The sequence below is a fragment of the Aspergillus karnatakaensis genome (assembly GCF_047715665.1).
Source record: "Aspergillus karnatakaensis strain CBS 102800 unplaced genomic scaffold BJY04scaffold_26, whole genome shotgun sequence".
Taxonomy (NCBI): domain Eukaryota; kingdom Fungi; phylum Ascomycota; class Eurotiomycetes; order Eurotiales; family Aspergillaceae; genus Aspergillus; species Aspergillus karnatakaensis.
The window spans coordinates 1-247471 of NW_027395738.1; the positions used below are offsets into that span (position 1 = coordinate 1).

Here is a 247471-nt window from a genome sequence, read left to right on the forward strand (position 1 = left end):
TCCAAGCCCCTCGGAAACCCCTCCCCCTCATTCCCCACAAACTCCGTTCCACAAACCTCCCCAACCTCATTATACCTCCTCACAAACCTCCTCTTCACAGCCCCCGACCTCCGCCTATGAGACCCCTTATACATCCCCAACGTCGCATTCCCCGCCCCCGCATCCTGCAACGCAATCCAAAACCCCACCGCGCTCGGCGGCGCCGTATACAAGAACTCCGAATCACGATGCGGCGGCACCGCACCCCCAATACCCGGTTGCTTGCAAATAACCATACTCTGCAGGACCTGGGGGTCCTTGAAGCCTAGATCGCGCGCGATGTCTGCATTGCGGGCGGACAGGGTGACGGATTCAAAGGGCGGCGAGAGCGAGTGCAGTGCGTGGCCGATTTTGTTGATGGCTGTTTCTTTCGGGCGGGTGAGGGTTGCTTTGCCCTCGGCGGAGGGGTCGGGGGTGAATGCGTCGGGTTCGAAGAAGAAGCGGATTTTGTCGCCGCTTGTTAGGAAGTAGGTGTCGCCGACGTGGGGCTTGTTGGTGCTTGGGGAGCCGGAGTCGTCGTCGCCAGTTGTGAATTGGGTAAGGGGGTGGGTGGAGAGGTCGAAGTTTGTGAGGAGGGTGTTTGTTTCGGTGATTAGGGAGGTGGTTTCAGTCGGGGTGAGGTAGTTGGGGAGGACGAGGTAGCCGTTTTCGTGGAAGGAGTTTAGTTGTTCGGGGGTGAGGCCGGGCATTTTCAATTGTTTTCTTGGTATGGAGAGTTTGTGGAGGTAAGTAGTAAAGGGAGGTGAGGTGAAGTGTGGTGTCGCGTGGGATTGAAGTTGATGGAAGGGAGGGCGGGGAGATTTCTGGTGCGCTTATCTGCGGGGCTCGGAGGTGGCCGACTGGGGATAGCTTCATCTTCCAGACTTTGGGTTAGCTAAAAGAAATTAATGTATATAGAGAAGCGTAAAGTGAAATTAGAGATAAGCTTCTAGCTCATTACTCATTATCGTTAGTGTCGCCCCATACATTGAAGGCAACTGCTCATAGCGAGGGTAAGCTAGAAGGTTCTCACAATCAGGTTTGAGACCATCTTAACGCACCGACGCGAAGGAGCCCGAAGACTTCCACCTGCGATATACTTCTTGCTGAGGTCAAGCCACCTTCACGATAGCCGTCAAGTTGAACCCCCAACAAACCCGTACCTATGATAAAATCCCCCCAGCCAAACAATGACATCAGCCCTCGCCACACGGAGTATATATCCATCACAACACCTCTTCCTTCCCCCATTCCTCCTTCTACCTAGTACAATCTATCCCATCAAGCTATACTTCCAATCAAACAATCACAAACCAATCAAGCCTAAATCAATTTCATAAACCCTATACCTCAGCTTTCATATCAAAGCCATATCACCATGCCCTTCAACATCACAACCTCAACCTCCAGCTCCGTCTACGCCTCTGCAAACCTTAGCAGTTCCAAGAACGGGCAGAAGACCCATGAGTCGTCGCACCGGTACGCGAGGACTTCACATACAGAACGTGACGGGACGACCACTGTCCGCACGATTCGCCAGGACCAGGACGAGCCTGTTATTGTGGAGGAGCATCGCTATGATGAGAATGGGAGGGAGCTAGCGGCTTTGCCTGATGCGAGGAGTGAGGGGATGAGCAGGAGGATTGAGGATGTGAAAGAGGATGAGGTTGATGTTAAGGAGTGAATGTTTCTCTTATGATCGGAGAACGAATCGGTAATGACTGGATGTATGGGAGAACGAAGGTTCCGAGAGATTGGTCACGAATTGGGACATGAGATGTAATAGTTTTTGAGTCATGATTTTAATGAATGCTATGATCTGATATTACTGTGCAAGGGTGCTGTATCTGTATTATAGCAGGTCAAGGTAGCCGTACTCTTCCCTCCGACCAGCGGTGCCGCGTGCGTTGTACGAGTCCCGGTAGCTCGTATGCCCAGTGACACAGCATTCCGGCTACAAAGCCAACAGCGTCATTCTTGAATCCCACCAGTAGGCCCACAGTAACCATCATTACCATCCACCGTCGAGTTCGTTCCTCCTCACTTAGGTGAGATTGAGATTCACCTGCGGCTTCTGTCGCGAGATCCCGGGCGCCAGAGGTATTCAGACTCTCACCTACACGTACCAGCTCCAGACCAGCTGCGATGACCATGACTGCTAGTAGTGCCTTTGGGAAGCGGTGCAGAAGGTCGACTAAGCTCTCGCCGAAGAGAAGGCCAAGGATTAGCTTGATCACCCCTAGAAAGATAATGCTCGCTCCTGATCGTGCGCCGAATCGATACTGTGCGGCCAGTCCACCGGAGCCGTGGCAAACGGGCATAGCACCGAACCAACAGCCGATCAAGTTCATAAAAGAGACACTGAGCCCAATGGCGGTCACGGAGGGGGTCGGAACAGACGGAAGCAAATCAGCGGCGAGGTGAACGACCGCTACGACGGAGTTCAATGTGGTGAGGGGAAGCTGACCCAGGCCGGCATCAATTGCGCCTCTGGTCCATTGGTGACCGACAGGGACGACGACGTGAGGATGCCATATAGAAAATGACGGAAGGTTGGAGGCGAGAGCGCTGCGGACGACCGCCAGGACCAAGCCTACGATAAAGACGACAAGGGCGTAGGGTAGACGCTTAGAAGTGGAGTTGGTCAGCAGCAGAGCGGCAAAAACTCCAATCGCCCAAAGACGATTGTCGGCCCACGATGGATGAATCCAACCAAGGTCATGCAGGGTGGTGCATGCTGCCATGACCAGAGACAACCCGGCTCCCACTTGAATGCCCTTGACTACTGGGATGGGGATGACACGGGTGAACCACTGTAGCAGACCAGTGACGCTTCCAACGAAGAGAACAGCGGCCACAAATATTCCAGCGGCTGCGATGGATCCCGGAGAGAACGAGCGGGCGATGGCTACTGCGGCAATGGCCTTCATCGGCTGCACCGGGAGCGGGATGCCGAAAAAGAGGCCGGTTAGAATATTGAAAAGACCGGAGAAGATGAGAGTGCTGGCGAGAGAGATGGTGTTGTTGGCTGCGAGAGCCAGGGCAATTGGAAGAAATGTCCCAAGGTCTCCGAGGGAGCCTGCGATTTCAGAGACATAGCTGCGCCGAAACGTCGAGACGTTATACTCGGTGATCGAGCGGAGTGATTGAAGAGTCATCTAAAAATGTTAGTGGCGTTTTGATTGAGAAAAACAGAGGAATGACAGACAGTCAAGCAAGCTACAAGTATTTCAGGCGAGAGATGAAGTCACCCAAAGCTGGTGTTTGCTGCGGGGAAGACATAAGCTGGAGGTTGGAGTGGGATGATATAACTACTTATACTGAGGCACTAAGGCACCTAGGAACTGAGCTAGTCCGAAATGGGTATATCAGATCCCAGCTGGAGTCCATTGGACATGACGCAGTGTCCCAACAACACTCCGCGGAAAAAGAGCACGTAAATATTTCATGTCGTCTTTTGCGCAATTGACTTGCTAGGGCCATCTCGGCTTTCTATTTTCTATCTGGTCGTCTTCTACCTAAACTGGATTTGCTTGCCAGGGATTCGAAAGCTCTTCACAATGGATGGAACTTCATTTGCCCACACCAGTCACTCCTTCTCCGAAATTGCTACCCTCACCAATTCAGGTGAGTTCCTCCTTACGAGCTTCACAATTAAGCCTTTAGCATCCTGTTTTGGTGCTGGGTCAAAGAAATCATGCGCCATGTCAATATCGTCTCGAGTCACACCCATCAGCTGGATTTCATATCGCTGAAAGACAGTAGCCAGCACTAGGTACAGCTCGGCGTACGCTAGATGCATCCCAAGGCACATCCGTGAACCTTTGCTAAAGGGCACAAAGTGTCTTCCCATGATCTTGCCTCGAGCTTCCGGATCCAGCTCCAACCATCGTTCAGGATGGAACTTCCGCGGTTCTGGGAAGACCACTGGATTGTCATGCATAAAGATTGAGGTCATCCCAACAGGTGTTCCAGTGGGAATGTCCATTCCAGCACATTTGAGCGGTTCCTCGGCGATTAGCTGTAGTCTATGCGTCACGCCGTATGCCAACCGGAGACCTTCCCAGATACACGCCGTAAGGTACGGGAGACGCTCTAGGTGTGTTGGGTCGGCCATATCAAAAGCGCTCACACCGGATAGCGACGCGTCAAGCTCCGCTTGAAGTTTTCGCAGGATTACCGGGTTACTCTGAACATGAAAGACAATTGTTTTGAGCGCATTACCAGTCGTCAGTGTCCCGGCACCTATGAGCGTCTGGCCCTCGCCTTTCAGTCGTTGAACGGTCTTCTCAGCTGGAGGCAAGTCGCCCGCTAAAAGGGTGTCAAAAACCGTCAGAGGGCGTGTCGCCTTGTCAATCAGCCTTCTTTCGGCCAGGGGCTGGATTTGTTTGCTCATTGTCTATGCAGGTTAGCAACTTCGGAGAGTAGGTCGGTGTCAATACATACCTCCTGTACCTGGTATAGCAACGCAACCCCAGGTGCCAATACCCGCACTATCGGACGCGGTACGTATCGCAGAAGCGGTACAATCCATGGGCATTGTTTGATCAAATGACCGAGTTCCGAGGGGGCAGCCACCATCTCTACCCAGTCCGCAGCAAAGTCGGGGCTGTGTACTAGGTCTAGTGAGCGTCCGAAGCAGTATTCGCTTATCACGTCTGCGGCAAACACGGTAAAAGCTAAGCCCAAGTCTACGATCTGCCCGGAAATGCAGATCGCGTCAAGCCTGTCGCAGAGCTGCCTGAGCCGGTCTTGAATCCTCGGTGTCATGCGTTGAATAGCCGTCCGCGAGAACAGCGGGTTAAGGGCCGCTCGCCGTATTCGATGGTGATCATGCGCAACAGTCGAGAAAGCCGAGGTATTGTTGCCAAACATTCTGGCGGCCCAAGGCCATTTGTGACGTCTGCGGGTCGGGCCTGTATACAGCACAAGGTAGAAGTCCGGGTCTTGAACATGAAGCTCGAAAGGGTTTATGCGAACAATGGGCCCTACGATGCTCGGTTAGCACGGGTTGAACCACTAGGATGTGAACATACCGTATCGCTTATGCATCTTTTCAATCACTCGAAAATATTGTCCCCGCCGAACTACATCGTGGTAGAACTCGTACCAAAGCGTTACGGCGGCTATTTTAGGCCCGGGGAAGTGCGCTATAGGACTGAAGAACAACCGCTTGATGGATAGTCCTATCAAGAAGACGATAACTAGCCCAAATAGCACGAACCATATCGGAATGTGGATGGTGCTTAGCATTTCGGATATACCACTCTTGATGGCAGCTTTGTCAACGTCAATATATTGACCTAAGATCAAGTCTCCAGATTTGGTGGGAACGATAAATAAGCCGGGCATGGCTGCCACTACATACTCAACTCAAAGACGCGGTGAAGAAACGCCCAGTCTAGCCTGAACAACGTTTTTTCCTACATGAAGCTACTGAAGTTTTGCTGCGGTTTCATGCAAGGGGAGCTTACGATTAGTTGAACAAACGCCTTGCATACGCAAATTACTGCAACAAACTCCAACGTTCAACGCAACTTGATGACCTTTACATCATCTCTTGCATCATTGTCTTCACTGTCTTGAGCAGGCAGTCGGCGAATCCAACTGCTACCCGTGCTGGTACTACAGCCTCTGCATACTCAATAGAGCATCCTAAGATATCCGACCCCCGCACATTCACCGCAAACACCAGGTCGTAATCCCATGGATCATCAAAACCTTTGAGGATCCACTGTGTCTCTTCCGATGTCATGTCCAAGCTGTCGGTTCCGCTATTGCGGACGTTCACGAGCGTGGCGTATCCCTGCATCGCAGTGAACGTGCTGGGAAGTTCGAGTCCGGAGCCCTGAAAGCACGTGTTTTGCGCATGGATGCGCTGTGTTAGTTCTGTCACAGGCACAGCGGGTGTTACTACCGCTTGACACGTTGGCAGCCGGATGTATGGCCCTACCGCTTTCTCGATGCCGGTGATATCAGCAAGCCTGTCTGAGAGGACATAGTCAAATGCTATGGATTGGTTTTCCAGCCGTTGAGACAACACAATAGCCCATGCTGTCATGAAAAAGCTCGATATTGTGATCCCGTGGGCCTTGCAGGCTTCGCGGAGTGACATACCTGGACATGGTAGCCCAATCTGCAGCAACGCTACATGTCCAGATAAAGTCATCTCATTCTTTGGTGCTCGTAGAGCACTTGCTTCCTTCTCTGAAGATTCGGTCAAGCTCAGGTATTCCCAGAATGGCAGTGCTTCCGTCGTGGGATGTTGGGACTTCCCTTCATAAGTGTCCACCAATTCCTGTAGGATGATTGAACGAGACGCGGCATCGATTATAACATGGCTGAACTCAAGCTGACATTCAACAACCTCGTCGTTCATTTCTTGCAGTATCATGCGGTGCGGCGGTGACAGCTGGGAGTCCCGACAGAGTGAGTGGTTATTCTCGCCTGAAGAGCATACATACGTGATAGGCGGCTGAATATCGCGGAGAACAACAGCATTATACTGATCACTATCGCCACTATACTGATAGACTGTTCTCAGCATTGTATGGCGGCGTACAACGTCGCACCACGCTCGGGATAACCGGTCAAGATCGATCGGTGAAGAGAGATCTGTCGCCCTCTTCACAGTCCATGTTCCTCGAACGCGGTAATACCATGGTTCCAAACTTTGCCGGCGTAACATCCGTTGCTGAATAGGGGAAGCCACGTAAACAGCCTCGACATCTCGTTCGGGGCAGATGCCGTATTTCTCTAATAGAGATGCAACCTCTGTACTGCACGGGTTCAAGGGCGATGATGGATGGCAGTTGTGAAGGCTCGTGTGATCATCCACCGCGCACATCATGATCTCCTGGTGCGTCTGCAGGAGCTCGTATATACGGTCCTTGTGCGCGATGTTTCCTGGAAAGCTGTATGTAATACGGAGCTCCTGGTCTGGCTGCTCTATACTCGCCGATATGTCGAAAAGGGAGAATCGTGGGCAATTCGGATGTCCAACCTCGGTAGTGCGCACGCTTTTCCCAAACAAACTTTGATCATCAGTATGTTGAACGACAGACCCCGCATAATTGAATACGACTTCCATTTGCTGATGTCGCTCATCTCCAAAGGCCTTTCTTCCATCTTCCGAGAGATACCGGCAAACCCAGTAGGAGTGACCATTGGCTGGGGTTCCTCGACGGCGCTCGCTACTTGCCTTTAGAGCATCACTGAGCTCTTCGAGGGTAACCTTCGGCAAATGTATTGGGTAAGCTGCTGTGAACCAGCCCACTGTCCTTGATACATCTAACAAAGTCTGCCCTGGCTCACGACCATGATTTTCAATGAATATATTGGGAGAATCCCGCTCCGGAAATATACGACGAAAAGCCATAGCGAACGCCGCGATGATGACATCGGTGGGATGGACAAATGGATTGGTGAACTTCTCAAGGAGTTGCGCTGTTTGTGTAGACGACAGACGGAATTCATACTGGGACACGTCTGCATATGTGTTCTTGAGGGGATGTTCATTAGTTGGCTGCCAGAAAGTCAAATCCACTGGCCCAAGACCAAATGGCAAGACAGTATTTGGATCAAGGGAAGACGCGTATTTGATCTGTTCTCGACACCACTGTTGGAAAGAGAGCGAGGATTGAGCGTCAGGCTGTAAGCTGCGTCCGTCTTGCGCCGCATGTATAGCGTCATGGAAATCGTGCAGTATTACCCTCCACGACACGAAGTCCACTACCAGATGGTGTGCGCAAAAAACTAGCACCTGCTTGCCTTCATCCGGCAAGTGTCGATGGGCATGGAACAACTGCCCTTCCCCGATACTCATCGGCTTGGTGCAATAATCGTCAAGCGATGTTGGGCAGTCCGTATAAAACTCGTATGCAGGGTCAGCATCGATATTGCTACCGATTGGGACGAACTGCATCCATCTCCCGTTTTGGCAATTGAACTTAGCCGCGAGCATTCGATGCTTTTCGACTACATAGTTCAGCGCAGCACGTATGGCCTCGGGTTGTACCATGCGGGTAATCTCAACGCTTACACGCTGTTGCAAACCCATGTGCTGATCTCGCATGTGGTCAAAGTACATTTGCTGAACTGGTGACAGCGCGAACGGCGCATCCGTATCTTCACCAATGACTGGGGTTGATGCAGCGGTGATTGGGGTCGCTATCCGGCTTATGTCTTGAAGACTGGCATTCCCGAGGAGATCTGGAATATGAATGGCGAACCCTGCTTCTTGAGCCCAGCGACGTGCTTCCATGGCCATGATCGAGTCACCTCCGTTGCGAATAAACGACTGATTGAGTCGAAGGTTATGAGGTGCTATCTTTAGCACTTTACCCCAAATTGCAATCAGACCGTCTGCTGGTTCATCACTCGTCGCGCTAACATTGCCGTGAAAGAAATGGGCGTATGTCTCTTCGTCCATTTCCTCCAACCAGCCCCGCACTTGTTTCCGGTCTACTTTTCCAGACGCCGTCTGTGGTAAGTGTGATATGGACAGCCATTTCGATGGCAGCATGGCCGTCGGTAGGACACCAGAGACCTGAGTTTGGAAGGATATGAGAGTGTCTTCGTCGAGCCTTTGCGCTCTTGAAAACCAGTCCACAGTAAGTTGTGACTCTGCATCTGGACCTTGGCCGGTGCATACAATCGCCGTCAACCTCTTAGCGCACGGTCCAGAGACAGGATACTCGACAACCACATTATCAACGACCTCGCATTGCAAAATAGCCTGTTCTACCTCCGCGATGTTGATACGCTGACCGCGGATTTTGATTTCCAGGTCTTTTCTGCCATGGTACGAAATGACACCAGCCTCATCCATACTGGCCAAGTCTCCCGTTCTATAGACTCTCTCTCCGGTACTCCGCAATCGTACAAAAGATGTCTCTGTCTTCTCCACATCACGGAAGTATCCCCGAGCAAGAATTGGACCTGCTATCACCAGTTCACCAATTTCATCTGGTGCCACACGCTGTGACACGTCCTCTGGATTGACTACCCAACAGGTTCCTCCGACAGCTCGTCCAAGAATATGGCCAGTGCCACGAACACCCGTCCGGTTACTGATGACGCATGCAACGCTAGCTTCCGTCGGCCCGTATACGTTGAACAGAGTTACTCTGTCACACCACTTGTCGTTGACGTCTTCAGTTAGGACCTCCCCACCCGTCTGAAGAGTCTTCAGTGTGGGGACGTCGTCAGGGTTTATCGTCCGAGCGGAAGTTGGCGTCAAGAGAGCCGCCGAGACCCGCGCCGACTCCATAAACTCTGTAATCTTGAACCTGTCACATTCCGACGGGATACAGACGCACCCTCCGTGGATTAAGGTCGTCAATATCTCGTCCACGCTCACGTCAAACGTGTGCGGTGCGTACTGCAATACGCGGGATTCCGGCCCGAGCCCTAGAACAGCGCCCCGCGTTACAGCGCTAGTCGCTAGAGCTGAATGTTCTATGACCACACCTTTCGGCTTTCCTGTCGATCCGGATGTGAAAATAATATATGCAGCATTGTCAGGTTTCACAGGGGTTGCGGTAGGCGCGGGTGGAATTTCGTCGAAATCGACTTGGTCAATTGGAAGCACATTAGGACATCCCAAAACCTTTGCTTTATTGGCAAGCTGTGAAGTTGTGATGAGCACACACGGTTCGATGTCATTGGCAAGTTGTTTTAATCTATTCTCGGGATGAGTTGGATCGAGAGGGACAAATGCCGCGCCGGCTTTCAACACTGCAAGTACCGCCATCGGATACCAGCTGGACTTGTTCATAAGAATAGCCACTCGCTGCTCGGGTGATGCTCCAAATTGACCAAGCATTCGGGCTAGACCCGAGGAAGTGCTTGAGAGCTCCGAATATGTGAAGGTGCCATCATGGGCACAGACTGCCTCTGTCTGCGGTTGTGTGACCGCACGTTCTTCGATCAAATCATGAATGCATTGGTCCACCCTGGGCCAGTTCTGCAAATCATTCTTCTCTGCGGAAATCGTTGACAGTTCACCCGGGGGAGATGGCGGTAACTGCGAACCAAGCCCTTGCAGCACTGTCTCTAGATCCTGTTGGAAGAGCTCAGCCAATTCTTCTGCTTGTGCCAGCTTGATCGAGCCGCACTTGTACCACAAGTTCACGTGCCATTGGCAGCTCCAGTGAGCCACCTCCAGTCGAATCTTGCTCTGCAAACCGTGTAAGCACTGCAACAACCGTGGAATTGGAAATTATTCTCTTACCTGATTGATCTGATGTACGACCTGCTCTGGGAATTGAGGCGTTATCGAAGCCCGGTCTTCGGCCACCGCAACAACATGTGTGAATATAGTTTCGTCCACCAGTTTTCTACTGAGAGTTGTGCATGGTGTGGTTGGAGGCGTCAACGGTGAATTGCCGGGGTCTAGAGACGCCTTCAGCACGGTGATGAATTCGGTGGCATAGATATTCCTGAATGAGGGAGGTCGGGTAGTATCCGAAATTCGGGATAAGGTCTTTGACCATGCTTCCTTTACGGCTTCCAGCCCTTTGTACGAGGGAAGGCTAGCACATGAGCCCAGGTGCTCATTCAGAGAGACCGGGAGTGGCTTGAACTCTTCGAGGCTAGAACCCAGAGGCTCGTGGATCTCAGCCTCACGGTCAAGGGCTATGGAGAAGGCCATGATGCTCTGTTGACAGAGCGCAAAGCAGGTACAGATTGAACTGTGCAACTCTGGTGCGGATGCGCCGATACTACGAAGCGCCTTCACGTTAAATACGCATACAGTGCCACCACCTTTACCTCGTTCTAGAATGCCGCCTCATGGAGCGGTCTGCACCCGCCGCTGTTCAAGCCGCCATGGCAACGCAAAACCCTTTCTATGGAGTGGGAATAGATTTCCTTGCAAGCACGCCGAGAAGTCCTATGCTACACCAGTAGTGCATGGCCAGTGGCCACACCGGTCTCATGTGGAGTCGATGTTTATGGAGATCGGCCAGGTGCATTGCAGGGCGACTGGAGCGCAGTAGTTGCGCAAAAGCATATGTCTCCTCCCTACACATGGCTCACCTTGTGTCATGTACAATGTACCGCTCACTGCCTGCATGTGGTATAAGTGACTCGTCAGAAGTAGATCTGAATCGACAACATGCCCCACTCGATCTCCTTGCGTCGTCGCACGGGCAGCCAGCCACCCCGTTTCTACCAAACATCAAGCCGACTTAAGATCCAGCGTAGGAAGCCTCCAGAGGTATGAACAGGCGAGATGGTTATTTCCGATGTCGATGTCCTTGGTGCAGTGATGACCTTTTCGCATACGTCGCAGCCGTTAGGCGGGCTAAATCTCGTTTGGAGGGTGGACGACTGATGCCTCCCTAGTTCTAATCACGACTTTTTGTTGTGATCCCTTCTTACACGCCATGAAGTCAAATTTTGCCCCTGGATCTTGGCTACAAATAGGGAGTACTTGACCTTACCACGAACGCTGGTGCTAACTCTAGATAAAGACCGGTTCTTGCTTGTTTTCTCCCTGATTGAACTCGCCTAAGTCTACGATCTGCAGTGGCGTCATACTCCGGACCCTGCAGAGCTTATCCGATATGAAACTGCAGCAAGGGCCTTGATGATATCCAGATCGGGCAAACAATGCAATATCCCCATACTCACCGTCACGTTCTCCGTGGAGAAAACGCCCGCTTGCCTGAAACTAGTGTCTATTCTCACATCAAGGGATAGATCTCCGCCCTCCAAGAAATTTGCAGCATAGGTATCTTTTCGTACCGTGCATAGAGTTTGGCGCGCCTACTCGCATCTGAAGTACTTAGTTCTGCGAGCAGTCTGCTGAAGACCCGACGTCATCAAGGGCAACTACAAGTCAATAGTCTCCTGTGAGATGTGAGGGCATGCAACAGCTGGTGATTTGTAAGAACCTTGGAAAATGATTGCACTTTCTTCTTGGATGCTACAGCAGGTTGTTAGGTAATGTGAATCCTAACTATGGGTTCTAGAGCGTGGACATACAGCTAACGTACTGGTTGGAATTGACGAGTCTAGGCAAAATCTAACTTGCCATTGTTACCTACGGATTATCTTCGGCAGCAAAAGCGAAGAGGCCTGAAGTTTACGTCCTGTGATAACGACCATTCATAATACTCCCCTGGTTGATGCTTTAACTAAGAGCCTTTCTCACATTCAGACAGATAGAGTAGAACAGGCATTCGAACAAGATTCCTTCGCAAGTAAACCCTAACATAAAGTCCAACAGGTGCATATCATCATCTCCAATCTCTCGTCATCACCATCCATAAGATACCGATCCATCCTCTCACAAGATAACCAACCACATTCTCAAGCCAAAAAACAATGACACAAAAGGACAACCCAACTCAACTCAAGCACAAACCAGCCTCACCGAACAAATCCAACACCCAATATAACACTCCTGAGTCCGATTGCACTGCGTAGGCCGACAGCCACCCTGCCGCCTCACCAGCCCCCCGTCGCTCCACTCGCTGACTCCCACCTCCATATCCCGCTCTTCCATCCCCTCGTTTGCCATCCAAGCCTCAGCATCTGCCATCCGCTGCTCAATCATCGGAACCAGAGAGTCCGCTACGACAGCGAGCGGGCGGCCCGTGTCTACGTTCTTGACGTAGTAGACGCCGCTCTCGTTGTAGAGGCGGGTGTTGCCGTTGTCGAGGGCCGCGGCGGCAGATAGGTCTTCGTATGTGGCGCAGACAGTGAGATCCTGGTTTTGTTGGGGTGGGGTAGAGGAGGCGATGGCTGTTGCGGCTAAGGGTAGGAGCCCGAGGGAGGTGAGGAGGAAGGATTTGATATTCATGGTAGGTTTTTAAATGGTCTTTCTTGAGTCTGTAGAGGTGGTGCTATGCGGGTTTGAAGAAGGGACCTTAGGTCGGGTTGTAGTCAGCTTATTTATTCCAGCCGAAGACGTCGGTTTATTTATTTCTTCTTGCTCTACTGGTAAATCCCTGCCCGGACTGCGTTGCGCGGAGGGAATGAAATGGCCCGGCGATATATAAATATGCCTGGTCAATGAAACACCACTTCCAATCCGATAGTCTCTAGTAGATGATAAGGGCTTCTTAGAGCCGCACCCCACACTATATCCCCGGCGAAAATCAGGTCTAGACCAGGAGGTATGTAGCATCGTAGCACATACCAAGTCTTCGAGGTTCCCCCGGGGTAACAGGAACGTCAGCTGAAGGACGAACGGGGCTCTGAACCTCGACATTGTCCTTGTGGTGTAACTAGCATGTGAGTTGTCCGTCCCTGAGCGGTGTACTCAATGGGGCCGTGTGTACCCGTTTACAGGATTGCTCGAGATAAGGCCGGGTTGAGCCTCCAATTTCCCGAATTCTATCGTGGTCAACATTTCATTGAGAGCACGTAGACCTATTTCGGAGGTTCGGTCTGGGGGGTGGAAACGGCCCCTTCAATGGGCAGCTACTTCATCGCTCTTTCTCAGTGAATAGATCGATACTTCGTCGCACCTTCTTGAAGTAGCACCTTCCGTATTGGTAGTTGAGGAGGGTCGTTCCTGCCTATCTTGGCTGATCGTTCCTTCCTCGTGGGAGAGTTTCTGGTTACTTCCGATAGGAAGTTACGACCCGGTACTGATTAGAACGGATACCTAGGTAAGTATGAATCCTGGCACAAACATCGAGTTATACTCTATTGCAGCAGTCTACCCAATAGTCATTGTTGTCAGGTGTCAGGTCTAGTCTAGACATAACCGACGAATACGCGCTCCTTGACCCCTGTGCGCTTCAACGCCGTCGAACCTTCACGTCAACCGAAACCGGCTTATGCAACCACCATGATGTCGTTTGCATCTCCTCGTCACTCGTTAGCTCAAAGTCGTATGAGAGCAGAAGCTGTGGGATCGCTTTGGTGATTTCACACATCGAGATCTGTCCCAAATACCATTAGCACACATCCCCAATCTTCAAACTCAGGACACTCACATTCTTCCCCAGGCAAGTCCTCGACCCCATCCCAAACTGCATAATGTACCTCTCCATCTCCTTCGCGTCCCTCCCACCCACTTCTACCCCCTGCAACCACCTCTCCGGCCTGAATACATCCGCATCATCTCCGAAAACACTCTTGTCGAAATGCATAGTGCACGGGTTAGCTCCGATTCTTGTGCCGCCTGGAATCCAGTGGCCCGCGACTTCACATCCTGATGCTGGAGCGTGCCGGGGAAACGAGACGCCTGTGATTGGGTGCATGCGGATTCCTTCTTTGATGCACGCGAAGAGGTAGGGGAGTTTGGTCGCTTCGTTGTAGGATATGTGTGGAGTGGAGAGGAGGCCTTGGGAGTGCGCAGTGAGGATTTCGGATATGAGTTTTTGGTACGCGTTAGGAGAGCGGAGGGTGTGATAGAGGATTCCTGTTAGTGTTAGGGCTGTGGTTTCGCTGCCTGCGAAGCTGTTGGATAATACTATGTTAGTATATCTCCATCTCGAGCTTTGGGTGAGTTGGAGGCAGGGCTAAGACAGAAAACGAAACGTACAAGCCACCAAACGACTCCATCTTCACATCCGCCAACTCAAAATCGACCTCCTTCCCGTTCTTGTGCATGATATCTAGCAGCTTTCCTAGAATATCCGCACGTTGAGGCTTCTGCGAGTACTCCGGGTCCTGCAGGGCCGCAGTCCGTTCTTTCAGCATTGAGTCGGTGGCAGCCGTTAAATTCCCCAGAGCCTTCAGCGCGCTTCGGACCTGCGGAAAGAGAATCCCCGTGAACATGAACAGCCCGCGGATATATGTCGGCATATTGCCCGCCAATGTCTGCACAGGGATGAGGTCTTCAGCGGCTTCAATGTAGCCTCGATGGTCGCCGCCGGATTTCAAGAAGCCGAACATCTTGCTGAAGTAGAGTTCGCCAATCACGTCGTAGGCGTACCTAGCCCACCTCTGTCAGTAACCTATCCACCGTAACTAGTTGTAGAAGAAGAGAGAGAGAGAGAGAGAGAGCTAGGGCAAAGTACATTCGTGTCCACGTCCACATCTCAAACGTGCCCTTGCGGTCTGCGATCTCGCCGAGTTTCTCAAGCCACACGTCAATGCATTTCTCGATGTATTTCTCGGATTGCAGGATGCTTGTCATTGTGTAGACGTTGCTGACGATGCGGCGGCGGTCCGCATGTTCTTTGCCGCCGTATGAGGAGAAGTGATCTGGGAACCGAGCTGAGTTCGTTAGGTGCTGCTGCTGCTGCTAGAGTCATCGGACAATATACATACCCCACGGTGGTCGGAAAGCCAAGTAGAAATCGGTCTGTGTCTATGTGAGAATCCAGAATTTCTCTATATAATGCAAGCTCATGAAGTACCTTCGTAAAGCCGGACTTGATTCCATAAATCGTCTTCATTGCCCTCGGGTCACTAATGACTAGTTCATTTGGCGCAATGCGAACAATCGGCCCTAAAGGCGTAGGCATCAGCGGCGCTCAGAATTTCTACTCCAAATTGAAGGTACCATATTTCTCATGCAGCTTCTTCTGTGTCTTCTCCGCGTCTCCAGGAAGAACATGGAGGACCGTCCAGACCCGCGACACAGAGGCCCAGAATGGTCCCGGAAATCTGGCGAGCGGGTGAAGCCATCGTGCATAGAAGATCCATGCTACCCAGTATGTTACTAGCCCGATGACTGCCCACTGGGCCAGCAGGGCCAGAGTAAAACTCTCGTGGACCGTCGCAAAGGCCATCTTTATTTGGACACGGAACACAATTCAAAGATGTGGGCCGTTGAGGTAAGGTCCGTACGCCCTCGGGGGGGGGGAGGCCTCTTGACTGTTGAGTAACGGAGGGAGTCCGAGAGGGGACGGCATTGTTCCTGTTCTACTCTACGGAGTAGCCTTCTAGGCGCTGCAAGCTAGAGAGACCAAAGAGCAATTGTCGAACCAAGACGGAGTATTTGAAATGGAGAACAAGAGGGGGATTCAATCCGAAACAACGGCGTCTTGTGGGATGCTTCCCGGCCGGGAGGATCCTACGCTAGCTGGTGATCCCTGTCAAGCTGTGGGCCCTATACCAACGAGAGTCCACGATGACAGGAACGGCGTATACGAGGATGCGTAGTGGAGTGCTAAGAAGCGGGTCCAGCGGAAGGACCTTGGACAGATTGCAGTTGCAAGTTGAAGTCGTGTTCGTTTTACTCATGATACTCATCCCAATGCTTTGCCAAAGGTGGTGGTATAGACTAGACGCATTGCTTGGGCTTCAGGAAGCCAAACTCTCATAAAACCCCTTCAATCCCTCAAACTCGCGTTGTATAATCGCTGCGTGAGCTTCGCTCCTCGGCGTAATCTTGATAGGGAATTTCTTTGGGCAAACCAAGAAGCCTCCCTCATATCCAGTCTCCACAGAGATATCGGGTTTCGCCGCTTCGTCCCTCTCCAGGTTAAACGCCCAAACCAGCTTTGCAATGTTGATTTTGAGCGATGCCTCGGCCATTTTCTGCCCTGAGCAGATTCGGCGTCCTGCGCCCCAACCGTAGGAGGTTTTGCGCTGCTCGGTCGCATCAAGTGTGGTGGTGTTCATTGTGCCGTATTTATTTCCGCCTAGCCAGCGGTCTGGGTTGAAGGCGCTGGGATTGTCGTACTCATTCTCATCGTGGTGGATTGCCCAGGTATTTGCGAAGAAGATGGTGCCGGCGGGGAAGACGTAGTCTTTGTATGTGTCTGTTTGGGTGAGCATGTGCGGGATCCCGCCAGCTGCGACGGGTCTCCAGCGGAGGATCTAGTACGCTTAGCGAAATGTATAAGATAGCGGAGCTAGTCTCCTACCTCGTGCATGCAAGCTTCGATGTATGGTAGGTTGTCCAAGTCATCCATTGTAGGCGATCGCGCAGTGCCAGCGACACGGTCAACGTCTTCCTGTGCGCGTTTCAGCGCAGCTGGGTTTTCAAGTAGGGCAAGAAGGAATGACAGAAGCGTTGACGATGTCGTGTCGGAGCCAGCCTCCATAAGAATACCACCAAGGTACGTTGTGTGCTCATCATCTAGGCCATTCTTCACCTGATCGTCGATGAGTTTCTCCATGAAGCAGCCTGTTCTAATGCCCCGACTCATTCGCTCCTTTGTTGCGTTGTAGAGTCTGAAGTATAGCGCTCGTTGATCGCGACGAATCTGCTTCGCCCGCTGCTTCCACGGTGCCAGAAGCTCGGGGATATGCTGTAGGAAAGTTATACCATCAACTGGCGGCGCAGCGCCGGGTTCGAGAAGCGCAGTGAACCGATTCTGAACATCGTATAGAGCCTGAACGTTCGGTGAATTGAAGTCCTCGCCACGTTGACCGAAAACCGACGCGAGGATGACTGCCGTCGTGTACCGCTGGATATGCTCGTAGTATCGCTCCGGCTCACGGATCAAGTCGTATGCCGTCTGTGTAGCCTCGGCCTCTTGAATAGGGAGAACGGCGGCAAGCTCGCGAGGGGTGAAGAGGCCCTGGGCTGCTTTGCGGAGCGCCTTCCATCCGTCTCCATAGGGGGCAAATAGGATGTGCGTGTGGTTCTTGCAGATTAGGTCGTTGGCGATGTAATTTGGAGGTCGGGAGGAGTAGATATGGCCTCGTTTTTCGAGGAGTCTGCGAAGAGTGAGGGAATGTTCTGTCACATCACACGGGGCCGTCAACTTACTCCTGCACATCCCGCCAGTTATTCAACACCACGACGTTTGCCGGCCCAAATTTGAGCCCAATCATGGACCCGTACTGTTTTGTCCATTGGTGGAATCTATACCCAATCAGTCGCCGGGCTTCATCCCATCACAAAAGCAAAACAACTGACAGTGTAAAAGCTTTTGAGGGCGGAATCAAATTCAGGTTGCCAATGAGAGGAAGTGGTTTGGGTCCTGGAGGGAAATTCTTCGGTCGCAGGCTAGCCCAGGTATACGGCGCAAGAGCTACAATCAACGCTGCGACAACAGCCGCAAGGAACGAGACAAGCAAGATCCAAAGGTTCGTTGTCCATGGTAGCTGATCATTGCCCAGTGTAAACCCCATATTTACAAATTGAGGGTCTATGATGGGTGGAAAAGAGACATGTCGGCTCCTACGCACCAAGGAAGAAAGGAACAGCTTATATTAATTTTCCATAAGAATGACCTTGTCTAACAATAATTAGCCCAAGCCCACTAACAAAGTTTTTGTTTAATTAATGTTGTATTGAGAACGAGACTAGTCTTCGACACGTCAGCATCGCAGCCACTGTTCTTTGCGGCACAGCACTAGAGGGACTGGAACACATTAGAAAGCACAGTGAACACAGGCCTGGATTGTCGCGAACAAAGACCCAGCCGGACAGTCCCAGTTAGACTACGGCATACGGGCCGTCCGATCGCATCGTTAAAGGCGCTTGCATTGACCCGAACTACTATCCTCCATTTATATTAGCCCTACTACATCAGACCCATTAATTTGAGGGGCGGACTCTTACTCCGGCCTTGATAGGTCCCTTTCGATCTCGTCCATGCAGGCATTCAGGTCCTTCATTATGACAAAATTTCTCTCCCTGGTCAGACTTGGATATATTTCGCCGTCGACACCGCAAGGTGGTTGTCACTGTGCATCGCAACAAGCACCGGGGAGTTCTCCACGTTCATCATGGCCTTGAACGCAGCACAGAAGACGAACCTCAGCGTGACGTGGATACTGGGGGGAATCGCGACGACAACCGTCTTTACGAGAATGTATGTGCGGTTTGTGCAGCAGCGGAGCCCGGGGTGGGATGACTATGTTATGATGCTTTGCTGGGTATGTTCGTCTCCATCATTATTCCCACGCCCGCATATCTACAATCAAGGGAAAAGGGTACGGAGATTGACAATCCCCAGTGCCTAGCAATAACGTCCGCCTCCCTCGCCAGCACGGCAATCCACTACGGCCTCGGCATAAACCTCAACGACATCGCCAGCCCCAGCGACAGAGTAAACGCACTCAAGTACGTCACCCTCGCGCCACCACCCAGCATCCTCAGCGTCGCCGTCGGCAAGATCTCCATCGTGCTCTTCTTCCACCGGCTGCTCGGCGCAGCCATGACAAAGACCCTCTCCGCCATCCTCTGGGTGCTGATATTCATCACCGTGGGTCTATCTCTTTCGGCCGTTGTCGCCGTTCTGGCATTCTGTACACCAACGGAATCAATCTGGGATCGCACGGTAGTACCAACGAGGTGCATGGCACCCGAGACGCAGTTGGGGATTGGGCTTGCGCAGGCTTGTACGCGTTATCTTTAACCGACCCTGGGTTGAGCTGCTGACTGGGTTCCTGGTGCTAACGTTGGTAGCTTTTAATGCGTTCACGGATATCATTCTCGGTCTTCTTCCGGCGTACAGCTTCTGGAATCTGCAGATGCCGCTGAGGCGGAAGATTGGGCTTATGTTGTTGTTTGGGGTTGGTGTGTTTGGGTGTGTGATTACGAGTATCAAGGCATGGCAGCTGAGGAATTTGACGGGGCATGATAATCTGACGAGTATGTTTCATGCAGCAATTTGATGTAGGTGTGGGACTTGCTAACCGGAAGGATATAGAATCGTGGTCTCCCATTACGATTTGGAATACGTATGTATATCCCTTCTCCTCTTATCTCTTCTCATACCTTATACGGCTTCCGGAGTCTTGATACAAGTTGAAAGCTAACGTCTGTTACCTTCTGCATATCATACAGTGCAGAAGTAAGCTCAGGCAACATATAACCCCTCACTCCATCCGATCTAACAGAGAAAAACCACAGATGTTCGTCCTAATAACCTGCGCCAACATCCCCATGCTACGCACTCTCTTCCGCCGTCTCCTCAACATCCACACTTCAGCCCGAACCTCCTACCCTCTTCAAACAACCTCAAAGAACAAGTCCCGCACGAAAGACCGATACTTTTCGCTGGGCAACAGCCACAATAATACGCAGACGAGCGTTTCGGCGACAGCGTCGGCAGAGAGAGGGAGGGGGCGGAGAAGGAATAGTGTTGATCGGATGTATCCGTTGACGAGGCAGGATAGTCCGGATGCGAGTAGAGGAGGGAGTGGAGGTGCGGGGGCGGGAGAGACGGGGAGTCAGAGGGGGATTATCAAGGGGACGGAGTTTAGTGTAAGTTATAGTTGAGTAAATAGTTATATACAATAAAATTACTGCGCTATGCAAGTTCAAAAACATAAGCTAGGTGCTGTCGTCGATAACCGCTTCAAACAGGAAAAGGGAAAGAGGCGTCTTGGTATCGGGTTTCCAGACCTTTTTAACCCGGAGTCCAGCCTGAACTAGTAACTCCACCCACTCCTTCTGGGTCCTTATGAGAGCAGAGAAACACTCCATCATCATCCAGTCGAGTGTTGCGGGAATGGTATTTCCTGGTATATACTTGTCCGGATATGCGAGGTCGTAAAGCAGCAGCACCGAGTCCAGAGCCATTTCTTCACGGACGTTCTTTAGGGCTTGTAGGGACTGTTTGTTAGGAAAGTCGGCTAAGACTGTTCGCATGTAATACACCTGCGCGCCGCGGACAGGCTGTGGATCAAAGCATGTCGTTTCTTACTCTCTCAATGCTCTCGTCCAGAATGGAGATGCTGTTGATGACAGAAGGCAGGTCTTCGGGGACGAGCCGGCCCTGGAGATCGGGAAAATGAGCCCTGAAAGCGGCGAGTTCGTGCCCTTGATTGCCGCCTATGTCGACAGTCAAAGCTCGCGCAGGCGGATCGGAAGATGAATAGGGAGTGGAATCAAGTCTTTCAGTCACTGGATATATTTCAAACCAGTTTTGCGGTATGCCACGGGCTGATTTCATCGCGGTATGCAAGGCTGTCTCGGCCTCGGGACTTTTACCCAGCCATTCAGAGTAGTGATCCTTTGTGTCAAGGGCAACCTGCCAGGTTCCGTGGTCAGCTTCATCGGAGTTTCTATACTCTGCCTGCTCGAAATAGGCGTGCAGTTTTGCAGATACTGGGAGAAAGTTATGCCTTCAATCATCAGAGTAAGTGATGTCTAACGTGAAAGAAGGCATACAAATGCTTGAGAGTGTCACGAGCCGGGGTGCCATTAGCCAATGCAAAGGCTAGCGGCGTTGCTTTATATGTTGGTGTCTTTTGCCCGGTGTCCTTGGAAAAGTTGTATGCGCAGAGGAAGCGCACCACTCGGACTATTGCTGCGTCAGATGTGCGAATGTCTTTGACTGAAGACTAGAACAGAGCACGTGGTGCATACAGAGAAGTTTCTCATCTCCCTTTGTTCTCTTTGATAAATCATCCAAATTTAGCTCAGTCTGGGCTTGCGCAAATGCGTCAAATACACCCATTCCTTAAGCCACCCAAACTACCGGAAGAGGAAATTACTGTTCTCAGTCAGGCTCTCTAAGCTAAGCAGAAAGAAAGTTCCGAGCGCAAAGCCAAGCTTCATTGATTTCTCATGGGGTGTTTCCGACGCGGCTCGAAGCTGGTCAATCGCTGAGACGAGTTGCAAGCGTTCGACATCTTCGAGGGTCGCGATAAACACAGTAGACAAAGCAGAGATCACTGTAGAGATTACCTTCGAGATATTAGCCATGATAGCTTGTCAGTATTCGACAGGGTTCAAGAGATTGGAGATTTGCGTATCTGGAGGGTCGGGATGTAGGGCGGATGTTAGGATACCAGATAGGTTCGGCTAGAACCACTTGCATCTTATAGACACGCGTATACTCAAGAACCCTTTGGGGCCTGGCTGAGGTCTATAGTCACGCGGAGTGGAGGATTTCAAACAAGCATTTTTGTATGCCTTCGAGAGCTAGAATCTGGTGGACGACCTGCAAATCAGTTTCCCGGACCATCAACCAATGTTTCCAAGTCGTCTGATGCTCAACACTGAGTCCACACACTACCTCGATGAGCGAGACTCAGCAGTAAGCCACAGGAGCCAACCAAGGCATGATATCCGACGGATGTAGCCAAAGGACAGCTCTAAACTCTCGGGCAGCGATGGCATCTCCTTGCAACCAATGCTGTCAGAGTCGCAGCAAAGCTGCCAATAAAATTGGAGTATACACAGCCTTTCACATGCAGAATTCAGAGATCAAGGTTGATTAGGAATGGTCAAAGTTAAGCCCGGATTCATTGAACAAGGAAGTGAGAGTGAAGACACCATTGTGATACCTCGGCCGGAAGAACCATTTCTCCCGAGGGCGGTGCCAAGCCTCATGGCAGCTCACCTCTCCTCCGACTAAACCGTCATTATTCAGTCCTCGACCAACGCCGAAGCTGCTGTTGGGTGCGGAGAGCTGTTGCTTAGCTTCGACAGGTCCTCAAATCACCCCCACTTTACTCCTCGCTTTTCCAGTCGCGAGGTCATCCTTTTATTTGCCTTCTCTCCCAGCTTACACCGCATGTCACTCGGTTTGCATCGGGGCATGCGCTGAGTCTCCGATAAGGTGAGGCCCCACTGTCGAAATTCGAGCCTCAAGGGTTGTTTAGGACATCTCTCTAATAGTTGTTGCAAGCCCCAAGTGACGGTTACTTCTCACGGCAATCAAACACGATGATAATATCCCTATAATGAGGGACCCGACCAGAAACATGGAGCAACGAGACCCAGCGCCACAGCAGGCTTCCAGTCTCCAAGCTGACCCGCCACGAAGGAGCAACCAGAAGTCAGTTCGAGTCGCCTTCGGACCGGACCTAGAAACCTTTATTCCGACCCGAGAGAGGTCCCCAACACCTCTGTCGAATCACCACCGATCGTTTACCTCCGTCGAACAGCGACAGCATCCGCCGGGCAGACCTACTAGCTCTTCCGGCGAAAACACTTCCACCGAAAACAGTTCGCGCTATACCTCTGATCAAGGTTCTGATAGCTCCCGCCCAACTGCGGCTTTGAAAAGGGCTAGAAGTGATTATGGGCCGCGAGGAAGCGAGTACGGCGTCCGCCCGGGCTATGATAATAACACTGTTATCATAGATAACGAGGAAGAGGAAGATTTTGCGATGAGACATGGATGGCAGGAAGAGTACACATCAAGCGAGTACTTGAAGGTTCTCCACTCGGTAAGCGGACATTCAAGGCAGGCTTATGGCCGTGGTCTAACTTGGTTCCAGAATTTCTACATGTACTTCACAGAGAAACGCCACGAAACGAATGGTTTTCCCAGAGATCCCGTCGGAAGTTGGCCGACCCAAGACTGGCGCATGAAAGACCGCCTCAAAACCGTCTCTGCAGCCCTGGCCATCTGCCTAAACATCGGCGTTGATCCCCCAGACGTCGTCAAGACCAACCCAACCGCCAAGCTGGAATGTTGGGTCGATCCAACATCTACTACCGGCGGTGGCCACAACAAACTCATGGAACAAATCGGAAAGAAACTACAAGAGCAATATGAAACGCTCAGTCTAAGAACTCGCTACAAGCAATATCTTGACCCATCTGTCGACGAGACCAAGAAGTTCTGCGTCTCGCTTCGCCGCAATGCCAAAGATGAGCGAGTCCTCTTCCACTACAACGGCCATGGTGTTCCGCTTCCCACGCAGTCAGGCGAAATCTGGGTGTTCAATAAGAACTACACGCAATATATCCCAGTGTCGTTATACGACCTACAGCAGTGGCTTGCCGGGCCTAGCCTCTTTGTTTTTGATGTGTCTCACGCAGGGAATATTGTCCAGAACTTCCACACCTTCGTTGAGAAGCATGAGAAGGAAAACATCGAGCAGAAAAAGCTTGATCCTAACGCGATTGTCCAAAGCTATGGAGACTGTATTATCCTCGCAGCCTGCCAGAAGAATGAGTCGCTTCCTACAAACCCCGATCTCCCCGCCGATTTGTTCACCTGCTGCCTGACTACGCCGATTGAGATCGCGTTGCGATTCTTTGTACTCCAGAATCCGCTTCAGTCGAGCGTTCGCATCGATGAATTCCGCGTTCCTGGTCGCCTACAGGACCGCAGAAGCCCTCTCGGAGAACTGAATTGGATCTTCACCGCTATCACTGACACTATTGCATGGAAAACACTGCCACGCGCACTCTTCAAAAAGCTCTTCCGTCAAGATCTTATGGTTGCGGCACTGTTCAGAAACTTCCTACTCAGCGAGCGGATTATGCGCACTTATAAGTGCCAACCGATCTCCTCTCCTGAACTTCCTGAAACTCATAACCACCCACTCTGGAAGAGCTGGGATCTTGCGGTCGAGATGGTTCTTGCTCAATTACCTGCCCTTATTGATCACGAAGACGGCCGCCGGCAATATGAGTATCAACATTCTACCTTCTTCGCGGAACAACTCACTGCCTTTGAGGTCTACCTATCATCGGGGCCAACTGAGAAGAATCCTCCAGACCAGCTTCCCATCGTTTTGCAGGTTCTTCTCAGTCAGGCTCATAGGTTAAGAGCTTTGATACTTCTCAGTAAGTTCCTTGACTTGGGACCATGGGCTGTCCATCTGGCTTTGAGCATCGGAATATTCCCATATGTTGTCAAGCTTCTACAGTCAGCTGCACAGGAATTGAAGCCGGTTATGGTGTTCATCTGGGCACGGATAATGGCTGTCGACCACACGGTTCAGGCCGACCTTCTCAAAGACAACGGAATCCACTACTTCATCTCTATTCTCAACCCTTCTTCGCCTATCCCTGTCGGCAATGCGAGCGAACACCGAGCGATGTGTGCCTTCATCGTATCCATATTCTGCAAGAATTACACCCAAGGCCAGAATGTCTGTCTATCCTCTGAGCTGTTCGAGTCCTGCTTAGTGCATCTGATGGATGTTGAGAATCCTTTATTGCGGCAATGGTCCTGCATCTGCATTAGCATGCTGTGGTCCGACTTTCCCGAAGCTAAATGGATGGGGATTCGATGTGCTGCTACGCAGAGGCTCTGCGAACTTATCTACGACCCCGTTCCAGAAGTACGAGGTGCAATGCTGCATGCTCTCACGACATTCCTTGGCATTCCGGATCTGACCGACCAGGTTGCCCAGATCGAAGAGTCTTTGGCCCTCGCTGTGCTACCAATGGCGTCAGACGGGAGTGTCGTCGTCAGAAAAGAGCTTCTTGTCTTTTTCTCGGCCTTTATCAAACGTTATCAGAACAAGTTCCTGGTTGCCGCCTACGATGAACTCCAGGAAGAGAAGCAGAATCTACTCTCTAAGCTAGGTCTAGAAGCTTCCCGAGAGGCGAAGGCAGACAGTTCAAACGGTATCGCCATGAACAAGCCACAGCCACTATCCCGGAATACGACTTTTGGTACAATGTGGAAGCAGTTGCTAATTCTCTCTGTTGACCCCCACCCTGATATCGCACAAGACGCAGGGATAGTTGTTGATTACATGCATTACACATTGCTTGAGTCCCCTATGGCTACGCTAACTGAGCGACTCCGCAAGGAAATCCTCGATCTCTCAGGCAGAGTAGAACTGTTATCCCAGGCTAGAGAAAAGCCTAACCCGAAAAAGGCTGCGGCGCCGCCTCCACCCGTCGCACCCCCGAAACAGGAAGGATATCTCTCGCTAAGTCTTAGGCGCACTGCCAGTGTTGCAGCGTCGCTGAAGAACCTTGCCTTCGGGAATCCTTCTCAAGCCGACTTGGATGCCCAGTCACCAACGTCACCAAAGAGTCGTGCCCCAGCAACTCCACGTGGAAGGGCACCTCCTGAATGGACTCGCCCTCCCGAGGTCAACGATCAATTCGCACCGGTGACAACATATCAACAAGCCCCGGTCCCTACATCCCGCGGATTTGAACGCAGAGACCCTGCTCTGGTCCCAAGCATCCCATTGCTGAGCAGATTCCTAGATTGGTCCACAGAGGTAATCCCAGAACTACTTGATTTGATTTGCAAAAATTTCCGCGAGCATCATGAACATCTTCTTACGCATGCCCAGTATTTCCGGGAGCCCCAAATGAAACCCAACGAACCCGACGAGCCCGGTAGCGCGGATTACAACGAGCGTCTTTGGAGGCGCAGCCGCAACGAGAAGATCATTTCAGAAACCCAACCTCTAAAAGGAAAAGCCGGCAGCAGCCGCTGGGATAACTCGATCGCACTGCTGTCTAACGGTTCACAGCCTTTGAAAATGTGCTTTCACCAGTTTGAAGATCACATAGCTGTTGCCGATGACAGGGATACAATTGCGTATGCTCTACAGCACAACCTGCAATGTATATGCTGACTCTACAATAGGATCTGGGACTGGCAGAACCACAAGCGCCTAAACCGCTTCTCCAATAGGAATCCCTTGGGATCCAAGATCAACGAGATTCGTTACATTAACGAGGATGACCAAGCTCTCTTGATGACAGGATCCTCGGATGGCGTTTTGAAAGTTTTTCGCAACTACGAATCGGCCAAGGAGGTGGAAATTGTCACTGCTTTCCGAGCACTCCCCGAGCTTATTCCTAGTAACCGCAACGCCGGTCTTGTTTTCGATTGGCAGCAAGGTCAAGGTAAGGCTTTGGTTGCAGGCGATGTCAAGGTTATCCGAGTGTGGAACGCAGCTACTGAAGTCTGCACTAACGTACGCTCACCTCCCCACGTAGAATTGGGTCTTATGTTAACAATGCTCTAGGATATTCCCGCTCGCTCTGGCTCCTGCATCACATCCTTGACCTCCGATCAGGTAGCGGGCAATGTCTTCGTGGCTGGATTCGGCGACGGTGCCGTCCGAGTGTTCGATCAGCGCCTCAAGCCTACCAACTCAATGGTCAAAGCGTGGCGAGAACACAAGCAGTGGATCACCAACGTTCACATGCAACGCGGTGGCCTGAGGGAGCTTATCTCTGGTAGCCGCAATGGCGAAATAAGGCTTTGGGATTTGCGAATGGACGACCCGATTTCCACAATCTTGGGCACAAGAGATACCTTGCGCACTCTCAGTGTCCATGAACATGCGCCTGTCTTCATGGTGTATGTGACTTATATCCCCCCCATGCTAAGACCCTCATGCACGTTGTCTAATCAAGAATCACAGAGGCACCAACCGCCACGAAGTCAAGACATACAACGTCAGCGGAACCCACCTCTCCACCTTCGAGCCCTACTCCAGTTTCCTCCACCACAACCGCTCCTCCCCAATCTCCAGCACCGCCTTCCACCCCCACCGCACCCTCTTCGCCTGCGCCGCGCTCAACGATAACCACATCAACCTGGTGAGCTGCTAACCAATGAAAACAACCATATACCCCCAAGTCACAACATTCAACCCCGCCTTGCTTCTCATGCAAGCACGATACTCTAAACTCCGCCATACATTCATCCTATATCCTCTTCCTCCTTTCAAGTTACACTTACAGTTTACGTCTTCTTCATGTTACATGTTCAGACTAGCATGGCTACTAATGACGCATTGAAATCTTTTTCCGTTCCGGCGTTCGGTGAGCTCGCAGTGGAATGCAGGAATTCTATCTTATTCGGCACTTAGCGGTTGGTGTGTCATCTTACTCTTACTTCTTACTTTGTTTTACTTTTTTCTTGCTCTTTTGCTTACCTGCGGTTTTCTTATCTCTGTCTTGTATTGTGTCTCTATTTCCCCTTTTCTCTTCGATGGCTGTCGCTTAGTTGTATAGTGACGCTTACGGTACTATGGCAGATAGACGGCAGGAATCAATACTATGGTTTGTAGATTGTGGTCTTTGAACTCAATTTGTAGACTGAAAAACTCGAAAGCTGGCATGCCATTCAATGTTAATCCGACAAGTAACGCTTATTCGTCAATCATAGTGTCGTTGATCAGATACCTAAATGGACGAAAAGGGGAGAAAAACTATTAGGGTACAATTGAGATGTGCTCGCAATCTGATGAATGAACGAAAAATCCGCGAAGGACACTGGGCAATATCCCAAAGCGCTACATTGTGGCCAATGGACGAGCTTTGAAAGCAGCCCCAATCCTTCGAAATGCCTTGCCTGCGATCAAGTCTGATCCAATGGAAGAATATCCCAATCACCTGCAAGATGCGCGTATGCACTGGCTTGAGCCTCTGCTAGCCGTAAACCCAAATCCACACTCAATAAAACTTAATCAATGTCACACCACAGAGCTGTTTCCTCTATGTGCTGTCTCCAGGGATCGACTGGTGGTTGATCGAAGTAGCTGCGCTGTCCCCCACGAGGCGACTGATAGTAATGCGATGATAGGTCCTTGAAGTTCGCAAAATAATCATTATGCTTTTGGTACTCCTTGCTCTTGTATGAGTGAAGGTTAATGATGGCGGTACCTACAGCCAATATCGTTTGCTTCGCGCAGTCACGATCGCGCCCCAGATAGGGTTGGCCTCCTAGACGCTCGTTTCTTTCAACATGATTATCAGCGATGTTTTCAGCCAGTCGACGCAAAGACTTCTCCCCACGGCCGTCCGTGTGGAACCAAGCATCTGCTTCGCGGAGCCGGGTCTGGAGAGAGTTTGTCTGCTTAGTAAAGTCTGACGTTTCTGGCGCACTGTGGAAGTCGGGGCCTGATAGACCTGGGGGTGGTTTGAAGTCAGGCCCACCGAAACCTGGGGGAGGCTTTGTGGTCCTAGCGGCTATGGCCTTTGCATCGCCCTCAAGCTTCCTATCGCTCTGCTCAGTTTGCTTTCCGTCCTCGAAATAAGATGCATTGGGCGCCTCATATGCTGCATCTGATAGGTCAGCTTCGGGTTGGCAGACGGGCAGCTCTTCGTTCAGGATCGAGCACTGAGACTCAGGTTTATCTCCCCCTATCTCGAGATCGTCTTGGTCTAGCTCATTTTCCAGGAGCGTAGCGATGTTAAGTCGAGTTTCCATCAGCTCCGCATCATCCGAAGCATCAAAGTCAATCTCAGGCTCCGTCGTCTCACTACTATGAGGCGTCAACGCGGGCTTAGAATCTACCTCGGGACCAAGATGCATGTTGTCCAAGATGGCGAATATCTCTTCTTTCAGAACCCGCTGCTTTTGCTGAGAGAGACCCGATTCACTTGTCAGTCTTGAATTTCGTGCCAACACATCTTGCGGATCATGGTATGATCTATTCTCTCCACGAAGCAATTCAGGATAAGTTGTTGTGAAGGTGGGCTCAGAACGTATCGTGGTATAGCCCTCGGGGTGCCCATAATCATTATCAGTGGGAGCCCCATACTGCAAGCCTGAGGTGATCTCAGGCAAGTCAGTTCGGTTGTTGCGATGCTTCAAGCGGAAGGTTTCATAGGGCGATTTGTCGTGGGGTCGATCAAAGCTATCTCGATAGAGCTGTAAGGAGGCGGCCGGCACACACTCTCGCTGATGGAGCATCTGGGCGTAAAGATTCGAATGTGGTGTATCGACAGGAGCCGTTTCAGTAGCCGACACCAGGTCTCCTGCATGAGTATTTCTGTTCGAGTACAACAGATCCGACTTTCTCAGGAATGGGCTTTCGGAAATGTAACTACTCTCCCTTGTTTGAGGGGTCTCATGGCGGCTAGCGTAGCTCAGAGGGTTCATCTGTGTATGATGGTCGTTCAAAGTTGCTTGCCATGCCTGATCTTGAATACTGTCTGGGCCGCTTTCATCACGCTGCCAGGAGTATCCATGCGAGACAAACCTTGAAGGCGGGGTTATGTGACTGGCGTCGTCGCTCACTTCATATCCATCTTGAACCGGAAAGCTGGGGCCGGGGCGAAGAGAAAGCGGTTGAAGAGTATCCACTCCTTGAATCGTTGTGCTAAGTCCGATTTCAGTCCTGTCAACTGCGTTGTCCGGATGATACACTCTCAGGTTCTTTGCCTTGTTTCTAGAATAGCTCGGCCTGGTGCATAGATCGATCAAGGAGATTGGCTGAGACGATGCGAGATCTTGATCGCTAGCCAGCTCATAATCGAGTACTCGACGATTGAGGGTCGGTGCCGTCTGAATGTGGGCTTCCGGACGGAAGGCGAGTCTTCTAGAGGCCATCGAGACGCTTCGACGAGACGCGGCTGGAAACAGTGGAGAGAGTTTGACAGCAGTAGTAAGCTTGGGATGGAAAGAAGGCTGGGTTGGTAGTTTGAGTGGCGTTGGAACACGACGTGGAGGGACAGGAGACGGTGGAAGCTGAAGAAGTGAGGAGGGAGTGTTAGGGAATGAGAAGTGTCTGGGGTGGAGGGTAAATTCGCTCACTTGCTCAATAGCGACTTTCTTAGGCGAGCCTCCCTGAAGCACCTCCAAAGGCTGCCTCTTGCGCGATTTCTGACCTGGACTACAGATGAAAAGAGCAAAGCAATGACGATGAGAGTTGACTCACGCTGGCTGACCTTTTTCGACATGGTTTCGCTGGCCATGGTGATGAGAGGAAGAAGTGGAAGTCGATTCCTGCCTATGAGAGGGTCGAAAGGAAAGTAAAAGACTTTATGTCTTGTGGGAATGGATCGGAATGAATGGAAGTGGAAGTGGAAGTGGAAGTGAAAAGTGAAAGGTAATATGCTTGCTTGCGTTCCTTCTGAACCTGGATAGCTACAGTGCTGCTGATTGCTCTTTCCCTCACATCCAAACAATTCTTGAACAATGAAAATTACCACCGGCTTCGCTGAACATGGTTGGTCGGCCCCATATGAGATTCCATCCTGTCCTTGTATTCATAACTGTGCCCTGATCCTCTGTAGTTACTGCTGCCAACTGTGCCGCCTTCAAAGCCCTGTCTCGCCCGAACACCCGCATCCGAACGAGAGTCATAGCTATTCGCCACAGAGTTGATACCATACATAGGACCGGGACTATAGCTCCGTCCATCACTGCGAGGTCCGTAGTCACTCGCATAGGAGTTCGTCTTGAAGCCCGTTGGGTCCAGACGGGTGTTAGAACTATAGTCGCCTGAGCCATATGTACCAGGTCGTGGTTTAGTTCCGTAGCTCCCGAATCTCGATCCGTAGTCGTCTGTGCGATAAGACTCATAGCCTAGCCTATTGCCGGGCATGCCGCTCATTGATCCATAGCGAGAGCTTTTAGGGCCATCATGCCCATCATATACTCCCAAGTGCGACCCACGATCTGCCTCTGGTCACTAAACGCTTATAAACAGGCGAGTGATGTACATACTGTGATGCTTTGCTTTCGAATCGTGGCCCGAGAAAACATCCCTGATTTTGTGCAGGAGTTTTGACATCCTGGAGAAGTTTAGACTGGCCAATGACGAGACCGCCTGTACGCCTTTTTATTTTGGTTTGTACACAAGCAACGTGGAATCGTGCAGGGCCACGCTAGGGTTGCAGGGACTGAGCTGGGCACTGCCTTCAAAAACAATCCCGGGGCAGTAGAGATAGATATAGATCAAGGACCGTTGAGTGACGACAAGGCTAGACGCTGCTGTCATGGCTTCCGTTGCGGTCCGTGGTGGAAGTGTCATTCGACGTCACCACGATCTTTGGTTCTGCGAAGGCAACGGTACTGCATTCTAGCTTATTTCCTGAACTGACCTGCTGAACCATGGCTTTGATTCTTGAGCTGTCGAGCCAACAAGGAGAACTATCCACGAGTCGTGGGTTCCACCTCGGTATGGTAGTCCATCACGTCCATATGTGCATATTTGTACTTTGGAGGCTATTCCATGCCACCTTCTCCAGATTCAAAGGCTCGGAGATATCAGCCAGGTACGGCGATGCTGATCTCGCCTTAGTCGTCTCAGATCATTGGGTGCGGGCTGTTAGTGGGGGTGCTTGCGCTCTGATCAGCGCCGTCTCCCACTTATGAGTCGTGAACCGCGTTGACTCCAGGCGGGGATTCCCAGGCTCCAATTTTCCAGGGATGAAAAAAGAGCTCAGGGGAATTTGGGAGCAGAGATAAGAGAACATCGTTCGCACTTCGCAGCAGTCTCAGAGTATTTACAAACGAGACAACAATCGAAGAAGCCAGCCTGGAAGCTCCAGACAGTTCGTTGCCTGACCGTGGTGTGACATACATGCCTGAGGCATGAGCCCCGTGACTCCTCGGCACTCTTGACTGCAGCAACAGAAGGCATCCAACATTCGCTCTCTCCATGCTTCATACCATCCCGTTTCATGTCTCTCCTGGCTTGTTGCGTGCTTCATCCTGCTCTGGATGCTCCTCCGCCATCCTTGACCTGATCGTTTAGCCTCTTCTCCTTTCTCAGCCTCTTGTGTTGCTGTCGGCTCCTCCCCTCAATGAGCCCGCTCTCTATGACGAATCGGCGACCTTAGGATCGTTTTGACTGACAGTGTCGCACCGTACAAACACGATTGATTTCATTATACCCTCCATCCTGTCGAGCCTCGCTTTATTTCAATACTCAAAACTCATCCGACATCATGCGACCTCCGCGTCTAGTTCTCTTTACTTTTTGCCTGATCTTCTGCCCGATCTTCATCACCTTCTTCTCCGTTCTTACGTCGTCCCCGCGCGTCTCCACGCCTAGTTCGCTTGCTGGACATGCGACAGGCCTCCATGCTCTCTTTTCCTTCAACCTACCGTCCTCGCTTTTCCCTCCGTCCGCTATCATCAGCCTCACAGATGAAAACTCGACCTTCTTCCTAGCCAGACCTGCAGCGTTTGGCCCCCTCCTTCCCGAGAAGGGGCTCAGTGGTAAATTATGGGTTGGCACTGGGTTCGGAGAAAGCTCTCCGGGTGCTGGGAGTGAGCTCGGGTGCTCAGACATTCCCGGCTGGGAAGAAGGTGACGGGCCAACGGAGAGTCGTGCGAGGAAGCCCGGCTCCAATGATAAAGGTGCTGGAACTACCCAAGACCAACGTCACGGGGACCTCCTGCCGGGCCCTAGCGTTCAGGATAACGAACGCACCGGAACACAAGCATCTACCAATGATGGCACAGATGACCATCTCCACCACCCCCTTCCTGATTCGATTGTCGTCGACACCAGTGCCGGGGAAAAGAGCCTGGACTCTCAAACGCGGAAGGGCGCACATGCAGACATACAATATTTACAAGAGAGCGCTGAGATCAGCGGTCAAGTCGTCCTGTTGAGCAGAGGCGGCTGCGGGTTTTTAGAAAAGGTAAAGTGGGCTCAGCGGCGCGGAGCACTTGCTTTAATTGTGGGCGACGATACTCGAGGAGGCAATCTTGTCACGATGTTTGCACGCGGCGATACCTCAAACGTGACCATACCCTCATTGTTCACGTCCTACACTACAGCCCACCTCCTATCCTCACTAATCCCCCCGCAAGAACGGGAGGAAGCTGTAACCGATGGATCTAAGACAGCTGCTGACTCTGAAACCGAAGTCAAGGTGGCCGCCCCGGCTACAGCCTCGCCCTCATCTACTCAAGAGGCAATCAGTGAAAGTGCAACCGAGACGAAGTCGGGATTTTTTGGTAAGTTGGCGTCAAGCCTTGGACTCGGACAAGGCGAAGACAAGGCAAAATCTCTGGAAGACAACCGAAGACCACCCAGTAGTGGAAACATCAATTGGATTCCAATGGGTCTTTGGGATGAACCTCACAGTGACGCCGAAGGTGCCTCTGCCAGCGGTCGCGATAGCTCCAAGAGCCAGAAAACCACAAAAGCCAGCGCAGGCGCCGCCGACGGGGATGAGTTTGTCATTGGTGTGCAAGACTGGCGAGATCCAGATCTCATGGCTCCGAAAAGCAGCTCTGCGGCTGTTGCTCCGGGCGCCTCTACCTCGGACACTAAGCAGCGTGCTGACCAGAGCACACAGTCGACCTCCACACTCAAAGGCGGTAGCATCACCCCTGGTAGCGGCGAGTACCACGCTGTTGAGAAATCGAGTATCTCCGATAAACCCTCTAGCAAGTTGGACTCACGTCAAATTAAATCTACTGATCGAACGCCTCAACCAAGGGCTGGGTGGTTTTCCCGACACCTCTTCAGTTCCAAATCCAAACGACATGAGCCAGCCAGTGGGAGCAAACCTCGAGTGATCCGTGATCCTGTCCAGAAACAGGACGTCAAAACCAAAGAGCACGAAGGTTTGTGGGTTACCCTGACACCAACGAGCATGTCTACGAGTCCGTTTTTCGACACACTCCTAGTTCTTGTCGTTAGCCCACTACTCACTCTGTCTGTGGTCTACATCCTTCTGTTGATTCGGTCCCGCGTGCGCCGCCGGCGCTGGCGTGCACCAAAGAACCTAGTTGAACGCCTCCCGGTGAGGACGTACCACACAATCTCTACATCATCCTCGTCCTCTAGCTCATTAAGATCATCGAGTCCTGGCCCAGTCTCCCAAACCTCCCCGCTTTTAGGCGTGAAGGCTACAAAAAGGGCACTCTCTCAGTCAGGAAAGTCGGGGGCCGTCGACTCTCGCAAGGAAAAGTCGAGCACATCCACGACTTGGCGTCGAAAGTATACTGGCCGGCAGGTTGAATGTGTGGTCTGCCTTGAGGAGTATGTCGATGGGCAGAGTCGTGTGATGAGTCTACCATGTGGTCACGAGTTCCACGCGGAGTGCATGTAAGCTGATCAACTAATTGATATGAAGATATGAACCGTGCTAACTGATGCAGCACACCATGGTTGACGACTCGCCGAAGGACGTGCCCTATTTGCAAAGGGGATGTCGTTCGGTCCATGAACCAGAATCACCCGTCCGCAAATCGAGCAGAAAACGACATCGAAACGCGCGGCACCTCTGCGCCGGTTCCTATAACAGGAGCGAGCGATGGGGAAATGTCAGACTTGGAGCGACATATTTCCGCAGACACCGGACTCGAGCGGCACACTTCCTCCACTCCACCAAGCTGGCGAAACTTTGCAGCTCTGAGCTTGTCGGCCCTCAGCGGCGACACGATCTGGCACCAAAGCAGGGCTGACAACGAAAGTTAAATCCCAACTCTCCCACATCATATCTATTTCGGTTCTGGATGGTGTCTTAGCGTTTTCTTATCACTGGAGCGATTATATTAGCGATTTGCGCATTAAATCTCGTTGGCGTTGAACCGGCCGACTCAAAAGGCTGGCAGTCAGGCAGCTAATACCAATACTCTGTTCCTGTACTACTGTACTCGACATGTACCCTCGTTTCTTGAATCTATTTCATCATTATCACGCCAATGGCAGTGCTGGGGCAGCTGGGTCATGTACATTACCTGGAATTGGAAGCTTATCGCGGGTCTAATCATGACGTCAGTCTTTAAACTTAAGCCCTTGGAACACGACCGACCTCGTTCACCTTACAAACACCATCCACGTCGCCTAATTCCTCCCAACATCACATTCCGTTCCTCTGAAAATATCAGTAAACGATGTCTGACCGAGCGAAAGAAGCTCTCCGCGCCGAATCCGCAAACCTACGCGCAATCGCCCAGGATGTCGCCTTCTCCGGCGCATACTTCTACCCATTCAGAGTATCTCCCCTCTCCCCCTCAACCCCTCGAAATCAATCCCTCCTAACGTTTCTGTTATGAAATAGGGGATCCTCCACCTAACAACCCACCCTTCCCTCCTCCGCCCGCTCACGACCAAACTCCTCCAAACCCTCCTCCTCGGCCTCGGCATAACAACCACCCTCTTCACATTCACCTACGTCCCGCAAGCAGCCCTCATGACATTCACCTCGGGCCCATTCTTCGCGCCCATCGCCGCCGCCCTCCTCGTCCTCTCCGAAGCCTCGGCTTTAACACACTTCATTGCCCGCGGCTGGATCCTACGGGACGTGCTCGTTGATATCTTCGACCAGATCCTGCTTGACAAGGGGCATGAGACTCTGGTTAGTCAGGGGCGGGTGCTGAATAAGGCTGGAAAGCGCTGGGGGCTGGGACACATGAGCAAGAAGCCGTTTGGGGACGGGGGTGGGATTTTGAAGGGGATTTTGCGCTGGGCTGCGATGTTGCCGCTGAATTTCATCCCGGTTGTTGGGACCGTGGCGTATGTTTATGTTGCGGGGAAGAGGGCCGGGCCGGGGTTGCATGAGAGGTATTTTCAGCTTCGGGGGTTTAGTCGTCGGGAGAAGGGGGAGTGGGTTGAGGGGAAGCGTGGGGCGTATACTGGGTAAGTCAAATTTCTGCGTTTCTTTGGAAAAGGGGGAGGAGAGGGCTAACGAGCGGCTGCAGTCTTGGGATGGCGAGTGTGGTGCTGGAGATGGTACCGTTTGCGTCAATGGCATTTGAGTTCAGTAATGCGGTTGGTGCGGCCTTGTGGGCTTCTGACTTGGAGAGGGCGAGGCAGTAAGTTGGATGTCTATGATGGTTTCGAAGGGTTAGGTTTTTGAAGAACGAATGATGACGGAAGGAAATATGATGGTAAGCATATATGCAATGAATTAGTCCACTCGCATGTGTCGCGATGCAATGCAATGTACACGAATCTCAAAATATACACAAGCAAATCTATACCCTGTACAAAATGCCTTTCCTCCCTTATATAGTCCTACCACCTAAGACTCAGCAACACACGCGAGGCTACATCCCAGCCGCCGGAATGGCAGGGGCCTTAGTTTCTCCCCTGAGACCCTCGCCCCCTTCAACCCGTTTTCATACGTGCTCACATCCCACCACTCGATCCACTCCGTCCTAGCAAGAACAAAGCCCCGCTGACAGACAGAGCAGGACCGACCACCAGTAGCCCGAATGTCTCTCGCTTCACGCAGGAGACGGAGAGGGAGGCTCGGAAAGTCAGACATCTCTTCGTCTGTTATTGTGTCGAAGTAGGTGGATCTACTGAATGAGAGAAGGGAGACTTCGCGGAGAGAGGGAACACGGGAGTAGTGCTCGGAAGAGAGGATTTGGGTATCTGGAATTGGAATGTCTTCCATATTGTATCGGCGGACTGGGCCTGTTGCGACGTGAATAGGCGCCCAGGCTTCTTCCGGGGGTGGGCCTCCGTAGGTGCATGAGTAGAGGTCTGTGCTTTCTGGGGTTTCTGGGGTAAGGTGCCATGTGCTGATTTCGGCTTCGTCGATTGAGGAAAGAGGGTTGGGTCGGACGTTGAGATGCTTGAGGTCTCCCTTCTTGATCAGCCAGAGAAGTTCCCACGGTAAAACGTTGAGACGGTTTACGGCGAGATTGAGTTCCTGGAGCTTGGTTAGTCTGCGGATGGCGGGTGGAATTTCGGTGAGCTTGTTGTTGCGCAGGCTGAGGACGCGCAAAGCGTCAAGCTCGAACAGCTCGCCGGAGAGTGTGTTGAGGCCGTTGCCGGCCAGGAAGAGGCGGAGGAATGGTTGTAGTGAGCTGTAAACTTCTTCGGAGATAGGGGGTTCTTTGATTGAGGGGAGCTTAGTGAGGTGTTGGAGAGGTCGTAGCAAGCCGGATGGGAGGACGCGCAAGTTTCCAGCGCTATATGTATCATCAGCACGATCACGATACATAGTTTGAGGGGCCTAGTATACCTCAGATCAATACTGTCCAACCCCCTCTCCAAGCAATCATTCACAATCGCCCGCGCAACCTGATGCTCTCTACTCTCCTCCTCCACCTTCTTCGCAAACCCCGCGCGCACAGCAGTCGGCATCTTCTCCCCATCCACGCCATCCTGCTCGATCTCAACCCCAATTTCATCCTTCAATAAGTCCTCCACCCAATTCCCTGTATCCTCCGAGGCCAGAAGCACCGACTCATCACTACCCATCCACACACCACTATCAACCAACCTCTTATCCTTAAACTCTACCCTCTTCCTCTTCGTCTCCTTCTCCTGCCCCCTCTCCTTCACCATCTCCCCCCACCAAGTCCCGCGATACCGCCGCTTGCGCGACCCCGAAACAGGCGCATGGTAGTTCTCAAGCCCCGAGGCCGGGATGTCATCAGACGAGAAAAGCGCCGGGTCGCTCGAGGGCTGACTAGAACGGTCGTCGAAGCGGGAGAGGCGATATGTCTTGTGCACCTGGGTTGAGGAGGCGCTCGGTAGGTGCGGTCGTGTTGGGGAACGGTGCCTGATGCGTGGGGGTGGGGGCAGCGGAGGCTCGGTGTCCATTGCTCCTGTCGTCATTTGGGGATATCAAGTATTAATTGGGGCGAAAAGCCTCGTCAAGTATGTAGTAGTAACAAAACAAAAACAAAGAAGACTGAATTGTTGCGTGAGGAGAAATCCCAAGACGCGTAGTGGGGAGGACGGACTCGAGTCGAAGCCGAGATAGGAGGATAAGCACGAGACCGGTCGCATCAGCGCATCGCGGGAAGGTGACGCCCGAAAGAATGTGGGCGATCAGATAAGCCTGTCTGACTCTGTCGCGTGAAACAACAGAAAATCTCACGAATCAAGGCAGGCTGATGTTGTCAACCGCGACGACCTCCGTTTGGATTTTACCCAAAACAGACGCGTCCACTTGAGTTCGCGCCGCCAATCAAAGGATCCGCCACCAGATCCACGACCTCGAGTGTTCAATAGCATTAACATCAGTCGCTCCATATCTCCACGAGCAGTTCGCAGGGTTTGATCGACATGCGAACGGAGTCAACTGTTAACTATCAAATTGTCAATGTGGTCGAGATCCCAAAGTGGATCGGTTATCAATATTGTGTCATACAGTTTACCTAGTACTACCTACACTACATGGTTAACTTTATTTCATGCAAAACCAGCGCTGATTGCAATGGATTCGGATTTAGAGTCGATCTATATACAAGCGCAATGCGATAGAATCATGGCCGAATCACACCCCAGCGGCCACTAACCAGAACGACAAGAAGTGAATAGATACGGCAAAGAACATGAATCGTAATCGTCAAGAGGGGGTATAGAATCCGTAACAAATGTCCATCCCATAGTCTCGCGCACGAAACTCAAGGGGCGTAAGAAGGTATAAATCTCAAAGTAGTAGTCAAGGTGTAAAGTAGTAACAAGAAGGGAAGTTCAATAGAATCGCTTTGATCAGCAGCCGCCCACTGCGTATATTGACGTTCGCGCGATGCGATTGGGGTCATTGCCGGCAATGTTTCCAAGCGGCGCTTATAGAGCACCGAGGAGCAGAGCAACGGCACCACCGGCAACAGCGATGCGCATGTTACCCTCGAAGCCAGCAGCCGCGTTGGTGTGTTCAGGGTCTTCGGGGCTGTCAGGGGTGGTGGTTGTGGTGACGGTAGCGTACTCAGTAGAAGCGCTGGGGATCAGGGTGCTGCTGGAGCCCGGGGTGGTCGTCGGGATCAAAGGAGTAGAGTGCGTCGGCGTGGGAGTGGAAGTCACGGCGTTAACACGGACCAGGGTTCTGGTGATGGTGGTGGTCAGGGTAGAGGTGAGAGCCTCAGCGCCGACGAGCTGGGTCACGCCCAGGAAAAGGGCGGTGGAGAAGATGGTGGTGAGCTTCATTTTGGCTATGCGAAGACTGGTCTTCAGATTGAGGATAGAAAATGGTTCTTAAGGATTGAGGAGTCTGTTTGTGGGTGTTCAGGAACTGAGCGGTTTGCGATGCGCTGGTAGTAAGCGATGTCGGTTGGTTCGGAATGAGGGACTGGATTTCAAATCGGACTGGAAACGCGAAAGAGTGAGCGAGTCGCAGTCGAGATGAGAATGGTAGAAGAAGTAAAGAGTGGAAAGAGCGCTGCTCAGATCAAAGGACTTCGATTGTGGGTGGGTAAGCAAAGCGAAAGAAAAGGAGCGAAAGAGAATGATGGGGGAGGCGCCCAACTAAATAGACGGACAATAACGACCGCACCCAATGACAAGCGCCAGCGCAAGGGGTTCATTTTTGTCCAGACCTCGCAAATTGCACGATCGGCAGAGGAATGTCACGGAGAATGCGTTGGCCCCCAGGGAATGATTCGCCGGACCCTTCTCGAGGCTCCTCTAGGTTTTGCTAGGGCTCTGCTAGTGTCTCCAGCAACCTTCGGGTTCCTGAGTGCCATCCAGTCATTCTCTCGTATTCATCAGGCACGAAATTTCTACACGAGCTGGCAGTCAGCACACAATCTGACTCAGAACCTTGGAACCGGACGGCATTATTGTCATTGTTATTTTATTTGATTTTTTCTAAAATTACCGGCGCTTGCTGAGGCTGTCACGACCATTGTGTGAAGAGTTTCAAGTGGAATCGCATTGAAAGCTGTTCCTGGCAACGGTTACCCCTGGTGGGAGAGTTAGCGTGCCACGGTTGAGGGAACCAATTTCTGCAGGTGCTTTGTTGATTTTCGTCGATCTCATTAAACTGTCTTACTTTCTTGTACCGGCAATACCACGTAAAGATCATCTGGATGGCGCAATCTTAGGTATTTATGATTTATTACGGTACGCTCCGGCACTCCGGATTCGAGGGCTCATTTTGTCCCTCCAAGGCTGCACACAAAGAACAAACATCCCCGTCGCAACGAGGGAAACCCTTGAACGGTGTGACTCTTTGGTGTCATTGTGCTTATTTTTCCATGAAGCGGTCAATGGAACGGAGCCACCCACGTTGTTCCGCAGGCAACTGCAACTCCGGTAGATGAGCCTGGGGGCCAGCGAGGCGCTGCATCTCGCCAAGGCAATGACGGCTCCAGCTTCCACTGCCAACTCATTCGTCCTGGACAGCCAACCCGTCAAATTGTAAGCGCTACGCACAGCTAATCTTCACCAATCGCTTGCTCAACGCCGCACAATTGATCCCTGTACCTAATGGCCAGGGCTGCTCCATTGCACGTGACCAATATATTGTCCCGAGTTTCTCCCGCTGAAAAAAGCGCCGACTTGCACACCACTGGCGACCGCAAGATGAATCCGCGGGATTGCCTCCAGGGCTTGTCGGACTCCTAGGCGGTCACCAATCATCTGCAGTGTCCGGATTGACCAGTCGCGCAGTTGCTGTGACACCCCTGTTGCACTAGCCGCTATCGTTAGAGGATAGATCATCATGAACACTCCTTTCAGTGGCGGACGACCTATGCCACCGTTAGGCAGGACCACAGGCTGATCGAACAGACATTGAGTGGCTATTCCGACGCATGTGTCAGTCGCCATCTGGTTGACCACAGCAAGCGAGCGCTCTCTCTGTGTGATCCACTCCTGAGCAGGGTCTTCCAACTGCGACACAGTTGCCAGAATGACTTCGTGGACTAGCAGTCGTCCGTGATAGTAGTGAATCAATACCCGAGAAGCCCATGCGTCGTTGTAGACGTGGTACTGGCCGTAGAATGTCCCTTGAATATCCTCGGTTTCTTCCACAGCGAACGACCATAGCGTTGGAAGGCCACTTTGCCAGTCTTGAAACTGTGCCTCCAAGCCTACTGCCCTGTGCAGAATCTCTTCCTGTGCGGCCACTCTTTCAAGATGTGGAATGTCGATACACAGACGGACGAACTCGATCAATATTTCGACCAGCTCAAACGCCGGCCGGGTATCGTGAGTCAACAAATCCATCCGTCTAAGCGCCCAGCTGTCTAGTTCTATAGGAAATGGCCCTCCAACTTGGAAATACTTCATGGTTGCAGCAATGTAGAACCAGAGTTCTCTATAAGGGTTGAAATCCAACCCCAAAGGAAATGCGTACCGCTTCAACAGCGATGAGACACCGGTTATATGAACCGCCCAAGAGCTTAGTGCGTCCGGTTTTGCATCCACCATCTATATCCATTAGCATCCGCTTTATTCGACGGAAACGGAGATGCCGACCTCGAAAATTGCTAGCATAAGAATCATCTTCACCAAGCTGTCGATGTTGGCGCAAGCTGGATCCTCCACGAAGCCTCGAACCGCCCGTAACGATGCGCCGTACCGCTGACGTGCGAGGCTCAGCAGGCCCCGGTCTCTTCTCACGTTGGATAAGGCTGCGAGTCCGACAGAAACGATAGAGTCCCGAAAGGAGGTATCCATATCAAGGTTATGGAACAGTGAATTATGGCCTTCTCCCTGTGGAAGGCCCCAAGGTGCAGTGGAAAAATGGTGAAAGAAAAATTGCAATCCTTGAGCATCGATATCCAGCGCAACCATAGGCTTTGGTCCATCCGATACAACGATGGTCTCTCTGATCCGCCAAGAGAGTTTTTTGTCATTCGATCGAGCATCTGAAGCTTGTCCCGGGGACCGACAAACTGCCTGATCCTTTGCTAGAGATCTTTCTTGCGCCGCTTTCGATCGGCGAATAATCCGATCATTTTCATTCCGAAACAATACTGAGACCTCATCGCGGTAACCAGAGCATTCTTTGTTCGCTCGTTTGCATTGTGAGCAAGCGGGTTTTGCACGGTCGCACTATTGCTCTGGTTAGCTTTTATGACGCCAAGTTCGGCACTTAGATGATGCCGCGCCTAGGCACTTTACCTTGATGCGTCTTTGCCGACAGCGCAGACAGTTTGGGCTTGGACGGCAGCAGAAAGTCATTCTCAACCTTTAGAGGGTCCGAAGCCGATGGATTCCATCAAATGTGATAAAGATTTCATCATTCAATTCATGTATGAGAAGATAGCAGAAAGATGCTCAGCCACACTCTCTCAGCCCTTTGAGGGCCGTTGCAAGTTGAGCTGTTGACTGACTCTCATCACTGAGCTACACTAGTCCTAATGAGGCCACCATCTCGTCCGGCCCCTACTAAGGACCCCGTCGGCCAATCATCAGACACCGTGATATACTCTGTAGTGCAGCAGTGAAATCAGCTCCATCAATGCAGCCTCATATTGCTCAGATTAAGCAATCCTGAAGAAACTTCCAAGCCTCAATGAATGGATCTTCCACGCACTTATCTTTCGCCATCCGAAGGGGGCGGTGTCCAAAGCCCCCGATCCGTTTTCCTATGTAGGCAAGCAAGTAGTGAACCAGTGCTGGGATGAACTTGAAACACCAGGTATAAAACAACCATACCGCGCTGTGCTAACAGTCATTTCTTTCCCCATCTCAAAATCATCACAAATCCGACAAAATGTCTTCAAACTCAAATGACACAGGGAGTTACTATCACTATGATCCCTCTCTGGGAGCTGCTGTGGTGTTTGCACTGCTTTATGGTGCTGCATTCATCGGCACTGTCGTCCAGTGGGCTCGTTTTAGGCCTGTGGTATGGCTGGTCATGGTGCTAGCTGCAGCAAGTATGTCTCTTCTTTGCTTTGCTTCCTCGATGCCTCTAAACTGACAACCAACAGTGGAAGCAATCGGCTACATAGCCCGTGTGATATCAACGCGAGACACAACGGAACGAATTCCCTACGTTATCCAGTTCGCCCTCCTCATCCTGGCTCCCGTTCTGATGGCAGGCGCTCTGTACGTCCTCTTCGGCCGCATCATCTTCCTCGTCGTACCCAAAGAACAACGAACCCTCAAGATCTGCTGGGTACCTCCTCGCTGGATCACGCCAATCTTTGTCGGTTTTGACATTATCGCCCTTCTTATGCAGCTCGTCGGAGCCGTTATGATCACCTCAGGAAATGGTAACAGCCAGGAAGACATCGACACCTTCAACCGCGGCCGTGACCTTGCCCTCGGCGGAGTCATCGTGCAGATTATCGCCTTCGGAATCTTCACAGTTGCCGCTGTGCGCTTCAACTTCACCTCGAAGAAATTTATCAAGGCCGAGTTTTCGCCCTTAGTTGAGGGTGATGACTCTGCCATGTCTGTTCAAGATAAGCCACGGAAGCCTGAATGGCCGCATCTGCTGCACTGTGTGAACTTTTCGACTGGTATGATTCTGGTCAGTCTTGCCCTTTCCCTCGATCAAGAAATTCTATCAACAGAAATAGACGACGACTAACAAGTCTTGAATTATAGATCCGTTCAATTTTCCGAATGGTCGAGTTCACAGAAGGTCGCGGCGGATACATCAGCACCCACGAATGGCCATTCTACGTCTTCGACTCCGTCCCGATCTTACCCTGCGTTGCGCTCTTCGTCTGGTGGCATCCGAGCCTGTATCTTCCTTACCTTGGCTTCAGGCTCCCGAAGCAAGCTTCTTGATGCTATCTCAGTCTAGACTTGAGCTTGCTGGACTTGTTGTATTTTCAAATTTGGTATCGACTATTTATTACCGATATCAAGTGGTAAGACTAGGTTGGCGCTTGATGTATAGATTTGTTGCTGTTTCAGCTTTCCCTCCCTGCGTGTTTTACTCGGTTGGGATTTTTCCTGTTTGAAGTCGTTATACCAGCAATATTTTGTTATTCCTAGGCATGCTTTATTACTCTAAACGAATTTTCTTATAGACAATCTACATTTTCACGTTACATGCACTGTACACACAGGATCCAGAAACATACCGTGCCCACTTGGAAATAAAGTTTGCTGATTCCCGCGAAACCAGAGTAACATGAGTGCCGAATTGTTTTGCATTGAAACAGTAGATATATAAACTGTTTGCTTTTTTCTCAAGGGTCGTGAATCGTTACATCTTGTCAAACATGGCGCTGTTTCATGATGTTGTTCAGGGTGTGGACTGTGGACTGTGGACCTCGGCCTTTGTAGGGCTGGTTTTAACCTTGGTGCTAGCGCGGAGATGCGGGGTGCTGTCAGCTATGAGCATGCGACTGCATTTCGGGACCAGTTGGAAAAGAATAGCCGTAGTTCTACTATAGAGGATCCAGAGATTGATGAGACATTGAATAATTGGAGCAGCATTAGCTCTCTCAAGCACTCAAGCGTGTTCGAGTGAAATAATGCTGTTGAATACGTTTTGCGCTGAAGCTCAAATATATATATTGGTTTCCTCCAAAGACAGACGCTCTTGGAATTCCAATGACAAGAATCGAGAAAACTGCGGAGATTCTGCTTGTGGAAGGTTTACGGGACAGATAGTTCGTTACTTCTTCATTATGATTAAACTCGTACAACAGACATGCTTGGCTGATTGGAGCTACCTGGAGCCGAACTCAATGTTCCTCCAGGTACTATACAACTTATACTCCTCAGATCCAGCCCGCTTGACTCGACATGGTATACTTTCAAGAAATTTGCCGTACTTCACCTTAGATAGGAGAATATGGTTGATATATTGTACAATCGCCCCGCCGCCGGGAGTATCCCGCTTGGTTTGTCCCTGCGTCGTGACATGGATAATGCCGAAATATCTCGGTCCTTACTGCGCCCGTCGCAAAGGTGACTGGCGAGGTAGCATCATGGGAGGTCCCCGAGCGCGGAGCCAGGCGTCGTTGTGAGGGCCTTCGGTACGGATCACGCTACCAATCGACATGAAGAGACTGCAAGTTTGATACCACGATTAGCAGAGTCCCAATAACAAAGCGACTCGTGTTTGAAGCCAGGAGAGCCGAATCTAGATCAAGCAAAGACGCACCCGAATGTTGCACCAGACCCAAGCATGTATTTTCCCAGAGTCCGCATCACTCCGTTAGGCCCCGCGCCATATTGGAAGATGGTGACGGTTCCTGAAACCGATAAGTATCGCCCTGAGTTCATTATCCGAAAAGACTAACCAACGATGAACCCCATGATACCGCCAACAGCTAGAAGTGAAGAGTGGTTAGCGATCTAGTTGAGCAAGTTGGAGAAACATGTTTATACTTACTTGAACCCATCATAGCACCCATTTTCACTGTTAAATAAGTCAGTCAATCCACATATAGTGAGTAGAAACTCGTTGACAGTTTGCACGCTGTGTAATGGGCGAGGAGCTCACTTTTGTCGAATGTAGAGGGCCCATGGGCCTGAGGAGGACCTGCAACGACGGGCATTTTGGGTATAGAACGAACAGTGTAAGCAAAACAGTAGGATCAGACAACAACAGTTTGCGCGCAAGAATACAGCGCCTCGAACGAATCTCTTGATATGAGAAGCTTCTCTTGGAGAGCTCCAATCTCCAAATGTCGGACGATCAAAAGCCGGCGACCGGAGATCACGTGATACAGCCTTCTTTTTCGAGCCGTCGTTGCATTATTGTTTCCACGTGCGGCTGCTCACGTGATTTTGGCCTGGGGCAGGAACTTGCAAGGGAAAGCGAGCTGACTTTCCACTCCCGCTCAATGTCTCATGGGGTTGATCTCGACGAAATATCGCCCTTGCCTGTCAAATATTCGTTGTTTTGGTGATTTATCGCCCTCTCGAAGGCGGCTGCTCCGTCTCAAACCTCCTACCTTTTCCGCTTCACTCCTAGGAAGTCGTTCGTACCGCCTACTCTTCACTTTCAGTCCAGACACAGCGCCTCCTTGATTTGAGATACTCGTTTACTCTTGTCCTACATCTGCATCAGGTTTCATCTTGCCGAGGTAAGCATATACAGTCTCGCCTGTTTTCCAAGACTGCCTCTTCTGAATGCATCTCTTGTGCTCGAGGAAGCCAACACGTTCGTCTTGTGGGCCTCGCATGATGCTAACGTGACCTCGGATTAGTTGGTCGAGACCGAAAAGGAGCCTCACCCCGTTCGGCGCGCCAACTCCGCTACATCACCTTTTTTTTCTCGATCTATCGCATAAAAGCAAGTGAAGCAATTATAAACCCATTTTTGCCGTGCATCGGGACGACTGTGGCTCGTGCATTCCGACAGCGCCTATGAGATAGGAGGCATAGGAGGGCTTTTATTATCCACAACGCAACCGCCCCGAGTCCACCTTCTTCTCCATGACTGCTGTGGCATCACCACCTAGTGTACAGACGGGGCCTCGCTTGGGATGGTATGATACTGGTAACGGTGGACAAGGCGCCCTGTCTTCAATGAACGCGGACGAGGTCTCTCGAATGTTTATGCCACGAAAGACCCTCCACAGATCGAACTCTTCTTCCTCTATAGGGTCCAATTCGTCCACCTCGACTGTCATTGCAAGCCCGTCGAGTACTGATGCAGCACAACCAAACGGCGAATCAGCAAACTGGTCCACTAAAAAGAAGTCATCTAGAACTGTTTGGCCAAGCTCTAAAGCGGAACCAGTATCTGGAGTAAGCACCGCGCGCTCGCAAGCGAAGCCCGCATTCTTCTCCGGCGCAGGCGCCTCATCTGCTATGTCTGCAATTCAGCAACCCTCTTCTATCCTTCCATCACAGCATCTGTTACAATCTTCCCAGCAGAATGGCGTTCGCGCTGGAAGCACGCCCGCTGGAGAGCCACCTGCAATTCTGACCCTCATCCCGATCAACGGCACGTTTGAGAAGAAACAAATTACTGTACCTTTCTACCCCGAAACACTGCGCATCGGTCGGCAAACGAACGCGAAAACCGTGCCAACCTCGAAGAATGGCTTCTTCGACTCAAAGGTACTGTCTCGGCAGCATGCTGAAATATGGGCGGACAGAACCGGGAAGATCTGGATACGAGACGTCAAGTCATCCAACGGCACTTTTATCAACGGCCAACGTTTATCCCCAGAGAACCGCGAGTCCGACCCTCTTGAGATCAGGGAAAACGACACACTAGAGCTCGGCATTGATATTGTCAGTGAAGACCAGAAAACGATCGTTCATCACAAGGTTTCTGCCAAAGTTGAGCATGCAGGTATATATGGGAGTGTGCCCAACATCTTTGATCTCACACTTGGTGATCTAGACCCAGCGTCCGGAAATGGTCTTCTCCCATCTCCTCTCAGCCAGCCCTTGTCCCACCTCCGAGGGCGGGCCGGCAGTGCGTCTAGTACGCGCAGTACGCAAAGTAACGCCAGCTCTCAGTTTAGTGCGCTACAGCAACAGCGACAGATGAACTACTGGAGCTCCCCACTATCAATTGAACAAATCGTCAAGAGACTGACTGTACGGTGATCTGCCAAACCTCTAAAATAAGCTAATGCTAACGCTTTGCAGATCGAAATGAAGCAGGCCAAACAGCAGCAGCAGGATCTTCGCCAGACCGACGAGTTTCTGTCCGGGCTGATGAAACCAGGAGCTGTCGAAAAAGAAAAGCACAAGTCACCCGGAGACAGTGGTTCCTCTCGTCAAATCAATGGCAGACCAAAGATGCCTCGCATGGATTCCTTCTCTCGATTCTCGGACCCCCCAGCACCGCCGCCTTCACAACCTTTACCCGAGAAGCCCGACGCCCCTCCCCGAAACGGCGCAGACGCCATCTCCCCCCTCAAGAGGTCCGACACAGAGAAACCGAAGATGAGCGCTGGTAGCTCCCCGGTTTCTCGCGAGTCTAGCCAAATCCTCTCTCTTATTGAGGCGTTGTCATCAGCCAAGAGGGAACTCGACTCTCAGGGTGCTCGTGTCAAGGAGCTGGAGAATATGCTCCTGCAGGAACGGCATGCTCGCGAGTCTGCGGAGGAGAAAGCTCGATCATTCGAACTTCTCTCTGCCGAGAAAGAACAACCCGTCGATTCTGCGCATGACTCGCAGCTTGATGGCCCGCACGAACCCCACACCGATGAAGCGGCCGTTGAGGAGTCTGTTGCTAGCGCTGCTGACGAACTCAAAACAACTGTACCCGAACAAGACCATGCTTCAGTTGAGACCGACAAGCTACAGCATCGCTTGGACACGCTCATGGAAGAAATGGAAGAGATGAGAAAGCAGGTCTCGTTGTTCAAAAATCGTGCCGAAAAGGCCGAGTCAGAAACAGGCGAAGCTCGCAAGTCCCTCGCCGAGATGATTGAAACGCTACGAAGGGAGCGTTTCGAGGCTCGCAACCCGGATACCGAGTCTGTTGCCTTGTCTCAGGCCGAGACGGCTGTTGATGAACCGTCGACCAAAAATGGCGAGTCAGCCGCCACCAAGCTTGAGGCGGATTCACAGAACGCAGCATCGCGTCAAGGGGATATTGACTCGCACATGGCAATCACAACCCAAGCGCACAAACGACTTGATGTCATTGAGCAATCCAGCCCATACGCGTCAATGCTTGGTGTTGTGCTCCTTGGTGTTGGATTGATGGCCTATCTTAATGGTTGGCAGAAAATGGAGAAGTAGCTGTTGGCCAGCACGGTTTCTTCTCTTCTCTTTCGGCTGCCATCTCTCGGTCATCGATCTATTGGATACCCATTACTGTTACACTGTTATAAAACATCCTGTTTAGCCTGTTCCCTACTGTCTGTGCATTCTGACCAGATTTTCTGGCATTGATCATGAGCTCCTGGCGCTGTTATCTGCTTTCCTTTTTACGCCCTGCAGTTATGAACTTACATAACTGGCATGCCTCTCTCTCACACAATTTCCTGTTTATTTTTCTACTTCATTTCTTCAAATGCTCTGCTGTTCCAGTTACGGTTCCCTGGCAGCAGTGGCCTTTTTATCATGTTAATGTCTCTTTACATCTTGGCAGATACAGGGCCTACCACCCCGTACTTGTGTATTAGTCTCTCCTAGCGGCATCGCTCCTTTTCCTTTATCAAGTGACAAATGACTATATCAACGTGGGTTTTTGTTTGCCCTTCTTTTCCACCACCCGCACCCAATTTTGCTACTACTGCACTACGATTGAAGACCGTCGCCCTAATGCATTTAAGCGCCTGGTACAGGTTACGGAGAATGTGATACCCTTTGCTAGAGCACAGAACACTTGCGGTTGAATTGACGGAGGCCGAGCATTACCCTGGATTTTCTTTATTTCCGTCTCTGAGTATCCTTTCTATGTCTCATACTTGTTTTCTTTCCTTTTCATTTTCTGTTCCTGTTATTGTTATGATATGTATATATTGAAGCAGAGTTATTGAGCATCATGATGTATGCATGAGCTGGGGGGATTGTCTCTTGTTTTTTCCCTTGTCACTTGGCATCTGGTGTGAGCCGTGTAGAAAACTTGATTCCCGAGTCTCTCTCGCGTTAGCTTTCTAAAGCATAGAGGAAGAGCATTAGTGCTCAAGTAAGTGCCTTAAGTCGGGGGTGGCGTGTCGTCCGTTGTATCAAACCCTGATCCATCATCGCGAAGAGGTCGAATAATGCGTGGCGGAACCGCGGCCCTCCAATGTTAGCCCAGGAAAAGAGCTCTCGAAATCGCTGTATGTAATGAGCGGTGGCGTGACATCAACACTGTGCACTAGCGAACAGGCAAGCGTGCTCCAGAAAATTGCGCCTGGTTGATAGTAATACTCGTACGGTGATGCAGTCGCCGACTATAATGGTCAGAGAGGCCTGTTATGGATTGAAGAAACAAATGGAAAAATCGTTTCCATCGATCTCACTTCAATGAGATAGCAACCTCAACCGAGTTGACCCATCTAGTCCGCGTCTCCGGTATCTCATTCTCAGCCAACGAAGCCGCGATCTTCGCAGCGCGGTTCCGTTTTCTCACAGCGGATCTCGATAGTGGCTTTGAAACTGTCTCTGCCATTGATTTTGACGTCGTCGCCGTATTTCCGGACTTGCCCGCTAAGAACGTCGTATCCTCCGCTGTTGTAGTTGTAGTAGTCGCCGTCGTCACAATAGTCTCATCGCCACCCTTCCCAGTCTCACCCACAGTTGTCTTTCCACCTTCACCCTGAACACCTTCACCACTCATCTGTTTCGCATCACGAAGAGCCCTCTCCATCCCCTGCTCATCAACCTCCACATCATCAACAACAAGCACACTCCCCGTGCTCACCCTAACCCTGTATTCCCCCTTCCTCTCTTCCCTCTCAAACCACCTTCCCACCCTCAACGCAACCGCCATCGCCCGCCCCGTAGCCTTAACAAACACCTCTTCCCTCTGCAGCATTTCACTCTCCTCGCCCCTCGCCAACGCCGCAAGCAATTTCTCCTGCCGCTGGATATTCCCCGCGCCACTACCCGACTTTTTGGTATTGTTGACGGAAGCATCGAGGGATGCGGTCGCGCGCTTCTCCGCGTGTCGCAGGAGCTTCTGCACGCGTTTCACGGCGCTCATGTAAGGTGTTGATGTTGAAACGTAGATTGTTTTGGGGACTGAGGGGCCGGCGTAGGGAGATGAGACGGGGGCGTGTGGGATTGGGCGTTTGGTGACTTGGGCATCTGAGACTGAATGTTAGCTGCTTCTTGCTGTGGCAGAAAAGTGAAATTCGGAGAGTAGATCTGGGCCAGCCATATTGTATGATTCGCGCACGGGTGTCAGTTTAGGGGATTTCCGGCTTACACTTGGGGAGTTTGACCATGTTCTGGTTCCTGCGCACGAATTGAAGGTCTACCGCTGAGGCTTTTGGTATGGATGATTGTGCCATTTTGTTAGAAAGCTTGTCAACGGGGTTGAATGAATTGTTGAGCTGAATGGTGAAGCTTCGCCGGCGAGGTACTTTTTGCTCAGGAAAGTTATGTTTGGTTCGTTTGCAGGTCTTATCGGGAGGTCTTATCGCGCACGATCTTGGTGTCGGGCGGGATTGTAGCTTAATGGACAGGGCGGACAGGGCTGGGTAACCCTGTCAGATTAGAAAGTTACAGTGCCCCCAGAATTTGCTGTCTTGACAGAGTACTCTTCCCTAGAAAAGAGCTTGAATTTATCAGGTGAAATGCTTAATTTCTCTATAAAAGTTGAGCGACAGGTTCTTTGAGATCTTGCACTACCAGAGTGCTGGATGAAGTACAAAGTAAGTGAAACAGGAGAAGTCACAAGCATGGTTGAACATTGAGCGCCACTGCCCTCATCCCAGGACCAGCCAGGGCAGAGGTGGTATATCGCGAAAATAGGAAGCAATCGATCGGAGAGAGATCTCAGGGAGCTACAAGGAATTTCTGGCAATCATCCTGGGCGCCTCGTTCGACAACCTAGAGATCGGATTCAACGGTTAGACTTGGCATTCGATAGCCCTAATTTGGGCACAAGACACTCACCGGCATCACAACTGGCTGATGGTTGCTCGCCGCAACCATTGTACAGACACGATAATAGCCATGAGGCAATCCTCTAGGTACATTGACTGAGAATCCGCCGCTTCCATCTCCGCGACCGAATACGGTCCGGAAGAAGACGGGTTCGTTTGGATTTGGAGGCGTCAGGGAGTCTGGGTGGGCATCCACATCACCCAGAGATTGTATAGTGACGTGAACGTGACCCACAACTTTCCCACCATCGAGAGACTGGGGTGCCGAGTATAGTGTAGCATTGGGGTTTGTGACTGAGCCTGAGACGAGGTTTGAGGTTTTGAATTTGATGAAGAAGGGGGCGTTTGCGAGGAGAATTTGGCCGGGGAACGGGTAGGTTATTATGGTTGAAATCATGCTTTCCTCAGAGGGGATGTCGCCCATTACTGTTCAAAAGGTGTTAGTGGAGGTTCTGGACGAGTATGAGTGGCTGATATACCGATTCCATTGCAAGATCCTTCACTGAAAGACTGACCATTGGTCAAAATTCTCTGGCTGCAGTGGTTGATGAAGTTTGCGGCGTCTCTGAGGATAAGATTAGTGTTAATTTTCCTTGAGATCTGCATCCAAATACGTACATAGCAGAAGGAGTGTATCCAATCCAGTTATCGACGGGGAGACCATCATGCTGACTGGCAGTTTGGATGTTTTCGGTCTCGAGGACAGACCAGCTGCGCTTCGGGACAGCCTTAGCGAAAGTGAGAGTAAGGAGGATGGTGAGAAGTAGGGCGAAGTACTTGCACTTCATAGTCACAGACGAATTAATAAAACAGAGTGAGAAGCGGTTCGAAGACTGAAAGGAGCGACTGAAGGGATAAAGGAGTGGAAGTGGTTGAGGGATGAGGAGTTGTGCAAACGAAGTGAAAGAAGCCAAGCTACTTGACTTTGAGATACTTGCTCACTCACAACATCCGCATCCACTACGAATCCAAATACGAAGCCCTTGAAGAAAGAAAAGGTTTGACATGTTTTGGTTCATCATTAAAGAATTAATTTAATAATGGACTGTCTATAGGTATAAACAGAATAAACATCTTGCTAAACCAAACCAACGGCGGGATGTGGTTTGCGAACGCATGCCGCCAGTCAATTGAGTGAGGAGGCAGACGTAGGTCTGAAAAGCCTACTTTCTATGATATTGGACGTATCTCAGCAGAATTGATGGCGAAATTGACCGAATCGATACCTGAGGGTGGTAGGAGGCTGCTTCACTATGTGAATCTTGCGGGGAGAAAATTGAAATTTCCGACAAGAGAGCTGCAGGATCAACCAACAGACTTGCCGGATGACCTCTGCTTGAGCCGTGCGAACGGAATAAGGCCGATGAATGTTCGTACGGAAGTTCGTGGAGATGGCTTGCTGAATACGGTGTTATCCTGCGCTTGCACCCGGGACAGGGCATGCGATAGATTGTTCGTCTCCGAAACTGCTGCGGGAGTTGACCGCCGGTGGATGATGCTTTTCATGGCACTCGTTATCTGCCCTCGAATGGATTCTTTCTTTGACGAGCGTCGCGGCTTCGTTTGTGTCTCCCTCTTGGGGGAAGCAGACGTTGTATGGCTTTCGCGGGGGGTTTCTTCCGTTGCTGTCACGCACTTTCTAAAGACACCATGATGACCGACGAAACGACGAAGGCTCGGCTCATGAGAAGCTGCTTCTTGTTCTAGCTTCACGGCAGCAAACCGGCCTAGGATGTTGGGATTTCCGAAGACCGAAGAGACGAGTGGTTCAAATCGCTGGGCTCCTCTAGCCAGAACCATGAGGGTCTAGAGATGTTGAAAAGTATTGTATAGATGAAGGTATGGAGTTGATGGTTTGACTTCCAAAAACTCCGGAGGAAAAGAGGAGTTTTATACTGGTGAAGTCAATTGCATCTCGATGTCAATTTTGACGTCACGTCTAGGTTGGAAATCGAGGATCGCCGGAAGCTGGACCCATGGGTTGCCAAGGTTCGAATTGGGAGCTCATTCCGCCATTTAAAACCGCTCGATATGCTGACTACTGCGATAGATCTCCATCACAGCGATTCATGTATCGAGGCACTGGTTATCTCGACCTGATCGATGCCCATCTGGAGAAGATTTCCTACCCCAGGGTCCAGATCGCTCAGGCTTTGCTCGATACATGGAGATCGAAGTGCCTCAGGGTAATTAGGACATTTTGACCGATCCGTTTTATCTCGATGCCTCCCCTTCAAATCCCTGATCATCCTAATGATCGCGTATAGGATCGTTGGGAGTCAATTTACCCCTTTGCGTCTCGCGACAGCTGCCAGTTCCACCTATCTACCGGTACCTAACGAGACTGTGATAATCAGTACTGTTATAATGCGGAATTGCCACATAGTTGGCATTGGTTTCCACCGAGTGCATTTGAATCCTAGCTTTGAAGCTCCTTCGGCTTTGATATCTCGCATCTCAGGACATTAGCAGAATAATCGACTGAATAAGGTTGCCCCGGACACGATCTCAAGCCCTCAGGGTGGGTAATCATGATCTCTAGGCTGTGAGTGGCCGGGACGATTTACCATTGCTTCCTAGGTCTCCACGGACCCTGACAGATTGTGGACTTGGGCAAACTTCGGGGTGATGTCAAGAGCACGTTCCCCTGGGACTGCCTCCCGCCATCAACAACCAATGATCGATCTTGAATCTGTCGATGGTTCGTGGCGAAGGGCAAAAATGTGGAACATTCTAGACCATTTTAGCTTGAAAACGGAAATACCTCTGTGCTACCAAGTCTATAGTTGCACGTCTTTATACGAAACGGTGGTATATTGTTCCTACAATTATATGAAGCCAGCTAAATTCCCTTCTTGTGCTCTTAGGATGTAAACTGATGTTCAAAGTTGGTACGAAAATCCTCGCTATGACCCCGCTAGAAATGCTGTCCACCGGTCCTTTCTGACTTCTGTGATCGTTTGTACTGTGAAGTAAGCTTCTAGAGCTGGGTTCTCTAACGAAGACGAGGAAGGCAATGCTATGAATCTGTTTTTGCGATGTTACACATTTGTCCTCCGTGTATTGCATTCAGCTGCCTGCTGAAGTTTCTATAGGGCTTTGAATTGTGCTTCTCAAGAATCTTGTAGGATCATATATGTATAACTTTCTCGATGTCGAACCCATTCTTTGAAACCGTCGAGTCAGTCCAGGGAAGCACGTATCCCCGTTGATTTGCCGCGACTCGAATTCCTTGGGTTTTAAACTCTGTGGTGTGGTGTGTGTGCCCAAAGACCCAAGCTTTGATGGCATTCGACTTTGGGATCTGCGAGAGGACATCAGTTGCAAAGGCGGAGCTCCAAGGGTTGTTTGCGTGCTGCGGGCTGGACGTGCCCTGGAGGGACGGAGCATGGTGTGTCACGACAAGTATAGTCTGCTTTTTGTTTTTGTTCTGTGTCTTGTTCTTGGTTTGTATTGACTTGATTTCGCCCAGCAGCCAGGCAAGGTCCGCCTTATGAGATGCATTATGATTATTGAGGGACCAATCTTGAGCTTGCGCTAAACTAACTACAAAAAGCGGTCACGGGTGACAGAATACTCCGGATCCAGGTACCTAGTTTGAAGTTCACCTCACCTACGTAGCTCTGAATCACCACCCTTAGTCCCCACTCATCGACCGTCTCGAATGTCTAGCCATAATGGAGCATTCTGAGACCGAACCATTCCCGGAGTTGATGGACACCGAGAATACTGAACTTTTCCAAAATATTCATGAAGACGCACACATTACCTCCGACACCCCTTCCCGACGGGCCACTATTCTGTCCGGCACGTTCGACGAGAACTTTGGGGAACGCTCCCCGCAACGCAGTACTGTACTACGCAAGCTAGAAGTCATCCTGGATAGCCCAATTCCGGTGCCCTTCTGGGCATTCTGTCAAGTCGCAGATGTTGATATCATCGAGGGTTTGATTCGACAGTTCGCCGCGGCCCCAGACCTTGCACCCTTCGCCATACAAAGCTGCTTTGTTGTGCCAAGGCTTTGGGCGCAGAAACCCCCCAGATTTTCTGAAAAGACATCTGTCTCATCAAGTGATGCGTCCTCACGCTCGGCAGGTCGTTCGCAGAGGCTCGCCGCTCTTGCAAGAGAGCGGGATGGTGGTATCTGCGTAATCTCAGGAAGTGCGCCGTGTGATGTCGCCCACATCTTCGCCCACTACTTACTTAAACCTAAGACTAAACAAACAGCGTCTGAAATGTGTGTACCAAACATTTGGTCGGTTCTCTCGTTGTTCTGGTCTCCAGAACAAATCAGAAAATGGAGACATGCTATTTTTCAGGACGACTCTCCAAGTGCTGCTGGTACAGACGGCGTCTTCAATTTGATTTGTCTCAGGCCCGACTTGCAGCGGGCATGGGCCCAAGGCCTATTCGCCTTGCGTCCAACCAATCTGTCCGACGATATGAAATCTATGGATCTCGAGTTTCATTGGCTGCCACGATACCAACACAAGTTTGACGCAACAATCTCTATTGCTGAACAGCCTCTATCAACAAGAAATCTGAATAAAGTCGATGATTGTTTTATCTTTCGGGACTCAGGGCACAAGATCGTTTCGGGCAGCATTATCAAACTTACCACGTCTGATCCCGTCAGAATACCCTTACCGAGCTATGACCTCCTGGAACTGGCCTGGCACCTTGCCCGCATAATATCCATGAGTGCCTCCGGCTTATATAGCGACATAGACATCCGCTTTGATGGTGATGACGATGCCATGCAACCGGTACCGGTACCCAAGCGCATCATGGATTGGTTGCTGCCCCAATCGCCGTCGCCATATGCTTCAAGCATCGAGCAGAAAGAATCTCCGATGACATCCACCAATTCATCACCTGTAAAAACTAGGAATACCGACAAGGTATCGATGGATGCTACACCGATGGTTGAAACATTAAGCATACATGACTAAAATCTACCGGGTAACTATGTCCTTCTCTCTTTCAATCTTTCATCATTTATACTATATGATCTCGATATAATTAGTATGGCTTGGGCGGTTTCTGAATTCTCTTTTATTCTTTGCTGAGATAATGCTATCTAACTAAATATGTTTATGGCGGTCAACAAAGTTCACTTGGGCAACCTATCTGAATATATGAATAACACTGACTGATTGTCCTAGAACTGATTTGCTCCCTCGGCGTATCAGGGTAGCCTCCGGAACGGCTCTTGTGCGTCCCGGTAGAGGGAGTCTCTGGGAAGGAACGACCAGTTACCTTACCAGAATGAATGAACACAGAAGGAATCAGCTCTTATCTTGATTGTTCCCCTTATCTAACTATCACGCCATGCTTTACTGAAATATCTTATCACCCTGGCCAACTCTTGTGAAGCATCGTTTCTTCATACCAATACTGATGATACCCATCCTTTCTACACTCATTGCACCCATCCTGCTCAATAACACAATCCTTCGCTATGGATACCACTCGCTGCGGCTTGGGCGTTCAAGGTGAGATGGGTCTCTTGAGTATCTGGGTGCTGAGCAGAGCTGATTGTCAAGCAGAGCCGGTCTTCCACCCTCCCTCTGATCTTTTGGGAATCCAGGAAGACTTCTACAACCGTGGAATAGCCTTCCTTGATGGATTCGACGAGGATTCCCTGAGTCAGCTGGCCAGTAAGTTTGGAGACGTCATCCGACCCAGAAACGAGAAGACCAGCGGCACTGGCATCAGCAACATTCGCTTCGCACCTTCATTGGCCGGGAAGGGGTATAGCTCTGAAGGTATGATAGTTCGACGTTTGCTTGAGTTGCCAGTACATAAACTAACAACCCGCATTCATGCAGAGCTTTACTTCCACACTGATCGTAGCGGCTGGGATCGTCCTCCGCGTATTCTTGTGTCAACTCTCCAGAGCAAGTCCAAGGATGGTGGCGCATCTATGCTGGCCGATAGCGCTCGCATCCTAAAAGAGGTCAAAGAACAAAGAGATGGACTGTACGAGCTACTTACCAGCTCCGAACATTCCAGCTTTCGAGCTGACAATGGCGTGTTTGTGCCCCGAGCAATCTTTGACAAGGGACTGGGCTTGTTTCGTTTCCGATTCGATGACAGCATTCAGCTGTCAGCATCCCTGGTGACTCGCTTCTCCCAGTTTTTTGACACCATTTACCGCAACTCGTTTGCCGTAAACTTGCAGAAGGGACAGGGATATCTGTTGAATAATCACAGGTTCTTGCACGGCCGAACCTCCTTCATCGGATCTCGTGAGCTCTTGAGAGCCCTAGTTGACCTTCCGCCCCCGAAGTCTGTGGTCACAATCCTGTTCGACATCGATGGGACGCTTTGCCACTCTGAGGACTTGAGTGTTGATGCTTACTACTCGTGCTTGTCCGAGATCGTTGGAAAATCGATCACTCATGAAAATACCACGGTTAGCCTTCACGGAAGAACCGACTTAGGGTTGCTTCACGATGTTCTTGATCACCACAACGTCGATTTCAAGGATTTGGTTATTAAAAGATTCCTCCAGCTTCACCCCAAATACCTTCAGAGATCACTTGACAAAGGCTTCCTGTCGGTTCCGTGCCAAGGTGTTCTTGACACCCTGGAGTGGGTGATGGCTAAGAAGACGAAGCTTGGCTCTCCGATGCTCAGAGTCGGACTCCTGACTGGCAACTCATGCCCCAACGCGCTGCTCAAGCTTAGAGCTGCAGGGATTGACACCGAAATATTTGATCTCAGCATCTCGTCATTTGGAGACACCCATGTCGACCGTATTTCTCTCATTCATGACTCCATGGCCAAGCTTCGTGCTAGGGACGGTCCTGACCTCCACGAGAGCAAGGTCATAATTGTGGGAGACACTCCTCTCGACATAGAATGCGCAAAGCAAGCTGGGTGCGCTGTTGTCGCTGTCGCCAGCGGCAATTACAACGTGGATGACCTTGCTTTGCTCAAGCCTGACCATGCCTGCGCTCAGCTTGACGAGTCCAAAGACTACCTTGATTCTCACCTGGAGCCTTCTCCTCCTATGGTGGATGCTTGACAACCTCGGGCTTTTATGCGTCGCATTTCAAATCCTTCTGCTGTTTTTCCTTTTTTTCCTATTCGAAACCTGTTCTTGCAATTTGCCGAGACGTATGGGGCTTACCGGAGTCACCCCAGAAAAAGACAAAAACATTCGAAAACCGACATGAGTGTTTACTGCCTCATGCATGATGTTGGAGTGATATTCCCTCCTCTTTTATGGCTTTTTTGCGAGCAACTTTCGGATCATCTTGCGTTCTTTGTTCTAACAATCTCGAGAGCATGTATTACGGGTGAATTAGCTTCTTGCCCTACTCCTAGTTTACAGCGTGCAATAGTTGGTGATATTCTCCCTACGACTGGCGTCTTATGTACCTAGCATGAGGATGATTCTAACAATGAAGCGGGACTTCTCTGCATACCCCAAACATCGACACTGATCAGTATAGCCCCCACAACTAAGGACAAACACGGTAATCGGTCGAGACCCTAGAAGCTCCCTACAAGGTATGTAGTACAAGCTCCCCCTCTTTGAATGAAAAATCGTATTTGCTCGGCGACATCGGGGGGCTAAAAACCGGTGCAGGAAGGGTGCCTATAAGAGTGAACGGGGCTGATTCAAAACGGGACAATCTCGTCTGACGTCCTGCAGGTTGTCGTGGATGGTGGCAAAGAGCCATGCGTCTATGTTGCAGTGTTGGATGCAGCAGGCTATTCGTTGGTGAGCGAACCTCTCGTAGGCCGTGCCGCCGATTGCCCGGCAAGACCTGTACTGACATGTGTACGCAGATCAGACGATAGGTTAGGTACTGCTCTCTACTTTTCGGTAGATTTCTCCTTTTCTACTTCGAAAGTATTTGCATAAATGGGACTCAGGCTTCGTTGTAATGCGATAGTACTACGGGCGAAAGTTTGTACCCTAGGAGAATTCTCAGAGGTAGAAAAATCAATCTCAATACAGGTGCCCCTAGGAGAGTGGTGCCAGGCATATCAGCCCTGCAACAGTTGTGTCTCTCTGGATTCTGTCCTTTCGAAGAGCTTCTCAATATGTTCTAGGCTGTGGCCCTTTGTCTCTGGCATAAGGACGCATACTATCACCGCGATAACGGTTGAGAATCCGTAGAGGTAGTATGGTTCACTTGGGGAGGCACGCAAGAATAAGGGTGCGGTGAAAGTGACCAGGAAGTTGACGATCCAGTTTGCAACGAGCTCAACGGCGCAGACCTTTGCACGGAGTCTGGTTGGGATGATCTCCGAAGCATATATTTTGCCCACCTAAGGAATAGCGAAGTCAGAGGCTGGAAGTACTTGCATGTACCGAGTGTCTGAACTTGCCACAGCCCAAGACCAAGAGAAGTTTGCCACGAAGATGTAAATGAGGACGATAACTACCCATTGCGCGGAGTTGGAGGCGAGCATCACTTCGTTGTTTTCAGTACGGCCGTACCTCGCGTATAGTGATCCGATAACGATGAAGCACAATGCCATGGCCGCGCCTCCAAATATCAAGGGTTTTCTTCGGCCCCAGCGATCAACCCAGATCTGGGCGGGAATTGTGCATATAAGCATCACGATACCTGTCACCCCGGACGAGAGGAACGAGGATCTCTGGGAGGTGAAGCCGGCTTGTTCAAAGAGGATTGGGGCGTAGTATAATACGACGTCAATCTATACCGGAAGTTGGTCAGAGGTAGACACTTTAGGGAAAGATTTGGAAAACCATACCCCGGTCAGTTGCTGGAACGACATCAGGAAGACGCCAAGCGCTGTCCGGCTCCTGTATTTGCGGCTGAAAATCTCCTTTATGCTGGCAGTCTCGTGCGGCTTCTCAGGATCAAGGCTCTGCCTGATCTCATCTAGCTCTGCATCCACAGCAGTCGAAAGTCGTATTTGGCAAAGAGATTGCCTTGCGTCCTCGATCCGCCCGACCTGTGCAAGCCACCGAGGGGAGAAAGGCACGAAAAACATCCCGACGCAAAGAGCCACGGCAACAGCAGCCTGAATTATGAACGGTACCCTCCAAGCCATACTCCCGCTGATATTCGAAGAGCCGAAAGCAACAAAGTACCCGGTCATGATGCCGAATACTACATAGGTTTGTAGGAAACAAGCCGCGACGCCACGGATAGTCACTGGCGCAATCTCCACGAGGTACACAGTAGTGACCGAGACTGCCTGGCCAATTCCAATTCCGGTAACCAATCGTGCGACGATAAGACTGGCAAAATTGGGAGAACAGGCGGATATAATCGTCCCGATCAGCGAGATGATACCTCCCAGAAGAATGCCGTATGTTCTTGAGATGCGATCGAAGACATGGCCGCTCATCAAGGAGGAAACTGAAGAAGATAGCAGTATGGAAGCAACGTAGATTCCTTGTTGCGTGGAAGTAAGATGGCCTATGGATTGGTCAAACTGGTCCATTTGAGTTATAACACCGATTGAGCCTGTTGACAATATCAGTTTAGTAGGGTATAGCAAGACCTCTACTTGGGGAGCGAACCTGTGTCCAGCCCATACAGTAGTCCTGTAAGCGAGACATTACCGGCAATGAGAAGGACCCTCCCGTTTGGAGAGATCATGTTCGCGAGAAGAAGAGGCTTTTAGATAGGTGATGGATGCACTGGAGATGCCGCAGGCAAGAGGGCGACACTGCAAGCCAAATAAATGGCCTCGAAAGAGGAGAACGTTGCATTGAGACATGGTCAGTAGCTTAATGGACTCGGTTGTGTTCAAATTCCAGCCAAGGAAAGAAGGGAAGGAAGGTTTAGTTGAGAGCAAAGTCAAAGAAAGGCGAGCGTTACATTGGATCCATGAGGTGGTGCTTTCTTTTGACCGCCGTCTATCTCAACTCATCTCACCATCTCCCTCCAATCAATGCTGTCAAAGAATCCAACAGGCAAGTGGTCAGCCCTTAGACTTCTTTGGCTCAAGTTACGGTGCTAATCAAAGGTGCATGAATTAGTCGGTTGCCTTCCACCAAACAACATCGACAACACCAGCCAGCCGTAGTCCGGATACGCAAACCTCCCGAATACGCTGGCATTCGAATTCCCAACTCAGCCAGCTTTGACATCATTTGTGCAAAGGGCATCGGAGTAAACGAATGCCGCGAACCTGACCTAGACTCCTGTCCGACGAAACAGATATCCTAGTGCCAAAAGCCACACAATACTGGAAGAAGATGTTGTACTGATTGGTTATTATCCTAGCATCCATGCATTAAGACACCCCGCCGCTTATTCTGAACTATTGCCCTTGATTGCCTTGTCAGAATGTGCAGCTTGCTTGAAGTCCGGAGCTGAACCCTCGATGTCAGAACCGAGACCTTCCAACTGATCAACAACCACTCCAGGAACCACAGCTGGAATGAGAGTCTGTCGATTCGGCCAGAAGTAGTTGAAGAAGAGATACATGCTTGTTGAGAGGAAGAATCCGTACAGATAGTTGATCGAGTACAGGTGCTGCAGACCAGTGTTGATGGAGACATTGTTAGGGGTTACGGCATTGGCAAGCCCGGGGAGCAAGGGCACTATTACAACGACATTGCAAACAAGCGCTCGCCAATTGGTCCCTAGCTGTATCCTCTTAGCAACGGAACAGTCTGCGAAAAAATGAAATGGTGGAACATACCCGATAGTAATAGATACCGCGAGGATCATACAACGCCGGGACATCGTACTTCCGTCGCTTCACGATCCAATAATCGGCGAAGAGTATACCGGCAATCGGGGCCATAAAGATCGCATACGCTCCCATAAAGCTGAGGAAAGTTTTGCCATTCTGGATGATGATCCAAGGACAAAGTGCCCATCCGCCGAGCAGCATGCAAACGATCATACCACGCTTGATATTCATCCATTTGGGGAACATGGTTGTCAAATCTACGCAGTCAGATCGTGAGGTTTGCTTGGAAGTATCGATCACTTACCATTGGAGAATGAGATGGAGTTGGCTGATATGTTGTTGCAGATTGTCGCAAGCAACCAAAGAGCAGAGCAGAAGAATGCTGCTGCTCGCGCTCCCGGGCTTCCGTGCCACTGATCGATAATGTCAAGCGGGCTCCAAAGTATTGACCCATATACATTCTGCGATGCGCTCGCTGCGATTATACCAAATAGACCCGTGATGACCTTGAAGAATGGAATCATTGGGAGCTGCCAAACATGACTGCCGGGCCTCTTGCTAAATCGAGAAAAGTCTGAAATGTTCACTGCCAGGGTCGAAAAACCGCCGGTAATCGACGTCATATTGGTGAGCCACAACCACGCTCGCTCGGAGCCATGAACGGTGGGTGGTTTATTGAAAAGGTCGGTTCCTCCACCGGCCCTGACGCTGATCCAGATGACCATCGCCAATGCCATCGGAGGCACTAGGGTTGATTTGAAGATGAACATATAATGGAGCCGATGAGTGGGAATAAACAAGAAGGGCGTTTGCACGGCATGATAAACTACATAAGAGATCATTCCTTGAGTTGTTATTGCCGCAGAAGCTGGAAGATGGTTCGGAAGGTTGGTGTAGCTGGGCCAGATTGCTGCAATCATCTGGTATCTGGTCAGAGTGCCTACCGACTTGTGTTGACAGAGGCTTCTTACTGGAGTCACGCATCTTCCGCCATATGAGCTCTGAACACCAAACCAGAAGAGCGCCAAGATTGCTCGCGATGCGACACAAAAGTACCCGAAATATGTACCATAGCTGGCACGAATAGCGACTGGAAATGGGATGTGCAAGTCTGCACCGACGGCGCCGTTGAGGACTTTGCAATCATTAGAGGTATTGCAACTAATTGATCAGAAACATTTCGCCTACCTGTGGGGATCGCATTGCAGAACGCGGCGACCAGCGTCAGAAGTATGGTGTCTGTCGCCGACAACCCGCTGGCAAACGCTGAACTGGCAGCGGACCAGGTGGAGATGGTGACAAGATCAGAAAGCCAATACTGTGTAAAGGTCCATCCTGTCCAGGTCCATTTTTCTGGGGGAACTGGGTCCTGGTCTGATGCAACCAGTCAGTGCTTGGTCCAAGTCAAACAGAGCCTTCCCCACTTACCAGCGTTACTCCAAACATGCTCAGGTGCGATGCTGCTGGGTTGTTTGGGCAAAGCCCAATTTCGGCGGCGGAGGAGATTCATCTTCATCAGTCAAAGAGATGGGATGATCGATTGTCGTCCGCGACATTTGCCCCTGTCTTAACCGACTATTTTGTGCGACTTGAGGCATATCAGCTGGCTCCTACTGGCGACTCTCTATCGCTATCTTGCAGTCAAGCTAACAATCCCTGGGGCTTTCCTCCTATCAGCAAGGAGCTATGACCAATCCGCTGATCGCCCGAAGCATCGGCCGAGCTGATAACAAGTGCCGGCAGGATTGATATACAGTCCGTCCCTCGCCCGACACCTCGGTCACGCACTTTCGAACGAACCCCGCATCCGAAGAATGAACGCCTCTATCCAACGAAGGAGACTGGCCTGCGCAGAGTGTACGCGCAAGAAGATAAAGTGTGATAAGGTCATCCCGTGTCGGAATTGCTCACGAAGGTGAAGCACTCTAATCTATGAAGATAGGCAGTGGTTGCTGACAGCAAATAGAGGGCATGCGTGTTATCGTGTTCCGCAGCAAACTTCCAATTCTCATGCGGCTCCAATTCCAGCATCACAAGGGATTGGCGCGCCAAGGGCAGGTGTTCTAGAGGACAACCTCAATACTTGCATCCAGGAGCTGCAAGCGACACTCAGAGCAGTGAGACAAAGTTCATCAGTACCTTTACCACCATCGCCTGGTCCACCAGCTGTACTGCCGGAGCCCGTGGTGGCGGAGGCCGATACACCACCAGCTAGCTATTGCCCAAGTAAAGACTCCGCGGAAGTCGAAGATGCGGCCACAATCCTGGAGTTCCTCGCATGGGGGCGACGCAAGGTCCCAGCATATGATGGCTCCCAGCCGCCCTCAGATTCTGGGCCGGAAGAATCTCCAGGGGATGTAGCTATGGGCCAGAATTTAGGCCATAACGAGAGTCCTCACTTGCGGCTCACCGATGAGTCCTCCTCTCTTCCAGTTCTGCAATTGCTCCTTCCTGAGCCGGTGAGTCTGGAGCAAATTGTGAACTACCACTGCAAGTGCTTGCTATGGTATCACGTCTCATTCCATTCACTCACCTTCAGAAAAGAGGTTGTTGAATTCTCCGACCAGCATAAGGGCAACATAGTTGCCGCAAATGTTGATCTGCAATGGGTTGCATTACTATTCGCAGTTATGGCAGGAAGCATGACCTGCGCTCCACCAGCTATAGCGCAGTCTTGGGGATTCCTCCAGCAGGAGCGCGACACTATTGCTCGACGATGGTTTAAGGCTGCTCTAGTTTGCCTGAAGCTGGCAGACTACGACTCAAATCATTCCATCTATGCCGTTGAGTGCATCGGGACGATGACGATAAGTGCTCATATGCTGGGTCACTCCAATAGTCACTCCGTCATGCTGGCAGCTGCTGTAAGAATAGCCCAGAGCTTGGGCTTACATATGATAGGACCTGAGACGCTAAACAGCTCTCAAATCATAGTGCGGAAAGAGATTGGGAGGCGCGTCTGGTCGGAGCTCTGTATTCAGGATTGGTTCTCGATCCCATTTTCGGAAAGCTACCTGATTCATCCTCTCTGTTTCACCACTCCATTGCCGAGCAATTGCAGGGATGGGGAGATGATACCATTACCTGATGAAATACCAACGAGCATGAGCTATCATCGACTGCTCTATCAGATCGCACGCCTTATGCCGCGGCTGCAAGACGACCTAACACAATCAAAGACCTTGTATACCAAGTACGAATATGTTCTGCAATATGACACTCAGATGCGCACATTAGCAAGCAAACAGGTGCCGTTCTGGCTCAAGAACGCGCCATTAGATCCGTCTTGGCCATGCTATGTTCCGTGGGCTAGACACTGCTTGACAATCAGTTCAGCGCACAAAATCATCATGATTCACCGGAAATTTCTCTGGCCAAGTTTCACCAATCCGGCATTCTCCTTTACCCGAAAAACATGCATTGCTGCATCCAAAACGATCATTCGCGAGTGTAAGCTGGTCGCGGAAGAGGACGGGCCTATCCTATGGATATACCATGCCTTCGCAGTGGCAGCTAGTGTGAGAAACCCAACCTATCTGTTTAGTTCTCACTGATGACCTTTCCAGATAATACTTTGCTTAGATCTCCTCTTCCGCTCACCCTCCGATAGCCAACATGAAGGGCAACGTGATCTCATCCAGGATACGGTTACAATCTTACAGCGTAGTCAGACGAGTATGATTGCAAAACGTGGAGTAACAATTCTACGCCTTTTGAAAGAAGTCGAGCAGAGCCGTAGGTCGTCTGATGCGTTCGATCGAACACTTCCTTCAAACGAACGGCAATACGCTCTCGATATTCGCAAATTGGTCCGGGCCGTATGTGCACAGGAAGCCTCTGGTCAGACCCTTCCAGAACCAGACAATCCACCACAACCTATAGGAAGTGGCGGGTTGGACCATAGGCCCAACATGCCTGTCACGTCTTTTACAGATCTAGAGGAGCACGACGAACACGCAGCCAATCCATTTGAGACTTATCTCGGACCGCAGTCACGATTTGATATGCATGACTCCCTGGAAAATATATTGTTCCTTGCACAGAATTGCGGTCGATACAGTTAATTCTACTTGGAATCAGATAGGCATGGAGTTCCATGCAGCTGGATGAAATTAGAGTCTATGTCAAAGTTAACCTGAAGGATGATCCGATGCGGCAATATTGCACTGGTGCATAATCCGGGGCCCATAGGATTCTGGGAACTCGGTCTATTTGCGAGGATGAGTTTCTATTGGAGACTGAAGATTGAGAAAACTCACGATGCTGTGCCACAGTGCACGATTGTACCAGAGGATCACGTCTCCCTCTTGGTGAGGATGCGCATAGATATTCTCAGGAGAAAGCACGGGACTCATAACCCTAAGAAGATATTAGTATGTGCTCCTCCAGAAAGGGAAAAGCCGTACTTATGCATAAATTCCCTAACCTCCTTCAAATCAGTCACAAGCATTTCTTCTCCATCGGGCTTATCCTTCAGGTACAGCTTGAAGGCACCCTGACCATGAACCTGCAGCGACTTTTGTCCCGTCACGGGGTTTGTCCACACCATCGGATAGGCGCAGATTTTATCTTTGCTCCAGGGCCGCAACTGATCGAGCGGCATTTCTCTCTCTTCTGTCTCGAGAATATGACCAAGCTGTGCACTCCTCGCCGTAGACATCCACTGAAACGCATGCGGTGCATACTCAATCCGACTATGCAGCACGATCTGTCGCATTTGGTCATCCAGAAGCTCTAGAGCTCTTGACCCAGCAACCATCGCCGTGGCTCCCGGCGCAATCTCCATCGTCCGCCCAGTTCCATCGCCCCAATGCACCGTAACATCAGGTCCTTTCGGCGTCCGCACAGCAAGTAAACATCCCACTCGTGGAGGCGGGATATCATATAGCGAGCCGTCCCAATGCCACTGATAGAAGCGGGAAGCACCTTTATCACGCTCTTCTTGCGGGAGATGCGGCGGAATATGGAAATTAACATGATCGATTCCTTTGATCGCAAACCCGGGAGGAAAGTCGAAGTAATTCTCGGGGAGCTCCCCGCGGCCTAGGATATGCACCTGCGGTTGCTCGTTGAGGGCTGGTCGATTAGGCAGGCCGTAGATGGTTACGCCCTTCTCGGTCGTCAAAAGGACTGGGTCGGCGCCATGAGCGAAGCCGCCTGTCTTCTCCTCGGGGTCGAAGCTGTCATAATCGTTAGCTAGTGATCGAATGCCAGCACTCAAATGGTGGGAGGTTACCAAGCAGTTAACCGATACTGCTGTTGCGGCCTCAACATGCCCGGCTGTTCCTTAAAAACAAGCAGTTTATGCCTATGCAGCGCATCGGAGATCAAGTCAAAGTCCGCAGAAGTGAAATCATTCAGATCAATGCCGTAGACCTCAGCGCCAAAGTCCACTTTACTTTCGGGTGCATGCTGCATAGGAACGATCCGGCCATTGCTTTCGGTTGCTGAGGGTGGGCTGTAGGTCTCGCGGATGGTGAGGACTGTCGGGGCTTCGACGAGCGTTTCGGTTGCTGAGACGGCGAAGACCATTGTTGTTTCTGGGTCCGGTACTCTTGTTTCTAGGCATGCATTGGAAGTCAAGAATGGATGCTATTTTATCATTGCTGAATCCCTGATCGCCATCCGGGGCGTCGGGTTGGTGGCGCGGGCTTCGTCCGGGCGTCGGCCGACGATATAAACAAGCGTTCGTTCGCAGGCTACTACGGATATCGCATCGGCCGTGGTGATTAGATTCGCTCGGACGGCACTTACCCGGATTTATAGGAGCTGCCAGTGATACTGGTCGTGATGTAGTGGTTTGATTGATTCCATTGTGCAGTATCAATTCCTGTAGGACATGAGTAGCAACCTCGAAGCTCCGGCATTGGACCCTTTTGAACTTGCAGCAAGCACACAAATAGACTAGAAGACTCAAAGGCCTGATTTGTAAGGTTACAGACTAGAGACAGTAACCTTCGAGCTGCAAGCAGCTGTGCACTGGTTGCATTCTTTGTCCCATCCATAAGCTTGGGTGCTTGTCGGCCCCACGCAACACAGATTCGAATGCTGGAAACGTGTCCGGCTTCACTCTTCTCCTACCTGACCATGGATAATGGCGGACACCCTTGAGCTTGGTTCAATTGTCTTTTTCCCGATGGCTCATCTACCCTCCTCACAACCGCGCACCCACACTCCAACCGTCTAGGGTTACTCCCCGCCCCCGGAGTAGCCGCTCAGGATAAAGTCTCAACTACAGAGATACATACCTAATGTCTCTAAACAAGAGGTCAATTACAAAATGGACCCGCTAGTTAGATAGACGTGCTATCGCCTAGTTTGCGAGGTACCGGCCGAGCAAGGCCGACGGACTCGGACGGGATACCATCAGTGAGTACCTCCAACTGTGTCTGAGCCTCAAATAATCACACCATCTTCTTCTCTAGATTGACTGGAAGACAACGCATGTTCACCCATAACCATGGCCTTTACATCTCACTACCACACAACTCCAAACGGGACGACCGCCCATTACACCCAGTCCGGCAACCCAACAGGGCCCCCAATCCTCCTCCTCCACGGCCTCGGCGGCTCAACAGAAACATTCACGCCTCTCCTCCCTCACCTACACCCAGAGCACTATCGACTCATCTCAATAGACCTCGAGGGCTTCGGAAAAACACCCCTCTCCACCCCAGACACAACCCTCTCCATACATCGTTACGTGAATGACCTTGAATCCCTCGTGTTTTCCCTCCAGAACACATCAAACAAGTCCCAGTCTATAATCCTCATCGGCCACAGCCTCGGTGGCATAATCGCCACCCAATACGCAGCCAAACGCCCCGATACAATAGCCGGCCTCGTCCTCCTCGGAACAGGCCGGTCCATAGCCCACATTCCCGCTGCGCGAGAACGGATGCTCTCCCTCGCCGCCAAAACACGCACAGAGGGAATCCACGCCGCGGCGGAAACGGCATCTGTTTCCAATTTCCCCATGACAGGTGCCATAGACCCCAAACTGCGGGACGCGGTCCGGGACGCTGTTTTGAAATGCGATGTTGAGGGATACGCGAAGGCCTGCGAGGCTGTGGCGGATCTAAACCATCTTGACCCGGACTATAGTGTGATTACTGCGCCGACGATGTTGATAGCTGGAGGCGGGGATGTGATTTCGCCGCCTGAGCGCTCAGTGGGTGTTCAGGAGGCAATAGGGGAGAATGCCTGGGTGGAGGTTCTGAAGGGTGTTGGGCATCAGTTTATACTACAGGATTTGGAGGGGTGTGCGAGGGTTTTGGGGGGGTTTTTTGAACGGGTGGCGGGGGCTTAGGTTAGGTGTCTATAAACCCTCTATACATACCTATTACTATTACTACAATGATTCATATGGTGACTTTTGTCTGAAGCATGATGCTCGTAACTCATTATGACTAGAACACTCCCGTATAGTGATACCGATAGACGAGAGACTAGCACTTGCAACTCGATGATTCCCACAGAATTCATCTCCATATCCCACGCTCAATCCTTGAATTGTCTGGTCCCACTCCGACCGCTGAAAGCTCAGTGGTGTAGTCTATCAAATGCATTGTACCCCATTCTGCCCAAAGGTACGAGATGGGAATCTCTTGGACTAAGTGAAGTGTATCCAGAATTACACCGGACCAGCGCGGCCGACTCTTCGGCCGAGCATGCACATCCATGTTATCACCGATAAGATACCTCCCTACCTACCTCCCTCCACAAACTAGCTAGCTGCGCGATAACTCCGGCTGCAAGTAATCTCTACCCTAAGCACCTAGTGCGGGGAAGCGATAAGCAGCGGCCGGGGACGACCGATCTACCTGTTGGAGAAGTGGGAACAGCGAGTAGAAATGGACTCGATGTCATCAGTCAAGTCAAACAGACTGACCTGGAATCTGAAGTTAGAAGCTACAACCCCGGAAACTAGTGCATCATGGGTATCGAGATGATAAACGAGAACTCGACATTCACTGTCACGCCGTTGGAGCGGAAGGCAGAGGAGAAATTTAATGTGCGTTGCGTACTCATTTTTTCATCGACTCCAAAAAACACTAATCAGGGACTCTAGTTCGGAGCGACAGTTACAGGAATCGATTTAAATGATATATCTCGTGGGTTCTGCGCTTTTTGCTCCCACCATCTTACCTAGTCCCGGGGTAGAGTGTTCGCTAACAACACCATTCAGACGAAGATGTCGACCGCCTCAAAGCCTCCATCTGGCGCCACAAAGTCATAATCGTTAAGAACCAGGCGAATCTCGAACCCATCAAGCAATGGGAGTTGGTCAAGCAGCTTGACCCAAACGCTACGGATGGACATAGTCACGGGAACCTTGCTACGATTCGTGCTAAGGGGGGGATTCTCTCTGTACGTCCTTCCCACCATTCCCTTACACTCGGCCAACCGTCGTCTTAAACCTTTAGCTTGGCTTGTATGTCTATCTAACCAAACTGCTTATTATAGAGAGGCCGCGAAGTATTCGGCATCCCCAGTGCCCCAAACGTCCGCTTAATCGGCAAAGGCCCTCAAGGCGCAGACCACTATGGGATCAAAAACCACCACATCGAGCATGGGCTCAGCAACGACTTCCACGCTACGCCTCCACCTCTCTCTGCCTTTGAGGAGGGTATCACTCGGTTCCATCGCTGGCACATCGATGCACCGCTGTACGGGAAGGACCCCGCGTGGTTTACTACACTGCGCTGCATCAAACTTCCAAAGGGGCCGGATGTCACGATTGAGTGGGCGGATGGGAGTGGGCTGAGTATGAAGAGTCCGCCGGGACGGACGGCGTTCTTTAGCACGAGTCAGCTTTATGGCCTTCTCTCAGCTGAGGAAAAAGCAGTTGTTGACCATAGCTGGGTTGAGTATGCGCCGTATCCGTATAAGTGGATTGAGGGGTGTAAGGGGAGTAGTAATGGGCTGGGACTTGCGGAGGGGGTTGGGGAGAGGTTGAGTATGGAGGAGTTGGGGGAGTTTGATGAGGGGAGTGTTAAGACGGTAAGTCGAGTCTCCTTCTTGTGTGTGTCGGATATGTCCATCACATTTGTTCAAAGGCTAGGCTGATGAAACGAGCAGTATCCCATGGTCTGGCTTAATCCTCTGACAGGTGAGAAAGCCTTCCAAGTGCACGGTATCTGCGCACGAAGGCTCTTCCTGCGCTCCTCTCTCGCCGAGAAGCCCCAAATCGTGGAAGATGTTGCGGAGATCCGCAAATTCATCCTCGGTATACAATCCCGGATTCTCAAGCCAGAGCATATTCTCCTTGCGCCTATTGAAGAAGGTGACATGGTGATTTGGGATAATTATGGGATGTTCCATTCGGCGGTGGATTACCCTATTAGCATGGGTCCAAGGTCAATGCATCAGGCGAATATTGGGGGGAGCATTGGGCCCAGGGGGCCTGTGCCGATTGGCGTGGGTGCTTAGATGCTCAGGGGACCTTCAGAGCATGTTTCACGTCTGTAGGCTGGGCTTCTGTTGTTGGTGGGTAGTATCCGATGTGACATATTATACCGGAGGTCATGGATTTGAGATTATATATAATTAGGAGTGCACAAGTGTGGAGCAAATGTAAGCACAGACTGGGTTTTGCATCCCAAACCCTTTCCGGGGAGCCCATGCAAGAGATTATGTAGAGCGATCGATTCGTCGTATTTCTGAGAGAGGGAGTGTTGGTTTTAGCTGACCTTCGCATTTGAGATGGAGGCTAGTCGACGCTGAAGCAAGTTACAGTTCAGCCTTGTCTGCGGTCGAGCCGCAAACTGCAAGGGAGAGAGGTCAAAGCATGCCGAGATTATGCCATGTGCATGCAACCAACGGAGAGACTTGGTGGAATGTCTTACGCGCTTTGTTGGGCTGGGGGCTTTGCGGGGAATTCTCAAGCGGAGGCGAGGGCTGTTCCATGGTAGAAGAAATTGGTGGCTTGATGAAAGGATGGTTAACTAGACCTTTTGTTGATCTTATTAAAGAGTGTTGACTATGTGCATCGATGGGAGGGATCATGTTGACAAGGAGGCCTGTGTTTGATGTGAAGTAAAATCTGACCATGGTGCTCGCCTGAGACATCAGGTCGATGTACGATTGCTACTACAGGTTCTCCTGCCTGCTTGCCGGTAAATCGGATATTTGGCGCGTAGATTTCGCAGATGTATCCATGTGTCGTGCTCTCACTCGATAGAACTTGACACAGATCTGGGGGATCAGCTTCCAAGACGTCAGATTGTGAAGGGTGCTTGCATGGTTCGAGTAAGTTCGTAGGATATGTAACCAAGCGCCAATCAAAGACCCTGCCCAGTCTATAGAGTCCCCGAAAGTCAAACCCGGGTTCTATTGACTTGCTATCCCGATAGGTACGTGAGAGCATCGTTGTGTCAAGTATCGGGCCGATGGAGAGGCATACTCCGGAGTATTCCGTACTTTGTAAAGCATCCAAAACATACGCGTCCGAACTTACCTACATAAGTACATGGTCATGCTCAGATCAGATGCAGCAGCATGACGTACATTGCGATTCCGACCATCTGGCGCTGAATGGATCTGGGCCCTGTCTGCGGGTGTCACAATCTCGGTAAGATAGTGATCGTCTGGGGGCCGGTCGAAAACCTGGAATGGGGGCTCCAGACAATGAGCCCAACCAATTGCTCGGTTATGACCGTTATCTGTCTAGTCGTCGGTCCATCATCATTTCCATGGAATTGCTGGGGTCGTCAAAGAGCGGTTATTTGTTTTCACTTCTCCCAGGAGTTCGCCGTTTAGGGCGCGGGTTTCCGCGGTCTCTCCGGCAGCTTGGATGAATCTAAACTCTATTCGTCTAGCCGTTTCAAGTCCGAAGGTTAACTTGTCAAGGCGATCAACGGTGACTAGCGTGGGCTTCAGCTCTCCTCTAGCCACTGAGATTTACCGTGCAGTACGCCTCAAGAGCAGTTGGAGTTCGGAGGCGTACTTTTGCAAGGCACCAAAATCTGCGTTTTGAGAAGGCTTCTGAGACAATTGGTGGGAGAACTGGTAAATGCCAGAATCTGGTTTCGATGAATAGAAGCAAGAACTTGTTTTGAACAGTCGAGATAAAGGATCGACATTCGATACCATTTTCTCAAAAGGGCATCGAGACCACGATCGCATGATCAGTCGGCGGGCTGATGAAGAGGAACTTCATCGCATCGACTTGAGGTTGTGGTTTTGTTCTCTCAGTGCGACCCACTACTGGTCCGAAGGCGACAAGGACAGCTGGATAGAATTCTATCCTTCGTTTATGGTGTGGGTAAATCTCGACAAGATGCATGAAAGCCCCTGGCCTATTACGGCATTGCGCATGTCTTAAAACAATGGGCACAAATGATATGATCTTCTATCTGCCCAGATTCGACATATAGAATTCGTCGCCAGCAACAAAGGAGGGGTAAAGCTATTCAAGATTGCAGGATGATGGCAAGGCGAAAGATTGAGGATGTTCGCCATCGTCTCAAGCGGCAGCATCACGGGCACAGAGGAAGTCGGGGAAGTTGGAGCATGGACTCAAAATCCAGCCTGGCCAGCCCGTTGTGCCGTCCCAAAACCCCAATTATCGGTCGCGCGTTGTGATAGGCACACGATCCTTTCCTGTTCAATGCTAGTAAGATCGTTGGGGCTAGCGCCTGAATCCATGTCCAGTGAGGGGCAACATGGCCCAGTGAGGAGGAGATTCACCGAGAATAAACAGTCGTAATTCGTAAATAATGGCGCGTGGGAGAAAAATGGGAGGCAGTGCTGGTGCTCCACCAGGAGAGAGAATCCATTCAATCCAGAGCTCCGGGACCCAGCCGAGTTGATCCTCCCGCGTCGACCGTGCCAGTGAGAAGAGGAAGAAGATACACTAGCATCCTGCAGCAAGGTCCAGAATCCTCTGTCACTCTGCTTCTGCTTATCCCTCATGCAGTAAAAATCTGCCCACTGGAGATGTCTTAATTTAGAGGGCGAAATGCATTAATTCAGAACGTTCGAGATGACGACTCCTCCACTCTTGCTTTGACTCGATATTAATCCATCCATTGCCCATCCATTGATTGCCTCACCTTTTCTCTTTCTTTGCTTCTCTTTTCGTCGTCTCACCGTCCCCTCTCTCCCTCTCTCCCTCCCTCCTCTCCCTTCTTTGTTTACCTCGATCTTTCTTTTGAGCCTCAACTCTCAACCCTCTTCGATCTTTGACTGCTCACCCTACAAACAACGAGCTTCTGCTTCTTTTTTTGTCCCAGTGACACCAATTACTCGCCTTCGTCTGTTTGCTTTGCTTTGACAGTAAACCCGCTTGATTGTTCGTTCTTTGGCATCCGGCGAGCTCAATCAGCTGTGTGACTCGATTATCCACACGTCAATCCGCTCTTTGGACCTGTCAATCCTTTCGTCATCCACTGCTTTTTTGTTCCGGCTGTTATTCTCCGGCACTTCAAGTTCCAATTCAGCCTAGCTATCCAGCGCCTCAACTCGAGACAAAGAAAGCCAAATTCGACCAAGCTTGGGCTTTCTTTGACGTTGACGTGCAAAAGCTGTTGACAACCTTCCATACCCGAGGTACACCCCCAAACGGACCGATCCCGGACCCAAAAAACTCGATCCCACCCATCGCCGCAACGTTTGTCCCCTACGCCCAAGAAAAACCAAAGGGATACACCCCTTCTCTCCCTGCCGCGTTGGCTGGTCGCTCGTCCCTTTGCTTGACCGCTGCCATTGGCGCGACCGTTCTCGAGGTGCAGGATTCGTGCTATGGAGGGACATGTTACACACATTTGAAGCCAGCCGTCTCTGCGAACAGGTCCCCGTCCCTTTGATTGTTCTGCACTCCAATCACGTCGTACACACCACCCTGTTGACCTCTCCCCAACTCGCTTGATCCACCGAGACATCCTCTTTTATACCGTATCGCCTTGAAACCAGTGTCTTCTGGAGAAGACCTTGTTGCATTTTTCCATCTAGCGGATTTTCTCCTATTGACTATAATTGCCCCAACGTCGAAATAACATTCCTTCATCACAAACATGGCGCATTCAGAAGAAAGGCTGGATGCCCCTGATGGCTCCGCGCTCACTTGGATCTTCGATCATATGCTCCGCTATCCAGGAACTTACGAGATTCCCCTTCGAACAATGTATGCACTAAACTGCAACCCTACAAGACAACCAGCATCCGGGACTCAGCTTCCCGAGACCGCGTTTGCCCGCAGACCTTCTTCACCAAAGTCCTCGGCTGCTGAGGACCTTAGAGCACAATTGTCTCAACAAATATCCCGGTTACCCTCTCAGCCATGCTCTTTGCCACCAAGTTTCGTAACATCTTTTTTGCGTCGTTGTTTTGCTCCTCAGCTGGAAGACGTCGACTTTCCCCAGGCTTTGACTGGGCTGGACTACCTCAGAGACCTTGAAACTCGCCGTAAGAAGGAAGTTGCTGCGGCAGTGCAAAGGCTGGGCCTGCAATCGGGTAATTCCAGGCAGAGTGCTGAGTTTGCAAGAAAATATCCGGGAGTCACGATGTGGATTGGGTCGATCAAGGACAAGACTGCCAAAGTCGAAGCTTTGTACACTCAAATCTACATTGGCCTCCGCCGATGGGTAAGACCACCTCTAATTATTGTCTTTGGTTCATGCTAACGACTTCCAAAAGACCTTGCTCAACGAAATGCTCATGGAGCCAATGAACAAAGCGAACTGTATTGCCATGCTCAACACTCTTTTCCCCCCCGTTACCGATTCCACATCTTCCCCCACTTCACAACTTACTCCGGAGATTCTGAAACGTCAGCGTGACGGGTTCTTCCGGTATATCTCCGCAATTGAAACCAACGGCAAGCAGATCCTCAACCAAGTCATTGCGCAGGGCGCACCCGAGGGAGAAAGCACTGGTTGGCCCCTCGTTCGAGATGCGCTAGACAAGTACCTGCGGACTGCCAACGAAATAATTGATGAGTGTGCTATGGTTCTCAGCCCCGCCAGCTTTGATGAGGGCGTCGACTCCACAACTCGCGGACATAAGGGCCGAAAAGCTGACTCGGGAATCAGCTTTGGATCTTTGGGCGAACTCCCTACTCCTTCCATTGCAAGTAACAACAGCTCCGAAGACATTTCTGAAAAACCGCTGCCACCCTCCCCAAGAGGGGCACAAAACAAGATGGGTGGCTCCACGCTCGAACGGCTGGCCCGCGAGCTCCGCAAGCTTGGTGACGGCGGTAAAGCCAAAGGGCTCCGCAAGATGAAGTCCACCAACACCCTGAACGATCGCGAGGCTCTCTCAAGGGCGTCTACACGCGAAGAATCATTCTTTGAACTTGACGAGCAGAAACGAAAGCGCTTGCTTTGGGCACATTCCAAGCATTCGAGCGCAAGCTCATCACGATTTGATTAAAATCTCGACCACACATTGGCAATAGTTGACGCTTAAAAGAACAAAAGTCTGGAATTCGGCATTTGGCCTACGGTTGGCTCTCTGTTTTTTCGCTCTCTAGCCCTGGATGGACTTGGCCACAGCGCCTTTCTTTGCCTTGTTACTACTAGCCGTTTCCCCGTTGAACTCGGGCAGGCATCCACGGACGGATTCTCTCCTTGGGTTGTTGGTGTATTGAGAGGAAAATCTCTGGCGTGTCATTGATGGCGCATTTACAGTGTATCTAAAACTGAACAAACTATGCTTGAAGCATGATGTACTTCAAATTCCTCCACTTATGTGGAGTATGTGTTACGATTAACGTGGCGTTTTTCTTCTGCAATGAAACCTTTATCAGATATTCCAATCTACCGCTGTGCCCTAGAGTAGACTGCATCATTTGAACCACAAATTGTGCCTAGGAACCGTACCTAGGTATGAGGCCGCGTACAAGCCAATGACGTGTGCTGTCGAAGCCGCGGAAGTTTGGCACTTTTGGCCGCTCCGCCGCCCGTAGAAGCTCTCGTCTGTTGAGATGTGGCCTGAAGCAAGGTAATCATCATCAACAGCTTGTATGATTGTCGGAGCGGTATCTTTGATGCTGGAAAAAGCTACAACTCGCCGGTCTCATTGAACGAGTTTGTTGAACTAATCTGCCTTCGCCGTGATGCCAGCAGCTTGAACAAAGCGATCCACACCCTGGAAACGCCCACCATCATACAATCTTATTTCACTGACCCTCAATTGAAAGCCCTTCTTCGCAAGAGCGGCAGACGAGCTCAGGGAGGCAGAGAAGATGTTCTCTCGCACCAACTTGGCTGCCCGGTGGCGACTGTCGCTTGTGGTTATTACGGCGCTGTTCGCTCAGATAGCCGTGTCAAGCCCCTCGGTCAACGTCGCGCTTCAGGCTTCATTCGACTCAGGGCCTTATCTAATTGAACTCCTGTAAGAAAGCCCTTTTCCCATTCTCAGCGAGCCTATACTGACGTTGGTATCAGTGAAACAGCAGCAGAGGAGAACCCAAGTTCATATTTCCCACTATTAGACCGCATAGCCGACGGGGCTTTCGACGATGCCGTGACAGATAAAGAGCTATACGACCGTTTCTTGCAAGTGGTCTTGGAGGATGGGCATCTTGTTAGCCCGGAGAGTGTCTCCTCGTTCAAGCTATCACTGTCGATCCGATCCGCCAGCCCTCGCATTGCCGCCCACTACCAGTTTTACAATGCCTCGGTACAGCACTCGCTCATGGCGGCACAGGATGCTGCGTGCCCTGTTTGGGTACACTCAAATGGGAAGCAATATTGCTCTTCGACTATGGAGCGAGCGCAACAGGATGTTCAAGGAGAGCTGTATGTTGAGTTCAACTGCTCTAGGAACTATTACCTGGATAACTGACAAAGCTGTTCTGCAGAGATGAACGAGAGCTACCCTTTGACCGGGTTCTGGGAGATAGTTCTTTGCCGCCGGCCATCTTGTACGCCGATGTGGCTTCCCCGATGTTCAGGGATTTCCACCAGACTTTGAGTGCCCTTGTGAAGGAAGGCGAGATCTCATATCGAGTACGGTACCGCCCACCTCAGCACTGGAGCTCCCGCCCTCTTTTCGTCTCCGGCTATGGTGTTGAGCTTGCTTTGAAACGCACGGACTACATCGTTATCGATGACCGTGATGCTGACCAAAGAGACCCAAGCGTGGAGACTGGCAACTCTATCGAGAGCGAGGAAGCACCCGATGACCTGAGACCACTATCATCGTCTGAGGTTGCTCGACTAGGGCTGAACTCAGTCAGCTACGTTGCAGATAGTAGCGACCCGCTTGACACGCTTGTAAAGCTGTCTCAAGACTTTCCAAAGTACTCCTCCAAGGTCGCCGCCTACAACACAAGCGCAGAGCTTCTGGGTGAAATTAAGGCAAACCGCCTCGGAATGCTCCCCTCAGGGGCCAATGCCATGTGGATCAATGGTGTTCAGATTGATCCTCGCCAAGTTGATGCTTTCTTTCTCGTAGACCAGCTTCGCCGTGAGCGCAGATTGATTGAGAGTTTCCGCAGTCTAGGCCTTTCTGCTAAGGAGGCTGTTGAACTCTTGACCCATGAGACTATTGCCGAGTCCCTCGCGGAGGAGACCCCTCAGCGTTATGACTACCGCGATGAGATTGAGGGTGGTAACGTCATCATCTGGCTAAACGACCTCGAGAAGGATGCGAGATATGAACAATGGCCTGGTGATCTCACGGCGGTAGGTGTTCAGACATCCTACTTTTGTCCTTACTGACATTTTTAGTATCTTCGTCGCACATACCCTGGTCAACTCCCCCCAGTTCGCCGCGACCTGAACAACATTGTTTTCCCGCTTGACTTAACCAACACTGAAGACGTGGACCTAATTATCACCACAATCCAAGTGTTCGTCAAGAGAAAGATCCCAGTGAGATTCGGCCTCGTTCCTATTGCCTCCTCGCCTAGCTCGGCCGCCCAGCTGAAGGTGGCTCATTATCTACAAGAGACATTTGGCCTGTCCAGCCTTATGGCTTATCTGGAGGAGGTATGTTCTGTTGCTAGGACATCCTTTTACAGAATGATACTAATCCGGGACAGTCTTCGAAAACCAACAAGCTGGCGAGTCCGGACAGAGTAAGCTTTTTGGCTGCTACGAAGGAGAGGGCCCCCAGAGTCGAAAAGGAACCTCTTTCGTTCGACGACGTTCTGAAAGATGCCAATCTCGACCTGTCAGCATCCCGTACAACAAACTATCAAGGCCGACTTGGCATTGAACCTGGTTCTCCCTTAGTCTTCATCAACGGCATTCCCATTGTCCGCGGTGAAAATTGGCCGCAGGAGATGAGTTCAAAGGTTGATAAGGATCTGCGCCTTGTACAGCAGGGTATAGTTGACGGATTGTTTGAGGTGGACACCTGGCTTCCGAGTGTTTTCCTTTCTCAAGCTTTCGCTCGTCGCGTACCGTGGATTGTGCCCGAAGACCCCAAGGATGTTAAGGTCTTGGATCTGACGAAGATCCCCGACGAACTTCTAAGCCAAATCCCTCGCGTTGAAGCGGAAGTTGAGCCAGGGGAAAGCGTTCATATGATTGTCGTCGCTGACTTTGACTCTGATGCGGGACTGCAGTTGTTCGCCTCTGCGCTTGGGACTCGTGAGAAACAGTCGAAGACGGAGATTCTCTTCGTTCACAGCCCTAAGGAGTCTTCAGATGATGTCGAAGTGTCATCCGTGATCTACAGTTTCCTAACGAAAAAAGTTGAGGTCGATCCCAGTCAGGTTTTGACTCATCTTACAACAATTCCTTCCTCCGACGAAGAAATACAGGAAGCGGTTGAATCTTGGGCAAAGCTGCAACCTTTGATTGAAGAATTTGGTCTTTCCCCCGGCGAAGCTGGTATTATCGTTAATGGACGCGTGGTCAAGCCCACCCAGGATGTTTCTGCGGAAGATTTGGCCCAGTTGTTTCTATTCGAAGACGTTAACCGTATTGGTCCCGTCACCAAAGCTGTGAACGATCTTAAGCTTAACTCAAAGCTCTCTGATCCTCTTGCCTTTGCGAGGCTCACCTCGCTTGTCGCCCTATCCGCAGATTCTGATGTTCCAGAAGGCCTTTTTGAATCAGCCTCCGATGCGCGTGTCAGCTTCTTTAAAGATTGGATTGAATCTGGCTCAGTTCTCACTGTTTCTAGCTCAGATGACCCCACAATCACCATCTCTGCTTCAATTGATCCGGCATCTGAAATTGCACAGCGGTGGTTACCAATCTTGAAGGTGCTGTCAAAGCTCGGTGGCGTCAGACTCGATCTTTTCTTGAATCCCAAGGACGAGAATCGGGAGCTCCCTATCAAGCGCTTCTACCGCTATGTCTTAGAGTCAGAGCCTTCTTTTGGTGATGACGGGTCTGTTCTGCGACCAGCCGCGACGTTCACTGGAGTTCCTGTTGAGGCGCTTCTCACCCTCGGCATGGATGTTGCGCCATCATGGCTTGTCGCTCCGAAGGACTCGCTTCACGATCTTGACAACATCAAGCTGAGCTCAGTAAAGACTGGAACCAATGTCGATGCTGTTTACGAGTTGGAACATATTTTGATTGAAGGACACTCCCGTGATGTGACCAACAAGTCTCCCCCGCGAGGTGTTCAATTGGTTCTTGGAACCGAAGAGAATCCATATTTTGTTGACACTATTGTCATGGCCAATCTTGGCTACTTCCAATTCAAGGCACAACCAGGACTTTACAGCATCAACCTGAAGCCAGGACGGAGCGAAAGCATTTTCAGCCTTGACAGCCTAGGCCAGCTCGGCTACACCCCGCAAGCCGGAGACGACAGCAACGAAGTTGCTCTACTCTCATTCCAGGGCAAAACTCTGTTCCCACGACTTTCCCGAAAGAAAGGACAGGAGGATGAAGACGTCCTCGAATCAGGAACTAAACCCGGCTCAGCCAAAGACTTTGTATCGAAGGGACTAAACTTCGCTTCCGGTATCCTCTCCAGCATCGGCGTCGGCTCAAAGACGACCCCCGAAGCAAACGCCGACATCAACATCTTCTCCGTCGCCAGCGGCCACCTCTACGAGCGAATGCTCAACATCATGATGGTCTCCGTCATGCGCAACACCAACAAGACCGTCAAATTCTGGTTCATCGAGCAATTTCTCTCTCCTTCATTCAAGTCCTTCCTCCCACACCTAGCTGAAGAATACGGCTTCAAGTACGAAATGGTCACCTACAAATGGCCACACTGGCTGCGCGCACAGAAGGAAAAACAGCGCGAGATCTGGGGCTACAAGATCCTCTTCCTAGACGTGCTCTTCCCCCTCTCCCTCGACAAAGTCATCTTCGTCGACGCAGACCAGATCGTCCGCACAGACATGCACGATCTCGTCGAGCTAGACCTCGAAGGCGCCCCCTACGGGTTCACCCCGATGTGCGACTCCCGCGAGGATATGGAGGGCTTCCGCTTCTGGAAACAGGGCTACTGGGCGAACTTCCTCCGCGGGCTGCCGTACCACATCTCAGCACTTTACGTCGTCGACCTGAACCGCTTCCGCGCCCTGGCAGCCGGCGACCGCCTCCGCGGGCAATACCAGATGCTTTCCGCTGATAAGAACAGCCTGAGCAATCTCGACCAGGATCTACCGAACCACATGCAGCACCATATCCCAATCAAAAGTCTCCCGCAGGAATGGCTGTGGTGTGAAACCTGGTGCTCGGATGAGTCGCTTACGCAGGCGAGGACTATTGATCTCTGCAATAACCCGCAGACGAAGGAGCCGAAGCTGGAGAGGGCGAGGCGGCAGGTTCCCGAGTGGACGGAGTATGATGATGAGATCGCCGGGTTGGCGAAAAGGGTTGCGGAGAAGGCGGAGGTTGTTGCGGTTCAGGAGCAGATTCTTGGGGATGAGATCGAAATTGATCAGGACCGGGAGGAGGCGGAGGCTGAGAAGTGGAGGAAGGATGAGCTTTAGATTTGTATGCTTTTGTTGTCTACATTGGGGTCTTATATTTTCTACCGGGCTACCCGCCTTTGGAATGTCTACACACACATCCGTTACGCCAGATATTGATAGCTAAACTACGTATATATTCATTTCTGGGACCAAAAGTACAACAATGTTCAGCGTACGTCAAACGTGTATAGATAGTATAATCTAGCGGCATATTTTGCGGGTTACAATAGATTTAGCGGCAGAAAAACAAAAAGAACTATGTGTATGATTCCAGGCTAAGCATGATCTATATCAGCTCACGTATCCTGCAGGAAACTGACTCTAGTGGCGATACTGAATAGCATGACCGACCGAAGGTACTCTTAAGCGGAGAACCGGTGGCTTAGAAGTTCGCATTCGGCTTCCAATTCGCATCGCCGAACGGCCATCCAACAAGAGCAATGCCGAGCTCTGCACTCTTTTCGAGTTTGTCCGCGCGGGACTTGAGCTCATCCACATCCCAATTTACATAGAGATATTTGCCCCTCAAGAACCGGGCCTCGGGGCTTGCGAGCCAGAGGTTAAAGCCCGCAGGTAGAGAAACTAGACAATCATAACCAGGTAGCTTAGTACAAGTACAAGTCCAAGTTCAAGTTCAAGTTCAGAAGCCCTGCTGAGACTCGCAATCGCAAACCGCAGAGAGAGAAACTCACCATGATCCTCATAATTCATCGCCTTCACTCCACCCGCAGCCCGATTCATATCCGTATCCACAACCCCCGGTTGGATATGGAAAACACTCATCTCGGGATTCGAGAAGCCCAGGGCATCCCAGAGCCGGATAACCGCCCACTTGTAGATGGAGTACGCGGCGAAATAGGGCCCGAAATTCAGGTGTGCCGCGTTGCTGCTCACGTCTATCACGACGGCGTTGGGCGCAGCATATCGTAGGAACGCCTGCGCGACATACAACGCGGCACCAATGTTATCATCAACGGTGTGCAGAAATGCATCTGGATCGACGTTCTGTACGCCTTCTAAGGGGCCTGTTGAGGCGGCGTTGCTGACGAGGACGTCGATTTTGAAGTTTCCAGCGCTCAGGAAGCTGTCGAATGCGGCGTCGACTTGGTCTTTCTTGAAGACGTCCGTTGGCGCAGTGAATACTTCGACAGAGGGAGCCTCGCTTTCGATTCTGGCCTTTGTGTCGAGGAGTGGCTGCTCTCGGCGCCCGAAGAGGGCAATCCGGGCAGCGCCTGCTTTGGCGAAATAGAGGGCTGTTTCGGCACCGATGCCTGTTCCGCCGCCTGTTATGACGATTGTTTTGCCTGCTGCGGAGAGCTCGGGGCGTTCGGGGGAGATGGAGGGGTAGCCTGTTGAGTGCCACTTCTTGGTTGCGGAGGGGAATGGAGGGGCCATTGTTGTAGAGTAAGTTGTGTTTTGGTGGGTTGGTTGTTTCGATGGTGATGAGAATGCTGATTCCGAGAGGTCGAAGACATACTTATATACTTGATGACTTTGTATAGTCCGGAGCGGGCTTTATGAAATGTCAAAGTGTTGTCGACTCCGAAGATAAATTGGTCTTTGGTGGGTTGAGGACGGGAGAAATTGAAGCTATACAAATTGTCCCGCCCGGATACAAAAAATCCACATGACAGGGACTGGGCAGCCATTTCAGGGCCCTGAGCAGATAACAAACAAAAGATGTCTAATTGGTCTACCTTGAAGCTGAGATATGCTCATGCATCTGAAAGGCTGCAGCTATCACGTGGTGTTTGCTATACATATCTTCCCCGCTCCAAGACGCCCTGGCGCCTTAACACCGAACCATCACTTCACAATCCTGCCCCCTCTTTAGTCATTCTACTTAGTCTGGCAAAGAAATTAGTTCGAGATGCCATTTGGAGAACCACTTCCAGACTCTCTAAGGATAATTGTCGATCGAATTAGGACTTTGATAGAGAGTGAGCAAGTAACCAAGCAGGCTATACACGGTGGATGGAGGCACCTCGGGGGGCCACTTGAAGCAGAGCTACAGAGAATAGTTGGTATTATAAGTCAGAGCGGGAATACAGTATGTTATTCCTCCTCGGTTTGGAAGCTTATCACTGATATAGCCTGGAAGGTGTGGGACTGCCACACAGTCCACTTTACTCGAGGCGCAAGAATCCACAATACAACAAAACAGCTTGTCTTGATTGGGATTCGTGGTACTTTCAAGCCTGAAGCTCAGGGATTCCTTCTCCAGGGGTCATTTGAAGTGCTGGAAGGCGACTTGGTTGGGTTTGCTGATGACGATGACGGTGTCGATCTTGGAATTGTGGTACTCGCAGAAGGCACAGCTTTCAACAAGGTGCAGGCTTAAAGCTTGAGGCCTTTTGCCATACTCTCGACATTAGGATGTGAAGGTTTAATCATGATCAACGAAGCAACGAAGAGATGTAGTTATTGGGGGGCAGTGGGTAGGTGCTTTAGCTACTAAGGAGCATGAAGGAGACCCCAGTTCTATACCCTACTAATACTACTACTAGTAGTACCTAACTAGCACTAACCATGACCCATCCTTCTGCTGGAATAAGCTTCGTAATAGATTAAGGGCCCGTTGCTGACGGCGTTGAATGCTGACAAATGCGCTTCTCCAAAACCGCCCTTCATCGGAACAATCGTGACATCTTTCCTCCAAGTTTAGACAATCAGTAAAAATGTACAATGATAACACGCAACTAATCCTGCGCTGCGGGCTATGCAGCAAGCCATTCGACCGACGTAAGTCGACCCGAAACACCTCTTCCAATCACTAGTTAACCGGTAGCAGAGGCCACATTGAAAAGACATGGATACTACTGCCGCTCTCGAATGGTTGGATCTACAGTCCGACCACGATCTTGCATCGCTTGTGCGAAGAAAAAGGCTAGGTGTGATAAAAGACAACCTGGATGCTCCCGATGTATGAGCAACGGCGTCAGATGCAGTTACCCGACAAGTACTCGGGGGCCAAGGACTAGACATGACAGTGTGCAATCCCTGGTGACGGACTCATATCCTAGCACTGGGACCGATAGTACTCAGGGAATACGCAATGGTGCCATTAGTGAAGACCATGGCAGCGACTTTCCCGATGCTGCACATATTCCATCGAACCCAACCCCGCAGTTCGAGGATCTCGATTGGAACGGTCTGGATATCACTTTCCTCGATTTCCAGGGCATACCAGACGTTAACGAGGTATCTATCGGGTATCCTGAGCTTGAACAACCGGCACCGACTCTTATTCCAACCGTTCACCAACCAACACCTTCACCATCAATATCACATTTCCCACTCCAGCAGCGCACTCCCCCACTCAGTGTAGCATCGTCAATTCCTGCGCTCCCATCTCTCCCTAGACTCATTACCCGACGCCCAGCTGCCAATCCCGGTATGATACGAACGAACACCCTTATCCTCCACACCCTAAAGTCATACCTCTTAATGATACAACGCGACAATATCCTCCCACCATTCATTCACTCGCAAGCGGCACATCTCTCCTCCAGCAACGATACAAGCCCCGAGGACTCCACAGGTCCTAAAGGTCCATTATCAAATTGCCTAAATTTGATACCTACACTCAGCCACAAATCACAAAGCAGCCGCAAAACATTCTGGGGAAACGTCCGAGGTGAATGCGAACGAATCTGCACGGAATCTCGCCAACTAAGCAAATGGGACTTACTGTCTGCAATGCAAGCCCTCTCAATATACATCATCGTCAGGTTAGACGAGGGCGACACTGAAGACAACAACCTGGACTTTCTTTTACTTGCCGCTGTCACAGTACGTCTCTCCCCTCCTTCGCCTTGCAGTCTTATTTACCCGTATTGATGATAGAAAACTACAGGCTACAGCAAGAGCAATCAGCGCAAACAGCACTTTAGACCTAAAGAATCTACAATCCGCACTTTCTAGCCCAAACACCTCCGAGAGCTGGAAAGAGTGGATCTTCGAGGAATCTAGACGACGGTATGGCTACTCACCTCCCCTCCCTACTTTCTTTCCCTCGACCAAAACCTCCTAACAAAGAAGATCAATAGACTAGCAATTATCTACCGCATCCTCTACAGCCTAATCTACTTCGCCCCTGCCGCCGACTGCGATAGACCCGCGGATCTCCTGCTCGCCCCTCTTCCCGCCAAGAAGCAGCTGTGGGAGGCCGCTGATGAAGGTGATTTCAAGAGAGAAGTCGAGAAAGAGGATATCGCTGGGGTGTATCGGAGTGGGTTTGGGATTGATAGTAAGGGGGATTTGGTTCGGTTGGATAAGAGGAGTCTGGGTCCTCGAGAAAGTGAGGATGAAGTGTTGATTCATACGGCGCTGGATGTGGGTGTTTTAAGGAGGGCGGCGAAGTGGGAGGAGTGGTGTGTTGGGATGGATGGGATGGGTGGCATCGTGCTGCTTGCTGCTTCGTTGGTATAATATTCGGAGCGGCTTAGGGCTACGGGTAGAGTTAGAGAAAGTGACAAAGGTTGGAAGTTATCAGACGTCTAGAATGCTAGCTAGAGTAATATTTACTACGAAAAGGCAAGTAGAGGGAGAGCGCCGCAAACACCCAGTGCGGTTACGCAGTGGCGTAACAAATTCCGTACTCTTCTCTCGGTTCTTTACCTTTCCACATCGCCTCCCACTGCTGATGCAAGCGACGTTCAGCGCGTGATTGGACCATCCTCTCCCTATCCCAGAAGATGTACCCCCAGCGCCGAAGGTCAGGCGGAATGCAGTATCCGTACAAATTGCTAGGTGAACCCTTCCATAGCAACGGCCATGCAAACGGTGGATATAAATCAGTGGGTCTTTTAGGATTGAACAGTCGATCTTCTTTAAAGCAAAGCGAGTCGAGCCACCAAAGAACCTTTCTCCGCTGGTTAGTCCGCGCACGCAAATTGGCCAGAGTTAGGGACTCGGCATCCAGAAAGCCGCCTATGCGCTTGGCGACGTTCTCCTGTATGATTGTGAGAAGTTCGGCGTCGTCTAGGTGTTCGCGGGTGACTGCGACAAGGAGGTGAAGGCCACGGGATGCTGTGCTTTTTATGAGATCGTATTTGATAACTAGGTGTGGATAGATGGATGGTTAGCACAAGGGACATATGTTTATTGGACAGATATCGAACAGGGGGACCAACCGGGGTCATGGAGGTCGAATGTGGTGCCAGGATGACCAGTAAAGTTGGGGTTGTGCGGACTTAGTTCCCAAGGTAGTCTACCAAAGAGCACTTCATAATTCTCCACTGCGTAAGCGTAGATGCAGATAAGCTCCTCGACTTCCCAAGGATGGTAATTGTAGAGAAACATTGCTATGATGTCCGAAGCGATGAAAGTAAAATAAGAACCCCCCGGCGGTAGATGTTGGCCAGCACCAAACAGATTGCAGCAGAGTTGGAAGCGATAGAACGCCCGCATTAGCCTCAGCTCCTCTGTGCGGCTGGGTGGACTGATTTTGCCCGTTCGATGATAAAGATTCTCGAAAGCCCAGGCGACATAACGTTGGGTGAGTGGAATGATGACCTTGTAGTGGAACCTGACCATATTCATGGCCACCGGCAGGGTGAGAGGTTCATCTATTTTCCAGATCTCTGGCCCTTCCACACCCCTGTGATTTACCGCTAGAAACCGAGTGACTGACTCCCTGGTGCGAGCTTGGTGGAAGGCTGCTTGACTAGAGAGATAAACCACATAGGCATCGCTGAGAACGACACCTAAAGAGGACCGCAAGGATTCCAACAAAATGGGTTCGCGGTCTCTTGAGAACTGTTGGGCGTATTGTGGAGAGGCAAGAACCAGCGCTCGAAGTGTTCCAAGGTCTGAAACACACATAAGGCACTGACGGACTTCAGTTGGCACACTTTCTAAGCGATTCGGAGTTCGAATCGGGGGCGGAATTAGCCTCTCGACGGCCGAAATGACAGGCCTCTTTTTAAATGGCAAGTGGAACTTCATCTTCGTAAAAATATGGTTGTCAAGTGCTAAAAAGTAATGGATGAGAGTGTTGTGGAGGAGGATGCGCGCGCATTGCAAGTTGAATTTTAGAATAGAAGTGCTTGTCGGCGATCGTGCCTTCCTCTACAAACGATGAACATGCGTGAATGGTATCATAAAGGCAAATCATAAATATACGACAGTTCATTCCGACTCAGAGCCAGCAGAGTCCTCATCGCTTGAGTCGTCAGCGGGTATATCGCGCTTCCTTATATGAGCAGTGCTGGATGGACTCTTTGGGCTGGAGCGAGTCGAGCCGCTAGATTCTCTTTCCGACTCACTCTCTTCCTTCTTGATAGGAACATGCCCAAGATGCGCGCTCTCCTTGACAATGTCCTTGCTTCTGCTACCAGGGGCCGACTCCTCGTCGCTTTCGGATCCGCTCTCGTCATCGCTTGTGGATTCGGAATCAGAGCTAGTACTAGAGTCGGTGACACTTTCTTTCTTGACTGCCACGGTTCGGGTCATGCTCCTCGAGGCTGATTCATCGTCACTCTCTTTCTCTGAAGCGTCAGAAGATGAGGACTGCCTGGTCCCGTTGGTCAACTTCGTGGCCTTAGAGCTCTTAGGCCCGGCAGCAGCGCGGGTCTCGTCGTCTTCACCCGACTCAGAGTCGGAGCCGGACCCAGAGTCTGACGACGTGGATGTGTCTAATGTTTCCTGTGCGTTTAGCAGTCCTTTGGGTGGATTGGATTCTGCAGAAACTCCTGGTTGCTCGTTCATTTCTTTCTCGCTCTCATCGTCTGATTCACTATCATCAGAAATGACAATTTTGTCGCTCAGAGCAAGCGTAGATTTGTTGGGTCCCTTTCGTGCTGATATGGGGGTTGCACTCCGAGACTTCGAAGCGGAATTCGCCCGCGAGTTGGACTTCGGATCATTGAATGCTTGTCGCAACCTGCGCCACTTGTCCGCGCACTGCTGTCTTGATCGACGATGTTCCATGAGTGTGCTCACCTGACCCCAAGAGATGAGAGACTCATCCATTTCATAAGGATGTTTTCCAACATCGTACCCTCCTGTCCTTAATTTCTCCCATACAGAACGCATGGCGGCCTTTAATGCCTCCTCATCGGACGCTTCCCAAGGGCCCATGGTCATAGTATTCCTGTGTTCGAGATGATTCTTCCACCTCTGAACAACATCATCACCACCCCTGCCCAACTGCTCCCCAATAAAAACCCACTTAGGGCCATATTGGCGATACATCATGACCAGTTCGTCATCTTGTTCCTCTGTCCATTCGTGAGGTTTCTGGCCCGGGATAAGAAAATGGCGTTTCGCGAAGCGGTAAATAGATCTTCTATCTCGATCTGGCAAAACATCCCGCATTTGCTTCCAAAAATTCATCTTGGTAACCCCATTTGGGGTTGGAAATTGTCCAGCTTTCCCATGCTGAACCATAAGGTCAAATATCATTGCCGTACAGCCATTCGTGTTGCAAAATTCGACCTTAAAGGCTTCAAGGGCTTCGACCTCGTGCGGTTTGAAAAATCCTACTTTTGCGCCTCTTGAGCTGATGCTGCCATCAGATCTCTTGAGTCTCCCTTTTGAAATCTGGCTGACTGTGCTTGGCGCAGGGGAAGCAGATACAGGCATCCTACCGTTATATGAGGTCGCAAAAGTAGAAAGCGAGTCACGACCTTCGGCGATCTGCGCAGCGGGTGTCTTCTTGCGCTGTTTAGACGATTTCCGCTCGGTGTTGCCATTCGCTACCAGGTTGGCACTTTTCTCCAGAGAATCAACCAATTTTTTCCGCTTGGCTGGGCTAGGATCCTGATCTGGAGATGCGGTCGCCGGAGGACCAGGTGCCTGGGAGGATTTCCGTTTCCGTTTCGGCTGAGTCTCGGTCTTTTGCTGCAACTTTTTCATTTCGGAAGAGTTCGGTGATTTCGATGATGATTTCGAAGTGGCTTCCACATGGGGTATATTATTAATGCTTTGATCAGTCTCTAGAAGAGCAAATGAATCGTTAGTCGCAAACTTAGAAGACTGCGTTTGAAGGGCTTGCTAGGAAAGGAGCAGTGAAATGCGGGGCCACACACCGTTTCCTCCATCCTCGAGGGGCCTGGCCACTTGCGACGACCCTTGACCCATGATTCTTTGCAAAAACATCTGCGGTCAATGGGCAATTGACAATTTGAGGGTACGACAGGGGTGTGGGGAGCGGCAATTGATGAACGACGGAGAAAAAAAGTTGGGAGAATGCTCGGCGGCAGCGGGAGCTTTCCGCTAGGCACTTTGCTTGTGAAAAGTAACTATGGCTGACACTGAAAAGTACCACTCTACTCCGTACGCGCAGCCAAAATTCATAAATAGAAGTAGCTCGTTAAATACGCTTATCATGACTCTATTTTCATTTCCTTCAATATCCTCGTTACCAATTTCCTTTGGTCAGTTGGGTGGAGGTTATGTTCATCGATTGTAGTCAGGCACCGTCCAATCGCGACAGTCGCCCTAACAGCATCATCCTCACTATTCGAGCAGTCCACCCAAACCTTTCCATTCCTGCCCACCGCAATCTCAAAGCCGCCAGCCTTCTCAAGCTTCTTGCCCAGCTCATCCAGCACAACTAACCCCGCAACTTCCTGCTGCTCCGGCGGAGCAGAGCTCGTCCGAATCAACCTCGCCGCAAACCCCGTAGAGATATCAAACACCATCCCTCCATTCAAAGGACCCAGCCCACCGGGTTCGGCCTTCCCAGTTGCCGGGTTCACGCATGTGAGCTCTACCTCAGCACCAGGACCTAACCCTGTCGATAGCACACGGGCGTAAACCAAATCACCTCCTTTCAGCTGCGGCCGTGTTTTCTTCGTCGCGCCTTCAAATGATAACTGTCCCAGCAATGCGTGAGGAGCTTGCGGTGTGATCATGCAGTAGAAGTAATCGACGCTGGAGTGGTGAACTTGCGCGATTACAAGGTCGTTTGGAGTGGGTGTGTAGCGGCGGTTTGAGAAAGAGAGGATGGACACGGCATTGCGCTTGTTGTCTGTTGAGAGGATTCCAGCTTGAGTGGCTGTTAGGATGTGGTTTGAGCTGGAGGGTTTGGTTGAAGGTGGTTGTGAGAGGAGGCGGGAACCCGGGCCGAGGCGTAGTGGCGCGGAGCTGTTGGAGGGGAGATACTCTGAGGGTACCTCGTCGCCGGGGAGGAGTATTAAGGGTGATGACATGGTGGTTTGTGTGTTTTGTCGTGGGCAATGGCTGATAGACTGGAGCTTGCTGCGGCTTTGAAAAAGTCCAGTGCTTATCGGACGCTAGCACGTGACCTATCTTGGGATGTGAGGGTCGCCTGTAGAGGTGTCCTATGAGGACTACAGAGACTGTAAAGCATAGTGATTTTGGACATTCAGTGCTCTTTTAATATTTTTTTTACCTTCTATATACACGCTGATGAGTTTATATCTGATCAGGAACGTGGTGCAGCACTGAACTCTTACTGCTGTAAAAAGCACCGCCACAGATTCACCAACGGTATCGATAAGGCACTAGCCACAGAGGCTCGCCATCCACCAAACCAAAAACTTTTTTTCCGCCCAAAGTGGATTGATTGAATCTTCCCTGTGGTCCTGGCCCTCCAATCTTCAATCCTTGTCTATCATATTTTGCCGTCCTTCCTCGCTCCCCTCTCCTCTGAATCCCTCTCTCTACCCTCCTAATTTATCTCTCACCTCCTCAGTTCACCTTTCAGAATGAGTGACCAGACCAACGGCGCCGGCGAGCGATTCGCTATTGGTATCTCTTTCGGCAACTCCTCTAGCTCCATCGCCCGTCTCAACCCTGTACGCAGCCCTGTTATACTTGCGAATGTCAATGGTAATAAAACAATAAGGTGCTGACTCTATCCGGCTATAGGAAGGCAAGGCTGAAGTTATTGCCAACGAAGAAGGAGGTTTGTTCCCCTATCTCAAACTATTCTTTACCCCTCCTCCGCCGCGCATCTGGAACATCAAGACTCACTATCTGTCTAGACCGTCAAATTCCTTCCGTCCTCTCGTACATCGGTGGTGAACAATATCATGGATCCCAGGCGAAGTCCCAGCTCGTCCGCAACTCCGCCAACACTGTCGCATACTTCAGAGATTACCTTGGCAAGAAGTAAGCCATGGCCGGAACGTACCTGGAAGTGAAAGCACATGCTAATGGCGTACGCAGCTTCAAGTCAATAGACCCCACCCCCTGCCACAACTCCGCACACCCCATTCAGAGCGATTCGACCGTTGCTTTCTCTATCCGCGACAGCGAGAAGGAGGAGCCCAACACTGTTACCGTCTCCGAAATCACCACCCGCCATCTCCTCCGCCTGAAGCAGTCCGCCGCCGACTACCTTGGTAAGGAGGTCAACGCCGCTGTTATCACCGTCCCTACCGACTTCAACGATGCTCAGCGTGAGGCTTTGACTGCTGCCGCCAAGGAGGCCGGTCTTGAGGTTCTGCAGCTCATCCACGAGCCTGTTGCTGCTGCCCTCGCCTACGACGCCAGGCCCGAGGCTACTGTCACTGATAAGCTTATTGTTGTCGCCGATCTCGGTGGCACCCGCTCTGATGCTGCTGTTATTGCTTCCCGCGGTGGAATGTACACCATCCTCGCTACTGCTCACGACTACGAGCTTGGGGGTGCCACCCTCGACAAGATCGTCATCGACCACTTTGCCAAGGAGTTCATCAAGAAGCACAAGACTGACCCCCGCGAGAACGCCCGTGGACTCGCCAAGCTGAAGTTGGAGGGTGAGGCTACAAGGAAGGCTCTCAGCCTGGGTACCAACGCTACTCTGAGCATTGAGTCTCTCGCCGACGGTATCGACTACGGTTCCACCATCAACCGTACTCGCTACGAACTCCTTTCCAACAAGGTCTTCGCTCAGTTCACCGATCTGATCGAGCAGGTCATCAAGAAGGCCGAGCTGGATGTGCTTGACATCGACGAGGTCATCTTCTCCGGTGGTGTCTCCCACACCCCTAAGATCGCCCAGATTGCCCGGAGCATCTTCCCCGAGAAGACCAAGATTCTTGCCCCCTCCACTGAAACCACCGCCCTCAACCCCTCCGAGCTCTCTGCCCGCGGTGCCGCCATCCAGGCCTCCCTGATCCAGGAGTTCGAGACCGAAGACGTCGAGCAGTCCATCCACCCTATGGTCACCGCCACCCCCCACCTTAACAACGCCATCGGTGTTGAATTCACCTCCGGCGACTCCGTCGAGTTCTCCCCTCTCCTCAACAGCCAGACCGCCCTCCCCGCCCGCCGTGTTGCCCAATACAACGTCCCCAAGGACGGCGGCGACGTCCTGATCCGCGTCGTCGAAGGTGCCCGCGAAATCAAGGTTACCAAGCCCGAGCCTAAGCCCAAGGAGGAGAAGCCCAAGACCGAGGATGATGAGGATGACTCCGACTTCGACGACTCCGATGACGAGGAGGAGGAGATCCGCGAGGTCGTCTGGAAGACCCAGAGCCCCATTGCCGAGCTCGCTGTCAAGGGTGTCAAGGCCAACGGCAAGGTCGAGCTGATGATCCATATCAATGCCGACCTGGGTCTGCAGATCACGGCTCGGGAAGTCGGTGGGCAGAACGCTGTCCGTGGTGCTGTTGAGTCCCCATGAATGAGGCTGTCATAGACGAAGATGCACAAAAATCTTAATGATCTTTTCCCCAGTTTTGAGTATATTTTTTTTTCTTACCTGATGGGTTTTATGAAAGTATCGATGAAGGCTTTGCAAAAGTATATAGAGTACGGAATAGAACACTCGATAGATCTGAGTCTTTTCTCTACTGCAAGTTCCTTCGTTCTCTTGTAATATAGTGCGGCACGGAGTAACAGATAACAATATAATTAACGTATTATATTATACATAACAAACATTAGGAACTAGATAATCATAAGACATGTCATCAGAGGTAGTCGATAATCGATCAGTCACAGCAAACACGAAATCCTGAAAAATCACAGTATGGCCTTTGCAGAAACCAACAGATTCTAGGTAGTTAGATAGCAGGTATAGCGAGCGGAATTGGCACGTGTGTGACCAGGTGTAGTAACTAGGTAGTGAGTGCCCCAGCCTTGCGAGACTCAGCAACCGGGTATACAAGATATATAACCCAACGGCTTCAGGCTCCGGTCCAGGCCTGAAGATGGGTTGTTGTCGAATAACTTTGTTGCTCTTTTGCTTTTTCACGAACATGTTATGGCTTATCAGATGGCTTAAGGAGCAACGGCCTCCTTGCGCTCGATGCTGGGCTGGCGAGCAGAGGAGAAGAAACCGCGACGGCGCTGCTTCCGGCCGCTGTATCCCCGCTCACGCTTGCCGACGGAACCGCCCATGCAGTATGTGACGCATGCGAGCAACAGACAGGCGACGGCAGTCCACATGAAGGCGAAGGCCTTGACGCCGAGGCGGGCACGCTGGTCGTTGTTGTTGAAGTGGTTGCGGCCCTGGACGAAGACGGCGCTGTGGCGGCGTTAGTATATATATGATAAGGATGCATGGAGGTCAATCGACATACGTGATGAGAGCAGAGGCAAGGATCTGGAAGATCAGAGCAACCCACGCGAGGAAGGCAGAGATATAGCTTCCGATGCGGGTGCACATGGCCAGCAATCCGGTGAAGAAGGATAGGACACCGAAGAAGAGAGCGATGAGCTCGAAGGGCCATGAGAAGCGCGAGGTCAAGAAGTAGTGGTTAGTTCTGTGATAGACTGTCAGTACAAATATATATGTGTGGTGAGAGTCGTAACATACCCGATGAAAGCAGAGGGGATGTTGACCTCGGTGTCGAAGTTCCTGCTGCTCGGGGGGTCGAATGGGTAGTCGGGGTGCGAGCTACCGCATTGGCTGTCGCCGTTCTCAACGGCGCAAATGTTCCACCACGTCCATCGTGATAATGCTGGTGCGCCGGGGATATTACTCGTGTCTACTTGGAGGAAGTAGATCTGGTTGAGTGGGTTGCTGTTCTTAACACCTCCGAGGAAGGTGAGGAACATTAGCAGGAGGGCGCCCGCAGTGAAGAAGAGGCCTAGAAAGCCCAGAGCAGCTCCTACAAAGGTGAGCTTGTTAGCAATCGCATGGCGGGAAGCTGAGCTAGGGAGGGAGAAGTACTGGAAACCGGCATTGTGTGAATGGGTGACTCTATCGGTAAGAGAAGAAAGGTGAGGTTTCTTGATGCGACAGAAGAAATGTAGATAGAAAAATTCGACTATCACGACCTCAAAAGGAAAGCTGATCCGGAAGTATGCAGGGGGGGGCGGGTGAGATAGAGATGGCTGGAAGGAATGGAATGCTGAAGGATGTGGCTCAAGGCAATGTTATTAAAGGCTCCGACGATTCCGGAGCCAGAGTTAGGGCCCGCAGACCGATCGAGTGATGAATGATATAATGGATGAATTTTCATCATCGTTGGCAATGGACTGGGCTGCAACTCTATTGTCGAGATGAAGCCCCAGAGTGTGAGCGGTGATCTCAACGTCATAGTTGCTGCTGCAGGCTAGCTGGTTTGGGGATAGCCTCACCCGCTATGCCTGATTGGGCCTTCGTCAGTCGATGTCCATGACGTTCGCCAACTCGATCAGCAGCAGCTTGAACTGACGTTGCACCACCCAGTCCAATTTTCGAGTCACCACTCGCACGGTCCAGTTCATCAGCCTAGCCAGATCGCCGTGGTTTGCTCAACCTTGTTCGAAAGGTTGTTTTCTGTCTGTTTTTCTTCTCGCCGATCCTCGGCAGAGACCAGACGAGCTCCTGCAATTGAGCTCTGGAGGCTTGTTGTGCTGTGTACTTCGTACCTCTCCTCTACCCAGGTAGTCTTGTGGGACGCAAGTGGAAATAGCTTGCGCAGGGTCTTTCCCGTGGTCCGGAGAACATGGCCACTTGGGTATACCCACCCCTCCATCCAGACCATCTGGAAAAGGAGGCCGACTCTGCCCTAGTATGTTTTCCGCTACACCGCTCAATAGCCATCTACATTACAATGTCATACTAATTGGCGTAGTCAAATGAGTTAGAATGGCTGCTGCGGTCGCTGCAGGACTCCCTCGCGTCTTTGAGGGAAGGTCTCCAAGAGTGCACAGCCTTGCTGGCACCAAAGGAGCCTGGTTCGACCTTGGTTTTGTCCTCGATGCGGTCTGAAAGTGTAAAGGGCTTTGTAACCAGAGTTGGCACGAAGGTTGTGAAAGGGGTAAGCAGCAGTAGGGTCTCCATGTCCTCAGTAAATATATCTAAAACGAAGCTATATAACAGGACATCCAACTTCGCCTTCACTCCCTGAGCTCTAGAGGTGCACCTGCAACTCGGCTATGTCTATCGAACCTCCCAGATGCTCCAGAGCTGGCACTTGGTCAATTAGTTTCCGTCCGAGACTCAGTAAGGCAGTGTCTTGATATCGTGGATGTGAGCACGTGGACTGGTGATCCGCTTGATGCACGCTTCATATACAGCCAGCTCCACCTTTTAGGCGAGACCATCGCTGAAGGACGACAAATGCTCAAGGGTGAGAGTGATGCAATCCGGGGTAAATGGTGGGAGACAAGTGCACCCGAGAATGTGAGTCCTAAGGTCAACGACAACCTGCTAAAAGCTGACCCAATGACAGATGTTTGACCCGCCATTGCCCACGTACCTCTCCTTCCATCTATCAATTGCGGATTCAGCTCTGGTCCTTTATCTCAGAATACTTGAGTCCTCTACACCTGCGCACACCCCAACAGCGTTTGCGCCTGACATCTCCTTGACCGGGTTCTCAATACGTGACAGGCTGTTTGGTCCTCGGCAACCTCTCCATGATGAGGCAGGTGACGTGTTTTCCTGGAAGGGAGACGACGTCAAGGTCAAAGAAAAGGTACGCGTGGAGAGTCAAGACCCGAGTCTCATGGCTGTGATGGCCAAATTGACCGCACTTCATCACGAAGTGGTCAAGTGCAAGTCGGCTCTCAAGGTGCTCATGGGTAATGAGGATGACAGTGAGTCCTAAAGTAGCAATGTCAGTTTCCAGACTCGATGGTGTTCAAGCTCACTGGCGGTCCCGAGTCATCGATCAGACTTTCTATACTACCAGTCGCACGAGGCTCGTGTGACAATAGTCTGTATGCCTTACATTTAATACTTTTCGAGATCAAACCAAGAGGCTTCTTTCTATTCTAGTTTATCGGAAAGTAACTAACTTATTGATCATTGCCGTGAAACAAACTGACCTGAACTCGTGACCCTGTCAAGTTAGTCAGATAGTCGTTGACTAAAAGTTTAGATTGGAGGTAAAAGGAATCAGAGCAGTTTTGTTTGTTGTTCAATTTGGCTGCGAGAGGAAAAAAAAATTGACAAGGGCGAGATTCGAACTCGCGCACCTTTCGATACTCGAAAACCTATACACATCTTCGACATGTATAATGGTCCCTTTTAGAGGGAAAGCGATTTGATCACTTGAGTCGAGCGCCTTAGACCGCTCGGCCACCTTGCCAGATGAAATAAAGGATTTTTATTTGCAAAAATGAATCAACCTGCCAAACTTTCAGCCAATAGTATGACAGCTGTTTAAAGCCTCTTTCTTGGCATTGATTTTCTCCTGGAGCTCTCCAGGTGGCGGCCGATTATTATTTACTCCATCCAGCTTCTCGCTCGGTGTTCATAGAGGTGGAAGAGCTGAGAAATGCTATCGCGAACCCCTGCGCTCAGGGCAACCCGGCCCAATCCCTATGGCCTTCTTTCTCGTCCTCCGTACAAGTCGCTTCGCGCCGGCTCGCAACAGCTCCGCAGAGCTACGAATTCCCGATCAAAATCGACTGCCGCACGAAATGAAGCGAATTGTCTCACGTCAGCTCGTGATTCGCAGCGAACAATAGTCGGATATGAGTCTGGGAAATTGGTTCTTGGGACCCGACATTCGTCCTCAGAGAGCCCCACGGACTCGGAGCTCCCTAAAGCGAACCAGGAGGATGCCGTCCTTGATCTGATTGAGAAGATTACCGCAACGGAGGCAGAGATCTTGGAACTTCTAGACGAGCTTGATTTGACAGATGAATATTCTGGGACTGCACACGAGGAGGTCGAAGAACTCGAGGAAGAATTCGAAGAAGACCTCGAGCAGGCACTGGAAGAAGTCGCGGAAGAGCCTTTTCAATTACCGGAAGACGTGACAGTCGAAGAACGAGTCCAAATTGCTAGACAACGGTTCGGTGAAACTCTTCCGGAGGAACTTCTGAATGAAGAAGAGACATTGCTTTATTCCCGACTCTACGGTGAACCTATATACAGTCAACCAGGACTTGATGAAGTGGAGGACGCAGAGGTCGAGAACGAACAGGATCTCGATACGCTGCTCCGCCATGATGGCGAGGGCGGCTGGAAAGAGGTACCCTACGAAGCCCAGGAGACGGATGATATACCAGTGGTTTATGATATGGAGGCACCTCCAGTGGAAGAAACCGACATAATGCGACGGACACGGGAAGTCGCTGAGCAGCTTGGTGCCGAAGTTATTGAAGGTGATCATGTAGACGCTGAGGACTCTGCGTCGCGCTATCATCCGCGCACGGTGGAAGGGAAATTTGGGACAGACCCGAGCACTATCTTCCCACCTAAGAATACTCTCACCGGTCCCATCTCCATTATGCTTAGCAACTACTCCAATAAGCACATATCAGACGCTGCTCATAAAGCATTTGGAGGCAGAGGACTTCCTCATTCCACCTCGACTCCTCCTCCGCGCGCTCAAGTACCGCAAAAGCCCATCGGTCTGGATCCCACCCAGCGGTTCATGACAGATATGGAGGCCAATGCATACCTCGCTGTCTTGTATCCTGCAATGTATGCATCAAGCTTGAGTATCTTGTCCGAAGTCCGGAAACGCTTGGGCTCAGACTGGCTACGCTCCCTCATGACTCAAGAGAATGGGCCAAATGTTCTAGACGCTAGTGCTGGAGGTGCCGGTATCCTGGCTTGGAGAGATGTCCTCCGCGCCGAGTACGAGGTCATGGTTCCCGATCATCCAAAGGACGCTCCTTATCCTTTGGGAAGGGCAACGGTCATTACTGGATCAGACCCTCTCCGTACTCGAGCTAGTTTGATGCTTGAAAACACGACTTTCCTCCCCAGGTTGCCTGACTATCTCCATATCCGAGAGTCGCCAACGCTCGACGATACGAGAGCTCCAAGGCGAAAGCAGTTTGACGTAATCATTGCTCCTCACGCTCTGTTGGGCCTTGATGAAGATTACACCCGAAAGGATTACGTCGAAAACCTGTGGGCTCTTCTCAATCCAAATGGCGGAGTTCTGATTCTCATCGAGAAAGGACACCACAGGGGATTCGAAGCTATCGCCGGCGCCCGCGAGATGCTGCTGAAGCGAAAGATCTCGAGCCCTGGCTCCACAGAGTTCAACGAACTCACCGAGTCATCAAACGAAAACACAAAGGTCCAGAAGGAGCCCGGCATGATCGTCGCTCCTTGTACCAACCACGAACGATGCCCCATGTACACAGTAGAGGGCCATGCCAAGGGTCGCAAGGACTACTGCCACTTCGAACAACGATACATTCGCCCACCCTTCCTCCAGCGCATCCTGGGTGCGAAGGACCGAAACCACGAGGACCTGAAAATTAGTTACCTAGCCGTCCAGCGTGGTGTTGATCTGCGTCAGACGGAGAAGATCGTCCAGGGCAAGGCAGCCACAGATGCCGCCTTCGAAGGCTACGAACACACCAACGAAGTCACTGATGAAGCAACCACTGGTGAAGCTGGATCCACCGAACCAACATCCTCTCCTCAACCGGATGAGAAATTCCACACCCTCTCCCTACCACGCGCTGTATACCCACCCATGAAACGCCGCGGCCACGTCATCTTCGACCTCTGCACACCAGCTGGAAAGATCGAACGCTGGACCGTTCCCCGATCATTCAGCCGCCCGGCATTCAAAGACGCCCGCAAAGCCCGCTGGGGAGACCTGTGGGCCCTTGGCGCGAAGACTCGAATCTCTCGAAACCTCAACCTTGGCGATAAGCACGGCGAGGGTAAGAAGGAGCGACTAGCAAGACGCGCTGCTGAGCGGGCGGAGCTAAATGAAGAAGAAGGTGATGGTGAGGGACTGGATGTGGATGACCTCCGTGAACCAGGTTTGGATGAGATAGCGCCGAGAAGGAAAAAGGGAGAGCATATCCCGAGCTGGAAGAAGTATAATGATAAGAAGAAAGCTCGGCAGGCGTTCAAGAAGCAGACTCGAAACGATTTTGGGATTTGAGGTGGGTTTGAGCGCTCGGGCGTCATGGATTTGGCATTGCACGGACTACACGGACTTGGAAAGGGTAACTTTGTTTTATATTGTACCATAGGCGCAAAAGCCACTGTATCATAGCTTTTATACCTCTCTCACTGCGCTCTTCTCTCAATCCTGCCAACATATTACCATCGTCTGCCTGCCTTTCCTGAAGACTCTGAACATGAGCAATGTTTATCAACTCATGCCAGCATCAACGCCAAACACCGGACGGCGTTCATGCTTTGGTGTGAAAAGCATCGTAGCAAGTTGGGCATGCTTTCCCGCTCGCCGCTCTTTCACCATGTTTGCCACCGCGGTAGCGGCGCGGCGAAAAAGGACTGACTAGACTTTGCGCAGCGAGGCACGTCCCATCGGATATCAAGGCCCTTAGCCAATACCATAGATCAAATCCCGACGTCAATCCTCCTCACTGAAACGCCATACTCTTCCTCAACTGCCTCTCGCGCTGGCGACTCTGCAGCTCTAACCTCTCAATGGCATACTTCAGCCTCTCCTTCTTTTGAATCAACCTCCTATACTCCGCCGCACGAGCCGCAGACGCAGATGCGTCGGTGGCAGTATTTCTCGCCGCGTGTCCGCGAGCCGAGCTCTGGCGGCTCTCATTCGAGTTCAGGCGTCCCTCTTGTAGCTCGCATTTTGCGCGGAGGCCTTGTTCGCGCCGGGAGAGCTTCTCGACGTGGTTGGAGGCTAGGAGGAGGAGGTGTGAGATGCTGGGGGTGATTTCGTCGAGGAGGGCTTGTTGGGCTTCGCGGAGGGTTGGTTCGGGGAGGAGTTCGAAGTGCTATTTTGTGATTAGTATTAGTTTCAAGAGAGATAGTTTAACCGTCACAAGATTGGCTCACTCGTGTTGTTTGGAGGACTTTGGACATTCGGGGAAAGTCGCTGACCCCAGCATCGAGGATTGAGATCGAGGAGTCGACGAGCCCGAGGGAGGATTGGAGGGAGGCGACGGAGGCGGAGAGTGAGGCTGCCATTTTGTCGAATAGATATTTGACTTAAGCCACCGTGTTCGAGGAAAATAAACTGTTGTAACTTTTCATATCGATTGTTTACATGGTGAGGGGAGCAACCCGCCCGCATTATCGGGTCAATTAAAGCGGCAACCCATAGCTTATCTAAAAGCGGCTAGTCATCGGGCTTCCGGGCAAACCTCGTAGCAAGCCGCTCTCACTCATCGCTCCCTTGCCCAGTACCATCACCCGCAACTCCTCCTCACAACAGCACGTCATATCCCGCTGTACGAATTGCTAAAATGGCTCTCCTCCCCAAGAAGTTCCCGGCGCCTATCGGTATGATGCACCCTGTGTCTAGTGGTTGGCCGGTTCGCCGGTAGACGGGAACAGGACTGACTTGTTTCTCGATATAGCCAAGCCTCTCGGCCCCTTCTTCGCTGCCGGTACGTGATATATTCCTGCTGAATGGATCGATTGACTCGCTGGATACCTTGTGCGAGCGGATAATGCTCGATCAAACGCGTGGTGGAAGTGCTGTCGGTTCCGATACTAACCTCCGGCTAGGTCTGGTTATCCTCTACGGCATCAACTCGGCTCAAAACGCCCTCTCCCAGAGTGAGTGACTCGCCAACTCCTTTTCGCTTGATTGCGATGCGCCCCGCTGGCATATCGGATCTCTGTCCTGCTCAGTGAATCGTCATGCTAACCTCCCCCCTTCAGCCGCTGAGTACAAGAACGACCCCCGCAACCCCAACCAGGCCGCGGCCAAGCACTAAATCGTCGAACCCTCGGATGATTTGGAAGACCAATGGAGTGATCGTTTTGCCGGATTTGGTTTTGTCGCCATTGACTTGATGTTGCGTGCAATTCCCTGTACAGACATATAGACGCTACTCGTCGGATACCATTGACGAATTGACAAGTTGTACCACTACTATATCCATACTTCTGCCGGCTATTTTGACGTGCATTGATTACGGTGATTGTGATTGTGCTTGATTGATATCCCGCGGTTTAGAGATCTCACGACGTCCTGAGCCATTCGACCCGCTTCTCGTCGGCACCAAGAGCATCTTAGGGATTTTCAGCGCCTACGCAGTCCGCGTTAGAACTCTACGTAGGATGGTAGTAGCATTACGAGGGCCGATGCGGGCAAGTATGGAGCCTGTAACTCCAGTTGAGCTCCTAGTAGCCACTCCATTTAGACGCCCAACAGCCCCTAGCCCCTAGCCCCTAGCTCCTAGCCTCTACACTTTGTGCAGAGCACCGTTTCAAGAGCCGGAAGAGCTATAGGATATCAGATGAAGTCCTGTAGCTCCCGCTAAAATTACAAGCTGGAGTATAAAAACCTTTTCCTAAATGAGGTTATTCAAACATTGCACTAGTCCCGATGCAGATCAGACTTCTTCCACGTGACCATATCTCTCCGCCGAACCTCCGACAAAAGTCCCGACTTCTTTACGAATTACGACAATCGCTAACCATCAAACCATCCATCATGTCTCAATTCAGGGCAAAGAAACTCGACCTTGGTGGCTTCATCAACGGGAAGATTATCCGCGACCATACCAAGCGCAAAGTCTTCGAGCAGTACGAACCCGACCGGTATGACAGCCCCGATCGAGCCACCCTCAAACCAACCCCAATTGCAATTGCGCCTCGAGAAATTCTCCTTATGAGAGCAAAACAGAGAAAGCTAATGCGCTGCCCTACTATATAGTCAAGCCCTCCGTTACATCATTCGCAACACCTCCCTCCCCCAGCGTACCCGCGCCCAGGCTCAATTGCAGCTCGCCCAGATGCACGCCTATACCCGTCCTACACAGATCAAGAACCGGTGTGTGGCGGGTGGTCTTGCGAGATTCGTGTTCCGTGATTTCAGGATTGCTAGGGTGAGCACTCTCAGTGGATTTATATTGATGTGCGTTTCTAACGTGTTCTAGTACCAATTCCGTATGCAAGCGCTTGCGGGTGAACTGCCGGGTGTCAAGAAGGCTAGTTGGTAGAGCGGTTGTGTATATTATATCTACGGGATTAAAATGGTTGGAGAGTTTATTTGGGATGCTTTGCTTGCAAGAATGGCGTTTGTTTTGCTGTACGCTGTATATACCCACAGTGTCAGTGTCATATCTGGGATGATTGTACGATATGTCAGAGGTATAAGAGACTATTCACTTGATTTGCGGTTTACTTCAATTGGTCTTCTACTATGTGAAACTTATGATACATTAAGTCTCTTGACTAGTACAGAACTGACTTGTGCACCTGCAGACACCAATTCACTCCGATTGTGTGCAAACGCGCAAGATTCTGTCCTCGCGAGTGAACTCGACAGCAACACCAGGCCTCCTTACTAAACTGTCTTCTCTTTCTCTTGACATAGTGGAATCTTTTACAACACCATTCCCTCAGTTGTTCATCATTTCTAAAATCTAACTAGGTTAGATTCAGGTTCTTTTAGCAACATATTAGCTCAACCCAGTCAGTCGGCTGTTCAGGCCCTCGCCTTTATAGAAGGCCCCAACCTCCTGGCATCACCTTCAGCTCGCATTCCTACGCTATGTTCGTCTTTCGCAAGCAGGATCTCCCTGCGGATCCAGTTTTCCCCGCGGACTTGGAGAAGCTAGGGTAAGATCCCCCTCACTATATATTTCCACAGGACAGACAGCTCACAACCTCCGATAAATACTAGCTACTTCATAAATGACAAAGACCAAATCAGAAAGCGTTCGAACCCAGCTGAAGAATTTGTGTATAAGATTAATAAGAATGACCGCTGGAATGAAGTGCAGCGGGGTGCTATGAACGGTACTTCCCTATCCCCAAGTTCCACCCTTAACACCAAGAACACACCGACTAATCTGAGCTCAACATAGAATGTATCCGCACCATCGTCATCGCTCGTCTCCGTGCCCTAGGTCTGGTTACCATTTGCCTCCCCCTGACTTCGGGTCCAACAAAGCCACACGTCCCAATCCTCGTCTCGAAGAACCTCTCCTCCGCATCAAGAATCATCATCTTCTTCGGAGAGCCAGTTCAGGACCTCGGTATTTTGGCATACCGGACTATTGGTAGCGAGAATATCAACGCCGGTTCTGTCGTTGACATTGCCAAGGCTGTTCTCTATCCCGACGAATCTTCTAAGAATGGCAACGCGAACGGGGCCTCTACATCCCAGAAAAGCCAGGGAGACACCGCAATCATCCTCACCAACACCGGCCAGCTTGTCTGGCACTGCGGAACCGGCCAAGCGATGACCATAAACTCCTGGCTTTATCTCCCCAGGCCCTCGGCTGTTGATCCTCCACATGCTGAATCGAGGAGGAACAAGATCCCGGGCAACGGCAACTGGCAGGAACATGTAGAGAGTGTCTTTGAGGGGATCTTCAAAGCGAGGGGACAGCTCGTCAGGAAGGACGCCAGGATCGATGTCATTGGTGCTGCGGAGGGGGGACTTGGTGCGGTAAAGTATTTGGCGGCGAATTGTAAGTTTCTTTCCTTTCTCTTCCTACGTACGACCAATACATCCGGTCTTGTGCAGCTGGTCCCATCGCTTGATACTTGCCCTTCCTCCCACCCTTCAAGTCACTGACAGCAATCAGGGAACAAATGGCGACCCTACATCTCAGCGATCTGCCTCGCAACACCCCTACACACACTCGCGGGTGACATTTCCGAGGCCTGTTCTCACAATTCTGCCAGAACCAATGACAACGATATTCCAATCAACGATTCAGCTGAGAACATCAACGTTCCTGAGACGTCATTCAGGTCCTTCCTCGCAACCCGTGTTCGCGCCTACGACCTTTCTTTCGACCCGCTCGGGGTTCTGCTCCCAGGCGACAAGATCCACGGATGCAAAATCTACTCCTCAGGTGAAGAGCTGAATGCTGAGTGCATCATGCCGGCCGTCTGGAAGGATATGCTGAAGTGGCTTGACAAGGCATGGGCGGACCCGGCGTTTGGAGAGGCCCAGATTGTTGTCAGGGAGTTTAAAGTGGGTGTGGATGGGGTGGAGGTTCAGGAAGGTGACGTTGGTGGATCTGGGAGCGTGGAGGTGAATGCGAAGGATGCAGAGAAGGTTGAGGAGGATGGGAAGAGGAGGGATGCTGGCTACATGGACCAAATGGAGAACGTGAAGCCTAACGCAGAGGATCAAAACACGGCTAAGGAAGAGGAATCTGGAGTCTTTGATGACATGGTTTGAATGCAAGCGAAAAAAAAGGGCGCAGGTTTAGGACCTAAGTTGCGTGAACCGGGGAGAGCTGGGGCTTAAGAGTTTGAGATTGGTGATAGAGCTACAGAGAAGGGCGAGGGTGGCATTAGGGCCTAAATGACCTTTACCGGTATAGACAGGGTTAGGGATAAGATAGGTATCCAGGACGCCTAGCCTTTTGTCCCAACAAGCGGTTAGTTCCATACAATTCGAAACAACCCTGTTCTTCGTAAAGCCTAGTTTCTTTACATATTATTTGTTGTCTTCGTCTTTTACTCCCGTAAATGGCAAGTCAAGCGAGATCGAGACTAGTATCTTGGCTGGCGGCGGTGTTTGCTGCTAGCTGTTGATCCCCAGATCCCCTCACTACCTAACTAAATCAGCCTTGTCGCAGCGTTCTTCCTTCTCTTATTGCTTACCTGTTTCTTTCTCTTCTCTGAATAATTCACTTAACTTGACCCGAGGGAGTCCCTCCAGAAAATCCGCTTTGACAGAAGCAGTACGAGTACTAGACCAAACCAGCCGGAAGGTGCTAACCACCTACCTGCACAAGAACCAGCCTCCTGGCCTCCATCACAAGATTCATGTAGCCTTTCAGCGAGGCAAACCGTTATCAGACTAGCAAAACCGTCGAAAGGGTCGACGACGAGCCTGACTCCGGCTTGTACACGAAAATGACCATCTCCCCCTCATCCACCAAAGCGCCCCCACTTGAGCGGCGCACCTCCGCGCTGAAGAGCGAAATCGTCGAAATATGGTCTCAAGTACAGGCGAGGGTCGTTCAACTAGCTGGTGGTGATGCCTCGAAGATTCAGGCGAATTTGGGTATTGAAGGTTTGTAATGCTGTTCTTCGATGAAGTCCATGGGTCTCTTCTCAAGCGGGAGTTTGCTTCTCCTTCCCTTTCTTCATTTTCTCTTCCCTCCATCACTTTCGGTCTTCGCTATATCGTCATTGAATCAATATTGTGCTCTCGTCAGGCTCGCTGACCTTTTACTAGGTGTTCTTTCCTATCTCGACAAAGCTCAAGATGCCACGTCCGGCACGGACAGCAGCGTTAGAGGGGCCTTTGAGAAGACCCTGCAGTTTATTGACACGGTTGGTGGTATTGTCGCGGGGGGAGCAGGCGAAGTGAGTACAGTGATTCTTGTTCTATTCTAGCAGTTACCAGGAACTGCCGGCATTGCCAATAGACTCGAGCCATAGCAACTTCCTATGCGGAGACGTACTTAAGCTTAACGCTTGTTCATCGTTCTACTTTTTCTTAATCCACGAGGCTAATCTTGAGAATCCAGGTTTTTGGCCCCGCAGAACTATGTTTCAACGCGCTCAGTATGGTGATTCAAGCATGGCAGGGTTACCAAGAGGTCTTTGAAAGCCTTGCCACATTGCTTGAGCGGTGCGGCCAGTACATGTCCCGCCTTGAGTACTACATCCGTGGCGGCCTGGATGCAAAATTGGCCAAAGTCGCCTGTCAACATCTTCAGCTTTTTGTGGAAATCTGCGATAGGGCGATCAAGCTTCGGCGATCGAAAAGGAGGAAACTGATCGTATTCACCAAGCTTTTGTTTCTCAACGATAATGACATTGAAGATTTACTCGAGAAAATGAACTCACTAGTCGACGAGGAAGGCCGACTGGTGACCGCTCAGACCTTTAGCTTTGCTGCTGAAACTGTCGTCAGTACGAGAGAGAACTTGGCAATCAGCAGGGCTGTCAATAGTAAGATCGATATGCTAATTGCGAGCCGTTCGGATTCGCTCAAAGAAAGTGATACGAGACGGCGGAAAGAGAAGATACTTGAGAGCCTGGCTTTTGATGAGAACAAGTTGGACCCGGATAAGAGAGAGCCCGACCCATACTGGCAGAGGATCTACTACAACTATCGGAAATGCGTCGTTCCTGAAACTGGCCAGTGGATCTTCTCGGAGTCCGACTTCAAAGCGTGGGAAAAAGGGAGCGAAGATAGTTCTCCGATTCTAGCTATCGAAGGCACAGAGGGCTCTGGTAAAAGTTATCTTGCTTCAACGATCATTCGAAGACTGCGCAATCGTAGCTCTGCGGAGAGCTCGGACTCAAGAACACTCCTGGCTTTCTACTTCGTCGAAGGTGACTCTAAGGAGGAAGTAAAGAGGTCAAACCACCTGGATGTCATTGTGAAGTCACTTGTCTGGCAATTCGTCCAGGCTGATGCTTCGTATATGAAGTCTGTTGCCAATATCTGCGAACAAAACAGAGACATGGATCCACACGAGATACCAGGTCGACTACTCTTCGGCAATAAGGATCTCGGTCAGACGATCGACGCAAATTTCTTCATTGTTATTGATGGGCTAAATGATGCCATCAGCGATGCTTTTGTGGCCTTTCTGCATAAGGCCCTGACAAGCTCGATTTCTCACCGCAAGATTCGAATCCTCTTGACCGGACGTCCACGGGCATTTGAACAAATATCTGAAAACAAAGATGTTACCTTCCGAACAATCCATATCAGTGAGCGGAACACACAAGACATCGACAAGTACATAGAGTCGCGTATGGACTCGATCGAGGCTCTGAGAAATAAAGAGCGATTTGGCGTTTCCGGTCTTAGGGAGAAGATCCACGTTGCTCTTCGCGACAAGACAGCAGGCGACTATTTCAGGATCAACACGATTCTCAAACGCATCAGCAATTTAGATTACGTCAATGACATTGATCAAGTTCTTGAGAATGCTGGCAAAGAGCGCTCACAGCAGATCCAAGCTGAAATTGAGTCTTTGAACAACACGCGCAGTGCAAAGGAGATAGCCGAGATCAATGAGATTATTCTCTGGATTCTCCACGGACGGGAATGGTTGAAGCCCCGGCAAATGGCCGCCGTTCTATATACACAAAGCGGCGAACTCTCCCTACTGACTCTCGAGGCGAAGCTTCAGTTGAAGTACACTTTGTTCGAGATTGATAGTGATGGCGACGTCGACTTTCGTGCCTACGAGATCGTTGACCTAATTCCTGAGGGCAGTGAAGCCTCAGAAGAGGAGCAGCAGCAAGCAGCCAAAAGAATCCTTCCAGAAGAGGTGGAAATAATTAGACATTTTCTGCAGACAGTGTGTCCGCCGAATTTGTACAAGAAATTTGATTTTGAGACGGTATTTGAACAGAAGCTCCGCCATACTGGTGGTTATATCTATCGTGACGACGATGACACTGCAGAGGCCAAGCTCGCCGTAACTTGCCTGCGCATACTGACCGAGGAAAGAGATGCGAGGCGGGAAACCATCCGGCCTTACGCGGTCAATTACTTCTATCAGCACCTGTCTGCAGTTGACTTGTCCCTGGTAGATCGGAAATGGAAACGGGTTGTTGGACCACTTCTTGTGAAGCTAGTTCTTGACGACGCCTCAACAGATGCACTCCTATGGACAGCAAACCCAGAAGCAGCCTCGAATTTTGCCTGGATGGCACGATCGGCGTGGCTTGACGGGGACGGTGGCACAACAGAGGTTGTACGCTGGTTGAAAGAGTCCGTGGCTATAACAGATATAAGTGACGAATCAGCTAGGGCTTGGGTGTCTAGTCTCACGAAGAACTTGTCGCCTGAGAGAGAAATATTACAGCGACTGGCGAAGCGAATGGTTGTACACTGGCTTCGAGAGCCTACACCACAGGCATTGGCGGTCCATGCATTTTCATTCGTTCTCGGTGCTTTGAAGAAGGTTTGTAAGACCCATAAATGACACGGAGGAGGCTGACTTAGGGCTAACAGGTCAACCGCGGTGACCAGACCCAAGGAAATGGTCCGAGCTCGGTTCCCACTTTTGAGGACATCTCTGAGATTGAAGAATGGTCACGGTCTTTGCTGGACTGCGAAAAAGACTCATTGTGGGAAGTACAAAATGCAGTCATCCTGCATCAACATGGGTTCAATATTCAGGCCGAAAAGAGATGTCGCCACGCATTAGAGTTGGATGCTACTAACTGGCGAGCCTCTTATTATTTGGCTCATGTGGTGACATCCAACGCAGAAGCCATTGAGATACTGAACAGCATCATCGACAAGCTTGGGAAAGACGAGAAATGGATGCAAGATTCAAAACACGTCTGGGCTTTGGCAGAGATGCTTTTCGATCGCGGACAGCGGTTCTGGGATGCAGAGCAGTTCGACCAGGCAATTGAGTCCTACACGAGATCGGTTCAGGTCAATTATGCAGGCTTCAAGCGGATTCTGACGATCATCGAACAATATTACGACAAACGCCTATGGTCGGATATCCTTGCTCTCCTCAAAGTAATTCAGACGGGATCAGACGAAAAGGCGCATCTGTCTGAGATGTTAGTTGACCTGGCATCCGAGGAGACTTTCCACAGCATTATACTTCAAACGGCTGTCGAAACAGGCCAATTTAGTTTTATCGAGCAGGTATACGATGAGGCCATCAGACTTTCAACCGCAAAACAAGCCTATACTAGCTTATACTATATCCGCTATCACTACGCCAACGAGATGTTCCAGCAGGAGAATTGTGAAGAGCGCGCCATAGAGCTCTGGGAAGTAGCCCTTAAGGAGGACCTTCCAAGATCCTTCTTGGACATTGACTTTGCCCTCCCTGCCCTGACACTGAAGCTCGCGCCCGTATATCTCAGTCGGGCTCTTGCCGCCGAAAAAGGCTCAGAAACAGCTCATGACTATCTCAAGCGAATATCCTCAATCACACCCGACGAAGCTTCTGATAACAACGTCATCCTCCCCGCAAAGCTCTATCTCGCGCGGTACTACCAAGTCACAGGCGACGAAACGAAAGCCAAGAAGATCGTTCGAAGTGCAATTAAGTTAGCACTCGAGATGTTGTCAGACGACGATAGCGAGAATGATTACCTGGCATACTGGCGACTTCTCCTCGCATTCCTCCCGCTAAACGATGACGAGAACGCTCTAGCAGCAGTAACAATGGCTGCACTCGCCAGTCACTCTGCGCTCGCAAACTCAACCGCGAACGGGAATGGCCCCGCCAACATCCCTCTCATCGACGAGCCCAGGCCACCGACCATAAAGGATAAAGATGGTAAAGAACATCCCCGAAAAGAGCGCAAAGAGCAGAGCCCCGTGTCCCGCGCTAGTGGCCTCCAGACCGGTACACCACCTCTCAGACCGCGCAGGCCTAGCTCGCCGAACAGCAACACTCCAGTCATTACTCCCGAGTTGAGATCCGCCGATCCGAAAGAGCGAAAGGAGCAGAGCCCCGCGGCCCGCACGTCAAGTCCACAAGCACGCCCTAGCAGTCTTCAAACTGGGACACCACCTCTCAGGCCGCGGAGACCCAGCACCCCAAATAGCAACCCGCCAATCCTCACCCCTGAGCTGAGACCCCTTGATCCAGATCGAGATTCTGTATCCGCACACGAGGACCAAACTCAGTCCCCCGTTTTTGCCATCTGTGACGGCGGTTGCGGCTTCTTCTGGGAAACTGCGAGCGAGATGTGGTGGTGTAAGGACTGCATTAACCTCACCTTCGACAAGGACTGCTTCGAGCAGTTGCAAGAGGGCACGTTGCCGTTGAAGGTCTGTGACCCGGAACATGCATTCCTGGCGGTTCCAAAATGGGATGAAAGCGTGTTTAATGAAAAGGGTAAAGGGGGCGTGCCTGTGGGAGGGAGAGTGATTTCGTTGGAGGAGTGGAAGAGAGAGATTGTTAGGAAATATATTGAGTAAAAGAAGAGAAAGAAGAAGAAATGGGGGAGGTAGACGGGAGAATAAAGGAAAGTGTTTATAGCTAATGCGCTATAGTTTCTAGCTCAAGAGTCTGTAGGTATAGAGCTGTTTTACTTGACCTGTGGAGGGTCACAAACTTGAACAACCTGCTCCGCAGGACTCGCATGGAGATCAGAACAATCTCTTTTATTAGGATTTCTTGCTTGGCTTGATTTACGAGTCAAATAGGAGTCTCTGAAATCATTCAGGAGATGAGGAGTAGGGTAAGATCCTGGTCACCTACAATCTCGCTGAAAGATACGGTCAACAATTAAAATGCAGCTCTACCGTACGGGCATTCGAGCAGATGAACCGTCCGCCCGAGCTCCCTTGTTCGGTCTTCAGTGAGTGAAGCGGTTGATGCACTCGCGTTTTTCGCCACACTATCAGCGCACATCTTCCCATCAACATCCATATGGGCCACAACCCATCGCAGCTCAAGCGAGATGCCTCGGTACAGCAAGAATCTAGCCGTTGTGCACGCCTCTTCCGCTGTTGCTAAGAAGAGTCGGGACGGCTTAGCTGTCCCTATGTAATGTTTTGCGAGTGACTCCAGCGCTGTCTGGCAGTCGCTAAAAATGACGACCTTCTTTAGCTGCGAGTCAACCTCCACTTTGGCCAGCGCCAACTTGAGCCCCTGATTGATCGCATGCAGTTCGGCTTCGCCGACATTTTCCACCCCAGGCAGACCATACGCTAGAACTTTCCACTCACCCGCCTCCTCATACACGACCGCTGCGCCTGCAGCCTTTCGATTTTGGCACAGAGGCAAGGCGTGAGGCTCCGATGAAGAACATGCAGATACCCGGGGAGAGATCTGCGAAGATGAAGGCAAATCTGCCAAGTGTCGGCCGTTCGAGGCGTCACGGACTGAAGTATCGACCCACAGAACCAGCTCTGTCACTGAACATTGCGCCGCGTTTGCAGTTGCTTTGGCGGCCGCGGTGCCTTCGATGATGACATCCGGGTGCCCATTCTCGCTTCGTAGGAGATGGCGGGCTGGTGCAAGTGTAGGCGCACCATTGCTGATTTGTTGCCGTATGCCATTTCTGGTTATTTCCTTCTTCTTCTTCTTCTTCTTGTTCTGATTGAGTTTGTGAACTTTCCACCGGCTGTCGGTATTATGGCTAGCCTTGGGTTTGCTACCGGTTTTTTGTGTGTGAGTGTGACTAGCAGCCATGTTGTTTCTGCAGTTAGATTGAAGGGTTGCAGGATACTGCTGGTTTATGAATCTGTTATCAATTGGGATGACCAAGATCCCAGAAGTAGATTATTTCAATAGAATCCTTTCAAGAGATGGTAAAAGACAGGCAGAACGGGGATGAAAAGAAGGACACTCTGAAGATCTAGGTCAAGTGCTGCCTGGACGTAAACTTTGGTTATGACAGCACCGCGAGGCAAGCACGACTCACGCGATGGCCAGCATGGCTCATGGACAACCCATACTGTGCGCCCGGAGGGATACTCCCAGCGGCGGATGGAGTGTGATGGCCGGCTTGGTACCTCGCAGATGACCACTCCATAGCGTAGCAGTTTAGGAGCCAAGCGCGGCAGAACTAAGTCACAGTGAGAGACCGTAGGTATTATCCATCTGAGCGCCGGACAGGAACCGCAGTCGACAGACTTTATTTAGGATACCCAGGCGAATTGGTGGCTTTTCTATGGTTTTCCCATTCTCACATCGCCTTGTCTAAGCAGAAAGAAGAATCCTGGTGTGTAGTTGACCTCCTGGCCATATTATGAAAAGAGAGCAAGTCTTCAATAGGTAGATCTGATTTGGATAGGATGTTTAAGAAGTAAACAGAACGTGTCATTAGGACATGGTAGGGTACAGATGTGAGTTGACAATATATATTTCGGTATCGAAAGTGTAGGAACAATGTAGACATGTTTCAAGCAAAACCGACACTATGGAACATGCATCCAGGTAATCTCGTAAGATTTGTCTGCAGGTTTGTCACAGCTCGGCGTCGGATCGGCGCCAAAACACCGACCCCCGACTGTTCTGAATCAGCTGCTGCCTTAATGCCTGAAAATCATCTACATCGACTGAATCGCTTCATGTCATTTGTCAGTCCACCAGGTGTTCCACAACATCTACTTCCTCAAGATGCATTGGGATTTGCGCCTGTCAGGGTATATAAAGATGTTCCATTCCGCAGATATTGACCCTCATCATCATCATCATCATCAAGGAAAACAACCTTTTTCTGCAGCCTCGCACGCCTCCATCACCATACATCAATCGTCAAAGATGTCCAAGCTCCTCACCGTCTTCGGCGCTACCGGCCACCAGGGCAGCTCCGTGATCCGTACTGTCCTCTCTGACCCAGCTCTATCGCGCGAATTCAAGATCAGAGGAATAACCCGCGACGTCACCAAACCCGACGCCAAAGCCCTAGCTGACCAAGGTGTTGAGGTCGTCAGCGTACGTCCCATCCACCTCAGACCCATTCCAATTCCAGCAGCCCTAACTAACACCACCCAGGCCGACATGACCTCCATCGACTCCCTAATCCAAGCAATCACCGGCTCCCACACCGTCTTCCTCGTAACAACACCAACCTTCACCGAGAACTCGACCCTCGAACTAACCCAAGGCCGCAACGTCACCGACGCAGCCAAACAAGCCGGCATCCAGCACCTCATCTTCTCATCCCTGCTGCACGTCTCAGAGCTCACAAACGGGCGACTCAAGAACGTGCCGCATTTCGACCACAAGGCCGAGATTGAGCGGTATATCCGCGCCTCGGGTATCCCGGCTAGCTTTGTGCTCCCGGGGTACTTCATGTCGAATTATGCCTCTCTGGGGATGATTAGGAAGGGAGAAGATGGGGCGTATACGCTTGCTTATCCGGTTGGGGAGGATGCGGGGTTTCCCCTTGTTGATATTGATGAGGATCTTGGTAAGTTTGCTTTCTTTCCTGGATACGTTTATTGGGATCGAGGCTAATAAGGTTGTTATGGCAGGTAAATACGTTGCGATTGTCTTAAAAAGCCCCTCGAGAACACAAGGATCTCAAGTCCTTGCTGCAACAGACTATTACACGTCTACTCGAATCCTGAAAGAATTCGAAGAGGTCACTGGGCACAAAACTCGGTTTGTGCAGGTTGACAATGAGACTTATAAGAGCTTTATGCCTGGGTATTTGGGGTTGGAGATGCTTGAGAATCATCTTTTTGTCGAAGAGCCGGGGTACTATAACGGGCGGAGCTTGGACGAGAGTCAGGCCCTTTTAGCTGAGGCTGGGTATAAAGCGACCACTTGGAAGGAGTTTCTCGAGAGGAATAAGGGTGTCTTTGTCTGAGCTCCTCTGGTCTACAAGTCTGGAAGTTGTTAGGGGAAAGTATCATTATTGTTATATAGTTGTGTTTAGTGTTTGAATACAAATTGGACAATCTCGTTTCACCTACGCTGCTTCAATCTGCTAAAGCCTAAACTGCCAAAAGTAAAGATGTACCGTACCAGACGGGAAGTAAATTGCTCCAGAATCGCTTACTTTGCCTCTTGCGAAGGATCAAAGTCCCCAAACTCGTCCAGCTGCTCCCCACGGAGGTGCTGCAGTGGCGTCTTGAAGTTGACAAACCCAATATTTGGACTCGAGAGTTCATATCCCATGACTTTCTGAACTTTAGGCGACCAAGACAGTACCTGCTCAGCCGTATTGGCAAGGTAAATGTTTTCTTCCTGGCGGTAGAAGCCTCGACAGAAGAAGAAACCATGGAGGATCCTCCATTCGTTCTCTGTTATATTTGCTCCGCCGGCGTGATACAGTCCTCCTAGCATGACCCAGGCATCGGTAACGTCCATCTCAGCCACGGTTGCTTCGCTGGTTCTGGGAATTCGATCAGAGCTCCAGAGGTGCGAGCCCGGAATGGCCAGTGTAGCTCCATTCTCAAAGGTGGTTCTGACTCCCGGGACCATGACGTTCATCATTACATCTGACCCTGGTTTGTATCCTGTTGCTGTCTGATCTTCGTGATCGACGTGGAAATTCTTATCGTCACGGTGTAGCCGTTGTGCTTTGGCACCAGGCCCAATATCAAAGGTCATTGCAATGGAGCAGATAGCTTCGCTGGTGTATGTGTGCTTGGTTTCTCCGTAGTAGTTGGAGGTGGTCTTGTCGACGAAGATACTCGTCAACTTGCGAATGAGAGGATCGATAACCCATTTATCCCGTACGGTCTTGCTTCTTCCTACAAGGTTCGTGCATCGTCTTGTTTCTGGGGGGAATAGATCACCCTGTAAGCAAGTTAGTGACAGGTTCTTGTATAGTTCCCGCAGCGTTGCAGTTGCCGCATCGTAACAAATACTAGCGTACCTTCCATGGCTTGTCTGCTTCGATGTAGGGCCGTGTCTCCTCGTTGACCTTTGCTACCGTCTCCAAGTCTGTGAAGTTCTTGATAATACAACAACCATCGCGGAGGATAGCTTGGACAATGGCTGTCTCATTTGAGCGATCAATGCGCTGGACTTCCGCAATCTCGATAGCCATGCTTGAGTATACGGCGGTGTGTCCAAGTCTGAGGAGCATCAGGCCATCTCGAATGCTCTTTCAGGGTTCGTGATTAAATAGGCGTCGCGTTGTCATGGCGGAGATATGATTCGGAGAGGTACACCTGAGGAGATAATACCAATCGTCCTATCAATATGAGCGCTCTCCTCCGTATCAATGATTTGGGCATGTGGGGCCGTAGCTTCTTTCACTTATCTGTGGTATCTGAGCAGTAGTTTCAGGATCATTTTTCCTGATGGAGTAGCTCCAATTTGCGTGGCTGGTGCGGGGTCGTAGACTGGCATGACTGTTGATGATTTTTCTCCATCCAATTGAATCAGATGGGAGTTTCATCTTCTGAATATCCAGGCAGCCACTGCCGCCAAACTAAGCAGTGTGAGCATTCGTGAAGAGAAGATGGCCTCACAAGCTACTGCGGGGAGCTCATGTCTCAGTTGCCGCGCAAGGAAGGTGCGATGCGATCGGCAGCTGCCACAGTGCACTCAGTGCAAACGCAAAGCCTTGCGCTGTCAAGTCTCAGAGCCACCGCCTCGCATGCTATGGCTACCCATCAAAACACCAGACGACTTCATTTCGGAGCCAGAAGATGCCGACGTTGAAATGCATGTGAGGCGCCAACCTTTATTCCACGGTAAGTCAACCTATGCGCCCGTAAATGCATACTGCTAACACCCGCCGCTCCTGCCCATGGTTAGGGGTGCAGCAAGCTAGAAATGCGGCCGACTTACTATCTTCTATCTCTGGCTTTTCTGTCGGCATGATTCTTGAACGATTTGATCAGGAAGCAGATGGAATCCGAGATGGAACAACCGCGTCAGATGGACCGTTCCACGCCTTCAGATCTGAGCGGCCCATGACCGAGCCAATATTATCACACACACCATCACCGAATCTGCCTGATCTTGAATTGTGGCAGTTGCTTTCCAGTGACCTCGGTGGCCTAATCGATGATGATATTCTTACGGTGCATTGGTCGCCAAACCTCTGTATCTCGGAGGAGCCCGTTGTAACAAAAGACGTTGAGGAAGATCTATCAACACCTTCTTCGCCTTCTCGAGGAGAGCCGACTCTCGTCGCTCAGGGTGTAGGCACACTTGTAGCAGTCGGCCCCTCCGGCGCGATACCGCCCGATTTGGAAGACTTCACCATGTCCACCGCTAAATTGCTCCTAGATCATTACCAAATTATGACCACAACGTTTTATACACCGGCACCTATTGAAACAAAGACGCCTTGGGAAATCCTCTATGTACCAAATCTTTTGAGTACACTGGGTGAGATTGCTCTCACTGGGAACAGTAGTGATGCGAGGGTATCATTGCTGTTCGCTGTGTTCGCCATCAGCGCTTTCAGGATGGATGTCCTCCAGTCCCCATATCAAGAACCAGCAAGTCAAGACTGGAATATGCTCGGGAAGATATGTCGTGAGAGAGCCACAAAGAGGCTACAAAGGGCACTGCGGCGCTTGTCGGCGGGACTCCCCAAGGAAGACAAGTATAAAAATATCCTTATGCCTCTTTTGAGCATGGTAACTATCTGTGTAAGGTTGCGCTATTGTGGTATTGCCCAATCAGACTGACATCAACTAGGTCATCAGCGGCGAGATGAAGAACGCAGCACACTATCTGAGTGACATTGAGCAGATCATCACCCGCTACGGGATCCCTAAGACGCAGTCGCGAAAAACTAAGATGCTCCACAGCATCTACCTATACTTACGGATCTTAACTAAAGGTACCCATACTTACAACCGAAGCTTGAGAGCTGACTCAAGCGAGAGCCTCCAATGCGAGGTAGATCCGTGGTCAGGACCAAATTCAACGACATGGAGTATCCTGATGGTGGAATCATGCGTCAGTCCTGATGGCTTGAATCTAGATTTTATGCAGCCGCTGGCTCCGCCCAAGTCTACATTCGAGCAGATATATTCGCTACCAGCGTCATTGTTCAAATTGATTCTGGAAACAACCCAGCTGGCCAGCAAAGTCGAGGATCTCCGTCAGCTCCGGCATCCGAACAGGGACCATGATACATTTGCCCAGACCGTCAAACAACTCGAAAACGACATATGCGAGTGGAAATACCATCACTATGAGAGCGCTTCCCCCGCCGACATGATCACATGTATATCACCTCTCAAAGAGCGGTTCCCATATCATCTTACGCAGGCTATCTACTCAGCACTAATTATATACTTCTACCGGTCGGTCAGGGACGTTAATGCCACAATATTGCAGCCATATGTTCAGCAAACTATTTACCATTTGACAGAATACGACAAGTACAAGGAAAAGCACAAAGATCGATATGGAGATATAGCTTGGCCAGCATTCATCGCAGGTTGCGAAGCCACGACGTCCGACTCTCGACAGCAAATATCCGAGTGGCTGAAAAGATCTGCTCGCTCAAACGGCATGCTCATGTTTACAGTAGCACTCCAGGTAATCGAGAAGGTTTGGGCCGCCAGAAAGCTTCCTGGAAACCGAAATCTTTCTTGGAGCAATATCATGAGCGAGTCGCCTGATCTGCGAGTGTTGGTGCTGTCCTGACGTGTCGGAGCTCAGCAATCTCATAACGCTTTGTACCCGTCATGAGAAACAGCAGTCTCGTACTGCAGATAGACCTGAAACTCGGCATACAGACTTTCCTGTTTGAGCGTTAGAACGTGAGCTCAGATGCTCTTTGAGCACTTACTGGCTCGCTGGTGTTTTCGAACGTAAATCGAGCGGCTTCATCGTCAATGTAAACCTTCTTTCGACCCAAGGCAGCTGCGGCATCTGTCGCAAGTTGAATCTGGCAGCTCTTCTCCATCAGTAAGAAGAGATAAGCAGCTTCGTCAACAGTGTTTCCAACTGTAAGCAGTCCGTGATTCCTCAGGATCATGCCCTTTCCCTCATTGCCGAGTGCGCTTGCTAATGCTGCCGATTCTTTCTCCTCTAGCACAACGCCGCCAAATTCCTTATAGACGCTCTGGGCCTTGCCATAGAACATTGCAACATCTTGGTTCAGCATTTCAAGTGGCTGGGCAAAGGCGGACCATGCTTTGCCGTAGGTGGAATGGAAGTGGCATGCAGCATTCACGTCGGGTCGAGATTTATGAAGTGCCGCATGGATCAGAAATCCAGCAGCGTTGGCTGGCCGAGAGGTATTTCCTCCCACCGCGATGCCGGCCTCATCGACTAGGATTAAATCCGAGGTGTTGATTAGCGCAAAATGAAGACCGAGACTTGAACATCCCGTTAGCATCAGCTATAATCGGCAGATTTGAGAAGATCCCCGGGGTTGTGGCCTACGGATTTGTCCAGAATCTGTCATGGAACTCAGGGTCTCTCATTGAGATATGACCGCTCATTCCTTCCACGAATCCATGCCGCGCAAAAACCCTGAACACCCCAGCCATATGATTGAGCATGTGTTTCCTCTGGCGCTCAACATCGGTGAATTTGGGCACTCCAGGGAGCGGGGTGCCTTGCGATATCTTTTCTAAGGCTGTTTTCTTCGCATTCTGCGAGGTATCCGGGGCCAAAACCTGTTGATCGAACGAGGTCGCCATTGTGTTTTGGGCTAATTGCAAGCAAGGCTACTCCTGTGATATCATTCAAATCCTCACAGACAAGGAAATTCGACAGAAATCTTTCTTTTGACGAACGGAACGCATGCTCCGCGGAAAGCTCCGGCCTTCCCTCCCTAATGCGGGACGGGGAAGGCGACCCCGAAGCTAAAGGGTTAGGTATCGTCTTGTTATCGCGTGGCATTGGTGATAAGTGCTAACCGTCCAAGTGGATACCCCTACTCCAACTCCGCATTGATAGCCGCTTTGATAGACGTTTTGAGATATAGCTCAAGCCCCCGGGCTTGGGGTTGGGGCTGGCATTCCGTCATAGCAGACCTCCTAAATCATGATTTGCTGATTGCATTGTCTCCAACAAAGCATTCCGCAGCTGATGGTCTCTTTAAAGGACACTCCGTGCCGCATCATTTTTCCTGGCTTCAAAATATTCCGAGCTTTGCTATTTGATGTGTTTTGTTCAAGATGAGTATCGAGAAGAAGTCAGAAAGTGCACTTTCTGAGGGGTTGGAGCCGACGGTTAGCGTGGATGTGGGCGAGACGAACCATCATGGAGATTTGCATCGGACTTTTACTCCAAGACAGATTCATGTGAGTTGCTGCTGGTCATCTGCGGACTTTTATGCTTACTTCTGCAGGTTATCGCCCTAGGCTGCAATATCGGCAGTGGCTTGTTCATCGGCACAGGCAAGGCATTGGCCAACGGTGGACCAGGAAACATGATCCTAGCGTATCTAACTGTCTGCATCGGGGTCTGGGCTCACTTGCAAACTCTAGCAGAGATGACCATTGCGTTTCCGACGTCTGGAAACTACATCGACTATGCTGATCGCTGGGTTGACCCAGCGCTAGCCTTTGGGGCTGGGCTCGCGCAGTGGCTAGGTATGCTTTCTGCTCCATGTAGTATTCCGGATACTGATGGTGTCTTCTAGGGTGGACTGCTGTATTTGCATCAGAAGGAACTTTCTTTGTTGTCCTTGTAAACTATTGGGCACAGGATGCTGTGCCGGAAGCCGCTCTACGTATGTGCCCTAGGTTCCACTTTATCAGCCACCAGCCCTAACTAATATTTCTGGAAGTGTCGATCTTTGTTGTGATATGCCTGGTTGTTTTCTTTATGCCAAACACTTGCTTTGCATGGCTTCAGTACTTCGGCTCGTTGGTCAAGGTGTTTCTCTTCATTTTTAACACCATCATCTCTCTGGCTATAATCGGCGGCGCTGGATCCACCGGCTCAGTCAAAGATGGAAGCACATGGACGGAGTTGCCGGTCTTCAAGAATGGCTTTGGGGTAAGTCACTTCCCCCTAGAATCAAACAAGAATACTGACCAGTCAGGGCTATGCTAGCGCCGCTCTCCTCGCTATCTGGGCTATCGGCGACCAAATCTATATTGGCGTGCTGAGCGGAGAGGCAAAGTCTCCACGATACTCTATGGCCCACGCTGGCAATGTTGTCCCATGGCGCGTGAGTGTTTTCTATATGGTCTCTGTAGTCCTGGTTTCAGTAATTGTGCCATCCTCCGATAACCGGCTCCTCGGCGGATCCGGCGTCGCTGCTTCCCCTTTCGTGATAGCCGTCAGCGACGCAGGCATCAAGGGAGTCCCGGACTTGATTAATGCCTGCATGATCATCGGCATCCTAGCCATCGCACTAGAGTGCATCTACCTCCCGTCCCGAATCCTGCGAACCATGGCCCTGCAAAAGCTCCTCCCCTCCTTCATCGCCAACGTCGACGAAAGCGGTCGCCCACGCTGGGCGCTCTTATTCACCGGGGTCGTGGGCGTCATTCTGACCTACATGAGCCTGAGCGGTACGTATCTCCTCTAACCACCTAGCAATACCAATCTAAGAGAGAAATCCCAGGAAACGGCCTCGAAGTCTTAAACTGGTTCATCGCAATTACCAGCGCCTCCTTCTTCATCAACTGGGCCATCGTCGCATTTACCTCCTTCCGGTTCCGCGCCGCCGTCAAGGCCCAGAATGCCACGCTCTTTACCGAGAGTTACAGCTGGACTTCGTTCCTCTGGCCTCTTACCCCGGTCGTTGTGCTTGTGATTTCGAGTCTGCTTCTTGTTTGTCTCCTGTATGCGGGAATCAAGCCTTTGGTGGGTCTCTCTACTCCTCAGTAGTGATGTTCTGACGCTGACTGGGATTTTAGGGCGATACGGGCTTTACGGCGTATAATCTCTTTTCAAACATCATTGGGATACTCGTTATTTGTGTGCCGACGTTGCTGTATAAGGTGATTCTGAGAACGGAATGGCGGGATCCGGCAACGGCGGATCTTGTTACGGGGAGGAGACAGCTTTCGGATGAGGAGATCATGCTGATGGATAAGCATTATGCAAGGCCGGCTTGGAGGAGGATTGGGACGTATGTCAAGTTGTGGTAGAAGCCAAGGTGGTTTGCTGTAGAAGTAGATGAGATATATATAGAAGGAGATACATATAGAGAAGGTGCTGTTATCAGTCTCTTGACCTATAGCAGAGTTTGTATTGCATGGCTGGATCCTGTCACTCCAGCTTATTCCAGTCTATCCTACTCTGGCTTCTTCGTGTCGCCAATCCCTGCCGTGATATTTTACAATTGATTGGTAGTTCTTCTAATCTCAATTCGCAATCTCCTCCAACCCACACCACTCCGCAATGAACAACGCAATCGCAACAGTCACCCTCTCTAAGCTCTTCACACTAACCCACTCATCAAACCCATGAATATTCGAACTAATAGGTCCATAGCACAACGCAGGGACCCGATCATACAGCGCATGCACCCTCGTATCAAGATACGCAGCCGTAACAAACGACTCGAGCTCTTTCCCCGTTGCATGCTGGTGCGCGCGCTGCAGTGTCTGCTCGGCCGCACTGCCGGGCTCGAGCGTATAGCCCTCGGCGAAGAAACCGTTCCATGTAACCTTTGGTGGGTTCTTGCTGAGGAAGGAGTCAGTGCTTGCAAAGTCGGCGACCTTCTGCTCGATTTCAGCGGCGGCGGAGGCTGCGGGGGTACCGGGGAAGGTAGCGAAGCGGCAGGAGACGCGACACCAGGATGGTACGGAGGAGGCCCAGTCGCCGGCGTTGAGCATGGCGATGTTGAGGTCTGTAGGAATTGTCAGATAACAATTCATATCTTACCTTGGTAAGTAAGAAGGGTGGGTGCGTGAAGACATACTCAACGGATGCACCTCACTCTCAAAATACTCCCCAACCTTCACATCCCCAACCTTCACATCCCCAGCATCATCCCCCCTCCTCCCATTCCACTCCCTCTCCAACTCCCTCAACGCCCCAACAACCCTCCAACAAGCATCAATCGCATTCATTCCCTCCCCCATCTCCCTAACATGCACCGGCACGCCCCGAACCTCAACCTCAAACCACAACACGCCCACATTCGCCCGCACCAGCTTCTCATCCATCGGCTCCGGAATCAGCACCGCATCCGCCTTATACCCGGCCAAATGCGTCATCAGCGTGCCGTTCCCTGTCGATTCCTCCTCCACTACGGACTCCAAGATCACTCTCGATGCAGGCTGGAACCCACACCGTCGCAGCGCATCAAGCGCATAGAGATTCGCTGCGCTGCCAGCGCGCATATCTGCGCCGCCGCGGCCGTATAGCCGGTCTCCCTCGATAAGACCGCTGTAGGGATCGTGCGTCCAGAGATCTACCGGGCCGGTGGGGACGATATCGATGTGCGCGTTTAGGATCAGACTTTTCCCGTACTGGGCTTGGTGGGTTGGTTCATGGATGCCAATGACGATGGGTGCTTTTGAGTGTGTTGCGGAGAATATGCCGGCGCCTGGGTGGGACGAGAGGCGGGATTCGTCCATTTCGAGGTTTGTGGTGCTGTACCCGCGGGATTCGTATTGGGTTGAGATGAAGGATTGCACGGCAGATTCTTCGCCGCGCTGGCCGCCGAATTGGATCAGGCGTTGGGTGTAGGTAAGTTGGTCGGTGAAGCCATCGGAGACGGATTGGGTGATTGAGGTGATTTGGGCGGGGGTGAGGGGGGGCATTTTGAGGGTGTTGGTTGTTGGTTGAGATTGAGAGTGAGAGTGAGAGAGAATTCAATTTAAGAGGTACATACAAAGGACAATAAGTAGATAGGTAATTGGAGACCATCTGCAATCGGCGGTTTTGGCCATTAAGCTCCTTGGCTTTTGCCGACGGATTGACATGCAGCGGGGTAAGTCAACCAACTACTCCAAGTCTCCAACAGCTATCAATCGGCATACAGGTAGATGATGGTACTTCCATCCTAATCTCAGGTGACCTGCGGGATTAGTCATTTAGCTATGATGTCTTGAGAAAAGAATTAGGGCTTGCGGCGGTGCGCCCCGGTCGTGGTGTAGAAATAGCCGACCAGATATTTCAGCAAACCACGAGATACTAAAACAAGTATTTCATTCTAACTAATCGCTTTTAAAGTGACGATGCAGTGAGCTTCGATCTTCTAGTACGAGGGCGGGGAGGCCTCTATTGTCGTGTCAGTGCTCTGCATCTTCTGTCGATTGGTGCTCTTAGCTGCAACCAACGCGGCCCAATGCGTCCTCAGCCTATGGCTAACTTTAAGATATAAAACGTGGGGCTCAAGCCTCATTTCTATTCTTGGATTTAACCCATGCTCTAGCTTCTGGTGAGCTTTTAACCACAAACATTTATCCTCCTCTTGAATATGTCTATGCACACCAGCCTTGGCACTCAGTCTCAGCACAATATATCGCCAAAGTGGCGACCAATCGATCGGCCGAACCAAGATGTAGTTATAGAGCTCCACCTTTTCGAACCGTCAAACAGGCAAAGCGTTTACCTGAGATCGATCCGCAGACTCCTATCGGTAGAGTCCATGCAGGAGAGGTGTCTTGCAGAACCGACCGACAAACGAGTGCACAACCACCTCCAGCGTCGTCATCACCGAGTGGACCACGCTCATCTGCGAATACGGGGCGTGGGGGGGCGTGGGGGGGCGCAGAGCGGCTCCAGGGAGTGGATTCGGTAGCGACTCGGACTCTGATGATGACAAGAGAGGAAATTCGGGAGACTCGCCCCAGACATCACCTCACTATGATGAAAAGGAACAAGAATCTTCCGCGGGCAAGATTCCTGCAAGAGACGCCAGGAATCTCGAGGAGAACCCAATATCGAGTGATGAAACCGCGGACCAGACGGCAAGCGGTACCAGCGAGACAACAGCAAGATTACCATGAACACTATATTTCGAGTTGGGACGATGGGACAGATAGACGGGATTTGGACACGGCCGGCGATGTTGATGATGCTGATTTCTTTGAGCATAAGAAGGAACTGGATGATGCAAGAGAGCAGTAATCTATTGCCAATGGACTGGAGGAATTTTGCTTCTGAATGGTTCCTTCTTGTATAACTTTTTTTGAATTATGTCCTTGCTGCCCATGGATCTAGCAAGTCTGTACTCGCTATGAAGGTAAGTTATAAACTGTGATTACTATGTTCCAATCCACCATATCAGGCTGGGACAGGGACTCACTCATTCTATACTCTGGCCACCTAGCTCGCTTGAGTTAGGTTCAATAACACCAGTTCAGCTATGTAGGGGTGGATAAAAAAAATATTAGACTGAGAAAACGTTTTCGGCTGATGATACCAAGCGCGATGGCGGTGGTGCCGATGACACCGGGCTGAATGTTGGCGCCGGCAACGTGGTCGATCTTGAAGGCCAGGACGTTCCTATAGCTGGTTGACGGTATTGTCGAGACGCTCCCGGTCGATGTCATGGTTGATGCGCCGACTCTTGATGGTCTCGGTAACTAGACGTGTTTTATTCATCATGCCTCTCTGGGGAGCAATTAAATTTTGCTCATTATGCTAGTGGTGTATCTAAAGTTCGGGGTATATGTCTGATCTACATGCTCTGCTGATATACAAGTGTACATATTTTGTCTTTTATTTTGTAAATAGCGATTACTTTGCGGTAAACAACCCTAGGTTGTATGAATATATTCAGCTTGAAAGACAAATAAATCTATTTTCTGGCACATCAACAACCTTACAGCCCATTCCACCACCTCGTATGTTCTACCTCAAACTCCGCCTTAAGTGGCGTATTCGCACTCGAATTCCCAACCAAGGCAGTGAACTTCCCCCGCTCCTGCACCCAAGCATGCCGCTGCTCATCCCAGAAACTAGTTGCGTATTTCTTCGAGACCTTGATCGTCACGCGCTCAGTCTGCTCTGCTTGGACGAAAACTTTCTTAAACGCCTTAAGTTCCTTGACGGGTCGGTTGATGCTCGGTTTGTGCTGGGCGATGTAGACTTGGATGACCTCAGCGCCGTCCATGGGTCCGGTATTCCGGATTGTGAGGGTGTGGGATATAGTATCGTTGTTGTCGTCGTCTTGCAGGGTAAGCGAGTCCAGATGGAATGTTGTATAGCTAAGCCCATGGCCAAACGGAAATGTGACCTCCCGTTTACATTTCTCGTAGAAGCGATAGCCTATGTAGACCCCCTCGCCGTAGATCGTGCGCCCATGCTCACTGAGGTAATTCAAAAATGCGGGGTTGTCTTCATTGCTGCATGGGAAACTCAATGGAAGCTTTCCGCTTGGGTTGGTGCTTCCAAAGACAATATCTGCGATTGCATTGCCTGTTTCGTTGCCGCCGTACCAGGCTTGGATTAGGGCTGGCACGTCATCGACCCAGGGCATTGCCACGGGGGTACCGGATTGAATGACAACGGCCGTGTTAGGGTTGGCTTCGACCACCGCTTGGATGAGCTCGTTTGTTCCCGGCGGTAGGTCCATGCTGCTGCGGTCGTAGCCCTCGCTTTCCCAGTCACCGTTGAGACCGGCGCAGAGAATGACCTGATCGACGGATTTGGCTAGGGCCACTGCGCTGTTGAGTTCTGTTTTGAGATGTATCTTAGGCGTGCCGCCCGCTCGAAGACCACCGGCGCTTAGGGAGTTTGAGCCGCTGACTTCGAACGTACGAGTTGGGAGGGTGCCAAAGGTGATGTGAATGCGGTAAGCCCGGTCCTTGCTGAGTTTAATGCTGCCTATCTCCTCAACTGTGCCGGAGCCAAAGAAACTGTCGCCATGGGTTTGCGTTGTTTCGTTATCGACGACGCATTGCTCGTCGACGAACAGTTTGCCAGTCCCCGAAACAGAGAGACTGAACTCGTACTCTGCTGTTTCTGGTGCGGTAAATGTGCCGCATAGTTCCAGGTAGAAAAGGTTGGATTTGATCTTAGCATTCTTGTAGTCGTCGAGGAAGATGTCTGACGTGTCGATATAGAGTGAGTCGACGGCTTCTCGATTCTGAACGGACGGCGGTTCAAGGTATAATTTCATGTCGAAGCCCGCGAGGCCGTTTTTGGCTTTTGTTAAGCGGGATAGGAGTGGAAGCTTTTTCCAACCGGCGGCTCCGAGTTTGTATTTGACATCTGGCACTTGTTTCTTCACCCCTTCTAGTGGCGTTATTGCATAGTAGGGTTTCAATGATGCCGAACCGCCGCCGCAGTAAGCTGCAAAGTCTGCGTTGGGGCCAATCACGGCGGTGGTTTTCTCTTTCTTGAACGGTAAGACGCTGTTAGTGTTCTTGAGCAGCACAAGGCCAGAAGATGCAACCGAGCGAAGGACCGATGATGTTTCGGGTGTGTCAATAGTTAATTCTTCAGCATCCTCGGGGATGCCCAGAGGGAAAAGTCGTTTCACGAGCTTGAGCACCTCCCTTACGCGCTGATCAAGTTCAAAGGTCAGCAACCTTCCAGAAGACAGAGCCTGTTTTACAAGCCCGCCGCGTATATAAGTCGGACCGGGCATTTCCAAGTCAAGACCGGCTTGGATAGCTTCAGTAGTTGAGTAGAGACCAAACCTGTCATGCGTTATTCCACGTTAGCCTCGATTTCGAACACGAGTTTTTCCAAGTCGACTCACCAGTCAGACATAACCAACCCGTCAAACCCCCATTCTTTCCTCAAAACGCCATCAATGAGCCCGGTATGCTCACTAGCGTGTGTCCCATTGACCTTGTTATATGCTGTCATGTAAGCCAATGGTTTACTGTCTCTTTGAGCGATCTGGAAGGGGAGAAGATAGATCTCCCTCAGAGCTTGCTCTGAGACAATTGCATTGACGGACTGCCTCTCATGCTCTTGATCATTGCACACAAAGTGCTTCAGTGTAGCTGCTACCCCTGTGGACTGGATTCCACGAATTGTCGCAGCACTCATTTCACCCGCTAGAACGGGATCTTCGCTAAACGATTCGAAGCCTCGGCCTCCCAGCGGTGAACGCTGCATATTCGTGGTAGGGCCCAATATGACAGATGCTCCTTTGGCAATCGCCTCACGCCCTTGTAGTGTTCCTCCATTCTGTACCAGCTCCGTGTCCCATGTAGCCGCAAGAGCAGTTCCTATTTACAGTACCTCTGCATTAGCAAATTTGTACTCAGTGAATGGAGCGAAGATAAGAAAATACCACACGGAAAACAGGCAGCAGGAACTCCATTGAAGAACCTCGTTCCTCGCACCCCATTCGGTCCATCAGTTACGCGAATCTTGGGAACCTTCAAGCGAGGTATAGCCGATGTATGCCACGGATCACTGCCGGAGATGAGCGAGATCTTCTCATCGAGTGTCAGCTCCAGAAGAACGTTGTCGATGTCAAAGTCTTCGTGAACCTGCTGAGGGCTTTCGGCGCCTCTGGTGTGATTGGGAGGTGTTGCCATGCCGGCTCGGATGCGCCAAAGACCGAGAGAACAATCAAGGATATCATGGAGGGCAAGAAATGAGGTGGCGTAGTTAGCTTCTATACTTGCTTCAATATTATCACGCTTGCTCGGTGCAGCTGGTCCCGATTGTGGATGTAACTTTTATATGGCGGCTGTAATTACCATTACCGAAGCGGTTCCGGGATTCCGCGGACGTCTCCAACTCCTTGACTCCGCGTCCACGCTCCCATCCATCCTGCTCTCAACCATTCTCTCTGATTTGACCTCTTGGACGAAATGCCTCCAGACCCTGTCGGTTCCTCGCGCAAAAGGCAGCGAATAGCCCCAAGCACCAGGCCCACCTATCCCCGGAAACGTGCCACGCAGGCTTGCCACACCTGCCGCCAGAAACGAATCAAGTGCGATAACGAACACCCAGCCTGTGGCTCCTGCACAAACCTCGGCGTACAATGCATCTACAGGGAAAATGACAACTCCACGTTAGTGTTTGCCCTCAATTGTGGGGATGGCTCGGTTCAAGAACTCCCGACTGATCAGGTAAGCTTCACAGCTTCGATCCCGCCAGCATTGCCATCCTGCAGCGGCTAGAGACTCTGGAAGAGCTCTTCCGGGCTGCACATCCGGCTGTGTCAGAGACACAGACGGCTACCGTGGCAGAGCCGCCCTCGATAGTAGGGCCATTGAACAACCTCGACTCGCCGGCGTTGGAGAGGAAAGAGCCTGGCGCTCCATACCATATCAACGTTGAGACCATATTGGGGTGGTCGGTCTTCCAAAATCGAGGCCTGAAGCAAACAAAGTCCCTGCGTTCTCTCCTTAAACCTCAAAGCTCGGATTTAGAACCACCGCCGCGGCTTTTAGACTTCGAGAACAGCAGTGCTAGGGAGCTGTTTCGGAAATTTCTCGAACACGTCCATGCTTATAACCCCGTTCTGGAAGTCGAGAAAATTGAGCAGTATATCAGGGACACCCTCTATGATGGAATTGCATGGGATGCTAGGTCTTGTTTACTAGTGAGTTCAAGTTTCCAGGATAAAAAGGATGCGTACTAAAGAACATTGTCTCTATCGTCAGCTTTTGATATTTGCCCTCGGTACTATCTCTGGTTCAAGTGATAGTACTCATTCCGAAACATCATCAGATTTCCGCTACTCAGAAGAGTTCTCAAAGGCAGAGGAATACTTCTCGGCGGCTCAGAAACGGCTCGGTTCCTTGCTCTGCAAAAATGGCGTGATAGAGGCACAGGCGTTCTTCTATGCAGGAGTATACCTCATGGCAACTCTCCGGCCGTTCGAGGCGTGGAGGATGTTTGTGCAAGCATTGGCGTGTTGTGAGACCTTTGATAGCCATCAGCCAGATGCAGAGCGTGGGCCAGAGAAAGACAATATACGAAGAACTATTTATTGGACTTGTTTCAAGTCAGAATTGTGAGCGCTATCAGTAGTCACCTTATACTACTTGCTAATTTGCTTCTAGGGAGCTTCGATTAGAGTTGAACGTGGGTAGAAGTTGCGTCTTGGACTTAACCTACCCAGCATTCTTCCCATCTCCTCCTATAGGCCTCAAATCCGAAGAAGAAGCTGTGTGGTACTTTTACCTAGCTGAAATAGCTCTCCGACGACTCGGCAATCGCATATTGAATCACCTTTATGATCAGAATCAGCGTGGAAACGCCTCGGACGTAGAAGCTATATTGAATTTTGAAGATCAAGCAACCGGTTGGTATGTTAACTCAATCCCGAATCATCCCGTCATTCCTCTATCGACTAAGCATTGCTCCCCCAGGCTTTCTTCTCTCCCTGCACTCCTAAGCCTCGGAGATCTCTGGAACCCAGGCTCAGCCGACACCGAAGACACCGATAGTCACTCCGCCCTCCGCTTCATTCTGACCGGCCACCTCATCGACTGTTACGAAATGATGTATTGGCCCTTTGTCGTAGACGCAATTCACAATACCACCTTAACTACAACTCCTGACTTCCAAGCCCACCACAAGAACTTTGCTCGCAAAGGATTCGACCTTTGCATGCTCCGGATCTTACAAAATTCGCCTGGCTTCTTCGATCGCCACCACGGTACATGGTTGATGCTACGGTCGTGTACGAGAAGTGCCTTGGTTCTGATTGCAGGGGTGTTGATGGGGTTAGAGGAATTGTTACCGCCAGACTGGGAGGGGGGTGTGGGGAAGGTTCTGGGGCTGTTGAGGTATTGGAAAGATGAGGCGGCGGATGTTGCGGATAAGTTGGAGATCTTGGAGTGGTTTATGGATAATTCTAGCGAGAGGCCTTGGAATGTTGTTTAAAAAAAATGTATATAGGAGTTTCTTTGGACTAGGGTTCCAAGGTTCCAGTGAAAGCATATCTTTCCTAATCAATGCACTTAATGCATGTAGGGGTTACATTGCAACAACCTCCTGTTGAAACTACGCAGACCGCGAAGACTGAATCAAATCTGCCGCTCGCTCAGCAACGGCATACACCGTAGCGATGGGATTTGCATGCGGGATAAGTGGGAAGACACTCGCGTCGACAACACGGACGTTAGCCGTGCCGTAAACCTTCAGGTCTTGATCGACAACCCCACCGGTATCTCGAGGTCGCATGGCAGCGGTACCGCAAGGGTGTGCGGAAGGCATACCTATAGATTCCTTCAACAGGCGTCTCAGCGACTCCCTATCAGTGGTTGGCCGAGCTTGGAAGAACGGTTGGAGACTCGGGGAGGAGAGAACCTCCTCCAGCTGCTCGACATGGCCAACAAGAAACTCAAGATCGAGGTCGTTGGTAAGGAAGCGGGGGTCCATAGAGGGAGGGTCTATTGGATCTGCGGTAGTGATATGCGTGTTGCCACTTGAAAAAGGGGAATGATGGGATTGCTGCCAGAGCAGCCATGCCAGGAATGATAGCCAGGACAAGACAGGCAGAGGCTTGTTTCGGATCTTAAAGGATACACCGGATTTCAAAGTATCGAGGATCCATTGGGGCATGTGACTTGGAAAGGAGTTCCTGTATTTGGTTGTCTGGCAGGCGGACAAAGGCTAATGCCTTGTAACCAGGACTGATACTATCAATATCCGTGCCGGTCTTAAGAGACGCTGTCACTATGCCCATGAAATGACTTTGTAGGTTCTTTCCAACACCGGGCAGGTTGCTGACAAGATGGATACCCAACCTGTCAAGTCGTCCTTTGTCGCCAATACCAGATAGTTCCAGTATCTTTGGGGTGTGAAAAGCCCCTGCTGCGAGTATAACCTCCTTTGAGGCCCTGACGCTGGATATGGTTGGTATCCGCGACAAACTCTACTCCTGTTGCTGTTGCGCTTTGATCAGCTTCCGGAGAATCAAACAGGATACGTCGAGCGGTGACACCGGTTAGTATGGTCACATTGCTACGGGTAGAGAGGATAGTCCCATATTCACTGGCTGCGCTGCTGCGTTGCCCAGTTTCTGAGTCTATTGTAGCAGCAAGAGGGCGAGTGCCCAGTGTTGACGTTTCAGCAAGGAGATCGTCTGTGTGTTCATATCCACGTTCCTGGAAAGCTCTTTTCCACGCCTCCAGTAGGGATAGGTCGGGTTTGCCTTGCGGTACAGAATATGAGACTCGTATTGCAGCAGGAGGGTGAGGTAGTTTCAACCCCAAGGACTGAGAGCCTCGTGCACTGGAGTCAAGCGTATACGTCTTTTGGAGATAAGGAAGCAAAGTATCCCAATTCCAGTCTGGATTTCCGATTGAACCCCAAGCATCAATTTCAGCCGGAGATGGTGGGACGAATATACTGGCGTTTATCATAGATGTCCCGCCTAGAAGCTTGCCGGCGGAATGGTTGAACTGTCGATTGTTAACGCCTATCTTTCCACCATGTTAACAAACACTCTATGTGGCTTCTAACGCGGTCTCTCCTGTACCTGAGGGGCCATCTTGAAATTCCAATCCAGGTCAGAGCCAGTAAGACTCTCCCAGGCGAAAGGGTCCTGCACTCGCGTATCATTGATTCGGTCCAGACCACTCTCCAGGACCAACATGTGCTGAGTCGGGTCCTCAGACAGGCGGCAGGCAACAACAAGGCCTGCAGTGCCTCCTCCTATGATAACATAGTCCGGGTTCCGAAGAGCGCTTGGGTCGGTCATGATGAAAGCGGAGAGCATATGGGGACAATAACCAGGATCAAATGAGGATGATGAATAACAAGACTAGGTATTGAGATGAGGCGAGTCAGAAGTGAGACTGCTAAAAGATCTTATAGTTCCGTTTGCTTGGTTGCTGGGCAGCCGGACTCGAGACAAAGAAGAACTGTTTGAGGCATTGCCAAATCAACAGGATATATTATCACAGCTAATGCTGCTAACCATCCCCGGTCCCCTCTCCTAGCAGACTGCCAGTAGCCATGATCTTGGGGCCCCTTTTCGAGGAAAGAATGGCCCAGGTATACAGTCCAATTACGACTGTAGGGAGACAGATGGATTCTGCTGACCCCCTGGATAAGCGGGGTTCAAAGACAGAATCCTAGCATGCTGTAGTATACTAGCACCTATAGCGTCTGTCAGATTGGCAGTATCTTGAGAGGTGTTGCAGCATCTGTATCTGGCCGATGGAAGTTGTTTGGCGCCAAGTGCAGAGGCCACCAACGTAGACCCTCATTGACAGCCTCCCTCGGTCCTTGACGCTTCAGCGGGATTGCGATAGTTCAGGTATTCTGCGTCAATCTCTACTAAAGCAGTATACAAGACGCTAGAGGAATACTAGTCATATATAAAGTAGCTAAGAGATAATTAGGGCTGTCTCATAGTAATCTCGGGATTATCCAGCTTTATCTTAGTCACTCCTAGAAGCACCCTGGAGTACTTAGAGCGCACGCTGTAGATGCACCTAAGCACTACCTTGCCCATAGCCTAGAGCCACTCCCAAAGAAAAAAGAAGCATCCTCTTAGCTTGAATCCAGAAATAAAAGACTTGGACCTTCTAGCGAAGAACATGGTATATATGCATGGGACAATCAACAACAAATTTTACGAGTCAAGATACCCTTTCGCAAGAGTGACCGTTACTTCCCCACCTGCACCCCCATCCAGACTCTCCACACGCCCATTTGGGAACTCCGCCCTAACAACGCCTTGATCCGGGCCTGATTCCAAGCTCAAAGACACACAAATATCACTTTCACCTCCCTCCTTGGGCTCCCAACGCACGCCCAATAGACAAATACCCCCATCCCTAACAACAGGAACCTTCGCCTCAAACCTCTCAAACAGGCTCACCCTCGGCCTGAAAACAATCACATCCCCTTCATTCCTAACCCCCGCAACCTCCACCAAAGCCTCATGCAGCAATGAACTCCCCCAAGCATGACAATCCGAGCGATTCGAAACACTATCCTCGACCCACGTCGTCAAGTTCTGCGCTAGCTGAGACCGCCAGGGATCCCAGAATGTGTGAAAGCGGGTGTTGTAGAGTCCTGCACTAGCGAGAGAGAGGGCGCGGAGGGTATAAAAGGACATTGCAGTTGAGGCTTTTGTGAAGTTGATTTTTCGCGCTGAAGAAGGGAGAGTGTTCGGCGGAGCCGTGCATTCTGTCATGATTTGGCACGCCAAATGACCCTTTGCTGCACCGCAAAGGACAGCCCAGACTTGACTGTTTTGGCTGTAGTCGGTTTCTGGCAGGGCGGTTGCGGCGAGGCCGTCTGTGAAAAACTGGCTGTCGAAGCAATGTGTTAAGAGGGCTTTGTTGATGTTCTCTGCGCGGGACTGGTACTCTTGCGCTAGGGAAGGGCGGCCTGTTGCTGTGAGGAGCGGGCAGAGGGCTTGCAAGGTGTAAGCGTATAGCATGTTCGTGTATGATTGGTATCCTGTTCTTTCGGCTGCCGGTGGGATGCCCATTGGTTTCCAGGGTTCAGCCCAGTCGACAAAATCCCATTGGTCTGGGTTTTGCCTGCTCCGGATTAGACCGATGTCTGGGTTGATGCGGCGGGCGAAGGTCTCGAGGACACCGTCGGCTGCCGGGAGGAATTGGCGGGAGAAGTCGGAGTTGTTGAAGTGGTGGAAGTGGTCTGTGATCATGCAGATCCAAAAGAGGGAGAAGTGTGGGATTATTTGGGGTTGGTGGGCTGGTGCACGGCTCTCCGTGAGGCCTAGTCTAGGTGAGTAAGAGTTGTGAAGTTGGTTGATTGCCTGTCTTGAGAGGCGATCGTCGCCTGAGATACAGTAGGTGAAAAGAGCCGAGCTCCTTGCATCCATTGCGTATTGTAGCTGTTCGTAGAAGGGACAGTCTTCGTAGCAATCGTGCATGCAGTTGGTGAGGGTTCGAACACTAGTAGTCCACATATCTTGGTAGATGTTGTCGGCAGATGGAACTCGGATGCTTGCAAGGACTTTAAGAGGATAATTAGTTTTTGTCAAGTCAATTCGCTTCAAGACGAGATCCGCTTCCTCGGAGACTTCGATGTTCAACGCTAAGAATCGAAACGTGCGCATATGAAAAGGGGCAAAGACTTCCTCGTCCGCCTGTTTCTCATGATACAGCAACTCGTGCCTTGATCTCCTCGCAGTAATTCCCCCGAAGATGTACTCATCATGCGGACCGAGGATCTTTTTAGTGGTATCGCAACGATCACCCTTCCGACGAACATAAGGCACATAGTAAGGGGTGTCTTCATAGCACTCCGAATATGTCACTCGGAGAACGCTTTTTCCATGCTGAGGCCATTCGAATCGAAAGCAAGGGAAGCACGTTATGTGGGCCTCAGCTTCGATCTCAAGATAATGTCGACTCCCAGCTGGAAGACGGATCGTCAATGAATCATCTTCAGGACCGACACCGAGCAGAACCTTCTTCCATTCTGTTTGTGGCAGAGTGCTTTGTAGGCTGCAGATTGATTTCAACTTGGCTGGTTCATATCTTGATGGCGGTATAACTCGCGGAGACAGCTTCCATGGTGCGGAGAGGCCGTGGGAACTTGGAAACAGCAGCTTCTTTGCTGGCACCCATTCTGGGCTCGCTAGATAATAGATGCCATTCGCTCTTTCATAGATGTGTAGGAAGTCATCTTCAGGGTCGTCGGTTGGCAATCGTGTTGTTCTATCGATGGCTGTCTCCCATGTACCATCACTTTGAAAGCAGCTACTCAAGGTGTCCGACTCCAGGTGGCGGATGAGTAGGCCCGGCCGATTTAGACGTGGAAAGCTTGTGGCATGCGGAGTGGCGTAGTACAGTCGCAGAACCCGGACATTGATGGTATTCTCGCCTAGGTGGAGGTAAGGGCGGATGTCGAGCTCATCGTAGAACCAAAGGTGCTGGTCACCCTTGACTGGCCCGACAGAGACTAGACGGGAGTTGATATAGAGCTTGTATCGAGTGTCGGCGGTAATGTGGATGACGACCGGCTGAGAGGGAGGAAGACTGTCTGGTAGAATCACTGTTTTGCGAAAATGAACGAAGGTTCCTGCTGATGCCACATTGGTCTCTTCGGACCATTCAGGGTGCCAGATCCACGTGGCCATAGCTGCGAGATGATGAAGAGCAGAAGGGAAGGTCTTGCGGGGACGGTTATGAAATGGATGGAAGCCGAATGAATTGGAAGCGTTCGGGCTAGTGGTGACCGACGAGATGGTGACCCGGGATTCCGCAGGCAGTCAAGGGGGTGATCCGGCACTCCGCGGTCGTCTTCAATCTTCTCCACTCACACTCTCCCATGATGATTGATCCCATCTCTCTCCACGAATCCACCCCGATTTTTTTTTCTCTCCAGAATCACCCCATCTTCTCCGTACTCGTACCCCCGCGAGCTTGCTTACAGGGATTTCCCCAGCCTTCAATGAGATTCCAACTCTATATAAAGTCTCTCAATCTATTCCAACCAACCCCGGATTGATGAGCATTTACCCTCACAGCAAAACAATCCACCGCCAGTTTGCCTCACCATGACTACTCGCAATAGTATCAGTGTGGCCCCAGGCATCCCAGAGGGGAGTGTCGACGTCGATCGCTGGTGGAAATACAAGAACCTACGCACCCTCAACTTGCTGATGGTGTTCCCATTGCTCTCTCTCTTCACTCAGGGGTAAGCTTGAGCCCACCAGAAGCATTCATAGATAGACTGACGCCGGGGCCCAGATTCGATGGATCAATGATGAATGGCCTTCAGTCTGTAGAAGGATGGCGGTCCTATTTTGGGGAACCAAAAGGTGCCACCTTGGGCCTGTTCAATGCTGCATATCCTATCGGCGGCTTGATGGCCACCCCCTTTATCTCCCTCGTCAACGATGAGTTCGGACGTCGAGTCGGCCTGGCCACAGGGGCAGTCATCTGCTGCTTGGGTGCAGCCATTCAAGGTGGCGCCCAAAATCTGCCAATGTTTGTGGTTTCTCGTGGCATTCTAGGATGCGGAGCCGTCTTTCTCGGCTCCTCTGGGGGTCCCTTACTCACTGAGATTGCGCATCCCGCCCATCGAGCCACAGCCACAGCAATGTTCAACACCACCTATGCCCTTGGCGCCATTATAGCTGCATGGACCACGTTTGGTACATTTCGTATTGATGGAAGCGCCTCTTGGCGTATCCCTTCTGCCCTTCAGGGCGTTCCTTCTGTGGTCCAGCTGTTGGGCCTCTATTTCGTTCCGGAAAGCCCTAGGTGGCTTATATCCAAGGATCGTGGAGAGGAGGCACTGCAGGTACTTGCTAAGTATCATGCCGAAGGCAATTCGAACGACGCCCTGGTCCAAGCGGAGTACAATGAAATCAATGAGACCCTCGCCTATGAACGCAGTGTCAGCAAATCCAGCTGGGTTCACGGTTACCTCGAATTCACCCGTACAGCAGGAAATCGAAAGCGTCTGTTCATTGTACTCTGGAGTGCCTGCTTTGCTCAGGTATGTCTTTCCCTTTTTTATCCTCGCTGTCCAAACTAAAATGCTAATGTGCGGATACTTTTAGATGTCCGGCAATGCCTTTGTCTCGTACTATCTAGCCCCAATTTTGACATCTGTCGGGCTGACTTCAAGCCTTGAACAAACACTGATCAATGCCACTCAGCAAATGCTTTCGTGGCTGTCTGCTTTATATTTTGCCACCCTTCCGCAGAAACTCGGGCGTCGCATCCTGTTCCTCGGCTCCGGCGTAGGTATCTTCCTGTGCCTGATCGGCATCACAACTGGCAGCGCCGTGTTTGCCAAAGATGCCTCGAACAAAGCGGCAGCCGGAGCGACAGTGGCCTTTCTGTACCTGTTCTCTCCAGCGTACAACTTCGGTATCAATGGCAACCTGGGTCTGTATATCGTTGAGATACTTCCCTTTCATATCCGCATGAGGGGACAAGCTTGCTTCCAGCTTTTCTCCACGTGTTTTACTCTACTCTCGACCTATGCCTTTCCAATTGGGCTGGAGAATATGGGATGGAAGTTCTACACCATCTTCATTCCTTGGGTTGTGGTCGAGTTTGTTGTGGTTTACTTTGTTTACCCGGAGACTAAAGGGTTTTCTTTGGAGGAGATTGTAACAATCTTCGATGGCGAAAGGCTGGCTAGGCATGCGCAGGAAAAGCAGGACAAGGATGCTATTGACGTGGAGTATGCCGAACTCAGAGAGTAGACTACTTTGAAGAGGAGGTCCGAGACAGGTCTTTCGTATTAAGTTTGACTGTATATAGTCTAGACCGCTGTCAGCGGCACCCATGAGCAAGGCTGTAAATGAGTTGGATATATTGAAATATAATTTCATCGCACAGACCTGAATTGGATAAATCCTGAATGACTCCAGCTTCTGGGCCCCGTGCACGTGCCTATACTATCCACGGGAAATCTCATGGATCTGCCTTCCCCCTCACTGAAGTACTCTCACTCATGGCGTCCTCCTCCTTTCCAACCCGACGCCGCGCATGGCTTGCCTGTACCACTTGTCGTGCTCGCAAGACGCGATGCGATGCTGCGAGACCGAAATGCAGCTTGTGTGCTGCTCAAAAAGTCGACTGTGTCTACCAAGACTCGCAGCAACCGAAAGTTGACCCTACTGCAAAACTACTCCTGGATCGGATCCAATTGCTCGAGGACCGTCTGTTTGCGTCACCAACTCTCTCCGGTCAGCACGGCAATCCTGCATTCTATTTTAGCCGCCCACCGACGACTCTGCAGGACCAAGGACCCGAAGCTACCCGCCAGATACCTGTTTCGCTCCAACATACAGCCAATGCCAATCATATCTTCAACTGGCCTATTGTCCGTGGACTGTTTTCAGAAGCAGGACAAACACAGGTACTCTCAATTGGCGCCACTGATATCTTCTTCAAGCCACCAGAAGAGACCGCCGTAGGCAATCCCCCACCCGAGTCCTGGAGGCTCTTTCAGCCCGGTGGTCCCCTGATTCTTGACGTGTGCATTGATATTGTCCATGCATACTTTGATGAGGTCAACACATTCTATCCACTACTTTCTCGCAGTGAAATGCTCCGTGTGCTCGAGAACGTGTCTTTGGCTGAGCGACCCTTGGGCCGAACTTACGCTACTGAGCCACCAACACGCTATTGCCTAATTCTACTAGTCCTTTGCATGGGTTCATTTGTCCGCCGAGGAGGCAATCAAGCTCGACTCGAAGATAGTCAGCCATTGGAGGCTTTTTCGCAGAGCATGGATTGCCATCTCTGGGAGAAAGCAAGTTTGCTGCTGGGATATGTCTCGTCGATCAGGACTCTCGAGGCAGCACAGTGCACTATGATTGCAGGGTATGGATTCTAGCTTCGCAACATTCTATAGCTAACGTGAAGCTGGAAGCATATACAAGGGCGCTTTGGGCCGAGTGGCCGATTCCTTTCACTGGGCACACATCACATCAGTTAAGTGCACTACCCTCGCCAAAGTGTACACTCAGTCTAGCCCCCCTTTTGACCTACTCTAACGCGGTCACACAGAGCTTTATGTGATTCCAATGAGTCTGACACCTTTCCCGAGGCTTTTCGTCGCCTTTACTGGATTGCTTTCATCTACGAAAACGACTATACCTCTGAGATCTCCATAGGTCTGCCCTCTGGAATTGCCCTCTATGAGGATGTAGTTCCTTATCCAGTCCAAGGCGCATCCTTCGACTCAGCAAGTGATGCCCCCTCCCCAACACACCCAAGCTTGGACCATAACGACGAAATAATTGCTTTTCAAATCTCCACCAACGCCGCCATTCGCCGTTTCCTCAACCGTGTCCACAGCATAATTTACGACACCGAGTACCAGGGACATACCACCCGACCAGACCACACCCAGTGGCTCTTCAGGATCACGGATGAATTCTCCTAATACCACGACGCCATCTATAGGCACGTCCCTGGATTCCTATTGACACCCGCAGCGAAATTTACAGATCCAACCGAGACCGCCCACTTACCCTCATTGCCAACCTCAGATTCATGGCCCAACCATCTGCAACTGAGTAACGACCCCTGGAACGTTCTCCGCCTCCAAGGCCGCTATCACGCTTGCATGCACATCATCCACAGACCATTCGTCGAATACGTGCTACAGAACACAGGCTCTTTCGCAGAACATCCGGACAGGGAACTAATATTACAGAAATGCCGGCTTTGCCTGCTAGGCTGTATAGGATTTATTGAAGTTTTCGATATCGAGATCGCGAATAGTGTCACATGTCTTTTTGCGACAGGGTTGGCGTGAGTTTTTCTTTCCCTATCCAGACTTCCTTCTTCGCAATGATTAGCTACTGTGTATTTCGTTCCTCTCTAACTTCGCCTGACTGCCACGTTTCGTATATACCAAGCTGACCTAATATATCGGTGACCAAAAGAACATTTAGCTACCTCATCATTCTCCGAATCGCGACGACCTGTGTGCACTTCTGTGACATATTACCCGCGAATATCGAGACTGTGATATCAATCGGTCAGAGGAACCTACAGCGGCTCAGTAAGAGCATCGTGGAGTTTCAGTGGCATTTGCGTTTTCTAGAGAATTCGGATGCGGTTGCTGCTGGTAGGACAGGGTAGAGCGGGGGCAGAACTTATTCTTATTTTTTCAGGATATAGGGATGATTTTCAGTCTGAATATATGCCCTAAGAATGTGACTCGGTCTAGTGGGTCTAGGTAGTGATTCTTGAAAATTCCATGTACACCCCCAAGCTCGATGTATGTCCAATCAGTTCACCTATACTGAAATTAATACCGTCCTTTGCTCTTCCCTTAAACATCCTCATCCTCCACAACATGCACGTCCTCGAGATCCGTCTTCAGCCTCTTTTCGTCGAGATGCACATTCGTTTTCTCCCCGTCAAAGAGCACAGCTATTTCCTCGAGGCCCTTACCCTTCGTCTCGATGAACCACCCGTACGCGATTATGCACTCAATCGCGATGATAACCACGTAGACTATGCAGTATCGCCAGCCGATGTTGTCGAGGCCGATAGGATTGACTACATCTCAGCAAACAAAGTTAGCCATACTCCACTCAGATACCCATACCACATAACGAAGTCTGGATAAGGAATGAGGGACAACCCACCATATTGATTAACAAAAACCGCCGCCTTGGTCGAGCAAACATAAACCGCCATTCCCTTCGCACGAATTGAATACGGCAAGATCTCCACCGAGTAGGCCACACTCAATGGCCCAAACGCAATGCCGTAGAAGAACCCAAACACGAAGATAAGCGCCATCACGACAATCCCCGACGCGCTGGATCCGGTCTGGTCAAAGTTCGCGGAGGCGACGGTCCATGCTATAAAGACTGCTAGCATTCCGATGGTGGATGTGCGGAAGAGGAGGCGCCGGCCAAGACGCTCGACGAAGAAGGCGGCTGTTAAGCCGAGGGCGAAGTTCCAGATTTGGAGCACGCCGTTGATCAGGGCTTGGGTATCTTTGTTTGTTATTCCGACGGTGTCCATGACGCGGGAGAGGTCTAGGTAGAAATACATGATTAGAGGCTGGAGTTCGAAGGTAGCCAGGCTGAGTAGGGAGTCCTTACAGTATGATATAAGACCATTGCCAGACCATTGGCTCATTAGGCCCATGCAGAGGACTAGAAACATGCGGAACCGGTTGCCGCTGGTGCTGATCATTGACTTCCAGGTGGTGTTTTGGGAGGCTGGTGTGCGTCAGCGGACAGGTAGGCCTTTGAGAGGTAAATTGCGAACGAACTCTGTTCCAAGAAGATTGCTGTTCTAATCTCTTGATATTCCAACTTGACTAGCTCAGTCTCTTCACCCTCACCGTGGTATTTCCTGAGGGCGTCAAGGGCTTCCTCGCCCCGGTCTTTCGATATTAGCCAACGGGGAGACTCGGGGAGGAACCAGATGGTGGAGAGCTGGATGATACTTGGGATCATCTGAAACAGTGATGGAAGCCGCCAGGACCAGGTGCTCTCGATCTCTCTTGTCCCGAATGTGACCCATGCTGCTATAATGCTACCAAGTGTCCAACTGCATAGTGAGTAGAAGTTAGCTTCGGAACTTAAGAGACAGATTAGAGCAGGACCAGCAAGACTCACCAGACATTACAAATCGCTGTCATGGTCGCTCGATCCTTGGGATGAGATAACTCTGAAACAAGGCTCGGTGCTGATGTCGTTGCGAACGGTAGCCCAAATCCAAGGGTAAAGCGACTTGCAAGGAACATATCAAGTTGGTGCTTTCGCATTGCAAAATGGCGCCCGCCACCATAATCAAACTGCCCACGGTAACACCCCAGCGACGACCGAAGCGGTCTGCCACCCATGGTGCAAAGGGAGTGGAGCAGATGCTACCAAGTGGCATGATGGCACTCATCAGGCCGAGCTTGGAGCCCCGAGGATTGTCAAAGAAGTCGTCGAAATAGGAGACCGTCTGGAGGGCGTTCATCATGGAACCATCATAGCCACTAGTTGTATAGGAACAAAGGGCAGCGGGAAAGAGCAGAAAGTACAGATGCCGCCGAGCGGCAGAGCGGTACCAGGCAGGAGCCTTTTGGGTCAAGTGGACAATGGTCGAGGGGCCCGGCGCATTCTGTTCGAGGCCAGGAAGGCCGTCTTGTTTGCGGGCTCTGCGAGCTTCCTGATCCTGGCGAGGAGCTGGGAGGCGCTGGCGAACGGTGTTTAGGATAGGCATAGTGAGCAGTTGTCGGTTGAGAGACACAGGGACTTGAGGACGAGTGCCATGGTGTAGTGTTGACCATGACCTTTATATAGACGCGGGGATTTTGCCCAGCATTATAGAATCTCCCCACGGGGAAACTTGTCATGACCGCAGAGCGATGGTAAAAGACGAACATTGAATTGTACTCGGGGCAGGCTAGACCGACGGGTGTTATCTGTCGGGGGAAGACTGCCCCCTTGCCCCGACGAGTTTTTTTTTTTGTTTCGGGGGAGGCGTGCGTTGCTGCCCCGAGCTACTCTTATTTGCTCAACATCCATCATTACCCATCCATCCCATCCATGGCCATCTTCGCCCGCCTCAATCTTCTTCTCTCATGTTGTGGGGTCCGTGGAGGAGGTCACTGTTTGTTCTGCGTCAACTGGGATGCCTCCTCCTGCTCCGGCATGCACCCCTCTTACTCCAACCTCACATAAAAAGTCTTATAGAAGATGGCACCATCATATGTGATGGATATCTACCCATTTCTTACTATTTAGTCCTCTCATCTATTGAATTACGACTCGCCCCTGAGATCACTGCTCAACATGTCGGAAGCAAGAGGGCTGGACGACATTGACCTTCTGGTTAGTCGGCTTTCACTGAGGGAAAAGGTGAAGCTACTATCCGGCCAAGGCTCGTTCAGAACTACTGCTCTCTTAGATTACGGGATACCTTCCATAGTCGTGAGTCTCCTGATATTGTTGGCTGTGGTCTACTGACCTGTCATCAGACTTCTGATGGACCTCATGGCTTGCGTGGTGCTCGGAAATTTAACCGTGTATGCCCACAGCTCTTCCGTAGTGTGTTTAAGGCTGATTAATAACTTCTCCCTACAATAGGTTCCGATCTGTCTCTTACCTTCGGCTACCGCCATGGGCGCAACGTTTGATGTTGAGCTAATGCGTCGAGTCGGAAACATACTTGTTGAAGAAGCTAGGAGCAAGAATGTGCATGTTCTGTTGGCACCTACGGTGTGCCTCCTGCGTTCGCCTTTAATGGGACGTGGATTTGAGGCCTTTTCTGAAGATCCGGTCTTGAGTGGATTAATTGCATCCGCGTATATCAACGGCATTCAAGAACGTGGTGTGGCAGCGTGCATCAAACACTATGCCGCCCATGACCAGTCCTTGAACTCGATCGAAGATAATGTCTGCATGACAGAGCGGACTCTCCGCGAGCTTCATCTCTTAACATTCCAAATAGCTTATCGACTCTCGCGCCCTCTATCGTTCATGACGTCATACAACAGGATCAACGGAGTACACTCAAGCGAGGATCCCTTACTTCTGCAAAAGATACTGCGCACTGAATGGGGATTTGATGGTCTTGTTATGAGTGATTGGTGGGATACTTATAGTACCTCTGAGGCTCTTAATGCCGGGCTGGATCTCGAAATACCAGGTCCCACGCAGTTCAGAGGAAAGCTGTTAAGAGACTGCACTCAACACGCGCAAGGTATCACACGCTGCAGTCGACGGCGCCGTGAAGAACGTACTCAACCTGGTCAAGCGAGTTACTACAGTGGAACCCCAGCACGACCCCTCAGCTGCGAACACGCCGGAAAACCGTGCCATCATTCGCAAGGTCGTCGCTGATAGTATTGTTCTACTCAAGAATGAGAAACAAGTATTGCCGCTTTCTGTCGAAAAAAAGAAAGCCTACGGGCTGATTGGAAGCCACTTCAAATACCCTACACTATCTGGGGGTGGAAGCGCCGAGGGAGACCCGTACTACTCAGTCACGCCATATGAAGGCATGATCGAGGCTGTTGGAGTGGACAATGTCATCTACACACCAGGGTCTTACAGTAAGTGGGTCCTTTTTGCTTTTACTTTCGCCTGCGGAATGCTAATCCAAGAGCTATAAAAGCCTTCAAGTTTAGTCCTCCTCTTAAACACCTCACACAACCCGGTACAAACGAGCGTGGATGGTTCATCGAGATCCTCAGGGAGAATCCACAACTCAACCCAGATACCAAGCCCGTCTACTCTACATACACGGATAAAGACCTAATCGACATACCCGAGAGCCTACACCACTTGTTCCCCAAGAAATACTTTGTCAGCGCAAAGGCTGTATTCAAGGCCGAGGCCGCCGCAAGGTTTCGATTCGGCTTTAGCGTGGCTGGAAAAGGCAAGGTATACATAGATGGGGCAGATGCTATAGATCTTTGGAGTACTCAGCCACCAAACACCCATGATACTCCTTGTTTCAACAGATTGTCCATGGAACGATTCTTCGATATCAATGTCATCGCAGGACAGGAACTACCAATTCATGTCCTCATGGTTAATGAAGATGTCACTGGAGGAGTCGGTACAGCTTTTACACTTACCGGACGTCTTGGAGGCTACGAGGTCCTAGACTCGGAACTGGCTCTGCTTGAAGCTGCGAGGGTTGCGAGCACCGTAGATATTCCTATCGTCATGACCGGTCTCACAACCCACCATGAGAGCGAGAACAGCGATCGCAAGCATCTGAGACTCCCGCCTGGCGCGGACCTGCTCATTGAAACAGTCCTCGCTGCGAACCCTGATGCTGTATGCACTTTGCCTTGGTAATCCTTTTTTACGTCAAGTATTAACTCCATCTCAAACAGATTATCGTCACCCAATCTGGATGCCCAATCGAAATGCCCTGGGTTTCAAAAGCTGATACTCTCCTCCACGCGTGGTACGGAGGCCAGGAAACAGGTCACGGCCTGGTCGACGTACTCTTCGGCCACGTTAACCCAGCCGCAAATCTCCCCATGACATTTCCCCAGTCAGTCAAGCATAACCCTGCCTATCTAGCATTTGGAAAATCAGACTATAATATCACGTATGACGAGGGAGTATTCATTGGACACAGGTATTATGAAGCTGTTGAGCGCCACCCTCTCTTCTACTTCGGCCATGGGTTATCTTACACAACCTTTGAATACTCTAACCTGACTGTTCCGGATATGTTTTATCCTGACGCAACGCTTGAGATATCCATCTCTGTCGATATAACAAACACCGGATCTCGAGGCGGCGCTGAGGTCGTGCAGATCTACATCTGCGATCCGGAATCCTCGGTCTTGAGACCTGCCCGCGAATTGAAGGCCTTCTCGAAGGTTTATATGAAGAGTGGAGAGACCAAGGCCGTCACCATGGCGCTAGATAAGTACGCACTATCGTTCTGGTCTGAACGAGATTCACAGTGGAAGGCAGAAGCTGGCGAGTTCGTTGTTGTTGTCGCAACGAGCGCGGATCCGAAAGCTGAGGTTGCTCGGAGAAGCTTTACGTTGCCCAAAACATTTTACTGGTCGGGACTTTGAGGAGATAGCATTAAATAGACTGCACAAACTCATGCTAATTTTGCAAGCCAAAGAGATTGTCGCTGCTTATGAGGGCATTGGATTGTCATAATCGAATTTCTAGCTTAATGATAGAGTAATAAAGGTCAACAGACAAGCTGAAGCTGGGGCGATCGATAGTTAGAGTTTTCTCTCTGTGTTTGTGTAGGCTGTGGTAAATAGTCATGGGTGCGATAAGCCGGACTGATAAGCTGGATAGCTTCATGGATTCCTAATTGGGAAAGCGCCACGGCGCCAGCGATCTTATCGGTTATCGAATTATCGATATCGAGCCCCGCCCCCGCATTTTGTTTTCTTTTTCCTAAGTTCACATAACAGCACCAATCGACAGGCTGGTGCTATTGTTTGACTTGAATCTAAGACAAGCATATAATGCTTGCGTATAAAGTATGGAAAAGGTTTCCTATCTGTGGTTGATTTTTTCTCAATCTAAGTTCGACTACACACCGTAAGTGTACGCTCACCTACCTTTTTTACCTCCCGACCGCTCATTTTCCAACCACAGTCAATTGAACTATATCTTGCGGGCTATGAAAATGAGCTGCCTCATTGAGTTAGATGGCAGGCGCCAATGCAACGGTGCTCCCTCCTGCGCTGGTCTAGACAAAGCTGACACTTTGTTCCTGCGCGAGCGCAAACGCATCATGTGGTCTCGATCGGTCTACGGAGCACGAACGGCTGATTCTTCCAGCGCATGTCTCTCAGAAATGAGTTTGCTGTCTCACTCTTGAAGAATTCCGACGCTGAGCGAGCGCTGAGTGTTAAGCGTCGAATTGTCACGAGGCGTTGCGGATGAGATCAGACAAAGAACGCGCGGTCTGACCACGAAAGAGTCGGAAATGAGGGCGCTGGGTCTGGATGCACTTGCAGTGCGAAAACTGAACTTCGAGGCTTGGAGCACGGAGACCGCCGACAGCAACAACAATCTTCATCTCGAGCGTAGACCCTAGCGTCCAAAACTCCAAATCATCAACCCTCCATTGTCGAATCAAACACCCCAATTGACCAAATGTGCTCCGCGGAGTCGATCACCGCCGCTCGTGAAAAGCACGCTAGAACAACCACTGACGCTCATTGTGGTTCCGAGTCTGACAGATTTGTAAGGCACACGAGATTCTATCGAGTCAAGGAAATCCTGCGCAGCGGGCAGCGAGGTTTCCATCGAGTAATTAGATCTTCGGAGGTGAGGAATAGCCGATCGCGGATGCCGGAGGCGGCCGATAACTCTGCAAGACTCTGTTAAGGAAACGAAATCCACGGGTCGGTTTGCTGCTCCATCAGAAAAAAGCGAGGCGAGAGGCGACGGATTAACTGCTGGTCCGAGATCGGCGAAAGCTCGGAGCCCGCCTGATTAGGAAAGGGTGAGGGTATTCGCAGGGAATGGGAGTTCTTCTCCTCGAGGGATTTCAGTGTCTGCGGTGTTTGCCACGGTTAGTGAGGAGAACCGGGGTAGAAGAAGGCAATCCACGTCAAATTCACGAATGTATGACTTGACAAGGGCAAACATGATCGAAGGTCCGTAAAGTGTCCAGTGGCTGCGGTGGAGCCTCCTTTGGTTCGGAAGTAAGAGTTTGCAGAGGTTTTTGTTACTCGATGGATATGCAGACAGCAGACCAGACCCTTTATCGACCTATATAAAGACACCGTACTGTATGCTCATATCGCTTATCAGTGCGCCTCCCTCCGCTCTTGACTCGCCCTTATCTCCCTGCTTTCTCCTTCTTATCTACGCCCTATCTCCATCCCCCGTTTCTCCCCTCCCCCCAACCCAGGGCTTGTCTTTCTTTCCTTTCTTTTTCCCTCCACGCTATCCTCCTAATTCTCTCCTAATTCCTTCCTCTCTTTCATCCCGCGGCCTGGCGCTTTCCAGCTCATTCCTAAGATGGAGCCCGAGATCCCTTCCATTGCTATCTTTACCTCCTCGCGAGCCGTCGTCGGCGGCCGTCTGACATCTGCCACCATCGTTGTCTCCCGCACCACTGGAAAGATCACCGCCGTCTTCGACTCGGTCATTCCCGCCTCCGACTTCCCTGATGGCACACCGTACACAGACTTTTCCCCGTATGTGCTGCTACCCGGCTTGGTCGATGCTCATGTACACCTCAACGAGCCCGGCCGGACCGAGTGGGAGGGCTTCTATACCGGTACTCAGGCAGCGGCCTTTGGCGGTGTCACCACTGTCATTGACATGCCTTTGAATGCCATCCCTCCCACCACTACCGTAGAGAACTTCCACGTGAAGCTTCAGGCCGCCCAGGGCAAGTGCTGGGTGGATGTTGGCTTCTATGGCGGCATCATCCCCGGCAATGCTGGCGAGCTCAAGGCGCTAGTCCGCGAAGGCGTTTGTGGCTTCAAGGGATTCCTTATCGACAGTGGGGTAAGTTTCTTATCGTTCCTTCAGTGGTATCTGTACTCACATCTCCAGGTTGACGAGTTCCCCGCTGTCTCATCAGAAGACGTCCGCAAGGCCATGCTCGAGCTAGCCGATGAGCCCACGACACTCATGTTCCACGCCGAGATGGTTCCCCCCAAGACTTCATCGGAGCTCCCCGACGTCATGCCGGAAGGTGCACCAGAGGCCTACTCCACCTTCCTGGCCTCCCGCCCCTCAGACTATGAGACCTGCGCGGTCGAGGAGATCCTCTCCCTCTCCCACCTAGCCCCCAAGCTCCCCCTGCACATCGTCCACCTCTCCGCCATGGAAGCCATCCCTCTCCTCCGCAAGGCCCGCGCGGAAGGAATCCCCATCACCGCCGAAACCTGCTACCACTACCTCTCCCTGGCCGCCGAGGAGATCCGTGACGGTGACACCCGGCACAAATGTTGCCCGCCCATCCGGTCCAAGACCAACCAGGACGCCCTCTGGGCCGAACTCGATCGCCACGCCGACGACGGCGTCATCAAAACCGTCGTCTCAGACCACTCCCCATGCACTCCAAACCTCAAGCTCCTCCCCGCCCACATCCCAGGCCACTGCTCCTCAAAGTCTGCCTCCGCCGTCACCTCAACGACAAACCCTGTCCTCAACGAAGGCAGCTTCCTCTCCGCCTGGGGCGGCATCTCCTCCGTTGGTCTAGGCCTGCCCATCCTGTGGACTGAACTCTCCCGCCGGAAAGGCCTCTCTTCCTCACCGGACGACACATCCACCAAGCAAGCCCTGCAAGACATAGTCCGTCTTTGCTGCGCAAACACAGCGGCGCAAGTCGGCCTGCACAAGCAAAAGGGCGATCTGGTCCCCGGGTTCGACGCGGACTTTTGTGTCTTCGATGACACGGCCGAGTGGGTTGTTGAGCCCAGTACCATGCTGTTCAGGAACAAGTGCTCGCCTTACCAGGGCCGCACGATGAGGGGCATGGTGCGCGAGACATGGTTGCGGGGTGAAAAGATCTTTGCCAGGGACGGCGGGTTCTGCGAGAAGACCCCGTCGGGAGGATTGTTGCTCGAGAGGAGGGTTTGAGTGCGCTTGCCTTTGCACATACATCATACTTCCTTCCTATCCTTTCCGACTTGACTTGACCTGATTGCCCCCGCGCCATTGCGAATCCACATGCGCCTTCTAACTCCACCGCATCACAATCGCCATCTCGCCAGTGCGTCGCGGAGCCCAGTCGAGCCAAGTCATATATCCTTATATATACTTGACATTGACGACGATCTGAAAAAGACAAAAGAAAACAAAATCATGATACCCACTAATAATGACCCGCAGCATCGCATTGCATTGCAAGCATCATACACGAGCGAGTGTAGACATCTTGTTTTTGAGTTATGTTTAGCTTTTTGTTTAGTTAGATAGAGGAAATACCATATTATCTTATCAAATCTTCGTTCATTTCGTCTGTGGATAGTACCGTACATATTGTTCATACTGTAGACACAGGTTAGTTAGAAAACAGCAAATGGGCTGGAACGACTTACCATCACCCTCTCCCGTTCACTTATCCTTCTCCTGATCCTGATTTTCACTTTCATTCTGAACCAGATCTTGCTTCTCCTCCCACTTCTCACGCACTCTCCTCCGCAAACCCCCATTCGGTCCTCTTCCCCAGATAACTTCCCCGTCTTTCTCCTGCCCTCCGTCTACCTGCCTCTCCACAGCATCATCACCCTTCTCGCTCTCTCTCCCCCTCACCTCCTCCGACCCAAGAACCTCCTTCCTCTCCTTAACTCTCCTCTCCCTCCCCCTCGCCTTCTCCACCTTCCCCAAATAAATCGCATAAATAGCAACCTCCGCAACACCAACCGCCAGCGCCGCGAACAGCGAGAGTAGAACCCGCACAGGCTCGGACGCTCCACCCCCTACACCCGGTTTATCACCGGGCGAACCAAATCTCCAAACCCCCGCAACCCCCTCAACCAACACCTCCGACGTCCGGAACGACGTCAGCATCCAGTAAACACTAAACCCAGTAATCAAAACCGAGAGGAAGATATTCAGCACGAGGCCCGGAGTGAGCGGGTCTTTGTAGTTTGGGTCGCTGTCTATGTGGGCCTTTGGATCGTGTAGGGCGGACAGCGCGGGCGTGGAGGAGTTGAAGACTGATAGGGCGGCTGGGGATGTGGTTGCTGGGTGGGGGAGGGGGGAGACCATGCGTGTGTATGCGTCTGCTTCTGTGGCGGCGAGGAGGCGGGATTTGAGGGCGAGGTATTCGGGGCTCTGTTTGTTTGTGGATTGTTAGTTGGTGCAGTTTCAAGCAGGAAGTTAAAGGGACGAAGAGGGTTGGTGGGGAGGGTGAGAGCCTACAGGTTCTGGTTTGGGTGGTGGTGGAGGGATGTAGAGTTTTGTGCCGCGGAGGAGGGTGTCAAGCGTCCATTTTCTCTCGCTATCTTGTGCGTTGGTGTCGTGTTTGTCCCGGAAATAGTGGGATATGCGGATTACATCGTCGTGGGAGATGGGGGTTCCTAGTGCGAGGGTGTCGGTGTCGGGGAGCTTGAGCTCTGAGCGGGTGGAGGGTGGAATTGCCTCTAGGGCGGAGAGGATAGGTGATGTTGTGACGAGGCGGACCATTGTTGATGGTTTGTTAGCTCCGAAGCTCCATAGTATGTAAAACTAAATGAGATGGTGTTGATGCGGAGTAGATAGATTTCAAGAGATGAAGCTCAAGGTTTAGATTCGCCCAAGGCCACCTTTCCCAAACAGGAAATCAACTCCCCCACTGCACTCCGCTCCGCTATCATCACTTTTCCTTCACCACTTCACAACGACCTCTATCTCTCTCTCAACACCAGATCTATACACCAGCATATTCGCAATGGCAGACAAGAAACTAGCCACGTACGCCTCCGCTCCCAGAACCCACCTCATCTCCCAAACTAACAAGAAAAAAGAGATCCGACACAAACAAACCCCCGCGGCATCCCCGCAGCCCCCTTCGTCGACAATGTCGCCGACTACGTCTCCTCCCGCGCCGAAGTTGAGCCAACGCTGCGCTCCTTCCAAGAGATGATCTCCAAGTACCAATTCATGGAAGTCAACACCACGCGGCGGGCGAACGGCCTCCGCGAAAAAATCCCCGACATTAAGAAAACGCTCGAGATGGTCCGATTCCTGAAATCCAGGAAGGAGAGTAACGCCGCTCCCTTAGAGACAAATTTCGAGCTGAACGATACGCTGTATGCGCGCGCTGTTGTGGATCCGAGCGATACGGAGGAGGTTTATCTTTGGCTGGGGGCGAATGTTATGCTTGCTTATCCGGTGGGCGAGGCGAAGGGGATGCTTGAGGAGAAATTGGGGGCTGCGGAGGTGAGCTTGAAGCACTGTGAGGAGGATTTGGAGTTTTTGAGGGAACAGATTACGGTTCGTCTTCCCATTTATCTTTATGGAATTTGGTGGTGTGGCTAATATGGTTTAGACGCTGGAGGTTGCAACGGCCCGTGTGTATAACTGGGATGTGGTGCAGAGGCGGAAGGAGAAGGCTGAAGATAAGTAATTGGAGAGTCTAGATGGGTAATTAAAAATAGTGACGCCGGTCTAGTAGCTGGCTACTGGCTTGCGGAACCAACATCCTTTCTGGTTGATATGGACTACATGTATCTATGTGCATTGGCATCTAGCGTGACTGGATACACCGTCTCTGGCAGCCCAGGGAATGAATGTGTTATGATAGCCGTGAAGACCCGCTACTCCTAGAGTAGATATCGACGCGGAATGGGCTGCTACGAGGAGACGGATTGTATGGACTTGGAGGTTACAGAACCAGGGAAATTAAACAACACAGGCATGCATCCCCTCATCACCCAAGTCATATTAGTCCATCGTCTATCTGGGGGGCATAATCAGAGATCGCTCTGGACGCGTGCCAAGGTAAATCATTAACATATCAATCAACGGCCGTCAACATGCTGAAAATAGGTTTCTATAAACGAAAGCCCAAGATAAAAAAAAAGATAGCGCCAAATCCGATGGAAGCCAAACAGGCGGAAAATTAAAGAGGAATGCTGCAAGAGAAGAAGTCATGGCCGGATTAAGTGGTGGTCATCATCGTTTGAGGTCGAGGTAAACAGCTCATAAATCGTCAATCAAATAGGTATATCTCGTAGGCATGCGTCTACCGCAAAGAGTCTGCAAACTGCCCGCTCAAGAGAAACCGTTCAGGTAGGGATTCGGCATCAGAAATGGCTCTGTCGCGCACCCGCTTTGAGTAGTCCGTGTCGGAATCGTCCCCAACGAAGGTCCACTCCTCGATGTCGTCGTCGGCGGTAGAATTATCGGTCTTGCCTGTTGGCGATGGCACAGACGAGACAGTCAACCGCTGTTTAGTTAGATCAGTGGCGTATGCGAGGTCACGGTAGATGGCTTGGATAGCAGTGGCTACGCCGTCCTCCTGTGACATGTTAACAAGCCGTTCGCTCCATACTGGTTATGTTGAACTTACACTTCGTATTTGCTCACCGAGGCGCTTTGCCCTCACAATCATACGCTCATCATGAGTGACTGTCCATAAGGCACGAGAGAAGACGCTGACGTTGAGCTTCTTCATGCAGATGCCAACTCCCAGGTCTTCGATTCGGTTGCCGAAGAAGAATTGGTCACCAAAGAACGGCTTCGTGATGGTCGGAAGGCCAGCACGGAGACTAGCCCCGGTGGTTCCCGCACCGCCGTGATGGGCTGCAGCATCAATTTGCGAGAAGAGCCAGTCGTGGGGAGCGGACTGGATTTGGTGGATCTCAGGCGGCAATGGGATTTCCGGCTTCGCACTTGCTGGATCACCGAGACGGGCCGACCATCCCTTTGAGAGAATGCAGCGGACATCCGCCTTCTGTACTGACTCGACAACTGTGCGTGTCAATGCAGCTGGGTCAGAGACAACAATAGACCCGAAGCCGATGTAGACAATCTTCTTTCCGTCTTGTCGTGCTCGCTGAATGAAATCCGCAAGCTCTTGAGGGGGCATCCAACCCGAGCTCTCGCTAAGGAACCAGTATCCAGTTATCCGAACCCAGTCAGGGTAGTCCAGAGGTGGAGGCACAACTGAGGGCGAGTAGTTGTATAGGAACGGTACTTTGTTAGGTTGCATCTTGTCCAGAGTAGTAGCTTTCAACCCGAGCTCTTTCAATCTCCAGCGGTTGACTTGACCGGCAATGGCCTTCCAGAACACGGTGTCGAACATGACATAAGTGAGATAGTTGTATGCACCGCCCATCCTATACTCGGGCACCGCGAAGGCATGAGGGTATGCTCGTGTTCTTGACCAGGGCATAGTGAAGCCACGGAAGTATGGGATACCAAGAGCCTCGGCGATATGGATTCCCGCCATTGCGCTTGGGGATTCAATCAAGAGATCGCATCCTTGACAAGCCTTCCAGGCAGATGACAGAAGGTCGTCAATCCAGCCTCGAAACTTGGCGGTGGCCTCTTTGAGGAACGAATATGTGAACATCCCGTTCTCTACACATAGTCGCATGAGCTCAGCTGGATCGCCATCGACCGGTGCAAATTCAATGCCGTGCTTCCGCACCCACGGGCCGAATTCCGCATGTGTTGCGATTTTAGGCTTATGCCCTTCCGCAAGCAGCCCTTTACACAGGGCAATATAAGGCTGAACATCACCACGTGAGCCAATAGTAAGGCATGTGATTTTCATAGGCTGGGTGGGCTTGAAGTTAATGATCGAGGCATGGGGATCGTCGAATATAGTATGAAGCCCAGAAGACTCGCTAGGCTGCGTTTGGAAGTCTAACTCAGCCGACGCATTCATCCGAGCCTCTTGCAGTAGCTGATGCTCCATCTTCGCTGATTCGGACTCGTCGTTCTCCTGCTGTGACAACAAGGCCGACTCAGCCAGAAACTTTGCGGACTCAAGCTTCTGATGTAGAGTAACAGCACAGTCGTCGCGAGCATCAGCTGTATTGAACTCGAAAAACAATTCCTCATGTCCGCGAATGACAACGACAAGCCCGTGATATCCAAACTGGAAGCCCTTTTCCTTCTCCACGTTTTCGACGTCGCAAAGTGGAAGTATCATCTTCGTCTGGGAAACAGGCAGAAGGCTGCGGTAGCAGATCGTGTTTTGACTGATGTATATCTTGCCATAAACAGGAAGTGCACGGTGTAGATATGCAAAATAGGCGGCTTCCAGTTTTTCAGTAGGCGGCAAAGCAAAATGAGCCCGGAATCTTTTTCGGTCCCTCGCTATTTCTTCTGCTGTATCAGGATAAAAGGCGCGCTCGGCCGGTAGTACACCGTCAGTTTCTCCATAATGTCTTCGGCCGCCAGCCCACATGCCCGATACCTTTTCAATGTAGCCCATCGACTCCGTCGCAAGGAGATTGCTCATTTCTCGAGACCGACTCTTTAGATACTCCGCAATTCCAGCAGCGCGTTGTAATGGATACGACCCGGCCTTGACGATGTCGTTTAGGGCAACCGCGGAATAGAGCTTGGAAGCGTCCTTTGAGTCCTGCTCCGAGTCGCTGTTTGCATACTGTATCTCCGCCCTTTCTCTTCCACGGGAGGGTCCATCAAGTGCATGCTCTGTTATTGACCTGGTCATATCATCTGAGTGACGACGTTCCGCGCCGGAACTCTGCTGCTGCCAGGTATGTATTGTTGGCGACTGGAAGACATCACTGCGGTTCAGTATCTGGCTTGCAGACTCGGCTGTGTCTGTCATGGATTGAAGCACCGCCGATGACTCAGTGACTTGATCGATAGAGTTGGAAAACGAACCCGAAGAGTCTTGTTTGACCCGTGGAGACCTTTCGACGCCGCTAAAGCCGGAACTCAGTAAGCTGGTGCTTGCACTCCTTCGCCGTCGTGTCGAAACATTTTGAGATTTGCCTCCACTAGTCATTGACCATCTGCTTTGAGATGCCCGAGACCTCTTAGATTGAGTGGTACGATCAGGTAAAGGCGATGCACTTTGTGAAGAGCCCTTTTTCGGGGTGCCGCTGACAAGACCTCTTAAGAAGCCGTATGCATCTCCGCCTGACTTGAAATGTGTGAAGTAATGCTGCAATGTATAAGCTAGTGATAACCACTGGCAACAGTGGGACATACCTCATCAATTGCATATGTGTCTTCACTGTCCACAACGCGTAGCTTGATTGTCTCCGCGATACCAGCCATGGAACTCTCCTCAATGTCAAGAATGTTCTCAATCGGAAACGAAACTTTAATACTCTCGCCTTCGTTGTGTGTCCGAAATATAACCTTTTGCAGAGCTTTGACCCATTCCTTAGCACTCACCGAGCTTTCCGCTCTGAGAAAATATGTTCGATGCTCTGTAGTGACCTGAAAGTCCCTTGACTCTCTCCCTTTCTCTTTTGACTCGGTTATGGAGGCAGTAATTGCATAGCGCAGGTCAAACTGACCACTAGGAAAGTATAGATTTGAGGGATCAGCGTAATATGAAAGAACATCTCCTTTCAAGGAGAACCAGTAGCGGCTGTACCTTGGATGTTTGCGGCCACGTTTGTAGATATAGCCCGATTTAGTGGCCACCGTGGCCGTCCTCGGAAGGTAGGCATAAAAAGAAATATGCCTTTCGGTCACATACATGTAACCCTGTAACAGCATGTTCTGAAGCAAGGAGCATGCGTATTCAACAATCACCTTTTCCGGAGCATCAAAACCAAACATCTCCATAAGCCGAAGAGAGAGCGGAGACGATTGCGATTGTTGTGTGATACCCTCATTCCTTTCTTCCTGTGAAGGTTGTGACATGCTTTCGACCTGGCTCTCATTCTCCAACTGGGCTCGTGCTTCGACCATACGACTGAGGATTGGGGCAGCTCGGGGTGTTGCGCTGCGGGGTCGTGGTAGAGCTGGAAACGGCGAAAGACAGTCACTCGACGAGAGTTCCGGTGGCGGGGTTACATTTTGATCTTTCTCCTGGTTGATGAGGACGGACTTGAAAGGTTTAAAGAGCTTGTGGTCCGATATTGACCTTCTATGTCGACGGCCCCTCTGATCTGAACTACTCACTGTTTCTGAGGCCGACGGCACTGGCAAGGGTCCATCTGTTTGTGGTAGCGCAGTACTTTTTTGTGATGAATATTGCGCGGCCGGTTCCTCAGGATTTGCGTCCGCTTCTCCATCGCTCTCGCTGGATTCGTTGTAGCGTGCGCGGGTATCAGTCCGGCTGCCCACGGCGGCTATTAAGGATAAAACAGATTGTTGCATGTGGTACATCCCATCTCGCGATTTGTTACCTCCAGGTGGAGCAGTGTAATCAATCTCATCATCATCAATATCATCTCGTAACCGTTCCGGGAGGGCGCTCGAGAACATTCGGCTCCTAGATATTGACTGTCGTCTCCGATCGACCCGCCGCTTCGCATCGTCTATAAAGGGACGCATCCTGAGTGTGACGGAAGAAGGAAATATAGAGCAGGGATGATGGGTTAATTCGAAGGCGCAGGCGAGCAGTAGAATAAAAGAGCACCGGGTTAGGCGATAACGGGGATGTAGTATACGACGACGTCTATACGATGATCGCTAGAGGTCACGATGATGAGGATCGCTGAGTAAAATGATCAAACCAAGCTGCGCAGACGGTCAGTTGATTAGCACGGGCTCGTTGCGTATCCTACTAAACAAAGGATCACAGGGCAAGCAGTATCAAGGGGAAGCTACCCACCGATGCACTGATAAGGGACTAAAAGAATGCCGGAGTCGGTGATTCCAGAAAGCCGTCAAAGCAGCACGGGACGGATTATTTGAGTCATTCTCGAAAGGGAGATACTTTGAACACGTCCTAAGGATGACGAGAGGTCGAGATGCACAAGTGATGCAAGTTGATCTCGGCACGAAGGCGAAGCAAGAGGATGTGCGGTGTTGAGCAGTCGGCGGTCTCGTCGTCTGGCGTCACTTGTCTGTATCAGCTGGCTCATGCGCAATTCCCCGGCCAATCAGACATAACACATGTGATTGCAAGGCTGGTTCCAAGCCAATCATAGGTGGTTTTCATACATTTACGTGCTTATGTCAGTCGGTATCCTGAGTCACGTATAATACGGCAGAGGGACCGATGGACGGGATTTAAGCTGCTATTCAGGTCCAGTGGTCGATATAACCTCAGTAGTATCTACGGTATTGTGGAAGCCTTGTCATGAAGAAGATCTTCTTGATGCCCAAGGTACTCCGGATTCCGAGACCCTGAGGACAGATGGAAATATATGGATCTCCTAACTGATTCAAGTTAGTTGATTCGCTGTCACCAGGTTACCGTCCTGGCGCCTGATATAGGCTTAGCTAGCTCTCCAGCTGGCGGGTCCACCTATCAATCTCCAGCTACGACAAGGCAGTCTTTCTTCGATCTCGGCGACTTGTCCACCGACATGATGGATGACTTGCTCATTTCATGGCGACCCGGGTTCGCCATGGCTGACACAGAGCTGTTGTGCTTCAACCTCGCAGTCAAAAGGATGCTTCTTAAGTGAAGAGAAACAGCCAAGTATATGAGCATTATCAACAAGGCTATGAGCAAGACAAAATATGCCGTGGCACGTACAGAATATCTATCGCTAAGCTTTTGAGACAAGTATCTTCATCCGAAAAATATCAATGCAAATGGATTAAGCAGCCGTTTTCTCCTTCTTCCGCTTCTTCCCATCCCGGTCCTTGCTCTTTTTGGACTTCTCTTCTCCAGCATGTTCAACATTGTCGGAAGAGTGCTTCTTGGACTTCTTCCGGGGCTCCCCAACAGACTGGCTTCCATCAGCCTCTGTCTGTTGGTGCTTCCTCTTCTTTTCCTTCTCTTTCTCAAGTCCCTTGGGAACCTTGAAGGAAGGTGCTTCCTCCTCTGACTCTTCAGCGCTCGACCCGAGCGTCTCTGGCGGGGCGTCGCCACTTCCCACCGGGTGGAAGCGCATCTTCAAATGTTTGGGTTGCTTCCTTGGCGGCTTGATTAGTGCCTCTGCAGCTCTGACGGTGGCTTCTTCGTACTCGGAGCCGCCTGGGAGACTGATGATTTCTTGGATATGATATGTCGGAACATTGGTAACGGTACCACGGTATGTTTGCGATTTGGAGTCGTGTAGGAAGAGTGTCTGTCCACTGGACCCTGCTTGCTTAACGCTGTCTGGGGGAATGCCATATTGTACACCATCATGCTTCAGAATCGGTTCGCCTTTCAATGCTCCCGCTAACGAAACCTCCTTGACCTTGGAGAGCGGAAGATAAGCCGGAGCCGTGATGTGAAAGACTTGCTTTCCATTGAGATCGGACAGGGTGGTAGATGTGGTGGAGGACGACGGCTGGTTTTTGGCGGGTTTGAAACCGAGCGGTGGCTTGAATGACTTAGCAGGCCGAGCGGCTCGCGCTTGTGAAGGACTGAGGATACATTAGCACCCAAGTAGCAACGCCATTATTGAACTCCTACATGAGGTTTGACTGCTTATTTTGGCCCTTTGCCGACGCAACGCTCTCGTTGTCGCTCGAGCTGTCTGAATCGGAGTCTGACGACTCTTCGGCTTTGCGATTTGACTCTGAGGATGAGCTTGACTCGCTGTCTGATGTTTCTTCGCGAGCCGGCTTTGGCTCCTTGACCTTTGGTGCCATTGTGATCGAATCAACCGCCCGGGGTAGGCTAGGACGAAAAGCTGCAGGCGCACGCAACGTTCACGTCGGGTTTGCAGCTGCTGGTAAACCGCCAATGCAGTAGATATCGGATCAAAGGAGAGATAATCTTCCTGTTGAGATTGGTAATGAGTTGTCTGTTGCTGCGTCAGTGTAAAGGTCGAGTCGTAGTTGCGACAAGCCGAGTCGAAGTTTGAGCGATCTTTTTTTTTGCTCCGCAGAGCACGGACCACCACCGAACTCCGCAGGAAATTATGCCGCATGAATTTCAGATGCACTCGTCGCAATTCCAGCTTGCGCCTAAACATCCTCGGAAATTCATTCTACTTGCATCATGATGAAGAGAAAGGCTGAGAAACAGCAATCAGCTGGTAAACCCCCGATCTACCCTGTCTACCGTTCTACAATCGCGCCGCAGACTGACGAAATAATTTCTTCTAGCTCCGGTTAGTGCTTTCGCCGCGCGCAAAGCTCGAATGCAGCAGACGCAGACCGTCGTCACTACAGAGATCTCTGCGGTTACAGAACGCGCCGAGGAACCGCCGTCTAAGAAGCCACGGCGGTCACTAGAAGAGATTCAAACGCAGACAACATCGGAGGAGGTTCCCGCGAAACGGACTACGAGGCGGGGAGCATTGAAGGCTGAAAAGACGTCTCAGAAAATTGTCCAGAATGGGTCTCGGGAGACTCGTAGCAGAAAGGCCAAATCCGAGGCTGTCACCGAGCAAGAAATCCAGGCTTCCAGTGAAGAGTCGGAAGAAGATGATACGGTGGAGGAGACTGGAGCCAGTGTGATTGCTGTACCTGCTGCTGACGATGGGTAAATATGACCTTTAAGGACCGGATGGGAAGCGAGCTGACAATCCAGCAACGAATCACCCACCGATGCACCTGCGGTAACGATGGAGTTTCCTCTTTCCAAGATGCGGTTGAACAAGAGCAATATTGTCTACAGCGATGAGGATACCCTCTGTGTTCGCGTCCGGGAAAAGCTGGTGTGTATGATCTACCTTGCGCGTGAACATTGCTGATTCTTCGCAGAGCATAGTACTCGTCGGTCACTACGATCTTTGGGTGAAACGGGGGGTCGTCAGCTTGATGGGCGCGAAGCTACACCCCTCACCTCGAGCCTACCGGGTCTATGCCCCTTCAACGCACTCTCTCCCTGTGATCAAGTGTGTCACCGGCGTGGATGGAGCGGCCGAGGTTGAGTTCAAGACTTGTCACAGCGGAATCTCCCGCTTGAGGGATCTGACACCTCTGTACCAGCGGGTGTGGAACAGTGGAAATACACCAGCGGACAAGCTCAGCCTGAAGGCCGTTGGACAAGGTACAAGAAGGTCATTCTCTGTGGTGAGTTCACCCTTCCCTCGTTTTTCCAATCAATCAAAACCTGACATGAGCAGCTGCATACATCCGTGGATGACCCTCTAAACCGGCCTATACGCCCACTACATTTAGAGAAACAATGGAGCGCGGCCATCAAGAGCCTCTCCCAGCGCTCCGGACGACTACAAGTACTAATTTGCGGCCCTAAAGCCTCTGGAAAATCAACTTTCGCCCGCTACCTACTAAACCACCTTCTCAGCCCAGCTCCCCAAACCGAGTCCAACTACTACAACACCGACGGCGTCGCATTCCTCGACCTCGACCCCGGCCAGCCCGAATTCTCACCAATGGGCCAGGTCTATCTCGCTCATCTTCGTTCTCCTGTCTTCGGACCGCCTTTCACCCACCCGTCCCTTAACAATGAAGGTGAGGGATCAATTCTCCGAGCGCATCATATCGGCGCAACATCACCAAAGGAAGACCCCGATCACTACGTGCAGGCAGCCACAAACCTCATGGAACGCTACCGCGCGTTAACAGCAACATACCCTCAGTGCCCCCTGATCATCAACTACCCCGGCTGGATCTTCGGTCTCGGTCTCGAAGTCGCAACATACCTAATCAGCTCTCTCGGACTCTCAGACGTTGTGTACATGAGCGAGAAAGGCCCAATGGAGGTCGTCGAGCCTCTCAGTCAAGCCGCAAACGCAGCAAAAACCCCACTGACCATCCTCCCCTCCCAACCCACGGAATTCGTGAGCAGATCCAGCGCTCAGCTCCGCTCAATGCAGATGCAATCCTACTTCCACATGTCACAGCCCAAAGAAGTTTCAACCCCGCTCTGGCTCGAGCGACCAGTTTTCCAAACCCGCCCTTTCAACGTCCGCTACGCAGGCCCGAACCAGGGTATCCACGGAATCATGGTCCTCGGCTCACAAATCAGCCCTGACCTCCTCTGCGAAAGCCTCGAGGGCGCGCTCGTTGGCGTCGTAGCCGTTGAATCCTCAAAAGCTTTACCGTCCCTTGCCCAGTCAGACTCTACAACAAACGAACCATCCGAGGACATCGACTCAACCTCCGATATCGACATGGACACAGAACCCACCACCACCACCACAAACAAACCCTCTCCGATCCAATCCCTCAACTCCCTCACAAGTTTAACCCCCGAGAACCTCCCTTACCTCACAACCCCCCACGGCGCCAGCACACCCCTCCTCCCATCAGCCTCAACCTCTCTCGGCCTGGCTCTCATCCGCTCCATAAACCCGGAAACGCAAACAATCCAGCTCATAACACCTATCCCCTCGGGCACCCTCGCCGCAACACTACAGAAGAACCACGCGCTCGTCCTCGTCCGCGGGACTCTGGATAACCCGAACTGGGCTGTCTCTGAGGAGTATTATGCTGCGAGGGCTGAGGAGCGGAGGATCCGGAGGCGGTTGAAAGAGAAACGAGAGAATGAGTCTGGGTCTGATTCTGATTCTGATGAGGAAGAGTCGGAGTCAGAGGATAAACTTGAGGAGAGGCTACGGGCTGTGAAGGAGCGGATTCGCCGCGCGAAGAACGTTCCGTATATGACTGTTGTTGAAGACCATGGGCGGAGGAAGAGGGATGAGGCGATGAGGCGGAGGGAGAGGGAGGTGTTCAAGTTGAGGAAGAAGGTTGTTGTTGCGGGGGATGAGGAGAGTGAGGGGTTTATCTAATCGTGTAGGTAGGGTGTTGATTGTGCTATATAACCATATGCCATGACTATATGTTATGTTAGGGATAGTATATACCGCGTTGAATTTACATATGCAATCGCAAGGATATCTTCTCTACTTCTGGCTTACAATCATTTAGACGTACAGCTCCCTCTCCCGTATCTCGTCGGCCGCCCGGCCAAGCACATACCCGCCCAAGAAAGAATCTTACTGCAGAGCGTTATTATACCTCAATTCCGACTTAGACTAGACCAGGGTAGACTGAGATGTTGACACTTGAAGAAAGTTTGGCGAGAAAAGCATAAAAGCATTAAGTTTAGTCTAGCTCCACAGCGAGGCTAGGTCGTCCAGGCCTGACGCCCAACATACAGGCGACAAAAGTAAGCCGGAGGTAAGCACCAAGCATGAGTACGGGCCAAGTCGTGCGGTGCCGCATTGCAGCTCTATTCCGCATTTCCGCGCTGGAGTCTCTTCCCGCGTTTAATGGGTGGTCAGGCTGGGCAATATAGATATTTGAACCTGGAGGCCGAGAGCGGAGGTTGAGTAGGTAGACACTTATGTCTTGCTGAATCTGTACACCGCAACAACAGAAGCAAGTGGACGGTGTGATGATACATCTCCAACTGAGAACAGTCTCTCATAGCCTATAGGTACGGGAGCAGTCTCCAGAAGAGGGGTAGCTGCAAGTAAATCCCCTCGCCGTCAGTGCGCCTGCAAGTCCATACTCACCTGTATGTACATGTACGCATACGAGCACACGCACATACCCAGTCTAGTAAGAGCCCACCGCAATGCATACAAGTTAGCAAAGAGAATGAATAAAATCGCTCAGAGGATTCGCCTGGTTGAAAATTAATTGGATGCTGGAAAGCTTTTCCAGAGCGCTGAGCAGCGGCTGCCCGGCTGGTTCGGGTGTTCATTGGCGGACAGCGGTGGGCTAGATTCGGGTTGCTTAGAAACTTGCATTCAGCGACTCCAGACTCCCAGTGGATATAGTTATATTGATCGATGATGAGGGTTTACTTTCTTGGGGATCTTGGGCCGAGAAGGCTGGTTTCTTGTGGAGGTGGATGGGTTTCAGGTGACTAATGTGATTGTCATGGTGTTAATATATTGATTTGATTCGGAGGATTCTGGCGGGGGAGTAGGTAGGTAGTATGAGTGAGGATGAGTTAGGTAGGTACATAGGGAATAATTCGGGATATCTGCGGTGGGTGATCGCCGGTGACACGAGTCCCTCAGTGTCAACCACGCAATAGATCTAGATGATTCAAAGTGAAGTCAGGATCGACAGCAGATTCGCAGTCTGTCTTGTAGGATGAAAGACTGTAAAACTGTATCAGAGTGTTTGGTAAGAGTTCGAACGGGCGTTGAAAGTTGAAACTGGTGGAGGGCTCCACGTGGGGAAGGCAGGTCCTGCAAAGACAAAAGCCGCGGTTACAAAAGTTCAGCATGCGAGTGGACCGTCAAGAAGCGCGATTTTCCTCAGCCTTAGCAGCAGTGGGGTTTCCGAGGGTTGGATCCAAACCGTCGTGTGCTCGCTTGCCCATGGGAGAAGAAGGTCAAATGGACAGTTGTCAAGTGGTTGTCATCCACGAGGGGATCTTCAGCGAAGAGATGGATGGATGGAAATGATCGGAGATTACAGGAGGTGGAAAGTGATGCAAGAATTATGTGGTCATGATGGTGCCAAGGCTAGGAACAGGCTGTAGCTAAAGCTAAAGCATGTGCTTTCGGACTATACAGTCCGGTGCATACAAAGCAGAGGAATCACTCTGTACTCCGTACTGTAAGAATCATGGAAGGAATTGAACTATCACATTCCTGCGGCGAGGATGGTACGACTGTGCAACAGCACTTGAGTGAGGGAGAGAAAGGGAATGTGGCCGGTCGCATCCCCCGTCGAATGATATCGGCACCCCCAATGCAGCCTTAGCAACCGCATCCATCGATATCTGCATGGGGAATCACATCCCTTAAGCCTCTTGCACGGGATTTGTAGCTCCATCAGCGAATCGGAGGCAGGGGAAAGCGCCTGACGGAGGGCAGGCCGAATCCTTATCAACAAGGAGGGCAAGAGAGCCGGGGTTGCCTTGGAAATGATATTATTCATTTGCTGCTGATTATTCAGGCCAGATAATCAACGACTCGACGATTCATCATTCGACACCTCCAAGGACCAACTCCAAGACGCATCGTAAAGCCAATTGAACCCACCGCAGGATTCAATAACGGCGAAGGATCGAGCTACGGGAAGATGAGAAATGTATGAGGCCTGTTTCGTCGCCGTCTCGTCACTCTCGTGTCCACTAGCCCCCGTCATCGGAGCTGTCCTTCAAGGGCACAAGGGCACTTGTGACTTGAAACCAATGTCCAGTGTCCACTACTGCCCTTCACCTTGAAGTCTTGAGGAAGCACTACTTTATTTGTTTGGGTCGGGGTTTGAATCCGTCCCACCACGAACAGTTAAAGCGGATGTTAGAGACAGGGATGATGCCGAGACAGCCAGGGCTATCGGGACAGCCGGCATAGGGAGGCGGCAAAATGCTCAAGGAGGCCCGCATCAGCCTCCCATTCGGCCGTTTCGTTTCTTTTTCTTTGACTCTTCAGACTTGTCGAAAAGCACAGGGGGACCGGTAACAAGGACAATCCTTGCTGAAGAGAGATACAGGCCGTCTCGAGGCCGATCTGAGAAGGACAAGAGCATCATGTGCCTCGTTGACTACTTTGACTGTAGCGTGGGTGGATCAGTGTCTGGGCTGTGATTGACTTCTTCCATTTGGCCTTCGACAGAGCTTCGATTGCGTAAACGATGGACTAGCGGCCAACCGCCGTTCCGCCGTTCTGGGTCTGCCACTCCTACCCTGTCCTTGGAGGCTGTAGGCTGTAGCACTGCCAGCTAACCGTCAACTACTGCTGCAGATATTTTCAAAGAATCATCTCCAGTTTGCGATGCAGTGTGCACAGCTGTCCCTGCGTGAGCAGTCTGATTTCCAACGCAAACGCCTTAGAGGTAGGGTGCATTAGGCCGAAGACCGTTTTCTGTCGGGCTCCAGCCGCTGACGGAAAGGGGGCCCTCAACCAAGGAAGAATACGATAGCTCACTTCCTATTCTCCAGCTTCCCAAGCAGTCGGTAAGGCAGCAAGAGTGTGATTGGGCGAGTCTTATCTAAACGGCCCCCTTCTCTGATATCTTAGTTCATGCCTCGTGAAAGGCTCAAGGAACTCAAGTCCAACGGAGATGTAGAGAGGTATTGTATCGTATGATACCAGACGATACCACACAGAGACCCAGCGGATCCAGGCCCAGACCGGAGGCTGAGACCAATCAAACTGCAAGAAATAAAAAGCAGAGGCGTAACTTTTTTTACGCAGGCTAAGGTCCACTTAGTACACTTCCGGTGGCACCCCCCCCTTGAATCCCAAATGGATCCTTGAGGAAGAACGGTAGTTACTAGTAGTAGTAGTAGTAGTAGATCAAGTCGCATTTATAATAAAACATTCATCCCGATGTAGTCTCACTCACCTGTCGCCTGATCCTCATCTTGGATCTCACTTCCTCTTTGATCAAAGGGGATCCTGAGTCGGAGGTGACCTGTCCAGGCTGTCCTATACCATCCTGTACTTCGCATCTACCCGTTCCGCTGCGACCTTCCCCGGCCTTATTATTATCGTCCCTCCTCTCCTCTCATCTCTTCCACCTGGGTCTTCTCTCAACTCCACTTACCTACCTCCGTCCTCTTCCTTTTCTCCGTCGACTCTGCAGAAGGCCGGCCTTTGCAGCAACAGTCAGATTTACTCTCAATCCACACCTACTCTCCAGCCACTGGCTGGCACCTTACTTTGCCCTGGACTTTGCGGGCCTGCGTCATTCCGCACCACGAGCCACCAGCAGCCTGTCTTCGAAAGCATGCATTGCGACTATGGAATAACTTCGTTGCTGGATAGTGTTCGACGTTAATCTGTAATTGACATGGATTTCATTGTGAGTTCTCTTCGCTCCCCTATGCGCCAACGCCCCCCATGCTCCTCTTCAGCCTGCTCTCGCTGGGCCATGCGGCTGCGTCTCCATTGCTTCTCCGTGGAGTTTGCTTCGGTCTCGGCTGAATCAGATTACCTCGCTTCAATGCACCCCCACGGCGCATGATTACAACCCCCAGGATGGCTGTGTACGACGTGGGCGTGCTTTTTGTACTCCCCGACTCGTGCTTTCCACGACGCCGGGCATGTGTTACAGCTTCATCGGCTAACCATGTTCTTTCTTTAGCTCTCCCTGACACACTTCTGTGAGGTACATGGTCCTACCTCGATCATCTGCTCACAGGTCCTCCCTTTCTCATGCTCGCAATGTCACCCCGATAACACGAGTTCGGCCGATAATACCCCCGCCACTTCTCATGACACCGTCTCCTCCCACGGCCTACGCAGCAGGCACGCCAGCGGCAAACGCTCTCCATCTTTGAAGTCACCTGCAAAGTTAGTTGACGATGACGATACCCCTCACAAAATCGAAGACTACTCCTGCTTCGTACAGCCAAATACGAATGAGGCCCAGAAATTGAATATTCTTGGAGGTGCGGATGGTGAAACGTGCGCGAGCTGTAGCTTGACCCTCCCAGAGGATGTGAGCAAGCAGCTTCCCCCTGGAGCGCCAGGTACTGCCCGCGACGACGGGAAAGGCAGAAACGGCAGCCCCGTTCTGCGGTCTAGAGAGGTCGTATACTCTTGCGGCACGAATCATACCGACCCGGACGAAAGCGCGCACGACTCACATACACATGGCTCCCTTCCCGATTCTCTTCACTCTTCTTCTGTGGCCTCTGATATCTCATGCCACACACACATCCTCACCTATCTCTCTCTCCGCGGACCTCCCAACCCCGCCGATTACGCACTTTTACGACGATCCTCCATCAGAACCCTCAGCTGCGAGCTCCTTCCGCGCGGACTTTCTTCCGGCCCTTTGTGCTTCGGTGACGCCAATGCGGGTTACACAATTGCCTACATCTTTCGCCTTCCCGACCCGATGGCACGTGGTAAACGACGCAGCTATGCGCTCGTGGCTCTAGCGGGCAAGGATGCGCGCAGAGCGTTCCGTGCTTCTCCTTTAATCTGGCGCTCATTCGATCGTATTGCAAACTCAATTTACAATGCGGCGGAAAAATACCAGGAGGAAGACAAACGCCGGGAAGAGCAAAACAATGTGACAAACCAGGCTAGAAACCGACAGTACACCCCCGTTTCTTCGTTTCTTACGGGGCGTGCGGTTGATCCGGATGTTCGCCGACCTGGTCACACTAGAGCCAGAAATCTGACGGATATTGTGGGTAATCCGTATCTGTTCGCCGAGATTCATGGAAGCTTTGTGGCTCTGCTGCAGCAACTTGGCTCCATGTTCGGATCTCCTCCAATCTCAGAAGAACGCTTCATTTGCAGCACTGTCAGCGAAGAGGATGAAATGAATCCTCGGCGCTCTGTGTCGCTGGCCAGCGGGAAGGAGAAGGAGAGAGCCCAACCTGCACACAAGCGCGAAGATGGCGATCTCGGCCTATCAAACCTGAACATCTCTGCTGCTCCGAAACCTATTCCCATCGCACCACGGCGGTCTGTCATTGCTTAAACTCTAGCATGATGATCAGGCCTTTACAACCCAGGTTATCAACATACGTCCGTCGCATCCACCTCATTCTACTTATGCCCTCCTATTGCGACGTCAAATATATCCAACACAACCCGACATTACTTGTACTCTCAACATACGGAGGATACCTGCGCTTTTCGTCTTCATTCTTGCGCTCTTTGCGCTTTCTGCATGATATCAACATAGACTACGGCGTATTCAAGACCTGGAACGGAGTTTCGGATCCTTTGTATTCTGGCGAGCGTTTTTCTTGCTTTTTTTCCTCTTCCAGCGGGGGCTGAACGAACACTTTCGGACTTTTTCTTTCTTGCCGCTTCGCAATTCTAACCTCACATGAGACCCTGATCTTACTCTTTAATGACCACCTCCGACAAAAATGAGCTCAACACTTGAGTCTTACGCGTCATGTGCGCTTCCCTATGACCTCGGTTACTTAGAAACGCCATTCACCATGCGATGGAATACGCGCTGGTGCGACATTTCTCTTTACTGTTTTCAAGCTTCGTTTTTTTGTCTTGTCCTGTATGCGTGCATGTCTGTATTACTAGGGATACCCAGGGTTTCACTTTCGACTTCGAGTAATCTTAGGGTTTTGTTTTTGTTTGATCCATGGTATTATTCTTCCATCAAATTCCATGTAGATGTAGAAGTAGTCCCCTCATCCATCCACCCATCCGCCGCTCCCCATTTGCCATATCCCAACCCCCGATCTCAGATTCAACAAATCAACCCAGATAAGTCCACCCCATCCATATCAGCCCAGCAGGCAGCACCAGCAAGCAGTAGGGTAGAGTAGATCCTTACTCCGCAGATCACCCCAGGACTCAAGCAAGGGAGTACTAGTAATGTAATATGTAATATGTAATAAAAGCAAGCTACATAGCAGCATGGCTAGAGCCCACCAACCTAGACCTCTAAGCTCTAACTAAGTTCAACGCCAGGTGGGCAGACCTGTGGATTGCGGATTGCCAGACATGAAAGCTTATCTTGCATATCCATGGGGCCACGGGACCACCTCCCGATTGAGAGACTCTAACTCTATCTTTAACTACATTTGATTTTGCTGCCCGACTTGATTTGATTTGATTATCCATTATTGGGCCTGTGCTGTTGCTTGTTTCTTCGGGGGCGCGTGATAGGGTCGTTGGTCTGGTGTAGTCTAGTTTTGCCATTCTGGTACGTATATGCCTGCAGGTGCCCGGATTACGGATAGTGATGATTTGTATGCGATGAACTTCAGCCTTGCATATCGACAAAGAAGTCAAAAGTACGGGTTTGAGTTCGGAGTGTTGGGTGTTACATGACAGCACCTAATCAGGTATGTGGTATGTAGTATGTGGTAGGTATCATGTATGTCTGGTGTGGGTGGAGCGCAGATCTGGAGCGTTGTTGAATTGGAGCGGAGGCCGAAGAGTGCAAGGATATATCTTGGCCTGCCTTACTAGTTCTTTGAGCTTCGACATCACATCACATCAAGCCTTGAAATTGGATGTAGAGAAAGCAAAGAAAAGAAAAGCTGATTTGTCAACGGAAAGCTGACGCGCATGACCTGTTTTTTTTTTCTCCTTCTATTTTTCAACCTCGAATGTATTCTTTGTTTATTGGACAGGGGGGTCGGCCACAATATTTGTGCTACAGCGATAGCTTTATATCGACAGCCTCTTATCAAAGAGCTCCTCACATGAACCAGTCCGCAAAATACAATGTAAAGACAGGTATATACTTGCCATAAAACACTGAAAAGGCGAGTGTACGTAAGAAGTCGTTATTCAATCCCCGCTACCGACCCGGCTACTCATAGATAGATTGACAAAAACATGCCCGCATTATAGAATCGAACCCAAGCACCGTCCAGACCAGGTATGAATGAAGAAGAAATAAACCATGTACAGATGCAAACCACCAGTCATATTCACCGGCCTCTAATGTAGTCTCTATTCTCAATCGTTACGCTCTTTGTCATGTGGCTGACCTTGTAAACACCGACGAGGCGGGATGCAAGTTCGAACTGGAGAAACGGTCAGTATTATTCATCATAGTGGTGGGTATGAACACTGACCATGTTGTTACGGAGAGAGATGACAATGAACTGTGCGTTTTTCGTTCTCTCTTTGATATAAGACGCCACGATAGAGACCTAAATTCAGGATTAGTATGTGATTATAGAAGTGAATAGGAGGACTCACGTTTCGGAAATCAAGAGCAGCATCGATCTCATCCATGACATACAGCGGCGTTGGCTTGTAGTGATGCAGAGCAAAGACCAGTGCCAGACTGGAGAGTGTCTTTTCACCACCGGACAAGTTGCCAATGTTCTTCCAACTCTTCTTTGGCGGCATCACAGAGAAGAGAATACCTTCTGAGAATGGATCAAGAGAATCCACAAGCTCGAGTTCGGCATTACCTCCCATGGTTATCATCTGGTACATCTCCTTCAGGCGTAGAGAAATGATACCGAAGCCCTCCATGAAGCCGTTGAGACGAGCAGACCGCAATCCGTCAAGACGAGACTTGGCACTATCCCGGCCAGCGAGAGCAGTGGCTAGATCAGCGGACCGTGATTCGTGTTCAGCTGCTCGGCGACGATACTCTTCAATCACGGAAAGATCGATTGATGAGTTCTGGGTCTTCTCCTCTAGGACTGCGATGGCTGCCTTCAAGGAGTCCTTGTTCATCTCGCTTAACTCGTCCTTGGTATAGGTTTGGAATTCGATAGGTTGTTGCTCGTCGCCCAAGTCGCTGACGTTTTGCAAAGTCAGCTTGGCGAGCTTCTCTTGCCAGTAACGGCTGCGCTTTTCGTTCTCTGAAAGAGCTTTCTGGTTCTCTTCAAGCTTGTTGCGCATTTCGATCTCCGTTGCCCTTGTTTCATTTAGCTCAGCAACCTTCTCATCTAATTCAGTCTTCATCGTCTTGAGCTCGTCTTTCTTAGTCGCCAAAGCCTGGTAACTGTTAGCTTTAGTACGTAATACTGAATGATGATACTCACGTCTTGTGCTTCGTCCACCTTCTGCTTCCATCCTGATGCGTCGCTGGCTTGGTTGTTGACATCCTCTTCTAGCTTTTCGAGCTCTTCGGCCATGTGAGAAAGCTCCTCTTCAGCATCAGCCTGGGATTTTGAATGCTTGTTGATGAGCTTCTCATTCTTCGACTTGGCAACTTCGGCGTTTGAGATCTCATCAGACAGCAATTTGATTTGTTCTTTGAGACCGTCGACCTTGGCTTTCTGGCTGCGTAATTTGATACCGCCGACCTCCATGATCTTGTTTTGAAGCGCTTGGATCTCCTCCTCGATGCCGCCCTTCTGCGAGCGAAGGTCTTCAATCTGCTCCTCGAGACCGGCAATCTGCTGTTCCAGCGCCTTGACGCGCCCAGCGTCGGTTTTCGACGGAACATGTGCCGCAGCCAACTCCTGGACACGCCGTTGAGCATCCGCAAGGCTGCGTTTGGCGCTATCAATCTCGATCACGATCTTTTGGATCTTTGTTTCCGCTCGTGGGATTTCATCAGACTTCTCGCGCAGCGCAGCCTCCACTCGCCTCTGCTTCTCTTGGAAATGCTGGAACTTCCGCTCCATTTCCTCAAGATCACTCTCCATCTGGACCAGCTGCTCCTTGCTGATGTCGGCAACTTGCTTAGATGACATGGCGCCACGGGCGACACGGGTTCCACCTCCGCTCATGGTACCAGATGTATCGATAAGCTGACCGTCAAGGGTGACGACTCTCCACCGTCTGGCACCGTAGGCGATGCGGTTCGCTTGCTCCAAGTCTTTCGCCACGAGCGTGTTTTGCATCACACTATAAAAGGCTGGGGCAAACTTCTCATCCTTGGGCTTGACCAAATCGAAGAGTCGAGGGACGTTCTCTGGGGTCATGATCTTGGACAGGTCGCGCTTGGGCAGACGGTCTAGAAGAATAAAGTTGGCGCGGCCGAGGTTGTTCTTTCGCAGATAGTCGATGCATTGCTGTCCGACCTCAACTGTATCCACCACCATGTTCTCTAGTGCAGGGCAAGCTGTTGAAATCGCGACGTCGAACTTCTCATCAATGGTACCAAGGTTTCCAAGTCGACCGTGGAAGCCTTCGATACGGCCAGACTCCTTGAGACGCATAAGTCCAGTGAGCACACTTCCACGGTTTTGAGTGTTTGCAACACTAGCCCTAGCCTCTTCAGCCTTTTGCCGAGCGCTAGAAACATGTGCGCGGACATCAGGCTCTCTGGCGCTGTACTTCTTGAGGTCGTTCTTTAACTGCGCCACTTCGTCATCAAGGTTGGCCCTCTGGGATTTGCACTCTTCCAAGTCTTCCTCTTTCCGAGCAATGTTCTCTTCGATAGAGGAGATCTTGGATTGCGCCTCCTCAAGCAAAACAGCCCCAGCATTGCTCTTCTCCTTGAGAATATCAAGTTCACTTTGAGCCACGGCGAGCGCAGATTGCTTCTTGTTGATTTTCTCATCCCATGGCTCAAGGGACTTTTGCTTGGCGGTAATTTGATCTGAAAGGCCTTGGGTTTTGCCCTTGAGCCCTTCACGGATAGTTGAAAGTTCTTTCTCCTCAACCTCAACTTCCTTCTCGAAATCCGCCATCTCCTTGCTCTTGTTCTCAATGTCATCACTGTGCTTCTGAACCAAGCTCTGACACTCTGAAGTTGCGTGCCGAGCAGTCAGCATGGACTTTTCCAGCTTCTTCTGCTTTCCAACCAAGAACTTCTTCTTCTCCTCAAACTTCACCGTCTCCTTGTCGTACTTGGCCATACCCTTGGCGAGTTCCTGCACCTCTTTCTCCATCCGTTCGTACTCCTTTGTAGCACGCTTATAAGCCTTCTCTAGCTCCTTGATCCCCGACTCGTTTCCTTCGTGCTTCTCGAGCTCAAGATTCAAGAGCTCTTGCATCTGGAGAATTGCCTCTTCGGTGACGCGTAGGTTATCGGCACATTCATCGATGTATATCTGGTACAAAGCTGACTGCTTCTGTGCTAACTCATTCTCTTCACGGATGTAGGCGAGAGCTTTATCTTTCTTATCCACAAGGGCTGTCTTTTCCTTCTCAACATGTTGAACACGGTTGTTCTTCTCAACACAGACATCGTTGAGTGTTTCGAGCTCAGTCGCAGCCTCCTCAATAGGTTGCTTGTATTTTGACGTGCCAATAATATCTTCAAGGTACTCCAGCAGTCCGTCTTCGTGTTCATTGGCGGCTTTGGGCTTCATCTGAGCAATAGACTCAACTTCACCTTGAAGGATCAAAAAACGCTTATGGTCAAGGTCAATCCCGCGCTCGCGTAGGAGTGTCGTGACTGTCGTGAAGTTCGTCTCCTTGTTGTTCATATAGTACTTGCTGGTGTTGTTCTTGAACGCCTTGCGAGAAATAATCAGTTGGGAATCTGGTACTACTTCATGCTCTCCGCCGGGGAGATCGAATATCTCTTGGAAATAAACCTCCACTTCACAAAATGGTAGGTTTGGGTGGTTGGCTGAGTTGTGGATCAAAGCAGAGATCTTGCCTTGTCGCATCTTGCTGGCTCGGAAACCGAAAACGAATAGCAACGCATCGATCACGTTCGACTTTCCGGATCCGTTGGGTCCGACGACGGAGGAGAACGAAGCGTGGAACGGCCCTACTATCTGTTTCCCTGCGTAACTCTTGAAGTTATTTAGGACCAAAGTGGTAATCATGAGACGGCTTTTGGGACCTTGGGGTTCCTCCGGCACAGTAGGGGCTAGGGTCCGCGACTTCAACATGATATCCATCGGTTTCTCTAATATTGTCGTATTCGCATTGATGATCGAAATTTGTGACTTAGGCTCCTCGACGGGCTTCGGTGCTGGCGTCTGGTTGACGGCGGAATCCGTGATGTCGGCAAGTGGGGGGACACTTTCTCGCTGGGAACGGGAATCAGGTTGCGGCGAAAGCGAGGGCTCTGGAGTTGGCAGTGAGGACTTTTCCGGGTTGGGTGTAGAGGAGACGCGACTCTTGCGGGCCATACTTTTTCTTTTCATTGCCGCAGTCCGGGAAGGCGATTCGGGCTCTTCATATCCCATACTCTTCCGCTTTATCGCCGTATTCGGGGAGGACGATTCGCTTTCGTCTTGCGCAGTCGCTACTGAGTCGCCCTCATCGTTCGGATCCGCGAGCACTGATGGCTCTTCGGAAGGCTCTGCCGACTCCCCTATCCTCGATCTTCGTGATCTCCGGGGAGCCTGTGCGACGGGCGTCTCGGACGTCGTCCGCCTGCGCGACGCTCTCTTTGCAGGAGCTTTCTTTTGCGGAACCGGGGTAAACTCTTCTTCATCTTCGTCGTCTTCTTCGGGATGGGACGGGGTGGGGGTGACATTTCCCTGGTCTTCGGATTCGGAGGTTTCTTCAGGCACATAGCTCTTGCGCGCAACAGAGCGCCGAGATGGCCTTCCCCTCGCAATAGACGCCATTATAATAGTGGGAGATATAATAAATGAAAGTATCGCATCAAGGCCGATGTAGGCGAGCAGGCCGATGCGGTGATGTTGGATGAAGCAGGAAGCGATTGAGAAAGTGGGTTGTTTACATGACGTCCTGAACAGGAAAGGCGCCGCTTTCTGCCACAACAAGACCGAAGATTGTAGGGTCAGGTGACATACCGCCTCATCTATCAGCTCTGCGATACGCAACTTATCGAGCTCCAACCAGCATAAACATTTCTTTGTTTCAACACTTGAACTTGAAGATTGCGCTGTCAAGATGGCTCCGTGGGAGGAATTCGAATCGATATTCTACTTCAACAAGAACTTCACATATGATGGCAAGGTCATTGAGCAGATCCTTTCCAACCGTCGCGCGCTAGAAAACCAACTCTTCGCCGATAGGTTGCTAGAGCTCCTCGGTGTTCAGCAAAGTGTGTTGAACCTCCAACCTGCTGTCTAACCAGGCGCTAATGTCTGGCGCTGCTTTAGTTACCAAATTGTACCCACCGATTTCCAATTCAGACCTCCGAACCCTCATCCGCCATATTGTGTCCTCTGAGCTCGAAATCCACCAGAGGCAGAGCTTGATTTACTATATCCTGAAAGACTGCCGGGCTTCAAGCGATGCGGCCGCACAGTTTGCGCGAAAATGTCACCTACCCGAGAAATATAGGCTCTTCATCGAAGGGCTGTGGAACCTCGACCGGCTAGAATTCAGGGTAAGTTAGAGCTTCTGCACCTGGAGAACTAGTTGCACAGCGCTAACACAGGACAGCGAGCGATCGAGTACCTCACCGAACCCGCAATCATTCCAACTTTCCCGGACGAGATCCTCTACGCGCTTACCCTTTCGCATGTTCCGCGACATGATGATAGCATCGTGATGGCGTACTATCTCACCGTTAACCCACCCTTGACTTCCCCAAAGGCCCAGCGAGCTTTTATGCAGACACTATCTCGGGCTAGTATCACGGAAGCATTCTACTTCAGTCGCAAACACCACGATGCTCTGCGCCAGGCATATTTTACGCAACTCATCGAATTCGTTCACAGATCAGATGCTGGCCAACTTCGAAGCCGACGCGCCATGGAGCTGATCGATCTCCCGCTCGATGACCAGGAAGAGGAATGGTTCGAAGATGCTCTCCTTCGGGGGCCTGCAAAGGCGCTGCATGGCGCGAAGGACACAGTCATGATGCGCCGTCTTGCGACAGGGAAGACGAAGGAACTGGCCCCCGAACTGGAGTCTCTTGGTGGAAAGAAGATCGATGGCTTGAATTGGGATATGCTCAAACAAAGCGTGGAGCCGACGCGGTCATCGACAACCAGGGGGTAGCTTCGTGCTGACAACTGAAAATAAATAGTTATGAGATAATTGTGGTTTGGAGCGGGCGTACCTGGATTCATTGCATTATCTTCGAGTAACGGACCATATAATAGAGGCGCTGACGGGGAATGAATTGTTGCTACTGTCCACACTGCACAGTCGATCTTAAAATCCCTTTGAGACAAGATACTTGACCGTAGTCAACTGACTCCAACGAGTAGATAGCAATTGTGATGAATTTATTCTCGATTTCAAGTCCTGCATAATGAGACAACTACTGTACTAATACTTACGTACTAAATGATACACGGCCGTACATAGATCGACGAGATTTTGGCTGGAAAGCCCGCTTCAATCACGTTCGGTATTGTCACTGATATGATTCTCCGAGCCAATTGTTAACGAGCGGACCAGAGATCTGGATCACTCCTTCACAAACGTCTGGACCTGCAATGCGCTCTCAATAGCGAATTTGAACCTCGAGACGCAGCTATTTTCACTATTCTCTCTGAACCTGACATTGAGGAACTGAAGGAAAAGCAACACACCCCAGAAAGTCCCACGCGCAGGGCGCTCATCACGAGCGGGAACTGCGACAGTATGACCATCTGCACCTTTTTCCAACAAGGCCGGTGCAAGTTCGGAGGTAAGAGAATTGAGTATCTAATTGTTTGACTTATACTAATCATTTTCAGATCGCTGCAAGTATGAACACCCTGGCCGGCAACAACAGTCATTCAGCAGCGGCAATCGATTTGGTGCCCTTTCTTCAGGTGGCAGCGGATTCAGCAGTATGTTTACCCTCTCTGTGCTCTGTTGGACTATCAGGGTTTGTCTTGAGCTTCTCTTTGCGGGATGGGATCGGGCCGGCTGCAAGGCTGGGCTTTCAACTATTCACCTTATGACCATTGTCCTGCTGGTTTTTATCAATTAAGTATTGCTTTATTTGAGGCTCGCTCTGATGTCTTTTCAGGTCGAGTTACATCTGGGCAAAGTCAGCAGTCGCAACAATCAAAACAGTCAGTCAAGTATGTTCTGATACCTCTATGCAATCCCCATCTATTGACGTCGCTCCTAGCTATGGTGTCACTACAGATGAAATTACCGATGACTTGACTGCCGGCAAGGGACGGCCTGAATGGGTGTTTTCCTGTTATGGACCTGGACGAAACGCTCCAAGACAGCTTTTTGGAGGTCCCCAGCGAGAACAGAGTTTTGAAGAACTCCGCCTCCGTCATTATGAAGCCGCCGCGGCTGGCAACCCGGCCACAGCAGTTCAAGAGGCCGAGAACATGTACAACGAGGCCATAAATCAGATGAATATCATTCTGAAAAGCGTCGCTGAAGCTGTGAGATACGTTGTTGATGGAGAAAAGGAACATCCAAACAGGATCGATATTGCAAACGGCAACACAGGTCCTAGTACTGGCTCCGCGTTTGGTCAGCCGTCAGCGCCTAGTCAGACACCAGCATTTGGATCTTCCGGTTTCTCTCAACCGCAATCCAGCCAGCCAGCTTTTGGCCAAACGGCTTTCGGTCAAACGAGTGCTCTAGGGCAGGGCTCAGGCTTCGGTCAACCAAGCGCTCTAGGGCAAGGCTCAGGCTTCGGTCAACCAAGTGCTCTAGGAGGATCATCTGCATTTGGAAAACCTGCTTTTGGGCAGTCTGGTTTTGCCCAACAGAGTGCGAGCGGCCTCGCTGGTAGCGCAGCAAGCCAGCCAGCTTTTGGCCAAGCATCTTCAATGGGGGCCTCTCCGTTCGGTCAAGCTTCCGGCACAGCATCCCCATTCTCACAGATGTCAGCTCCTACTGCAACAAGCGGATTCAGCCAGCCGTCTGCATTCTCACAAGCAAGCACAGGCTTTGGTCAGCCAACAAACACCCCGGCTACCACAAGCGGCTTCGGCACGCCTGCGCAAGCACCGAACCCTTTCGGCCAACCCGCCGTTTCGCAACCAGCTGCCGCCCCCAACCCATTTGGCGCACCAGCGCCAAACCCAACGCCTGCAGCGTTTGGACAACCAGCCGCAGCTCCTTCACAACTTCCCCAACCCGCATCAGCACCCTCACAACCAGCAAGCACCGGCCCACCACCACTCGTCAAGATCGAAAACACCAACGATCTGCAACCCATTCCTCCCCTGAACGGCCAGACACAGCGGGACCCTATGTCGAGGAAACTAACGAGATGGAAGGGCCAACCGGTGCAATACATCAATGATGCACCTTGCTACCTCCATCCACAGGACATGAAGACCTATGTCCGGATTTTCTTCCCAGATGGGCCGCCGGATAAGGCTGGTCTGCGGGATGCGGAGGCAGAGCCGGAGAAGTATACGCCGGAGGTTGCGGCGCAGTATGAGTTCTTCGTTCAGAATGGGGTTTTCAAGGATGGACTTATTCCAAGTGTCCCACCGAAGACGGAGTGGGTTAGTTTTGACTTTTAGGTCTGATATTGAAATATATTATAGTAACATCAATCCCCTTCTGCTATTGGTCGATGCGTACTAGGGACTTACGATGCCTATACCCGGGTTCAGGCGTTGGAGGAAATCGAGACGACAGTCCAGTCCATCTACATTACTAGAACCATATATTGGAAAAGAATTACATGTCTTTTAACTTTTTCAATTTATAGCCACAGCGTATTTTAACCGGGTATCGAATCCAACCCAAGTCTAGGTCTTCAGCAAGCCCATGATCAACCACCCCTCCACCAACCCAATCAAGGGCCAGTGTCGGCGTGGCCGCCGTAGCTCCGATCCCCTTATTCCAGAGCAGAACGGAGACGAATTTAGGCGGCAATGGTGACCTCAACCTCAACACCAGCCTCGATGTTGATGATGATCTGCTTGACGGTCTCGGTGGGGGCGAGGAGGCTGCACAGCACACATTAGCACGAGTCGCCCATTCGAACTTCCCCCGTAGCACGTAGATTGTACTTGTAGGGGGAAAGGGGGGAGGTTTCAGGGGTACATACTCAATAAGACGCTTGTGGATGCGCATCTCGTACTTGTCCCAGGTCTTGGAACCCTCACCGTTGGGGGTCTTACGGGTGGAGATGTTCAGGGTCTTGGTGGGAAGACGGACGGGGCCCTTGACCTGGAGGGACTTGGAGCGGGCGCGCTCGATGAGGGCGGCGCACACGGACTCGAGAGAGGCGACCTTGCGGGAGGTGAGGGTGATGCGGATCTTGTGGACCTTCTGTGATGGGTATTAGCAGGTGTTCTTGTCGGTCAGTGACAATCTCGTGTCGCCTCGCTGTTGACGGCAGACAGGACAGAGATTGAAGAGAGCTGGGACAGTAACGTACAGGGCCCTCGCCGAATTCCTTCTCTTGCTTGTAAGACATGTTGACGGTAGACTGGGATGGAGATTCTATTGATTGTCGTTAGTGTCTGGGTGCGATTGAGGGCGCAGAAGTTGAGGAGAACATACTGCAAATGAGGCTGTATGCCAATCAAGACCTGAACTTCTGGGCTCGGTAAGGTGATGATGGCCGTTTAAGCTGGGATGGTCGGACTGTCGAAGTGGATGCGATCAAAAAAGCGACTTTTTCTTATTCGGTCAATTTCTTGTGCGGGCGGTTTGGCTTGGCGCTCGCCTATCGGGTGCTAGCCAGATTTGGGCTGTTTTTGGCCTGAGGCTGCCGAGATCTTGAACAGTTCGGCAACCTCACCTCTTGCTTTGTGTACAATAAATGACCTCAGGTGTCCAAGGCAACAGTCACACATTATGCAGAGCATTAATGGTGTCAGCGGATCATGATTGATAGTAATACACTGAAATCGGCCCAGGATAGGCTTGGAGATTTACTTCCGGCTTCCGAAGTATCACTACTATAGGCTCTCAAGTCCCTCAAGCGCACGGTTCGCATACTACATAGTCGATCCGATAGCCGGGGAATACCGATATTTGGCATGGCCCGCGATTGCGGCCTACCAATACCCAATCTTAGGCTGGTTTTCTTATCCTGACTGAATCCAGGACGACAATCTGGCATGAATGTACTTTTGGGCTGCGTGATACCTTGGGATGTCTGGCTATGAACGGGAAACACGCTGCGAATGGACTCGGAATATACTCGTTAATCAAGGTATAGCTATGCCTTTTTACTCTACCCTTAGGTTTTACAGCTCCACGCATTATCATGGCGCTCAGATACCTTCTTCTCTCACATTTGCCATCGGACAGGCCGTAGAAAACTTCCACATCTCCCTGGACGCTCATGACTTGGATCCTGGAGCCCAGGGAGGCTATCACAAAGAGAAGACGCAGTCCCCTGTACATCCGATCAACGATGCATTGATCGGTGATTTCAAGGCTCGCATAGCACCTAGATCCTATTGACTTGCCGAGGCCCTGAGTGTAATGGCCGACGACTAGGGACCAAGGGCTGGCGAGTCATAAGAGAAGCGGAAGACGTGAGCCCGATATTCAGCTGGCTAGGTTGGCGTGCACCAGACAGGTGGAATTTCATGCTCTCATACTTGATAGTACTCCGATTTAGGTGTATTAATGCAGCTACAGACCTGCTAGTATTGCGCCTGTTCCCCTCGGTGAGCTTAGAAGCCTATTGTTGCCTGTGAATATGGTTCGACTTGATGTACAGAGTACACAAAACTTGTCTGAAGATCGTTCAATAATCAAGGTGATAGATGCTCGGAAAGGCCATCCCAGCTCCCTTGTGCGACTTTAAGTAAAGAGTTTCCTGAAGAAAAAAAGGTCATACACATCTTCAACAAACATGACTGGCATGATGATGTTCAGGAGATGAGCCATTTCGACTCATTCTTATTTACCGAGTCACTCCCACATTACTGTGCTTACTAAGGTCATTTAGTGCACGCACTGTACACGCACCCCACCACCACTTTCCAAGCCAGATAGAACGAGTCCAGTTCAGCCAAGTGCTCGAGTTCTGTTCAGTTAGGAATCACAGACCCGTAGGAAATCTGTTTTTCCCCCTATATCTGTTTCATATACAGCTCCTATCCGCTAACCCATTTCTCAGGTCATGGAAACGTTGCCGCCATTAGCTCCACTTCCTCCGCCGGAGGTGCAGAGGTCTATCCCATCGCAGGAGTGGGAGCTCTATCTTAATGCTTGGATCCTGCTTCTTGGAGCCAGGTTAGAGACCCCGGTTCCTGTTTTCAGAGACCTTACGCCAAAAGATGAATCTGTGGTTTCTTTTTTGACGACCTTCTACCATCATCTTGCTCAATCTGGGGCAAATGTATTTCAATCTGGCACAAAGGCTAGGTCACTAAGGAAGCTCTGCTTTCTCTTGACGAGGAGGACATTATTGGAGCTGAATGCACCGCCGCCCGAGCTGCTGGAATGGACCTACCTCAGCGAATTGAGCTGTTGCTATCCCTCCAGCTCGGCTTTGAAGAAGCTCTTGTCTGATGCGTGGGAAAAGCATGAGGATGTGATCACATCGAGTCTTGAGAAGGGGAAAGCAGCTATCATCAAGCAGCTCTCTGGCCTGAATACTAGCAGCATAACTACCTCCATCTCGGATACCCGGTTATTGACGATTCTGGCCTCATCACTTCCATCTTCTGGTCATGTGCTCATGGCCGGGTCTGACTTTCTAGATACACTCGCAGAGGCATATCTAGCGCACCATAGAGAGGATGTTCGCAAATCCCTAGTCGCCAATGTCTACGTTGGTCTGACGTCGCTACTGAAGGGCACGAAACCAAACCTCTCTCTTCTTCTAGACCAGCTATTCGGCCTGAAAGCCGCTGCCTGCGTGGGCACACCTAAGGCGAAGAAAGAACCTACACTCCTCTCAGATGTCATTTGCAGCTCAGACCTGCTAGCCCGTTTAGAACGATACTTAGCCGTGCAGCCCCAAAAGCGAGGCCAAGATCTCGTCTCAAGTCTACGCACATACCAACTCGAGTCCAAACAATTCCATCACCGCTATCAAAAACCAAAGAAACGAGTCGACAAGGGCAAAGGCCGGGCCTCAGACGTTGCACCTCCAGAAACAGTCTACGCCCACAAAATGTCCCTGATCAGCCAGATCCAAGACCTCTTCCCAGACCTCGGATCCGGCTACATCGTCCGCCTCCTAGACTTCTACAACGACAACCCAGAAACAATAATCGCACATCTCCTCGACGAATCCATCTCTCCTGAACTCCACCACCTCGACAAATCCGAACAACTCCCCCCAACGGCAGCAACACGCCACGACCCCCTCCCACCCAAACCAACCCCACCCCTATCACGAGATGAACTCGCACCCGAAGAGCTCCTCACCACCCGCCGAAACATCTTCGACAACGACATCGACCTCGCCGAACTCGCCCGCTCCCCCAACAACACACAAAACCTCCGCCTCGGCCGCTCAAACCCAACCCTAACCGCCGACGCCCTCCTCTCAGACCGCACAAACCACTCGGCCCAAAAAGCAGCCATCCTATCCGCCCTAGCAACATTCGACTCAGACGACGACGAGCGCGACGACACCTACGACGTCGCAGACGTCGGAGGCACAGTCGACAACGACACAACAGCAGACAGTGACCCCACCACCAAGTCCAAACCCGCCTCAACCAACGATCTAGATCTAACCCTGCTCGCTGCATACAAATCCACACCCGCCATCTTTGCAAGAGACGCAACCACACGCCGCTCCCAACCACGCGCACAGCTTAAGCGTGAGACAGGCATGACAGACGAGGCGATCGAGGGATGGGCGGTTATGCTTTCCCGAGACCCGAAACGGCTCTCGAAGCTAGAGGAATTGCTTGCCGTGCAGGGAACGGGCTCTGGCGGTGGGCTTGCGCAGCCGGAGCTTGCTTCTACGTCTTATCGGCGGCCTGGGAGGGGGGAGGAATCGGAAAGTGGAACGGAAGGGGAGGCGTCGGGTGCTCGTGGGGGGCCGTATAGAGGACGGGGCCGTGGTGGGAGGGGAGGCAGAGGACGGGGATTTGGCGCTGCAGGTGCAGGGGCAGGGGCAGGGGGGCGTGGTGGAGGGGGGACTGGGAGTGGAAGTGGGCCAGACCAGAACCCAGCTGCCTCGCAAAGACGAAAAGAGGAGAATAAGGCTAGTCGGGCGAATCATAATCGGCGGCAGCAGAGGGCGAAGAAGGTTGCGAGAGCTGGGGGGATGGTTGGGTAGGGTAAAACTCACGACTCGTATTTGAAGGATGGTACACTCGATGTGGTATGGAATGTCATCCTCTCTCCCAATTCTCGATATAATTTAGATATGGATATACATGGAAATGAATGCACATATTTACAAAATCTACGCTGATTTGGTAGGCATGGATGTCATTAGCAAAGATTGATTAAGTATTATCGTAACTGGTCATTATTTCTCTTCTAGCCGAAGCCAATGGGCTCATTGTTCTTAGAACTCTATATAGGCGTGGTTCGACAAAATGGTGGGTCATTAGGGAGGGGCGCTATAATCAATTACGTGGAACTTGTACAGGTCTAATGGTGCTCAGTGAAAACACCCTGTTCAGCACAGGATTTTCTACACTCTTCCAGAATCCGCAGCTGTTTGGCAACGTCACCAAGTCTGCTGATGACCTCTTTGTTTCCATCGGTGAAGGTGAATAGAGCGTATGGAATGCCCGTGTCACGGCAGAAATCGAGGACAAGCTTTTGGGTGCGACGCAGGTTATGGCGCGGAATACGTGGGTAGAGGTGGTGGATAGCCTGGAATTGGAGGCCGCCGTGGAAGAAGTCAAGCCATGTTGGGCAGTCGACATCCATGGTTGTACGAAGCATCTTCTGGGGGAAGGATTCGTGGATACCGAGGTCTGCGGTTGACATAGCGAAGTGGGAGAGAGTGATTTGCACGTGGACGGGCGCTGTGACTGCGTGGGAGATGAGGAGGTAGAGGATGCGGCTGCTCCAGGTTGGAATCGAGCAGTAGAGGACGCCGTAGCCGAACCATGTCCAGAAGAAAGTTTGTCCGACAATCTCGAACCAGCGGTGCCACCAGGCGGGTCCCTTCTTTGGCGCTTGTCCGAGGAGCAGATATTCCCAGCTGAGTCTGTAAAGATTGAAGCGGCCGAAGAGGAGGATCGGGTAGTAGAGGTAGTGCTGGTATTTGAGCATGACCTGTGAAAAGGCGTCAAAGTCCATGACACGGTCGTAGTAGGTGCTTCGAAGGTTGTCGAAGAAGCGGTGGGAGATGGCGAAGAAGGGCATATGCTCGATATCTGGGTCATGTTCCGGCTCATTTGTCACGATATGATGGACATTATGACTCCTCTTCCACCATCCTAGACTCAGCCCTCCTAGATAATCAGCAATGATCATCCCAATTGTGCTGTCCACTTGGTAGTTATGTGTGATTCCAATATGACCTGCATCGTGCGCGGAAAAGACGAGCTGGTGCCAGAAACAGCCCAGGAAGAAGGCCGAGATCGAGTACCATCTAAGGCGTAGGAAAAAGTAGGCCAGACCGGCGAGTAGTGAGTATCGAGAGGCTTCGATGAGATATGAGAAATAGTTGCAATTGTAAAGTCCTTCGGCCTCTATCCGCTTGTTCAACTCGCGATATCGTTGTTTGATGTCCTCCTGCGTCTTCGTGTCAAGTGAAGGATACTTGGCGGTGTCAAAGTCGATTTCCTTCCGGGTCCGGGCATCGAGGAATGACGGCCTTGGTTCGAGTGCTTCGCTGGCATGTGACGAGAGGGATGTCTCGGAAGATGCAGACTGTCGACGGGCTCTCGGAGCAGCATCTATAGCATCGAAGATTGGGGAAGGGGGTTGGGATTGGCCGGAGGTGTCGTCGTCCTCGGTGGCACCAGCTTTTTCATCAAAAGTACGGAACTTCCCGCCCTGAATCGGAGGAAGAAAGTTCAACCATGGTCCTTGGATGCGACCGATTTGGAAGGCCAACATGCGCTGGCGAGCTTCTTTAGAGTGCAATCTAATTCCGGAGCATCCATTAGGGAGCTGTAGCATAGGGGTAGTATTGTAGTACGTACGCATTGATTTCGTCCGTCGCATCCCTCCCAACCATGTGTTTTATAGACTTGTCTCCTCCAGGATGGAATTTGATCCATGAGTCGACCTTGAGGACACGATTGTCGAAGATGAGAACATGCTTCCCTTCTGCGATCTGGCCTTCGATGTACCGTCGGGACAGAAGGGCATCCTTGCGGGCGGGAGCTGTTCCTGACATGATGCGGGGAAATGGCGTGGGATTAAGCTTCAGGTGAAGAAGAACGGATAAATCACCTCATGATCCGGATTTGAAATAGAAGACACTCTGTAGGAGGAGGCAAAGAAAAGCAGAGCGAAAGAAGAGGAAGCGGTGGCAGCGGACGGGTCTGAGCGGGGAGAGCAAAAACACTTGAAACGAGCCGTTCGAGGATCAGACGACGATCCATCTCCCTCCATTCCCACTCTCCCACTATTCCACAACAAGTTATACACTGCTCCAGTCTCCTTTTTAGCGTCTTCTACTCTTTGCCTTTGCTTTTCTCCTTCCCCTCCTTTTTTTAGATCTCTCATCGTACGATACATCATGGCCTCCCTCGAGGTAAAGCGTTCGACCCAGCATTCCCAAGCCTCGGTCTGACTTTGCAGGATTCTCTCTCCCCGCTAATTGAGAAATGGCTCCAGTGGGACCAGGTCCGCGAATATTCCCTTATCTAATCCTGGTTGATAGAACTGATAATGTCGTGCAGGATCCCTCTACCCGCTCAGAAATCGAGCAGCTTCGAGATTCGAGGCAGTCCGCTGAGCTAGCAAAACGCCTGCAAAAGCGTACGCGCCCCTCATGAGCACGGGCTATCTCTCGCTAATACAGGACAGGCATCCAGTTTGGAACTGCTGGTCTGCGAGGCCGCATGGCTGCTGGTTTCTCATGCATGAATTCTCTGACTGTGATCCAGGCGTCGCAAGGCTTAGCCAAGTACTTGAGGGACAACCATAGCGACCTTACATCGCGCGGGGTGATCATCGGCCATGATGCCCGCCACAACTCTGCTCGGTTTGCCATTCTGGCTGCCAATGCTTTCATCGCACAGCAGATTCCAGTCTGGTTCTATTCGGGGCCGGCTGTTACCCCCGCTGTGCCTTTTGGCGTGACTGACATGCGAGCCCTTGCAGGAGTCATGGTCACAGCGAGTCATGTATGTTGTTCGTATTTACTTCCGGAACTCCGAGCTAATCATACAACAGAACCCCGCGCAAGATAATGGTGAGCTCACTAGAAGCTATTTATTGTTCGCCGCTAACGTTCTTAGGCTACAAAGTGTCTGATCCCACTTCTCAGTGTTTCTTTGCCCACCCTAACATCATCCAGTTACTTCAAAAATGGCTGCCAGATCAACTCTCCCATGGATAAGGAGATCTCCGATTCCATCGAAGCCAACCTCGAGCCATGGCCCAACGCCTGGACGGAGACACCAACCAGCAACTACTTCCATTCCAGCACTTACGAACAGCTACTGCCACGCTATACTACACGAGTCTGGCATTACTCTGTAAAGATCCCCGTCCTACTTGGCGAAAATTTACTGACTGTGTCAGAAATCAACGGTTCAAGATTGGAGGTACCCAAGACCATTTGTCTACACACCTCTACACGGTGTTGGAGGACTTGTGCTTCCAGCCCTGTGTCGATCATTAGGCATTACGGATTTTACAACAGTAGCAGAACAAGCAGAGCCGGATCCAGACTTCCCAACTCTACCATTCCCTAACCCTGAGGAGAATGGTGCGCTGGATCTTGCCGTAGAAACAGCGGACAGGGAAGGTAAAACTCTCATCATCGCTAATGACCCAGATGCCGATCGGTTTGCTGCGGCTGAGAAGGTTGAGTACGTATATTTTGTGTTCGTGATATCCAGCTCAAGCTAATAATCATAGTGGCTCTTGGTTCTTCTTCACTGGCAACCATATGGGAGCTCTTCTCGCATCTCATCTTTTTGATTCTCTGGAAAACATCGACACTGATACACGGATTGCGGTCCTCAACTCTGCCGTCTCTTCGACTATGCTGGAGAAGATGGCAAAGGCCCGGGGTATCTACTTCGAAGAATCACTCACAGGCTTCAAGTGGATGGGCAATACATCCCGTAAGCTGGAGGAGTCTGGATACTACGTTACCTTTGCGTTTGAAGAAGCTCTTGGTTACATGTTCCCAGAGGTCTGTTACGATAAGGACGGTATCACGGCGGCTATGGTATTCTTGTCCGCGCAGGCAAGATGGGCCACGCAGGGACTCACACCTTACACGAAGCTCCAACAGTTGTTCGCCGATTTCGGGCACCACGAGACGCTCAACAACTACTTCCGGTCGCCGAACCCAGAAACAAGTATGGCATTGTTCGATTCAATTAGGTCCGGTCCTTTCAGGTCAGAGATGAAATTAGGGTCATTCAAGGTCCTTCGATGGAGGGACATGACCCAGGGCTACGACTCTGGCACTGAGGACAACATCCCTAAGCTTCCTGCCGATAAGAGCAGTCAGATGTTGACGCTGTGGCTCGATCGCGATGTGCGCTTCACAATCCGCGCATCAGGCACAGAAGCCAAGGTCAAATGTAAGTCGCATCCCCCTGCACATGCTAGAAGACGAATCCTAACGTCTGCAGATTACATCGAGAGCTGTGGCTCCTCTCGCGAGCAGGCCATAGACGCCGTCTGTGACACCCTCCGGGCAGTCATCAAAGAGTGGATTGAGCCGTTCTCCCCGTTGTTGACGTACAGCAAACAACTCCCGACTTCTTCTGGACATACTCTTCAACTAGACTAGACTCAGACTAGTAGATACAGTTAGAATAGTATTTTATATCCAGGGTTACCCACAACCAACTAGCTGAAGAAGGATTCGTTACCACGTTTCAATTTCGGAAACACCTTAAGAAAGCTGCAGTGCGCAGTCTTTGCCCGGTAACACACAAGACTCTAGCTATACAGGGATATTCCCAGGACAATAAAGCCAAACTACATCTCAGCGTTGCACAGCAGAGGAAGTTGAATTCTAGAAGCCTGTGAAACAACCCCTTGTTCAACATAACTGCAGTTCTTAGGGTGTATTTTCACTCGCTTCTCAGGTTAGTAAGAAAGCCTCTGCCTTGGAATTCATGACTGCCCATTTACCCCTGCCCTCTACTCTTGTCTACTCCAGTAATCAATGGCCACCCGCTGCCCCTGCTGGTCCTCCTACAAAACCAACAACTACAGCGCAGGCCACCCAACCCAGAGCCCCCATCAACACGTGCAGGTGCACAAGAACAAAATCTGTCAAAGCTCACCACCCCTTCACTCCTTCATATTTCGAGAAGCAGACGAGGACACCGAGACTCAGGCTGCGATACCTGATTCAGAATCAGAGACCGAGCCCAACTCTGACCCTGACTCTAACTCTGATTCTGAATTCGATCCAAGCACAAATTCCTCCACAGCAACGTCATCGTCAACATTCACAAACCTTCAACCCCAGACAATGGACAACAGACACCGGTGCCACGAGCCTAGACGGGTGGAGTTCACAGAGAGGACGTTCGTGCTTACCTCCTGCCCTATCCCTATTCAGTCAAGGATATTAGCCTAACGTGTGATGTGTCTTAGATGGTCAAGCAACGAATGTAGATCCCCCTACACCTATCCATATTCATACCCGCATCCGCAAGCCTCTACTCAAGCCCAAGCTCACACCCACACCTACGCCGGCACATACACCACCACATGCACATGTAGCGGAATCGACCACGCCGCCAACAACTATACCCGCTCTCTCTGCGCTGAATCACTCACGCCCAGCTATCAGGAGCATTGCTGTTCCCATCAACCGAGCTTAGCTCCCTGTCCTCACCAATTCCAATGCCACTGCCAACCCCACCACTTGCCAACCCAGCATGAAATGTCCATGTCTGGTGCTCGCGCGGCCGTGACTGCCACCGCCTCAGCTGGCCACAGCGGCAGTGCATATGCAGATCCCGAGCCTAACGTGTATGTCCAGGCTACAGCACATGCGGGGCCCCAGGTGCAGCCGCTGCAACAGCAACAGCAACACGATCGTTGCGGCAGCCATGGTCACAGTCACGGCCAGCGTGAATATTCCGGCGTGTGTATGCGAGAGCAGCATGCGTGTTCCCGAGGACAGAAATTCTATGCTGGATGTCGAGGGCACTGTCGAGGGAAGGAAGGAGGGCAGGAGATGCAGTGCTGTGTTTCTGTTGGGCCGGTCAAGGCTCATGCCAGTCAGAATGGGGGTCACCGTAAGTGTGCAGGTGGTGAGAGGTGTGGATGTCGCGATCAGGATAGGGATCGGGATCGGGATCGAGATCGAAATCGGGGCGGGCCTAGGTATGCCTTTGGGCCGCCTTTGCCTTTTGTTGGGGATAGTGCGAAGGAGAGGGGTGGGTGTTGTTTTAGGTAGAGGAGGCGTTCCAGTTGGTCTATTTGCTGCTTGGTGGATCAGTCTTTCGTTTGTGATGATAACAATCAAGAAATTCGATAATAGAAGGTGAAGGAAAGTTCAGTCTATGATCAGTTTAAGCCTTTTATTTATTCATAACTTGATACAGGACAACCAACATAGGAAATATAATGATGTCAATGCTACACGGATATTGCTAGCATACTAGGCTAGAGGGATACAAAATTGTCGGATTTATGATACGGCGGGGGAGACTGAGATTAGAAGTGGATGGCCTTGGAGTAGGTGGCCATGGCAGCCTCCTTGAAGGCTTCGGCGAGGGTAGGGTGAGCGTGGCACGTCCGGGCAATGTCCTCGGATGAAGCGCCGTACTCGATGGCAAGGGTGGCCTCAGCGACCATCTCACCGGCGTTGGGGCCGATGATGTGGACACCGAGAATGCGGTCGGTCTCGGCATCAGCGATGAACTTGACCTGACCCTCAGTCTCGAGGTTGGTCTTGGCGCGGGAGTTGGCGCTGAAGGGGAAGGTTCCGACACGGTACTTGACACCGGAGGCCTTGATCTCCTGCTCGTTCTGGCCAACCCAGGCGACCTCGGGGTGGGTGTACATGACGCTGGGGATGGCGCCGTAGTTGACGTGGCCGTGACCCTTGGTGATGTACTCAATGGCGGCAACAGCCTCCTCCTCGGCCTTGTGGGCAAGCATAGGGCCGAATGTGCAGTCACCAATGACGCGGATGTGGTTGACCTTGGTGCGGTACTCCTGGTCGATCACGAGACGGCCCTTGTCGTCCTTCTCGACACCGGCGTTCTCGAGGCCAAGACCCTCGGTGTATGGGCGGCGGCCAATGGCGACAAGAACGACATCGGCATCCAGGGTCTCCTCCTTACCACCCTTGGCGGACTCGACGGAGAGCGAGACGGTAGCACCGCTGTCATCACCCTTGGTGACCTTGTAGCCGGTCTTGAACTTGATGCCCTGCTTGGTGAGGATCTTCTGGGCCTGCTTGGCGATGTCGGCATCCATACCGGGACCACCGATCTGGTTCAGGAATTCGACGACGGTGACCTCGGATCCGAGACGGGACCAGACGGAGGCCTAAACACGTTAGTACTGAAAAGAGACATTGGAGCGCAAGAGGCCTACCATCTCGAGACCAATGATACCACCACCGATGACAACCATCTTCTTAGGAACCTCCTTCAGGGCAAGAGCACCAGTGCTAGTGATGATGCGCTTCTCATCGATGTTGAGGCCGGGGAAAGGAGTGGCCTCAGAACCAGTAGCGATGATAATGTTCTTTCCGCGGAGAGTCTGCTCACCGCCATCGAGCAGGTTGACCTTGACAGTGTGCTCGTCAACGAGCGCACCGGTACCCTTGACGTAGTCGACGCCGTTCTTCTTGAACAGGAACTCGATACCCTTGGTCAATCCCTCAACGGAGGTGTCCTTGGCCGCCATCATCTGCTCGAGGTTCAATTTGACGTCACCGACCTCGATACCGCGCTTTTTCGTGTCATGGAGAATCTGGTGGTAGAGGTGGGAGTTGTTGAGGAGGGATTTTGAGGGAATGCAGCCAACGTTAAGACAGGTGCCTCCGAGACGGCCACGCTTCTCGATACAGGCGGTCTATATCGGTAAGAAATTAATCAGCGGATATTCCCAAAGGGTCGATTGAGATAACAGCGAGGTCCGAATCTCACCTTCAGACCCTCCTGGCCGGCCTTGATAGCAGCAACGTATCCAGCGACACCACCACCGATGATGACAACATCGTGCTCACCTATACCGAGCGCATCTTGTCGTTAGCTGGGGTTTCTTTCCGGAAGCCTGGACTAGCTTCTCAATGGGTCTTGCTGGGGTTCAAATGGCGCAACGTACCGGATTCTGAGGCATAACCGCGAGTAGAGCGTAGAACAGGGAGCGTGGGGATAATGTGCGAAGGGACTTGAGGGCGAGCTGTGCGGATAGCAGCGCGCGGTGTCGTCCGCGGCAAAAGACTCCGGAACATGGCGAGAAGGACGATGGGGAGGGAGGACGAGATTATAAGGTATGGAATGGGTTGCAGAGACTCGATCCTCCAGATCAGTGAGCTAGGAGGAAAGCAGAAGGGAATGGCAAAGGGGAGGAAGGGTAGTTGTTGATCGCGGAAAAAGGATGTTGAAGCTTTCAAAGCCTGGAGGTTTCAAACCTGCCAGCAAAAGCTGACGGCCCGGTATTATTTCCGTATTGCGCGCGTATGTAATCATCCGTGGCCACTCAGCGTCGGGTTAAATCGGCTCGCCGGACAATCTTCAGTCACCTATCTTGTCCAAGCAATCAAACAAGAATATACTCCTACTTCGGAGTAGATTATGCCACGGAGGCCCTATCATCTCTGGCTGGATCGTTAAACCTGTTGTTGACGAGGGGCAAGGTCCGTTGGGACGTAATCTATCGTACAGCGATACCCGGTCAAGCGGAACTCCCCGTGAAGTGGATAAGAATAAACCCAATCAGGAAACATGTACAGCTTCACAATTTACTGTTTGTACTCTAGATCGTACCGTGAGATCATTTGCAATCCCTGAGCGATTTCAGGCTGTATAACCACACCAATCAAATCTTACTACTATAGCAAACTATGCGGGATTTCCGCAGCCGTGAGTATCCGCGGGTAACGCAAAACAGCACGGAGAACAACAGTCCAGCAATGGCTATTATCGGCGCCTAGAATCGGTATTGAAGGGATTCAAGTCTGGGGCTCTGAACAGCGGGGTACCTGATCAGGCTGATACTCAGCTATCTAATACTCAGGAGTCCTTACTGTATCTCTAGCTTCGCGGCATTCTGCATGCAAGTGCCCAGGGTAATCGACGGTATTCCCTACACCAGCTAATCGAACCGCCACTTTTGCCAACAGTCATGCTGACTATATTGTGTAGTAATCAAATTAGATAGTATACCACTAATTGAGCTTGTTGTTTAGTTGGGTGCGATCTCAAAGATATATATTGCTGCTGAATTGCTAGCAATATATATGAGGTGGTAATCTCGGCTCCCACGCCATTCATGTCACTACCCTAGCTCGTAGACACTTGTGTTGATTACTTAGCCACCAATAGTCAACATCGTCATCTTTCTACTACTATTTTGTTTGGAAGGCTAAATAAAGTGAGGGTTTGCGGCTGGAACGAGTAGCCCACTGGCAAGTTCAAAGTTGCCGGCCAAGGCTCGCCGTCGGCATATCAACAAGCCCGGGGCGCCATTGGTATGATTATTGAGTACTTCGTATAAGCCAGAGTCTCAGTGCGATCAAGAGAAAGCATATGACATCTCGTTTCTGTCCCATATTGGGCGGCGAGCGAGCTCGGTAGGGTGGTTCCAGTGTCTATATTCCGTGGAGTATCATGCGTGTCATACACAGGCATGTACGCATGAAGCTGGAATGGAGCTGAGGAACAAGCTAAGTGTATATACACAGAGTGTATCAAAGGAAGTAGCAAAGTGACCTAGGTAGGTAGATAGATCTAGTATTGAATCAGTGGAGCGGAAGACATCTTGGCAGCTTCTCTTGGCAGATGAATGTAGTCCAGTCGCCAACGGCCCCATCCACAACATCCGGCCCCATCCACAACATTAAAGGTTTTATGTTTTGAGAACTGAGGCATGGTGCGTCTTTTATCTTTATTTGTAAAATAGAGAAGCGCCGTTGAGCACCTTTCTTCAGGGATCTGTGACGGCCGAATGTGAGGCTATCGGGGTTTAGGTACCAGGAGGCTGAAGCCTCATGTTGTCATGGCACCGAGATAGATGAACGTTCTACCAGTACCAACAAACCCAAACCCTCTTGAATAGCTAGTATGTGCGTGGCATATTAATAATTAAATATGGATAGTCAACTGCACTCATTATTCCGTACTCGTACTCGTCCCCAATCATCCAATGATTTCACAAGCTTTTGCATCACTTGCTCTCCTAAGTCCTAACACAGGGTCTATATCCACGAGCTTTTTGACACCAGATCTATCAATCATTATGGATGACTCTACTTCCCACCTACAGCGCAAACTGAAAAAGACAGAGCAGAGGCTGCAAGAACTACAGCAAATGCAGGAGGAGGCAGAACGCGCACGAGAAGACATTGAACGACAACTGCGGACTACCACTCTGCCTGACCTCCTTGACCGCTGCCACAGTTTGTCCAAGCTAATCAAAGTCAAAGAAGATGCGACCTCGATAACTAAAGGCAACATGACTGACCCAGTCCATCAAATTTTCCCGAAAAAGATAACACATTGGACTGAGTTTCCCGGTCTCCAGAGCAAAATCTGGGAGAGAATCGAGCGTGTCAGTGGCTTCACCTCAAAACCGCAGTTTCCTTCCCCTGCACAGCTAGACTTTGTCGAAAAGAAGATTAGGTCTACATTAACGACAATCCACTCTGCAACAATTCTACAAATGTTCGAGAAAGACGCCGTGGATGATTTCGTTGCATGGATTATCGATGCTGTACGAGGTGATGAGATATTGCACCAGTCTATGCTGTGGAATCCAAAGCGCCACACAGATTAACAGTTGCTGAACTTATTGCAGGCTGATGTCATTAACAAGGAAGGCGAATTATTCGAGTTTCATGCAATAACTCTTGCTGCCGCTGTATCTACCCAGATATTTTCGTATATGCATGGCCTAGGTTTACAACTAGGGTATATTCAGACCGGGGAGGCAATGATCTTCCTACATATTCCAACAGACCCTATCATACTTGAGTACTACTTATGCATCCTAGACCAGGAAGTGAAGGCAGATGATAAGAGCTGTTATCACTGGACTGCTGTGGGTTAGCTGCTTGCATTCACCCTCCAAGCACTGGCTACTGAAGCCCCTCCTCAAGAGTGGTTTGATATAGCGCGCAACAAGCTTTTAACTTAGAAGATCGATTACATGGATGTCTTGCGTAATATCCCCAAAACTATACACAAAGAGCCGCCGTCCTCGAGTGATCAGCCTTTACGTCGGAAACCAATCTCAAAGACGTAAAATGCACTCTCCAGCGCCCCCTAAAAACCAGGAGCAATTGTCCCGCGGGGCTCTCCAAGTGGAGATAGCGAGAGTAACAATCAGGTGTCTTCGCTATGTGCGCGACTAGCCGCGTATATATCAGAATTCAGAAGGCAAGAAGAGACACTGCGTGACAAGAGGACAAAGGAAGCAACTTCTCGAGATGGCGTGCAGGTTTCATACTGCACTATAGATTGCATCCGCGGGATAGTCACCAAAGCTCCCATTGATACCGCGTGCCCTAATTGGAAACTCCATGGTGACGAGGGGTGTCATCGGATCACCGCGGATGAGTTCACGGATGCACTCAAATCGCAGCTCGAGAATGATCGCGATGTGGGCTTTCAACAACTGTACGTTTACGGTGGGACCGGGTATATGATAAAGGCAACTCTATTGTCTTATGGGTATACCGTGATTCTCAAAGCCACAAGTGAGGAAAAGGAAGACGCCCTTATAGCTGAAGCAAGAAACTATGACCGCCTTCGTCCCTTGCAAGGGCATCACATCCCAACCTATCTAGGCAGCTTTACGCTAAACGTACGGTACTGGTATTATGGTGAAAACATGAAGCGTATGATGATCCTCAGTTGGGTTGGAGATTGTATTCCGCATACACTTTCTCTTCAGGCTAGTTTACGCAAAGAGCGCGAGGATTGTTTGTCAATCCTACGCTCATACGGAGCCTACCATCAAGACGCTGCGTGGCGCAATATATTGAGGGATGAACGCTCTGGGCGGATGTTCATCATTGATCTGGAGGACGTGAAGTGGATTAAGAAGCCTCGGACCCCTCAACAGCAAACAACTGACAACTTGTGTCTTAAAAGAAAGCGCCTAAGCAAGGACTAAGATCTCTTTCGTCTGTTTCAGGCCATACAGAATCGCGCGATATGGGATTGGTAGCTGGGGATCGCGTCGGGTTGACGGTCCCGGTTCAGCAGTACTACATATCAAAGCGGCTTCCTGATTGGCAAATCTGCTGGAAATGGCCCGGCAGCACTTGGTAGATGTCAGAAATAACTGTAAATTAGATAACATCTCCTTCAATCCATGACTTTGATGCATTGTAAATCTCCCCTCCAGATGTTATTACGTACATGAGTAATGCGGACGGTTTCTAGGCGAAACATTGACATCAGATTGTTTTTGTCTCTATTATTTATACCTCAAGATCCGTTCGCCGAGTGGCATTGAGTGTTGCTTGCGTCCAGAGTACCTCTTGACCACATATTAAGTGTAAATACGGCTCAGAGAATAGCACGTATAATAGGAACTTGCAGATATGTATAGCACTCAACGTGAAAAAGCCGGCGATGACATGGGTATTTTGCCTCATAAGGACTCCAGGAGATACCTTTGGAAGTTCTATGACTAGGTAGTTGAAATTCAGCATCCTGGGCATGTTGAAAGCAACTGCCAGCTCTCCATATCAAAGACAGGGACTCAACGAGCCGGACTATGCCGGCAATGTGAAGGTCTCTGATATCTATAAACTTTAACTAAAAAATAATAATCTGAAAAGCTTTGTATTGATTTTTTAATGCAGTATAAAATTTATTGAGCTTGGGCTGGCCCATTAACACATCAAACACTCTGGGTCAGCTGTAAGTGACGGGTATCATGATGTGTTTCTAGGTACCCTCCCAAGTTAGACCCTGCTAATACTTCCTACCTAACTATCCCAACTTACTTTGTCACGCAACTCACCTCTCTGCTACAATTATTATCTTCTTTCTTGGTCTCTACGTGATCTGTCAAAATGTCCTCCTGCACAGATGCTACAAGAGCCAGCTCTAGCATGAATGCAGACCTCTACAACCGCGCCATATCCGGCCCCTCCCTCCTAACAGATGAAGAACGCCGACTCATCACTTACCGCCCCCCACGAGACGAGGAAAGCGAACTTTGCCAGAGTTCCTGCGGGTTATCCATGGACCAGCTAGTTCAAAAAGCCATCAGCAGCAAGGACAATAGGAGTATCCGCCTCAGCTGTCGTGAACTCGACTTCCTAACACCTGGTGGAGCCAGAAAGGAATTCGGCCGTATCATATCTGAAGTGGCGCGCCTTAGTCCTGAAGATCGAGTCCTCAAGGGCCGAGCTTTAAACGCGGTTCTTGCGCACGATTTTGGGGATATCGTGGCAGTGGTGCAAAGAGAGAAGGATCGACGGCGATCGGACGAACGGGCGGCGGCGCAGACGCTGAGCTTTCATGATATCAAGAACATTTGCGTGTCAACAAGGATTCCTTGGCAGAAGCATGTACTGCAATCCAATTCAGCTTCAGCGGGTGATTTGGGTACTGGTACTGGTAGTGGTACTGGCCCTGGCCATGGTGATGAGGACCGCCGCTTTGGTCTCGTGGTATTTTACCCTGTGGAAGAAGAAAAAGAACGCCGGTTCCTGGAGTATAAACCGAAGGTCGAGCAGGCTGTTCACAATTCACTCAACTATTCACACTCGTTGATTGACGAGACAAGAGATCTTTTCACCTTGCACTGGGCTGCTGTTCCAAGTACCAATGATATCATGGGCCAGGGTATAATACACAGCGTGTTTGAGGAGATCCCTATTGGGTTTCGACGCGATGCCTTTCTTTACATTGATGAGGAGGCGCTCCGCTCGCTTGAAACAAGCAGGCCATATCTCTGGCTCTCAGAGCCCGGACCTCAACTGGAGGCGAATGCGGTTAAGGCAGAATCGAAGAACGAGACTGAAATCAGGACTGGAGCTGAGACTGGTGGTCAACCTCGGCCCCTCAAAGTTGATATCAAGCATATTGCCCCAGCACTATTTGCGCGATTGGTACAGCGCGACCTGAAAGGAGAGGAAAGATCAAAACCCTATCGGCGCACCTCTGAGCTGAAGAACTTGCATGCGGCTAATGAATGGGCGAATGGAGATTAGATATGGCCACCGCGTGTCGTTTTTAGTGATCAGAACTCTGAGCAAAGGCTAGCACTACAAGGTAGTTTGGGGTTAGGGATGTTGTTACCTACACACCAATAAGATATCATCTACCTTGTCCCGCAAATGCAATAGATAACGTGGGCGAGTCATCGGACGGCGGGGTATTGACTCGTCGAATCTATAATTCCAAGCTTAAACAAAAGATACGATTATGGATGTTGTGTTGCCCCCCGAGATCTTGATATATAAGGCGATTCAGGGTCCCTAGTCATCTTTCGTGCAGCCAGAAGAGGAAGGTCGGAGATGTTCCGCTTGGCTGAAATGGATCCCCAGAAACTTCCCCACAGAACCAACTCACCATTTCTTGTTCCAACCACTCGCCCACAGGCCGGTTAAAAGCTGACGTCGTTGAAATCTGTAGCTGCGCCAATCAGACTTCCCAGAGCCTATTATCCGAACTCAGGCCGGCTGTTCATTTACGCATTGAGGATAGGTCTCGTGTTCCTGGTGGTCCAAGATCCCGATCCTTCAGTCCGGATTACCGATTATGGCCTCATATTTCTCGGAATCCCTCCAGATCCCGCCTTTTGACCTCCAGATTCTTGCGGGCTCTCGCCGACTGTGGGGCCTGTAGAGTCATCTCATCTTTCTGAGTGGTGCATGCACCCTAGGTTGACATCCTTCCACTTCTTCGCACTCTCTCACACCACTCATTGTGCTTCTCCCGCCGGAATGTAACCCAATTCTGATCGGCTCAGGTCTTCATGGCCTCTCGACCATGCTTTCAAAGTTTGATCCAGTCACTTATCATGCAGATTCGGACCGAGACAAGCAAGAGTACATAAGGGCTCGTGTAACCCCACACATGCCGTCGCTTTTTTCTCCGCGTTCTCACCCTGATAGCCAGAGTCTGGTAGATCATCCAAGCTTCTTTCTGATTGATACCCCCAAGAACTGTTGCCATCATGAGTGATTCAATACCCTCGTGGAATGTCGTCCACAGGTTCGAGAAGCGTAGTCTTCTTATTGCCATCAACTCTGTGGCAGCACTGTCCATTCTGTTCTTCGGTTATGATCAAGGTATGATGGCTGGAGTCAACAACTCCAAGGACTATATTGACCTCATGGGCTTTGGCTACACCGAAATGAAAGACGGCCACCCCGCCCCTGTGGTGACGAACAGTCTGCTGCAGGGTGGCATTGTAAGTGTTTACTACCTTGGTACACTCTTCGGTGCTCTCCTCGGAGGTTGGACTGGTGACAAGGTTGGGCGAATTAAGACGATTGCTTTTGGTGCTGTTTGGGCTATGTTTGGAGCTGCTCTTCAGTGTTCGGCCCAGAACCACAACTGGATGATATGCTGTAAGTCACTACGCCCTATGCTGCTTGACCCTCACTGACCGTAGAAGCGCGGTTCATCAACGGTATCGGAACTGGAATTCTTAATGCGATTGTGCCCGTTTGGGCCACTGAGACAGCAGAGCACACAAGCCGTGGTCAATTCATTGCCATTGAATTTACGTTGAACATCTTCGGTGTTGTTCTCGCATACTGGTTGGAATTGTAAGTGTTGGCTATCTGGAGTAAATGAACCTATGTATGCTGACAGCTTGACTTTAGTGGCTTGTCCTTCATTGATAATGGGGCTTCGCCAATCCGTTGGCGCTTCCCGATTGCCTTCCAGATCGTGTTCCTGATCGTCCTGTTCGGCGCCGTTTGGTTCTTCCCGGAATCGCCGCGTTGGTTGGTCAAAGTTGGCCGTGAGCAGGAGGCTCGCTATATCCTGGGTAGACTGCGCGGTAGCAGCGACGAGGATACCCTTCGTGCGGAAGCCGAGTTCCAGGATATTCTCAGTGTCTCCGAGATGGAGAAGTCAATGGGCCACAGCACGTCTTATATCTCTATGCTCTTTGGCTACAAAACCGGCAAGCTGCATCTTGGTCGCCGTGTTCAACTTGTGGTTTGGCTACAAATCATGCAGGAGTGGGTTGGTATTGCTGGAGTCACTGTTTGTACGTTTAAGCAAAGACCTAGGTGTTGTGGTTCGAAGCTAATGTTGTAGATGCGCCGACCATTTTCAGCATTGCTGGTTTCGACTCTATGAAGAGTCAGTGGATCAGCGGTCTGAATAACGTTTTCTACATGGTATGCCTCTCAGCACAATGCCGATACTCAAGCTAACGGACTAGTTTGCCACTTTGATTTGCGTTTTCACTCTTGACCGCATCGGCCGTCGGTGGACTCTGTACTGGGGAGCCACAGCCCAGGGAATCGCCATGTTCCTTGCTGGAGGCTTCTCACGGCTTGCAATCGATGCTCGCGAGTCAGGGAACTTGTCGCGTGCCGACTCGTTTGGTGCTGCAGCGGCTTCAATGGTCTTTATCTTCACCTCCGTCTTTGGTGCGACCTGGTTGACAGTGCCTTGGATCTATCCCGCGGAGATCTTCCCTCTGGCTGTCCGAGCAAAGGGAAATGCCTGGGGTGTGGTAGGCTGGAGTATTGGAAACGGCTGGCTGGTGAGTCACCTATCCTCAAACTATAGTCTATACAGCCTGAACATGCACTAATCCGAGCTAGACTCTGCTCTGTCCTGTGATGTTCGAGGCTATTGGCGAAAAGACCCTGTACGTTTTTGCCGCCAGCAACGTCATCACCATTCCAATGGTCTGGGCACTATACCCTGAGAGTAACCAACGTACCCTGGAAGATATGGATTTGCTATTCGCCGCCGACACACCATGGGTGTGGGACGCAGAAAAGACATTCGCCCGCCTCAAGGCTGAGAACCCGGGCTACATCGAGACTGCAGCTCGCAAGAACAGTATCTTGGATGAGGAAAATGCGAAATTGGCAACTCTTGAACAACGCGAAAATGCTGCCTAATAGATACCTGACGATAAGGTGGGTACATGCCATGGGAATAGCGTGCCCGGGTGAAGGCTGCCGGTTTCCCTTTCGAGATAGCATCGCGATAGACCTAGTATAGTATGTGAGGCGAACCCCGGCTACCGCGGTAGAAATGCCCGCGTGACATCCTTAATACATATTAACGAGGCTGAGTCGCCTCGTATTGAAACTAGACTAAGAGAAAACAAGAATATCACCGCGAAGTGCCTAAACAAACAAGGATGGTCGGCTCGAGGAGGCTCATGCGGGGAAAATCGGATAAAATCCCCGCATCTCCCGGCAAGAAGCTGGAATCGTGGCTGGTGCCTGTCCACCAGCCACAGCTGCCGGCGATACGTGGCCGGAGCGGAATGTTGATTATCCGAACCGACTCCAAGCTCCACGCCGAAAGCACAGCTGGCATCACGATCACGACCCTATCTTGAATCCTCAATTTCGCCACTTTTGCGTTCTCCTTTTCTTCTTACTCAATTTCTCGTCTTGTGATAATCTTCGATCATAATGTCCGACCAAGTCCAAGAATTGCTTAACATCCCCCAGGAGTTCCTGAGGGACGGCATGCAGTTTGTCAACCGCAGCCAAAAGCGTACGTCTCCTATTGCTCCGCGATCGTCAATCGCTTTGTTTTCTAGATTTCATGAACTGCAAACTAATACCATCTAGCCGACAAGCGCGAGTTTATCAAGATCAGCCAGGCTGTTGGCACTGGTTTCCTGATTATGGGATTCATCGGATACATCGTTAAGCTGAGTACGTCCCCTGTCACGCGAGTCAATCTGGATGATTGCATCAATTGATCTTTGACGCTAATTGACTTCTTTCAGTCCACATTCCCGTGAACAACGTCCTTGTCGGTGGCGCATAAATCCACCTTTGAAACCGTTATCGTTGAAACTTGGTGACGAACGGGGAACGGACGAGCAGGCCCGAGCCTGGCAGTTGAACTCGGTCTTCCGCGACGAGGAAAACTGGGAAAGGGGGGAGAGAGGAAGCGTATACCCACACAGCATCACACACAACCTCCGTGACACGTGCATTGTACAGTCCAAATATATGGTCCGGGAGAAGGGGCAGAGGAGAAATCAGGAAATGAGATCTGCGACATCGCATAGGGCTTGAATCAGGGTGGCGTTAGAGTGTTGTTTTAACTGAGTTTTTCTATTCTTTTTTGTCCTTAATATATCCACTGCACCCGAGTCAGGAATTGGTTCTCGAAACCCTCGTCGCTGCCTTCGTCAATCCGTCTCCATCTTCCAGGACCCCTTGCAGAGATGCGCGTGCTCTAGAGCAAAATCTAGAAGGCTTCCAGAGACCTCGCATCCTTCTGCCCCCACGCTTGTAAGAAGTCTCCTTGACGATCAACGCTACGTCCCGCTATGCCGCTGCCGCTTCCTGACTCGAGAGCCGGGATGTGCAAGTCCGGGCTCGAGTCGGCTCTCAGACTCTTGAAAACAAGGCTGTCTCACCTATCGCTCGTCGATCCATCGCTCAGGGGCATGCAGTAGCACGGCTTGGGCAACGGCTTACCCGAACCGTTTGAAATTTGGCGCGTTGAAACAGGCTGCCATGTAGGAGAATCCTACTCCGGAGACGCAGTGAGACGATGCAAGAGACCCAGCATGAGATGTAGAGAGAATCATGGACTGGAGTATGAATAGTCAGTACGGAGTCTCAAAGCGGCCATGTAAACGACTCGGCCCGTCTCTCCGATCCGCACGCAAATCGTTATCAAGACTCCATCGTGATTGGCCAATTCAACAACAACACCCTCGATGTCTGACTGTACGAGAAATCCGAATATATTACGCGCGAAAATTATCCTTCTTCTCATCCTGGTCTACCATCATCATCAAGGTTCTCTCCTCGAGTCTCGACCCTCTTCCTGATTCCTTCAATCATCCTTCGGAAGTTCCAAGACCCATCACGCCAGGAACCAAGTCAACCCAATCCAAACTAAATCAAACCAGCCACCACCATTCCCTCTCGATCAGACCACGCCACGCACTAAATGCACTAACTCTTCAAAAAACAAAGAAAAACACTACGGAACCCTGCCCACATCCAGCCTGGCGTCAGCACAGCGCATCATCAAGCAAATTATCCATCTGCAGGATCACATCACCCGTCTCACCACCGACAGACGACAGCAGCGCGAGTTGGCCTGATCTTGGCCCTTGCCAACCTCGAAACAGAAAGAGACTAGAAGCCCGCGCTGTGACGCTAGAACACTCACTGCATCGCCTTGCCCCACTCCCCTTCCCTGCCGTCTGCGAATCGCGCACTGTTCGTGCCCTCCACTATCTTTCGCAGTCGACGCCGGTGACTTAGTGTCTGCTGTCTGCGCCAAAGATAAAGCAGCATTTGAGACAAGAGTAATAATGTCGCTGTCTGCGCCTTCGCTTGCCTGCCTCTTGGGCGCTCCATCGAATAATAACAACCGCGATAAGGCCATTCACACCGGTTCTGGTGGTCGAGGCCGAGGTCCTGCGCAGGATCCACAATCTGGCCCCCACGAATGCAACTCCGTCTCCCCACATGAACATCCACTCTCATCGCGCTCCCCGATCAGCAAAAGCAACAGCAAAAGCAATACCCAGGCCCACACCCACCGGCCCATGCACATTCACAACAACGTCAACAACAATGACGACCGCCTCGACAATAGAGAAGTTGAAACCAAAATCGAAAATAGCCCCCGAGGATCTCCATCCCCATCAGATCGAGCGCGGACTCCGAATCCGGCTCAAGTTCAAGTCCAACCACAAACACAAACATCCCTGTCCCTGTCCCTGCCCTTGTCCCTGTCTCCAACCCCATCTCCATTCTCACCCCCTCACCCACAAACAACCCCCGAAATAACCACCCAGACTCTAACAAAGAAAATCAAATCCCACCCGACCCTCTCCCCGCTCCGCAAAAAAACCTACCTTTTGCTTCTGCACTCTGTAGGCCCAGGCCAGTGGACGACCTACGCCGCGCTAGCCCGGAAACTCAATTCCAGTGCGCGGGCTGTAGGGACCGCTATGCGTGTTAATCCCTTTGCGCCGGGAGTTCCCTGTCATCGGGTGCTTGGGGCTGGGGGCGTGCTGGGTGGGTATATGGGGACGAGGCCGGTGAAGGGTGGAGCGAGATTGGAGGGGAATTTGGGGAGGAAGAAGGATTTGCTGGAGAGGGAGGGGGTGAGGTTTGATGGGCGGGGAAGGGCGGTGGGTAGGTTTGTTGGGTTTGATTAAGTTTTCTTTTTTTATTGAATTGAGAATGGAATGATGTGTATAGGGTGGGTGGAAACCCGTTTCTTGTATTGGGTTGTAGTTGTAGTTGTAGCGGTAGCTGTTGGAAAATGCAAATCATATGCAACAAACAGCAGAATGCCAGGTATTCCCGAACGCCGACCGTCTATAGTAGTCTATCCAGATGACACTTGAACATAAAAAGGACATGAAACGATCAAATCAAAAGACAAAATGAGAAAGAAGTAGAGAAAGAGACCAGCAAGATCTCGCAAGTCTCATAGTCTCATAACGCCGTCCAGTCCAATTCATGTCAATGGTGAATGTCAAGTCCCATACCGCATTAGTCGTCAACATGAGAAAGAAGAAGCGAGAAAAAGAAAAAGAAGAATTGGTATAAAACAGGTCGAGTCTCTCAAGAAGTGAAGCATTTATATAAGAACAGAGGCGATCGGATGTGGCAGTAGCAATGCGATAGCGTAGTATGTGATGACGAGAGGCGAGGAAATCAAGCCACCCTTAGGCGCTTGGCTGCGCGGCGCTTCGGCACGTCCATATGGTGGTATGAGCGCAGGTGCTCGACCAGGTGGTCGCGGCGCGGGAAGCCGTTGTTGTCCTTGCGCGAGCAGTCGGCGACAGGGCAGTTCTGGAATACTGGGTAGTGAACGGTGGTCTGGTGACGCTTTAGGTCGGCGGGGCGGGTGAAGCTCTTGCCGCAGTCATCGCAGGCATATGGTTTGGCAGGCCTGTGATGATTAGAATCTGAGTTGAATTTTAAGACAGAATGAACATACTTGGGTGGTTCCTGGCTAAAGCCTTCGAGGGGAGGAAAGACGGACTGCTCCATCAATGGCATGGATGTCGGTGACCAGACTGGAGTAGAGCTGGATGGGTACGAGGTGGGCGCTGCATCCATCACAGGAAGGGCCTCGGGCGTGTAGAAGAAGTTTGGGTTGAAGTCGTAGTAAGGGGGGCTGTCCTGAGACGAAGGCTCAAATGCTGGTTGGCTGAGTGGGAAGTCGACGACACTTCCGGGCCCTGTGCTGGTGCCGTTGCCATTGCCATTGAAGTTCATGTAGTACATGTCCAGGAAGCTCGGGCTGGAGTCGTCACTGAAGGTAGAGTAGGACGAGTTGGATGAGTAGGAGGAGTAAGAGGAGAAGGAGGAGGATGAGGGCTCCATTGGAGGGCAGGCGATAGGTTGGGTCTGGAGAGGGTCAGCATTGTTCTTTATAGCAAGGACAGTGAGGTATAGGTACCATGGTTGGCTGAAAGGGCATCTTGAAGGTATCTTTCGTCAACTATGACCTGACAGGAGGAAGGCTATGATGTGTTAAATCTGGGGAATGAAATCATGGGGGGTCGGCAAGTTGTGAGATAAAGCAGGTGACCGGGGGGAGGGAGGGCTTTTATAACAAGGAGAGCCTGCATCGAGGACCTGTGGAAGTCATCGACGACGTCGGTTTCGGTTTCGCACATGCATTAGACCCAGGCGACTAGTCCCGCCGTCAGGTTGGCGATACGAACACATCCATGGCGGAATATCACCTGAGCAAGCGCTCGTAGCAGACCTAAAATGTCCGGCTCAGGAAAAAGAAGGGCCATGCATGCAGACCCGGCACGCATATTGGACGAAAGACCACACAGCCACTCCAGTCGCCGGGTTGCGATTGGCACAGGGCGACTGACGCGATCCCTGCTAGCGCAGTCAACCAGTCTAGCGTGCTGACGCTAGAAGAAGGATCGAAGCCTTCGAAAGTTCTCCCAGCCTTCTAGTGCTGTTCTAGCGTCGTGTCCCCCCTTCGTTCGCCAATGATAATCCCCCGGCCGGGGCCGCTGATTGGCACGAGAGGACCAGGGGACGTCCACACGGGCCGATAACTTGGAAGGACAATCAAGACTGGCTCCTTGGTGACTGGAGCCAGTTGTACTCTAGGACCAGAACGTCGTCATAGCGATCCCCCACACTGATGCTCCTCCCTGCACCCGGGCGGAACAGGCTGTGCCGGACAGACAGACACCTTGGGAGACGAGAGTCTGGAAAAGACGGCACGAAAGGCATTCAACCAAGAAAGGAAAAGAGGGGGGGATGCGGCTCGAAGTTCGTCTTGGTGTGCGAATCAGCCGCTTGGCTGTGCCTGCAGTCAAACAGACGAATGGGGATTTATCGCGGATGGCGCTGGCTGGCACTCTAGGAGGGTGGTGAACCTGCGGGATCGCTATTTGCTGAAGATACCTGGGGGGCTTTGGTTATTTCGGTGGCCTCCGATGAGCTAAAAAGTACGAGTCAGTCCTTTGTCCAGACAATAAATAACACAGCAATAATAAGATTTCCTATGAAAGCACCTTTTGTCTTTCAGACTTTCAGAACAGTCGGCGGCACGATTTCCCCGGCGGGGCGTTTTGGGGGGGGGAGGAAGGGGATCCGCACCAGGAGTGACAGCCTTGTCGATTCCCATCGTCATGTTAATGATGAAATAGCAGATGAATTAAGTGGAGCTCGTAAACCCTGGCGGAGCGCTGGTGGTGGTGTTGTGTCTGAGTGGTGCATTGGTGAGCGGTCTGGAGATTTCAGGAGGCTGACTTCAAGGCAGACTCGAGTGCCCGCAAGTGCCCTTCGATCGATGGGCAACTACTGAGCCTCTCCCCGTCTTGATTCACTGATCGTGCTCCTTTTCCTCCAGACTAGACTGATCCTTTCTTCATCTTTGGCGCTAAACGAAAATCCCTCATCAGAACTGTCAATGAATGAGGCGAAACTAGACGAACCCTGTCTAGTTGTATACAGCTTGACCAGCGTTCGAGATAGAGAGCACGAGGGGCCTCAGGAGGCCGGGTCTGCACACGATCCTCCTATTTTTATCTACAATTTCTTCAAAGTAAAGAGAGCGATTTTCTTTCGTCCTCTTTATCCTTGGATGCTTTCGGGATCGTCTTGATTTTATATTTCTTGGATTATCTCAACTTGCCGTCTTCTTTGTCTGGCGCCGATCCGCGCTTTTCACAGCCACCTTCAATGCTTCGAGTCTTAGTTAGTACTTCCTACTGAGTCTGTGCATGTGCTACTCCCCGATCCGTTGCTCTCGTGCCTACTGTGCACTCTAAAGTACTACATCCATGTCATTCTTTCTTCATCCTTTCCCAAAGGGTATGTCTCTATTTCAATTGGATAACCAAGCAGCAGCTTTAGACATGGCCGCATGTCCGTCAGCCGCCACTCTAGAACAGCGTAAAACTCCTGTCCCGCAGACCCATTGATAACACCGGTTCCTGGACCCATCGAAATACATACAGAGGCAAAAGAGAAAAAAGGGTTTAGTCCCGTCTCACTTGCAGATGTGATTGTCACTAGATCCTTTCTCCTGTCCTGCAGAAAGAAACTCAAAGATACTCCTCCAAGCTCTCATTCGACCAGACAGGTGACCCCAGTCAAGCAAATCTTCATCGGAAGGAAACATGGGGATGTCAAGTGCGAATTACAATTCATCCTCGAGGAACTTGTAAATAAACTTGAAGTCCGCCTTGCGTCGATTCATCCTGCAGCCTGCGTTAGGATATGTCTAGGCAGCAAAAACGAGGCGAGAAACTTACCAGGTACTCTCATAGTCAAAGAAGCGATATGTGCCCTGTTCGAACTCCTCGGTGATTGTTTTGGGTTCCTCATGTCGCTGAAACCATGTTTGATACTGCTTGTGGAATCTCCAGCTCTGGTTCTTGAGAGCCTTTGCCGACAAGAACTGCTGGTAAGAACCTTGGCGGTAGTAGAAGAGATAAAACAAGGTATCGGTGTCGATCCGTCCGTTCTCGTACAAGCGAGGGTCGTCCAAAATAGGCAGAGGTTCCTGGGGGTAGTAGAGAGGTGTATTGAACGGGTTCTGGGGCTTGTAGTGACGAGGCTTCTCGGCATCCGCTGGTTCGGGGCAATTGGCGGCCGATGCGGCAAGGAGGCGCTGCACTGACGGAGGCTGGCTTGAGGGATTCGTGGATGCGCGACTTTTGGTGACTTCAAACGAGTGAATCAAATCCTGCAGACCAGGGGGCAGGTGATAGATGGATTCTTCACCATCCTCCTGCTGTTGCTGCTGATTCTCTTTACTTGATTCTCCATTGGCGGTGAGTTGTGCTTTGGTGGCGGTTTCTGCCTTATCCATGGCAGGCGTGGTGGGCACCGTATTTGAAGCGCTGGCCGCGGCAGACACTTTGGGACTGAAGGCAGGCGTCCGCGAGCGACCCTCTTCCGCAACGATCGCCGCCGTTGGTGTGGCCTTCGGCACAGGCTGTGCAAGTGTGACAACAGGTGAGGCGGTCGAGGAAGCTTTCGAGGCGGGCACTGCATGGGGGAAGGCGGGGCTAGCACCTGGTGGAGGGGGTAAAGGCGCAATGCCCACTCCGTTCTTGTCGCTCGCTGCAGCGGCAGCGGCAGCAGATGCGTATTTGAGGGTTTCACCTGGTAGACGTGTAGGAGGCGGCGCAGGTTTCATGCCAGACGTTGAGCTGTTCGAGCTGGAGGGGTGCAGTGTGGCCAGGACTGGAAGTGGGGATTTCATTTGAGCAGACGGTCTGCGGTGGGCGGTCGCGGTCTCAGTCTTAGGTTTGGGCTTGGGCTCGATCTCTTCTTCCTGGACTGATTGTGTTTCTTGCGACGACACACGGTCGTTGTCGCCACTGATTCCAAACTGTCCTTCCGGATCGTCGCCCATGTTTAGATCGTCGTACAACGTCTCGTCCTCGCCAGAGTAGTCAATATTGTTACCGTCCTCCACGTAGTACTTGATGCTCTCTTTGAGATCTAGCACCTGGTTCACTTCGATGTTCCCATTCTGCAGTGACCGCAACAACAGTTCCAATTTATTCACGTGCCACTTATGCCGTTCCGTGAAATGCGAAATGTCTGCCAGTCGGTTGGTCTTTGTGACATCCTTTTTTCCTTTCTTCATGGACATGTGAAGGGATTCCTCCTCTGCCTCCATTGCTTCGATCTTCTGCTGTAACTCGTCGACCATGTTAGACAGGAAGTCGCAGGTCTCCACCTTTTCTTTCTCTTTCGGATCGAGTCGTGATGCCGCAGACAAGCCCTCTTTAGAGTATGCTTTCGTCTTCATCTCTTTCTCGACAGCTTTGAACTGCTCCATGCACTGTGTTTCTCCATTAGCATTATCTAACAATGCGCCTGCTCAACTAAGTCTCACCGTCTCAATTGCCCTTCGCTGCTCGAGCAACGGCCCTTTATCCTTGACTTCATTGCCTGATGCCCATGATTTGATTTGGTCACGATACCGCTGAAGCTTCTTGATCTCTCGTTTAAGGTTCTCCTCAAGCTTGTCGCGCTGTGTGGGATTCGTTGCGATGCGGATCTTCTCGTAGATGCCTTCGAATGTCTGGATACCTTCCGCGACTTTCTTGAAGGTCTTGTCGATTTCCTGCTGCGTCTTCCGGGACGTCATCGTTGCTGTCCGTTGCTCATGCGAACGGAGTGCCAAGAGATGAAATTCCGCTGGTGTTGCTTAGGGAAATCCTGAAGATATCCGGAGAAGGCGAATGAAAAGGAGGATAGAAAAAATTTCAGAAGAGTGTTGCCCAGCAACTTTTAACAGACAAAAGCATGGAGTGTGACGACGATTCAAAGGTTCTGAAAGTGAGTGAATGTCTATTACTCTTTGCGGTGGCCACGAAGCTGGGGATACATCCAAGAAAAGAAGGCGGTCACCAAGTTCTGCCCCAGCCCTGCCCGCCTTGCTTTGCGCGGGGAACTTTCTCTTCTACTCCTCATCCATTGCATTTCTCTCCCTTGTGTATCGTTCGGCGTCCCAGCCGTGTTATTTTATTCTCATAATAATTTTCTGGGCTGCATAGAGGGTCATTTTCATTCAAGGTGAGTTGCGTTCTATACGGAGGTTTGCCGATAACTACCGGCTAACATGCATATCAAACCAGTGACAAAGGACAAGACTATATGCCATATACATAATGAAAGGTAAATGCTCGGCGTGGCAGTGACGGATCAAGCGCTAATGTCTTCAGCTGTTATCCAAAGAGTCAAGTCTGCCTCCGTTACTGTCGATGGCGAACTTATCTCGAAAATCGGTCGTGGGCTTCTTGTCCTTGCGGGCATTGGACGGGATGACACAGAAAAAGATATCGATACTATGATCAACCGAATATTGAAGGCGAGGCTTTTCCCGGCCGATAATAATGGACAGGCGAGTCTCCCGATGTGGTGTTAGGACTCGGCTAACGAAGTTGTATGCAGTGGAAGAAAAATGTCCAGGACGTTGACGGCGAAGTGCTTTGTGGTATGTCCTGTTTCTCTCTCTTACTGACTTGCATTGATGTCAATAGTTTCCCAATTTACACTATTTGGCCAGTTGAAAAAGGGCAAGCAGCCCGACTTCCATGAAGCCGCTAGCGCCGACACCGCGCGCAAATTATACGACTACTTTTACAAACGCCTCGGTGACACCTACAAGCCTGAGAGAGTCAAAAACGGTGTCTTCCAGGCGATGATGGATGTCGAACTTATCAATGATGGGCCGGTGGGTGTCGACTACCGCAGTGAAGATGCGGCGGTTAGCAATCGCGTCTCCATGAATTTTCTTGTGGCGAACAGAGCTAACGAGTCTTTCGTGTCAGGTTACCATCGAGATTGACACGCAACTTCCGAAGAGAGAGAAGAGCGCCGAAAACAAAGACTCATCAGATAAGAAAACGCAAACTATGGAGTTCAAATTACCCGCGGAGCTTCTGGAGTAGGCGAGGGCACGGATTATGGCGTACGGATTGTGCCAGGTCATTATGATACCCTCATTACTGTATATATAGACATCATGATCATGAGTCCATGACTTTATAGAATATCTCCGTGCCATTTACGAGGCTCAGGGGGCTAATAAATCGAACAACAATAAATAGCCAATGATCCACAGCGTCTGGAGCGATCATTTTAGCTTGATTTGATTAGAAACATCCACTAAGCAGTTCTAGCCAGGCGAATAATAAGGGAAAAGATTAGTGAAGCCCCTCAGCCCAGGCAGCTAACCCCTCGATCTGGCGGCATCTAGGACGGCTTGGAGTTCACAGCCGTGCAGGAGGAGGCCAGCCGTGGCGCGAGTTGATGGAAGCTTCCTGAAGCACCGTACTTAGCCATGTCTAGCCCACTTTGGCACCTCTCTTTTCCCCTCTTATGAACAACTCTTTCTTCTCCCCTCTCCCTTCGCATTGCGTCTTATTATTCGTCCTTTCTATATCTTCCCCTGCTCTTTCCTCAATCCCTCCCGATATCTCCATCGTACCGCCACCATGGCTGAATCTCGTACGTCTCCAAACGCTCCCCCGCTTTGCGCCCCAACAAATTTCAGCCCACTCACATAGCCTCATACACAGGTCGCCCTCGTGTCTTCTTTGACATTCAGATCGGTCAGCAGAAAGCCGGTCGCATTGCTCTCGAACTGGTGAGTCTCCGCAGCGTTTGACCACCATTGCTCCTTACTAATTACCCGGCTCCATAGTTCAACGATGGTACCGTCTACTGCTTCGAGCGACACCACGAGCCTCTTCTGACCTCTTATAGTTGTTCCCAAAACCGCAGAGAATTTCCGAGCCCTTTCTACTGGTGAGAAGGGAGATGGAAAGCAGGGCAAGCCACTGAGCTTCAAGGGTATGGCGGACCTTACACGAAGCGGTTGCTCAGAGATCTGACTGGAATCACCTAGGCTCAATCTTCCACCGCGTCATCAAGCAGTTTATGATTCAAGGTGGTGATTTTACTGCATTCAACGGAACCGGCGGCGAGTCGATCTACGGCGAGAAGTTCCCCGATGAGAATTTCGAATTGAAGCACGACCGTCCCTTCCTCCTTTCTATGGCCAACTCCGGTCCCGGCACAAACGGCAGCCAATTCTTTATCACCACCGTCCCTACTCCCCACCTTGACGGCAAGCACGTTGTGTTCGGTGAAGTTCTGAACGGCAAGAGCATTGTTCGGAAAATCGAGAACCTGCCAACTCAGGCAGACAAGCCTACTCAAGATGTGACTATCGTGGACTGTGGTGAGCTCACCGGCGAGGAATACGACAATGCAGACAAGAAAGCCCCCGATGCCACGGGCGACCCGTACGAGGATTTCCCCGATGATCACCAAGGCGAGCAATTGAGCGCCCCTGTCTGCTTCAAGATCGCTTCTGAGCTGAAGAACTTTGGAAACACCGCTTTCAAGAGCGGCAACTCCAACCTGGGACTTGAAAAGTACCAGAAGGGTCTGCGCTATTTGAATGAATTCCCGGATCCAGACGAGAACGATCCCAAGGATCTCGACCCTCAGATGAAGTCTCTCCGATTCACACTCCACTCCAACTCTTCCCTTCTGGCGAACAAACTCGGTCAATTCAAGAACGCCAAGACATGGGCCACGTACGCCCTCGAAGTAGCTGACGCTGCCAATGCGAAGGATGCTGACAAGGCCAAGGTCCACTATCGTCGGGCAGTCGCCCACAGCGGGCTCAAGGAAGAGGATGATGCTTTGAAGGACTTGGAGCAGGCTTCCACTTTGGCTCCTAGCGATGCTGCGATCACGGCCGAGACTGCTCGTGTCAAGAAGGCTATCAAGGCCCGGGAGGCCCAGGAGAAAGCTACCGCTCGCAAGTTCTTCTCATAGATGGCACTCCATGATCATGATTCATGAACCTGTTTCAACCTTTACATCCTCTTCAGCCGTTGCCTAGAAAGTGAAGGGACTCGGTCACTAATCATTAGGCCTGGTATCCTGCTTGATGTATCTGGATCACTCGACTTGCGTGCCAGATTTTTATAAAGTACCCAATTGATAGCATGGAGAATTCGGCGCAATTTGTTGTTGTTTCTATCGGCCAATATTAACTCCGTTCTAGATGGAGATGTATTCGGAAGCCCGAGAGAACTTAAAGGACACCTCATTCTCATGAAATGCACTCGTATGAAGTAATCGTCCTTGTATAACGTAAATGTTGCCTTAGGTGTCACAGTCTGGAATAACCCAGCACTAACCCCGGATAGGAAATAGTATATCTGTGAGGTTAGGAGAAAACAGGAGGCTACTCTGTACTTCATCCCATACACACCTTTGCTATACACTTTACCCCTCATGATGTGATAGCTTGATATATATTCTAATCTCTAGTTTTAATGCCCTCGAGAGTAAGTCGGTCTCTATACCGGGTAGTATCCATGCTAACCCCCGCAGACTCCGTTACGCGCGCTTCCCCGCCAAAATGCGCGTCCTCAGTTCGCATCAACCCCACGCTTTCTGCTCTCGCAGCGAGCAGTAACTCAGCGCGTAGAGACCGGTAATAGCGACTCTATCTCTGGCGAGGATGGCCCGGACCTGTTTGAATCTCCAAACTCCCGTCCGCCTTCGACGGCGGTGCGTGACTCAACGTCGCGCCGGAAAGAAGTAATTGAAGATCCCAGCAGCGATCTACTAGAACAAGAGCATCACCAGCAGCAGCCAGGCAATGACATCAGCTCTGATGAGATTCCAAGCAGCCCACCGCCTGAATTGGCTGATATGGACGCCGAGATCGACGAACTCTTCGGACCTACAAGACGTCATAGCAAACGCCGCCGCATATCTGTGAACCTCTCAACACCAGTACCAGTAGTCCAGAAGAGGAGACAGCACGACTTCATCCAGACATCTTCCCCAGAGCGCCCCTCTCTTCCGCTCCCATCAACAGCCGAACCCCTTTCCCCGTCTCTGCCAATCCGCACAACGCCGCAAAAGAGCCCCCGCCCACCCGCAACACCTGGAATAGCTAAACTATCCATCATCCGCAACCAGCCCCGCTTCCTCATCTCCTCTGCTTCCCAGTCAAAGCCTAAACCGACTTTCGTTCTACCCAGATCACCTTCACCCGATCAAACGGATGATGCAAACGCAATCCCAGCGCCATTCTCGCCAAGTTCTCGTGCGCTTCGCCGGCGTGGAAGGCAGCGTAGTTCGGCCCCGGGTTATCTCCCCGGCGGGATGGCATCAGAGGTGCGCGGGTGGATTCTGGAAATGGGGACGAAGAGGGAGCAGATTATGCAGTCTACTGCTGCTGCTACCCGTGTGAGTCGGGATGCCGCGGGGGCAGAGGCAGAGACAGATGAAGCGGCGGTAAATGCCCAGAGGTACTCGTTTATGCTTACAATTAGGAACGTGCGGCAGACGGCGCTGGGGAGTTGTGGTGCGCTTGCGTTTGTTCAGGGTCACGATAGCCCGTTTTCTCGTCAGAGTGAGTCCGCAGATGAAGACTCCTTACCAAAATCGAGGAATGTCCTGCTGTTAGGTTCCCCGCGTCTCCGGCCGGGTGAGCTGCGGACTTCTTCGGTTCGTCCACCGGAGCTAAAGGAGGGAGACGTGGTGGGTGTTTTCAAAGGACTTGTCTGGGAAGTTGGGCAGGAGGATGAGACAGGCCCCGGCCTAGATCATGAGCAGATCTTGCGGCGAGAAAGTCAACGGGGTCCGGGGCTGGGGAGGTGGTTTGTTGGCATGGAATGGGAGGTTGTATCCTCTGCTTAGAGCGCGGTGCTTTACTTGCTATCTTTGATGTTTCTCCCCGATGAGTATACACACAGACGTGATACCCTGGGTTGTGCTCGAGCATGAATAGTTCTCTGACATGGTTATACAATTCTATGAGCGAACGGTATATACAATACAATGCAACTTTTCCAGATCAAATCCGATGACCCAATGCAACCCGTACGCCATGCTCTCTAGGTATAATGTCACAAGCAAGTAATTTGGAAAAAGAAGAAATCAGATCAGAACCCCTTCTCCTCCCCCTCCACAACCTTCAGCGCATCAACCGCAACCCTCACACCCCACTTGACCATAACGGCTTCTTTTTCCGAGGCAACAATATCGGTCTTCGCAACGACCTTCTTCAAAAAGAAGATAAGCCCCTTAACAATCTGCGGAGTGTCCCTCGTTCGCATGAAGATCTCCACCAGAGGCTCCTCATTTAGACTCGGCGCATCCTCTTCCCCCTTCGACTTCTTCCCCTTCTTCTTCTTTTGTTTCTGCGAGTTTTGAATAACACTAATCATCAGGATCTCCACAAAAGTCTTCGTCTTCGGCTGCAGATACGCAAAGTTCAGCGTCTTCAGAACCCCCAGCGTAAGCGTCCCATCGGCAACCAACGAAGCATACATCTTCGCTAGATTGACAATTGCTTTCATAGACAGCGGGTTCTCATCATCCTCGGCGTGGAAATCATTCTCTTCGTCGTCGTCAAGATCCCCCGACTCACCCATCCGTTTGAAGATATTCCAGAGCGTATACATGAAGGAGATCTTAATCTTGCGGCCGAGTTCGCCGCAGAGACGGCGCGCGATGAGCGTGTAGTAGGGGTTATGAGCCTCCTCTTCCATCGCACAGTGGGTGAGGACGCGCGGAATTTCAAATTCTTGCGCGCGCTTGAGCCGGAGTTTGAGGAGGCGGACGTGCGCATCTTGGTAGTCGTTTGCGGACATGATGGCGACGAAGATTGAGCGGCGGACGTCTGTGTTCATGCGGTGGGCTTTGGCAATGGAGGCATAGTCTGGTTCGGCGTCGCTGTCGTCTTCCGCTGCCGCTGCCGCTAGCCGGTGTTGTTGGGAGGTTGAAGGGAGGGATGAGAGTTCCTGGCGGGCGGACTCGAGGGGATCTTCCTTCCAGCTTGCGCCGACGAGCCACCATTTGCCTTTCTTTGAGGAGTTGTGGATGTCAGCACGGGAGATGCTGATGGGTTCCGAGGCGCGGATGACGCGGGAGGTGTTGAGCGAGCCGAGGATCTTGCGCATTTTGGTGATGTGTTCAGTGGCGATAGTAGAGTTGGCTTGCGACTTTAGGCGGTTGTTCTTGAGGTCTGTGATTGTGTCGATCATGAATTTTGTGCGGACGGAGAGGGAGGATTCACCGGCTTTTGCGACGGCGGGTTGGATGAGGAGAACGATATCTTTCAAGGACGAGGGGTCATCTTGTCGGAGCTGAGGGCCGGAGTCTGTTGCGGTTAGTTACCAGGGTATTATGCTGAAGTGGAGAGGACATACTTCTGATGACTTTGAGGAGGAGCTCGGTGTTATCCTCATTGATATCTTGTAGGAACAGCCGGATGTAGTCGAACACCAATGTACTCCCAATGACATGGAAGTTGTATAGCTGCGAGAGAAGAGAAATCAAGTTAATCGTCTCCTTTCCTTCAAACTTGCCCCGATCGTCTCCGCCAGCATCAAACGTCTCCACGATCTTTTGCACGATCTCCGCGCCGAAGTCCGAACCCATAACCTTGTATATGGCTGCGATGAACCCGGCATGCAGGATGATGAAGGTATCTGACAGAGCAGATCTCTCGCAGACGAGGGCAAAGAGTAGTGAGAGAATAGTCGACGTCACGTTCTGTCGAGGGTGCTCACGATATAGCTTTTCAAATTCGGCAAGGATAGAAACGAGGTTGGCTTCTGACAGCTTGTTCAGGTGTCCCTGCGCCTGCCTCCTCAGTCGTGTAAGAGACTCGGACTCGGAATTCGATGCTGCTCGAAGGGAGGGAGGGATGTATTTCCCGGGATGGCTCTCAGGTGCAGCCTGTACAGGTGCAACGTAGGGGTTCTCTCGCTTCTTGGGTGCCTTTTCTTCTTCTTCGCTTTCTTCGCCCTCATCATCATCGTCGAATCCGTCCATGTCCATATCGTCATCATCAAAATCTTCCATATCATCATCACTCCCTAACTCACTTTCAGATTCCTCAGGTTCATCAACAGGCAAACCCTGTGCCTTTCTCCTCTTATTCTTGAGCCACTCATCGGCCTCCCGCTTGCGTTTCCGACCTTCATCCTCAGACCCCTCACCCAAATCACCCAACAAGTCGTCTAACCCATCTTCTAGGGAAGCCTTAGAGCGCTTGCCCTTCTTCAATCCAAGCTTTTTCTCGAGCGCCGCGATCTCCGCATCATCATTGTCCAATTTCTCCTGCACCACCTTCGAAACCTTCTTCCGTGAGGCGCCCGATTGTTCGTCGTCATCTTCGGAATCGTCTCTGGCCGCCTTGACTTTCTTCTTCGAAACCGGAACCGCAGTCGGCTTTTCTTGCTCCATCTTCTTCATCTTCGCAGCCTTCAACTTCGCCATGACATCTCCCTCATCATCTTCCTCCCCAAAGCCTTCCTCGTCAAATCCATCGAAATCATCTCCATCGTCATCATAATCCCGACCCCTTCCACCAGATCTCCTCTTCACATCCGGCCTCTTGTTCCCCGCCCGCTCTTCTCTCCGAAGATCTTTCCGCGATTTCTCCTCCTTGCGCTTCTTCTTCTCGCCAAAGCTATCCCTAATACCGAGCTCTTGTCGTAGGTTCCTCGGAAGAAACGTCGTATTATGCCTCGGGCGAGGCATCTTAAGAAAATTGAGTTATCGAGCTTGTCGAGTAGATGCTCGAAAAAAGTTGGCGCATAACAAAAAAATTACTGCCGGCGGAGGAGAAAGCGGTGAGATCTACCTGGCCTAGTCGTGGAGATTATCCCCCCACAATCGGCCGCATCACTGATTCTGGCCTCCCCAGCTCGAACGACAGCACAAGACAACACCGGAGATACTGTCCAATTGGTAATCTTCGTCAAGGAAAGCAATATCTTAAAATGCCAACGCCTCTAGGTCATGAGGAGGTACTACCCCCCCAAAACCCATTACCAAACATCCGAACCCAATAAGCTAACCACCAACCACCATAGTTCTTCACCTCCCTCACAACCCTTCTAACAAGCACCTCCCAAAAATCCCGCGGCTCCGTCTACCTAACCCAGACACCCCTCCTCCACACATCCTCCGAAACCGCACAGCAATCTCAACCGTCGATCCTAATCCGCGCCTCTGACGGCAACACCTCCGCGCCCAACCCCAAAACGCACCCGGAAATCAAAGACAAGAAGAAGAAAAAGGAGACGAAGGTTAAACTCTCGACGGTTGTTCAGCCTGCTGAGCTGGAGGCCTTCTACGCGCGGTATGCGGAGGTTTGTAAGGCTGGTATGACGGGGCTGAAGAAGAGGGATCGGAAGTTGAGGAAGGCGAAGGCGAAGGGCGCGGGGGCGGGGAAGGTTACTAAGGCATGAGGGGTTGTGCTCAGGGGGTTTAGTGATTAGGGGTAGGGGTTGAAATGCTGGATAGGGCAGAGGATGGAGATTAGTGGGACTTGGGGGGATTGCATTGATGGCGTTTTGCTTGGGATTGTTGTATCTTTTTTCGCTGGGTAGATAAATAACATAACTTCATGGAGGTTGTACTTGACGTATTTTGTATGGTTATTGTGGCATATGACAACACTATAAGCAGCTGTATGCGCAATGAGGAATAAAAGGATGAATGGTCATTACTATCAGTACTATAATAGAAGAAATCCTAGAATACAATATAAATATACAGGTAATAAAGAGGATACTCAAAACAGGGTATACAAAAATCATAGTGCGAAGGTAAAGATCATGTCGAGACGTTATCATGCAACAAAGATGGAAATGAACGTGAGAGAATGAAGGAAAGAGATGAATAGACGTATAACGGACGAAATGCCAACAGGTAAGAAGAGAGAGAATTAAATAGTCAGTAAATGGCGGATGCCATGTGAAATCAAGTTCGAATGTCTCGCTTAATCCGAGTAAGATGGCTTCCTGGAGAATTCAGGTGCAAGAGGAAGGTCGTAATCATCGACTGCCTCATCGTGATAAGAGGACTGGCGTTCGAGTTTCTGCGCCAGATCTCCAACGGGAGAGTCTAGAGCTGGGCCTATGACAATTCGTGCGGCGATATGAATTAGGACTATGAGTAGCTGGATGGGAGGAACCAGGACCAAGGTGCAGGTCTTCTGAATCAGTGACGCCGCATCTTGTTTGTCTGGGTTCGCGAGGATGAGTGTAGAAGCCGGCGGCATTGGAGATATTTCCCGCTCACGAGAGGCCTTTGAACGACGGCGGAATTCGATGCTCATACTTGCCAGGTTTGGGTTTGAATCGGTAGACCTTGCGCTGTTGATGCTGGAGAAGGATCCCGGGGTTCGGCGCAGCCTGAAAGGGTGTTCGGGAGTCAAGCTTTCTGAGGGCGTGAACACCGGGTCTGTGCTTTCTCTAGAAACCAACGGTGGTTTCAAGGTTTCTTGATATGCAGGCTGCTCTCCACTTGGTGGCGGTGGCATCTCGCAGTGGTCATACTGCGTCAACGGCGCGTCATCCGTTGTTGTGGGAGACGGAGGAGTCAAATATGGTTCGGGCGTCCAGTCGATCGAGTGAAAAGAGTCAACGCTTGATGAGAGCGCCAATTCTGGGCTATCTTGGTACTCAGGAAGGTCCTCAAACCTCGCCAGCAAGGTTTGGAAGTTGTGCTGTGTCTCACTCGCAGATCGTCTCAATGATTCAACAGGCTCATGAATATTGATAGGCACCGGCGGCTGTTTGGGGTCATCCGGAATTGGCTCTAGTATCGTACTGCCCTTAGGGGTGAAGCTGCTATCATCAGTAGCAGTTCCGTCGGCAGTTCCATCTGTATCCTCGCCTGCACTCAGCGAGTCTGGTGTGGCAATCCTTTTGATATCTAAGGATTCTCGGCCGTATATCGACTGTATAGGAGCACTCTCCCTCCGTCCTTTCGGGCGCCATGCTTTCTTCCGCCGAGGAGCCTTCGCTTCCTCCGGTATCTCGACGGTGAACCCGCGTTTGAAAGGGCAAGGTGTAACTTCGTAGCGGAGGATCTTCGGCAACGCCTCTTTCATCTGAGTAATAAGCTCCTTGTCCCGCTCGGTTTCGCTCGGTAACTCTATCCGGTAGTAGGTGAGGGGCCGGATGCGCAGGACAAAGGTGCATTCTCCATCAACGCACCAACACTGCGAGTTCTTGAGAATTGCATGGACAACGCTGCCGCATTTCAGAAACACGGTCAACCCATGTACGTTTTCCAACCTCAGTGGTGCGAATGCGACCGTCCGTTCTGTGGGCGATTGCCATGGCAAGGTCTCGATAGTGTCCACAGGGTAGTCGAAGTCGGAGGGTGCGGTGCTTGATGGAATAGGAGCTATCGATCGGGGGGCGAAGTGAACGACCTTTGCGGATGGATGATAGAAGATGTCATTCTCGGATGGTTTGAAGGAGTCCGGGCTTCGTCGGATAGACCGATTCAGCTTTGAGGGAAGGGTGAACGACCGTCGAGGAAGTGGCGCATCAAGGATGGCAGACATGATAGTTCATGTGGAGGTCGGAAAAAAAGGATTACATTGAATGCAGGAATGTTTGGTAAAGGAAGGAGAAGAAGGAGAGGCGATCAGCTGGTGGGTGATAACGAAGGGGTTATGGTAAGGAACGAGAAGCCACCCTGAGAGAAGTTCACAGATACAGATATCGAAAAGAGAAGCGAAGGAAGCCAATAAGCGCTCACTAGCGACGAATAGATGACCTCAGAGGAGAAGCAGGCCCCTTAGTGCTGCATTAAAGTGCAGTCGATTGCATTCGATTGCAGATGCTGGGGATGTGCAGTGGGGCATCCCGAGGCACCAAAATATTTGAGCCTGAGGCAGTAAAGCACCATTCCCAGTACGTATACATCACGCTTTGACAGCACCATCTACAGCGATCTGAAGCACGACTACAACCCATTATCTATAATCTTTCTGTATCATCGAATAGAATAAATAAGAAGTCAAATTCTAAATCTGTCTCATACATGCAGTCGTGGTCACATTAGATAACAGAATGATAGATATTCGCCGCCTTGCTAACGCGTCGTTTCGCATATAACACTCTGCTTCGTATGCAAAACGCAGGAAAGGTCGTAAATTAAGAAGACTTGATAAAGTGAAAGAGATAATGTTTGCTGGTTGTGGAAGAAAGAAGCGAAGCTGTTTATTTGAAGCAGCTGAATCGGCCAAAGGTCATGCGCCAAGGGCCTCGATGAACGCCGTGACGGTCAGCCCGAACGCTGGTACCGAAGCGTCTGCCGCCGACGTTCTTGTGGTAGAGGAAAGGCATGTTTGTTTGTTGGTATGTGGTGGAGTCAAGACTTGCCGTAGCCGTCAGTTTGGGTTCTATGTGATTAAGAAGCCAGGAAGACTCACAGTTCTTGTTCTTTTGCGTTATCAGTAGACTTGTTTCAGTTCTTTGATTTCTCTTGAGAGGAAATGGTAGGATGATATGAAGACAGCAAGCAAGTTCCGAGAAGGTTGGGCTTTTTAACTGTCCTCGAGTCGTTGCACCATGACGAAACGGCCAATCGCTCCAGGACGCCTCTCCATCACAACGCGGTCATAAACCTCCGATTGGAGGCACGTTTTGGACCCTTGACGAGTCAATGTAAATCGACTGCCTATCATGGAGAGTACTTATGGTACCTCTGGTAGGTAAAGATAGAAGACATTACGTCACAGGGTCTATCTCAGACTGGGCAAACGTCAGAGTGCAGTTTCTCTGATTGGTTGCGTGGCTTGTTAACAGTATAGCTCAGCCACACCTTTCGTCAGCTCATATCATGTCGTAGTCCGAGTGACCTTTGTCTTTGGGCATGGGCAGTTAGGTACGTTAGCATTAAATATGGGCAGCCGTGTACAGTAGCCACAGGACAGTATTCTCCATACCCGGCTGTTTCCTTACGAGGTGAAGACAACAGCGCGGTAACCAAAGTATCTCACCCGGTATCCACCCCTGACGAACCTTTATGCAGTCAATTTGAGGCATGATGCATATTCCCGATCAAACTCGAATCTACAGGCATTAGATTCCTACCCCCACAACTCTCCACAGTGCAGTATACAGACTTTGGATTCGCGGATGCTGTCGATCAAACCCTGTCTTTTATTTCGGAAAGTCAATGGACGGAGTATCACCAAACGTCCTTCAACCTCGTCGCGCACAGCCGTATAGCCGCCGCTGTTTATGCTGTTCCTGTCCAAGGTGTTCAGGTCAATTGGGTACCATACCAGACGAATGCTAGAATAATTTACCACACAAAAACCTATAGGCGCCAAGACGGTTAACTTTTTGCTCTAATAAGTGAGCAGTGCCGCCTTGCCCTAATGTCGCGCGACCGCAGTGAGCGGGTGAGCATTTGGGATGTGAGCTTCGCGCAACACTCACCCGCGAATATCAGCCCTAGTCCTAGCGAGTGAGACCCCAGGGCCGTGACATCTTACTCTTTATTTAGTCCCATGTTTCCTGGTAGTCTTCATCGTCCTCTTGTAGAACTAAACCTACCTGCAGTCATGCCGATGAATCTGACACACCAGCTTGCGAACAGGGCCATTTAAGTGTCTCCTTATTCACCGGTACCAGTTTTGCCGCGTTATTGACCCTCCTTGATATCGTTACCGCCGATAGAGCCAACGTAGAGCTTCCTGATGATATTTCCGGATCTCTCGGGCTCAGCTTACAAGACGTTGAGTCCGAAGCTCGGATGCTGACTGACGATTGCAAAGACTTGGCACCTAGAGAAAGACGGACCCGCTGTTCAACAAGATTCATGGCCGTAGTCAATATCTTACAGAAGGTGGACTGTGACCGTATTGTGCGAATGCTCATTCAGATTCCTTTTCCCTAACACCTTATCCTCTATTATCTGCACTACACACAATACATTGCCAGAAATGCTAAGAGCAAATGCGTTGCATCAATAGCAGTCCACCTTCCAGTACATCTTCGATTTGGCCATTAGGCACCCTGAAGCTGACACACATCCAGGGTATGACAGGTTGTAAACCCTTGCAACAGAGCAGTCTGGTGCGTGTACATTGCGCATAAGATAGCAACGTGAAAGATCTGGTGCGAGCTTCCCCAGATATCGAACTTACCAGGGGCTAGACGCTCTGGAATTCGAAATTATAGATATTTGTTAGAATTTTTGCACTTAGGTGAAAGAGCCACGCAACCCTGCGAGAGCCTTCGACATCGCGTTGGGGTCGGTTGAGGGTGTAGGCATACCGCGTATAGAACAACTCTAGTGCCATAAAAAGCAAGCTCAAGTAGATACCATTTCATTCCTGAGTACCGAAGCATATATTCAAGCCCGTATCGTTGGATTCCATGCAGCAATGGTATAAATGATGAAGCGCCAAAAATGACAAAGGCGCTCACCTTGACTTTCCGCCAGCGTAGGGTTTTAAGCAGAGGGTTCGAGATTAGAGCGCCGGTGATAGTACCCGTGGTTAATATCTAGAACTCACACCAGCGGATAGTCAGATTTGACTGGTCAGGAGGATAAGGTAAGTGGTAACAGTTATCCGGAGAGACTTACAATAGCCCAGTGCAATTTTTGCAAGCTTGTCTCGCAGAAGAACACATAGTAGATTCCAGAAGAGAATGTGCCCACAGTCACAATCACAATGCCAAGCAGGTCCATTCCATGCCAGAACTGCTCCACTCGATGCGAGTGAGGTTGCATCAAGTGGTAAAGTGTGCTAAGGATCAAACAGGCCTCTGCACACCAAAAGTACATTCCGAACATAGCATAGTTCATGAACGAGACATTAAGGAATTGAGGCTCTGCCAGGTACCGCTGGAAGGTAGTTGTAACAAGTGGTAGGAGTAAAGCCCCAATCAGATGAGTGTACACGTTGCAAGACTCATTGTGTAAAAAGGTAAGGCTTGTGAGAATCTCCAGGTAGTCTGCTTTCGCAGGTCGATAGCCGCTGAGGATATACTTGTTGTCAAACTGCCATTCAGAGATTTCCTGCCATGTTACGGTTCGCGCTTTAGCTGTTGATCGGTTTGTAGGGTTGTTCGTGGTGTTCATATTGACTTTCGGCACTGGCCGCTTTTTGATTGTTCCTGACATGATCTCTCCCGAGATCTAAGCTGCGCTGATGATAAGGCACGCACGGGACGGCATAAGAGGATTTGATTTCGGAGGCGATATGGAGGATATCAAAGGTCTGAATTGCTGAAATGGGAGCAGGTGAATGGACAGGCGTCAGAAAGAAAATATAATGTAACAGTAACAGGTTTCTTCAGACCTGCAAGAAAATGATGAAATATAAACAAAGAGGAACATTGGCATGGCAGGGTCATTTATCCTAGTAATATCAGGGGAAGGCTTTCACGTTCAAACCAAACTATGGTAGAACAGGACAAAGAAAGCTGCCCTTGTTGTACTCTTCAACCTTCAACCTTCAGTCTCCGCCCGAACTTGGGCGCGAAACGCAAAGACAAATTCCGAATCATGAGTGAGTTCTGTCTTATCATCACTTGTGCTGACCCAGTGGCCTTTTGGGCCTTCGCATCAATAGACTAAACATCGAGGATACTATGTTAATGAAACCTCGACAACAGTGAAGCCAATCGAGGACCGATCGAAAACTCCATGCAGGAAAAGGCAACGCATATCAGAACAACACGACGCGGAAGCCACGAGGGAAATCGACGACTATGCAAGTAACTTGGACAGCGACGTGAATACAGCAGAAGACAATATTTCGAAAATCACGGATATAATCGGTGGAACAGTGACACGGCTTTTGCGTCTGTCCAGCCCAGTCCGAATGTCCGCAAAAGCCGACCGCGCTCGTAAGATTGAAAGCTACAGAGAAGATGAAGAGGCAAACAAGGCGATAGCCGAGTTGCGTCTCTACACAGATTGCTACATTCGTTTCCGATTTCCAATGGCGGCAGATCCACTTCGCTCAGCATTGGTCGAAGCCAATGCGATGCGACTCCGACGACTGTGTTACCAGCGATCCCATCGAAGGCGCATTAGTTTGTGTGTTCAGAATGTCCAAGCTACCCCAACTATCGTTCGACTACCCGTGATCGAGGAGCGTGCTCCGGCTATACAATTCGATCCGAGCGTGCTACCGAAGCCAGCGACCACTAAAACAGTATTGGGACCATCTGGCCCTCCGCCAGTGCCCTTAACGAATGCAAATACTGCTCGACAATCTGCTGTCAGAGCCTTATATGCCAGATCGACAACTGAGGCACCTCGAGCTAAATCTGTTCTGGTAAATAGCAAATTGTCGTTCCCTCCAATACCACTTGCCCATGAATGTCCATACTGTGGTGTCATTGTTGATTACAAGGGCACTGCGGAGTCAGTGCTGTGGCAGTAAGCTGACCATCATTTTCGTGAGACCATGACGTCTAATTTGCCGCAGCAATCATTTCATTAGAGACCTGGAACCTTTCATCTGTGTTTTCGCACACTGCTTGGAAGCGAGCCACCGTGGGACCGCTGGTCCGCCAACATTTGAGACGTCGAAAGCCTGGATCAGCCATATGCAGAACGCCCACGGACATACATGGGAGTGCAGAGCCCCTTCTCACGATCTCATCACTTTCGATCAAGAGATCCAGTATCGGGAACATGCTATCAAAGAGCACGATGTGCCTGAAACGCATGCCGGAACTCTTAGCAATGCCGCGCGAAGACCGATCGTTGAAAAGGTGCTGGAGTGCCCGTTCGGCGACGATTTCCAACCCTCGGGGAAAGCTGAACCTAGTGCCGTCTTCTCGAGCGATACTCTCCAGTTACACGTCGCCGCTCATCTGAAAGAGATTGCTCTAATCACATTGCAAAAAATACCTAGCGACGCTGACGAAAGCGTTGGGAGTGTCGATAGCGATCAGCCGATGGAAGATGATGAGCCGGGGTATGTAAAGTTGCGCGCATCCATGTACAGTATGCTAGACGATGAATCTCTAGGTTTTCAGAACGACAACGACGAGGAGTCTGCAAATGTCATTCTGGACCACTGTGAAGAGGATATTAGTGCCTCAATAACAATTCTCGACTTGGAGGACAAAGATGACTTGGGAATGACGAAGCTCCATCAAATCTGAAGCTGGCTCAGTCTTTAATCGACATTGGTGCAAACTTGGGCAGCAGGGACTGTGAGGGCAGGACAGTGTTGCATTACGCCTCTATGACACAGTCTCATGGTCCTGATATAATGACTCTGCTCCCCAACGCCATATTTCCAGTTATTTTCAGGTGAGTAGGGCAGAATTTATCCGGCTATCGCACCAGCTATAATGCATTCAAACGCGATGAAGGCTACCATCCTTGACTACAGTCATGTCCATCTCATTTTCGGGCCGAACGATTCGTGATTCGCGTACTTGGTGGGCATTATCTACCAGAAGCTTGTACGTACATGTTCAGGGCTGCAGACTTGACTTGGGGCGCTGAAGGTGCAACAGATGGTTTGCTTGTGCAGGGGAGTAGAGTATATAAGTCTTCATCTTCTCCGAGTGACGGTCGGGTTGTCCTTGACCTTTCTTTACCGTAGGTCGTAGGCTCACCCTCGTGAAGCGATCGCGGGCTTCGTCGCGCTTCCCGCGCTGCAGGAGCCAGGTAATGGACTTTCCTGTCGGGGCTTCATGAACCAACAATTTGGTTTATCATGTTTCTAACATCTGGCAAAAAGTGCAGATTCTGTTTCACTCCTTGTCCCGCAAACGTATCATCTTAAGAGCTGAGAATCACCTGTAAGGGTGAGGGATCTCCTGACTCACCCGGCTCACCCTCGTGACGCAGCAACGTCCGGATCAGATCCGGGCAGGATGGAGACCCTCCAGATCGTAGTTTATACTGTAGGCTATAGTGCCTCTGTATCCCATGCCGGAGATTAGGTACCTAGCTGTGTTTCTGAAAGACAAGGGCCTTAATCCAAGAGGGTTGGTGATAAGGCTCAATATTTCGAGTATCTATAGTGACCGTTAGATAAAGTCTTGACCTAGCCAGTCTTCCTGGCTCCAGGGACTCAAGAAAGTTCTGTAGTACAGAGTCTGAGCAACAGCATGGTGCGGATAAACCTGAGGTCTCTCTGCCCACCTGGATTACAGCCGTTTGTTTGCAATGACGCAGTGCTGCTTAGTAAGCACTCCAGGCAGTCATGATTCTCCCAGCAGCCAAAACAACCACCTTCTTCAGCCTCTTCTCTGTGAAAGCTTGGTAGCAGTAGCTGCGCTTCACCTATCGTAATGTCAAAATTCGAGCCAAACGCTGTCATTCGCGGCGCTCAGCTGACAGTGGTCGGTAGTAAGTTACTTATGTTCGGATACTGGTGAACCAGGCTGACAGGCCAAGCTGTTCGTGCTTTGATAAATCCAAGGCTATTTAAATACGACCATTTCCGGCAGGCAGCTCTTGCTATCGGCATTGGGATCATTATCCAAATCGTCATTCAGATTCCGGTGCGTCATTCACTAATCACACCCATCTTGCCGAGGCACTAACATCCGGTAGATCGTCTCCGTCAGGTTGCTTATCTGGACCAGCTCATGGATCGTCAATCTGGAAGATGCGACATGGGATAATAGCTTATTGAATGGGCTTGACTTCCTGAACAAGTCTGTTCTACAGGTCCCTTTCCTTCTCATGACTCTGCTGCGATATGTTACTCCGACCCTCGATGAGATGTAAGCAATATACTAGATATGGGTCTCGCAGCAATGCCGGGTACTAACCAGCTTAGCTTCATGCAATCTTTGAACTGGGTCGATACGACGTATGTTCAAAAGCACAAATCCGAAGATCCCAACACTCTTCGCGCTATGTACTACCCAAACCTAGTGCAGTACTCCACCAAGGACAACAAGGGTCAAACCAAGCCAGTCTACGAAGCCATTTTCGCGTTTCTGAAGAGATACGGACGCAAAGTTGGAATGCTTCTCGGCATCTATATTGCTTCACTCGTACCCATTGTCGGACGTTTCGTGATGCCAGCAGCTTCGTTCTATACATTCCACAACGCGGTTGGAACTACGCCCGCGGCTGTCATCTTCGGGACCGGCATCATTCTTCCGAAGCGCTATCTTGTCACATTCTTGCACAGCTACTTTGCCTCTCGCAGTCTGATGCGAGAATTGGTGCGTTTTACACCCCCTAGGCGGGAACATCTCTAACTCTGATAGCTTGAGCCATACTTTTCCCGTATCCGCTTCACCCCAGAGCAGAAACGCCGCTGGTTCGCGGACCGCGAAGGTGTTCTATTCGGATTTGCATTTGCATTCACCTTTGTGCTGAAAATCCCAATCTTTGGCGTGCTCATGTACGGCGTTGCCGAAGCTTCCACCGCGTATCTTGTCACCAAGATCACCGACCCACCACCAAGCCCCTCTCAGAGCGAAGGCTTTGCTGAAACGCAAGTTACGTGGACAAACAAGCACGACTTTCTGGAGCTGTCGTTGGACAAAATCGATAAGCTCAATACCGCTGCTTATGAACAGGAGACTCCAAAGCCTGTGACTCCTGGGCGGAAGTTCGCTTAAACTACTACACTACATTACTTGCATTGTTACTCGAATGATGAAACATCTAGCACAAGCCATATTTATGCATAACGCGCCGGCGGACAATCCGCTTCTATCTATGCAGCGTGCTCTATACAAATATGCCCCTTTCTTTAGCCAAAGGCGACTCTAGCTGGCGCTCAGTTATTGCTGCTATTGGTGACTCACCCTACTATCCAACTTCAAGGAAAACCTACATAAAAGCAATCATAAGGATACACATAGAATTCCATTCTCACCTGTTGAATTATCTGTACGGAGTTGTGTAGCGCTTGCTTGATGCACTGTCGACTTCAGCTTCGATCTGATATATATACAGCTTTCTAGTCATGCGGTAAGCCTTGAGTTCTGTTGCATGGTTTTATTTGGCTATACTTATGGTTGTGGTTTACGTATCTGAAATGAAAGGTCAAGGCTATGTGAGTATATATATCGAAGTTGATACTACTAAAGCGGCATAGTTAAGCCTTCCTCCCAATCACCATGGCAGCTCTACAATGTCAGATTCAAACCAACGATAGCATCAAACAGGGAGAACAGCGAACCCTCAAGAGGGCTTTGTTTTGCTCACACTTATTTAAATCAGCCCCGAAAAGGCGGTCATTCTATTCCTAGTCCGACTTCGAGCTGCGTTCTGGATAGGAGAGTGCACATACCTTCATATCTAGCGGTCATTAACAGGGTATACTTATGATTACTACATCTACGTCCCTATATTAGGCTCATTTATACTCCAGCTCCGTCAAAAGATCCAACAGCGAGGTGATAGTCCTCGTACCCTTCGGCACCTGAGCTGCATCGGTCTCACGAGGAAGATAATACGCCTTCCACCCAGCATCAGTAGCACCACGATAATCCTTGCTATAGTCATCGCCAACGTGAATACACTCCCAGCCTCCCTCGCCCCCTGCATCACCAGTCTCAGATTTCAACCGCCGAGCCGTGCGCAATGCCACATCCCAAATCAGCGGATCGGGCTTCTCTGCACCAACTTGGTAGCTCGTGAGAACAAAGTCGACATCCCTTTGCTGGTCCTGCAAGGGACTCGACCTGTCTCGGGTATCCGATCCCGATCGCGATTTCTCCTTCTCCCTTTCTTCCTCAAATCCCGGAAGATCATCATTGGTTTGCGTCTTCTCCTCGCCAGCACGCGCATCACATACTGACACACCCAGAGACTCAAGAACAGAGGTAATCCGATCATCCGAGTTCGAGACCACACCGACAACAATTTTCCTTTGGTTCTTGCTCTTACTCTGAGCTTCCCTCAATTTCTGGAAAAAGGGACCCACATCATCGTATAGTTTGTACCCCCTTGCGCTCGCGAACCGCTCCAGTAAGTCCTCGATTAAGGCATCCGGAACGTCGGCCCCCTTATCTGAATCGGAATTGGAAATCGCCCTTGCGAAACTGCCCCTGATTACATCTCCCCACCACTGTCGTGGCCCGGCGTATTCTTCCTTTATTGCGAGATCTCGGCCGTAGTTCGGATGCAAGGCGGAGAGGGCTTTGTAGGAGGCCTTGAACCCGTGTTGGAGTGCGGAGGGGGAGACGGAGATGTTGTGCGATAAGGCGGCGGAGGCGTACTGTGCTGGGATTGGCTGGCGGGGGTGGAAGAGGGTGTTGAAGGCGTCGAGGGTTAGGAGGAGGGGGCGCATAATTTCTCGTGCTGTGTTGTTGTCTCGTATTGGGGCGTTGAGGGATGTCCGATGAAGGGGTGGGGGGGAGGAGGAAAGGAGGTTGGGGTGGTTGTCGGCGCGGGTGCGGAGTGAGGAATGAGGAGAAGGACCGGCCGGAGAATTTAAGCTTCTGGGCTGCATTCAATGCAAATGCAATGCATTTCCTCTGCAGCTATCTCAAACTACAGACTGTCAGCGCACGCAGCCATGCACTCGATCTTGATGATAGTAAATCGAACTAAGTATGATGACGAGTAAGTTCCGATAACGCCATTAAATTCGCTAGAATCCGAGAAATACTAACTAAAATAGCGTCGCCGAAGCCGTGCCGATGACGCGGCGTTGTCTTCCCACGCGGCTTATAACAAGCTAGCGATGGGCGCTTTTGTTGAAGAATCTTCATCTTATCTGATCTGATCGTTTCAACGGCTTTCTCTGCATACCATTGCATACAAACAATATTGGCATCTGGCAGGCTGCATCACAAAATGTCCGAGATGACATATCGATCGAGGCTGCATCTCTGCATTGCAGCACTGATCGCTAGCACTCCGTCCGTGTCCGCTTCGGCTTTTCCTCCGAATGCAAATCACATCTTCAACGCGATCCACTCTTCCATGCGGCAATGGGGATCGTCGTTGAACCATAACGGCATGTCGTTTTTCTTGGCCACTGTGCCGGAGGGAACACAGCTATACCATGGCGATTGGCGGTCTGATCCTGTTCAAGGACCAGAATGGTTGGCGTTTGAGCCCGAGCATGCTCTCGTCTTCACTCATCCATTTCCTCATAACCCCCCACCCGAAGATGGAGAGCCGCGACCGCCGTTGCAGGAAGAGCTGCAGCAGGTTATGGGATCGGTTGAACAGGCGGAGGATGGATATCTGCATACCTTTGCTGCTGCAAAGGACCTGCGGCTGCTTTATGTTGATGGCATGTCTGCCGGGAAAACGACAAACGGCACGATGGATTCTCAAGACCGGATTCTGTTCAAGATGGGTCGGGAAGACGGAGGAGGGGGCTGGATGAGAGAACAAAAACGGGCCGAGCTCTTCTGTAGTATGGTCAAAGACAAATGGGATGGTTGGCTAGACGGCATGATCCGAATGGAAGCAGGATTTGAAATCATACTATGTGACTTCTCCAATCTTGAGGTCCTGCAGGTTGCTCGAGTCAGGCCAAGTGAGAAAGGGATGCCGGGTGGCGATATCGGCATGCATGCTGCGAAGCTGTGGTTCCCTGCGGTGGCATCTCGATACTGGACGATAGGAGGAGAGAGGGTGAAACTCAACTATGAGAACTTTGTCAGTGCGTACACCTACGGACTTGGTCTGTTCCCGAATGGAGAAACGTCTCTTCCGCGGCTGGACCATCTCACTCCAGCTGAATTGGAGCCGATGAGACAGGGCTTGGATGCTCTGATTTTGAACCATGACACTAGTGAAGTCTCAGTGAACTGGCAGGCTGTGGCAGATATGGTTGTGGAGCGGTATGGGTCTCGACTACGGTTCCTGGCAAGTGGCCAGGCCTCGACGCTGCAGCTGCTGCAGGCGGAAATTGAGGATATTGTGACTCCCTTTATCGACTTTGACCAGCGAAACACATCACGCGAGGTGGAGCGGTGCTCGAGGCAGTTCCTTCGCCGACCAATGCCCGCCAACTCCGTCGCGTTCGACGCGGTGCTGTCGGTGTCACGAAGTGTCTGTGCAACATTGATGGAGGCACTGCAACAAACAGAGTACGGGACTGTGGTTGACCGAATCCAGGGTTTGATTGACTACCTCGCGTGGACTACATGGAAAGACTGCAACGGCTGTGGTGACCACGAGATCTGTATGATACCAATGTGGCCGATGGGCACCGTGGACGACTACAAACATCCCAAATGCCGCGACTTTTCAGACCTGAGCGACGATGGTCCGAGGTACTGGGGACCCAGGGGAGGACCTCCTCGTCGGCGGGAATCCGCGTCTCCCTTGCTCGGTCCTTGAACCCGGTGGCTAAACTGAAGAACCGGTGCGACAAATCCTTCTGGAGCTAATACTCCGTACTGAGTTTCACTCCACTGGCCCACTGATTTGATTAAGCTACCCCTGCGTTAGCCCTACGCGGTACTGAAAAACAGACTGGTTCTGTTCTATCGGTGAGCTCACGCGACGGTATTGGTCGGGCAGCAATGTCAGCAGGCCCTTGAGCTGATTTTCAGGGGCGCACGAGCATGAAGAAAGAAACTCTAGTGTGTCCACTGTCCTGACTATCTGTCAAAGAAAGCATAGCGAAGCTTCGGAGAACGAAAAGGTCGAAGTTCGGGCGCGAAACCAATAATCGACAAGTCACAAAACTAAGAAAACGCCAATCTTGCCGCCAGCCAATCCCCGGATCGACCCTACGCCACGGCCAATAGTCTATGCACCAGCTGCAGATCCTAAAAACAAAGAATACTTGCTCTGGAGATTTGAATCTGTGCCTCTGTACGACCAGTCTCTTCCGATTTGGAGCACCATTGCCAGCGTACCTGCACCATTCGCCGCCACAATTGGAGCTCGGTGACTGGAGAGCGTGCAGCTCGCCCTGTGAATCGTCCGTGTCAGTGTTCAAAGACTCCAATCCGTGCAGCTGCGGGCCAGAGGCACCTCAGCTGTTGTAGTACAGGAAGAAAGCTCGCATGCGTTAGGCAGGAACCCTTGAGAGACCTCACATCCGATAGGCTCGCTGATCCAGAAACAACGGTGTGAGTGGACGAACACCCTGGAAAGCAACCCACTGGCCAAACAGATGCCCCGAGCTCCTGTCATTCGGAGGCGTTTTCTCTTGACCTTATTGCCGGATCGGTGATCAGCCATGCCAAATTAACTGGAATAGTCTGCTTGGACGCTGCTAGGCGCACCTCCCTATCATTGGTCTAACCATGGACGAGATACGACAAGCGCAAGGGGGCATGTCTGGGACAGAGTATAAATATGGCCATGAGGTTGCGTTACCTGACTTTTTCTTCTTCAGTCACTCATTCAATCAAGCAGCTTCGTTTCCAGCTCTTGTCACTCTTTAACGATCGTTCCGACTTCGGTCCATTCATTTGTTTGCTTAGCTTGATTTACTTCTTACGTTCAGCGTTATATACCCAAGATGAAGGCTTCTGTCATCACTGCCCTTACCTGGGCCGCTTGCACCATTGCCGGACCCGTCGCCCTCGAGGCCCGTGGCGGCGAGCACTGCAGTTGTGAGGTTGAGACCATCACCATCACCGTCCCTGGTGGCTCCGAGACCATTGGCGGTCCTGGCGGTCCTGGCGGTCCTGGCGGTCCAGGTGGTCCGGGTGGTCCGGGTGGTCCTACTGCTGGTCCTACCAACACTGCCACTGCTACCGAGACCAACACGGCCACTCAGACTGACACCCAAACTGTCACTGAGACGAACACTGCTACTGAGACCAACACTATCACCGTGACCAACACTGCGACTGTCACAGCCACCAACACCGCTACCGTGACCAACACTGCTACTCAGACGAACACCGCCACCGTCACTGCTACCAACACGGTCACCAACACCAACACTGTGACTGGCACCGCCACCGTGACCGACACCGAGACCAACACTGCTACCGTCCCTCCTATCTCCGTCCCCACCACCCCCGGTGACTGCGAGGATGACCGCTGCCACGGAACCGGCCATATCATCCAGGACCTCGGCCCTCAGGTCAACAACCTCCTCACCGTCACCGGCGAGCACGGCGAGAGCTTCCTAATCGAAGTCAATGAGGACGTTGCCAACCTCCTCTCTGGCCGTGTCAGCCTCAGCGACTCCGTCGGTGAAATCATCGGCGACGCTGCTTCTCTCGGAGACCTCATTGCCGACCTCGGCCCGATCGTTGACTGCATCCTCACCATCGTCGGCGAGGACTCCCGCATCCTCCTTGTCCAGCTCGCTCCTGAAATCGCCGACCTCCTCCGCGGCACCGTTGGCACTCTCGGCCTTGGCTCCGTCAACAACCCCGTCGGTTCCATCGTGCAGTCTCTCGGCCTCAACCTCAAGCGTGACTCCGTCCACCACCACCTCTTCCCCGTCCGTGGCCAGCACGGTGAGAGCATCGTCATCGAAATCACCGGTGCTATTGGCGATCTCCTTTACAACCTGCACCTCGCCGGCATCGTCGGAACCGTCATTGAGGTCGCCATCGATGTGACCGTCCTCGTCCAGAACCTTGGTCCTGTGACCGAGGACCTCTTCATTGTGCTCGGCCAGGAGACCGGAGCCCTTCTGATCCGTCTGTCTCCTGAGGTGGCTGACCTTGTCAACGGCATCCTTCCCGAGATTGGCACTCCCCTCGGCAACGTCGTTGCTGTTGTTGGAGACAACCTGTAAATGCGCAGCTCAGCATTGGAGCACCACCCACTGTAACTTAGCACTGAGTACGTCGAGGACGAGGTTTGGATATATTCATGTATCATAGTTGCCTACATCTTTAATATAATACAACTACGATTTCCGCGAATTTCTCTCCTTTCGAAACTTGAATAAACACTGGTAGCTCCTTCTAATCTCCGCTCTTGAAGCTCTTGAGAAGACCAAAGCAGCACATTGTTGCGGGGCAATGCTTGGTTTCTAGATCCCAATCCTTGTTGAGTGAGAAAACTACCGACGTGGGGAAGCCCAGGATGAATTTTGCCGCAACCCCACAGTCTTGGACGTATCTCCAAATCAAAAAGCACAACCAGAGAATAAAAATCCAGAACCAAGCTTGATCTCCTCAAGTGTCAGTCAATGATCGGCTTCCCCATAAAACGATTGTGGGACGCGTGGGGAAGAGGAGAGCCCGGCTAAGGTCTGTTCCGCTGGGAAGAAATCACTTATATCTCCAACAACGCGACGACAGTTCAGAGAAGCAGAGTATACACGGACAAAAGATAACTGACAGCACAAAATCATTATGGCACCGCAAGATTTAAAGATTGCCATTCTAGGCGCAGGTTTGTCCCTCCTGCAAGATCTCTGCACCTTCGCCACGCGCATCCCTTGTCTCAACGGTGCATTGCATTGCAGCATTACACTACATTCACCTAATCGCGATTAACATCACTTTTACAAGCATGTTCACTAACTATTGATTTAGGAATGGGCGGCTTAACAACCGCCCTCGCTCTCGCCGAAAAGGGCTTCCGCCACATCTCCGTCTACGAACACGCCTCAGACCTCGGCTTCGTCGGTGCGGGCATCCAGCTCGCCCCGAACATGGCCCGAGTCTTGGACCACCTGGGTGTCTGGAAGGGGATTGAAGCTGAAGCAGTGAATATCGAGGAGACGAGCGTGAGAGGTATGCCTCGCCGTTCCTTTTTATTTGATCTAGTAAAGAGGACTAACAGGTACTGCACAGTCGGCGCATCAGACACCGAACTCGCACACGTCGACCTACAGTACATCGAGCCTACATACGGGTACAAGCACATGGTGGGGCACCGGTCCTCTCTCGCAAACGGCCTGTATCAGGGGTGCTTAAAGCACTCCGACAAAATCACATTTTATTTCGCAACCCCCGTGACGGAGGTTCACTCCTTCGGTCCAAATCCCTCATTCACAGTGACGCCCCGGGACCCATCCCAGCAGCCGCAGAAGATAACAACCGACGTCCTCCTCGCAGCCGACGGCATCAAATCCATCACCCGCGTCGCCATGCTCTCAGACCTCAACATCTCCTCTGCAGTCATGGACACGAACCAGGCCGCGTACCGCATCATGATCCACAAAGATCAAATCCGGGCCGAAGATAAGGATATCCTCGACCTGATCTCTAGCACGAAGGTCACGCGGTGGATCGGTGAAAAGCGCCATATCATTGCGTATCCGGTCTCGAATAACACCATCTACAACCTCTCGACTACACAGCCGGATACGAATTTCGCCGAGTCCACGAACGCAACGTATACGACGAAGGGGTCGAAGAGCGCAATGCTGGGCGTCTTTGCTGATTTCTGTCCATTGGTGCAGCGAATGCTGGATTATGTCCCGGAGGGAGAGGTCTGCGAGTGGAAACTCCGCGTTCACGAACCGCTGCCTACGTGGATTCATCATTCAACCGCGCTAGTCGGAGACGCATGCCACCCTACCCTCCCGCATCTAGCTCAGGGTGCAGCACAGGCGATTGAAGACGGCGGCGTGTTGGCGGTTGTACTCTCGCACCTCCCTAGCAACTCTCCCGAGAGCATCAACAAGGCACTCAAGGTGTATGAAAAGGTCAGAAAGGACCGCGCCTACGCGCTTGTGGAGCTTGCGGCTGCGAGTGGGAAGGCATTGCATCTCGGGGATGGGGCAGCGAAGGAGCAGCGCGATAAGCAGTTTGCGGCGTTGCGGGGGGCAGATGGGAAGGGCGCGGTGCCGGATAAGTGGGCGGACGCGGACGTGCAGAAGGAGATTTATGGGTTTGATTGTATGCGTATTGCGGAGGAGAGGTTTCAGGAGTGGTTTGATGAAGTGTAGGTTTTTCTTGGAGAGTGTCGTGAGACTGGTGGCTTGTAACAATGCTGATGCTGTGGGCTGAGTAGGGCTAAGAGGGAGAGTAAACTGGCTTGATTAGCTCGGTGCGTTGGATATACTCATACCCATACTTGTAAATAAGATGGATTTCAGGACATGACGAAACATTGAGTCGTTCCGATTCGACTTGGATAGCTCGACAATTTCTACCCGGAACAAGCCACCCTGACTGCACAATCCCCAGCCCTACCTCAACTCCTATCCCGCCATCAACTCCTCCCCACATACTCTATTCCGGTCTCAATCTTATACAGCCCAACCGCTCACTCACTCGCAAACGCACAACTCCCCATATCCCTCCCCCCAACATCCCCCTCGGGCCTTATATCAAAATCAAAGATATCCATCGGCACCCCCAACGTCGTACACGCATTCGGAATATCCACCAACCCCGCAATATGCCCCTGGACCGGCGCACAGCTCAACAAAAGATAAACCTGATAATCACTATACCCAAACCTTCTCAAATACTCAATAACCCTCAGACAGCTCTGCCTGTACGCAACCGTCGCATCAAGATAATGCTGCTTGCCGTGTTCATCGACGCTGAATCCCTCAAAGGTTAGATATCGGCCTGGGCCGAACTGCGGCTCGACGGGGCCGGGGAGGAAGATCGGGGATTTCATGTCGAGTTTGGCCATGTGGTTTTTCAACACGGTGAATTTGAGGGTGATGACCCCGGCCATTTCGATCGCGCCACAGAAGGAGATCTCGCCGTCGCCTTGCGAGAAGTGTAGGTCGCCGACGGAGAATTTGGCGCCGGGGACGTGCACGGGGAGGTAGACTTTTGACCCGCGCGAGAGGTTCTTGATGTCGCAGTTGCCGCCGTGCTCGGGGCGGCCCTATAATAGTAGCTTCGTCAGTAAGTGGCTCTCGCAAGCTTGAGTTTTGGTAAGATGCAGCGGGGGTGTACCTACCGGGATAGTTCTTGCCCCCTCCCGACCAATCTTCGCCGTCAGCTCCTCGTCTGCACTGCCGGCATGGATGTTGCGAGGCTCCGGCGGCTTCGCGACCTCGCGGCCTGTGGTGTTTGTTGCGATGAGCTCGCCTTCGCGGCGGTTCCACTCCGCCAGAACTTCAGCGGAGGGGGCGCAGCCTAGGATACCGGGGTGGATGAGGCCTGCGAAGCGAACGTGCGGGATGTGGCGAGAGGAGCAGAAGATGCCTTCAAAGTCCCAGATTGCCTTGGCTCTGCAGTATTTATCAGTCAAGCGAGTCAAGTGACTGATGTGTCAAGGGGTAGCGCACGCCTTGGGGTAAATCTCGTCTAGAAACCCGCCACCGTTCTCAGGCGTGAAAATGCCTGTGAACCCCCACGGCTGCTCCTCGAATGGTTGGACGTCCTGGATTTCAACGAGGAGGACATCGCCGGGTTCGGCGCCTTCGATGTCAAAGGGGCCAGAGAGGTAGTGGATTTGAGTCAGGTCGACGTTCTTGATGTCGTCGGCGGAATCATTGTTTTCGATTTGCCCGCCGGTCCAGTCGAGGCACTCGATTTTGACGACTTCGTTGTTTTTGATGGTTCCGGTGCTGGGGACTGAGATTGTTAGAGTGGGAGTTTGATGGGAAAGAAGGGATAATTACCGTCAGGGTGCCATCTGTTCTATGGGGACTGTTAGTAGCAGTTGTTGTATGTAGACAGGGGTGGATAGTTACATGTAGACCCTTCTGCTCCCGGGCAGGTTTGTTCAAGTCAACCTTGAGTGCGGTTCTGATGCCTTTGGTGCCCATTTTGATGGATGAAGATGGATGAGATGGTTGATGAGAGTGCAGGAATAAGTAACATGGTTACCCCTCACGGGTTCCCCTCATCCAATAAATCCATTACGCTTATCTCCCACTCTATACAACTTATCTCTTATCACGGCTTTTGCTTCAATCCCCGATTAGGATGCTAGATTGAGAAGCATGAGAGTGGAGACTGGGGCGCCTGAGATGGGTCGATCTTATCGGTCTAGAGAGGTCTGTCTACCCATACGTAGACTACTTGTGGACTATGCACAACCCGCGGAATTACCCAAGACATCAAGTAGCAAGCATGCTAATCATTCATCAAGAGCTAAATAATCAAAACAAGGTATGTACGCCCCATAATTCTACCGAAACGCCTTGCAAATTCAAGCAGTAAACCAAACCCACCCAATTAATCCCACGTGCCCGTTCCTCCAAGGGACCCAAGCCTATTACTAGCATGCTTCTCCAACAACGCTGCGACATTCGACCCCCGGTTTCTACTCTGCGTGCGCAGCTGTCTCTCCCTCTCTCGCTCCCTGGCTGCCGTATAATAGTTGACAGAGCCCTTCTTCGCCACACCAGCTCCAGAAGACCCCTTCGTCACGCCACGGGACGAATCAGAGACCGAGCCGGAGCTCGAGGACGATGCAGTGGCAGACTTGCGTAGAATCGGCGGCTTGAAGCCGAAAGAGGTCGCCTTGTCGCTTGCGGCGCCGGCGTGGAATGCGAAGCGCGTGCTTGATGAGGCTGTTGTGGCGGAATTCGAGGATGCTTGCCGGAGGAGGGCGAGGCGGTCGACGACGGGTCCGCGTGTGCGGCGGGGGTGGGTGAATTGAGGAGATTGTTCGCGGGAGTTGGAGCGGCTTGTAATAGGGGGTTCTTCTGAGTCCTCACGGCCATCGTTGTTAGCGTGCTCCTCGCCTTCGTTGACATTGTCGTCCTCATCGACGGAGGCGTCTTCCTGGAAGGAGTCGTATTCAGGTCTCTCTGTGAGGAAGGAAAGCGTTTCGCGGATCTCGGCCAGGGATGCGGGTTTCTTAGACATAGCACTGGCGGGTTTCCGGCGCAGGTGAGGGGGCGGGCGGTTGTTGACATCCTCCGCGGAGGGCTCAAGAGGTCTCTTCCTCTTATTGCTTTCGCCTTCACCCTCTTGCGCAGTTCCCTGTGAGGATGGATCATCCTGAGTACTACTCTGATGCTCGTCCCCTAGGAAATCAAGACCAAAGTCATCGTCATCGTCCCTATCTTCAATGGCCTTGAAGAAAGCTGCCTTCTTAGGGTTCTCGGCGATCTCGCCAACCTTTTCATCAGCGAGCAGAGCGTTGCGCATGCGTGCAAACTCTCGTTGCTTCTGGCGACGGCGGGCCAGGAGCTCGTCGTCTGAGTCGTCGAGGTCGAATTCATCGTCTGCGCCGCCGCGGCGACGGCGGAGTGCTCCCGTTGTAATGTCCTTCAACAGCTTTGCTACATCCTTTTCGTCTGCATTTCGTTGGTGGAGTCTATGTACGGTCAATATTTGTTAGAAATCAATTAGAGTAAACATACGCGTTGAGAGCAGCCAGCTGCTTTGCATCGGCCTTGATACCACTGTTGTCATCAATCATTTCCCTGTCGAGAGCGTTCTCCTCATCGTCCGCATCGTCATCGCTTGCACCTCCAAGACCGGCATATTCGTCGTCAGACTCTTCGGCGGCTTCTTCTACCACATCCTTGGCCTTGCTCTTGTTGCGGTCGAACAGCTCAGCGGCCTTGCTAGACTTCTTTGCCGCCGTCTTCATGACGTCGAAAGCACTCGCGTCAATCTCAAACCCGTTCTCTTCTTGCTCCTCAATTGCAGAGAGTTCCGGGGCTTTTCCACGTTTTAGATTCTTTCGGCTGCGAGATGCGATAGGCGACTGGTCCTGATTCACAATAACCGTGTCGATAGTCGACATAGGAGTGCTCATAAATCGCTTGCTTGGGTCAAATGGCGAGTAAACAAAACCGGCATCCTGAGTTGGATCGGGGAGTTGAGACATAGGTGCAGGAGACTCTGAGATTCTCGTGGGCTGCCAATTTCCAAATAGATCAACGGAACCAGCACGTTGTTCTTGGCTGTCTTTGACGATGAATTGGGAATCCGGCTCCTCGTGCATGGTCATGGGTATAGGCTCTGGCAGTGAATGGGGCACCGTTGAAGCGGGTTGGCTCATATCCTGGCTCGTGGCAAGTGTGCCTGCGAAAGCTTGCGTGAGGCTCATTGTGGCTTCGGTTGGCTTGACGGGGATATTTGGTCGTTCGACGGAGTTGACGAAGGGGTTGATCGGTTTGGCGGGTGTCTTTGGTGCCTGGTCTTCTTCGTCCTCGTCGTCACTGACGACCCGTGTAGGCCGCTTGCGTCTTTGAGTCGGAATTTCTGGCTCCATTGCCGGTTCAAGCATCTGTTCATCCTCAGAGTCTTCGTCGTCGTCATCATCTTCACCAGCTTCAGAATCAATCAGGTTCCCTTCCTTGTTAACATTAGCTGCATCCTCCATCTCTTCATCTTCGTCTTCTTCGTCATCCTCATCCTCCTCATCCTCATCCTCATCCACCCCAGCGCGACCCTCACCCTCATCCTCCGACCCCGAAGGCTCAAAATCGCTATCATCATCCTCATCTCCATTGCCGCCATTCTCCCTCTTCTTCGCCGCCCTTTCCATCTTCGCAATCTCCTCACCCTCCTGCCTCGCCTTCTCAACCAGATTCTCAACCTCATCCTCAAAAGCCGCCCGCTCAGCCGCCGTCTCAACAACAATACCTTTAGCCCTCAGCTCCTCAATCCGCTCCATCCGTTCCTTTGCAGCCTGCTGTTTCGCTTGGAGCAGAAGACTCGCAGAAAGCTCGGCGGAGTTCATCGAAGACGTCTTCCTGTCCGGCGAGGTAAGCTGTGCGAGTGCTTTCAGCCTGAAGACGGATGCTGGTTCCTGGTTGTGACGTGCCGGTAGGTTTTCAAAGGCAGCGATACGGCGGCTTTTAGCGGGGGATGTGACGATTTCGAGGTCGCTATCGGAGTCGTCTTTTTGTTGGCGGGCAACTTGCTCCCGGGTGAGGCGGACGCGGACGGGAGCGACTCGCATGGGGAGTTTGCCTTTCTGGATGCTAGAGAGTTTTGTCGTGGACTTGGGAGGTTGGACGGCTTGTTCTTCTGCAGTGTATGTGTCAAGATCCGCTGGTTCGCTCAGAATTTGTTCTAAGCTTGGAAAATTGATCTCCTCCTCCTGAGCTTTCGACTTCTCTGGACCATCTGCAGGTGGGAGAGCAGGCGACGTCTGCGGCGTCTCCCTGTCCTTCTGTGCCTCCACATCTGACGAATGCTGCGACTCCGCGGTAGTCGAGGAGTTCTCCGCATTCTGCTCCGGACGAGCCTGTTCCTGAGGCTGCATGAAGTTGAATCGTGCAAAGAAACTCTCCTTGGTGATTTTCTTCTTTGTCTGCGCCTGGTGAGCTAGCTGCATATTCCTGCTCATCCGCTGGGTCTCGCGGTTCATCTCTTCAAGAGCCTTCTTGCCGGCCTTTCGTGCAGGACGCTCCGACTTTTCTGCAGACTTCGATTTCGACTTTGACTTCTTCTTGCGAGCGGAGCCGTTATCGTCAGCGCTCTCGTCATCCGTAAACATGTTGGGAACCAGCGATTGTTGTTCCTTGGCTCTTGCGGCCTTCTTCTCAGCTTCGATACGTTCCTTCTCTTCGCGCTCTTTACGTTTCTGTGCCACGAGAGCGAGGAACCTGTTGTTTTTCTTGGGTGCTTCTTCAGTTTCTGAGTCTGTCCCTGCCTGCTCGTGTTCATCAGGCGGCTTCGTAGGTGAAGACACAAACAACGGCGAATAAGAACGAGCCCGTGACTGAACCGACTCTGCATCCTCATTCTCATCACGCGTCACATCCGCCTGCCGCCCTCTCCGTCGCGGTCCAGCCGCAGGAAGATCATCATCGGAGTCATCCTCTATCGAGTCACGACGCGTATCCATATCCTGTTCAGTCTCCTTCTCATTCCCCGCCCGTAAAATCTTCGACACTCGATCGAACGCGGATTCCGTAGGTTCGCCGGTTTCGTTCTCTTTCGAATTACCTGAAGACGATGCGAGACCTTGTAGCCGCGCCGCCATACGGCCTCGAGGCATAATTATCTCTTCATCCTCGTCGTCATCGTTCCCACCATCGTTTTCCGCTGTCAATGGGCGTGCTGTGTCCGGGTTGGACTTCTCGCTCGAGATATTATGTGCTGAGGTCGTGAAAAGCGCGTTCGATCTCCGTGTGGACTGCTTCTCGGTTTCGGAATCTGAATCACTGTCGAATTCTGCAAGCATAGCCTTGATTTTTCGGCCCGGTGTGAGGATCTCATTTTGTGGTGAGGCGTTGGGAGACGCGGCGGAGCGCGTTGAGCGCGGTGTGGAGGGGGTGGACATTCTGTGAGATTTTGGTTGGAGACCAGGTGTATATGAGTTTAGAGAGGCATTAATTTGGTGGAAAGGTCATATTAGAAATTCAATGGGTCGTGAGGTTTAATTGAAGAGGTGATTTGAGCTGTTGCGTTGCTGGTGCTTGCGTTCCACCGCTACAAATCTAGGGCGGGAATCCACGCGGGTGGGTGGGTGGAAGACGACGCGACGGCGCGAGAGCGCGTCTTACACGTGACTTCGACACTACATACGGAGTACATCATCTGCCGATGTACATGAGCTGTGGAGATACGATAGTAGCCAAAAGATATCATTTTCTTTTCTAGTAATACAAACCGCACGCGGTAGAGTAGAACGCCAAACATAGAAGGACCGTCCGTCCCTGAACAAATAAGAACGATGAGATAAGAACCGCTGCGCCTGATGCTTCACCGTTTGCACGGTTGGTATTTGAAAAACCATGAATAAGTTTAGAGGAAAGACAGATGAGATAAAGAAATAGTTGTGAAAGGGTTGAAGGCCAATATATCCAAGAAGGAAACTTAAATTTCAATGTCAATGTCCAGGTCTAGCGCGGCAATGTTCTCGTCGTCCATGTTCCGGTGACGGATCTTCGTGGCGCCGCCCTTGAATGACTTGTTTTGCGAGTTCGAGGGCGTCCCGTTCTGGCTGGGTGTGTTTGCTTTTGAGGCCCCGGAGGCGGGCGTTGCGCTACGGCTAGGGACGTCATCCTTTGACCCGTTGACGTCGTGGTGAGTTTTTGCGCGAGTTTTGACACGGAGGAAGGGGTTCATTGGGGCTTCGCCACGAGCGGCAGCGGCGGCAGCTATCCGGCTTTGCTTTCGCTCTTCGAGCTGTGCGCGCCGCACGTTTTCGTAGTTGAGTTTCTGGTTCCGCAAGTTGAGTTGGGCTAGACGCTCGTGTTCTGAAAGCTTGTCGGTACGTGGTTTGGCAATGTTGGCTTTAGGGGTCTGGCTTGCGAGCTCGGCTTGGAGTCTCTCGACTTCGGCCGTATCGCCGACTTCCTTGGCGAGTTTCAACTGCTTCTCGGTTTCGACTCGCTTGAAGATAGTCATTTTGGAGTCACCGGACCCTTGCTTGCGCAGTTTTTCGTTGAGCTCCTCCTTGGTGAACTGGTGGTTGAGTAGGCGGTTGATGTCGACAACTTTCTTAGCTAGCTGGGACTTTGTGGCTATCTTGCAGTCTTCAACTGCCATGACTTGTCGGTAGCGGTTGTATTCAGCCTGTTAACAATTAGCTTGAATCAAAGCATGCGAGCGGATAGGCATACTTCTGTGAACGGCGACTCGGAAGTTGCGACGAATGGAAATGGCTTGGTCGCTTTACCATGGGCGAGAACAGCATACTGCGTGGTGGAAAACTTTCGACCGTTTGCTCCTTCAAGAGTATAAGGCTTTCCTTCGGTGAACCCTATGAACGTTAGCAGCAGGCCGCTGGACGGTTGACTAGCACATACCTGTTATCAAGCTTAGGCGATACTCGTTGACCCCAGTTTCCCTATTCGGCCCAACATTGAGACGAACATAACACCCGGTGATAGCTTCTTCGAATCCAGGATAGAAGCAAACCTGTGCAAAGTTGGTTCTGCCAACGCGAGCGCGCTCAATGTCACGTAGTTCAGCGGGAGGATCGTCCTTTGGAGGAGACGGCGTACGTTCACGCTCATCCCATTCAACCTCGCTATCCCCTTCTGCATCATCGTCGGAGACCTGGGACCTCGATTTATGGTCCTTGGTGCTAGTATCTCGGCGTCGCTGCTCATCACGCTTTCCCTTCTGCTCTCGCTGTCGTTTATATGCCTCAATAGCTTCTGATGCTTCGCCAACTTTGCGACCACCGAGCGTTGTCTTTTGCCGAGAGCTTTTGCGGTTGCCTTCGTCGAGGTTGGCTGCACTAGCCTTGCGCTTGTTCTTCTTTGCTTTGCGAGCTTCTTCCTTCTCTCGAGAGGCCAGGAGACGACGGAGAGCGAGATCCTGGTTATGTCGGTCTACTTCTTGCGCACGCTCCGAAAGAATCTGCTCTCTTTGGATCTCAGGCATCGCCATGATATCCTTCTTGTCTTGGGCGGAATGGTAGAGCTTCTCGTAAGGGTAAATGGGGCCGGCATCTTCGATCTCTGCATCCGAGCCCTCGGAATCTGATGCTGCTTCTGACTCTGACATGCTCGCTGAGTTGAGAGAATCGGCTCCTGATCTGCATGGGCCGAGTTTGTCAGTCGTCTGCTGAACCACTATGCTACGTCAAAGTGAGGTTTGTGGGGAACACAACGTACATTTCACCGTCTTCCTCATCATCGTCGTCCCTACGTGACTTGCGAGGACGTCGAACAGGTTTCGCTGTTCCTTTACGACCCATCGTTGACGTTGGTTCGGGAGATCGTGGGGATGCTGAAGGAGCGGGTGATGCGGAGGGAAGCTTGCGTGGAGGGGAAGATGACTCTTCATCCGAGTCGTCACCCGCGAGGGCGAGCAACTCTGCGTCCAAATCATCCGCCATGGTGATTCACTGACGTTCGGCGGGTCTTCGGCCGGAACTTTGAGGCAATTGTGTAGGGGCACCCGTTTCAAAGGGCGCAGAATCTTCCTAGCGAGTGACAGTCGCGTTTCCAAGTCGAAAACACTCGCCAATGTAATAATGAACGACAGACCCCTGAGCAGCTGGCGCAATGAATCGGAAAAGGGTCGTTGGTGGCAAGACCGAACACAGATCGAGACACACTTCGGGTATATAGATATAAAAATCACAGAAAAACAAACAAATAAAGTAATTATAGCAAAATATCACCAGACAAAACAGCTGGGTGAAGGGAAGGGTGATAGAAAGCAACTGGGGAGTGGCGGGTTGAAAGAGTGAAGTCTGAAGAGACCACCAGAAATCACAGCTGGACTGTTATTGGGTCCGGCCATGACGTTCAGTCCAGGGTTGGCGTGCCGAGCCGGGCCGGATTCCCTCCCTAAACGCGCGGCTGTTCTTTTCCATCGGACCACTTCGGCTTGGGGTTTTGTCTTCATACCAATTACTACAGCTGCTGAGAATGGGGTTAATTCAGAGGTGCCAATCGCTTGCATGCCATCGACCAGCAGCGCCGCTCCTGCTGGATTTTCTCGCCCCGTCCGCCCTCCGTCACCGACAGTTCCACACCACGCCGGTATACAAGTCAACAGAACAGTCAATTCCGGAAAGTCCGAAGCCGAAATATGTTCTCAATAAGAAGCAGAGGGAATTTCTCGACAGTGCGTTGCGGGTGAATCAGGCCGGAGAGCTCGCCGCGACGCTGATTTATACCGCGCAAACCCCCCAAGTCGTCCGTTCGCACCCACATCTACGCCCGTTGATGAAGCACATGTACGACCAGGAGGCGGGCCATTTGACCACGTTCAACCAAATGATTGCCAAGCATCGAATCCGACCAACCGCGATGTATCCATTATGGGAGGCCGCGGCGACATTTCTGGGCTGGTCCACGGGAGTGATGGGGCGGGAGGCAGCAATGGCTTGCACGGAGGCTGTGGAGACGGAAATTGGGTCACATTACAACGAACAAGTTCGGGAGATACTGTCGTGGGAGGCCGATGCGCAGAGTCGTGGAGAGGAGCTGGACGATGAGCTTAAGGACATGCTCACGACATTCCGAAGAATTCGCGATGAGGAACTCGAGCATCTGGACCACGCGGTGGAGAACGATTCCAAAGAGGCTCAACCGTATGATCCGCTGGTCAATGTTATCCGACTCGGATGCAGGACGGCCATCAAGATTAGCGAGCGGGTATAGTTGGAGAAATATTGGAGGAATAATTGGCTTGGCTATGAACATTGTATAGTAGGGTGTACAATAGGCTTGGAATATGTACAATATCTTGGATTATTTTGGGTAATTCGAGCCATCGCTATCAGGCGAACGAGAATACAAATCTATTTTGTTTAGCAAGGGTATCAACATGACGATCATATCTAGTTCTGGTTCTTCTTCTCGAGGTAATCAAGAAAGTTCTTCGAAAATCGCACCACCTGCTGGTAAACTTCCTCGAAGCCATTGGCACCACCATAGTACGGATCCTGAACAATCTCGCCACCGCCGGCTTTCTCATGCAAAACTCCTCCAGCTCCGTAGTCACCGAACAAACGCACCTCCGCAACCTTAGCACCAGCCTCAACACTGGCAGTTATTGAAGCGGCCGAAGCGGCCCTCGTGCCTTTCCCACGAGCGACACGGGCAGTCGTCTTGCTATTAGTTGACAATATAGAGGACCGCAACTCTAATAGATCCTCCAGGTTGTACTGATCCATCGCAATGAGATAGTCGAATTGAATAAAGTCCTCGAGTGTGACCTTCCGGGCGAGGTGGTTGAAGTTTCGGATGTTGTGGCGACGAAGAGTGCTCATCGTACGTGAGTCCGAGGGTTCGCCAGCATGGTAGGCGCCTGTACCGGCGGAGTCGATCTTATTGATTAGAGGGTGAGCGGATGCGACATTTTGAAAAACGCCGTGTGCCATGGGAGATCGGCCTAGAGTCGTCAGTAAAGTCCGGGTCTCATGGCCATCAAACGGGGAGCGCACAAATATTGCCAAGGCAGACGAACAGCACATTGACCGGTTGGCCATTGGAAGGGGTTTCTGTCGTCATGATCCTGTTTCTATGGAGGAAAGCCTCGATGGTGTGAATTAGATGCTTGAAGAAGGCGGGGTTTTCTGCGATCTCCGTTATCGATAGGCTGTTTTTCTGGCCTTAGGCATCAGGCTATATCTCGTCGCCACTATACTTTGTCCACTCCGGCTCCCGAGTGTTTCCCGACGATACCTATTGTTACGAGAGATTAGGCTTACAAAGGCTGATTCAAGCAGCGATGGTACGCTCTTTTATCAATAATCAGAGGGATATACTGTGGCGTCTGGGAAGTCTCACCTGTGACCTGACTGCTGAGATGAACGCCCCAGGAGTCCGGTCCTCGAATATATCTAGATCAGGCGAGCAGTAACAACATTTAGATAAGCTCTCTGATATTTGTTCAAACTTCATCGAAACACAATCACATAGCAGATCAAGTACTCCGTAGTCCGTACTCGTAAAGACTGATCGACCGTTACCCCGCTTATCGTCTCGCCATGAATCATGAACAGCTGACGACGTGCTGTACGACAGAAGAAAGGTTTGCCCTCGCAGGCTCCAGGATAGTTTAAAAAAAGAACTGCAGGGACTGTCAGAAGGAAGCGAATCAGGTGTTGCAGAGGATCACCGCCACAGGGCTGTGGCAGTGTGGGCTTCGTCGCCCAGGATCTCAACAAGAGCAGCGTCATCAATCAGTGGTTGGCCTAGCGACAGGTGGGGCTGGGGGTCCCCCAGTGTCAACTTGTTATCGCAAGTTCGACACTTTTGTTCCATGGATGTTGCTTGTCAGTCATCATAGAGTGGGTAGCGACGGTTTCAGGGGACTGACTGTTCTTGAAATCTTTCATTGTTGTTGCATTGGGAGACATCCAGGGTACGGAACAGCTACAACTGAAATCTCTCGATGGACCAGAACCCGTAATACATTCAGCAACCTGAACTGAACTGACGAGAGAAACTATTTTCAGATCAAGATTCGATCCCATTCCTCATATCCTGCTCTGCCCCAGATCCAAGGAATAGGCACCTTTGAATATCTGTGGCGCTGCATCCACTTGGCTTCGTTTCCAAGCCCCGTCAAACATCTGCAGCCGCTCGCTGTTCAAGCTGCACCTGATCCTTTTCTCTCTCTTCCTCCTCATATCAACTCGGTCTCTCGGTTTTCTCTCCTCAGGAACCTCTGTCAGCGTTGCACAGAGATATCACGACTCGTCACCCCTTTTGCTTTCGAAACTCTGCCGAGAAACGGGGGTTTTAAGCTTCCCAGCGTGCTCCAACGCCTGTTGCGCATTCCAGCACTTCCCTCTCGGAGGAATTCCCAGGGGTCACCCATTATTGGAGCAGGCTGATCACTTGATAGTCTGCCGCCAATATGTCCTATAACCGCTTGGGTCAGTACACCATTGCTCCCCTTATCTTGCTTGTCGCTTGGCTATTCTGCTTGGGCCCGATGGTGCATTGCGCGGCTCCCCTTCATTCTCCGCATCCAATTTCCCTCCTGAAACTCTAGCTCCGATGCATGCTCTGTGTGAGGGGTGACGATTCTTATTCGTATTATTATTATTATCGTGCAAGCCTCGAAGCTTCTCCCCAACTACAATCCGTTGTCTGGCAATTGTGGTCGCGACATTTCCCATTGCCGGCGCATCGTCCACAAGTCACTGACATCCGAGCTTAGGAGACCCCTATGGGGACGACGGCCACGACGCACGTTCGCCCATTATGCAGCCCAGTAATCTAAGCAGTACTCGCTCACCGTCGCCCGGGCGGCCGCTCGAAGGTTATCAATTGACTGATAGCCCATATGGGCAACGCGATCATCTCCAAATGCCCTCAAGTGACCGTCTGGCGGAGCAACCTACAGTGAGACATTAGACTCGACATGGTATACTAAAGCTAATTACTGTCGCTTGATAGTTCTCCGTCGAAAGGATACCGCACTCTTACGGTCACAACGAAGCCTACGAATCGCAACACCATGAACGGCAAAACTACCCGGGCTACGAGTACTCCGTCGACCCTCAGGCGCACCATGACGCCTACTACAACCAACCTTACCAGCCTACTGTCACACCAGGCCCTGATGACTACGATCTTGGACAATACTCCGGCCCGCAACA

The 247471-nt window shown here is 51.2% G+C and overlaps 104 protein-coding genes and 1 non-coding gene across 105 annotated transcripts in view; 52 read left to right on the top strand and 53 right to left on the bottom strand.

Moving 5' to 3' along the window:
- Positions 1 to 56: 56 nt before the first annotated feature.
- Positions 57 to 728, bottom strand: BJY04DRAFT_218517 (phytanoyl-CoA dioxygenase family protein; the record flags this gene model as incomplete). Its single annotated transcript, XM_073716326.1, has 1 exon — positions 57 to 728. A coding segment is annotated over one exon (672 nt), but the record flags the coding sequence as incomplete, so codon positions are not given.
- A 555-nt stretch (positions 729 to 1283) lies between these two features.
- On the top strand, positions 1284 to 1824 carry BJY04DRAFT_189678 (uncharacterized protein). The gene has a single exon (XM_073711408.1). It carries the CDS (start codon positions 1397 to 1399, stop codon positions 1700 to 1702), a length of 306 nt encoding a protein of 101 aa, XP_073570810.1. The 5' UTR covers positions 1284 to 1396; the 3' UTR covers positions 1703 to 1824.
- Positions 1825 to 3286, bottom strand: BJY04DRAFT_189680 (putative sulfate/molybdate transporter). The gene is made up of 2 exons (XM_073711409.1): positions 3227 to 3286; positions 1825 to 3176 (listed from the first exon to the last, which is right to left on the bottom strand). Exon 2 carries the CDS (start codon positions 3174 to 3176, stop codon positions 1881 to 1883), a length of 1296 nt encoding a protein of 431 aa, XP_073570811.1. The 5' UTR covers positions 3227 to 3286; the 3' UTR covers positions 1825 to 1880.
- Positions 3287 to 3607: 321 nt separating this feature from the next.
- BJY04DRAFT_207699 (cytochrome P450) lies at positions 3608 to 5271 on the bottom strand (the record flags this gene model as incomplete). Its single annotated transcript, XM_073713888.1, has 3 exons — positions 3608 to 4417; positions 4465 to 5006; positions 5055 to 5271. The coding sequence occupies 3 exons, from the start codon at positions 5269 to 5271 to the stop codon at positions 3608 to 3610; spliced, it is 1569 nt and encodes a 522-aa protein (XP_073570812.1).
- A 295-nt stretch (positions 5272 to 5566) lies between these two features.
- BJY04DRAFT_218520 (uncharacterized protein) lies at positions 5567 to 10672 on the bottom strand (the record flags this gene model as incomplete). Its single annotated transcript, XM_073716327.1, has 2 exons — positions 5567 to 10198; positions 10253 to 10672. The coding sequence occupies 2 exons, from the start codon at positions 10670 to 10672 to the stop codon at positions 5567 to 5569; spliced, it is 5052 nt and encodes a 1683-aa protein (XP_073570813.1).
- A 1707-nt stretch (positions 10673 to 12379) lies between these two features.
- Positions 12380 to 12829, bottom strand: BJY04DRAFT_218521 (uncharacterized protein; the record flags this gene model as incomplete). The annotated part of the gene is made up of 1 exon (XM_073716328.1): positions 12380 to 12829. The coding sequence occupies one exon, from the start codon at positions 12827 to 12829 to the stop codon at positions 12380 to 12382; it is 450 nt and encodes a 149-aa protein (XP_073570814.1).
- Positions 12718 to 13673, bottom strand: BJY04DRAFT_189687 (uncharacterized protein). Its single transcript, XM_073711410.1, has one exon. The coding sequence runs from the start codon at positions 13238 to 13240 to the stop codon at positions 12839 to 12841; it is 402 nt and encodes a 133-aa protein (XP_073570815.1). The 5' UTR covers positions 13241 to 13673; the 3' UTR covers positions 12718 to 12838.
- BJY04DRAFT_189689 (cytochrome P450) lies at positions 13659 to 16077 on the bottom strand. Its single transcript, XM_073711411.1, has 7 exons — positions 15491 to 16077; positions 15345 to 15436; positions 15256 to 15289; positions 15003 to 15201; positions 14525 to 14917; positions 13974 to 14439; positions 13659 to 13919 (listed from the first exon to the last, which is right to left on the bottom strand). The coding sequence occupies exons 1-7, from the start codon at positions 15717 to 15719 to the stop codon at positions 13776 to 13778; spliced, it is 1557 nt and encodes a 518-aa protein (XP_073570816.1). The 5' UTR covers positions 15720 to 16077; the 3' UTR covers positions 13659 to 13775.
- A 7-nt stretch (positions 16078 to 16084) lies between these two features.
- On the bottom strand, positions 16085 to 18145 carry BJY04DRAFT_189690 (cytochrome P450). The gene is made up of 4 exons (XM_073711412.1): positions 17801 to 18145; positions 17651 to 17746; positions 16800 to 17598; positions 16085 to 16752 (listed from the first exon to the last, which is right to left on the bottom strand). The coding sequence occupies exons 1-4, from the start codon at positions 18013 to 18015 to the stop codon at positions 16234 to 16236; spliced, it is 1629 nt and encodes a 542-aa protein (XP_073570817.1). The 5' UTR covers positions 18016 to 18145; the 3' UTR covers positions 16085 to 16233.
- A 168-nt stretch (positions 18146 to 18313) lies between these two features.
- BJY04DRAFT_189697 (uncharacterized protein) lies at positions 18314 to 20073 on the top strand. The gene is made up of 5 exons (XM_073711413.1): positions 18314 to 18765; positions 18846 to 19230; positions 19298 to 19483; positions 19542 to 19572; positions 19679 to 20073. The coding sequence occupies exons 1-5, from the start codon at positions 18616 to 18618 to the stop codon at positions 19704 to 19706; spliced, it is 780 nt and encodes a 259-aa protein (XP_073570818.1). The 5' UTR covers positions 18314 to 18615; the 3' UTR covers positions 19707 to 20073.
- Positions 20074 to 20167: 94 nt separating this feature from the next.
- BJY04DRAFT_218525 (uncharacterized protein) lies at positions 20168 to 21544 on the bottom strand (the record flags this gene model as incomplete). The annotated part of the gene is made up of 4 exons (XM_073716329.1): positions 20168 to 20449; positions 20541 to 20961; positions 21008 to 21140; positions 21334 to 21544. The coding sequence occupies 4 exons, from the start codon at positions 21542 to 21544 to the stop codon at positions 20168 to 20170; spliced, it is 1047 nt and encodes a 348-aa protein (XP_073570819.1).
- Positions 21545 to 22548: 1004 nt separating this feature from the next.
- BJY04DRAFT_227954 (ubiquitin-binding TORC1 subunit KOG1) lies at positions 22549 to 27590 on the top strand (the record flags this gene model as incomplete). Its single annotated transcript, XM_073718733.1, has 5 exons — positions 22549 to 23016; positions 23068 to 26093; positions 26142 to 26475; positions 26527 to 26864; positions 26929 to 27590. 5 exons carry the CDS (start codon positions 22549 to 22551, stop codon positions 27116 to 27118), a joined length of 4356 nt encoding a protein of 1451 aa, XP_073570820.1. The 3' UTR covers positions 27119 to 27590.
- Positions 27591 to 27974: 384 nt separating this feature from the next.
- BJY04DRAFT_218527 (uncharacterized protein) lies at positions 27975 to 30211 on the bottom strand (the record flags this gene model as incomplete). The annotated part of the gene is made up of 2 exons (XM_073716330.1): positions 27975 to 30124; positions 30175 to 30211. The coding sequence occupies 2 exons, from the start codon at positions 30209 to 30211 to the stop codon at positions 27975 to 27977; spliced, it is 2187 nt and encodes a 728-aa protein (XP_073570821.1).
- Positions 30212 to 30308: 97 nt separating this feature from the next.
- BJY04DRAFT_189711 (uncharacterized protein) lies at positions 30309 to 31760 on the bottom strand. Its single transcript, XM_073711415.1, has 2 exons — positions 30966 to 31760; positions 30309 to 30917 (listed from the first exon to the last, which is right to left on the bottom strand). Exons 1-2 carry the CDS (start codon positions 31030 to 31032, stop codon positions 30442 to 30444), a joined length of 543 nt encoding a protein of 180 aa, XP_073570822.1. The 5' UTR covers positions 31033 to 31760; the 3' UTR covers positions 30309 to 30441.
- Positions 31761 to 32048: 288 nt separating this feature from the next.
- Positions 32049 to 34893, top strand: BJY04DRAFT_63981 (PA and RING finger domain protein). The gene is made up of 2 exons (XM_073720787.1): positions 32049 to 34311; positions 34365 to 34893. Exons 1-2 carry the CDS (start codon positions 32192 to 32194, stop codon positions 34681 to 34683), a joined length of 2439 nt encoding a protein of 812 aa, XP_073570823.1. The 5' UTR covers positions 32049 to 32191; the 3' UTR covers positions 34684 to 34893.
- BJY04DRAFT_64023 (EI24 domain-containing protein) lies at positions 34887 to 36130 on the top strand. The gene is made up of 3 exons (XM_073720788.1): positions 34887 to 35204; positions 35270 to 35847; positions 35910 to 36130. Exons 1-3 carry the CDS (start codon positions 35103 to 35105, stop codon positions 36025 to 36027), a joined length of 798 nt encoding a protein of 265 aa, XP_073570824.1. The 5' UTR covers positions 34887 to 35102; the 3' UTR covers positions 36028 to 36130.
- A 102-nt stretch (positions 36131 to 36232) lies between these two features.
- BJY04DRAFT_207706 (leucine-rich repeat domain-containing protein) lies at positions 36233 to 37767 on the bottom strand (the record flags this gene model as incomplete). The annotated part of the gene is made up of 2 exons (XM_073713889.1): positions 36233 to 37130; positions 37184 to 37767. 2 exons carry the CDS (start codon positions 37765 to 37767, stop codon positions 36233 to 36235), a joined length of 1482 nt encoding a protein of 493 aa, XP_073570825.1.
- A 975-nt stretch (positions 37768 to 38742) lies between these two features.
- BJY04DRAFT_218531 (uncharacterized protein) lies at positions 38743 to 39099 on the bottom strand (the record flags this gene model as incomplete). The annotated part of the gene is made up of 1 exon (XM_073716331.1): positions 38743 to 39099. The coding sequence occupies one exon, from the start codon at positions 39097 to 39099 to the stop codon at positions 38743 to 38745; it is 357 nt and encodes a 118-aa protein (XP_073570826.1).
- A 565-nt stretch (positions 39100 to 39664) lies between these two features.
- On the bottom strand, positions 39665 to 42153 carry BJY04DRAFT_189721 (Zn(II)2Cys6 transcription factor domain-containing protein). Its single transcript, XM_073711416.1, has 3 exons — positions 42022 to 42153; positions 41374 to 41952; positions 39665 to 41325 (listed from the first exon to the last, which is right to left on the bottom strand). The coding sequence occupies exons 1-3, from the start codon at positions 42079 to 42081 to the stop codon at positions 40378 to 40380; spliced, it is 1587 nt and encodes a 528-aa protein (XP_073570827.1). The 5' UTR covers positions 42082 to 42153; the 3' UTR covers positions 39665 to 40377.
- Positions 42154 to 42396: 243 nt separating this feature from the next.
- BJY04DRAFT_189722 (RTA1 domain-containing protein) lies at positions 42397 to 43937 on the top strand. Its single transcript, XM_073711417.1, has 3 exons — positions 42397 to 42782; positions 42837 to 43381; positions 43459 to 43937. The coding sequence occupies exons 1-3, from the start codon at positions 42617 to 42619 to the stop codon at positions 43642 to 43644; spliced, it is 897 nt and encodes a 298-aa protein (XP_073570828.1). The 5' UTR covers positions 42397 to 42616; the 3' UTR covers positions 43645 to 43937.
- Positions 43938 to 44462: 525 nt separating this feature from the next.
- On the bottom strand, positions 44463 to 45473 carry BJY04DRAFT_189725 (MGR2/ROMO1 family protein). The gene is made up of 5 exons (XM_073711418.1): positions 45317 to 45473; positions 45206 to 45232; positions 45114 to 45143; positions 44975 to 45065; positions 44463 to 44879 (listed from the first exon to the last, which is right to left on the bottom strand). The coding sequence occupies exons 1-5, from the start codon at positions 45369 to 45371 to the stop codon at positions 44759 to 44761; spliced, it is 324 nt and encodes a 107-aa protein (XP_073570829.1). The 5' UTR covers positions 45372 to 45473; the 3' UTR covers positions 44463 to 44758.
- Positions 45474 to 46050: 577 nt separating this feature from the next.
- Positions 46051 to 48639, top strand: BJY04DRAFT_64074 (putative cytoplasm to vacuole targeting Vps64). The gene is made up of 2 exons (XM_073720789.1): positions 46051 to 47373; positions 47425 to 48639. The coding sequence occupies exons 1-2, from the start codon at positions 46255 to 46257 to the stop codon at positions 48526 to 48528; spliced, it is 2223 nt and encodes a 740-aa protein (XP_073570830.1). The 5' UTR covers positions 46051 to 46254; the 3' UTR covers positions 48529 to 48639.
- Positions 48640 to 49735: 1096 nt separating this feature from the next.
- BJY04DRAFT_218536 (ribonuclease P subunit p20 family protein) lies at positions 49736 to 50732 on the bottom strand (the record flags this gene model as incomplete). Its single annotated transcript, XM_073716332.1, has 2 exons — positions 49736 to 50526; positions 50648 to 50732. 2 exons carry the CDS (start codon positions 50730 to 50732, stop codon positions 49736 to 49738), a joined length of 876 nt encoding a protein of 291 aa, XP_073570831.1.
- A 487-nt stretch (positions 50733 to 51219) lies between these two features.
- BJY04DRAFT_218537 (uncharacterized protein) lies at positions 51220 to 52117 on the bottom strand (the record flags this gene model as incomplete). The annotated part of the gene is made up of 4 exons (XM_073716333.1): positions 51220 to 51273; positions 51340 to 51755; positions 51809 to 51894; positions 51948 to 52117. 4 exons carry the CDS (start codon positions 52115 to 52117, stop codon positions 51220 to 51222), a joined length of 726 nt encoding a protein of 241 aa, XP_073570832.1.
- Positions 52118 to 52634: 517 nt separating this feature from the next.
- On the bottom strand, positions 52635 to 53129 carry BJY04DRAFT_218538 (uncharacterized protein; the record flags this gene model as incomplete). The annotated part of the gene is made up of 1 exon (XM_073716334.1): positions 52635 to 53129. One exon carries the CDS (start codon positions 53127 to 53129, stop codon positions 52635 to 52637), a length of 495 nt encoding a protein of 164 aa, XP_073570833.1.
- Positions 53130 to 54971: 1842 nt separating this feature from the next.
- Positions 54972 to 56637, top strand: BJY04DRAFT_64100 (HNH endonuclease signature motif containing protein). Its single transcript, XM_073720791.1, has 2 exons — positions 54972 to 56291; positions 56495 to 56637. The coding sequence occupies exon 1, from the start codon at positions 55007 to 55009 to the stop codon at positions 56279 to 56281; it is 1275 nt and encodes a 424-aa protein (XP_073570834.1). The 5' UTR covers positions 54972 to 55006; the 3' UTR covers positions 56282 to 56291; positions 56495 to 56637.
- On the top strand, positions 56537 to 58536 carry BJY04DRAFT_64097 (HAD-like domain-containing protein). Its single transcript, XM_073720790.1, has 3 exons — positions 56537 to 56824; positions 56879 to 57097; positions 57161 to 58536. Exons 1-3 carry the CDS (start codon positions 56791 to 56793, stop codon positions 58360 to 58362), a joined length of 1455 nt encoding a protein of 484 aa, XP_073570835.1. The 5' UTR covers positions 56537 to 56790; the 3' UTR covers positions 58363 to 58536.
- A 797-nt stretch (positions 58537 to 59333) lies between these two features.
- On the bottom strand, positions 59334 to 60925 carry BJY04DRAFT_227956 (sugar porter family MFS transporter; the record flags this gene model as incomplete). The annotated part of the gene is made up of 4 exons (XM_073718734.1): positions 59334 to 59618; positions 59679 to 60011; positions 60069 to 60790; positions 60847 to 60925. The coding sequence occupies 4 exons, from the start codon at positions 60923 to 60925 to the stop codon at positions 59334 to 59336; spliced, it is 1419 nt and encodes a 472-aa protein (XP_073570836.1).
- Positions 60926 to 61308: 383 nt separating this feature from the next.
- Positions 61309 to 63484, bottom strand: BJY04DRAFT_189738 (nucleobase cation symporter-1 family protein). Its single transcript, XM_073711419.1, has 6 exons — positions 63399 to 63484; positions 63159 to 63344; positions 62942 to 63105; positions 62316 to 62890; positions 61977 to 62259; positions 61309 to 61921 (listed from the first exon to the last, which is right to left on the bottom strand). The coding sequence occupies exons 1-6, from the start codon at positions 63478 to 63480 to the stop codon at positions 61583 to 61585; spliced, it is 1629 nt and encodes a 542-aa protein (XP_073570837.1). The 5' UTR covers positions 63481 to 63484; the 3' UTR covers positions 61309 to 61582.
- Positions 63485 to 63784: 300 nt separating this feature from the next.
- On the top strand, positions 63785 to 66034 carry BJY04DRAFT_218543 (Zn(II)2Cys6 transcription factor; the record flags this gene model as incomplete). The annotated part of the gene is made up of 3 exons (XM_073716335.1): positions 63785 to 63885; positions 63937 to 65488; positions 65537 to 66034. 3 exons carry the CDS (start codon positions 63785 to 63787, stop codon positions 66032 to 66034), a joined length of 2151 nt encoding a protein of 716 aa, XP_073570838.1.
- A 66-nt stretch (positions 66035 to 66100) lies between these two features.
- Positions 66101 to 67502, bottom strand: BJY04DRAFT_218544 (TauD/TfdA dioxygenase family protein; the record flags this gene model as incomplete). Its single annotated transcript, XM_073716336.1, has 4 exons — positions 66101 to 66178; positions 66230 to 66329; positions 66377 to 67150; positions 67207 to 67502. The coding sequence occupies 4 exons, from the start codon at positions 67500 to 67502 to the stop codon at positions 66101 to 66103; spliced, it is 1248 nt and encodes a 415-aa protein (XP_073570839.1).
- An 875-nt stretch (positions 67503 to 68377) lies between these two features.
- BJY04DRAFT_189741 (alpha/beta fold hydrolase) lies at positions 68378 to 69337 on the top strand. Its single transcript, XM_073711420.1, has one exon. The coding sequence runs from the start codon at positions 68431 to 68433 to the stop codon at positions 69277 to 69279; it is 849 nt and encodes a 282-aa protein (XP_073570840.1). The 5' UTR covers positions 68378 to 68430; the 3' UTR covers positions 69280 to 69337.
- A 569-nt stretch (positions 69338 to 69906) lies between these two features.
- Positions 69907 to 71402, top strand: BJY04DRAFT_218546 (TauD/TfdA dioxygenase family protein; the record flags this gene model as incomplete). Its single annotated transcript, XM_073716337.1, has 5 exons — positions 69907 to 69984; positions 70042 to 70084; positions 70159 to 70340; positions 70437 to 70973; positions 71052 to 71402. The coding sequence occupies 5 exons, from the start codon at positions 69907 to 69909 to the stop codon at positions 71400 to 71402; spliced, it is 1191 nt and encodes a 396-aa protein (XP_073570841.1).
- Positions 71403 to 74856: 3454 nt separating this feature from the next.
- On the top strand, positions 74857 to 76485 carry BJY04DRAFT_64156 (uncharacterized protein). The gene is made up of 2 exons (XM_073720793.1): positions 74857 to 75556; positions 75609 to 76485. Exons 1-2 carry the CDS (start codon positions 74987 to 74989, stop codon positions 76344 to 76346), a joined length of 1308 nt encoding a protein of 435 aa, XP_073570842.1. The 5' UTR covers positions 74857 to 74986; the 3' UTR covers positions 76347 to 76485.
- Positions 76486 to 77160: 675 nt separating this feature from the next.
- BJY04DRAFT_218548 (putative UDP-glucose:glycoprotein glucosyltransferase) lies at positions 77161 to 81834 on the top strand (the record flags this gene model as incomplete). The annotated part of the gene is made up of 5 exons (XM_073716338.1): positions 77161 to 77309; positions 77363 to 77716; positions 77779 to 78604; positions 78650 to 78910; positions 78964 to 81834. The coding sequence occupies 5 exons, from the start codon at positions 77161 to 77163 to the stop codon at positions 81832 to 81834; spliced, it is 4461 nt and encodes a 1486-aa protein (XP_073570843.1).
- A 364-nt stretch (positions 81835 to 82198) lies between these two features.
- BJY04DRAFT_218549 (SDR family NAD(P)-dependent oxidoreductase) lies at positions 82199 to 83211 on the bottom strand (the record flags this gene model as incomplete). Its single annotated transcript, XM_073716339.1, has 2 exons — positions 82199 to 82398; positions 82509 to 83211. The coding sequence occupies 2 exons, from the start codon at positions 83209 to 83211 to the stop codon at positions 82199 to 82201; spliced, it is 903 nt and encodes a 300-aa protein (XP_073570844.1).
- A 409-nt stretch (positions 83212 to 83620) lies between these two features.
- BJY04DRAFT_189746 (uncharacterized protein) lies at positions 83621 to 84275 on the top strand. The gene is made up of 2 exons (XM_073711421.1): positions 83621 to 83866; positions 83918 to 84275. The coding sequence occupies exons 1-2, from the start codon at positions 83687 to 83689 to the stop codon at positions 84155 to 84157; spliced, it is 420 nt and encodes a 139-aa protein (XP_073570845.1). The 5' UTR covers positions 83621 to 83686; the 3' UTR covers positions 84158 to 84275.
- Positions 84276 to 84625: 350 nt separating this feature from the next.
- Positions 84626 to 86247, top strand: BJY04DRAFT_218550 (uncharacterized protein; the record flags this gene model as incomplete). Its single annotated transcript, XM_073716340.1, has 4 exons — positions 84626 to 84739; positions 84862 to 85608; positions 85673 to 85794; positions 85866 to 86247. The coding sequence occupies 4 exons, from the start codon at positions 84626 to 84628 to the stop codon at positions 86245 to 86247; spliced, it is 1365 nt and encodes a 454-aa protein (XP_073570846.1).
- Positions 86248 to 86389: 142 nt separating this feature from the next.
- Positions 86390 to 87765, bottom strand: BJY04DRAFT_218551 (uncharacterized protein; the record flags this gene model as incomplete). Its single annotated transcript, XM_073716341.1, has 2 exons — positions 86390 to 86877; positions 86952 to 87765. The coding sequence occupies 2 exons, from the start codon at positions 87763 to 87765 to the stop codon at positions 86390 to 86392; spliced, it is 1302 nt and encodes a 433-aa protein (XP_073570847.1).
- A 91-nt stretch (positions 87766 to 87856) lies between these two features.
- Positions 87857 to 89987, bottom strand: BJY04DRAFT_64183 (MYB DNA-binding domain protein). Its single transcript, XM_073720795.1, has 2 exons — positions 89850 to 89987; positions 87857 to 89756 (listed from the first exon to the last, which is right to left on the bottom strand). The coding sequence occupies exons 1-2, from the start codon at positions 89917 to 89919 to the stop codon at positions 87949 to 87951; spliced, it is 1878 nt and encodes a 625-aa protein (XP_073570848.1). The 5' UTR covers positions 89920 to 89987; the 3' UTR covers positions 87857 to 87948.
- Positions 89988 to 90093: 106 nt separating this feature from the next.
- Positions 90094 to 91008, bottom strand: BJY04DRAFT_189750 (exosome non-catalytic core subunit RRP40). The gene has a single exon (XM_073711422.1). The coding sequence runs from the start codon at positions 90972 to 90974 to the stop codon at positions 90147 to 90149; it is 828 nt and encodes a 275-aa protein (XP_073570849.1). The 5' UTR covers positions 90975 to 91008; the 3' UTR covers positions 90094 to 90146.
- A 382-nt stretch (positions 91009 to 91390) lies between these two features.
- On the top strand, positions 91391 to 93554 carry BJY04DRAFT_189751 (ribosome-associated complex protein SSZ1). Its single transcript, XM_073711423.1, has 4 exons — positions 91391 to 91583; positions 91657 to 91693; positions 91773 to 91899; positions 91957 to 93554. The coding sequence occupies exons 1-4, from the start codon at positions 91494 to 91496 to the stop codon at positions 93395 to 93397; spliced, it is 1695 nt and encodes a 564-aa protein (XP_073570850.1). The 5' UTR covers positions 91391 to 91493; the 3' UTR covers positions 93398 to 93554.
- A 62-nt stretch (positions 93555 to 93616) lies between these two features.
- BJY04DRAFT_189752 (SUR7/PalI family protein) lies at positions 93617 to 95209 on the bottom strand. Its single transcript, XM_073711424.1, has 3 exons — positions 94535 to 95209; positions 94299 to 94481; positions 93617 to 94243 (listed from the first exon to the last, which is right to left on the bottom strand). The coding sequence occupies exons 1-3, from the start codon at positions 94774 to 94776 to the stop codon at positions 93997 to 93999; spliced, it is 672 nt and encodes a 223-aa protein (XP_073570851.1). The 5' UTR covers positions 94777 to 95209; the 3' UTR covers positions 93617 to 93996.
- Positions 95210 to 95651: 442 nt separating this feature from the next.
- On the top strand, positions 95652 to 100119 carry BJY04DRAFT_227958 (tRNA methyltransferase RSM22; the record flags this gene model as incomplete). Its single annotated transcript, XM_073718735.1, has 5 exons — positions 95652 to 95717; positions 95781 to 95989; positions 96058 to 96331; positions 96381 to 96626; positions 97677 to 100119. The coding sequence occupies 5 exons, from the start codon at positions 95652 to 95654 to the stop codon at positions 100017 to 100019; spliced, it is 3138 nt and encodes a 1045-aa protein (XP_073570852.1). The 3' UTR covers positions 100020 to 100119.
- BJY04DRAFT_t82 lies at positions 97100 to 97241 on the bottom strand. The gene has a single exon. It is a non-coding gene; the product is annotated as a tRNA-Leu (tRNA).
- Positions 100120 to 100423: 304 nt separating the features above from the next.
- Positions 100424 to 101096, bottom strand: BJY04DRAFT_64253 (DASH complex subunit SPC19). Its single transcript, XM_073720796.1, has 2 exons — positions 100901 to 101096; positions 100424 to 100839 (listed from the first exon to the last, which is right to left on the bottom strand). The coding sequence occupies exons 1-2, from the start codon at positions 101030 to 101032 to the stop codon at positions 100465 to 100467; spliced, it is 507 nt and encodes a 168-aa protein (XP_073570853.1). The 5' UTR covers positions 101033 to 101096; the 3' UTR covers positions 100424 to 100464.
- A 146-nt stretch (positions 101097 to 101242) lies between these two features.
- Positions 101243 to 102185, top strand: BJY04DRAFT_189762 (F1F0 ATP synthase subunit i). The gene is made up of 4 exons (XM_073711425.1): positions 101243 to 101347; positions 101425 to 101454; positions 101576 to 101626; positions 101732 to 102185. The coding sequence occupies exons 1-4, from the start codon at positions 101311 to 101313 to the stop codon at positions 101785 to 101787; spliced, it is 174 nt and encodes a 57-aa protein (XP_073570854.1). The 5' UTR covers positions 101243 to 101310; the 3' UTR covers positions 101788 to 102185.
- A 294-nt stretch (positions 102186 to 102479) lies between these two features.
- BJY04DRAFT_189767 (mitochondrial 37S ribosomal protein uS14m) lies at positions 102480 to 103432 on the top strand. The gene is made up of 3 exons (XM_073711426.1): positions 102480 to 102616; positions 102732 to 102903; positions 102955 to 103432. Exons 1-3 carry the CDS (start codon positions 102510 to 102512, stop codon positions 103015 to 103017), a joined length of 342 nt encoding a protein of 113 aa, XP_073570855.1. The 5' UTR covers positions 102480 to 102509; the 3' UTR covers positions 103018 to 103432.
- A 1157-nt stretch (positions 103433 to 104589) lies between these two features.
- Positions 104590 to 105356, top strand: BJY04DRAFT_189769 (uncharacterized protein). Its single transcript, XM_073711427.1, has one exon. It carries the CDS (start codon positions 104913 to 104915, stop codon positions 105216 to 105218), a length of 306 nt encoding a protein of 101 aa, XP_073570856.1. The 5' UTR covers positions 104590 to 104912; the 3' UTR covers positions 105219 to 105356.
- Positions 105357 to 105901: 545 nt separating this feature from the next.
- On the top strand, positions 105902 to 110958 carry BJY04DRAFT_227961 (uncharacterized protein; the record flags this gene model as incomplete). Its single annotated transcript, XM_073718736.1, has 4 exons — positions 105902 to 106061; positions 106227 to 106357; positions 106522 to 108924; positions 108975 to 110958. 4 exons carry the CDS (start codon positions 105902 to 105904, stop codon positions 110916 to 110918), a joined length of 4638 nt encoding a protein of 1545 aa, XP_073570857.1. The 3' UTR covers positions 110919 to 110958.
- A 270-nt stretch (positions 110959 to 111228) lies between these two features.
- Positions 111229 to 112137, bottom strand: BJY04DRAFT_218561 (ribonuclease H family protein; the record flags this gene model as incomplete). The annotated part of the gene is made up of 1 exon (XM_073716342.1): positions 111229 to 112137. One exon carries the CDS (start codon positions 112135 to 112137, stop codon positions 111229 to 111231), a length of 909 nt encoding a protein of 302 aa, XP_073570858.1.
- Positions 112138 to 113211: 1074 nt separating this feature from the next.
- Positions 113212 to 114265, top strand: BJY04DRAFT_218562 (NmrA/HSCARG family protein; the record flags this gene model as incomplete). The annotated part of the gene is made up of 3 exons (XM_073716343.1): positions 113212 to 113385; positions 113446 to 113863; positions 113928 to 114265. The coding sequence occupies 3 exons, from the start codon at positions 113212 to 113214 to the stop codon at positions 114263 to 114265; spliced, it is 930 nt and encodes a 309-aa protein (XP_073570859.1).
- Positions 114266 to 114453: 188 nt separating this feature from the next.
- Positions 114454 to 115453, bottom strand: BJY04DRAFT_207717 (phytanoyl-CoA dioxygenase family protein; the record flags this gene model as incomplete). Its single annotated transcript, XM_073713890.1, has 2 exons — positions 114454 to 115200; positions 115280 to 115453. 2 exons carry the CDS (start codon positions 115451 to 115453, stop codon positions 114454 to 114456), a joined length of 921 nt encoding a protein of 306 aa, XP_073570860.1.
- Positions 115454 to 115870: 417 nt separating this feature from the next.
- Positions 115871 to 118024, top strand: BJY04DRAFT_227969 (Zn(II)2Cys6 transcription factor; the record flags this gene model as incomplete). Its single annotated transcript, XM_073718737.1, has 3 exons — positions 115871 to 116105; positions 116170 to 117014; positions 117064 to 118024. The coding sequence occupies 3 exons, from the start codon at positions 115871 to 115873 to the stop codon at positions 118021 to 118023; spliced, it is 2040 nt and encodes a 679-aa protein (XP_073570861.1).
- Positions 118025 to 118043: 19 nt separating this feature from the next.
- BJY04DRAFT_227971 (class II aldolase/adducin domain-containing protein) lies at positions 118044 to 119027 on the bottom strand (the record flags this gene model as incomplete). Its single annotated transcript, XM_073718738.1, has 3 exons — positions 118044 to 118121; positions 118169 to 118700; positions 118768 to 119027. 3 exons carry the CDS (start codon positions 119025 to 119027, stop codon positions 118044 to 118046), a joined length of 870 nt encoding a protein of 289 aa, XP_073570862.1.
- A 480-nt stretch (positions 119028 to 119507) lies between these two features.
- BJY04DRAFT_227972 (amino acid permease/ SLC12A domain-containing protein) lies at positions 119508 to 121436 on the top strand (the record flags this gene model as incomplete). The annotated part of the gene is made up of 7 exons (XM_073718739.1): positions 119508 to 119633; positions 119681 to 119924; positions 119975 to 120064; positions 120122 to 120333; positions 120380 to 120854; positions 120908 to 121149; positions 121203 to 121436. 7 exons carry the CDS (start codon positions 119508 to 119510, stop codon positions 121434 to 121436), a joined length of 1623 nt encoding a protein of 540 aa, XP_073570863.1.
- Positions 121419 to 123176, bottom strand: BJY04DRAFT_227975 (acetylornithine deacetylase). The gene is made up of 2 exons (XM_073718740.1): positions 122213 to 123176; positions 121419 to 122140 (listed from the first exon to the last, which is right to left on the bottom strand). The coding sequence occupies exons 1-2, from the start codon at positions 123057 to 123059 to the stop codon at positions 121653 to 121655; spliced, it is 1335 nt and encodes a 444-aa protein (XP_073570864.1). The 5' UTR covers positions 123060 to 123176; the 3' UTR covers positions 121419 to 121652.
- A 1835-nt stretch (positions 123177 to 125011) lies between these two features.
- Positions 125012 to 127745, bottom strand: BJY04DRAFT_227977 (beta-glucosidase H; the record flags this gene model as incomplete). The annotated part of the gene is made up of 3 exons (XM_073718741.1): positions 125012 to 126890; positions 126953 to 127430; positions 127496 to 127745. 3 exons carry the CDS (start codon positions 127743 to 127745, stop codon positions 125069 to 125071), a joined length of 2550 nt encoding a protein of 849 aa, XP_073570865.1. The 3' UTR covers positions 125012 to 125068.
- A 279-nt stretch (positions 127746 to 128024) lies between these two features.
- On the top strand, positions 128025 to 130050 carry BJY04DRAFT_218569 (uncharacterized protein; the record flags this gene model as incomplete). The annotated part of the gene is made up of 5 exons (XM_073716344.1): positions 128025 to 128227; positions 128299 to 128761; positions 128823 to 129175; positions 129225 to 129470; positions 129534 to 130050. The coding sequence occupies 5 exons, from the start codon at positions 128025 to 128027 to the stop codon at positions 130048 to 130050; spliced, it is 1782 nt and encodes a 593-aa protein (XP_073570866.1).
- Positions 130051 to 130170: 120 nt separating this feature from the next.
- On the bottom strand, positions 130171 to 131872 carry BJY04DRAFT_207723 (GMC family oxidoreductase; the record flags this gene model as incomplete). Its single annotated transcript, XM_073713891.1, has 4 exons — positions 130171 to 130594; positions 130698 to 130999; positions 131040 to 131594; positions 131651 to 131872. 4 exons carry the CDS (start codon positions 131870 to 131872, stop codon positions 130171 to 130173), a joined length of 1503 nt encoding a protein of 500 aa, XP_073570867.1.
- An 879-nt stretch (positions 131873 to 132751) lies between these two features.
- Positions 132752 to 135431, bottom strand: BJY04DRAFT_218572 (Six-hairpin glycosidase; the record flags this gene model as incomplete). The annotated part of the gene is made up of 2 exons (XM_073716345.1): positions 132752 to 135240; positions 135422 to 135431. The coding sequence occupies 2 exons, from the start codon at positions 135429 to 135431 to the stop codon at positions 132752 to 132754; spliced, it is 2499 nt and encodes an 832-aa protein (XP_073570868.1).
- A 227-nt stretch (positions 135432 to 135658) lies between these two features.
- Positions 135659 to 137323, top strand: BJY04DRAFT_207725 (general substrate transporter; the record flags this gene model as incomplete). Its single annotated transcript, XM_073713892.1, has 3 exons — positions 135659 to 135798; positions 135852 to 136605; positions 136670 to 137323. 3 exons carry the CDS (start codon positions 135659 to 135661, stop codon positions 137321 to 137323), a joined length of 1548 nt encoding a protein of 515 aa, XP_073570869.1.
- Positions 137324 to 137574: 251 nt separating this feature from the next.
- Positions 137575 to 139014, top strand: BJY04DRAFT_218574 (uncharacterized protein; the record flags this gene model as incomplete). Its single annotated transcript, XM_073716346.1, has 3 exons — positions 137575 to 138449; positions 138499 to 138585; positions 138636 to 139014. 3 exons carry the CDS (start codon positions 137575 to 137577, stop codon positions 139012 to 139014), a joined length of 1341 nt encoding a protein of 446 aa, XP_073570870.1.
- A 732-nt stretch (positions 139015 to 139746) lies between these two features.
- On the bottom strand, positions 139747 to 141812 carry BJY04DRAFT_207726 (general substrate transporter; the record flags this gene model as incomplete). The annotated part of the gene is made up of 7 exons (XM_073713893.1): positions 139747 to 139851; positions 139984 to 140141; positions 140231 to 140629; positions 140696 to 140815; positions 140869 to 141149; positions 141218 to 141357; positions 141387 to 141812. 7 exons carry the CDS (start codon positions 141810 to 141812, stop codon positions 139747 to 139749), a joined length of 1629 nt encoding a protein of 542 aa, XP_073570871.1.
- Positions 141813 to 142057: 245 nt separating this feature from the next.
- On the top strand, positions 142058 to 145270 carry BJY04DRAFT_227985 (beta-glucosidase H). The gene is made up of 6 exons (XM_073718742.1): positions 142058 to 142522; positions 142570 to 142617; positions 142679 to 143294; positions 143362 to 143646; positions 143709 to 144379; positions 144439 to 145270. Exons 1-6 carry the CDS (start codon positions 142385 to 142387, stop codon positions 145138 to 145140), a joined length of 2460 nt encoding a protein of 819 aa, XP_073570872.1. The 5' UTR covers positions 142058 to 142384; the 3' UTR covers positions 145141 to 145270.
- Positions 145271 to 146867: 1597 nt separating this feature from the next.
- Positions 146868 to 148932, top strand: BJY04DRAFT_64364 (allantoinase alX). The gene is made up of 2 exons (XM_073720797.1): positions 146868 to 147556; positions 147605 to 148932. Exons 1-2 carry the CDS (start codon positions 147062 to 147064, stop codon positions 148634 to 148636), a joined length of 1527 nt encoding a protein of 508 aa, XP_073570873.1. The 5' UTR covers positions 146868 to 147061; the 3' UTR covers positions 148637 to 148932.
- A 181-nt stretch (positions 148933 to 149113) lies between these two features.
- On the bottom strand, positions 149114 to 150187 carry BJY04DRAFT_218578 (TMEM199/VMA12 family protein; the record flags this gene model as incomplete). The annotated part of the gene is made up of 2 exons (XM_073716347.1): positions 149114 to 149836; positions 149924 to 150187. 2 exons carry the CDS (start codon positions 150185 to 150187, stop codon positions 149114 to 149116), a joined length of 987 nt encoding a protein of 328 aa, XP_073570874.1.
- A 194-nt stretch (positions 150188 to 150381) lies between these two features.
- Positions 150382 to 151218, top strand: BJY04DRAFT_64368 (tubulin-binding prefolding complex subunit PAC10). The gene is made up of 3 exons (XM_073720798.1): positions 150382 to 150454; positions 150508 to 150976; positions 151032 to 151218. The coding sequence occupies exons 1-3, from the start codon at positions 150432 to 150434 to the stop codon at positions 151107 to 151109; spliced, it is 570 nt and encodes a 189-aa protein (XP_073570875.1). The 5' UTR covers positions 150382 to 150431; the 3' UTR covers positions 151110 to 151218.
- Positions 151219 to 151611: 393 nt separating this feature from the next.
- atg26 (UDP-glucose:sterol glycosyltransferase) lies at positions 151612 to 156210 on the bottom strand. The gene is made up of 3 exons (XM_073720799.1): positions 154679 to 156210; positions 152055 to 154631; positions 151612 to 152003 (listed from the first exon to the last, which is right to left on the bottom strand). Exons 1-3 carry the CDS (start codon positions 155978 to 155980, stop codon positions 151728 to 151730), a joined length of 4155 nt encoding a protein of 1384 aa, XP_073570876.1. The 5' UTR covers positions 155981 to 156210; the 3' UTR covers positions 151612 to 151727.
- Positions 156211 to 156682: 472 nt separating this feature from the next.
- BJY04DRAFT_189798 (DNA-directed RNA polymerase I subunit RPA34) lies at positions 156683 to 158386 on the bottom strand. Its single transcript, XM_073711428.1, has 2 exons — positions 158004 to 158386; positions 156683 to 157954 (listed from the first exon to the last, which is right to left on the bottom strand). Exons 1-2 carry the CDS (start codon positions 158180 to 158182, stop codon positions 157198 to 157200), a joined length of 936 nt encoding a protein of 311 aa, XP_073570877.1. The 5' UTR covers positions 158183 to 158386; the 3' UTR covers positions 156683 to 157197.
- Positions 158387 to 158537: 151 nt separating this feature from the next.
- grc3 (putative RNA processing protein Grc3) lies at positions 158538 to 161235 on the top strand (the record flags this gene model as incomplete). Its single annotated transcript, XM_073716348.1, has 5 exons — positions 158538 to 158571; positions 158642 to 159020; positions 159069 to 159195; positions 159242 to 159553; positions 159607 to 161235. The coding sequence occupies 5 exons, from the start codon at positions 158538 to 158540 to the stop codon at positions 161233 to 161235; spliced, it is 2481 nt and encodes an 826-aa protein (XP_073570878.1).
- Positions 161236 to 164766: 3531 nt separating this feature from the next.
- BJY04DRAFT_189802 (folliculin domain-containing protein) lies at positions 164767 to 167488 on the top strand. Its single transcript, XM_073711429.1, has 2 exons — positions 164767 to 165220; positions 165503 to 167488. Exons 1-2 carry the CDS (start codon positions 165209 to 165211, stop codon positions 166853 to 166855), a joined length of 1365 nt encoding a protein of 454 aa, XP_073570879.1. The 5' UTR covers positions 164767 to 165208; the 3' UTR covers positions 166856 to 167488.
- A 1300-nt stretch (positions 167489 to 168788) lies between these two features.
- Positions 168789 to 173303, bottom strand: smc4 (condensin subunit SMC4; the record flags this gene model as incomplete). Its single annotated transcript, XM_073713894.1, has 5 exons — positions 168789 to 168884; positions 168936 to 169013; positions 169063 to 169815; positions 169863 to 169883; positions 169923 to 173303. 5 exons carry the CDS (start codon positions 173301 to 173303, stop codon positions 168789 to 168791), a joined length of 4329 nt encoding a protein of 1442 aa, XP_073570880.1.
- A 289-nt stretch (positions 173304 to 173592) lies between these two features.
- Positions 173593 to 177089, top strand: BJY04DRAFT_218585 (nuclear pore complex assembly-domain-containing protein; the record flags this gene model as incomplete). Its single annotated transcript, XM_073716349.1, has 7 exons — positions 173593 to 173746; positions 173805 to 174034; positions 174091 to 174615; positions 175057 to 175288; positions 175338 to 175433; positions 175616 to 175670; positions 175721 to 177089. 7 exons carry the CDS (start codon positions 173593 to 173595, stop codon positions 177087 to 177089), a joined length of 2661 nt encoding a protein of 886 aa, XP_073570881.1.
- Positions 177090 to 177148: 59 nt separating this feature from the next.
- On the bottom strand, positions 177149 to 178170 carry S10a (40S ribosomal protein uS10). The gene is made up of 4 exons (XM_073711430.1): positions 178081 to 178170; positions 177956 to 178020; positions 177623 to 177846; positions 177149 to 177521 (listed from the first exon to the last, which is right to left on the bottom strand). The coding sequence occupies exons 2-4, from the start codon at positions 177992 to 177994 to the stop codon at positions 177437 to 177439; spliced, it is 348 nt and encodes a 115-aa protein (XP_073570882.1). The 5' UTR covers positions 177995 to 178020; positions 178081 to 178170; the 3' UTR covers positions 177149 to 177436.
- Positions 178171 to 179542: 1372 nt separating this feature from the next.
- BJY04DRAFT_227993 (ASCC2 family CUE domain-containing protein) lies at positions 179543 to 181908 on the top strand. The gene has a single exon (XM_073718743.1). It carries the CDS (start codon positions 179660 to 179662, stop codon positions 181778 to 181780), a length of 2121 nt encoding a protein of 706 aa, XP_073570883.1. The 5' UTR covers positions 179543 to 179659; the 3' UTR covers positions 181781 to 181908.
- A 4-nt stretch (positions 181909 to 181912) lies between these two features.
- On the bottom strand, positions 181913 to 183999 carry BJY04DRAFT_189815 (fatty acid desaturase). Its single transcript, XM_073711431.1, has 2 exons — positions 183612 to 183999; positions 181913 to 183553 (listed from the first exon to the last, which is right to left on the bottom strand). The coding sequence occupies exons 1-2, from the start codon at positions 183806 to 183808 to the stop codon at positions 182101 to 182103; spliced, it is 1650 nt and encodes a 549-aa protein (XP_073570884.1). The 5' UTR covers positions 183809 to 183999; the 3' UTR covers positions 181913 to 182100.
- A 1-nt stretch (position 184000) lies between these two features.
- BJY04DRAFT_189816 (phosphoribomutase PRM15) lies at positions 184001 to 186506 on the top strand. Its single transcript, XM_073711432.1, has 10 exons — positions 184001 to 184168; positions 184216 to 184260; positions 184317 to 184395; positions 184444 to 184763; positions 184813 to 184831; positions 184878 to 184887; positions 184937 to 185117; positions 185164 to 185453; positions 185503 to 186179; positions 186231 to 186506. The coding sequence occupies exons 1-10, from the start codon at positions 184154 to 184156 to the stop codon at positions 186389 to 186391; spliced, it is 1797 nt and encodes a 598-aa protein (XP_073570885.1). The 5' UTR covers positions 184001 to 184153; the 3' UTR covers positions 186392 to 186506.
- A 1600-nt stretch (positions 186507 to 188106) lies between these two features.
- Positions 188107 to 190339, bottom strand: BJY04DRAFT_64551 (dihydrolipoyl dehydrogenase). The gene is made up of 4 exons (XM_073720800.1): positions 189904 to 190339; positions 189726 to 189805; positions 189169 to 189651; positions 188107 to 189120 (listed from the first exon to the last, which is right to left on the bottom strand). Exons 1-4 carry the CDS (start codon positions 190031 to 190033, stop codon positions 188281 to 188283), a joined length of 1533 nt encoding a protein of 510 aa, XP_073570886.1. The 5' UTR covers positions 190034 to 190339; the 3' UTR covers positions 188107 to 188280.
- Positions 190340 to 192039: 1700 nt separating this feature from the next.
- On the top strand, positions 192040 to 192576 carry BJY04DRAFT_218591 (uncharacterized protein; the record flags this gene model as incomplete). The annotated part of the gene is made up of 1 exon (XM_073716350.1): positions 192040 to 192576. The coding sequence occupies one exon, from the start codon at positions 192040 to 192042 to the stop codon at positions 192574 to 192576; it is 537 nt and encodes a 178-aa protein (XP_073570887.1).
- A 2187-nt stretch (positions 192577 to 194763) lies between these two features.
- On the top strand, positions 194764 to 196055 carry BJY04DRAFT_189841 (uncharacterized protein). Its single transcript, XM_073711433.1, has one exon. It carries the CDS (start codon positions 194828 to 194830, stop codon positions 195971 to 195973), a length of 1146 nt encoding a protein of 381 aa, XP_073570888.1. The 5' UTR covers positions 194764 to 194827; the 3' UTR covers positions 195974 to 196055.
- A 365-nt stretch (positions 196056 to 196420) lies between these two features.
- Positions 196421 to 199065, top strand: BJY04DRAFT_189844 (putative MFS monosaccharide transporter). The gene is made up of 6 exons (XM_073711434.1): positions 196421 to 197338; positions 197386 to 197539; positions 197597 to 197988; positions 198039 to 198121; positions 198166 to 198492; positions 198554 to 199065. The coding sequence occupies exons 1-6, from the start codon at positions 196942 to 196944 to the stop codon at positions 198857 to 198859; spliced, it is 1659 nt and encodes a 552-aa protein (XP_073570889.1). The 5' UTR covers positions 196421 to 196941; the 3' UTR covers positions 198860 to 199065.
- A 319-nt stretch (positions 199066 to 199384) lies between these two features.
- On the top strand, positions 199385 to 199748 carry BJY04DRAFT_207741 (translocon subunit SSS1; the record flags this gene model as incomplete). Its single annotated transcript, XM_073713895.1, has 3 exons — positions 199385 to 199469; positions 199547 to 199633; positions 199708 to 199748. 3 exons carry the CDS (start codon positions 199385 to 199387, stop codon positions 199746 to 199748), a joined length of 213 nt encoding a protein of 70 aa, XP_073570890.1.
- Positions 199749 to 200987: 1239 nt separating this feature from the next.
- BJY04DRAFT_64574 (MGMT family protein) lies at positions 200988 to 202368 on the top strand. The gene has a single exon (XM_073720801.1). The coding sequence runs from the start codon at positions 201262 to 201264 to the stop codon at positions 202114 to 202116; it is 855 nt and encodes a 284-aa protein (XP_073570891.1). The 5' UTR covers positions 200988 to 201261; the 3' UTR covers positions 202117 to 202368.
- A 253-nt stretch (positions 202369 to 202621) lies between these two features.
- Positions 202622 to 203393, bottom strand: BJY04DRAFT_218596 (C2H2-type zinc finger protein; the record flags this gene model as incomplete). The annotated part of the gene is made up of 3 exons (XM_073716351.1): positions 202622 to 202859; positions 202908 to 203320; positions 203373 to 203393. 3 exons carry the CDS (start codon positions 203391 to 203393, stop codon positions 202622 to 202624), a joined length of 672 nt encoding a protein of 223 aa, XP_073570892.1.
- A 2098-nt stretch (positions 203394 to 205491) lies between these two features.
- Positions 205492 to 207656, bottom strand: BJY04DRAFT_64717 (CNOT2/3/5 family protein). The gene is made up of 3 exons (XM_073720802.1): positions 207303 to 207656; positions 205705 to 207248; positions 205492 to 205650 (listed from the first exon to the last, which is right to left on the bottom strand). The coding sequence occupies exons 1-3, from the start codon at positions 207555 to 207557 to the stop codon at positions 205590 to 205592; spliced, it is 1860 nt and encodes a 619-aa protein (XP_073570893.1). The 5' UTR covers positions 207558 to 207656; the 3' UTR covers positions 205492 to 205589.
- Positions 207657 to 207890: 234 nt separating this feature from the next.
- On the top strand, positions 207891 to 209036 carry BJY04DRAFT_189865 (D-aminoacyl-tRNA deacylase). The gene is made up of 6 exons (XM_073711435.1): positions 207891 to 207985; positions 208048 to 208087; positions 208135 to 208313; positions 208364 to 208406; positions 208453 to 208679; positions 208744 to 209036. Exons 2-6 carry the CDS (start codon positions 208081 to 208083, stop codon positions 208861 to 208863), a joined length of 576 nt encoding a protein of 191 aa, XP_073570894.1. The 5' UTR covers positions 207891 to 207985; positions 208048 to 208080; the 3' UTR covers positions 208864 to 209036.
- On the top strand, positions 209023 to 211069 carry BJY04DRAFT_189868 (peptidyl-prolyl cis-trans isomerase D). The gene is made up of 5 exons (XM_073711436.1): positions 209023 to 209422; positions 209494 to 209561; positions 209619 to 209628; positions 209681 to 209767; positions 209823 to 211069. The coding sequence occupies exons 1-5, from the start codon at positions 209410 to 209412 to the stop codon at positions 210761 to 210763; spliced, it is 1119 nt and encodes a 372-aa protein (XP_073570895.1). The 5' UTR covers positions 209023 to 209409; the 3' UTR covers positions 210764 to 211069.
- Positions 211070 to 211215: 146 nt separating this feature from the next.
- BJY04DRAFT_189873 (uncharacterized protein) lies at positions 211216 to 212897 on the top strand. Its single transcript, XM_073711437.1, has 2 exons — positions 211216 to 211281; positions 211328 to 212897. The coding sequence occupies exons 1-2, from the start codon at positions 211270 to 211272 to the stop codon at positions 212645 to 212647; spliced, it is 1332 nt and encodes a 443-aa protein (XP_073570896.1). The 5' UTR covers positions 211216 to 211269; the 3' UTR covers positions 212648 to 212897.
- On the bottom strand, positions 212893 to 215521 carry BJY04DRAFT_227997 (MIF4G domain-containing protein; the record flags this gene model as incomplete). The annotated part of the gene is made up of 2 exons (XM_073718744.1): positions 214162 to 215521; positions 212893 to 214112 (listed from the first exon to the last, which is right to left on the bottom strand). The coding sequence occupies exons 1-2, from the start codon at positions 215498 to 215500 to the stop codon at positions 212893 to 212895; spliced, it is 2559 nt and encodes an 852-aa protein (XP_073570897.1). The 5' UTR covers positions 215501 to 215521.
- Positions 215522 to 215655: 134 nt separating this feature from the next.
- On the top strand, positions 215656 to 216215 carry BJY04DRAFT_189876 (signal recognition particle 14 kDa protein; the record flags this gene model as incomplete). Its single annotated transcript, XM_073711438.1, has 2 exons — positions 215656 to 215769; positions 215836 to 216215. The coding sequence occupies exons 1-2, from the start codon at positions 215743 to 215745 to the stop codon at positions 216211 to 216213; spliced, it is 405 nt and encodes a 134-aa protein (XP_073570898.1). The 5' UTR covers positions 215656 to 215742.
- A 237-nt stretch (positions 216216 to 216452) lies between these two features.
- Positions 216453 to 218592, bottom strand: BJY04DRAFT_189877 (uncharacterized protein). The gene has a single exon (XM_073711439.1). The coding sequence runs from the start codon at positions 218322 to 218324 to the stop codon at positions 216747 to 216749; it is 1578 nt and encodes a 525-aa protein (XP_073570899.1). The 5' UTR covers positions 218325 to 218592; the 3' UTR covers positions 216453 to 216746.
- A 2190-nt stretch (positions 218593 to 220782) lies between these two features.
- Positions 220783 to 222045, bottom strand: BJY04DRAFT_227999 (hemolysin-III protein; the record flags this gene model as incomplete). The annotated part of the gene is made up of 3 exons (XM_073718745.1): positions 221366 to 222045; positions 221053 to 221283; positions 220783 to 220935 (listed from the first exon to the last, which is right to left on the bottom strand). Exons 1-3 carry the CDS (start codon positions 221903 to 221905, stop codon positions 220783 to 220785), a joined length of 924 nt encoding a protein of 307 aa, XP_073570900.1. The 5' UTR covers positions 221906 to 222045.
- On the top strand, positions 222004 to 224288 carry BJY04DRAFT_189882 (uncharacterized protein). Its single transcript, XM_073711440.1, has 3 exons — positions 222004 to 223171; positions 223221 to 224211; positions 224266 to 224288. Exons 1-2 carry the CDS (start codon positions 222609 to 222611, stop codon positions 223903 to 223905), a joined length of 1248 nt encoding a protein of 415 aa, XP_073570901.1. The 5' UTR covers positions 222004 to 222608; the 3' UTR covers positions 223906 to 224211; positions 224266 to 224288.
- Positions 224289 to 225005: 717 nt separating this feature from the next.
- On the top strand, positions 225006 to 226710 carry usgS (transmembrane protein UsgS). The gene is made up of 5 exons (XM_073720804.1): positions 225006 to 225106; positions 225155 to 225261; positions 225314 to 225486; positions 225543 to 225936; positions 225982 to 226710. Exons 1-5 carry the CDS (start codon positions 225049 to 225051, stop codon positions 226336 to 226338), a joined length of 1089 nt encoding a protein of 362 aa, XP_073570902.1. The 5' UTR covers positions 225006 to 225048; the 3' UTR covers positions 226339 to 226710.
- Positions 226711 to 227081: 371 nt separating this feature from the next.
- Positions 227082 to 228017, bottom strand: BJY04DRAFT_218607 (HAD-like domain-containing protein; the record flags this gene model as incomplete). Its single annotated transcript, XM_073716352.1, has 1 exon — positions 227082 to 228017. The coding sequence occupies one exon, from the start codon at positions 228015 to 228017 to the stop codon at positions 227082 to 227084; it is 936 nt and encodes a 311-aa protein (XP_073570903.1).
- A 518-nt stretch (positions 228018 to 228535) lies between these two features.
- On the top strand, positions 228536 to 230029 carry BJY04DRAFT_207748 (uncharacterized protein; the record flags this gene model as incomplete). Its single annotated transcript, XM_073713896.1, has 1 exon — positions 228536 to 230029. One exon carries the CDS (start codon positions 228536 to 228538, stop codon positions 230027 to 230029), a length of 1494 nt encoding a protein of 497 aa, XP_073570904.1.
- A 994-nt stretch (positions 230030 to 231023) lies between these two features.
- BJY04DRAFT_64900 (uncharacterized protein) lies at positions 231024 to 232533 on the top strand. Its single transcript, XM_073720806.1, has one exon. It carries the CDS (start codon positions 231165 to 231167, stop codon positions 232401 to 232403), a length of 1239 nt encoding a protein of 412 aa, XP_073570905.1. The 5' UTR covers positions 231024 to 231164; the 3' UTR covers positions 232404 to 232533.
- A 941-nt stretch (positions 232534 to 233474) lies between these two features.
- BJY04DRAFT_189893 (putative monooxygenase) lies at positions 233475 to 234908 on the top strand. The gene has a single exon (XM_073711441.1). It carries the CDS (start codon positions 233484 to 233486, stop codon positions 234510 to 234512), a length of 1029 nt encoding a protein of 342 aa, XP_073570906.1. The 5' UTR covers positions 233475 to 233483; the 3' UTR covers positions 234513 to 234908.
- On the bottom strand, positions 234833 to 236300 carry BJY04DRAFT_218611 (acetamidase/formamidase family protein; the record flags this gene model as incomplete). Its single annotated transcript, XM_073716353.1, has 5 exons — positions 234833 to 235411; positions 235487 to 235760; positions 235818 to 236106; positions 236154 to 236172; positions 236226 to 236300. 5 exons carry the CDS (start codon positions 236298 to 236300, stop codon positions 234833 to 234835), a joined length of 1236 nt encoding a protein of 411 aa, XP_073570907.1.
- A 412-nt stretch (positions 236301 to 236712) lies between these two features.
- BJY04DRAFT_218612 (uncharacterized protein) lies at positions 236713 to 240730 on the bottom strand (the record flags this gene model as incomplete). Its single annotated transcript, XM_073716354.1, has 2 exons — positions 236713 to 237802; positions 237849 to 240730. 2 exons carry the CDS (start codon positions 240728 to 240730, stop codon positions 236713 to 236715), a joined length of 3972 nt encoding a protein of 1323 aa, XP_073570908.1.
- A 288-nt stretch (positions 240731 to 241018) lies between these two features.
- BJY04DRAFT_189901 (RNA polymerase-associated protein) lies at positions 241019 to 243725 on the bottom strand. The gene is made up of 4 exons (XM_073711442.1): positions 243018 to 243725; positions 242202 to 242938; positions 242016 to 242155; positions 241019 to 241968 (listed from the first exon to the last, which is right to left on the bottom strand). Exons 1-4 carry the CDS (start codon positions 243239 to 243241, stop codon positions 241267 to 241269), a joined length of 1803 nt encoding a protein of 600 aa, XP_073570909.1. The 5' UTR covers positions 243242 to 243725; the 3' UTR covers positions 241019 to 241266.
- Position 243726: 1 nt separating this feature from the next.
- Positions 243727 to 244654, top strand: BJY04DRAFT_189902 (demethoxyubiquinone hydroxylase family protein). The gene has a single exon (XM_073711443.1). The coding sequence runs from the start codon at positions 243780 to 243782 to the stop codon at positions 244515 to 244517; it is 738 nt and encodes a 245-aa protein (XP_073570910.1). The 5' UTR covers positions 243727 to 243779; the 3' UTR covers positions 244518 to 244654.
- ltpA (tyrosine protein phosphatase LTP1) lies at positions 244607 to 245563 on the bottom strand. Its single transcript, XM_073720808.1, has 2 exons — positions 245303 to 245563; positions 244607 to 245250 (listed from the first exon to the last, which is right to left on the bottom strand). Exons 1-2 carry the CDS (start codon positions 245367 to 245369, stop codon positions 244697 to 244699), a joined length of 621 nt encoding a protein of 206 aa, XP_073570911.1. The 5' UTR covers positions 245370 to 245563; the 3' UTR covers positions 244607 to 244696.
- Positions 245564 to 246127: 564 nt separating this feature from the next.
- Positions 246128 to 247471, top strand: part of chsA (chitin synthase I) — a 4095-nt gene continuing 2751 nt past the window's right edge. Inside the window, exons 1-3 of the mRNA XM_073711444.1 lie at positions 246128 to 246742; positions 247030 to 247214; positions 247269 to 247471. The exon at positions 247269 to 247471 is cut by the window's right edge and continues 1441 nt beyond it. Coding sequence (XP_073570912.1) covers positions 246724 to 246742; positions 247030 to 247214; positions 247269 to 247471 — 407 coding nt within the window. The 5' untranslated portion in view covers positions 246128 to 246723. The remainder of the gene's footprint in view (positions 246743 to 247029; positions 247215 to 247268) is intronic.

Excerpts from the sequence above, each read along its gene's own strand:
- BJY04DRAFT_189678 (XM_073711408.1), top strand. The coding sequence starts at position 1,397 with ATGCCCTTCAACATCACAACCTCAACCTCCAGCTCCGTCTACGCCTCT.
- BJY04DRAFT_189680 (XM_073711409.1), bottom strand. The coding sequence starts at position 3,176 with ATGACTCTTCAATCACTCCGCTCGATCACCGAGTATAACGTCTCGACG.
- BJY04DRAFT_189687 (XM_073711410.1), bottom strand. The coding sequence starts at position 13,240 with ATGTCGAGGTTCAGAGCCCCGTTCGTCCTTCAGCTGACGTTCCTGTTA.
- BJY04DRAFT_189689 (XM_073711411.1), bottom strand. The coding sequence starts at position 15,719 with ATGGCCTTTGCGACGGTCCACGAGAGTTTTACTCTGGCCCTGCTGGCC. Across the intron at positions 15,202-15,255 it reads GGCTTTCCGACCACCGTGGG|CTCGGTTCCCAGATCACTTC; the intron begins GTATGTATATTG and ends TAACGAACTCAG. Across the intron at positions 14,440-14,524 it reads ATGGAGTCGTTTGGTGGCTT|CTTCGCAGGCAGCGAAACCA; the intron begins GTACGTTTCGTT and ends ATTATCCAACAG.
- BJY04DRAFT_189690 (XM_073711412.1), bottom strand. The coding sequence starts at position 18,015 with ATGGGGTTTACACTGGGCAATGATCAGCTACCATGGACAACGAACCTT. Across the intron at positions 17,599-17,650 it reads AACTGGCGGGATGTGCAGGA|ACTCCTCGAAAAACGAGGCC; the intron begins GTAAGTTGACGG and ends CACTCTTCGCAG. Across the intron at positions 16,753-16,799 it reads TCGAAGCTTGCATGCACGAG|ATCCTCCGCTGGAGACCCGT; the intron begins GTAGGAGACTAG and ends TAAGCGTACTAG.
- BJY04DRAFT_189697 (XM_073711413.1), top strand. The coding sequence starts at position 18,616 with ATGGCCTTGAACGCAGCACAGAAGACGAACCTCAGCGTGACGTGGATA. Across the intron at positions 19,231-19,297 it reads GATTGGGCTTGCGCAGGCTT|CTTTTAATGCGTTCACGGAT; the intron begins GTACGCGTTATC and ends TAACGTTGGTAG. Across the intron at positions 19,573-19,678 it reads CCCATTACGATTTGGAATAC|TGCAGAAGTAAGCTCAGGCA; the intron begins GTATGTATATCC and ends CATATCATACAG.
- BJY04DRAFT_189711 (XM_073711415.1), bottom strand. The coding sequence starts at position 31,032 with ATGTCAAAACTCCTGCACAAAATCAGGGATGTTTTCTCGGGCCACGAT. Across the intron at positions 30,918-30,965 it reads TTCGAAAGCAAAGCATCACA|ATCGTGGGTCGCACTTGGGA; the intron begins GTATGTACATCA and ends GACCAGAGGCAG.
- BJY04DRAFT_63981 (XM_073720787.1), top strand. The coding sequence starts at position 32,192 with ATGCGACCTCCGCGTCTAGTTCTCTTTACTTTTTGCCTGATCTTCTGC. Across the intron at positions 34,312-34,364 it reads GAGTTCCACGCGGAGTGCAT|CACACCATGGTTGACGACTC; the intron begins GTAAGCTGATCA and ends TAACTGATGCAG.
- BJY04DRAFT_64023 (XM_073720788.1), top strand. The coding sequence starts at position 35,103 with ATGTCTGACCGAGCGAAAGAAGCTCTCCGCGCCGAATCCGCAAACCTA. Across the intron at positions 35,205-35,269 it reads CATACTTCTACCCATTCAGA|GGGATCCTCCACCTAACAAC; the intron begins GTATCTCCCCTC and ends GTTATGAAATAG. Across the intron at positions 35,848-35,909 it reads AAGCGTGGGGCGTATACTGG|TCTTGGGATGGCGAGTGTGG; the intron begins GTAAGTCAAATT and ends GAGCGGCTGCAG.
- BJY04DRAFT_189721 (XM_073711416.1), bottom strand. The coding sequence starts at position 42,081 with ATGACTTTCTGCTGCCGTCCAAGCCCAAACTGTCTGCGCTGTCGGCAA. Across the intron at positions 41,953-42,021 it reads GTCGGCAAAGACGCATCAAG|TGCGACCGTGCAAAACCCGC; the intron begins GTAAAGTGCCTA and ends CCAGAGCAATAG. Across the intron at positions 41,326-41,373 it reads TTATGCTAGCAATTTTCGAG|ATGGTGGATGCAAAACCGGA; the intron begins GTCGGCATCTCC and ends TAATGGATATAG.
- BJY04DRAFT_189722 (XM_073711417.1), top strand. The coding sequence starts at position 42,617 with ATGTCTTCAAACTCAAATGACACAGGGAGTTACTATCACTATGATCCC. Across the intron at positions 42,783-42,836 it reads CATGGTGCTAGCTGCAGCAA|TGGAAGCAATCGGCTACATA; the intron begins GTATGTCTCTTC and ends GACAACCAACAG. Across the intron at positions 43,382-43,458 it reads TTTCGACTGGTATGATTCTG|ATCCGTTCAATTTTCCGAAT; the intron begins GTCAGTCTTGCC and ends CTTGAATTATAG.
- BJY04DRAFT_189725 (XM_073711418.1), bottom strand. The coding sequence starts at position 45,371 with ATGCCCGTCGTTGCAGGTCCTCCTCAGGCCCATGGGCCCTCTACATTC. Across the intron at positions 45,233-45,316 it reads GCCCTCTACATTCGACAAAA|TGAAAATGGGTGCTATGATG; the intron begins GTGAGCTCCTCG and ends CTTATTTAACAG. Across the intron at positions 45,066-45,113 it reads TATCATGGGGTTCATCGTTG|GAACCGTCACCATCTTCCAA; the intron begins GTTAGTCTTTTC and ends TATCGGTTTCAG.
- BJY04DRAFT_64074 (XM_073720789.1), top strand. The coding sequence starts at position 46,255 with ATGACTGCTGTGGCATCACCACCTAGTGTACAGACGGGGCCTCGCTTG. Across the intron at positions 47,374-47,424 it reads AAATCGTCAAGAGACTGACT|ATCGAAATGAAGCAGGCCAA; the intron begins GTACGGTGATCT and ends AACGCTTTGCAG.
- BJY04DRAFT_64100 (XM_073720791.1), top strand. The coding sequence starts at position 55,007 with ATGGAGCATTCTGAGACCGAACCATTCCCGGAGTTGATGGACACCGAG.
- BJY04DRAFT_64097 (XM_073720790.1), top strand. The coding sequence starts at position 56,791 with ATGGATACCACTCGCTGCGGCTTGGGCGTTCAAG. Across the intron at positions 56,825-56,878 it reads CTGCGGCTTGGGCGTTCAAG|AGCCGGTCTTCCACCCTCCC; the intron begins GTGAGATGGGTC and ends ATTGTCAAGCAG. Across the intron at positions 57,098-57,160 it reads GAAGGGGTATAGCTCTGAAG|AGCTTTACTTCCACACTGAT; the intron begins GTATGATAGTTC and ends GCATTCATGCAG.
- BJY04DRAFT_189738 (XM_073711419.1), bottom strand. The coding sequence starts at position 63,480 with ATGAATCTCCTCCGCCGCCGAAATTGGGCTTTGCCCAAACAACCCAGC. Across the intron at positions 63,345-63,398 it reads GCATGTTTGGAGTAACGCTG|ACCAGGACCCAGTTCCCCCA; the intron begins GTAAGTGGGGAA and ends TGGTTGCATCAG. Across the intron at positions 61,922-61,976 it reads GCGGTATCTATTACTATCGG|CTAGGGACCAATTGGCGAGC; the intron begins GTATGTTCCACC and ends AAGAGGATACAG.
- BJY04DRAFT_189741 (XM_073711420.1), top strand. The coding sequence starts at position 68,431 with ATGGCCTTTACATCTCACTACCACACAACTCCAAACGGGACGACCGCC.
- BJY04DRAFT_64156 (XM_073720793.1), top strand. The coding sequence starts at position 74,987 with ATGGCGCATTCAGAAGAAAGGCTGGATGCCCCTGATGGCTCCGCGCTC. Across the intron at positions 75,557-75,608 it reads ACATTGGCCTCCGCCGATGG|ACCTTGCTCAACGAAATGCT; the intron begins GTAAGACCACCT and ends GACTTCCAAAAG.
- BJY04DRAFT_189746 (XM_073711421.1), top strand. The coding sequence starts at position 83,687 with ATGCCATTTGGAGAACCACTTCCAGACTCTCTAAGGATAATTGTCGAT. Across the intron at positions 83,867-83,917 it reads TAAGTCAGAGCGGGAATACA|GTGTGGGACTGCCACACAGT; the intron begins GTATGTTATTCC and ends ATAGCCTGGAAG.
- BJY04DRAFT_64183 (XM_073720795.1), bottom strand. The coding sequence starts at position 89,919 with ATGTTTTTGCAAAGAATCATGGGTCAAGGGTCGTCGCAAGTGGCCAGG. Across the intron at positions 89,757-89,849 it reads CCTCGAGGATGGAGGAAACG|AGACTGATCAAAGCATTAAT; the intron begins GTGTGTGGCCCC and ends TTGCTCTTCTAG.
- BJY04DRAFT_189750 (XM_073711422.1), bottom strand. The coding sequence starts at position 90,974 with ATGTCATCACCCTTAATACTCCTCCCCGGCGACGAGGTACCCTCAGAG.
- BJY04DRAFT_189751 (XM_073711423.1), top strand. The coding sequence starts at position 91,494 with ATGAGTGACCAGACCAACGGCGCCGGCGAGCGATTCGCTATTGGTATC. Across the intron at positions 91,584-91,656 it reads CCATCGCCCGTCTCAACCCT|GAAGGCAAGGCTGAAGTTAT; the intron begins GTACGCAGCCCT and ends ATCCGGCTATAG. Across the intron at positions 91,694-91,772 it reads TATTGCCAACGAAGAAGGAG|ACCGTCAAATTCCTTCCGTC; the intron begins GTTTGTTCCCCT and ends CTATCTGTCTAG.
- BJY04DRAFT_189752 (XM_073711424.1), bottom strand. The coding sequence starts at position 94,776 with ATGTTCCTCACCTTCCTCGGAGGTGTTAAGAACAGCAACCCACTCAAC. Across the intron at positions 94,482-94,534 it reads ATCCCCTCTGCTTTCATCGG|AACTAACCACTACTTCTTGA; the intron begins GTATGTTACGAC and ends AGTCTATCACAG. Across the intron at positions 94,244-94,298 it reads CTTGCCTCTGCTCTCATCAC|CGCCGTCTTCGTCCAGGGCC; the intron begins GTATGTCGATTG and ends ACGCCGCCACAG.
- BJY04DRAFT_64253 (XM_073720796.1), bottom strand. The coding sequence starts at position 101,032 with ATGGCAGCCTCACTCTCCGCCTCCGTCGCCTCCCTCCAATCCTCCCTC. Across the intron at positions 100,840-100,900 it reads AAGTCCTCCAAACAACACGA|CACTTCGAACTCCTCCCCGA; the intron begins GTGAGCCAATCT and ends ATCACAAAATAG.
- BJY04DRAFT_189762 (XM_073711425.1), top strand. The coding sequence starts at position 101,311 with ATGGCTCTCCTCCCCAAGAAGTTCCCGGCGCCTATCG. Across the intron at positions 101,455-101,575 it reads CGGCCCCTTCTTCGCTGCCG|GTCTGGTTATCCTCTACGGC; the intron begins GTACGTGATATA and ends ACCTCCGGCTAG. Across the intron at positions 101,627-101,731 it reads TCAAAACGCCCTCTCCCAGA|CCGCTGAGTACAAGAACGAC; the intron begins GTGAGTGACTCG and ends TCCCCCCTTCAG.
- BJY04DRAFT_189767 (XM_073711426.1), top strand. The coding sequence starts at position 102,510 with ATGTCTCAATTCAGGGCAAAGAAACTCGACCTTGGTGGCTTCATCAAC. Across the intron at positions 102,617-102,731 it reads GAGCAGTACGAACCCGACCG|TCAAGCCCTCCGTTACATCA; the intron begins GTATGACAGCCC and ends CCTACTATATAG. Across the intron at positions 102,904-102,954 it reads GTGATTTCAGGATTGCTAGG|TACCAATTCCGTATGCAAGC; the intron begins GTGAGCACTCTC and ends AACGTGTTCTAG.
- BJY04DRAFT_189769 (XM_073711427.1), top strand. The coding sequence starts at position 104,913 with ATGCCGGCCGTCTGGAAGGATATGCTGAAGTGGCTTGACAAGGCATGG.
- BJY04DRAFT_227975 (XM_073718740.1), bottom strand. The coding sequence starts at position 123,059 with ATGCCCCCCCTCACCCCCGCCCAAATCACCTCAATCACCCAATCCGTC. Across the intron at positions 122,141-122,212 it reads GAGTGAGGTGCATCCGTTGA|ACCTCAACATCGCCATGCTC; the intron begins GTATGTCTTCAC and ends CAATTCCTACAG.
- BJY04DRAFT_227985 (XM_073718742.1), top strand. The coding sequence starts at position 142,385 with ATGTCGGAAGCAAGAGGGCTGGACGACATTGACCTTCTGGTTAGTCGG. Across the intron at positions 142,523-142,569 it reads ACGGGATACCTTCCATAGTC|ACTTCTGATGGACCTCATGG; the intron begins GTGAGTCTCCTG and ends ACCTGTCATCAG. Across the intron at positions 144,380-144,438 it reads TCGCTGCGAACCCTGATGCT|ATTATCGTCACCCAATCTGG; the intron begins GTATGCACTTTG and ends CATCTCAAACAG.
- BJY04DRAFT_64364 (XM_073720797.1), top strand. The coding sequence starts at position 147,062 with ATGGAGCCCGAGATCCCTTCCATTGCTATCTTTACCTCCTCGCGAGCC. Across the intron at positions 147,557-147,604 it reads GATTCCTTATCGACAGTGGG|GTTGACGAGTTCCCCGCTGT; the intron begins GTAAGTTTCTTA and ends TCACATCTCCAG.
- BJY04DRAFT_64368 (XM_073720798.1), top strand. The coding sequence starts at position 150,432 with ATGGCAGACAAGAAACTAGCCAC. Across the intron at positions 150,455-150,507 it reads GCAGACAAGAAACTAGCCAC|AGATCCGACACAAACAAACC; the intron begins GTACGCCTCCGC and ends ACAAGAAAAAAG. Across the intron at positions 150,977-151,031 it reads TTTTGAGGGAACAGATTACG|ACGCTGGAGGTTGCAACGGC; the intron begins GTTCGTCTTCCC and ends AATATGGTTTAG.
- atg26 (XM_073720799.1), bottom strand. The coding sequence starts at position 155,980 with ATGCGTCCCTTTATAGACGATGCGAAGCGGCGGGTCGATCGGAGACGA. Across the intron at positions 154,632-154,678 it reads ACACATATGCAATTGATGAG|CATTACTTCACACATTTCAA; the intron begins GTATGTCCCACT and ends TATACATTGCAG. Across the intron at positions 152,004-152,054 it reads TCGGTGAGCAAATACGAAGT|GAGGACGGCGTAGCCACTGC; the intron begins GTAAGTTCAACA and ends AACATGTCACAG.
- BJY04DRAFT_189798 (XM_073711428.1), bottom strand. The coding sequence starts at position 158,182 with ATGGCACCAAAGGTCAAGGAGCCAAAGCCGGCTCGCGAAGAAACATCA. Across the intron at positions 157,955-158,003 it reads AATAAGCAGTCAAACCTCAT|TCCTTCACAAGCGCGAGCCG; the intron begins GTAGGAGTTCAA and ends ATGTATCCTCAG.
- S10a (XM_073711430.1), bottom strand. The coding sequence starts at position 177,994 with ATGTCTTACAAGCAAGAGAAGGAATTCGGCGAGGGCCCT. Across the intron at positions 177,847-177,955 it reads AGGAATTCGGCGAGGGCCCT|AAGGTCCACAAGATCCGCAT; the intron begins GTACGTTACTGT and ends TACCCATCACAG. Across the intron at positions 177,522-177,622 it reads ATCCACAAGCGTCTTATTGA|CCTCCTCGCCCCCACCGAGA; the intron begins GTATGTACCCCT and ends TGTGCTGTGCAG.
- BJY04DRAFT_227993 (XM_073718743.1), top strand. The coding sequence starts at position 179,660 with ATGGAAACGTTGCCGCCATTAGCTCCACTTCCTCCGCCGGAGGTGCAG.
- BJY04DRAFT_189815 (XM_073711431.1), bottom strand. The coding sequence starts at position 183,808 with ATGTCAGGAACAGCTCCCGCCCGCAAGGATGCCCTTCTGTCCCGACGG. Across the intron at positions 183,554-183,611 it reads GCGACGGACGAAATCAATGC|ATTGCACTCTAAAGAAGCTC; the intron begins GTACGTACTACA and ends CTCCGGAATTAG.
- BJY04DRAFT_189816 (XM_073711432.1), top strand. Across the intron at positions 185,118-185,163 it reads CACGAGTCTGGCATTACTCT|AAATCAACGGTTCAAGATTG; the intron begins GTAAAGATCCCC and ends TGACTGTGTCAG. Across the intron at positions 186,180-186,230 it reads CACAGAAGCCAAGGTCAAAT|ATTACATCGAGAGCTGTGGC; the intron begins GTAAGTCGCATC and ends TAACGTCTGCAG.
- BJY04DRAFT_64551 (XM_073720800.1), bottom strand. The coding sequence starts at position 190,033 with ATGTTCCGGAGTCTTTTGCCGCGGACGACACCGCGCGCTGCTATCCGC. Across the intron at positions 189,806-189,903 it reads CGGTTATGCCTCAGAATCCG|GTGAGCACGATGTTGTCATC; the intron begins GTACGTTGCGCC and ends CGCTCGGTATAG. Across the intron at positions 189,652-189,725 it reads CCGGCCAGGAGGGTCTGAAG|ACCGCCTGTATCGAGAAGCG; the intron begins GTGAGATTCGGA and ends TTACCGATATAG.
- BJY04DRAFT_189841 (XM_073711433.1), top strand. The coding sequence starts at position 194,828 with ATGTCCTCCTGCACAGATGCTACAAGAGCCAGCTCTAGCATGAATGCA.
- BJY04DRAFT_189844 (XM_073711434.1), top strand. The coding sequence starts at position 196,942 with ATGAGTGATTCAATACCCTCGTGGAATGTCGTCCACAGGTTCGAGAAG. Across the intron at positions 197,339-197,385 it reads CCACAACTGGATGATATGCT|CGCGGTTCATCAACGGTATC; the intron begins GTAAGTCACTAC and ends TGACCGTAGAAG. Across the intron at positions 197,989-198,038 it reads TATTGCTGGAGTCACTGTTT|ATGCGCCGACCATTTTCAGC; the intron begins GTACGTTTAAGC and ends CTAATGTTGTAG.
- BJY04DRAFT_64574 (XM_073720801.1), top strand. The coding sequence starts at position 201,262 with ATGTCGCTGTCTGCGCCTTCGCTTGCCTGCCTCTTGGGCGCTCCATCG.
- BJY04DRAFT_64717 (XM_073720802.1), bottom strand. The coding sequence starts at position 207,557 with ATGACGTCCCGGAAGACGCAGCAGGAAATCGACAAGACCTTCAAGAAA. Across the intron at positions 207,249-207,302 it reads AGCGAAGGGCAATTGAGACG|TGCATGGAGCAGTTCAAAGC; the intron begins GTGAGACTTAGT and ends GGAGAAACACAG. Across the intron at positions 205,651-205,704 it reads TTTGACTATGAGAGTACCTG|GATGAATCGACGCAAGGCGG; the intron begins GTAAGTTTCTCG and ends CGCAGGCTGCAG.
- BJY04DRAFT_189865 (XM_073711435.1), top strand. Across the intron at positions 208,314-208,363 it reads CGGCCGATAATAATGGACAG|TGGAAGAAAAATGTCCAGGA; the intron begins GCGAGTCTCCCG and ends AGTTGTATGCAG. Across the intron at positions 208,407-208,452 it reads TGACGGCGAAGTGCTTTGTG|TTTCCCAATTTACACTATTT; the intron begins GTATGTCCTGTT and ends TGATGTCAATAG.
- BJY04DRAFT_189868 (XM_073711436.1), top strand. Across the intron at positions 209,768-209,822 it reads CAAGCCACTGAGCTTCAAGG|GCTCAATCTTCCACCGCGTC; the intron begins GTATGGCGGACC and ends GGAATCACCTAG.
- BJY04DRAFT_189877 (XM_073711439.1), bottom strand. The coding sequence starts at position 218,324 with ATGTCTGCCATCCTTGATGCGCCACTTCCTCGACGGTCGTTCACCCTT.
- BJY04DRAFT_189882 (XM_073711440.1), top strand. The coding sequence starts at position 222,609 with ATGTCCGCAAAAGCCGACCGCGCTCGTAAGATTGAAAGCTACAGAGAA. Across the intron at positions 223,172-223,220 it reads GCGGAGTCAGTGCTGTGGCA|CAATCATTTCATTAGAGACC; the intron begins GTAAGCTGACCA and ends AATTTGCCGCAG.
- usgS (XM_073720804.1), top strand. The coding sequence starts at position 225,049 with ATGTCAAAATTCGAGCCAAACGCTGTCATTCGCGGCGCTCAGCTGACA. Across the intron at positions 225,107-225,154 it reads TCAGCTGACAGTGGTCGGTA|CTGTTCGTGCTTTGATAAAT; the intron begins GTAAGTTACTTA and ends TGACAGGCCAAG. Across the intron at positions 225,262-225,313 it reads AAATCGTCATTCAGATTCCG|ATCGTCTCCGTCAGGTTGCT; the intron begins GTGCGTCATTCA and ends AACATCCGGTAG.
- BJY04DRAFT_64900 (XM_073720806.1), top strand. The coding sequence starts at position 231,165 with ATGAAGGCTTCTGTCATCACTGCCCTTACCTGGGCCGCTTGCACCATT.
- BJY04DRAFT_189893 (XM_073711441.1), top strand. The coding sequence starts at position 233,484 with ATGGTGGGGCACCGGTCCTCTCTCGCAAACGGCCTGTATCAGGGGTGC.
- BJY04DRAFT_189901 (XM_073711442.1), bottom strand. The coding sequence starts at position 243,241 with ATGGCGGATGATTTGGACGCAGAGTTGCTCGCCCTCGCGGGTGACGAC. Across the intron at positions 242,939-243,017 it reads GATGAGGAAGACGGTGAAAT|ATCAGGAGCCGATTCTCTCA; the intron begins GTACGTTGTGTT and ends CGGCCCATGCAG. Across the intron at positions 241,969-242,015 it reads CCGAGTCGCCGTTCACAGAA|GCTGAATACAACCGCTACCG; the intron begins GTATGCCTATCC and ends AATTGTTAACAG.
- BJY04DRAFT_189902 (XM_073711443.1), top strand. The coding sequence starts at position 243,780 with ATGGGGTTAATTCAGAGGTGCCAATCGCTTGCATGCCATCGACCAGCA.
- ltpA (XM_073720808.1), bottom strand. The coding sequence starts at position 245,369 with ATGACGACAGAAACCCCTTCCAATGGCCAACCGGTCAATGTGCTGTTC. Across the intron at positions 245,251-245,302 it reads CGTCTGCCTTGGCAATATTT|GCCGATCTCCCATGGCACAC; the intron begins GTGCGCTCCCCG and ends TGACGACTCTAG.